Below are 288,358 nucleotides of genomic sequence, written 5' to 3'. Positions count from 1 at the left end.
AACAACAACTTAAAAAAATCTTACACATCTTATTGCTGAAACAAGAGGACATAACAGGAACATTGTTTGAGGTCCTTTTAGAGGCTGGTTAACAGCATCAATAAGTTATTTTAGCTTTATGGTGCATTCAGGCCATATATGATCTGAGCATCGAGGGGGCAGCTAGTTTTCTATGTCTATGGTGAAAGCTTGTTGTTAGAGTAATTGTACAGAAATGCATCTGTATAATGTTATAATGCATAAAGCTGTGTGCTGTGTGTATGCAAATATAACCACCCTTTATCTGTAAGCTTGCTTTTAAGGGAGTTGTGGTTGACTTACTGGCAGCATTGAACCTTCTGACTTTCTGATGTCCAACACAGCAGCTGCTACAGCTTAACCTTGACTGAAGTTTGATGTCTAGCAGAAATGAATTGTTACTTTTATGTTATCTGAGAGCAGTAGCCTTCTCCCCCCTCCCTCAGTGCTCGGTCCAGAGCAAGTGTAAATCTGATTAATGCTAACAATTCTGTGTATTATCACGTTTCAGTCATTTTAAAGTGTGAACTAATACAAAATCTTTCCAAACTCTCTCTGACCCAAATATGGAGTGGAAGCAAAAATGACCAGAGGACTAATTTGCTCTGGATATTTCTTCTATGGCAAATTCAATGTGTATCAATTAATTGGAACAAAATCATAAAATAGAATGTTAACAAAAACAAAAAAACGTTTCATCTTAAATCCATTGGGAATATGTGATAAACTCTCAAAATAATCAATTGGATAACCTGAAGTCAACAAATTGCATTTGGATTCAAACAGCAATGAGAGGGTTGCCATCTATCAGGATTTAACCCAGACATTAATATCCAATGTCAGGGATGACCCATAAACACAAACATCCATCTACACAAGCATATCTCATTCTGGTATCTCTAATTAACCTGTTAGTCTGTAGCAGGAAACACTGCTCTGCCACTAATACCATCTAAACCCATATTTTTTATTCAATTCAGGGCATTCTCATTCAGTTTAAATTAATAATAATTGTGTAATATTTGTTGACATCACACCCATCAAGAACCCCCGTTGGTTGGTATAATGGTTATGATACAGTCCACTTACACTCATACAAAGGAGTTCAGTTCAAGCCAAAAAGAAAAATAACTAAATAACAATGCCAAATATAAATCCATTCCATGTTTTTATTACCGTAAAACAAATTAGTGTTTACTTAAGAAGCCTCTACTCCTTTGCAGGTTACTATCAAACATAGGTACGTGGGATAATGTAGTATGATGCTGACCCCTGCAGGACTACATTGTTGCTGCATTTTTTTATACCTTGAGTATTTATTGTTTTAAATTTCAGTGCCCCTTAAGAAAATAAAATAGTTGTCTTGCAGTTGTTGATTTTTTTTTGGTGTTTAGAAAAAAAATGTAATAATAACAATAATACTACAACTAATAGTAGTACTAATAATAATAACAATGATAATAAAAACTGTAATAATGATAATAGACAAATGCTGCATTCTTAAAAACTAATAGTAATTTTGTTATGTTATAAAAATATAATATAAATTATAGTCCATGTTTACTCAACTATGTCCTTATTTAGTTAATTCCTGTTTAGTTTAGTTGTCATTTAAGATAACTAATGCTATAAACAAAAGAAGTTAACCTTTAATTTTCACTCGTTTTCTAATCAGTATTACTGATGATTTCAGAAAGAATTTTTTTTTTAAGATGTCATCCAATGTGGCAACTGACGCCCTTTTTTTATGTAAAATTTGAGGAATGCTGACTCACACTTCCTGTTTCCTGTCCAGTCAGGAAATGACAGGGTTTAACCCCTGGCTGCCATGGCCATTCCATTCTCTTATCTTGAAGATACTGCAGGGGCCTCATGGGAGGCTTTTCATTACAAGGATCCAAACTGCTGCAATTTAGTGTAATTTGTTGCTTTTGAAGGCTTCCTGAGGTTTGCAACTTTACTGGCTCATAACACTGAGAATGTAGAAAAAGTTACTCAACAATTTTGTTGTTGCATTTTTCTCACAAGCAAAATTCATCAAATGGTACACGTGATGATAAAAAATGTTAAGATTTTATCTTGGCACGAGAACCCAGAAAACACTGTAGTGTCTTTAAAGACTAAATACACCCATTGAATCTTTTCCTTTGAAATGGCTTAAATGCAGTTTGAGTAGAAAGAATTTTCAATTACTATTCAGGACATCAGGAAGAAACCTGTGAATTCAGAGTCTGCAAAGGTTCTTCTGTATGTCGGCTATAACCAATATACAGTATACTGTATGTGCATAAAGAAAATATTGATGCAGAAGTTAACTTTCTTTTGCAAGCTCTTTTACTTTCAAATACACATAAATGGAGAAGAAAAGTGCAAAGTATTGTGCATGTAATCTCAGAATATTGCTTTTCGGTATCATGCAAATGTTTCAACTCTAGCTTTACGAGTCCCCCAGGGTCCAACAGCTGTTGCACAACCTGCATGATGTGGTTCCAGTCACTTAATAATGTTATATATACATACAGACAATTCATCAGTGCTGGTGATGCTTACTCACATTCCATTGCGTAAATCAATGCCACTGATGCCTACTCATATTCCATTGCTTTGGTTAATAACAGGAGTATCATTTGCTGAGACAAAGACACTGTAATAATAATAATAAAAAAAAAAAAAAAAACATATCAAAGGCTTTAACTTTCATATGTGACAGGCACTCATTTCCGTTGGAGATAGTAGAAGCCAAAATTAGCTTTGACATTCATTGAGAGGAATTATTTCATATAAACTCTCCGTGTGAGTCACAGAAGAGAAGTTCGATGAGTACACATGTAATTAACACAAAGCATTTCTTTTATTGCCACTTATGGTTGCATCTCATATTGTCCCTCTGTGGCAATAAAGAAATCATTGAGAGTGTTCTGCAGATAATCAAAAGTGGGTCGCTCCTCAGGCTTTTGTTTCCAGCACATCATCATTATATCATAGAGTTCCTCTGGGCAACCATCCGGCCGCGGCATTCTGTAAAGCTTGTCCAGGTTCCTGATCACCTCTGGGTTGGTCATTCCTGGATGGAGCCAATAAGAGAAAATGTAAATGTGCATGTTGCTACATTTTGTCTTCAACTAAAGTAAACTAAAGGACTGCCACATATTACTCCTGCTTAATGCCACTTAAAGCATCCATATGGGAAGGAATGCATTTCTAGTTAAAGTTATTTCAATAAAAGAAAATTTGCTGCACATTTGTTATTTTGATCATTAAGCTATAGAGAAACTGGACCACACTTATCATACCATGGGAATCATAAGTGTATATAGACCTGTGTTTCTAGGTAGTTTTTTCTAAAGGCTTTTACCTGGGTAAGGGATTCTTCCATAGGTAACAATTTCTGTCAGCAGGATCCCAAAGGACCAGACATCTGATTTGATGCTGAACGTGCCATAGTTGATAGCCTCGGGAGCTGTCCATTTAATGGGGAACTTAGCACCTGAATATTGAAAAAGGTCGAAAAAATGAAAGCTATTTCTTAGACATAACAAAGAAATATTTTTTGCTCTATTTTTTTTAATTTTTTTTATCTACAACTCGTCAGATCTCTAAGGTGAGTTGGATTACATTTTTAATATTTAAAAAAAGTTGCACCATTAAAAAACTAGGTATACACAACAATGTCTTTTTAGCACCATAAGATTCATGTGCTTTCACAGAGTGAAGCTTTATTTTTTTTGCATTTCATTTTCATACATATAGTATTTTTTTAAATTTGCCCAAAGCAGTAATACCAGAATTGATGAGAGTGAGATAATAGCTATTTTTACATGAGGGATGTTTCTGAAGATTTTTAGAAAACAAGCAATCTTGCACAGCAAATAATATCCCACATAAAAAAAAATCTACATACTGATTATAAACATAATCATTGAGGTACATTGAAACTGTCTGTGGTGAATTTAAATTTAATTCTAGGTATTTTACTTCTGCTTTTTCTGCACAGTGTTTTTTATTGTGAAACAAGAAAATAATTCTATGGACAAGTATTGAAAATTAGCATGTTGGCCATAAAGATTAAACACGTTGCGTTTGTATTGTCTATAACAAATAAAGATGTCAAGGAACAAAAGTCTGTTGTTGTCCTACTCAGCTGCACATTTCTTGATTTTTCTATTCTATTCTGTTTTTTTTTCTATTCTGTTCTTAATAAAGATGCAATTAAAATGAGTTTCTGCTTATACTTTACCTTCCTGTGCTGTATATTCTGACTCAATGACTCTAGCCAGGCCAAAGTCAGCTATCTTGCAGTGCAAAGTGTCATTGACAAGTATGTTAGCGGCACGAAGGTCACGGTGGATATAGTTTTTCTTTTCAATGTACGCCATTCCCTCAGCTATCTGTCAAAAGAGAGAGAAAAGCGGACATGTCATTGAGACCATCCTCAAATCCCAATTTTCATGAATAATGTAAAACAAAGTGGATAGAAGCTTGAACACTACTGTATGTGTCTGTTTGTCCTTGCTGACATCTGCAGCATGTGTGCTCAGTCTAACAGGTGGGTTTGAAGCAGTTAGAGGGTTTAACAGGATGTGCCCATTATAAGAAAGTCTGTCAAAGGGGGCAAAAGAGTTCTTGCTGGGGGGAGAGGATGGGGAGTCAGTGTTGATGGAAAAATAGCACAGTTTCCTGTCCGGATGTTAATAATTGACGTAACACGATGCTTTCAAGCCAGTCGAGCAAAAGCTCCCCCACAGAAACCACAGAGCTACTGCTGACAGTTTCCATGTGTGTTCACACATCATAACCCGTGTCAGAGATTGTGATATGGTTTTGAAGATGTTCAAAGCATTACTGTAGAAAATATACAGTATAAATAGGCTTTGGGCTTAGAATAACTGCTAAACTATGCTATTTGAAGGAATGATGGCGAAGAACTAAAGCTTTAGGTTATAAGTAACTGCTCCGGTTATAATAATAACGAAAGAATCACTAATAAAGGAAAAAAAAACACTCAAAGGTTATCATTCGGAAGAAAACATTGTGTTTGATAAATCAAAGATTATGTATTTAAAACTCTCCCACCTGCGCTGACATATCGATCAACTTGTTAATTTTCAAATGTTTCCCTTCATCAGATTTTAGAAAGTCCAGGAGGCAGCCTGTAGGAGAGGAAAAAAGACAAACCCTGCAGTCAGTTAAAAGGAAGACTATTAAAAAGTCAAGTTGGTCACATTTTGTAGGAAGATTAATATAAGTTTATTATAAATGTATGTGTTGTATGTATTATTTATTGCTTTTGTATTTTACAGGAAATAATTTTTATTTTCCTTGTGTCAAGATTTTAAAGATATGGTCTCACGTACTTTAAAACCACCAAGTGTACTAAAAAATCTCCCAAGTTTTAGGTTATGCAACTTTTCAATGAAATCGTACACAATAAACAGGAACCATGTTGTGACTTTGTTTGTATAATACCTATAAATACATCAGTAACCAGTCAGTGATTGATGTACCTCCTTCTTTTCTGCACAATAAATGATCTGCACCTATGACTTCCATCATCTATAAAAATTCATTACGAATTGTTACAGAGGTGTATTGTGAGACTGCAGCCATACTGCGATCAACATACTTGTGATTTTAATGTGATAGGATATGCAGCCATTTAGATTAAGGCAAATATCTCAATAAGTCTGCAAAGTTTTAGAGCTATTTTAGTAGTGCAACAAGATATTCTTTTACAAGCCTCTTGATTTTTCTTACCATTGACCATGAACTCCGTCACAATGAGAATGGGCTCCTTGGTGACCACAGCATGGAGTCGCACAAGCCGATCATGCTGCAGCTGCTTCATGAGGTTAGCTTCCTGGAGAAAGGCCTCAGGCTCCATCGTTCCCTCTTTCATCGTCTTAATAGCAACTTTTTGGGTGTTCTTGTAGAAGCCTGCCAAAGAGATTCATGGAGATAAGTTAATCCTCTACACTTTTTAAAGCCTAATAAACCCCTTGCAGTATGAGATTGTTTTGTCTTACCCATCCAAACTTCTCCAAACTGCCCAGCACCCAGTTTCTTCACCATTTTCAGTGTCTCTCTGGGAATCTCCCATTCATCCTGAGCCCATGCCGTCGGAGGAGCCTTTGGTTTACAAGGAGCATACAGCCGTAGACACAACCCATCTGCTGTCCCTGCAATAAGTCACATTCTGATTGAAATATATTTTTCCCTCTCTTAAAACTTAAGATCAAATTAACAACTGAAAACAGTTTTGGTTTCCAGCTGTGACAGCTAAAAGCAAAGCTATGTTTGCTTGCATAAACGACTTTTATCACAAGCAGCTGTGCTTTGGCAACCATCAACTAGGCTTAGCCTTTTATCTTGTGGTTTAGTCACATGGGAGGAAAGACTATCAATATACACTGACAGGAAATGCAAGATGCATCTTGAGGGTCTTGCTTCCTGATTTAATTCAAACTCAAATTGAGATGTTACATTTTGTTGTAGAGAGAACTAAACACAGTTTGTAAGAATATTTTGTAAAGCTTTAAAATGCATTTAAAAGCAACACATTTAGAATATTTCATTGTAAACTTACGGGTATAGTACTTGACAAGCTCTTGTAATGATGGGAAGGTGTTGGATGGGGAGATATAGTAACCACCTTTGTCCAGACAGCGAATCTTGTAGTGCTTTACCACATCTCCCTGTTCCCGGTCATTGTCTCTTACGGATAGCGAGTACGACCCTAAGGAGGGGATGATACAAGAACCCAGAGGGCTTAGAGTTCTTTGAGTTTTAGAGGGCTTAGAGTTATTTTTCTTAACTGCTTAAAACCCAAGATTATTTAAACATATGTAAATATCTGGGTTATATTTAAACTTCCAAAGTCTCACCTTTACAGGTTTCACTCTCTCGAACAAGAAAGGAGCCCGGTTTATTACCAGGAGCGAGAAGCAGTCGCTCAGTCTCCCTTCGACTCAAGTCTTTGAAAAACCACCTTTAACGACAAAAATAACATATTTGTTTGTTTTTCCTTTAAATACAAAATACAAAATGAAAGCAGTAAAGTAAGGATATGATATTTTAGAACACTCCCCTATTATTGGCACCTCTGATGTAAAACAATAAAAATAATATCTAAACACAGTGGCCTGAGATGCCAATTTGGGCTTTAAATACTTTGCTTTCAGTTATTTTAAACATTTAAAGGTGTTGCTTTGACTACATGTAAAAGTAAGTTAAATTCCTTGCAGAAGCTCTATATTTACGGTTAGGTTTACATTTAGGTTTTAATTTACCAGTATGTTTCCTCTAACTGGAAGATACGTTATCGCTTTGGATCTGCACACCAGAATGATTAAGATGTGACAGAAAATCTTCAGAGGGAACAAAAGATTGAGCTGCTGGTGGGAGAGGTGTGCAGACATCAAGCTTATAGCTGACAATTAATTGTCAAAATATCAGGAAGCAAATGAAAATCTAGGTAGCACTCATAGGATAGATTCAAGTAATGTTATGTAGAAGTAAAAGATTTTCATATATATATCTCTATATAATATATAGAGATATATATTTTATAATTTTCCACATGCACTTATTTTTGTCAACATGTCAACTAAAAGGTTGCATATATTTGATATATAATTGTTTCAAATCTATACTTCAGTTGCACTAACACATGGAAACATATTTTATTTCCAATGAGAAATAAACATCTTGGCTTAATGAATTTCACTACATCTAAATCTGTCTGAAGTATGGATCATTTTGAGACAAACCACCTATTAAAAGAGGCATTTCCTATGTCTTTACCATGCTTATCAGCGACTTTGAAAATACGTCTGCACCACATTATTTTATAACCCAAAGAAACAGGAAGTCGTTGACTACTAATAAGAGGTTTCTAGAAACTTCGATAAGCTTAAAAAGAAATTGAACATTTACAAATTGCTTCAGTTATATTTCCTTTAACTGTATTTAGAAATTACAATAATTGTCTCATAAATCAGTCAATATATAAATATATATATATATATATATATATATATATATATATATATATATATATATATATATATATATATATATATATATATATAGTATATATTTCACAATGTTGCTCCAAATTCCACTATAAAAATAGGATCTTCCAAATTTTCTAGATAAAAATGTATTCTAAGGCTTTACACGTGTTTACCAGGGTTGCCAATAATCTTTGAGAGTGTTATATGTGATCTTGATTAATGAAAAAATATATATATATATCTTTTCCCATACTTCTCCACTTCCAGTGTATCTGCTCTGGCTACATAATTAGAAGGAATGAAGCCCTCTTGTTCAGTCAGAAGTGATTTAGCCAGCCACCATTCTCCACTTCTACGAAGAAAACATACGACACACATCATTTATGTTTTTTTCTTGAGGGTAAATGATTCCGGCACATTTCTTGAATTCTGAAACTGGGACGTTGCTTACTCTTGCAAGACCTTTAGCTTGTCTCCTTTTTTGAAAGCAAGATCACTCTCATTGGTGGCTTTGAAGTCATGCAGCGCGATAAACACATTTTCTTCTGAAAATCAAAGAACACCAAGCTATATATCATTTTTGAATACCAAATTCCTCACCAAACTTTTATTTTAAAGCAATAACTGCCCTTTTTAAAATCTGCTTGAAATGTCTTTCTTGTCCGTGTAGCCTTGTCTATCTTATTTCTAGCAGAGAACGAGTGAATTGTAGTTGCCATTTTGATCACACAGAACAAATCTGTCTTACTGACCCTAATGTCTTGTTGACTGCAAGTAAAGATCAAATACTTTTGGGAATAAATTCAATTTTCAGTGAAAATGTTTAGTGATTACCATTAGATGAATAGGTGTTTGTACTCCGTCCCTAAAAGAGAGAAGTGTTCTATTAATATAAGTATTATAACATATGGTCTATTAGACAGATAAGCTTATTTTACTTACTGTATGGTTTGATGATTGGGATTTCTCAGAGGTTTTTACTTTGTAAAAAGTATTTTTATTCTCCTTTTCTTTCTGGCCACTGCAAGTGCAGCCCATCCTGGGATTACAAAATAAAAGCATATAAACTGTGGCGTAGGACAACTGCAACATGAGCTGATAGGATACATCATAGAGGGGTTAATATTATAACAGCATCACCCATATAAGCTCATGAGACATGATGAACTATTGTTTTTCCTTTACCTGATTTAGCCGATGAGCTTTTGAATTTTTCAGTCTCCACTCATCCCTCTGCAGGCCCAAGTCTTTGACCTCATACCAAATCTGAAAAACAAACAGAAAAAGAAAATCATGAAAATCTGCTAATTTACAAGAATTAGTAATTATTTTCATTTTTATTTCTTAGTAACCAGTCTTCAGATGAAACCCAACAATTCAGAAAAAAGGAAGTTGAAAACTCTCTCGCACCTATGCTTAGTATCACTTTATCATCGTGTATCTCTCATGTCTGAGATAAAAATAGAGAAAAGATAAAATGCTAAAAGCTGATGGAAAATTTAACGTTTAACTCTTCTTATCTAGATTAGTGGAGGAGCGTAACATTTTGTTCCAGGCCTAATCATGTTTCTAGGTTCTTTGTTAAGATGTTTAAAGTGATAATTAATGCAATGATGGGATTCAAACTTTTGGACTGTGAAAATTGAAAAAACTCAAAGAGACTATCGATTTTCTTTCCATTAACTTACAGTTACAGCTCTCTAAGTGTAAAAACCACGTCTAGCTTTCGTCAACCAGAAAATTAAACATAAAACATTTAACTAGCTGTACAAATAAATCTCTTGTGAAAGTCACCTTTAAAAAAATCTATTAATGCTTTGACAATATTTATTTTATAGGTGAAGTTTTTTTTCATGAAATACAGGTTCAACGGAAGAACTACAAAACGTGTGATAATGTTGATACATACACTGATGCGTGTATTTTACCTTAAAGTGTTTTCCCTCCAAATTTTTGCTACTTGTTACTTGCCACCTTATATCAAGTTATCGCCTCTGTCACTTTGTGATGCATAAGTTTAACATTTAGTTGCATTATTTTCTGTAATTCTCTTAGAAAATGCATGAAGGATGCTGCTTTATAATTGCAATGCACAACAATTCTTACAGACGTATTTCTTATGCTTCTGATTTTAAGAAAAATAACAAAGGAGGTAAATACCTTCAGTTTGTCATCAGAAGTAACCCAGATGCAAAATGTCCTCAGTTTCTTTGGTGAAAACAGACAGCTTGTCAGTTTGTCACTCTCACTCACTCTGGTTTGGAAAGTTTCTCTCTATCTATCTCTCTGTCTCTCTCTCTCTGTCTCTCTCTCTCTCTCTCTCTCTCTCTCTCTCTCTCTCTTCCTGCTTCTCTCTCCCTCTCTTACACAGTCACCTCCCCATGGGACAGTAGTACCAAGGTTACTGGAAAACATGCAAAAGTATAGGTTGTACAGTAATTATCTTCTGGCATGCTAAATTTATTTAAGCCCTTTATCCTCTAAGTGAATACTACAAACGACTTCATCCTCAACTGCAGCATTCACCGAGCTGTATTGATCGTAGATTTTTTGAGCTTTGCTCGAAATCAGATAAACACCGTCTGTACCTAAAATTATGTCTAAAGCTGAACCATAACTTTGTTGTACCCGCTTTGCTTTTATACCTACTTGGTCTTGACTTTAGGTGTGGTGAGTAAAACAAGCTGCATGGTTTCCATGACACATTTCTCAGTTCCTCTAGTGGTCGGTGCTTTTTATCTCTACAGTACATCTTACAAACTAAGCAAACCGTGTCTGCTTGCGCTCTACTGTAGGGCTATCTGGGCATTTGAAGACAAAATAAGGAAGTAGACCTGTCCTATTTTTGATTTGTTTATTTGAGGTGACTATTATTAGTAATGGAATAATTGCAAAAAAAAAAGGTTTTTGACTCAGTGACATAAGAAATCATAAATATTTGCAGTCATAGCAAAAAAGTTATGCATCCTCTTTCATTTTTATGTATTTTAGGAACTTGATCTTATTCAGTAAACATTTCGGAAGTGATAAAATGACCTTAGCTGTTTTCAGTTAAAATAACTGTTATCATCAACCTCTAACATAGATCTAAAATAGACCTTTCGACAAAAGCCTGTAGATTCTGCTTTAGCTTTTCAATAAGGCTTAACTGCCTGAGAGCTATTGCCGTCCTAGTGTATTATGTCTGTATATCCAACCTTTTACTGTCCCCAAAAAAATTGTCTAACATTTTATTTGAGGATACTTTGGTATGGACGAGGAATCTTAAAAAACTACAAGGTAGCCAGATCTCTAGAGGCAAATCATCACACCTCCATTTCTGTGCAAGGCAGATGGTTCAGTATTTTGTGTTTTGATTTATAGATTCTACGGTAGTATTCATATCAACTAAGTGGTTAACCCTTTTGCCTTTTAATGACTTGAAATATTATTTATATAATTTGGACTTTGAGTAATCGACTGAGAAGTGTATTTGGAGTCATTTTCATGTGTTGCCTATTTTGTTTTTACAAATAAAAATCTTACAAGTGTGGCAGACTTCTCTATTCAGTCTTTTTGCAGCTCAAAGTCTTTAAATGTTTATTATATATGAATTTAGATAGTTTAATATTGCGTATCCTTCCATGCCAAGCAGTTGAAGTCTAGTCAAAATGCATGGAGATGCTATGAAGAGACATTAACAGATTAGAAAATGGCTTAAGGTCAGTTTTTCTAAGTAGACTCTTATTTTTTGTGTTCCTATGGGTTCTGTATCTGGCTATATAATAATACTAACAATAATCATCTTTATTTATCATTAACTTTGCACATTACAACAAAATCTCTAGTTTGCATTTGACCAAATGCACATAACCGTTACCACTGTACAACTTCTGTGGAGCATCCTTTGCTTTTTGCTCAGGAAACAGAAGTACCTGTCTGTGGGATTTCAATCAGGGAACCTGCAGCCTTCTCAGGATGCAAGTGTTCAGCTTTAAATCACTCCCTAACAATAGTTAGGTAACTTATAAAAAAGCTGCACTCATCAATTTATGTTTTATTTTATTTAGAAGACATCCATCCATCCATTTTCTTTACACACTTGTCCCGAGTGGGGTCACGAGGGGTGCTGGTGCCTATCTCCAGCAGTCAATGGGCAAGAGGCAGGGTACATCCTGGACAGGTCACCAGTCCATCACAGGGCAACACAGAGACACACAACCATTCATGCACACACTCACACCTAAGGACAATTTAGAGAAGCCAATTAACCTCATGTTTTTGGACTGTGGGAGGAAGCCGGAGTACCCAGAGAGAACCCACGCATGCTCAGGGAGAACATGCAAACTCCATGCAGAAAGACCCCAGGAATCGAACACAGAATCTTCTTGCTGCAAGGCAGCAGAGCTACCCACTGTGCCACTGGGCAGCCCTATTTAGAAGAAGAAAATAACAAAGTCTTTCTCCGATTAGGTCAACCATTTGCTTAATTCTAAGCCTTAAACCAGACTCTATCATGCCTATACTGTAAATGTGCACCTTGTAAAAATCTGAAAAATTATTTTTGTTTTTGATCTGACTCTGTTTGATGAGTTTATTTACATGTATATTTAAAAACTGGATATTTATATTTTAAAGCTGGATAGAGGTGAAAAGCACATTTCATTATGCATTGTATTGTATGTGACAAATAATGCTGATCTAATCCATTATTTATCTTAGATTAGCCTTAGCAGCCACTTCTCTTTCACTTTCAGATGGTCTTATTTGATTTTAAACTTAAAATATTGACTTTTTGTAATAGGTTCATAAATTAAAATCTTTAAATTTTAAATCAAACTACAAGCTGCTTCAGTTCTTGTACCAGAGCTCACCCTTGCTGTGGGAATCTGAATTGCTAATGATCCAATATATCAGACTTAAATTAGTTTTGGCTTAGACTTTGGTTGATAAAGTTTATTAGATCATTTGTGCTGTTTATCTAAGGCTGAATTTATCTTATTTCTGACCTAATCAGAGCATAATATTTTCCTCATGTTATGGAAAACAAATTTGTAAATAAAAACGGTTGTGTCTACTTTTCACCTCAAGGGTATTTTATTATACAACAAATTAACTGGTAACAGTTACCTATTAGTCTTTTTTTTAGTAGCTGTTGTTGTTAGTTTTGACACTAGGGGGTGTAAAGGCCCATGCATCAAACCCTTCTGGAGGATATTGCCTTTACAATTCCGGAAATCTTTCATTTTCTCTTCATAACCAACTCTTACTGTGACCTCATTCAGAAACATGATTCTAATAGAGGTGGGCCTTGGGGATTTGTATTGTGTTTTGCATCTACATCTGCATTTAAAGAGGTGGAAAAGTGGAGATGTGAATGTAGTTGCATAGTCAGACAAATTCTAGGGAAAAAAGCAAACCAGCGTGTGGTCAATCTATCAAAGCATAACAATGCTTTGGATTTTTTTTTTACTCTATACAACAGAGCTAAGCAGCTCTTTCCTTTTCTCACTACACAATACACAGAAGAGGGAATTCTCACCTCTTCTTCAGTGAGACAATGAACACAACAGAGCACGTCCTGGAGGTACATGTCAGTAATAATGAGGCTATAATATGTCCATATCATTGGTAACTTACTGTGGAAAGCTGTTAAGAATGACTCAGAGCACATTGTGAGGAAGGTACCATTCACATTACACTGTAACCTGTAAGTGCATGGGTGAATAAATCTTGCAGCACTGGAAGTGTGTGTTTCCTATGGGGGGGCTTAATACAACACACAACGTGGAGATATTACTCTCTGGGCAACACTTCACAGGTTTTTGTTTGGACCACCTGTGCCGTGCATGGGGACTGTGTGGCACTTTAGTTCTTTGACGAAACAACCTCACTCGGACACACACACATACACTTACACACAGGCGCACAGAGGCTGCAGGTGCACGGTTAGTGTTATTGAGTGCGTCCTGGTTCCTAACTGTTGTTCCTCTTTAAACTCCTTTCTTCTAGTTTTTCCATCAGCCCTTGTTTTCTTCCCAGGGCTTGGCGGATGCTTGTGTACTGCTCTGTTGGGGTCCCCAGACATTGCATCCTGCTTGCAGAAGGGTCATAAGTGGCCCCACAGGATAACCTGAACAACAGTGGGAAAGAAAGGGAGCGTGGGTCTCTTCTGGTAATGTAGTTCTGACCAGCTCTGTGCCAAAGGCATACAAATGCTGCCAACTGCTTCTTGCAATTCCCATTATCATTGCAAGCGTGCACTATATGAACTGAAAACGTCTGTGCATGTTAATAACTGTGTGTGTGTGTGTGGGGGGGGGGGTGATAGTGTTATGCAAAAACATGCAAAGATAAACATTTGAAGGAAGCAATGCAGTCAGTTACTTTATTAAAGGTTTGATTTATTCACAGTCACTCTGTAAACAAGGACACACATTTTTCTTAAGTTTGATCCCCCTTAGCATCGCAAGAGGCCTCCTTTTGACTTCCTGTCTGTGTGGGAACCATTTCTATCTTCTGTCACACATGAAGTGTGAGGTTTTGTTTCTCTGTTTGCCATAAAAAGCCTCAGTGATAGACAATAAAAGCAACAATCGAGCTCCACATTTCAATGGACTTGCACTACTGTTGTCCCCAGGGAGAGAAGCTACATTTAGAAGAAACATCATTTTCTTTTAGTATAATATAAGCAGCTGTTTTGAAGCATGTTTTGTATATTTTACCAAATAAAGTTTATTGCTTCAAAAAATATTGATAAAATCAACCATACAAAATGGTCCTACTAACGTAAATTTATTACTAACGTATATTTATTTTGCCAGCCACTGTAAGGTTCAACCTAGGCCACCTAGAAGCAACACAAATGTGTCAGTTAAGTGAGTTAAATGTATTCAAGTACAATGTTATGATTCATAAGAGCAAATATTAAACTTTAGGTGATTATGCAATATTAGGCTTAAAATCTTGCTTTTCTAACTGCAGCTTTAAAACTTCCCTTCACAGTGAATCTGGTTGCAATTATTGTTAAAGTGGGGTTTTGACCCATCTTAAATGCACTCTGATCCTTCGTTCTTTTCATAGATTTTTAATTGGAATCAATTCTGATGAATGGCAAGGCCACTCTCTAAAAGCTATCAGAGAATATCCTGAGCTGATTTTTGAGTTCATTCTCTTTCTAGGAAACCCTCCCCCGTTTTATCCTAAAGTTGTTATAATGAATGTCTTGATGCACTTCTCCATTCATCTTTCTTCTTATTACATGACATTTGTACAAAACATATTTAGAAAATATGCATTTTTCTTTTTTAGGCAAAGTATTGAATGTGTTTTAGTCTGTATCTTCTTGGAGATCAGTTCACTTGAATCTTTGTTGAAATATAATTCTTTCTACTTCCAGATTTTGGTTGCATAAGTGGTTTCAGGAATTTTCAGAAGAATAGAAATACGCCTGTAACCAGAACCATCAGTTTGTTCTGATGCAAGAGAGAGTGCCTTACTCTTGACTTGCAGGATTACATTCTTTACCATCAATTCATTACATATCAAAGGAAAGCATTACATTTTTTTCCTAAATTTTAAAGACTTATTAATGTTTATGGATTTCTGTATTTAGTTTTCTTTGTTTTTCAAAATATTTGTGATATGCCATTCCACCTTATTACATTGTATAGAACTGCACTAATTGCTGCCTATATTATCGGATGATGTTTCTTCTTTTTTTTTGCAGGTGAACTTGGGTTATTGCAGACATCTATGTTAAATGTTTAATCAATAAACCCTTTCAAAATATATTTTGGAAAATGTTGGAATATTTCCATATTATTATGACATATTCTGATTATTAGGTTGTATGTGTTTTGTATATTAGTGTTTTTATTACATTCATTACATAAATCTAGGAAATTTCTACAATAAAGTTGGAGAGATTCATGCAATCTTGGTTTGAAACATCCCTGCCATTTCTCCCTGCAGCTCTAGTTGGAAGCAAGTTTCTGCAGCTGCTCCACAGGCAAGTGGCTGTGAGGTAAACATGGCTGCGGGAAAGCCCCATATTATTGTGCTCCGGATGACGTTCCTCACTCTTCCAGTGTTTACTGTGGAAATTACTGCCAACTGCCAGCAAGCAGGTGCTTCCTCCTTTATTTGCTTATCCAAAAGCTTTAAAGATTGAATTAAAATCAAAGTATCGAACTTTCCGGCAGCTTTTTTTTTTTCTTTTTTTTTCACACCTAAAACTCAGGTTGTTTAATAGTTTTCCTCATGGTTTTTATACCTTTTCATTAACAAAGTAGGACATTCAATAAGGTGTATGCTCTGACATCAGACTTAATTTTTCTGTGAATTTAAGTCAATATTTGCATGTTTGGGTGTCTAGTTTGCTGTGTACATTTAAAGCTCTTGTTCTGCACAGAAATAAGCACTTCAATGCATCTAGCACTTAATTTATAATATTTCTGTGTGAAGATATATACAAATATCTTCACACAGAGGGAAAAAAGGTAATTGGAATAAATAATAAGAACTACCATATAGTTATAAAAACTATATGGTTGAGTGTATTTGTCTCCGTGAAGCCATGTGATAGATGGACAGTTGGATTATTTCTTGGCCACTTGGGGGCAGAACAAATCTGACACAAAGGTCTGACCTGAGCTGCTAACTGTTTTGATTATAACTTTTTTGTAGCTAAGGAAACCTTTTTTTTTCTTCTGGAAATGCTAAAAAGAAATATGATGATAAGATTTTTAGGTGCAATTATAGCTGATAGTTGTGAAAAATCTGGATAAAATGGAAAATTCTGGATTGTTTGTTTTCTACTTGACATTTGACATCTACTTGTCTTGTCATACTGCTTCCTATCTTGTCATGTGTGTTGGTGTTAAGTAAAAAAGAAAGATCTTACGCAGATCTCAGCATCAGGAAATAAGAAGATTTTGATATCTTCATAGTATGTGTTTAACATCCTGTGATAGCTCCATCTATACGATTGTTGTAGTGCTGCTTGGGTCAATGGGCGGGAAAGTTGCAAAACCTTTCATTTCAGAACAATATTATTTATTTATTTACCCTTAATATATAGGTTTTGTTTTTCTTGTTTTTACATATAAGAGTCTGGCATAATCACTTTACATGTGCTACAATATGTGCTATGATTTATTATCTTTAAAATCAAACACCTAGCAGATGTAGTTTAAATACTATTAAAGGTGCTAAACTTAACTCCAAGCAGGAGCAGACTTCCCACTGTTGTGTTAAGCAGTCAGTCAGAGAGAGACACCAATTAACTGTGTCACATGACCACATGAGACTTTAACGAGAAAGCGTGGGAAGGGCACATACATCAACTCTGTCTGGGGTTCACTACACAAAGACAATAAAGGAATCCTCCATGGAGAGTCTGATACCATTCTAGTCGCCATACTACAAGTTAAATATTGATGAATGTAATATCTTTCAGAAATTTGTTTGATAGATTGTTACATAAAGTAAACTATGTGGTTGGCAGTAGACCAGATTCATAACAATAATATCAGTTTAATATTATGATCCAAGAAGCAAACATTTAGAAAATCTCATCCAAAAAAGCCTGTTTTATGGAATCGCATTTACATTTTTACTTAGCATTTAACCAGAGATTGTCTAAAACAGCGCAGTTTATGTATAATATAAACAATAGCAAGTTACTGGTGCATATTGAGGGACTGTTTCAAAAACGAGACAAGTGCAAAGCAGCATTGTGTGTCTTTTGTTGGGATTAATGTATGGATTGGGAAGCTGAAAGAGCTAAAAGACTGTAAAACTTTGCATAACACAAAACAAGCTTTTCCTTCCGCCTATTCTATTTTAGACTATGTGTATATGTGTATTGTCTGAATAAAATATGTCAAATGTAAAAAAAAAAAAAAAAAAAGTTTAAAATACATTTTGTATTTTAGTATAAATCTAGCCTACACTGTATTGTGTTATGTTGCATTTCATTTCTGTGTGTTTGCCCATTTTAAAAAAAGGAAAACATCAGATGTAATCTTCATACCTTGAATGTCTAAAATGACAAAAAAATGAACAAAAACATCATTGTTTGAATTTATTTTATTTTTCAAGATAATACAGTTTCCGATAGTTCTGCTGCACACTCAGCCAATGCTTACAAATAATAATGTTCTTCCTTGTTGAGAAACACGGCTGCAAAATCTAAGACAGAAGGAAATCCTAGCGTGTGTCTTGGTATAATAAAACAAGCATTGTTCCCTGACAATTTTGAACTAAACATGTCTGATGAAATTCTATGGGTTTCAAGATTCTTCCTCGGAATATAACCTGTCAATGTTGTTAATGACTAGAAAATATATAGCTTTTTTAGTAGAGATATTTTAGGCAAAATACAACCAAATATAATTTAATCCTACAACACATTGTAATCATTCACATAATAGATTCACTACAGTTATGCAAACCTACTGCATACAGAGTATATTCAAGTATTTCAGATTCTTTTTAATGCAAATTGTTAAGAAGTTATTCGGAAGTAACGTTTCAGCATTTTATATTCTACAAAGTGCATTAAATGTTTGTTCTTTGAATATGTTGAGCTACTGATACAAATATAAGGAGATATGAATCAATAAATGTTGCTATTATCCTGTTCACTTTATAGTTCTTAGCAACTGTCCTAAATATCCAGATGATTTATAATTTGAAGCAATTCAGCAAAATCTCTTAATCAATCAAAACTTTGATTCAATGCTAGGGACATCACCCTGGTCGTGTATTTCAGTCTCAGAATCCTCAATATCAGCATATGCACCATCCTCCGATTCAGCTCTCTCTTTCATTAAAGCCTCTAGCGGATTAAGTAAAGTTTTCTTGGCATCTTTCTTAGTTGTGTCTAGGTTCTCCAGCTTGTCCGCAACAAAAGGCTTCTTTCTATCGATAAGGTCTTCTTCAGGTTCTGAGTCTTCCTCGGCCTCGTCTTCGCCATCAGCTGAGTCTCCCAAGCTTCCATTCCAGGCTTCATGAGGTGTGTCAGTATCCTCATCTTCCTTTTCATAATCCTTAATGCTTTTTTGGTCAGTCTTTCTATTAAGGGTGCTGCTCTTCTTCTCTTCAGACTCAATACATTTTGGTTCCTTCTCTTCTACAGATCCATCTTCTTCATCATCTGTAGCTTCTTCACTATAAGCTTTATCTAAAGCATCTTCTTCTTCATATGCGTCCTTAGATCTGGATTTTTCTCCATTATTAGTTTCTATGCCCTTGCTGTCAAATTTTTCAATTTTGCTTGAATCTTCAACTGTGGTTTTATTATCTTCATGTGCTTTAGAGATAGCCTCTGAGAAATGTTCCTGCTTGGACTCAGATTCACTTTCATTTTCAAATGATTCAGATTTTTCGGGACATGTTCCAACATTTGATGTGTCCTCCTTTATGCTTTGGTTTTCCGCAGTGCTGTCTTCCATTTTTTTTGATGACATAAGTCCTTTGGCCAAGAACAATTGTTCAACAGGTTCAACATGACCTAAAGACTCTTTTTCATCAGTGTATTCTTGTGAAGTCTCATCTAAAATCTCATCGTTACACTGGGCCTCTAAATTCTTGTCTCCCAAATCATCATAACCTTTAACTGTGGATGTGTCTTCTTGGCCTGCTGTTTCATCCGTATCTTCTCCTAAATTGTTGTCAGAATTTTCATCATCTGTGGCTGATATGCTACCTTCCTCCTCTGATTCATTTTCAGTCACAGCCTTGGAGCTGCTTTCAGTTGTAGATCCTTGGTCAGTATCTCCAGAAACATCATGATTATCACCATCTCTTCTTTTTTCTGGCTCTTTTTCATTCAAAGCGTTATAGGCTTTGTTGATTTTGTGTTTTGTCTCTGTAGCTGAAGTTTCATCATTTGAAAGGGCATCTGCAGAATCACTCTTGCTTTGACCTGTATCTTCCTCCTCAGTATCAGTACCATCCATGGTATTCTCTTCTTTTAACCTATCTTCTTTCTCCTTATTAGGTTCATCTTCTGTTTCAGATTCCTGTTTACCTGTGGCTCCTCCCACTGCATCCTTATCAGATTCATGTGTCGCATCTGTATCAATCTTGTTTTCTTCACTGTCATTTGCTGTTTCACTTGTAAGAGCCAAAGCAAGTCTATTTTTTACTTTGAAAGACTCTTCTTCACAACTGAAAGCCTCTTCCTCTTCTGCATTGTCAATTTTTTCAGATTGTTGTTCACTTGTTGCAGTCACTGTTGCTTCATCCCCAGCCTGCTTGTATTTTTTGTTTTCATTTTCAGGCTGTTTAATTGAGAGTTCACCACAAATGCCATCATTCTCCTCTGCACTTTCATCATCATCGTCATCATCATCATCATCTGTGGTAATGTCATTTACGTCTTCGGCAGAATCACTTTCACCAGCAGTGCCAGTTTGTTCTCCATCATCAATTGTCCTTTCCTCTTCACTAACTTCATTTTCTGTCCCCTCTGCTGCAGTTTCATCTTTTGCAATCTGATACTTTGATTTTCCATTTTGTCTAAGAGCTGTCTCTTCCTCTGAGATATTCTCATCCCCAGTGGTTGTTCCTTTATTCTGTTCTTCTGATGTTTCATCCTCTGTTGATGAATCCCTGTTTCCATCTGATTCATTTGCACTAACGGCAGGAAGATTCTCTTCATCTGTGCCCGTTCCTTCTTCCCCTTCTGCACCTTCTTCAGATTTATGTTTGCTTGCAGCTCTCTTAGTTTCCTTTGTTTTATCTCCACTTTTAGTTAAAGAACCCCTGTAAACCTGTGCAGCATGCACTTCATTTTCTGTTGTGTCTTCTTCATCAGACTCCGACTTAGCTGCTTCATTCTCATCTGGGGAATCGCCTGAATTGACAGGGGAAATTGTATGTTCCCCACTGACAATGCTCTTTTCCTTAACCTCTTCACTTTCAGATGTTTGAACCTCTGATTTTGCCTCACCTTTCTCTTTTCTGTTCTCATACAGTGCTGCAGGGATTTGGCTTTTTTTCAATTCTGCTTCTCTTTTAACGGAAAGCTCATCCTCAGTTTCTTCTTCCTCCTGTATACTTGACAGATCATCAAATGTTGCCTCTTCTTCATCCTCAGTTTCATTTCCATCACTGGTACCACCTGACTCCCCCACAGAGTCATGGTCACTGGTGGTACCAGTACCCTCGCTTGCTTCTTCCGTGTCAGATTTCTGCTCTGTTAAGGTTACCACAGTCTTATCTTTCTCACATTCATGTCCACTTGTGGTTATTGAGGATGTTTCTATGGCTGCTTTTTCATCTTCTGATAACGCCGCATTAGATGTAATCTCTAAAAGACTCTCCTTGTCTATTTCAACCTCCTTTTCTTTGTTGGACTTGACATCAGTCATTTGTGCTACACTAACCTCAAATGCTGGGTGTTTATCCACAGCCTCACCGTGGTCAGCCTCTTCTGATGACCTATTCTTAATTAATACTTTAGTTTCTTGTTCAGCAGTCATTTTGGCTTCACTGTCTTCTTCTTCTGACTGGTCACTTTCATTAATAGTAACTTTTTCGTTATTTGCTGCATCTGTTGTTGACTGTTGCTTCATTTTGCCCTGAAGAACTATTCGCACTGATGGAAGCAATTTCCTCTTCAACTTTGACCAGTCCTTCTTTGCTCCTTCACGGTCTGCTTCCAATTTCTCTGATGATGCTTCTTTCACTAAAACATATCTTTCTTCTTGTTCTGACTCTTCTTCATTTAGGACTTCAGTGTTTGAAAAAGCAACAGATTTTTCAGATTCTACTTCTCGTATTGCTCCAACAATAACTTGCTCTACAAGTATTTTTACTTTTGTGTCCTTATCATTTACATGTGGATCTGCCCCATCCGCTGTGGTTTTCATCAGCAGAATCCTCTTCAGGTCGTAGTCAATAGCAACAGGTGCAGTTCTCTTGACTTCCACTGAAAGAGGTTGTCTGGAATTTACATTTTTCTCCATACAAGTTTCACAGGGACAATATTCATCAATATTGTCCGCTCGCTGGTCACTGTAGGATGTTCCTGTTGTGGAATCACTTTTTTCAGCCTGTGAATCCGTAGACTGTAGCTTGATCTTAAGCCTCTGTCTCCTTTCTTCAGTTTGTTTAGTTGAAACTCTGGATATCGCCTCAGTAGGAGGTCTTGGTAACCCTACTCTGCCTTGAATTTTCCTTATTTCCTTGTCAATGCTTGTTTGAATTTTATTTTGAACCTCTATTTTAAGTTCATCTATCATCTTGTCAAGCTGATCAGTATCTTCTAGGCTCCATCGCAATTTCAATTCTTTCATTGCACTTAAATAATGTGTCATAAACTGCTTTTCTATTTTATTTAGCAAGGTTAGCACCCAAACAGGGTCCGGATCTTGAGACAGTTTCCTGGAGAGGTTTTTATCATTACCGCTTGACTCTCCAGAACTTTTGCTTGAGGATGCTGGTGTTTCAGGAGGTTCTCCTGGACTATCATTGCTTGTTATTGTTTCATCTGTGGCTGAATCCTCCTCTTCCTGCTCTGCTTTTTCTGCATCCTGTTTCCACTTGGTACTTGTTTCATTGTGTGCTTTCTCCATTGTGATCAAACTGTTCTGAGTTTGAGATCCATCGACATTCGGTTCGCTACAGCTTTTTACTCCATCACTACTCTTCCCCGAACCGGTGGATCCACTGTTTACATCCACACCAGAGGAAGAGGTGTGATTATGCTCCCCCTCAAGAGAATTATGATTGTTCATATTTGGGGCATGTTTCTTTTCATCAGGGTTGGAAAGCCATAGAGACTGAAGAATACTCATAAGCTCCTGGTATCTTTCATCCTTTTCATTTGCATTCTCAGGGTCATGTTGTATTAAACGCAGCTTTACAAGGCAATCTAAGAGACCTTTAGCTGATGTACTTAACTTACGCCCATGCACAGGTGAGATTTCTGGTAAACTGTTGCATCTGTCAAGCTTAGGGTTTAAAAGTACTTTCATAACTTGTATGGAGTTAAACATTTTTGAGCCGTCTCCTCTATGAGTAGAACTGCTCTCTTCTTTTGGTGTCTCTGTGCTTGTTTTGCAGTCCTCTTTTTGGAATTCAATGGGACAATTGGCTTCTTTTAAAATTTGAGCATCAGACTTATTTTTCTCAGCATCATCTTCTCCATTGACTCTCTCAGCTGCACCAATATCTTTTACACTATCGTCATTTTCATGAAGTTCCTCCATCTCATAATGGTCTCTATCTGTTGGTAGGGTTTTCAGCCATTCATTTACCACCTCGGTGGGGGATGCATTTGGTAAGATGGATGGAACCAGCTCAAAGTCACCATTATCCATGTCATTTTTCCTGTCTTTGCTGCCTTTATTACTTTTATTAGAGACAGCTTCTGTGGCGTCCATTGCACTATTTGCTTTCCTTTTTGAACCATGAGATCTGGATTCTCCAGGGGACGAATTTTCACAAATTTCTTTCATAATTTCTGAACCAGACAGGGTTTGGGACAGGTCACTTTCAGCTGAATCTGTATGGCATACTACTGGATGTCTATTTGGACAAATGCCTTCATCTCCAGCAACCTGCCCTCTTGAGGCATTGGTTCTAGAACTCTTCCCTGTATTCTCCGAAACAGTGATGGCAGTGGACACATTTGTTACATTGGTCTTTTTAGACTTAACAGACAAATGTGAGTGCACACTCAAAGAGCTTTGTGACTTTCTTGCCCGTTTTACTCCTTGTTTCTTAGAAGTTCTCGACTTTTTTGAACTCCCAGATGCTTTGGAATTTGACGACAAAACAGTAGGAGATCTCTCCTCTGTTTCTTCAATTGTTACAGAGGGGACTTCAGATCTACTTAATGCTTCAGAGAAATCTGATTTTGTTGACACAGGACTTTGTGTGGCATTGGATCTCCTTAAAGCATCTTCGTTATTGTGAGCTTCAGATTGCTGAGTATAAGGATCCATTAATATGTTTGATTTTGCGTCTGACGTTAAATCATCAGTGTCTTCATCACCAGTCCCCTTCCCAGGAGTGATGCAAGATCTGTTGGACTGTATGGTTCTTAAAGAAGCATCAGACATTACTGAAGACACAATGTGAGTCCTCTCTGATGGATCTGCTTCTTTGGCCATCTGTGAATGTGAGGCTTTGGATTTTGTGGAGACCGATGATACTGTTGTTTTTACTGATTTAGCAGAAATAGGACTCGAAGGTTTCATCTCAGTGTTCTGCTCTGTGCTTTCATCAGTTACATTGACTTTTTTAGGTGAAACATTGAAAGTTTCAGAAGAGTTTGATCTACCACCTGAATGCCTTGATGTTGTTGATTTGATGGAGGAATTACTACTTGTGCAGTTCATGTTTTCTACATGATTTCTTTTGGCTGATTTATCAGATGTTTGTAATTTGCAAGACTTTGTACTTATGCTGGACCTTGTTGACTTGGCAGATTTTTCTGATAAAGTGCTGGGTGGTCTTTGAGCTATTTCTTGTCCCTTTAACATGTTGTCCACCATTGTAACTTTGCATGGTGTGTTTGTTGGTTCTCTGCCCAAACTTTCTTCTCTGGAGTTTCCTTTACCTAACCTCCCCCTCAGTGATCTCTTGGATTGTGTTGAAGCGACTGATTTAAGAGATCTGTCAGAACCAGTACTGTCTGCCCTCTCTGCCACACTGTTAGTTTCTGCAACATGGTGTTCAGCTGGTTCTCCATCAACATTTAAGCCATGATGACTAGAGGCCTTAGATCCAATGGCTCTTTCAGATACATTAGAGCAACTTGTTTTAATTGATGTGCAACTTTCAGCTCTATCTTGTACTGTTTCTTCACGGTAGTCCACGCCGGGAGTATCCGTTCCCTGAGTAGTTGCATCATCAGAACACCTGGAGTTTTTTGAATGACGAGAAACAGCTGACTCGGTCATCCTGAATGGTGATAAGTGTCCTTCCCCTTCAATGTCTAAGGCACCAATGTTTGTTCCATGTTCAGATAGGGTGTTAGAAGCTTTTGATTTTGTAGATTTTACAGAAACATTTGATGGAATTGACTTTGCTGATATTACTGACAAATCACTCATTGATCCTTCTGTTTGAGCAGCTGACATCTTTGACTTTTTTGACTTTGTGGATGCTGCACTCTCTGATCTGTCATGAGAGGCTTTCTTATGTACTTTATCCAATATTAGATTATTATCAGAAAACACTCCAGAGCTATTTGACTTTATAGAAATGGTTGAAGCTGGTGAGCTTGGTATGCTGACAATTTCTTGAACAGGGATATCAGTTGAGCATTTTGACATACCAGATCTTGACGAAATATCTGACTTGGCAGAATTGATGGTCATTGAACTTGCTGATCTACTTTCAGTAAACTCCTCTGTACCATTATCTTCGTTAAAACTTTTAGTACTTGTATCGCAACTAAAAGCAGTGGCTTTTGATTTCTGGGATACTTCAGTGACATTTGATTTTGCTGAAGTCGTTGATCGAGCAGAGGTACCGCTTGGGTGTCTGACTTTATTTTCTCTTCCATCTTCGGCTGAACATTCATGTTCTTTTACTTTAGCAGATTTTGTAGAAGTAGTTGACTTTGCAGTTTTAGAGGATTGGACACTGTTTGGTCTTTGCTGACTTTCACTCCTTTTGTCATACATTTCAATAGTTTTTCCAGGTGTTGCATCTGAAATATTTGATTGAACTGACTTTGCTGAAATGTGTGATTTAATGGATGATGCACTTAGTACTCTGTCAAAAGACTTGGCAGATTTCTCAGAAACAAGTGAGATGACTGATTTAGCTGAAGTGCTGCTTGGAGGTCTTTTATAACTTTCAATATTGTCACTGTCAATCCTTTCGCTTTGTGACTTAACTGACCTAGTAGATGCTACACTTATAATGCTTCCTTCACTGTCCTCTTCAACAACTGTTATATCACAATTGTCAGCATGGTTTTCTAACTGAACATCAGAAACTTGTGATCTTTTAGATACATTTGATTTTACTGATCTGCCTGATTTCACTGACAGATTACTGGACGGTCTCGCTGTGTGTTTCTCATAATCCAGTGGGGTCGATTCATTTGCTGAATTAGTAGATTTGACTGAGATGACACTAGGAGTTCTCTCCTCATCTTCACTGTTTAACTCATCAAGAGGACCAGCCTTTGTGGACATTACTTCAGAAGTATTTGTTATGGTTGATATCACTGAAGCAAGTGACCTTTCTGACAAAGCACTTGCTGTTCTTTTTTCAGACTTGAAAGAAGTTTTGGAAGCACTTGACCGGACAGAACAGGTTGACATGCTGCTTGATGCTCTTTTTATATTTGTCTCTTCATTATTGTCGCTGTCTGAAATATCAACACTTTCTCTGGCTGGGACATCAGAGCATTTTAAAGTATTTGATTTTACTGATAGGTTTGATTTAACTGACTGAGGTGATAGAGGTTTACTTTTCTTGCCATTTCCAGCTGCTCTTTCTTCTTGAGTGACTGCTGCATTTTCCAAGCAAACTTTGGAAGGTTTCAGTCTTTGGCATCCCTTAGACGCATTTGATTTTGTTGATTTTTCTGATTTGGCTGACAGATTGCTTAGGGTTTCCACATCTTCATAATCACCAACCATATTTTCATCTGCTTGATGATCCGATCTATTTGATTTTGATGATTTAGCACAGCTTGCTGACCGTTCAGAACTCAATTTTACAGATTTTCCTGATAAAGACCTTGGTGTCCTTTCCAAAGACTTTATTGATATTTCTGACATGCAGGACTGGACTGACTTGCCTGACATGCTGCTTGGAGATCTTTCCTCACCATTATTCTCGTGTTTCTCCTCCTCACTATCCAGCGAGCTATCGTCCACTTCAGCAATAGCTGAGCGCATTGATTTATTTGATTTTATGGAACATATTGAGTCAATCGATTGTTGTGATATCGGTCGAAATTCACTCCTCTGTTCAACATCTGTTTCCTCATGGTGGACACCCTCCAACCCATCAATCTTTGAACTTGTAGAAACATTTGAAATTTTGGATTGCGTTGATTTTTCAGATCTAGTAGAAATATTACTTAAAGCTCTTTCTGCCTTTTCGCCGTTATTAGATATGTTTTCATACAGGTCAACATGTTCTGCTGATTTAGTAGATTTTGCTGATGTAGTTGATATTGCAGTTTTATTTGACAGTGCACTGTGAGCTCTCTGTTCTGCCTCATCTTCACAATGCCCTTCATCAGAAATTATATCACTTGTGTCTGACTCAACATCGGAAACCTTTGACTTAGCTAAATGATTACTATGGGGTCTCTCTGCAGACACTGCAGATCTTTCAGAAATGACAGATCCTCTGCTTTGTGGTCTTTCCTCTTGGTCATTCTCTTGATCATAGGTATTTGAACTTTTCTCTTGTAGGGCTTTATTAGAACATTTTGATTTTGTTGATTTGGTAGAAGTAGCTGAGTTTGTAGATTTGACTGAAAGTACACTGGGAACTCTCTCTTGATTTGCCTGCTCATTTGTATGTTGACCAGGTCTTGAAGACACGTCCAAAGTATTTGATTTGGTAGATTGAGTAGAAATATTTGATTTTGTTGATGTTTTAGACATGACACTTGCTGATCTCACATTTTGTGATTCAACAGATTTGGTTGATGCACTGCATGCAGCTCTTTTTTCTGGTTTCATTTCCTCACTGTACTGAAAAAGCAACTCAGTACCTTCAGAGGCCATAGCGTGAGCAGAACAGTTTGACCTACTTGATCTGGAGGAGATATTTGTCTTTACTGACTGCACAGATGTTGAGCTGACTGATCTCCCCTCAATTTCTTCTTCACTAAATATTTCTTCAGTGGGACTGCAGCAGATTTCAGAGACATTCTTTTTTGCACATGCCACAGAAGCATGTGATTTAGAAGATTTAGCAGATGCAGCTGACATATTGCTCAAAGCTCTTTCTCCGCATTGATCTTGATCTGAAGAACTTCCTTCGGTACTACCATCACTTGTCTTTGACATGTTAGATTTTGTGGGAGGTTTTGAAAGGATTGATTCCGTTTTGATGTGTGATTGCACTGATTTTAATAATGTAGCACCAGGTCCCTGTTCCCCATTCGCTGCATCACATTCATCCAACTTTTCACAACCTTTTGTCTTACTTGATTTTGCTGAAATATTTGACTTGATGGATTTATCTGACATGCTGCTTGATCTTCCCTCAGATGCATGCAGGTGATTTCTTTCGTTATCAATATTACCAGGGTGGGATGTAAAAACTTGAGAAGGTTCTGATTTTAAAGATATCACAGACGTGTGTGATTTGCCAGATTTTACAGACATGGCACTCCCGGCTCTTTCTATAGTTGTCCTATCTTCTTTACAGGCATTTTGTTTAGTGGGTGTAACAGATGTCGAGCTGACAGATTTTTCTGAAATAACACTTGATGCTTTTGTTTTAGCAGTATCTGGTATTTCTGTAATGTTGCAATTATCCTCCTTCATATTGTCACTATTGTTATTATGAACAACTTCGGATTTTTGGGATTTGCTTGATTTAGCAGATACATTTGATTTGACAGACTTTTCTGAATTTACAGACAGTTTGCTTTGTGGTCTCAGTTTGCTCTCACTTTCAGGGTTATCATTTTCTGGGATGTTAGACTTTTTTGTAACATATAGCTCAGTGGTTTTTGTTTTTTTAGATTTTGTTGATAAGTTGGATTTTGTTGACAAAGCACTGGTCGCTCTCTCAGAAGTTTCCTCCAAACTTGGTGACATTCTGGATGTTTGAGATACAGTTGACCTCTCTGAAGTAGCAGACATACAACTTGGTCTTATTCCCCCTGCAGCTTGATTGTCCACTGGTATTCCTTCTGAAGTGCTTGACCCTTTAGAAACAGTAGAAATTTCTGATATTGCACTTTTCACACTGAGTACAGAGTTGCTCTCGATTTCTTCTCCTGTGTTCTGGTTGTCCTCCTCCTCAGATGTCTCTTGTGTTATTCCTTTTAAGTCAGCTGACTCGCTGGATAAAGCTGACAGCAAACTCTGTGTCCTCGGCTCTAAATCATCCTCAGCCTGCTGTTCCACGTCCTCCTCTGACTCATGTCGTACAGGTGGTGCCTTTACAGATTTAGAAGATTTAAAGGATTTCATAGAGATTTTGCTAGATGCTCTGTCTTCTTCTTCTTTCTCATCACATGCTTGCAATCCCTCAGTTGTATCATCTGAAACAGCAGAACTACAATTTCTTGGACTAATCAAATTAGCTGACATGGCACTTTTGAATCCCCCCCTCTCTTCTATACTTTCTACTGTCTGATTTGTTTCTGATCTATTTGATCTACAAGATGCATCTGATTTCATAGACATGACACTACATTTATCTCTTTGTATCTCATCGTTTTCTCCAGCTTTATTCTTGATGCTTTCTTGCAGTTTGACCTGAGGCCCAGTAGATTCTCCACAGTGACAAATGTAAGACGGTTTAGAAGTTTTTGGCTTGGTATGCTTCCTTGAACTCTTAAGTGAGTCTGTGCCCAGTGTTTTACTCCCCATGGTTTCTTTCTTGTCAGAGTTGCAAATTTGAGAGCTTGATTCATCATTTCCTTCACCCTTTTCTTCAGTTTGTTCTTCTTGGTCGAATTCTTTATCAGTTTTTAGATCAAAGTTATTTGAACAATTGCCTAAACCAGTCGACTTGCCATTTTCTACAATGGAGGGTTTCACATTGCACTTTGGTAAACAAGTCTCCCTCTGGACGGTACAAAACACCATTTCAGCAGCCTCAATACTTTGCATGCGTGTCTCTACCAATTGATCTGCATGCTCTTCACTTGATCTGGACATAGTTTGCCTCTCAATCACTGTCTTCCTTGAAACCACAGTATGGGAGGATGCACTTGAACTAGAACTATGACTACACCGACTTGCACCATGTTTCCCTATTACATTTTTCCATGTCTCATAACCTTGACATTGACTGCAGCAGTAGGGACAGTGTGGTTTCTCTCTGTGCCCAGGAACATGCTGAGTGAAAAAAGCTTCATCGGTGGACGTGATTTCAGATACTGAACAGCTTACATCACCAATATGTGCAAGATTAGGATTATTGTGGCCTTTGATCTGATCATTGTTCTGGCCTGCTGTCTTTTTTACTTTTGTAGACCAATGTAATATTTTATCATTTGGTAGTCTGAAGCGCACTTTCATCTCCATGGACAAACTCCCGTCTTTATTAACTCGAACCCATTTCTCTATGTCATCTTCTCTTATGCTGTCGCCACTTGCTGGGCAGGAATTAACAATTTCTGGGGAGTCCCTTCCATCGGGTGCAGATTTGTCAGATGATACAGAGTACTTTGTGCCTCTGTTGACATCTTCCAGGTTTGGGAGGGTGATGTTTGTCTTTGCAGTGATTGCTTAGTTAATTTTAATTGCAATGAGAAAGAGACAAATAAAAAAAAAAATTAGTCCTCTTTGGCATCTCAAATTATTCATATGGATGTAATTTACTACAGTCTATTAATTTATCAGGGAATATTTTGATTTTAGTTCCATGGAGTGTAATAGGTAATGAAAAGAAAATTATTTGTCCTTAATTATAGATATTATAGATATTTTCATGCTTCGGCAATTAAATATTGCATTAAAAGATTTTAAAAGTGGCTTCTCTTACTTTCATCCCCATCAGTGGGTTCAGTGGTGCGTGACTTCCCACTCAGCCTTGGAAGTTTGTTGCTGGATGTTTTCTCAAAATTCTCCATGATCATAGGATGAGAGGGTTCCCGTCCGACACAAACCAGAACACCAGGGCACTGCAGAAGGCTTTGAATGCTGTCAATCTGCAAAAAGGTAGAGTATTATCTAATTATAAACTAAGTCAGTTAATATTTGACAGAAAGAACCATCCACCATTTACATTTGAAGCTCCTCAAGCTTGCATATTTGAGCAAGTCTATTTTTATTATATATATGCTTCCAATGAGGTGTGCTTTTAAAAAACATAAGATATCATAATATGTGTTTGTTGATGATATCCTAATCTATTTGACCATGACAATAAAAAACAATATTCATTCAATATTTGTCCACTGGAGCGGTTAGCAGCCAAGTGTGAAGCAGCCGGTATATGGATCTGTGCCTCCAAATCCGAAAACATGGTCTTGAGCAAGAAAAGGGTAGAGTGCCTTCTGGATGGATGGATGGATGGATGGATGGATGGATGGATGGATGGATGGATGGATGGATGGATGGATGGATGGATGGATGGATGGATGGATGGATGGATGGATGGATGGACTGTGAAAAAGACATTGCTTTGTTTTTAATTTACACATAAAATACACATAAAATTTGCTGTAAAAAGGATTTTGGACATCTGTTTCATATCTTATCAACAAACAGACGGTATTTTTTTTAGAAATGTATGTTTTATAACTTTTTTAAAGGAATAAAAAACATTCCTTGCAAAATAAAAAGTAACTTGGGATCACTTCATCTGAAATTCAAAGATTATTCTAATGCGTCGTAGGGAGTCATATTTCTAATATATTATAGTTCACACTGCTACCACACACGTTTTACCAAAAAACAGAAAAATAAGTGTATAAAAACCTGTATTGGTGTAACTCTTCTTTGTATTTATTTTCAAAAGAAGATTGATTTTAAAATCTTGTTTTGACTTAAGGTCCAGCAAAAATGTATTTATTTTTTTCGGTTACAGGACAAAGCAGGTAAAGTAAATTAAACTTAAATTAAAGTACCTTAATTTAAGTAATTGAAATTTTTTTGCTTATTTTTTCAGTTCTAAGTTGCTTTTAAAATGAGATTTTCTTACAATATAAAATGTCATTAGTTACAAATTTTGTTTACAGGTATAGTTTTTGCTTTTTTGAATACTTCTGCAATAGCTTTACATTAGCAACATGGAAACATTGAAAACAAAAAGGTTTATAAATTGATTTTCTTTTTCATTTTGCTTATGTATAGATGGTTTTGATGACTTTGCACTGTTAGGTTTAAAATCCACTGTCAGAAAAGGCAGATGAATGACTCCATCTGTGGTCACACAAAGCCCATGTGAAGATAATTAATTGCCACCATGGAAGTCACATTTCTGAAACACCTCTGGTATCAAAGCACCGAAGTTTTAACATTGACCTGTTTCTCCTCTCTCAAAAATAGCTCTGATTTGACCAAGATTAATGGGCTTTTGGGGAGATATCCACAGTCTGAATTGGTGTATGATATATAGAGGAATATCCCCATTTCCTTCCCTCAAATGCATGCACTGATAATCCTTATCATAGTTGGATAAAAACAAGCTACTTAGTTTATACTTAATGATAAAAAAAAACATTTTATTGTTGTGCTTGTTTTATAAATGCCATTTAATGTCATGAATTGTTGTTCTCTCTCCTTATATACATGATGTATTAGATCATTGCCATATGTCTATAAAGGACAGCATCTGCTAACTATTTGGTACTAGATTAAAAGCTGCCAAACATTAATTATTCCTCCCTATCAGTTACTAGACTTTTTAAAATCCCTATTAATACAACTGTAAATATTAAACATCTTCATGTTGTATTAAATGTGCAACATCACCTATATGCTTATTGAGGAAAATATTACTTTGGTCAAAAAAATATAATTTTAATGTACTTTCATGATGCATTTCTGTAATTACTAGATTTGAGCTCTAATAAAATAAAATGTTATTAAAAAAAACAATAATAGGTAAAGTAAACTAACAGCAGATCAATCTGGTTCACCTCACCTTAAAGCCCTCCTGAGTGTACAGTTTCCTGACGTGATACTCCATGAGTTCAGAAACCTCCTTTAAGAACAGACCAAAGCTATGCAGACCCTTAGAGTGCAGAGATATAGTCTTTCTAAATGAAGGGTCGCTGTTTTTCACCAACACAATCTTTTTATCATGTATTCTATGATGAATATTGGATTCTTTGGCAGAGTGTGTCCGTTCATGCATACTTGGCCCCCGTAGAACATACTGGTGCGGCGGGTGATTATGATAAGGGTGATAGAAAGGCAACAGCTGGTTCTCTACAGCCTCTAGAGTTTGGGCCTGTTGATATGCAGAGCAAAGACAGCATCCATGCTCTAATTCCTGATAGGCTACCATGCCATGCTGAGGAATCCGTGGTAGCCAGGGGGTGTGATGCTCAAAGGGCACAGAGGACTTGTGGGAATCTTCTCCTCCAACTGCAGTGAAGCAGTGGAAGTTGTGCTTGTGACAGGACATCTCGGCTTATCGGGATTTGATGATTGCGTCCATGACGTCAGAAGAGTAGAAAACGTGGGCCAGACACACTGTTGGAGTTTTGAAAGGGATTTCATGAATGTCGTGGAGAAAGGTGGTCTGCATGACCTCCACTTATCCAGGGCTTAAAGAAAGATGAGAAAGTAATGAATAAAGGAAAGACTATCATTTATCAAGACAGGAAATAGTAGAATATATCATCTCGAAAACCTTTTACAATAAAGACTAATGAAGAAGAAAGGAATATGTAAATTAGTAAAAAAAAAATTTTTCTCCTGGTTAAATTCAAAACTATAAGAGTTTGTCTTAAAAATATAACCTTATACCTTGAATAACATTTAAAGTTATAGTGGAGGATGTTCTTTTTCCAGGTGGATCGTCAGAATAGGTGGTCCTTGTAATTGTCAATCATTCTGGAGATATGTTTTTGTGAGACTCGTCCCCATTTTCACTTACTGGTGATGAGTCTGACATAGTGGAAAAATTGCAAATATTCTTTCACAGAGTGTGCACAAGTAGAAATGGGCTCGTGCATGCTCTTGCACTAAAGGGCGCTCCCTCTCAGAAGCAGGTACAGGTTTGTGCAGGTGTATTTTTTATTTTTTTTTTAAGTGGAGAGGGTGAGTCTTTTTAAAAAATCCTCCACTATACCTTTAAGCTAGGTTTTGACTTTCATTTCTGCAGTGTATTAAGATTTAGTGCACAAGCTACTATTATTTTGGACATTTCTCCAGTTCATAAATGTCTGCTTTTGCATGCTAACTAGCTGAAAAACAACCCTGTCGATCCACAGTTCTTCTTTTAGAAAAAGAACATCTATGTGTATCAGGACAATGCTATTTTAGTCTGAAATAGTGTGCATATAGAGAATTAAACATTACTGTTTTTGTGGGGCTCTTCTTAAAATTCTTTAACTGCTCTCTTAACATTATTTTTACATTTAAGACTAAATTGTGCTCTCACAATTAGATCACTAGACTTATTAACAGGTATAATCTATAAAGATCTATGCCACAGACTATCCTGGAGAATTTTCATGCACAACAGACCCCTTAATGCTTTGGCTTAAAGTACTAAGTGATAAAAATAGATGTAATCTTCAGTTATCTTTGCCATTTTAAGCAGGCTGCAAAGGACTTGGTTGCTACTTAGGGATTGTTCTGACTGGTGTGGAGATCAAATGGTAAATGAAGGCACGGATAATGGACGTACAGCCCCAAATAAATCCCTCATGTGACTTTAAATAACAAGCTTATGCCTGTGCAAGCAGTGAAAGTGGACTTTACCTCAGTGATTGTCTCCATCTCCAGCAAAAATACATTGTTTGCCAGTTTCTCCTGTAATAAAAATCCACGGATTACTAACCATAGCCCAAATATCACATTGGAGTACAATGTATTCTTGTAGTGACAATACTAAGGGGGTTTACGACAATTCTCTCTGACAGGAAGGGATGAAATGCCTTCTCGTCTACAAAGAGATGCAAAGCAAGAAATTTTGGAAGCAGTAAAATAGGCCAAGCTTAACTGACATTCACGCTTTGTCTCTCAACCTCTGTTTTATATTAGCAATGTTTAATTATAATTTTGTTTTGTTTTTTATTTATTTTTGCGAGGGGGGTAGAAAAATATGACAAGCAAAAGTCTGTTAATTCTACAGAAGAATTTACAGATTATGGTTCAACATCAGTTCAGTTTAGAGGCTACAAATCTGTGTTATTGTCTCAAATATATCTTAAATAAAATGCTGATTATCATGTTAAACTTAGGATTTAGGCCCTGTGTGCGTCCTCAACATATTGATTTGATTCAATGTAATTTCATTACTAACACTCAGTGTTAATCTTTTCCTGGTGTTCTTTGACTTCAGCAAGAATCAAATTCTCAAATGTGAGAAAAGATATATTTGGTTTTGGCTAAAACATACAGAAACTAAACTTTGAGAGCATATTGTGTACAAAGCAAACATTAAAATGTGAGCCCCTTTGTATAAATGATGGTGTTCTTTCCAAATAGAAAGTTAAATGAGGGGTCAACAATACAATGTGTTACACCGTCTTTCTTATCAGTTTCACGTACAGTATATGTAAGTGCATATATTATTAGTGTTATTTAAAAAAAATTCTGAACACAGTCCAATCTTACTGAAAATGTACTATTGCTGAACTGATAGAGTATTTGTTTTTATCCACTAAATTAGTAATGCAAATGTTTTCTCCTTCTTTACTCAACATAGAAAAATTGCAAACAAGGCTATGAATGTTTTGATTAATGCGGTATATCTGCTGGGTTTGGGGTTGGCAAAAAGCTGTGGAAATATGTCCAACCAGCAAAATAAAACCAACCCGACCAAGCTGATAGAAATGTTCAAGGAATAGACCAGACAAAATAAGGTGGATATTATTTATGCATATGCATAAATAAAGAAAAATACTTACATAGCATAAATACATAATCCAGATAATTACATTACTGAAAATGAAATATAGTTCCAAAGTAGTAGAGAGTTGAATGGAAGTTCCTAAAGAGACATCCAGGAAAGTTGCCGCTTCAAAGCTTCCCTCCAGAAGTTGGCCTGCCTGCTAATCAGATGCAAGAGACGCTAAGGATAGACTGAAAAGCCTTGCTAATCACTTTGAGATTGAACTGAAATCTGCTGAGGCTTTGGACACATGACTTGGACCTTACCATTGCACTAAGCCAGTTAAACGTTCTTGTGGAGATCAAGGAGGATGCCTACCAACCCATGACTAAGCAAATACTGTATGTGTCCACTTTTACTCAATTCTTTTTAATCAGCAAATAATAATAAAAAATAAATTAATACTTTGACTAATATCTTTAAATGCATGATTGTTGATTATGTCTTTTCATCTAACCTGTCCATATTATTCAATACAAAGCATGTTGTTAACCGTTGTTACCTTTATTTCTGCACTAAAGGATTTATGTAGAAAAAATATTTTCATAGCAGCATTGTTATACTATCAAGCTGTGGCTTTTTAAAATGTATTTATACTGTACATTTCGAATACTGCAAAAGCATTACAGGAATCCTGGTGACTGGCATTTCTTTCAATCTTGAATAAGCACTTAGAGCAGGCACCCTGGAGCCATTTTGTAATAACTATTTATAATCACACAGGTTCATGTTAGGATACGACGAGCCTCCCAAATATTTCATACATCTAGCTTTCCTCTAGTTGGGTAGGAAATTTGTCAATGGTCTAAAGAAAAATAATAGCTCAAAAAAACAAAATATCATAATTACAACATTCATTATGTTTTGTTATTTTGAAAAGAATAGTAGTTGTAACATTTTATTTAAACGGTATGATGGTATGCATTTTTGTTTCACAGGTGTGAGTTGATACAGCTTTACTGTGGGTTATACAGGGATGAAATACATATTTAATTAAAAAAAAAAATGAAATTTTTCATAAGCTTTTTTAAAATTGATCAACTTTTATGTATTTTATTATATATTTTACTTTTGATTGATTTTAGTGTATCCATTACTGTCTTGTGTGTTGATTTTCCTTGCAGGGCTTTGGAACATCTTTCATGTATCATGAAATGTGTATCATCGTCTAAACACATTCAGAATGCAGTATTTTATCATATGTTGAAGAGTTTCAGACCAACAAAAAGGTCCAGCAGCCTATTCAGTTGCTACCAATTCTTACATTGTTTTCTTTTTTTTGTTCTTTTTTTTTTTTTTTTAGTATGAATAATTTCCTGTTATAGATTCTGTTCTCCAAATAATTAATTTCTTTTTAAAACATAAGCTACTACTAATGCTTGGGAAAGTTATTAAAATGGTACTACAGGGGTCCGGTCATTTAAATCATGGACGGATGAAATGCCATGAGGACTATTAGAAATTTACACTCATTGGCTCCTCATGATCTCAGTTGTTATGATGAATGATTTATCACAAGTAATTCTCCACCCAGTGGACTTTTGTGCAAAGTCTATGTTTGTCATGATGGGTTTTAGTGCTAGCCCAGGATGCAGAACACACACGGAGAAACTGGGTAAAATGTCCAAAAGAGTTTATTAAAGTGCAAACATGGATATGACACGGGTATTGGTTCAGACTGGGGAGCGGGTTCACTGGAGATAGTTCAGGGACTGGAGACTGTTGGTAGGAAGAGTTCATGAGGGGCTAAGCTCCTAGCTTCAGGTTAGCGAGGCAGTCCTAGATTTGAGCTTCCAGCTCACTGCAGAGAACACGGGGAGGACTCTAGAAAACAGATTCTTCGTAGGTACCTCTAGGGAAACTCCTCATAGTAGTCTCCGGGTTTCATCCACGTAGGAATCTTCGGATTGGCTCACCAGGGCAGATTAGCTGGTTAGACTCTCCTAGAACTTCTGGCTTGAGACTGGTTTCTTGTGATGCAGCTCTCCCAGAGCTGCAGGCCAGAGATGAGTTGCCAGAGAGACTGCTCTTCCAGAGCTTCACGAGGGGACAGGAGGTTAAGCTCATCCAGAGCTTCACGAGGAGACAGGAGGCTAAGCTCATCCAGAGCTTCACGAGGAGACAGGATTCCTGTGAGGCAGAAACAAGGAAGAGTTAGAATCTGGTCTCAACCTAGAAACAACCAAGACTCAGTCTATAGCAGAAGGTTCAGGAAGCTAACCAACTAAGATCAACACTGCGGCGTAGAATCCAGGTCTGAAGGTAGCTTAAATACTGTGGTCCTCCTGATTACTAGATCAGCCACAGGTGTGTGAGAGGCTCAGCTTCAGGAGGACCCACGGCGCACTCTGCTGGAGGCAGAGGGTAATCTCCAGAACCTGACAGTGACTCCAGCCCTAAGAGAAGAGAGACAAAAAAGAGCAGAAGAGGATCCTCGGCGCCCTCTGGTGGGCAAGCCAGAGGAACCCAACAATGTTCCCTCCTGAAGAGATTGATGGGTCATGGTGAGGGAGATAACTCAAGGTGAACTGACTATCTAAATCCTGATTCATGGGAAAGCCAGACTAAAGGACCCTTCTGCTGAGTCATGAGGTTTAGGTCAGGATGAGTCAGGGGGAAATGCATGACATTGTAATAGCAGTACACATTAGTGTATTAGCAGAGCACAACCCCTCTACCCTCTATGGAATATGAGGACTGGTGAGTTTCTGTTAACTTTGAATTTAATAAAAATTTAACTTTGAAAAAAACCTCTGAGATAAAGAAGAATTCCTACTACTCTGACATTAGACAGATAGAAGTGCCTGGCAGTCCACTAGAGGTTAAATAAAATTGTTTCTCTCAGCTTACAGATGTCTTTCTGCTTAGTAATCCATGGAGCTGGCGGTTTTCTACCCTCCACCATGTGAAGGCACTTCGGATCATACTCACAGCAGGACGCTACAAAGCTTATCAGCCCTGGAGCTCACACGTGGGCAGTGATTTCCCAGCTTAGTGCTCCCTCCTCCTGGTTGTAGTTTATATCATGGCTAATTAGGGAGCACCCTGCTGTGCAGTGGCACTCCTGCTGTATTAAGTCACAGTCCAAACAAAGGAGACACCGAGGAATAAATACACTGCTTTTATATCATCTGTCCAAAATTGTGATATTAGTCATTGATATTAATGTAAATACCACTACATATGTTTAAAAAAGTATTTCTTATGAAATGTGATTTTAGTGATACAGTGCACTAATTACATGTCTAAAAAAAATTTTTTCATGAACTGCAGATTTTATAGAAGTAAATTGGCAAAAATAATTTGAAACTTTAAACAAATTTAATGCATACTGACACATGCTGATTGCTGACATTTAAGCTTTATGTTTCCACAAACCCTCCAAAAAATTCTCCAAAAAATAAATATATATTTTGATCCAAACATTTTGATAGTGTCTGAAACTATTTTAAAAAGTGCTTAGATAGTGTTTACTTCAATAACAAAATAGATCAAATTCATGTTTTTAATGTTAAAATTAAACGTATTTAATTTGATTTTTAAATCCTTCTTTTCATAATCTAATGTGGCATCACACCCATATGAATAAACAGAAACTGTGCAAATGGTGCCTAAATGTATTAATCTACATGTTTATACTTGAATACTGAATCTTCCCTAAAGGTTTAGAAAAATGAAAGTGAACTCAACACAATATCATGTCTCTGGAAAGGCTTAATCTTTACAATGACATAGCTTCACCAATCTAATCTATGACACTGAAACCTTTTCTGTATCAGTGAAGGCAAAGTTGATTTGCAGCCTTATTAGTTCCCTTTCTTGTACACCATATACATACTTTAGCATATTTACTTCAGAATTACTAATATTGTTTATTTGAAAAATATTAGCAACCATTTTCTTTTAAACTCAGTGGTAAACACATTGCATCTAAATTCTCCAAAATTCCCACCAAAAGCATCTATTCAGCCACTCCATCACACATATGGTGCTTAAGCTAAATTTTAAATATTTATATGATCTCAATAAAAAAAAACAATAAGAACTTCAAAAATGTCTTTATCCAAATGTCTTTAGCCACTTTTCCAGTGACTTGGGTCTTTATATTCACAGTATTGGAATGGCTTCAATATTGAACTTTACAACCCCAAAACACAAGAAAAATCGAAGAATAACACCCTCCTATCACAGTGAAGTGGAAAAGTTTTTCATTGATGCTCTTGGGCTTCCTGGTTCCTCCATTGCAGGAAGCCTATAGTATGTGAAGAGCATGATGGACAGGTACTCGTGGGGGGGAAAAAACGCCATAGTGTCTGTTGGGAAGCTAAAAAAGTCAAAAGTTCTACCAAGACTGTCTCAGAATATGTCTTGGAAGATACCAGGGTTTAGATTGCAGTTGTTTAACTTGAAGTCTAATTTTGTGAATTTAAAACCAACACTGATTGGCGGGCAGGTGGTGCAGTGGTTAACGTGCACAACCCATGAATGGAGGCCTTAGTCCTCGACGCGGCCGACCCAGGTTCCAATCCGACCTGTGGTCCTTTGCCACATGTCTCTCCCGCTCTCTCATACCCCCTTTACTGTCATCCTACTGTCAAAAAAAAAAAAGAGCCACTAGTACCGTAAAACCTCCACACAAAAACAATGCTGATAGCAACAAACCCAAGAGGATTAATGAACTAGTCATATTTACCCATGAAGGATGTGCAAAGACATTGGAGTATAGCATCTATTAATCACATTTTCTCTTGTTTTGGTTTCATATTGCATAATGCTTAAAGTAGGCCTACATGTTTCCAACAAACCAAATCTATAATGAGGATTGAATCATTTTAAATGACCCTGTATCTGTCTGCATTTTATTTTTGGCTTCTAATTTAGGGGGAACTTTGTTAATATGTGATTAAGGAGTGTGAGTAATAAAGTTACAATTTACATATTCATATTAATTTAAGTGCATGCCACACCGAGTTGAATATATAATGAAGAGCAGTGGACAGACCAGTATTCATGTGTTTAATAACTTATAATGTCAGAAGTAGGATTTGAACCCTTGCTTACTGTAAAGACTGCAACCAACTGAAGTATTGTTTTCCAGATAAAGGAAAATTATCTTTTATCTTATGCCATAACTGTTCTTTGCTTATGTGGCAGTGGCTTTGTTTTCTCAGGTTGACCACATTAATTTATAGTAATGCCAAAAACCTGTAGTCACAATGTAAGACAAAAACAAAACAAGAATCAACAAATCACAAAGTTTGACAACTGACTGTGTACAATGTTGTCAAACAGAGGCCCACTTAAATAAAGTCAAACTGGAGGGATATTTGTACCACTCAAAAGAATTCAAACATATTTCCCCCCAATAAAACAGAAAAGAAATAGTGAGTTGCAGAACTTCCCATTGTTTGCTTTGAAAAGAGAATGCTTTACCCATACAATGAAATGGCTTCAAACCTTCTTACTAATACTAGTAGTTTTTTTGTCTGAAAAATAGTGCTTATGAGAAGATTTTACTCCATGGCAAAACAAACCCAGAATAAATTATATGCTTATAGTTTACATGCGCTTTGTTTGCAGTAAAAGCAGGAACATTTTGCATGTATCAGTGGAATCTTTTTACCAGTAAAATCTAAACACAACTGCTTTCACTAAATGTTATGTAAGCTTATCGGACAAGAAGTGAATAAATTAATGTGTAGGTGACACATTTAGATTTATTTTCCTTTTAAAAGAGATCTTTTACTATTTAAATTTAGTTTTACTTTACATTCATGTGCTAATTTTGTTGGACTATCACATAAAATCCTGATGAATACATACAATCTTTGTTCTTGTAATATAATAGAAATGGGAAAAATAATTAACTTTAGGCAGGTACTGTAGAATCACAAAGAAAATTATCTTTCCTGCATAGATTTTATGATAGATTTTAGTTGAATTTTGTAAGGCCTTTTTGGTGAGCGCATCATTGAATTTGGTTTTATTCTGAAAAAGCATTGGTTCAAACTTCCAACAATGAGATAATGTAGTGAAGATTTATGGAAGTGTAATTTAAAGCTGAACTTTGACTTGTGGTCCAGGCTCCAAAACCCCCTACATGGGTCATAATGGATACGTGACTTTGGCTTATCTAAGCTTTCAGCCATCGCTGCTCTTTAAGTACCCTGCCATCTGTAATAAACATAGACCTATCTAGCTCATATCCTGTTTTGAACCTGTCAACATGGTACTCTAGCTGATGAATCTGAACTCAGGGGACAACTATGTGAGTCATTTCCATGGGGCTCACTTTTGATGTCGTCTTTAAGGAAACGGGGCTGAGCATCCAGCAGGAAGGGATTCCTCCATGCTCAGATATTCACAACATCCCTAAAAATGAAGCTAAACCATAAGATTGAAGAAATGGGTGTGGGGAAATTGAAATGATGCCAGGGTTGCCAGTTGCCAAGGTCAGACGGGAGGAGTCTTAAAGAGAACCCATGAGTGTAAACTGCTCAAATCAAGGCACGGGAAATGCTGTGTGTCATGACTGATGTATTTATCTCTGATTAACCGGCTGTAAATTAAGGTTGTTTTTCATGTTTAGAGGAACTGGCATCATCGAGCAGTCATCCTACAGACCACCATGAGAAAGGTAGATTTAAAATGTAGCGATTTGGATACAATCCTTTTAGAGATATAGCGGTATTTTTGTACAAATATCTATATTGTTTCTGTCATCAAAACAAACTGTTTTTAGGTACAGACAGAATGATAACACTGGTGCTTTTTAGGGTGACATTTGTGTTCTCACTACTGCTGTTGATTGCCAGGTTTTAGTTACTGTGAATACATGGTAAAATGTGGGAGCAACAACGGCTCTAAGTGAGCTCTAAGTCAAGCTGCCTGTTCTGTCGATGCATCTTTCAATCCCATAGATGACAAATTATATTTATTTTCCTTTTAAATTTTCTTAAATCTTCTGTTTGTTTATAAGAGCCAGTTTCATAAGTGAATTCCTCCATTGTGAGATCAAAAAAGTATTATTCTATTCCATTCTACAGGTTATTTTAGGGGTCCAATACAAACATTAGCTATGTAATTTATCTTAACTCCAAACATTAATCCAAAAGGGTTTTGGTAACAAATAATTAATTTATTCCACTTTCTCCTGTTCAGAACCACTTTGGACAAGAACGATGCCTATGAGCAGGTATTCATAAAAATGGCAAAATACATGATATTAATAGCTAAGACTTCTGCAAATCCAGTTGTCTTTAGTTTTTCAAGTCAGAGGGGGAAATAAAACAATAGAATTTTAAAGATAGATATTTTTTCAGTGCATCATGAAAAAACAAAGTTGGTTTTGAAACGCACAATATATTAAAACACAATAATTTCAATATCAATGTTTCCATTGATGTTTTACTCTGAGTAGAATTACATATGAAGATTAATTGTAATTAAACGTATTAAATTTATGAAAAACGTATTAAAATGTTCAAATGGTGAATAGTGAAGGATGCATTTTAAAGTTTAATGCTTTGCTTACATACAATCATTAAATCAAAGGGCTGTAATGCTTTACCCCAAAAGCAAAAAGTTACAGCTATATTGTACATCAAAGGCAACACAAAGTTCACAAGTAGAAGTTATTAAAATCATATAAAATATTTTTTATTATAGAGGTAATTATTTAATTTGAAATTCCAAAAGTTTCATGCATAAAATGCTTTTTTCTTTTTTTTTAGCAATCTGGCCCCTACTGCCATAAATACAACGTGTAGATTGGAGTGGGGTTTTTTTGCACGACTACCAGAACACTTGTACTTTATGATAAACTTTTAGCCAAAGCTTAAATCGAACAGAATTTAGAAGTTTTTGATTAAATTCTTTCAAAGACATATTTAATCTAACATTAGTTTACTGCTTAAAAATTAAAATAAAAACCTACCTTTTTATATTATTATATTATATTATATATAATATTTTATATTATTATATTATATTGAGTACCGTTTTTTTTTTTAAGTATCACTAGAAGTTTAAAAAAAAATTAAAAGAGATAAATGAAAATAAAAAATGGAAAAAATAATTTCATATATGTCTTATTATCTGAGGCGATTAGTATATCTTTCACAAGAAAATGCTGTTAACCTTTTGCAATCTTTAATTTGAGACACTTTTCTTTTGATGCTGTGCAACATCACAACACATGAAAATAAATGCATATCCAAACGTTTAGTTTATTAACAATATTTGCTACATTACAGTATTTTATTGTCTTTAATTATAAGAGCTTTATCATAACAGCAAAAAAGATATAAAAGGGGAAAAAAAGGGGGGGGGTAAAAAAATGTCAAAGAGGAAAAACAAATTTGCTGACGAAAAGCTAAAAATGAAAATTATGTAGGGGAAGAATTTTATGTAATATTATCAATCTATATAAAACATATGTATTCATATATGAACTGAGAAGCATACAAGTAATCTATGAATAAATCAATTCAATAAATTCTCTAAAGAACTGAAAATGATTATTCTCTCAGCCGATTCTAGTCATTATGATCTATTCGTACAATAGTGTAAAAGTCACATGGGACATTTTTCTGCATTGTATTTTTCAATGGTTCAAACTTATTTTCTGATACTACTTTCATTCTTTTAAGTCATTAATTTTGAAAAAAAAGGACATCTCCAAAAAATCCTTTTATCTTCCAAAGGAAAAGGGAATATAGTAATCACAAATCTGTCATAATGAGTCAATGTATTTGGCCAATCAAAGCACATTTATCTCAGCTGGGAGTGCACTAGTTTCATTTTATGAATCATAACTGCAGAAAAAACCAGAGGCTTAATAGCTCTCTTTGTGTCTCCAGAGCTGTCATCAGCTGGCCCGGTGGTTTGCTTTGTCTATCCTCAACAGTAGCTGTTAAAAGGGGCTCGCTCACACCGCTCAACTTATACCATCACTCATCTAAATCATTACACCGTCTGCCTTTCAGGATGCATGCTGAGTAAACTCTGCTAGTGCAGGACCAGTGAGGCCTGAGCCAGCCTGGATGTACACGGCCCCAATATAGTGGAAAAGATGGAGGGGGGCTGACTTAGGATTAAAAACATGTTTTCCTAAATTATTTTATTGTTTGAACATGTTAATCATTGGTAGCTTCTAAAAATATAACCAAAATACAATTACCCCAAATTTAACTCCTTCTATACATGTTAAATCATTATAGCTCTACTTTCCTATTAAAATATGTATCAGATTGTCACTAACACATATTCCTACACTTTTGAGAAAACATGTGGAACACAGGATGTTCTATCACTTAAATGGAACCACCAAACTGCAATAAGGAACTATAATAGGAATATGTTCCTTTACATTGAGGTGAGGAGTTGCTCAGAGAGAAGATGCAGCTCTCAAAAACAACCATATAGCGCTGCAGAATGTATACTATAGACCAGTGCAACATGCTGTGGGGAGAGAGACCAATGCAGGCCAGGCTATACAAATAGGGCATGTTCTAATTTTTTCATAGAACAAACAAGTACATATGGTTTGACACTTTAAAGCAATAAAAAAGCCAGAAAATGGTATTTCTTAAAACTTGTTTTTTTCTAAAGTGCATCAGAAGCTTCAATTCCTGAGTGGATTTTGTAATCAGGCTATTTTTTTCACACAAATAGAAACCTAGCCTTCTCCTTCCCCTGAATTGGCATCCTTGTGCTGGCCTTCCTCTGTGCTTTTGCTGCTCGCCTGTATCTGCTCAGAACAGGTGCCGCATCCTGTTCGGCTGCAGCATTCGCAGCACAGGTAGGGGTGGGAGGCCCTTGGCCGTTTGCACCATCCCCCAAGTTTTCCAGGGGTCCCCATCTGCGTCCCCTGCACATCGGCTGCCACATGGCACCCTTCCCTCCACGAGTCTGGTCCATTCTTCGCCCGGCGACTGGTGCGCCTGCCTGCTTGCCACCAAGCACTCTGGCTGGTTTGGAGCCACAATAAGATGAAGAATAGCTGCACCCATAATCCCTTTGCTATGAAATGTGTTTTTCTGTGTGTGATTTCCTTCTTTTCCTCCTTTGGCCACATTTAGAGCCAAGTACAAATTGTGAACAGGTTATTATGCTGCTGTAACACACTCCTACTGGAAAAGCTCTCCAACAGCATTCTGTGTTTACAGATGTAGATGGCTGTTTATCCGGCTCATAGAGTAGTTTAATTTGGTGTAAAGTTCACTGCATTTAGCGTGATTACCCTACCAAACGGGATTGTTGCAATAATTCCTTCCAAAGCGACATGAAATTTAGAAAACTCTATTCAATTATTTTTTTTATCGAAAATGCTATCTACTTATTGTTTTATTTTAAAAGCTTTAATCTACTGTAAGGCAAGTAATAAAGTACAGTCTAGCAAAAGCATTTAAACACCAGGATTTTTTGTGCATAAAATGTTATTCCAACCAGCTGAATCATTACTATATTACCCAAACTATTCTGTCTATTTAAAGCTAAATGTATTTTGGGGTACAGCTTTACAAACTTTACACATCTATTAGATGATCAGTTTGCTTGTTTTCTTTTACACTTTATAAATTAATCAGACTAAATGTGGAGTGTCTGTGAAGAGCAATATTTTGTGTAGAGCATAACAATCTTCTTGGCTCCTGCAAAAGTAAATCATTCAATAGCGTGTTGCTGTCATTAATATGTTTCCCATTGAGAATGTTTTGTTCATGGTGATGCACAAAGCATTTTTTTCACCAGACACAGCATTTACATGCGTGACAAAGGGTCATATTTTGGATCAATTTTTCCTTAAAAAATTGCTTATGATTTTGTCATTCTTGCATGAAAGCCCAATAATATTTGTGGTGTTAATGTGATTTCCCATCTGAGCTTTGGATCCCTGCAGCTCCTTCAGAGTTTCCATCGCTCTCTTCTCTTGCTTCGTTACTTTCTGATTAATGCTTATCTTGTCCAGTTTATTGGGTGGTCATGTCTTGGTATTTTTGCCATTTATATGTAGACATATTTTTAAATATTTTTAAAATAATTTAACCCTTTAAAAAACATTATTTATCCCTGTCAGCTTTTTTTTCTCCCTCAGAGTATCTTATTTTAATTTTAATTTTAAGATAGATTTATAATTTCCTTTTGCCCAAAAAGGACCTTTTGCTCTACAAATTCTAATGAAATAATTATATGGCCCTATAGATTATCAGGCTGAGTTGCATCATACAGACAGCAAGCCAAAAATATTCTAAGGGCCTATCTGCCTCCATCAGTGCTTAACGCCTTAGTCACGTAGTTCAAATCAGCTACTTCCTCCTGACCTACAGTTATTGCATTCAAAACGTCATATAGCTGGAATAGCCTGCTTTCAAATGAGATGTGATCGGACGCTCCGTCCCGGGCTACACAATGGACTCAGGACCAACCAGACAGTGAGCCTCCTCTGTCCCTCTTGAGAACATGATCAGTGGTCAGCACTCACCTCAGTCCCATCAACATGGATAATATGTTACACAGCTGTGATGGCTGCAGGTCCTACACACACAAACACACATATGTAAGGCTGCTACCTTAACCGTTGGCGTTGTGTTAGGCCAGCAGTCTTGTTTGTTTGCCCAGGGAAGTGACATGACGGCAGAGGAGGAAATAGGAAACATAACAGACTACCTGACAGACTCATTCCACAGGCTTGACCTGAGAATGGAGCTCAGCCAAGCAGCAATCAGAGAGAAATAACAAGAGGAGCTTCTTTTGTTTGTTCAGCCTTTATCCTTATATCTACAAATGTTGTTAACCTTACAATCCACAAATGTGTGAAGATCTCAATTTGTCAAATCAATTTGTAATTGGAATGGGGAAAATGGGGACTATAACTCTCACAGTTGAGCCAGTGTGTGTAAAGTGTTAAAGCTCTGCAGTTCACATGAGTGTCATACTACTACTTGTTGTCACATTATTCTCTCCTTGCATTCTTGCTGATTTATAGCTGCTGAAGCAGCAGAAAAGGCTGTTTCTGGTTTTCAGATAGCAGCTCTGACTACAGGTTAAGATGAAAATGAGTCAACTTTAAGGGAAGAAAGGAATTTGCCTGACAAGTTGAGTGTTTTGTCCTCACATTCCGGAAGTGCATATAATTCTCTAAAACAGTCTCATAAAATGTGTGATTTTTTTTTTCATTTAAGCGGCTCATCAGATCTACGGGCTACTCCAATTATGTATGTGCCTTTAAGCATTAGATGACGTAAATCCATAAATGAGCTCATAATTATGAACTGCTATTAATGAATATAAAGTTAAAATTTGTTTATGTAGACTCCTGTTTTCAAAACATATTTTTATAGACTCTATTAAAAAGAAGATTAAAATAAGAAATAATAATACTTTTTTTATATTTCACAACAACTAAAAAGGAATGCTCAACTAAATCGACGTAATTGATATGTGCTAATTCATTTGAAAATAGAACAACTTCTTTTTGCCATTCTTATTTGGTTTAATACGTTGAAAAAATACCTTTCTTTTTAAGTCTGATGATGCTCATTTTGTGCTTGACTCTTTGTCCTTGTGTGTGTTACCATGTCCTTCCCTCCGGTCTCAAATCTAAGACATTCCGCCTATTTATTTATTTTTTTCCAAGGGAGTTTGCCTCAGACCCCTTACCCAACACAGGGACAACTCTTGGGTCCGATGCTCGTCAAAAACTGCTTTTTCTTAACCAATGCCTACGGCTGTCTGTCCCACTCTGACTCTGACATTTAGGCTACACTCAAACTGACCCACTGCAGAGTTAAAACCCCCACAGGTATCAAGGGTAATGGTCTAACCTTACGGAAATAAGAGCGCTGGCTAACCTCAAACACTGCTACATGATGAATGTTGTCACTCGATTCAATGTAATCGCATTCACAGAAAGGTGTGTCAAAGGCATTCAATCAGGGTTGGACATGGACCCTAAAATTCAGTTTTAGTACACTTGGTCGGCATAAGTATCTTTGTGGTAAATATACAGGAGATCATGTTTTACAAAGCGTCTAACAGAAAAACAGTAGAAGACGAGTCGGTAAAGATGTTAATAAGACCGGCAGCCCTTCCTCCCGCCTTCTGAACAGCGGGTTCCCTGCTCTCAATCTAGCTCTTTTAATGCAGGACCCAACCAGGCCCAAACATCCTGACAGAGAGAAGCTTTTCCCTTATCAGTCAGGAAACACTGCTTCTCCGCCACATCCTCTTTACAAGAAGCACGACTCAAACATTCCCAAAAAAATGCAGGAAGAGCAAGCCAGACTTCAGGATTTGTCAAAAGCCCACCAAATTCCTTTAATCGAAAAAGGGAAGAAAAAAAAAATCAAGAGAATGTAGAGAAGTCAGCAAGACGAGGAGCGGGCGAAAAAAACAGAGAAATTAAAAGGGTTTAAATCATGAATTTGCTTTTTATTTACTTTTAAACATTAGAAAAAAGGTCTGCATCGGCAAGATATACCAAGGGGGGAGCGAGTGGGAGTGGGGGACACGGGTTGTGAACGGGGGGGTTGGAGGGCCTAAGAATGGTACCCAGAATAAGACTCCAGAAAAACAAAAGGAACACTGAGATGGAGGCGGGTGGCAATGAATGCGCCTGTTTTACACTAATCCTCTGAAAGAGGAGAGGGCCAATGGGAAACATGACAGAGAGGGCGGAAAAATCTGGTGAGCATTGGAATGGGTAACATAAACCTCATCAGAACCCATAATAAAAGAACAAATGATATGACGAGATCAAAGATGGAAAGATGTCTCACAACAGTTTTTTTTCTCCAAATTATTCTCAAAGAAGTAGTCATTCTATAATGTTTTATTTTCTCATTCTAAGCATCTAGTTAATCAATGTGGCATCTCAGAATATATCAGCTTATCTCCAGTATTTCCAGCAGTATTGTCATGTAATAAAAATCTATTTTTTATAGTCTTCAATTAATCTAAACAATCATATACTTAAAGTCACCAATAAATTTTAATGAAGACATTGACTATATGACTATATTACTAGAGAATTTGTCTTTGTTTCTTTATTATACACAATTTAGTTGAGTTGCATGAGAAATGTTTAGCTGAAACCGTTTTCAATTACAACTACTGAGGTAAGACTCCCAAAATTATGAGAGCGATAAAGGAAAAGCCAACATTCAAATGGGAAAGCGTTGATAGTAGTATTACATTTATGAAACAAAAATATTAACAGAGTTAAATAAGCTTCTAAGGAGCTTCTGTACATGCCTAAGTAGCTACATTAAAGAGTGAATAAACAAGTCTTTTTTACGATTGTTGCACTAAGTTAAGCACATTTCCAAACAACTGGGGGTGGCATTCTATAGTAGTCTGTGTCTGCGTCCCTGAGGTGTCCATCTTCATATCTTCAGGTTTTTTCAGATTGCTTGTTGTCCAAACTTGGCTCCAGATAAACATATTGCTCAGTAATCAGTCCAGCTCTTTAGGATTGGAGGAAGTTGCTCATAGATGCTAAAAAGTGCAACATTATCCTGCATCTTTAATACGAACTACAGTCTTTTAGAGTTTTTAAATCAGTCTCATGTCTGTAGCTGCAACAGGCGTGCTTATGAGATGCCGTAGTTGTTGTAGTAGGCTGCTGTTGCGTCTGCGAGCACGGAAATGAGGCTGGTTTCTGTGGTGCTACTGGGACATGATGCGGCGGAGGTGGTGGCGGTCGATGCTACCTGGATGTGTCCAGTAACGGTCATGCCACTGCCTTGTTCTGGGTGGAAACCACCAGCGGTGGAGTTCAGGTATTGGTCGAACTCATTGCGGTCCACCTCAGCCAGAAGCTCAGCTTGGCTTAGTTGGTCTAAAGTCTCAAGATGGCCCTGAGTCTCTGGTGGGGGGGACAGTTGACCAAGGTGGCCCTGGTGATGCCCATGGTGAATCTGTGGGAAAGACGAGGAGCTGTAGTAGGACAGGGGAGGGCCAGGGATCAGCCCAGTGCTCCCAGTTTGGGACATGTGAGCAATGTGACCTAAGTGTGTGCCCCCACAGTGGATTTGGGTCTGAGTGTAGTCAGTGTGGTAAGGAGGTGGGCTGCCCATGTGTGTCTGATTTTGGTGGTGTTCATCTGGACAAGAGGCTGTGGATGAGCAGGAGACAGAAGAGCTGCCAGAAGTTGAGTAATAGGTCGAGGGCATGTGCTCGTGGTCCATGGCATCTAAGGGGGACATTTCGGGAGGTGTGGGCAAGCCATATGGGTAGGCGTCAAAGCTACTACTAGAGCCAGTGGGCTCTCTGAAGGTTCTCACACTAGGCAGAGCGGGGCTTGAGCCTGACAAGCTGCCGACGATTCCTTTAGAGCTGCCCTCGTCTTTGTCCAGTGGGTGACCGAGGGCCCGCTGCTCAGTCAGAGCGCTGTGATCATGGGCCAACCCACTCAGGAGAAATCCGGGGTCCACTCGCTTGCAGATACGCTTCAGCTGTTTCTTCCTACGGGGCCGATACTTATAGTTCGGATAGTCCTGCATGTGCTGCACTCTAAGCCTCTCCGCTTCCTCGACGTACGGCCTTTTCTGAGGAGGAGTCAGGGCTTTCCATGATTTTCCTGCATTTAAAAGATATGGAAGAAAATTATTTTATTTGAAGTAAAATCTGGATAAAAGATATTAAAATAAAGCTAGATATTTCCTAGTACATTTTCATTGTTTTCATTTCCATGTTTTCCTTTTTCGCTAAAGCATAATGATATAAATAAGTATAATTAATTTTATCCCCAATGGTTATTTCAATTCGAATTAACGAAAGTTAAGCTTTTACCTTCACTTTATAGATTTGATTCTTCTACAGGGATGCGTGGGATTAAAATCTGTGATTGCTGCAAAAACTGTTAACCGTAACAACTAATTATAAAACATTATTATGAAAATATAGAAACATACAAATGAAGATGGTTTTTACTTTGTGAAGATATTTTGCATCTGATAAAACTTTTACACAACTTGATTTGTTGCTTCTTTTTTTTTAGCAAGAAAAACTAAATATATAACATAAACATATATGAAAATGTAAAAAAATATATATATCTTATTTTGAGATAAAAATATGAAATGAATAACTAATGGTAAATACATTTATTTTGAAATACAGCTGGCTAAAAGTAATATGGAGATAAGGTGATGTAAACTCTGTAAAGTTAAGATTTTAATTATTTCATTGCTGTGATGTAATAAGTAATTTAGTACTCAAAAACATAAGTTATGATTATCTGTTTAGATAAGTCTTGTTTAAATAAGACATAAAAAAAAAAACTTTTGTAATGCAACAAAAGGCCTCAAAGGAAAAGTTAGCAGTAAAACAATAATAATAATAATAATAATAATAATAATAATAATAATAATAATAAAATTATTTTGCTTACCCAACATTTTGCTGAGCTCTGCATTGTGAAGGTCTGGGTTTTGAACCGCCAGCCGTTTGCGCTCGTCCTTGGCCCACACCATGAACGCATTCATGGGACGCCTGATTCGTGGCTCCGGCGCCTTGTCCACGGAGGTCCTGTGCGAGACATGCGCTTCAGGGACATCTCCGTCTCCTGGAGGACACTCGAAAGACTCCGGCCACGACGAGTACGCGCTGATGAGAGCAGCCATCTGCAGCGCGCTCTCTCCTCTCCAAACTTAAGAAGCGCGTCTGAGTCTCTTAAACAAGTTGTGCGCTTTCTGCTTTCTGTCTTTAACCTGGCTTAAATCTTTGGAAAACTTAAAAAAAATGTTTTAATTTAAAATAAAAAATGGTTATGCGTTAAAAAAGCCTGGTGATAAATTCCTGAACAAATTTTTAAGAGAACGCACAGATGCGCACAAGCAGCTGCTCCTCCATGTGGGCTGTGATTCGCTCTTTCCTGGTGGATGGGGGAAGCGCTTTATATTTGAGGAGCAGGTTCCAGGAGAAACCCCGCTGGACTGTCGACTCCTCCTTGATTGCAAGTCAAACCCAGGGAAAGGAAAGGGAGAGGGTTCAACATTTCAACACAAGCAACTCCTTAAACTCCTAACAACACAACTCTTGTACCCTGCTTAACTCTAATATTAACTAATTAATAGAGCACTTTAAAACATGACATTACATGGTTATTTGAGGCTCCTTGGAATAAAAAAGTGGATAAATTCACATTGAACAAACTAAAAATCTGCTTTTTGTGTTTTATTTTTGGAGGTTAATGTTAAACTAGATTTTGCAACATTTTTTCTGGTCTACCTGCATGACTAACTTACCAAACCTGTTTTACCGCCATCTCATCTTACAGAAAACTCTGGTTAAGTGAATTGTTGCATTAGACTATAGGCGTGGGCTTTTTCAAGTTTTATTATTTTTCATTTGTGTAAAGAGAAGTTGAATTCATCTAAAGTACACATTATCTGCAAAATTCAAGATACATTTAAACTTTACGGCCTATCAAAATAAAGAACCAAAACTCGCTTTTTTCTGCTTGGACTGATCACTCTGAACAGAGTTTTGTCAGACCAAATAAATAAAACAACAGAGCACACACAGAGACCAATCAGTTTCCTTCTGTGACCAACAGCGGCTGCATATCGAATCCAGGAGTTCCTGTTGACAGGATACTCTCAGGCTGCAGTGGTGGAGGAGCTCACACTCCCACACACACTCTCAGTACTCAAAACACAGCTACCAACCTCAGGTCACAAATTATCTTATCTTTAATATATTTGGTGATAAGAGAAACTTGACCACAGATTTAAAACACACAATGTGTTTTTTTTTATTTTATTTTTTTATTAACACGTAGCTCAAGTCGGAATCTGTATCTTGTGGAGAGTCGTGCTGCCCCACTTGTTAAAGAAAGTTGTCAACTTTAGTTTACCCCCCACAGGAACAGGATATGGCACCTGAAGCCACAGATTGTGCATGATGCGGGCATATCAGTGATATATGGGGCCACAGTTCCTTTCTCTGTTCAGACTTGGGCCATGTTGATGAGTTACCAGTGAAAGTCAGAGATTAATGCTCAGGTACAGTTCAGTCAGACAGCTAATAGACAGAACAGACATACATTGTAGATGTTATATTGCACATAAACTTAAAACATAAACATCTTTATTAAAACACCAAGGATTGTGTTGGGTAAACTACATAACTGATGAAAGATTTTTATTTTTTCAAGGTGTAACATATACATTTGTTTTATGTATTCCTATATGGATCACTGCACAAAACTAATATATTAACATATTTTTATGAAACATGAATGATCTAATGTCTCAGAATGAAAACTACAGATTTTTGATAATCTTATGACACAATAAGCTGGAAATGTTCACTATTACAAGTAAAGTAAATAATTACTTCAATGTTAAAAATGTCTCTACAAACCAAATGCAACAAACGCTGCATAATTTTAAACTTGAGTGTTTTGGCTGTACTGTCAATTTCAGATGACCAGGCGGATCTGAAGAGAAATGAACTTTAGCCTTTAAAGTGTTTTTTCCGATTTTAATAATCAAGGACGCATTATATTACGTATATATGCATGCAATTGACCAATATGAGCAATAAAACTAAATAAGAACATTGGCCACTCCACTGATATAATTAGCCAACAAATAAGGCAGTTTTTTTAGACAAAAGATGAGAATGGATAAATGGAATAAGCTTGAGCCAGAGGCCCTCATGAAACCATGTGATGCTGGAATCTGTCACAGATCATAAAATAAAAGTGAAAGTTTTGTTGCTGTGTTGTAAAAGTTCAAAAATAGACAGCCACACTGCTAGGTCGAATGACTGCATAGGACAGAGGGGAGAAAACTACAGTGTGAGTGGGTCTGGGAAAAAAATATATGTATTAGTTATTGGCCAGCGGAGTTCAAAATATCAGCATGTTGGCCAAAATTGTAATAACGTGTCCTTAATAATGATAAAAGGTTGTTTGTGACCTTTTAGGCTAGTGTTACATTATTCTGTAATGTTGCCATCTGTTGCTCATTTAAACATTCATATGTGGGGGAAAAAAAGGTGCAAGAAAAAATTAATTAAAATATACTTTATGTCCGTAAGGAAATGTGTCAAAAGCAATGTAAATTAGAAAATGAAAGCATAGTTTTATACTATAAACAAGCTAAAATTGAGGTTATGTTATTTAAATTGAAATTGCTAACATCATAGAAATGTTATTAAAGTCAAGTGAGTCACACTTCTGAAAATAAGTATGCTTGTTCAAGACAGTAGTTTACAAATGCACTAAATTTTTTGCTTGCTTTAGATCAAACAGTTATAGGGTATAACTCACCTCTTTGAATCTCGGCAGAAAGGAAGAACTCTTGTGAATTGGTTAACTGTAGACCATATTTCTGCCATTGGCTCTATTGCTTGATGCAGCTCCTAAGTCGCCCAGAGATCCTCTTTTGTTTAGCCCCTCAGTCCTTCAGGATTGATCCTGTCCTGCAAAAATCCCATGGCTTCTGCTGATGTCTTCAAAGACACAATCAGCATTTGGTTGATCAAAAATGTTCGTTTTGAGACATTTCTGTTTTTCATAAGGTTGAATCTGTCTTTTTTGAGCATACGGATTATGTAACTTAAGTGTTGACAGATAGACCAAAACTGCTCCTCCAACTTAAAGTGACCTTAGGCCTGTGACAGAAGCAGTGCTGCCCTCTGTGCCCACATATTTGACCTAGCCAAAGAAGAAAGTGCATATCTGTAAAAACAAACGCAGCTATCAGATCCAAAACAGAGAGACTTCATACACTGAAAAAAGTAATGCAACCGTTTTTGGCATTTACTTAATCATATCTAGTTATTTAACACAATTGTTTCATCTTAGCAGGGTAGGACATTGAACAATTGTGTTAAAGTAACTAAATATGATTAACTAAATGCCAAAATCAGCTGTATTATTTTTTTCAGTGTATATGAACACTGGTAGATTCTTTGTTGGTTCATGACATAGAGACTTTTCTTTTTCTCCCACTTTCGCAGTTTAAAATCCCCTCTTACCGGTACATTATTAATGGATGAGAAAAATCCAGATTAGACCTTCCAAGGGCAGAAATTCTTGATAACTTCCAGAAAACAAAAGGATCTATAGTCTATAAATCTATAATCTGGTTCAAGTAACGTTCATATTTTGATGAACTCCCTTTGCATGCATAGCAAAATTTTTTGTTTTGCAGATTGTTAGTTTGTAGAGATGAAACACTCTATACAGGACACATTCTTTTCTCTACTAATCTTTTGGATTTTTCTATCATTTTTAGAAATAAACCAACATTTTTTGTGAAGTTAAAGCATTACTGAAGAACTTTCTGTTGTGGTTGATTTTGTCTCCCTCCAGGTAGATTGAACTTCACTTCTGTTTCCAGTGGCTGATTCCTGTTGCGTTAGGAAGGTAATCAATCTAACCGTGTCATATGACGATGTTGAAAAGAGGAGACGTTTAACACTGGATTTTTAGCATAGTTGCTTAGTGTCGGTGACAGCGAAAAAGACCCCCCCCCTCGGGCCATGACAGATGTTACATTCAACTAGTAAATAAATAACAAAGGTTATGAAAATATTTTACGAATGTTGAAATTTAATAGAAAGGTAAAAATTTGTGTGTTTGTATTATATGAACAAATTATGAGAACTATCTTTATTACTGAAGGGACCAAAACTTACCTTTTATTTGTACATACCATTTTATTCCCTCTTACTGGGTCCTTAATCTTTTAAAAGACTTTTTATGAAGTTTATTTTTTTTTTTTTTTGCATTAATGATGGTGTGACAAAAAACTGAAATAAAATTATTTTCTTGTGGCCAAAAATGAAGATTGACCTCCAGCATTGATAAGGCTTAAAGATAAGCTATATGAACACATGGTTAGAATTGCCCTAAGTGGTATAGGATATATAGACTGTGCGTAGATTCTTAAAGCTGAGAGAAATTGTATTTTGTGTTGACTTAGGGAGCCTGAAAGCATGTAAGACTAGATTTTTTAATGTAAAAGTAGAAATGTGATAAACTAATCAGGAAAACAGCACAAACCTGGCAACAGCAAGGGACATCTGGCAAGAATGGTAGCAGGAAATGGGAGAGGAATTAGCACACCTGACCTGATGTACCTAAACAGCCAGTGTTGGGTTAGCCAGGTATTCTAACACAACATATTCTTTTGTCCTGAGATTTTGAAATACACTTTCAGATCATTTCAACACAAAAACCCAAAATAGACACAAAGAACACTACATTTCCATATGCAATACTGGAAACCAGTAGTTTCTCCTTTTCCTCCTTTGACTCATCTCACACAAAGCTGTCTTACAGGTGTCATCAAACAGGATAGCAATGTCCTGCGTCAGATCCTTTAAAACCAAAGTAAAGTAAAAGATCTGTGACAAATAAAAAAAACCTATCCCTGAGTAGGTATGGTGATGGGGGAGTGGCGGCCTAGTGGTTAGGGCCAAGAGCTTGGAATCTTGAGGTTCTGAGTTCAAGGAATTTGAGATCAATAAAGTTAAATTATTATTCTTTGCAGCTTCCACACTTGAATACATTTTTTCTACTGGTATCATTTTATTCACAACATAATATCAGCTGATTGTATAGAACAGAGTCAAACCACATGTGCCTTTCTTTATTTAGAAGCATTAAACTGGACATTTGAAAGATTGGCTAATTTCATGTCATCTTTCACAAAGATTGGGCTTCTACTTTTGTACCAAAAATGACAAAATGGAAGATAAAGAAAATGTGAACTTTTGTTTAAATAAATAGTAATGCATGCACATATTAAGAGACCATGGTAGCTGTATACTGATATCATTCAAGTTACAAAGTTCCAGACATAAATCATTTCATTTAAGCCAGCTCATTAGGCACATTTTACATGAAAGTTTCAAAAAAAAAAAAAAAAAATCAATTAAAAGTTTAGGTTTACATGTTCAAATATTTATAAATGTAAAGCTTGAAAATGAGAGCAGATGGCATGTTTTTAGGAAACTTGAAATTAGAATCAACTCCGCCCTATTCATTATTTTGTCTCTTCTTTTTCTTTTTCTTGGATTTTTTACTAACCACTTCCTCCTCACACTCCTTCATACCACTGTGGTCCTCCTTATCCTGGATAACTCTGCACTCCTCATTTTGTTCAAGCTCCATTTCAGCATGTTTCCGTTTTTTCTTCTTGGAGAGCCGTGGTTCTTCACAGTTCATCTCCAGAACACTGGTGGAGCTACAGTTTTCATATTCATCACTGATTTCTTCGGTTTTCCTCTTCTTTTTCTTCCTTGAACATGTATTTTCTTGGTTTTCCTTTTCTTCCTGTACAATGGGAGGACTGGACTTCTCTTCCACAACCTCCAGCTCCTCTTCAAGCTTTTTCTTCTTCTTCTTTTTCTTCTTCTTTTTTTGGGGCTCATCAGCATCATTGTTGCTGTTGGGGGCTGCATCAAGCTCCTCAGCTGATGTTTCTGTATCCCTTTCTTTCACAGATGCAGCTGAACCTTCAACACCACGAGCCTTTTTGAGCTGTGCCATGCGCTGCGCAAAATACTCCTGCATGCTTAGAGAACTTGTTACAGTTTTGGTTATTGACTCAGCATCCAGTTCAGATGAAGCAGGAGTTCCTTTTTCCTCTGATTCAACTGGAGACTCGCTCCTGCTGCTCTCCTATGCCACAAAGACACAAATAAGAACAGTTATTTAAGGAATCATTAAATACAGAGATTGCACACCATCTTAAACAAAGGAGATTAAGTGATTGTCAGTCATCATATAAAGATTACCCCAACGAACCAAAGAGACTGACAAAGCCAGAGAAGGATGTTGAAACAATAGGTGTTAAAACCCTAAAAAAGGCACTATCAACAAAACAGTGACTTTTCTTTATGCATCCAGCTGGTTTTGTTTGCACAGTCAGCACAAGCTGTCATCCTTCTGTAACAGGTCCATCTTTATTGATGAGAAACTGTTACAGAGATTCAAGTTTTAGTTAAAACATGAAATCCAAATAAAACCAGATCCACAGTTTGGCTTGGCTGGCTACCAGAGCAAGAAGAGGAAATCAGTGCTGCCAATCAACCTAACCATGCTCTAACTTTAAAGGTAATATCTCATTCTACACTTTCCAATGTATTCATTTAAAAAATGATTAGCATTAATAGTCATTCTTATTGGTTTTTTGTAAATAACGCTAAAAATAATTTGTCAATTACAACATTTTACAGCATACCAACCCCTTGGATGTCTCTGAAGACATGCTAGATAGCAAATCCCACATTTATGGTTATGTTCTGTGTAAAGACTTGTTTCAACTTTTTTTATTAAGAATCAACAATTTCATCAGTTAGGGCCTTAAAATGACCAAATTCTGACCTGAGAAGTATTGAGTGGTGACTGGGCAACCCAAAACTAAAACCTTTGTCTGATTAAAGAAATTACTACAAGTAGGAGACGCGTGTGTGTGTGTGTGTGTGTGTCCAAGTTCAATTCAATTTTCAATTCAGTTTATTTATATAGCGCCAATTGACAACATGTCATTTCAAGGCACTTTACAGTTCACCAGCTCATACAGTCAAATTGATTTAAAGTTTTTTATCTAAGGAAAACCAGCTTATTGCATCACACTAAGCATGCTTGTAGTGACAGTGGAGAGGAAAAACTCAATTATATCAGCAAGAAAATTGAAGCAGAACCAGGCACAGTATGAGCGGCCATCTGCCGAGGCCGACTGGGGTTCAAGAAGACAGAGTAACAGCAAAAACAGTAGGAGGTTCTCAGCAGTGAAGAAACATACAGTAAGAAGTCCAAAATGGCAGATAGAGGTCAAAGGGTCATAAACCTTTCTATAGAAGTGAGTTCTTGACCTTACATTTATTACCCTTATCTAGAAAATGCAGACAGCCATTTCCATTAGAAATGATATACACGCTGTTTAGTTATAAGTCTAAATAAACAAACAAAAGAAACCACAGTTTAAATCTCTTGTCTATAGCCTGCTGAAATATAAAAATGCCCAGGAAATTTGAATATTTAGGTTTAATAACGAAAATACAAAAAGATCATGTAACCATGATCAGCTGTAGGGGTGTAAATCACCAGCTTTATCACAACACTTATTTCAAAATAAGAGTTTTTTTTTGTTTGTTTGTTTTTAACAAACTGCATTTTTTGGTTTAGGGGGTTTGACTTCAGTTTGACGCAATTACAGTCATACAGTTGTCTAGAAAGGCTGAAAAAAGTTAGACCAAGAAAACATAATGTCAACTTGCTTAAGGCTACGTTACCCACTACTAATGTAGTGTGATTGTTAAGAAGTTAACTTTTACTTATTCAAAGCTATGACCTCAAACAGTGAGGTGATAATTTCTTTCCTGGACACAAATATTACACTTCACTGATGACCTAAAACTTGGCCATTTCCTAATCCTGAAGTTATTTCTACATTCAGGCTTAAGGGTCAAAGAGCGTAACAAAACTTAGTGATCTTCTGTTCTGCAGTCAAGGACAAAACCGAGTCAGATAATAAAATCCTAGATCCAACCTTTAGGTTTGGCATTAAATGAGGCCTATTTTAAAACTGTTAGGCAGAGTGCGGTCCAGATTTTACCGCCACTGCATGTACAATTTGTCACCTCACCCCTATGACCCATTTGTCTTCATTTTCCTAATGGCCTACTCAATGCATAATGATTTGTCGAGAAGAATACAGGAGCTCCTCTGGAGATTTGCACTAAACAATGCTGCCGCTTGCTGCTTTATCCAGGATGGTGAAGTGGATTGCATTTTTCACAATGATACAGATTAGAGATAAACTGAAAACACTGAGCTGTATGGTGCCATTTCATTGTTTGGCCTTTTAGGCTTTTATGTACAGATTACACCGTTTGATATGGACAGACTGGCAGTAAAGTTTTGCACATCTAACTTTAAACACAGAGTCAAGTGGATAGATGTGCAAAAAGCTTTACGGCTTAAGTAGGGCTAAAAAGCGAATATTGCTTTCTGAGATGAGTATTCTCCAATCAAATGAAATATTCCAACAACTTCTGTGATGAACACAGAACAAATATATTTAAATGTAGGTGATCCAAAATGCCAAGGCCAAAGAAAGTTTCCCACCACCTAGGACCTTTTCCAGATATAACCACTACCTCTAACAAGGGGGATATAAATCCCTTCAGGTGAGGTGCCATTAAACAAAACTTTCCAGCTTCCCACTAAAAATCTATACTCCCCGTTACTGCACAATTGCGTCCTCTCTGCTTGGGAGAGTGAAGATGAGGCTTAGAGCTGACAGCGCCAAACAGCATGTAACTGGGATTTAGGGAAGATGGCTGGGGGCCACTTTAGAGCTGCCTGTGAAATTACTCTCTGGAGAGGGACAAGCTGAATGAGCAAAGGGAAGAAAGAGGGACGAGTGACGGAGAGAAACATCATCATCAGGGAAAGGTGGCTTGAGCTCGGTATGTGGTTCTTCCTTCACTGCCTGGGGATTCCATTAGACTCTGACACGACAGCAGCTAGAAGTGCTGTGCTGTGCACAGGCTGGACAGACATAAACACACTGATCCACTCAGCATTACTGGCTGCCCCGGAGATCCTTTTTGGCCTGAACTATTGGGGGCGACAGGCTAATAGGAAAGTACTTGGTAATAACGTTTTTAGGCGCCTCTTTGCCCCTAACTTACTAGTCAATGAATTCTATGCTATGTCATGCAGTCTTGGAATCAGCAAGGAAGATGCATTACAGAAATGTATATTTTGAGTACATATTATCAGAACAGCCCCCTCTCCTTAAGAAATCAGTTTTTCTTTAAACGATTTCAAATGTGTAAAATACATTTGAACTTTGAGCAATAGAATCAAGTATATGATAACTGTTGCTGCCAGTTCAAAGCAGCTTATTCTGCTATTGGCTTGTTTGGCTGACTTGATTGAATGACAGAGGTAAGAAGAATCGGATTTAACAACTTATTCAATTTAAAACAAAAACCTAACAGCTCCCCTCATATTCAGCAGGTCACCATCTTGGTCACACACTGGTTATAGATAGCAAGCTATTCTTCAACAAGCGTTTGCCACAAGTCCACCAATGTGGTTGTGTTGTTTATTCTAGCATTAAAGGCACACCCGAGCTGATCCAAGCATTCGAAGAATTTAAGGCAGGACTACAAGCAGCCCAATTCATCCACCCAATCTCTTCAATCTAGAGGAAAGTGCAGACATCTTGGGGGACAGTGTTTGTTACTTTGCATGCAAGATGAATTGTAAGTTTTTCAAATTCACAAAGTCCTGAAAACACATGTGGCCAGAAGACAAGATATTGCATTAGCATCATGGCAGAAATGTTTTTGGACCAATGAAATGCAAATGTTTTAGAAAAAGTGATTTTTGCCTTGGATGGGAGAGGTGTAAAGATGTGTGTTCCTCCCGACCAGATTTGGTAAGATTTTGATTAATCATTTAACTTTGCTGGTTTAAAACAAATCAAGCTGCTACTGCTGCTTGGATTGGCAAAAAAAAAAACTTGACATGGTAAGGAGCTAACTAATCTGCACCAAGAATTGTACTGAACATCCCTCCCTTTTGCGAACATTTTCTTCATTTTCTTCCAGATTTATACGTGCAGAGTTCAAATAGATCTACACTTATCAATTTGGTTTATGCCAGCTTACAGTGTTTGGGCCCCAAGAGAGAATAATAAGACTGATTGCAAAATTTTATTACTGCAGAATCTTAAAACTCTTGACATTAAAACTTCCTCATGGGAGGATAAAATTTATTTTGTACAAATGGATATGCTTCCCCGTGCATCACGATAGCTAAACATAACATATCAGTGACATGCAGTAACATTAAAGGAGGTTGACAACAAATGCCCGTAGATCAACTGATCAGACAAAATCACCTAAATACCTCCAGAAATTAATTGTTTTACAATTTATTTTAAGAGATGAGCCTAAATAAAAATATTCTTCAGTAGGAAGAATGCTTGCTGAGTGGGGTGAGCCATCAGTCGCACACAAAATATGATGCAAGATGGTAAGATCGATTTTCAGTGATGGTTATTTATATTTATTTGCCCACAGTAAAGCCCGGCGTACACTGTGCTCACACTGTACGACTAAACCCTGCGTTTAGTCGTACAGTGTCAGCTCACAGCTCACGATTTATGTTCGGCCTGACGCTCTGATGCGATCTAACTGCTCACACTGTGCGACTAAAACCATGTCGGACTCAGCTCCGCAGTGAGATGGAGCTGCTCTGTAGCTCTCTATCCTGAAGCCAAACAAATAGAAGAGGAATATGAAGTTAACTATAGCGTAATTTTGTGCTGAGGGTCCTAGAAAAAAAGGGCAACGACGTATTTGGAAAAAGGACGTGGCTGAGCAGGCGTGGCTGCTGCGGTCCGTCAATATGCAGACGGAGCTGCATTTCACTCATTGCATCCCTGCCACACTGCTGTGTTTACATCTGAGAGGAGGAATAAAAAAAACAAATAATCCTTCTTTGCGCCCTGAGCGATTTGCCCACGACTGTCGGGAAAAAAATCAAACATGTTTGATATTCTCCTGACCTCACGATTCCTGATTGGGAGGTGGTGATGAGAGGCTAATCGCCGCTCGTAACCCCCTGTACACTAAACGACTCACGACCCGATCGAAAAATACTTGCACGACTGGAAAATCGCCCTGAAAATCACACAGTGTACGCCGGGCTTAAAAGGGCTGAAGATATGATTTCTGCACATTAAAAATGTCTAAACATTTTGCATTCAAGATGAAAAACCTCTTTTGTTTGTTAATAAGCTCTATCCAGAAGTCCTTAAAGGGCACATTTTTAGCTTCACTTGGTTTAAATGCTGTTTCAAATCTCCTTTAAGAAACTTTTTGATATAAAATCATTAATCAATTACTCAAAAAAAGAACCAACATATTACCGTATTTTCACGACCATAAGACGCACCGGACTAAAAGGCGCACTCTCAGTTATGTGTCCCATTTCTGTATTTAACACACACATAAGGCGCACCGGACTATAGGGCTCGTTTTTTATATACAGGTACATGTCCTCTACTACCTTTAAATACCTCTACTGCGTATTTAAAAATACAGCGGGGGCAAAACTGAGTATGACTGTACTTTATTCATGTATTTATTACAAAGTATTAATCAAACCTGGCAGCTGGCTGTGAGACAGACACATCGCAGATGACAGAGCGCTGTGGTCACTCCTAAATTAACTTAAAATCCTGAACCCTGCCGACGGAATATGTTCGCTTTTATTGCCGGTATCCTGGTGCCTGCAGTTAAAATTATTTAGATGAAAAACACCTGCCAGCAGCCGCGGTGAGGCTGCTGTTGAAGGGATTTACTGTCGGTGCACCGCTGGTATGTGGGGGTCTGAGCGCCTCCGACAGAAATAGATAATCTGGATGAACTGACTGCAATTATTAAGTTTTCAGGTGGACTTTCTCACTTAAAAACATATTAAAACTACTTTATTCCCACTGATCACAGCAAATATAGCTGCAAGATTTAGATTATTTAGATGAAAAAACACCTGCCAGCCACCGCGGTGAAGAGGAGGAGACGCGCCCACAGGCTGCTGTTGAATTAAGCTTTCAGGTAGAAAAATAGAGCGGGAGCAAAACTGAGTATGATTGTGCTTTATTCATGTATTTATTACAAAGTATTAATCAAACCCATCAAAGTCATCATCCTCTGTTTCTGAATTAAACAGCTGCGCTAAATCAGACATGCCAGTTTCCCCTTCTGCGCTGTCAGAGTCACTTTCCGTGCCGGGCGGCTCCTCAGAAATAATGCCTGCTTTTGCAAAAGCTTGAACAACAGAGCCAGTAGACACAGTCCATCTACAATCCATCCGCAAACTGTGGCGTAATCTGCCCGGCGCTGCCTTCCCATTATCCTGAAACTGTGGTCTCTGTCTGTCATCCATCGCTCCCACGCCGCTCGCAGCCTTACTTTGAACGGCCGCTTCAAACCGATGTCGAGCGGTTGAAGTTCCTTTGTCAGACCCCGGGATAACGGCGAGCACAGCGTTCATTGATTCACCTTTTTTTCACATCGGCTGTGAGATGGGCACGCAGCAATGGTGATGCGTGGAAAAAACCACCTAGTCTTCTCACATACACCTGCCTCAGCCACGCATCCACCCAGCCTTTTTCATCTAATATCATATGTCATCAGAGCGCTGTCTGTCTCGCTGTCAGCTCCCAGATCTGCTTCTCTGATTGGTTGATGCGGCGCGTCCAGCAGCAAAACTTCAATTTTTCCATCTTGAGCAGCAGCAGCGCGTTGGCGGCGCTTCAGATGCTTAAACGCTCCCGACGTGCTGCACCAAAACGCGCTGCAGGACCTTTTGCTGCGCCTATACGCGTGTCAACCATTGACTTTGCATGTAAACTCGCTGCTTCTGCTGCACCTGCTGGGTCCGGTTCACACCGATGTTGAGCGGTTGAACAGCAAGCACAGCATTCATTTGTTTCCCCATGTTTTTCACATCAGCTGTGAGATGGGCACGCATGGAGTTACATATTAACAGCGATGGTGAGGGGTGGAAAAAAAAAAACACCTGGTCTCCTTACATTCAGCCACTCTTTCATCATCTCCTCAATGAGGTGGTCTCAAAAGTCGCAGTTACAACACACATAAGGCGCACCGCACCATAGGGTGCACCGCACATTTTGAGGGAAAAAAAAGACGTTTAAGTGCGCCTTATAGTCGTGAAAATACGGTACGCTAAATAGTTGTTTGTTGCAACCCTAATGGAGAGCGAGAGACAACAAATTACTGAAACAACCAGGAAACAGGCCAGATATTTATCTAAGTGAACGCTTATGTTTAAGCCCATTATGAAACCCTGTCAACCCAATTCCTGTCTTTCAATACCGTAGAACATAAAACATACTGCTTATTTTTTCATTACAGTCAATAGACATGAACTGTTGGTTATGAGGATTGAAGAGCACTAAGTCTAATTCCTGACCATCTTGGACATGACAGAAACTGATTACTTCAAATGTAAAGCTTATTTAACTTTAAATTAATGTGAAAAAAATTCTGAACACATTATTAGCATATATTTTTTTTCCTCCCAAGGTAGAATGTTTTGTAAAAATAAATACGATTTTACAGAAAAACCATTCTTCTTGGCCCTTGATTAAGCACATTTTTTTTAGATTCTTGCTAAATTTAAGAATAGCAACAACAAAAAAAAGGCAGAGCTGAGGAGCAGAGGGCTGGAGAACACACCTCTTATCAGGCCGTATGTACTTCTCCTCCCACATCATCTCCTTCTCTCCACCCAGACGCAGAAGCCCAGGAAAAGGATGCGCTCAATGCACTGTGTGCAGCACTGAGATAAGGCTCCTTCAGCAGAGAAGCGGTCTGGCTGGCTATCAGGCCCTTCCTGATCCACTCACTCCCCTGGCGGGGGATAGGGTTAGGCAGAGAACACAGGGAGGGGTCCACGGAGGGTCCCAAAGAAAAGAGGAGGGTGGGAAGACATTCAACAGGACGCCTCCTTTAAGACACTCCAGTTTGATCTCCTCTCCGCTAATGTAACCAATGGAAAGCCAATGGCAGCACATGTGCCAAGACAGCAGGGCCAATTTACTGTATTCAGGGTGGGATTCAATCAAGCCAGAAAAAATGAAGGAAAAGGTTCACCAAGTGGGTCTAAAACTTTTCTTTCCAGTGAGTACCGGTTATAAAAAAATAAATAAAATATTGTCAGATTTGTTATATATTTATATAAATATTTGCAGAGGAAGCATCCTACCTTACATTGATCCTGATCTAAAGAGTAAAAACCAAAAAACCAACAGCTTTTTTTAAATGTTCTCAATAAATTCTAGTACAATGTACCTCACAACTTTTACACGTTATGCATTGATCTAAGCATGTCTGCAGACAAAGGGAGCCATAAGCAAACAATGATTAATACCACCAGATATTTTAGATACAAAGTTGTCCAATAGTACCTTCAAACGAGAACTTTTACTGTATTTTACCAATGGAGCCAAATCTGTAGAAAGATTATCTTCTTAAATTCTTCACTAAGTAAAATATTTTTGGGTATCTTATTACATAATGACAAAATGCTTATTCTTCACTGGTTTTACTAAATCCAACCTGTTTTGCAAAGCCATTGTCATTTAAGTAGGCGGCATCACTTACTCTTAACATGTTTTTAAAGATCTTTCAATATACCAGGGTTTATACTAGGGGTGTAAATCACACCCATCATGGCGATTCGATTCAGTATCAATCTCCTGATCCAACGATTCGATTATTTTTGATACTCATGAATACAACACGATACGATTCAATTAATTGGTTACTTTTTTTTTTTTTTTAACCTTACAGGCTAGACAAGGTTTCAAATTCTAAATAAATCAATGAAAGCTGTAATAATGTTATGCATTTTATTTGAGAAAATACAACAAACAAAAGATGTGGCAAAGGTTGCTTCAAAAAATACTGCAATGCATTAGTGCAAGAGCAGATTAAGTAATTAAGTAGGCCTATACTACATGCAGTACGGGTGTCAGAATTACATCCAGGAGCAAATGGATAAAAATGGACTGGAGGAAAAAAAAACATGAATCGATACTATTGCTGACGTGTCGATGCATCGGATCGTCGGCTGTTGGATCGATGCATCGATACAAAACAATTATTATTTACACCCCTAGTTTATACAGGAATGAATAACTCAGATTTAATGCTTTTTAATGCTATTTTAATGCTCTTAGAAATAATTTTAATGCCACCAACAGGTACCCGTCGACAGGCTGCAGTCATGTCCCGAATTCCTCGTTTTCCAGCCACTTTTGTTGAAATTTGCTTTTTCCCCCCCATTCTCTAGCTTTTTCTCCGACTCAGGTTTCTTTTCTGAACATACAGCTTTGAGATCAACTGCAAGCAGTTCCACGCAAATATATCGTGATATAATATGTCTAACGAAATTGTTTTTAATAAACAATTTTTTAAAATAAAGCATTTTAAATGCCACAATAAACACATTTAATGAATTTTAATGCCAATTAAGGCCTTAATTTAAAAAATAATTTAATGACTTTTGATGATTTTTAATGACGCGCGGAAACCCTGTATACACAAAGCCTCCATAAAAAAAGCATCTTTCTAAGCCAAGAACCACAGTTAGTATTTGTTGCACATAGGAAAACCCTTTAGTTTCAAGATGCTAAAGGTGTTTAAAAAGGTTGGCAGGTTTTTGACAGGCTGACACAAACTGACAAATGAAAGGCAAGAAAAACAAAAAAAAAAACACAGCAGCATAAGATACGGGACCAAAAATCTGTCCTTTGGCAGCAGACACGTTACATCGGTTCCATGGCTATCTTTGTAGATGCTTGAGATTCTTAGGCATTCTTTTGAAGATGTTCTAAATAGAAGCATAAACTTATTTCAATAAAACCACCCATGGCTAATGTTATACAGTGTTGGTTAACATCAACAAGACTAATCCAATGAAATAAACTTAAGATGCGTAACTAACAATATGCACCATGGTGTTCACATCCTTTTGTGCGCATTAATCAGTCCTTAACTTTGATTCTTTTCATCTCAACAGTTCAACCAAACCCTTCTAGAGGGCCCAAACATCAAACTGTTCTCTGTTATACGACTCATCAATAAGAGCTTACTTCATGTAAGCGCATTTAGCTGCAGTTTTATTCAACAGCAAGTTATTACATGTAGATGAAATTTGTAAACAAACGGTATTGCATTTCCTGGGAAGGTAAGGAATTGCATACCATTACATATCTTAACAAGGTGTAAGAAAATGTTTACTACTTCAAATTACTTCAATATGAAACAAGTAATTTTAACTAAGAAGCATTTCAACTTGTTTATTGTAGTTTGATTGTGATAAAGATGAGCCTTTATCTCTTGGAAAAACAGCCTCTTTGCAATGCTTGCTTTTTTTTCCCTCAATAATTTCTCACCAATATTGGCTGGGTGGGTAATTGCATGAGAGTTGCCCTCATTGTCCTGCCACAATAATAAATCTGGTGATACTCGAGGTCTATGGATCAGGGCCTGATTAGCCAGCTGTCTCTCCCTGATGAGCATAAGAGTCCAGCAGCCCATCGTTCATTGGCATGATGTGGGTGGACAGAAAAACAGGTGGAAGACTTAATCCAAATAGTTGGATCATTCAATTAAACAATTAGACACTTTGAAATAAAGGCTACACCTTTAAACTAATCTCAATATGTTCTTTATTTCTTTGTAAATAATTTCCAGATAGTATACCCAATCTAGAAGAAACAAATAAAACATAATCCCCTTATATATATCATACTTAGCTTAAAACAGGTATTGCCTTGAGTTTAAATATAAATATGGGTTTAATTTAAAAAAAACAGCAATTTGTGCGCAGTGCCGGAACGTAAATCATAACAAATTAAAACAATATTATGCATGCAGCTTGTTCAACACAGCAAACGTTTGCAGACAAAAGGCCCTCATGAACACTGGGGTTCCTCACTGACCCCAGGGAGAGAGGAAGGAAGGTGTTATGTCTCTCAGATGTGCTTCATTAGAGTTAAGAGTCAGTCATGAAACAATGGTCCGTGACTGTAAACAGACGTGAGGGTCTAAAATGTCTGGATGGTTTGCTTCACCAGCAGTAATTATCCAGCTCTCAGAGTGGAGCTTCGACCCGTAACTAAGAGACAGATCCCGCTTTTCTTTTTGGTCCAGCACTAATCTCCAAGTGTCAGTGAAGTGGCACTGCCAGCAGGGAGCAGTCCACAGATGCTGCCATGGAGGCAAATGGCAATGGTGTGATGCGTGTTTCTTTCTTTCATTTTTTTTTTTTTTATTTTGTACAGGGGTGGGTTGTTCTTGGTGGGTCTTGGAATTTTCAGCACTAAAAGTAAAAGGGTCTGTCAACAAATATGATCAAGGCTGGGAGCACTTTTGGTTCCGGAAATTAGATGCTATCTTAGAATGAACAGACTGCAATAAGTGCAGCACCCTGCTTGAGCGCATTCAAATAGCAGCCACCACGCTGCAGCGATGCACGTCTACCATCTCAGGCTCTTTCAACAGATCAGTATTGTAGGATCAGAGAAAACTGATGGATAAGGGATAAAATTAGCTTCCTCCCTTTTACTAAAAGTAGACCAAAATATTTTAAATGAAACGGAAAAAGTGATATTGTTCATGAAGAAAGTTGTGTAATTAGTCATGATCAAAAAATTCTTTTTAAAAGTTATAACATTTCCAAAGCTTTAAAGGCAGATTATTTATAGTTATCTTGATCTGAAAATATCCTGTTTATTCTCAGCACCACGTGTGCAATATGGTTTACACTCTTTAAAAACACTTTATGTTACTAATTATGTTGTATTAGTACACAACAGTCTGCTTTTGAATAAGTTATTGGATATTTGTGGTTTAAAGAAATAAGCAGCAAAAATTAAGACTTTGTTGTCCCCAAGGATTTTTTGTTTTATTTTAAGAACATTTCCAACCTCACAAATGTATCCTTAACACCTGAACACCTGTACCACAAAATTTGCCACATTCTTAAATTCTGTTAGCAGGACAAACAAATAGCAAATAATGGGGTGGCTCCAATGGGATAAAATTGTTTTAGACTACAAACTTCATTTTTCAAAGAGAATTACTCTAAATATGTTTTATTAGTCATTAATAGACATTTTCTCAGACTTTATGTCTAATTTTTTATTCATTAAACATAATTTTATCATCATCATTAATATCACTGCAAGATCTAGTCTAGAATAAACAATCAGATTTAACAATAATCAGATTTCATCTGATCATTATCAAATCTAATAATTATGTTTTATCTCCTAAAAAATATAGTTATATGTTATTAACTTGGACCAATTATTTTGATTTAATTTATGCATATTTAAACTTTCTTACAAGGTTATGACAGCTTCTTTGCATTCTCAGCGATATAATTATTAAATAACTGCCACCTATGTCACCTGTTTTATAGTTGCACAAATTTATGAGGCAAAATAAGATTTTTCTTCTGCTCTGTCAGCAAACTTTTACAGCTTTATTCCACCCATCGGCTCCTCTGCGCCTTCAGTGATGCGCCTGCCAAATGCTCAACCCTTGTCGCCCCTGCTCCATATTCCTTAACACAGTGGTATCGGGGGAACCCGTGCCGACGGGCTATCCTTCATGTGGACGACGCGTGGGCAGCCGACGCCTGCAACAGGTGCCACCCGATGAGGCCCGATCCCCCCATTCTTTGTGCCTGAGTAGGAGTGGGAGTGGGAGAGGCCACAGGGTCACACTGACCCGAAAGCAGTGCATAACATACCCACCGTCTGACTGGAGGTTCAAACGTCAAACAAGGCTGGTACCAATTTAAGCTGAACAATATTTCTTTTCTGACACCAAGGGAGTACAGAAATAACAAATGGGTTAATGTTGGAGAACCAAATTTTTTTGCTGATGTCAAACAGAAAACGCAATCAACATAAGACTTAAAATGCTGATGTACTCTTCCTGCAATCAAGTCCAAACTCTAACTGTAATTTTAGAAATGTTTAACAGGAGGAGTAAAATAAACCTAGCAACGAATCTTGAGTATTTTTTGTGGATATTCAAGATTAATTTTTTTACAATTTTATATTTTAATGTTAGATTTTCATCTCATTATTACAAGGCATATAGTACATATTTTTTCTCTTACTCTTTTGCAAAAATGAAAAAAAATGAATTGAATATGAAAAAAAATAAAACTCCAGCTTGTTTCCACCTTTCAACTGAGCTGGCGCCTATAAAAAATGACTAACTTTTGTTGATGTATGAATCGGCGGGGAGTCTATTTATCAGCAGGCCCTCTGCGGTCGCCCGCTTGGGTCCCTCAAGCCACAAGCCGCGTCGCTCCCCTTTGACTGATTAATTAGCCAATCAGAGGACATTTTTCACAGGGCGGCAGAATGGTTTATTTCAGCTAATGCCGGGCTTTCGAGCCGAGGCCCGTTGGAGCCTCGTCGGCTCTTTCGGACTGCCTGAGTGGCTGGGCAGAGGGGCGAGGGAGATAAATCAAGCTGGGCTAGCCCTCCATGTGGCTCCCCTAACTAAACCCCCTGAGGAGGGCACAGAGAGCAGGGGAGGTGGAGAAGGGGGGAAGGAGGAGAGCAGGACGGCCAGGGGCACTGCTCGCCCGCCGATAAGCTCAGGGAGCACGGGGGGTGCCAATGTCCCTGCATTTAAAAGGGGCCGGGCCTTTTTGATATCTCGGCAGTGAGAGCCTGTCGTTTGTCATGTGGTGAGTAATTGTGTTTAGGGAAGAAGAGGAGGCAAGGGATGGAGGAGGTTTTGCATGTGTAGGATGGATGATGGATAACAGAAAGCCCAATAGATGGACAGGTGCTACAGAGCAACACACATCAGACACGGTGTGTAATTAATGGCTGCCCTAAGCATACTTTTTTAGGTGGCTAAACAATAAAAGATGAAGCAGTGGGTGAAGTTATGGCCAACAATTTATCTTGCTTAGTTAGCCACCTGTGTGCGGCAAAAAGCCTTGCACCTGTAAAAGAAAGCTGCATGTCTTCAATGAATAACTATAATAAAGATGCTTAAAATCTCATACTTAGATTAACTAAATGTTCGCATTTGTTGGAGTGTACAGTGTCTTGCAAAAGTGTCGATACCCCTTCAATTTGTTTTTTTAAATACAACATTTTGTTAGATTACAACCACCAATTGTGATGCATATCACTTGAATTTTTCATCACAAATTAAAAGAAGTTAGTAAATAATTGTGAGGTTGAAGATGGGTGATAAAAAGTTGGGGGTTTGTTCAGATTTAAAAACAGCCTTTAGCTGCTTTTTTAGCTGCAAGCTAGGAACATGTAGATACAAAAGTATTTACCCATTCTTTTTTACAATACAGCTTATGCTCGGTGAGGTGTGGGCAACAGTTTTAAGCTCTCCTCTAAACTCTGAACTTTGACTGGACCATTCCTAAGACATGAGTGTGTTTGATTGAATTCATTTAACTGCGATTCCACGTTGGGGCTCTTGTCCTGGCAGAAGATGAACCTCCTCCCGTGTTAATAGTGATCTGCAGCTTCTCACAGGTTTTCTCTAATTGTCCTTTTGATCTAACTCTAGACATCTTTTCATCCCCCTCCAACCAGTTCCCCTGCCACCTCTAAGGAAAAGTTTCCCACCAGCATGATCCTACATGCAGGTCCAATCTAAACATTGGGTCTCATCTGACCAAGGCACCTGCTTTCACACGTTTCCTGCAGTGGGGATTTCTTATTGCTTTGTTTCAACTGTGGTTTTCTCTGTCACTTCTTAAAAGCAACATCTGTGGGAGGCACAACTGATCACCATCCCTTCAAATGATTGAGAGCCCTGTCAGTTAAGGCGTCTCTAAGGGTTTGTAGTTGTGTCATATCCCTTTTTTTAATGAACCAAAAATATGTTCACTGTACCCTGATTTGAAATCTTCTGCAAATGTATCCCTGACCCATTAGGTTTATTTCTAGATCTTTCCGACAACGTTCAATATCAATCAGCACACTTTTTACAAAATGATTAATAAAACTCAGGTAGTCTTAAATTAGACATTTATTGTCACCTGAATCTGAATTAATACATCTGTGAAGCACTTGAAAAAAAAACAATCTCTATTATTCAGTATCTAACTTAATGGCTGGAATTTTACTATCAATTTGATATTGGCTCAAGTGTGATGTTATGTCATGATAGCTAACTGTTAACGGCTACATGTGAAAACCGGATAAAAATCTGTATATGTTCAAATGTTATTTTTGACTTATTCAGTGCTGCCTTTGATGAACAGAGGACAGCTGACTGCATGTGTGTGTGCACTTGTCTTCTTCATGGAGTGTTGTGCAGAGCGATAAGGGGTGAGCAGGAAACATCACTGCGGAGGAAGGAAAACACCCGCTGTGGGGGGGACTGGTGGAAGGGATGCTGGAGAGACAGTCGTGGGTGGTGGTTGAAGAGCTGGAAGATTCATGAAGGGGAAAGAGAGCAAGTCTGGAGTAAACCATGAAGAAAGCTTCCGGTCCTCGCCTCACCAGGGCCGACATATGGGTTAGAGCGTGATCAAACACTGTCGACCCCTAAATCCCAATCTGTATATATCATTTTTGCAGCAAACAAATTGCAGACAAATTCGTAGATCAGGCAAACAGCCTAAATCCTGATTGGTCAATCACAGTTCTTGTTATTTTCCACGAACCTTAGATGTTCCACATGGCCTTGAGGGAAACTATTGTAATTGTTGCTATTGCTTTCAATAGGGTCAATGGTGTCCCTCCTGGCAGAAAAATAAGAGCGCATAACCGAACGATTAGGGGGGAAATCATGGTGTGTATTGCTTGTATTTCCAATGTTAATCAGCTAGGGAGCATCCCCTATTGTCATGTTATGGCAGAGCACCTACAGGGGAATAGAGGGAGGTTTTTGTGTACAATTTATGGATTTCCAAGATGCCAATTTCCTCAAGCCAAGTGTTGAGATAAACAAAGGAATCCCGCCAAACGATTTTTATGAGCTGCTGTCCAGAAGGTAGATATGTCACAGTCCTATTGGTTATCTGTATTTGGGCGATTAAACTTGAGAAGACAACTATTTGGTGACATCAAGATTTATTCATTCATAAGACAACATAAAGGTTTGCAGTTTGTTTCACCATAAAACACAAATATAAACCAGTAAAATCCTGAGTAATGTTAATTTGCCACGATTAATCAAATGTGTTTCCAGACTAAGCAAAGTTCAGCACTAATTATACCAAGTAAACATGTTAAAACGTGTGTTGGGGGGTAGTAAGATATACACTACGTAGTTCTAATTTAACAGTAATTTTTAAAGTGCTACTTTAACACTGCAATATTTACTGTGTGTAACGTCAAGTAACCGTCATCATGAGCGAGCTGTGTTGAACGTTAAGATGTCACAACGATGAGCTAATATAAAATGCTCTTTGGTTGGTTGCCAACACAAACAAGCAAAGATGGCATCAAGCCTTTGGAACAGGTCATGAAATTATTTAAGATACTAAACCACTGAAATTTGAACCTCCCATACCTATTGCTACACAAAGCTGAAGGGAAAAAAAAACAAGTCCAAGCAAAGCGCAAATGTTGCAGCTTGAACATTTTCTTGTCTCACAAATTACTAGGCATTGTACATAAAAAAAAGTTTAACAGATATGGCATCAAATTATTTATTTCAGACTATGCTTTAGCGTATATTGTGCTGCTCCAATTAAAACCAGTTGCAAAGTTCTAACTAAACTGGTGGTTAAGGATCCATCTGGAGGCATACTCCCCAAAAACAAGTCCCAACGAAAAGAGGTATTATCTATCTTTGCCGATGTTTCTGTATAATCCAATACCCTGAACATGTGATAAAAAGGAAAAGATGTGAAATTATTTTTTCAAAAAACAGGAACATTTCAGTTATTTTGTTATTTTTTCATGGTATAGTTCTATTATTTATTTTATTCAGGGTTACCCCAACAAATTAGAATTTTAAATTGTAAATTATTAACCAAAAAAGTTACCATAATAACTAAAACTTAATATGATTTAGTAACCTTACAGTTTACCAAACTAAGCAATATAATCACTCAAAATATAGGTATGGTAATCCATAAAAAATAAAAAAGAATAACCATATTACATAAGAATGATATATAATAAAATGTCCATCTACTGAAAAGCATCTGCTAATATCCTCAACATATGGGGTAAAAATGGAAGCTGGGATGACCTGAGCTTGTCAGTTTATGAAGTATGAGACCCCAACTATAGAGTCAAAAGGCAAAGTGATATCGGAAGTGACCAACTCCTGATGCCAAGAGCAAAGAAAAAAAAAGTTTTTTTGTGGGCAGCATCACTTCAGATTTTTGCAGACCTCGACATAATTTGGATTTTTCCTTGAATAATCCCTTCTGGCAGGCACATCCACCTGATGCGACAGTCTGAGACAGAAGTAGAAAAACGAAGAAGTGTGAAGGAAGAGACGAGTGAAAATCTCTTAACTGGATTTAACTGCTCTTGCCACCATCAGTGGCCCGTTGGCAGCGTTAAAGCTATTCGCAGCAACATGGCTAATCTTTAGCCAGAGGCAGCTCAGGAGCTGGGCCCTGCAGAACCCGAGGGATCTAACTACCAGAGTGACTGTTGAGGACATCAGAACTGATGGTCACCAGCAATTACTGAGGCAGATAATTCTAGCCACCTGGCCAGAGGTAAACCATCTCCTTTCTGAGTCCTAACTTTGATTAGGTTAAGACTGATCAAAGACCAACTCACTTCATTTTCTTAAGAGCAATAAGGAGTAATTAACACTCTGCATCACAAATATTATGATAAATGTTTAATATTTGATATTATATTTTCATCTGAAACAAGAACTCAAACTTTAACCAAAAAAAACAAGCTTGGAATTCTTTGTATTTAAGCATCAAATGTTTTGCATACCTGCTCCTGGTCTTTAATGGACCTGGCCCTCTTCCCAAAGATGCAATTAAGGTCTGTTTCACTACGGGATGACAGGTCTTTACCTAAAAATTTAGAACAGACAAATGGAAGGTAAATAAACAGGTTATTTGACTGAACCAAAACTTTTAAATTTAAATCAGGATTTATAAAAAATAAAAAAAAAAAACACAGCAACAGGTGGGAAAAACATGAGACATATTCTGTGTGTTTGTGTAAGTATGTGGGGGGTTTGCTCGGTTAAAAAAAGAGGAGTTGTGAGTAGACAACTTCGTGCTGTAGGGATAAAACAGCAAAGAAAAATAAACTGACGACAAGGTCCGCCATGTCTCCGGAGTCCCATTCTCAAGACTGGGCCTCAAAGGCTCCTGAAGCATGCAGTCGTCTGTCTCGAGACTGGGTCCTGTTCAAACAGCTGCATCCTTTTCCTTCAGCGGGACTCTGATAACATTTGGTTATTTATTGCTTTTAGGACCCTATCTCCCCTGCTTTTGACTTTGAAAGTAGCAGCACAGGGCATGTCTAAAGGTTTAAAAACAAACAAAAAAAACAAAATCAAGAAAGTATACCTAAAGCTAAAACAAGTGAGATGGAGGGTATATGGCGTTTGTCACCTTCTAGGCTTGGGTCATGTGTTAAAAGTTTATCTCCCTGTACAGAAAAAAGAAGTCCCAACGTCCATGGAATGTGTTATGATTTTAAAAAGGTAAAAATGGTCAGATCACATAACAAGTAAAACAAGATTCAGAACTCACTGAGTTCATGACAGTGACAGACACGCAAACCTCAGATTAAATGACTAAGGGATAAGTCTAAGGTAAACATTGTCGCATTTTTAACACAGCTCTTACGTAGGTTAGTCATGTTGTAACCTGTATAAAGGGAAATTTGTGTAAAATAAATACTTTGTTGTAAGAAGGCTTCTTGGAAAGATTTTTTTGACCTTTGGAAAAGTCTGTTTATTCCTTTTAGGTGGTGTCTCAGCAATAAAAAATAAAAAAAAACAGTTAAGTTATGTGGGTGTGGCCCTTAAAAAACCGAAAATTCTGTCTGCCAACAGCATATTCAGAACCTGATTGTAACTTAATTGTGTTTATTTGTAGACAGCATGATTACAGTTTGAAGAAACACCACATACTGGTAATTTAACAACTTATTTAATTAACAGGGGTCTCAACAGTGCCTGGTCATCAACCTGGTCAGACACTGATTTGAGATTGCATCATACTCTTGAGCCTTTGAAGAACCAACCAAATGCGCTTTCTGAGGTCAGAATAGTAGGTAGACCATCTGGAAGCTGTTTCTAATAAACTACTAACAGTAGACAAGTATTTACATCTTAGTGAATAGAGTTTAGTCCCTGGGAGTTGCTGTGTGGGATTGTCACCACCTGAAGAGTCCTGTTTTTTAAGTTTTCTTTTTTTTTTTTTTTTTATAAATAGTGCTGGACCACACCACTATACTGTCTTCAACAAAAGAACCTGGCAAGTTTGTCAAGGGTCTAACCTGCATACTCTTAATATGGTTATACCCACAAATTCATTTTCCTTACATTGTGGCAGCATTTATATGTGTATAAATAGGCTTTTAAAGTGATGTTAGCAAGTAGAATTGTTAAGATTAAATCTATAAATCAAAAAGAAGAATTTCATTAGCTTTTGTGCATTTTCTGGCTGCTCAAGATCTATTAAAACCTGTAAATGGCTGAATTGCCTATGAAGCCACCACACAGAAAGACGGGGTTGGAGAACTGTAGTTAAATTCTGCATTAACCACCCGGCTGCCCTGACAAGAGATAGATGGAGGCAACAATTAAAACTGGGTTACTGGTTTATGCTACAGAACCCAGCAGTGGAGATTTTGGTGCATTTCGCCTCAAACACAGCCCATCAATCCTCTGTGCTGGCAACAAGAGAACCAGCATAAACAGGATATCAATAGAAGAAAAAAAAAGCAGGACAGTAAACAGAAGGCCTCCACTGGGAGAGAGGTACATATCTTAAAGGCAAGAGCTACCTGAGCCACAATATTTTGACTAAAGTTAACAGTTGAAAGTTAGAAACTAATGCATAACATGATGCAACGTGAATTAAAAGAATCAGCGCCTGAACAGGTTGACCTTTCTTTCTCACATCCACTTTAGAACCCTCAGAGTATCACCTGACCTTTCCAGCCGCTCATATAACAAGCTTAACAACAGTAAATCTATTAGCAAGCCTTTTCTTGGCAACAACCTCACAGAAAGGGGAGTAGGCATTGGACAAGTCAGTGGAAGCATGCAAAGAGGCGCGGCGGATTACACACTGCATGTAGCTCTGCTTTGGTGGTTAAGAATTTCTAATGGCATGATAAAGATTTATAATAACAAAAGCAGTACATCTCCTTTTAAAAAGAAAGTCACAGATTTATTCTTTTTACTGTGGCTCTGAGCTACTTCCTTAAGAGGAGAGCAGATGTGTGCTTTTAATTATATCAAAAACAAACACTGTTCTGTTGACGTGTGATAAAATGTAAAGTTTGCAATATGAAATACACTAAGTAAACGCAGAAATGTTCCATCTAAACTGGGATTGTTTGTTGCTAGGCAACGATTGATGCTACTCTAACCAGAGACAGGATAAAAGAGTATAAGGTTGCAAATAAGGGTTGAATCATAGTAACGGCAGCAAAATAATTTAAATGGATAAATGACATTGTAAAAAAAATATGTCCCGCAATTTCTTTTTATCTGCTAAGTTTTAGTTTTATCACAAGAAAAATTAAAAGGCCAAAAATATTCTTCTAATACAAGATGTCAAGATATCATAAAAATAAATTAATAGCAATGTTCAGTCCAAGCAAAAATGGAAAAAGGACATCCATCCTGTAATTCAAACTTCCTTTATCACTAATACAGCTTCAGTCCTAGATGCATTGTACTTTTCAGACTACATAAAACTCACTGAATAAAAAACTCTAAAGCTGAGAGATAGAAAATGTTTACTAAAATGTAAATCTAATCTAAATGATACTGATTGACCTTCTATTAACAGCAACTAACCTTTCAAACATTTCCCTAATAGGCTAAATAACCGTTTATACTGAAAGAAAATTCTAGCTCATGTAAAGCACTGTGATTTTTTTGCCATCTTTAGCAAAGAGTTTTTAAGAATCACTAAACCTACTGTTAAAATTCATACTTTAAACTACCTTTAATAAAATGACAGAGAAAGGTGGAGGTACTTCCATTGCGCCACTTGTTGCTAGACACTGCTAGCTGAATAAATGCAACTCTTTTTTTCTGAGAAAGCCAATTTTATTTGTTAGGAAATGTTTCCAGTTAAAAAAAAAAAAGACTGGCAGTGATGGTAATAAAACAAAAGGAGAGTCATCTGTCACACAAAAACTAAACACCTATTTAAACGTCCAGAGGACTATGAGCGGTATGTCTGTAAAGCCGTCTAAAGCACGCTGCTGACCTGAGCGGATAGAAACACCAATTAACCAGCTAAGATAAGCGTGACTCTATAAAATGAACAGCTATTTTTAAATAAAATTTGAGTCTGTCTAAGATCTTAAAAAAAGGGAAGTTATAGATAATTCTCTAAAAGTTGCAACATGTTCAGGTTTTAGCAGCATATATCTTCAACTCAAGATCATCATAAGAATCTCACACCCCACAATCCCTGCTTTTCTACTGTACTACTGATTCTCAACAAGTGATTTTTATATCGATAAATGTGGATTTTGGACTATTTTACTGTAAAAGAAGAAGCAATAATATAATGGATGACATAATTTGGCCTTCAATAAATTACATCCAATTAGAAAATCTGAAATAACATGATTTCAGTTTAATTTATAATATAGTCTTGGGTATATATGCATATGCAATATAATTTGTTAAACTAGAATGATAATTTTGATTAAAATAAACCCTCTCTCCTGCTTTCTTTCTCCATCACCACAATGCCCCCTCCATTCTCTGCAAGCTTGAGCATCCTTGTACTGACATCTTTGTTTGGTTTAGCCTTTGATTCTTCTTCTAAAGCTTTCTGAACAAGTTAGGGATATATTAAAGAAAGCTTTGTACATTAAAAGGAGCTTAATAGCGCTGATAGAATTTTTTTCTTTTTTTTTTTTTTTACAGAATTTCAACAATGTGAAATTAAACTTTGGCACTACATGTGTTCTAAATAAGTGTGTTTACATTTTTCACCTTAAATGCAAAATGTTTATACTCATACAAACCACTCTGAGAAGCTTATCCTTTCAGCAACCGACATATGAGCAAGTAACCTCACTTAATTTGATAACCAAATTAGTTTTTTTTGTTTTTGTTTTTTTATTAAACACAATTAATTGTTTTAGCCCTAAAAGGTCTTATTTTAGTTTAGTATTGGGACTCTCCAAGCAGCATACACCTGGCCAACCGTTTTGTGGTCAAGTTGCTGACATTGCCATTTGCTTCCACTTTGTTACAACAGGACTAAAAGTCGATTGTGGAATATCAAGAAACTGCAGCTCAGGACTAAAGGCCAATTTATGCTTCTGTAGCATAGCCTCTGCAACAGTCAAATATGTCTCTGTGCATGACAACGCCCCCCGCGTGATCTGCAACCGTCGTTGCGCACCCAAATCCTGACTACATGTAGGACGGTCGCAAATGCGCACAGGAAGTACGCAGACAAAAAGCAGCTATGATTGGTCCTTGTTATGCCTTTCCGGCCATCTGTGTGGTTGTCCTTCTCGATTTGGTGCCGGGGCGTGGCATTTTCAAAAACCGAGGAACAACTACAATGGACAACTACGACGAAAGGTTAATCGGTCTTTTTGCCAACTCCATTAACAGAAGCTGTTCCTCTTCGATGTCTAGCAACTCTAGATCTATCTCTGTGACCATGATATCTTGCTGACGCTGCATTGTTGTCCTCGAATGGGCTCCCCCTTAAGCGTTGGTGGGAAACTGCTGTGCGAGCCTAAAAAATTCCAGACCAACGGTGCAGAAGCATACCAGCAAAACTGGTTCGCAACCGGACCCAAACAACATTTGATGTGTGCAGATAATTGCACAGGTGGCATCCTAGCACCACACTAGATTTCACTGAACCCCATTTTTCACACGTATTTGTAAAAGTAGTCTTACTATTTAGGCAAGTTTATAATAGGCCATCAAGTGATGCAGTGAGGCAATTTTCTGCAATTGTTAACTCTACACAGCAATACCGGTATTTGTAATTTGATATATTGCACAGATCTGTATTACCTTCACTGAGCCTATTGATGCCTGTTTGGCCTAAAGTTACAATAAATGTCCTACAAAGTCTGTCTTTCCCTCTGTACTTGTCTAAAGACAATCATAAAAAAAGGACCATAAAGTTTATTTTAAATAATGAAAAATCTTAGAAGCCGACCAATATGTAAACCCTCAGTGCCCACTAAACTCGTCTTCTACACAATACAGTCAATAATTAAAATGTAAATATGTTTCAGTTCCCATAATTGAACTTTAATGTAGCTGAAGGTAAACTATTGATGTATTTCAAGTAGTTTAAATAAAATGATTGAGATAATATATAATTTAATAAACTGGCAGGACAAACTTTTCAGGTAGTTGGAAAAACATATAGACACAAACATATGTACTGACCGAGTGTAATATTAGAAAATGATGCATTTCTAAATTGCTTACGTAACTAAAATTTGGTTCAGATTACAGAAAAAAGTAGTGGAATATAAATTTCAGAAATTGAAGCATATTAAGCAACCCACAAAGTCATAACTTGATACCTGAATGCTGCCCTGGAGTAGATCTTGTTTCCTGACTTGTTCCAAATTAGGAACATAAAAACAAGTTGATAGTTTGGACGAGAAACTGAAGCAAAGTGCTATCAGGCAGGCTCATCTAATGGGTCAAAGGTGGTGTTGTTTCTGCTGGGGGTGTTAATGCAGATACCAGATGCCCCAAACAGGAAACAGGAAGTTGCTTTTGAATGACGCAAAGTTTTAAAGGTTCTTCCAGGTGAAGAAAAAGAGGAGATATTTGTTTTGTCAAGTGTAATGAGCCAGATCTGAATCCAGATCTGAAATCAGTGTGATGCAAATCCAGTGCAAACTATATATTGGATACTATTTAATTATTTACCAAGTAAATTCATCTAAAATCCTACTAACCAATCAGTAAACAGCTACTAAGCAGTAAAATGTGGTGAGTTTCGACATCAGCATCCAGTAGCCCAGAAAACGTAATGTTCTATGCGCCTATCAGTGTGCCGGCCTTGACCAGCAAATCTTAACTTCCTGACATGTAAAGGGTAATGAAAGGAGCTGGAAGCCTATAAATAACCTCCCAAAGCGCTCACTGGGTCAACTGACCCAGCAGATACTGACAGGACTCTGATCAGGGTCTGTGGTCTGAGACGACAGAAAAAGTCCTAATAAGAAGTCAAGTGTACAAACTAGGGAGAACTCTGGCAGAACACCATGAAAGCAGCAGTACCAGCTCAACCTCAATACGAAATCATCTACTAGTTATGAATATGAAACTCTCTGCAGTTTGCTGTACTGATTGCAGTGAGAAGTGTTTAAAGTTAGAAAACACTATACTCACCTTTAGTGAATTTCGTGTAATGAACCCTCTTTTTAGAAGTCTTTGATTTCTCTTCCAGGCTAAAACCTTTGATCTCTTCTGGAGGAACTTCTACAGATAAGATATCACAACACAAAATTATGGTCTGTTTACTCAATAATACATTTTACTTTAGTATGTTGCACACATCAAACTACTACAAAATGCATTAGAAACAATCTTGAGTTATTTCATATTTGAGTGATTTATTAAATAGTCGTAATGTCTGCATCATGCATGAAAAGTAATCATTTAAATGATGGTACTTTACTAAATGTTGCACTGTAGCTCCCTCTGCTGTTTTAAAGGCAACAAAAATACAGCTGACACGAGATATTATGCACACTGTATAAACTAATCTAGTGTGTGACATTAAATCGGATCAAATAAGGTAAAAAGGGATTACAAAAAAAATTGCTAGATGCAAGAATATTGAGTAATTATGCTGGAAAAATGTGGATATGAAGTCCAGAACAAAAGAAGAGCTTGTGAGGGTGATGGCTGAAGCTGCAAGAGTTTCATCATCCACAGTGAAGTGTGGATGATTAAACTCTTGATAACTTCCATATTTAACAAATGAGTCATTTCTAACACAAAGATCTCTGTTTCGGTGCCTTGTTCTGTGATCTGATGAAACTGATGCATTTAGCATTGATGGCTGCCATTAGCCTATTTCTGAAGGAAACAAATGAGCAGCTATAAAGCGTAGGAAAACTATCCCAACTTTGAGGGTATGAGCAATAAATGATTGGCTAACCTAAAACATTTTACTCAAGACAGACTGTGAGAAATGTATAAAGACATTTAAAACATAGAATGTTAATACTTTAATATATCTACATCTTTAAATAAGAGGCTAAACATAAGGCATACTCTGAATCAGTAGTATTGTATTTTCACATATGTAGCTGCAAAAGGTTAAAAAGATTTACCTATGCTTCTTGTACCTACCATTACTGTTGTTTTGACCATGGTGGTCATTCAGATTAGCTAGAAGTTCATTGAATTCATCCTGGTGAGCAATCCATTTGTCCTGCAAAAAGATAATAAATCAACTGATACTATGCCTATAATTAATTTCAAACAAAAATTTGATCCCAAATTCAATTTCTTCAATCAAAAAACTGACCTCATGACTTGCATTTGCTCCGAGCCCATAGTTATTATTTTTAACTTTTACTTTGATGTGGTCTGTGGATCCTTGCTCGCTCCTCCCCAGTCCCTGAAAATTACAACAAAAACAGAATACCTAAACGTCTTCCCTGTGAACAAAGTTAGGTCATTTCTTAATAGCTACACATTACTTATAATGCAAGCTTTGTAACAACAATTTAACTTCATTATGAAACTATAAGGTGAAAATTGTCATGCTAAACAGACAAAAGTGCAAACTCAATTGATTTATGTTTATACATAAGAATTTTAGTTGTATGACCACAAAACATACATGTTCTAATATATAAGGGTTCAAAAGGTCTCTATGTATAAAAAAAAACATGAAATATGAGAAGCTGGGTTTCTGTTAAAAGACACAAAATGATTTTGAAGGGAATTCCAAAAACGAAAATTAAAAACAATTCACTGGACTTTGTTTCCAAGTTTGAAGACATTTTGCTTCCCATCCAGCAAGCTTTCTCAATTCAAAATGTCAGGAATAGCATTAAGTTCAAGGTTTTATACAGTAGCCCAGCATTTTGAAGGAAAGGTAACAAACAGAGGAGACTTTTTGAAGAGCAGGAATAAACTTTTTAACAGGAAGCGTGATAACCTCTATCAAAGTAGTAGTTATTGAAATTTGCTGGTACGGCGCAAAATTATGAGTGATCAAAGGCTACCACGCTGCAGCCTGAAGTGACACAAATCCAATTTTTTTTGCCCATATGCGACCTGGACCTGATCTTTTCATGGCAGTCTGAACAACGCAGATCCGATTTTTTCCAATGCAACCCAAACCAGTTGGCTATTTGGTCCTGAATCAGATACGAATCTGATCTTTTCAAATGAGACCTGTATCTTAACAGCCAGGTCGCATCCATCCGACCTGAACGTCATTAATACTCAACAAAGGTCACTATTCTGCATCGTGCTACGCAGAAGCAGGAAGAAAAACAACCACCATGGTGGACAATAATGTGGAAAGCAGTATTTATGTTTAACCATCTTGAAAAGATTGAGTTTTTAACATTGGGAAAGATCGCTAGATGCACTCCAGCACTACCATCCATGTTTACTTCCATAAACAAAGAACACGCTAGCTTGTGACGTCATTGCATCCTCTACTGCCCATGCGGAACACTTAAACTATATGAATGCAGTTCACACAGGAGATCACATACAAGTTGCCTATACTTGGAAATCTTAAAGGCTTCTTAAAAGAAATCAGATTTCACAAAAAATTGGAATTGAGCACTAAGGCCTGCAGTGTGAACGTAGCCGTTGACAATATTAATGAACTAGCAAATAGACTGCATTCCCACAATCAAAAAAACCTATTAGGCCTTTACCATATTAATTTTAGGCAATCACCTTTCTCCAGGTAAGGAAACATTGAAGACAGTTCTATTGTCTAATAAATGAACATTCAAGCAAACTCACTCACAAGATCTGAATCTAAAACTGTTGGGGATAAGCAGAAAACTAAACAGCAAAATTATACTCTATACAGGCCTCTTTTAAACAATCCCATCTAGATAGCCGCAGGAGTTCAGATGTTATAAAGAAGAGAGAGCTACAATTGCTCAACAGAAATCTGAAACTAAAAGATGACAATGAAAAGAAAAAACAAAAAAACATTGATTTAAAGAGCTATAGCTCGTAAATTATGTGATTTGTCAAATATGTTCTAGAACTTTTGCACAACTATCTGTAATGTCTTGAAGACTGTACACTTTTTGCACTCAGCCACAGACAAGCTTGAAGACTAAAGAAACAATTGGAAGCTAATGACACAAACAGGTTGTTAAGCCAACAGTAACAGTTCCTGAATTATCTCTAAAGGGAGAAAATAGAATACTCTCTGATGAAGACCTCAAGGCAATTGAGACAATTGAAGAGGAAAGTGAGACAATTTGCCAATGGAACAAGACAATTTACATTTAAAATAAGAAAAAGCAACTGCCTTGTCTTATTAAAAGTGCATATTATCTAATTATCTTATTTTTAGAGTAAAACTACTCATTACATTGGCAAATCATCCCATTTACCTACTAAAATTTAGGGTAAATACAATTGATTTAAGAACTTTTTACTTATTTCTAGATAATTTTGTAGTGTAAAATATAGTGGATAGTGCTGTATGGTTTGAGCTTGCATGGCTTGTTTTACAATCTCTTCTATTATCTATTAAGAGGAATACAAAATTGTGGTTTAGATGTGAAATTGGAATATTTTTCCTCTTACCGATCCAAAGAAGAAGCAAATTAATCAGTTATAGTACATAAAACACAGAGTCAAACTTATTTTTTGTCTGTGCACACTGTACAGCCTCAAAGTCCATCTGCTTTCAGCATCTTTTTTTTACTTAATCTTTTCAAGATAATCCTGTTTCTAGACTTCATTTGAACTGGTGCTAGCCATGTTATGTACCTGATGATTTTAGGTTTCCAAAGCCTTTTTATTTCTAATTAATTTCCTTAAATACGACTTGCAAATTTTTAATGGACATTTATGACCTTGAACATAAATTTTGGCAAAAGAAAGAAACCATGCTCACTTTGCCCTTTGACCAGCCCATTCGCTCCAGCATTTTCTGGCCAAATTTGTTGTCATCGTTGCTCCAGGTGCTGTTTCTTGGGTCCACAGACCACTTCTGTTTCCTGCGTGCTGAACAGGAAACAGCAGGAATTTGATTACATAACAGTCGGCTAACAAGTGCTCCCATGAAAGAGGAGAATGAGCTGTTTCAGACAAGGCTAAAGTTTAATACTCAACACTGTTATGATGCATCACATGTCACAAGATCATAGCTGTACCGAATAAATGTCCTGCGACAATTGCAGAAATGTTTCTTAAAACATTAAACTCAAAAAGTCCTTAATTTTATTTGTAGGCTTTCAGGTCTACTGAAGGGTGCCAGCTGGGTGTTTAGCAGTGACGAACTGTTTACTGAAACAGTTTGTGATCTTCAAACGGTCTGATTTCATGTTATTTTTGTTTTTACGAGGGATTAGTCTGATATCTTTAATGGCTGCCTTAAATGTTACTAACAAAATAAAATACCAGTTGTGGTAAATTGGCCGAGAAATCTTAATGGAATATTTAAATCATGTTGATCATTTTACTTCCTTATTAACAAGAAAAAAGCCGGAGTTCAGTAAACTATTTAACAAAAGTTACCAAACTGCGAGTACAGCAGCAGCACGTGTTTAAATCACCGACTATAACATGCTAATGCTAACTGGGGGTCCTACCAACAACAAGAAAAAAAAAACATTAAACAGTACATTTCTGCAATAATTTTAATAAAAGTAATTGGGCTTCTGGAAACAATGTGTAGAGATTTGGAGGGAATAAAAGAAAACATTAATAAGTAAAAGAAAATTGTAAACAAAATATACGCACGCTCTGCAAGCATTGACATCCTGGGTCCTTGAACAGATGACGCAAAGGAAGGGTTCCACAAAACGCCTGAACACAATGTAGTCATTTTTCGCTCCGTCTACCGGTATATGCTTTCCCCCACCAATAATAATAACCATAATTATTATAATAATAGTAATGATAATAAAAATGCCTATTTTATTTGGAACAAATTGTCATCATTAGCATATAGGCACAAACATTATGCACCACCCTTTGTCTATAAGTACATTACTGATACTACAAGTGATTGTAAGAACTATGTTATGAGGCGTAATATTATAAAACCACCCAGAACTTTTTTTTTTTTTTTTTTTTTTTTTTTTTTTACCATTTTAAATTAATAAAATCAGATTCTTCTTTAATTTTATTTTTTTATTCTTCTATAATATATTATTATTATTATTATTATTATTATTATTATTATTATTATTATTATTATGGCGTTAGTGTTATTATTTTGATTATATATGTTCTGTCTTCGTATCACAACTCATCAGCAGGGGGCGGTCGAGAATAATGACTAATATTAGGATTGCTTGTGCCTGGTTACACAATTTCAAACACTGTGTCAAATTTGTATTCTATTGGAATTTTTCACTTATTTTCCACAAAAACGGCCTTTAGTAGAAAGCTGAATAGAGACAACATAGAAAAAAAGCCCATATTTATGCTACATAGCAACTTTTCTTTGAATGCATCAATTTGTTGCCACAAAACATAAGAAAATGAATATGATGATGACCAAAGTTAAAAAAAAAAAAAAAAAAAAAAAAAAAAACATAATTTACATAGCCTTTTTAGCTTTGTTCCCATTTTAAAACAAACAGCAACAACTTTTAAAATGTTCCCGACGAGAAAGGAGAAACCTATCATTAAATGGATGGACATTTCTATCTACAGCCGAAGGAATCTCGGGTTCTGAATACACTTATTTATCAATAGAACTGTGGAAAAAGTTAGACACAGTTCCTTTCAATGTTATATGGAAACAGATTTTGTTCATTAAAAATATATATTCTCTGTAATAACAAAAGGCTTGGTTGCCTATGTCGCCCAGCCTTTGAAATATTAAATAGTTTGTGTAAAATCAAATGGTTAAATAACCTAGAAAACTTTTAGAACTATTGGGCGGATGGATTCCACATGTTGTTAATATGTGATGGGGAATTATGTGACATTATGGAAGTATTCTATACAATAAAATTCATTTTACTAATAGAACTGTGTGGAAAAAGGCATTGTGCTTTGCTTTCCTACAAATCTGATATGTCATATCTCATATTCATTGCATTTCATACACAGCATTTCTATCGAAATTTGACATAAATGTAACACTTTAAAAGCAGGCTGTATGATTTTTAAGATGTTACCAAACAAAATGTTATAAAGCCTCATGTTTCAGTTAGAGATCACCTTAAAAATATCATACTGATTGGTGAAGCGGAGGTCAGTAAAAAGGGATATGTTACAATAAATATATTTGAAACATGTCTTAACAGGATCAATTTACCTTCTGTCAATTTCAAAAAGAATAGATCCAGAACCAAATGTGGTTATTTTTAGAGTCATTTTGCATTACAAATGGAGTAAACGATTACCTATGAAGTTAGAGAATTAAGTTTGATATTAACTTTTCCTCTAGATTCTCTGAACTAAACATGGAGAAAAAAATTATTTATTCTGCTGATGTACACATAAGCATAATCTTGGACGGATGTAACACAACTTATAAGACAGAAAAAGAAATCAGCTTACCTTACAGTAAGATACATTATACCATGCTTTGTAAATATAAACATGGATGAACGATTAATCAAATAAACATTGTCTAACTTCTACTCCTTCTGAGAAAGCTTCACATTCACAAAAGTAAATTGTCAAACTTCAAGCCAAACATAATTTACTTCAGAAAGGCACTCCATGAATACAACACCACTATGAAGGGACCTGACTGCCAAAATGACGACAAAAAACATTTGTGTTCTCCACAAGCATAATGTGAATTTTTGTATGCAGTTTTTATAGTCATTTACATTTTAGTATCATCTCACACATCTCCTTTCATACCTGAATACTGATCACTTTGTTAATTATACCCCTGGCCATCAAGTGTTGAGTTTGTTCAACCAGATCATACAGTGATATTGATTCAAAGGTTTCTAAGGAAAACCATCTGATTGCATCAACTCATTGACTCGAAGGCAATCCCTCACACCCAGCATGCTTGTAGCAACAGTGGAGAGGAAAAACTCCCTTTTAACAGGAATAAACTTCCAGCAGAGCCAGACTCAGTGTGAGTGGGGATCAAGTAGATACAATTTGGGTTTTTTTGTTTGTATTTTCATCTTTTTTTTTTTTGGTTAGATGTGTTTGCCCGCTTTTATGGCTATGTGGTTCAATTTATTACCAGTAAATCCAAAATGATATTTTTTCAGCATTGTTAACGGTTGACTTAAAGACATTGTGCTTTAAATTTATTTGCACACTATTGACTTTGAATCCAAGAAAACATCCACATCGAATATAAAAGCCATTCTTGGGTGTGCAGGTGGTGCATTGGTTAGTGTGCACGACCTATTAAGTAGGCCTTAGTCCTCGACACGGCTGACCCGGGTTTGAATCTGACCTGTGGTCCTTTGCCACATCTTCCTTCCTCCTTTCCTGTCAGCCTACTGTTGAAAAAACCAGCCACTAATAATGTAAAACATCAAAAAAAAGAATACAAATGCCATTACTTATATGATGTTGATCTCCCTAAGAGACACATAGCACCTAAAGTAACAGCAGCTAACTTCTACAGTGACAGCCAGTGGTGTGACTTGGAAGTTGCTTTGAATGCATGAATTCTGTCTATTTAGCTGTACTAACATTAAGAATTTGAAAATTTTGAGAGAGTTACTCCGCTAACTCTCTTTTAAGACAGTTACTTTGGTTTTTAGCCTTAAAATAATTTCAAGTCTCCAAACAAGAGCATTTTTCTAAGATGAAACTTTAACCCACCAAATGTTTCTCTCTCTAAGCTTTAACCTCTTATAATCCACATCATTTTGGGTTATCCTTTGCATACCAATTTGGCTATTTTGCATACCCAAATGGAAAAGCAAATAACTTAGGAACTGTAAGCCCAAATTACATAGGCAATATATTATTAAGAGCTAACACCCTCTAGTTTCCTAATATGTAAAATTGGGTGCCTAGAACACAGGCCAACCTGCATCAGTTCAAAGATGACTCAAAGTTGTTTTTTTTTATTCTCTGAAATGATAAGTCTGTTTTGAACAGCAGTAATAAAGACATTCTTGAGGAAAAAACAGGTTTTATTGTATTATATTTGTTCCATATCATGTCAACCATAAATGCAGAAAATTTCAGACCTCTAACTACAGCAGTTCCAGAGCTGTGGGGCTTTGAACTTTTGGTGTCAGCTTGGAGCTGCGTGCAATGGTTTCACCTGCTGGTAAAAATTTTACCGGTGGAATTTTATGCATTTTGAGTTATTACCCCACTTAAAGTACACCTGTTCGCCAGCACCCGGTGGGTTTTAAGAGGTTAATGATACAAAATCATATCACAGTTGCACATATCCCTTTACTAAATAATAGAAACATGATACATTTCACCTGGTGTTCTGATAGCAATTCCAGTTCATGCTGTTCCAAACTAGATCACAGGAAACCTTAATCCGATCCAAAAACTACACCAAATCAGGGATATGCTCAAAATTATTGAGATACCCAAAAATGCATATATTTGCAGGATACAGTGTCGCTTACATCTGGTACTGAAACAATTACGTGTCGGATTCATGACATCTTACTGTAAAGGGCGTGTTACAGTATTCTGCAAATCTTCTTACATAAATGTCTGGGTGTAAGAGATAGGCTTTGTTGAATTGGTGACCAGACCCCAGGAGACACACCAGCTGTTATGGTGCTCCCTTCTTTGACTTTCTGCCGCAGTAACACATAACCTGCTGCGCTCTGTAGGAATTTTATGAAACAACGCATAGATGAAACTCTAGGGAATGAGGAGGAGCCCTGTGGGACATTTGATCTGTAAATATGTGTGCTTACCTCTTAAAGACATCTTACATAACTCACTCAGTTTCAACAAGTTAAGCTTCAAACGTGAAATGTTTGTTTGCTCTGCTGGCTTTTTTTCTTTGTCTGAATTCTCAGAAAGCCTTGAACACAGCACTTAAAGGTTGACTCAAATGTCTATTGAAGGCACATTTGCATTTCCATGTAGGTGTATTTAGTCTCTTTGGCCTCACAGACTGCAGCCAGTGAGAGCAGTATGGAAACAGCCTACACGTGAGCCTTGCAAAAACTATTCTGATGCTTTGATTTTTCCCCCCACTTTTTTCAGGCTAGCACACGAGACCTCATAAGCGTGAATCATCAAGAAAATGCTAACTGTTTTTTGTTTTGTTTTTTTAACCTGAAAAGTCTCAGATGTTCTGTTTTAATTTTACCTGAATCAATATTTTCCAACCATTTTAACACACTGATGTGCTTCTGTCTAAAGCATTCCACTGCAGCTAAAGCTGTATTAGGGTCAAGTGGCTTGACCCTAATACAATGACCATACATTTAGGTCCACCATCCTATTAATTTTGACCAGCTTCTCTGTCCATAGTAACGAACGGTATTCCCAAGAATTTACTCTATAGCCACCATCTTTAACCATGTTATTGTATGTATATATATATATATATATATATATATATATATATATATATATATATATATATATATATATATATATAGAGTGATTTTCAGCATTCACTTTAAGTCAGCATTTTGAAAGTTGGCCATCGGGTTCATTTTGTCCTACTTTCATTCATATACTTATTTTGTCCCTTACCTCTCTGTCACAAAGCACTTATTGCTACTTGAGTGGAAATAAATGTATGCTGTGTGCATTTAATAAACTAATTCAACAAAGTTTGTCACCTGGCATGTTGATCTCTGCACCACCACCTGAGTTGCCATGGCATTTTGGCTTCTTGTATGTTACTCTCTTACCAGGCTTTTAAAATAAATAAATACAAAAATATAACGTTTTCTACACACTTCACAAACATGTGCTGCTTTGTGTTGATAAGAAAAAATCAATTTAATAAAAATCACAGATGAGTTTGTAGTTGTAATAAGATGCAATTTGAAAAGTTCAAAGGTCATGAGAACTAGAGTCTGGTAAAATATGCTTTCTAATTTTCATGTGTACATCATATATAATTTCCTCAACTGGGAATAATACATTTTTTTAAGAAAAAAACAATACCAAAAATGCACATTTTCATTTGTAGCTTGATGATTTGACAGGATAGTATGATATTGATAGTAGATTTAAATATGCTTTATTGGTTAAAACCATAGATTCCAGCCCAAGAACAGAGTGAATCTCTTTGTACAGTTGGTCTCTGCACAGAAACAAGCAAACCAAGGTGACCTGCAGCTGCTGAAGTCTGACACAGTGAAACTGAAGAAAGGATATTGACTGCAGGGAGAGTGATTCCATTATGTGGATGAAAATTGAGATTGCCTTATGTTGTTCTTATTTCACTTCTAATTAAAGCTTTATTCCTGCTAATAAGTGCAACAATTTTCTTTTTAAAGTCTGCGTAACAAAAAAAACAGGTTTGAACTATGAATACCAAATGAGTGATTTACAACCAATGACAGCTCAGCTTTGCGTCTCACCATTTGTTCCCTTTGGCACAACAGTTTTTTTCTGATTAAACAACATTCAAATGCCCTTTACAGGTCATCTATAGTTAATGCTCTTCTTGTTTAGGTTACTAGTTTTAGAGGTTTGATTTTTTTATGTGGATTTTTTAAATGGATATTTCAATCAGTGCAAATAGTAGTAAGCACATCATGAGATGTGGTAACACACCAGAATAGTTCTATTTAAAATTATTTTTGAACTTCAGTGAAGTAATTGTTTAAAGGTAGACTATTGGGTCTTTCATCATCAAAGAATAATTACTGAGGTACATTTAAACCATCAAGATTAAAACTGCCAGATTAAAAGGACCTGTATAGGTCTTTCATATAACCAGTAATAGACATATTTTATTAGTGGTCATCAACATAAACAGGCACATCGTCAGTAGTCTAAATACTACACACAGGCAGTGTTCAGTTCTACAGACTAATCTAACTACTAACTAAAATAAACAAAATAGAAAAATAAGGTTTAAGCACTTTTTTGTCATAGAGAATAACCAAAATCATTGCAAATAAATGTGAATTCATTAATCATAGCAAAGAGACTGCGGGGTAGAGTAGTTTTTGCAAGATGGTAATAATATATATATATATAAGAAAAAAAATCCACAGAAACCATGAGGTCTTTGGAAAATATTTATTGTCAAATACACACTTAGAGGTAATCTCTTTGCCAGACACTATCTAAATAATTTCCAAATATGGCTGTGACATAGAGTCACATTTCTGATTTTCTTTTGTCATAATAACATCAGCGCTGGTGAAAAAATATAAAACAACAAAAACTAAAGAGAAACACTTAAAAAAGAGAATGTCAAATGATTTAGGTGCAATAAAGCTTGCCACCATTTAACAGAAAAAGAATAAATAACAGAACATGAAAAATAAATCAATTACTAAGTAGTATCCATTAATCAGCTCTGCAGACCTTCGAGCCCAGACCCCTCCCACCTCCACCCCCCACAGTGCATCCAAAAAGACATCTGGCATGCCCACAAAAATCTAAGAATTTTGCAAATTTCTGTGCAGTTCCCTCCGGATCCAGCTCATCTTCCTGGTATTCCAAACCTGTTCCATTGACTAAACTATTCACCCAGCCACAGTCTACAATGTTCTACTTTAAAGCCAAATTTCCAAGAAGCAAGAATGAAAAGCAAGCAAGCCCAGACAAGATATTCAACAGGAAGTTTCCTCTTGCCCACATTGCAACTTTACATTGTGTAGAAATTATGGCTATGTAGCAGCTGAGCACAGCCCTTTAGTTTTTCTTTGCTCTCAAAATTTGAGGAACATTCATATAGAGATCAAGTTTTCTATTCTCTTTGGGATTTTTTTACACTATGTACAGATATGTACTCTAGAGGACAGCTCAGCTGGCCTGGGCCATGCGTGTTTCCACACCCAAGTAGTTCAGCATTGTCTGGACCAGCTCTGGGAGATCGTAGTCATGCTTCCAGCCCCAGTCCTTCCGAGCATTAGAGTCATCAAAGTTCATGGGCCAGCTATCAGCTACAAAAAAAAAAATAATAATAATAAAATGTCATGGTAGACAAAATCTAACATTTATTGATAAGTTTTAAAACAAAAATGACAAAATTAACAGTCATGTCGTTTTAAAAGCTGATGCTTACCAATTGCCTGTCGTACGGGATCGATGTTGTATGTGAGCTCCAGCTCTGGCATCTGCTTCATGAGTTCCTGGGCCAGCTCCTCAGGTGTAAAACTCATGGCGTTAATGTTGTATGTCCGCATGCTCAAGGATTCAGCAGGGGCCTCCATCACTTCTAAAGTGGCGCGTAGGCAGTCATCGATGTACATCATGGGAAGCCGTGAGTCGGGTCTCAAGTTGCATTCAAATTTGCCACTCTTGATTGCATCGTGAAAAATTTGAACTGCGTAATCTGAAAAGGTGCAAAAGATAAATATGTCAATCAAAATTCTTTTTATAATTACAACAGTTCTGATGCAAATTATTTTTAAATTGATATGCATAATCTCTGAATGAAATATTTTTGTAAAACTCTTCAAATAAAAGCTGCAATTGGTGAGATAAGATTTGGGTGTGGTGGTTGTTTACAAGTGAAAAGAAATATGCAGACAAGGATGGAAGATGACTCGAAGCTTAAAAATGTAACAAGACTACTCTGGATTTAGTTGCATAACAAATTTGCAACATGATAACTAAGCATACAGGAATAGACCTCCATTAAATGTGAAAGCTACTAAATCAGAAGAGTTCTCTATTCCTCTCACACTTCACCTTTCTGTGATGTTTTATCAAGACAGCCTGTTAAACTAAATGTCATGTCAAATGACACCAACTAGGGTTATATATATGCATTTGCTTAAGTAGCACTACCAAATTTTGCTTAAAACATTAGTTAAGAGCGGTTTGAATAACAAATGATATGATGGAATTTTACCTCAGATCATGATTCAAGAATACCAGTGTGTCATCTGCGTATATAATAATGGCAATTTTGTCCAATTTGTGTCCAATTTGATCAACAGCTTATATGCCTTTTTTTTTTTTCAATATTTGACAACAAAAAACAATAACAGACCGTGACTCCAATGCCTTTTTTAGCATGTTGTTTCTTCTGGTACTTTTCCAGAATCTTGTGACTGTAATACAACAAGGTTGGATCTAATAACACATACAGCCCTTTCATAACAGGAAACCAGGGTTGTTCCCAATGATTCCTTCCCATGTGGAATAGGGAGGTTTAGGGACTAATCCAGCAAGATGTAGATGCTACACCTACCCTGATGTTTCTACTATGTTTAAGTAAATCTAAAAAAATAAAAATAAAAAAAAACTTCTCTGAAGCATCAAAAAGTGCTTCAATTATCATCACAGGTTGAAAAAAGGAACACAGATAATTAGATAAATAATGGCATTAGCAGTTTCCCATAGGTGATTTCCTACCTGTTGTGCCACCACCTGGCGTGGAGTCTGCAGAGATGATTCCAGGGTAGCGGAGACAACGGAAGTCTAGGCCATAACGGTGATGGTAATACTAAAAAGTATAAAAATGTAAATTAGATATTACTTTAATAACTTCAGGTTAATTAAAAATAATGTCACCATATATGATCATTTGGTAACAGATTTTTGGAACGTGTACAAAAAAAAAAAAAGCAGAAAATCTGAGCCCTCACCTCTCCCATCAACTCAGCATGCACTTTAGACACACCATAGATAGTGCGAGGTCGCTGCACACACAGATCAGGTGTTGGATTACGGGGTGAAGAGGGACCAAAAGCTCCAATAGTGCTGGGAACAAACAGCCGTAACCCGTGCTCCGCTGCAATGTCCAGGATATTGTGAAGCCCTTAATAAGAAGTAATGAAAATTCCATTATTTTCATATAATAATATTCTAAACGCACATTTAGAGAAAGTTCTTTATGTGCATTTGCAGCAATTTAGGATGCAAAGGCCCTGCTTCAGCTGTATATGCTAAATATGAATTAGGGCTAATGCTCACTGGGTTTAGAAAAGAAAAGTTTAAATTTTCATATCTAATCAACTTTTGTTGGTATTACTCACCAGTTATGTTGACAGAGCGAGCCAAGGCCACGTTAGCCTCTCCAACTGCACTGAGCAGGGCGCTGTAGTGAAACAGCCAAGTGATGCGGTTGTTCACCACAATTTCCCTCAAGTTCTTGTAGTCAAGAATATCCGAGTAGATAAAAGGACCTGATGGTGAGAGATTCATTTATAGTCAAGTTGAAAACATCGAATGAATAACTGATGACACCATGATTTTAATAATATAGATTTTAGGGTTTTAACATATTTTCATAGGTTTCAGCTAAACACAAAAGAAACCAGAAGCATGTTGCAATATTATAAGGTTTAAAGTTGTGAAATAAGGGATATTCTCAACGTTTCAGCAACAGTCACACGGTGACAAGGGGAACATATGGTTGGTGTCCAAACACTGAGGAAATACTGTTGCTAAAGGCAGTTTAAGCTTACTCACCACTGTGAAAAACATTGTTAGGAGGCTTCCTGATGTCAGAAAGAATTACGTTATTCTTGCCAAACCTCTTCCTGCAAGGAAGTAAGAGTGAAGAAAAATACAATTAGTTAAAAATGAGTGAAGCATCATACAACTGAAGCCAGTTGAGAACAACTTGAGTGATTGTAATTTACAAAAAACGTATGAGATTTCTGACCTCAGCAGTTTGGCAAGTCCCACTCCAAGTTGTCCAAGGCCACCTGAGAAAGATACAGAGTCATGTGAGGACATGGGGCAGAGAGAATGAGGTGCAGCCAACAATCTTCAGCACCCATTTCCATGGAGATTTAATCCACTGGAGAAAAGGGCCATGAGAAAACATTCAGCTGCACTTGACTTTTTGTGTTTTAAATGGAAACTGTGTTCAACTTTCTTTGCCAAATCTCTTAAAAATACTAATGTACTTAAAGTCCCTCCAGAGCACAGTTTATACAAGCTAACAAATCTCCTTTTATTGCCCTCCTTTCAGGCGGCTGTTGGGGGACTATACATTTCAGAGCAACGTGCTGCCTGAAGAAGATGCTTCATACCTGTGATTAGCACCTTTGGGTGGTCTGTTTCTGAGAAAGACACAGAGTGGAAGCTTGCATCAGATGTGATCTGCCGGGGAGAAAAGCTGATAGTTCGCACAGCCATTGTCAGAGGCTGGCAGCCGCACCCTGGTGGGCTGAGCAGGGCCTGCTTGGCCACCTTACTGAGGGATCTGATAACAGGCATGTTGGTACCTACAGTCAAAAACAAAAAAGACAAAAAAATATATGAGATTGTATATGAATTTAACAGTAAGACTGTCTGAAGTAAAATACCACTGTGAAAGAATGGCTTATTATCTGATAGGATTAGTGACCAGGTAAGCTGATTTGTTTTATCTGATAGAGAAACCTACTTGGAGGAGTAATTATACCAAAATTGTGAAAATATATATTCATATTTTGCATTTATGATTTAAAAAAATGTCTGTCAATATGGTTATTACATTATCTAAGCGTCAATCAAAAACAGGCAAGTAATAATTCCTACTGCATTAAAACAAAATAATCATTATTACAGTTTAAATGATAAAAATAGAATACATGTTATGATTTTTATTATGATTCATAAACTTCAGGAATCTAAAAAACAAAAGACTGACTGGCATATCAACAGGTGGAAAAAGGGGAAGCAACTCCTGACCCGTTTAGACAGAAGTTCCAGCAAATTTCCAAAACCTTTACATTTTTTAAGGTATTGTAAAATAATATAATATTAAAGGACTGTAACAATAATCTGATTAATCGTTTTTCAATCGATTATCTAAACTAATTTACTAATCGATTAATCATTACCTGGAGTATAGAGACTCTAAAACATGGTTTTATCTGATAGCGAAACCTAATTAGAGGAGTAATTATACCAAAATTGTTAAAATATATATTCATATTTTGCATTTAAGAAAAAAAGGGTCTCTCAATATGTTCTATCCAGAATTCCAAGTGGAAAAGTTTTAGTTTCATCCGGTTTAATTCTGTAAATAATTTCCAATAGAAACCTTTTGATATCTGATTATTAATCAATATAAAAGAAATATTAAACAGATTAATCTATTAACAAAATAATCATTCGTTGCAGCCCCAATAATTTATATATCAAACGTAGTCAAACAAAAGCACTCACATCTTTTAATATTAAGATGCTGTTTTTCAAATAATTAAAATGTAGGTATACACATTTAAGTAAGACATAAATTTGACATGAAAAACCCCACCCAAAAAATACAATATCATATTAGTTTAGAGTATGACCGGGCCAAAAAATATGTCAAAAAGACGCACTGACGCTCTCTGCGTCAGATCCACAAGAAAGGTTCACGTTCAATTATATTTAAACCCTTAAATAAATCAAATCGTTATATTTTCTCTTAAATAACCTTAAAATATATAAACTAAACTGCCTCACTGGATAAACCCTTGCAGCTCTGCCCTTCCATCGTTTTATTCCGGCAGACTTTTGCGTCATAAATATGGACATGCCAGAAGTGCGCTTACCCGATGGGCGTCAATGAGCTCCCCACAAATTTTGGAAAGCATGTAACCAAAGATTATTTATACTGCCCTGCCTTCACAGAGAGCCAATCAGAGAGAGAGGGCGTACAGTGATACAGCAGAAGAGGAAAGCGGTGCCAAGAACAAGTTTACGACCTTGGTGACCGGATTGGGTAATATTTTTGGAACGCATTAGGAATTACTTAAACACTCTTTGCTTTCAACTACCTAATTAGACTTCAAGGGTAAGCTTAGGTGCATATGCAACAAATAAATAAAAATACAAAACATAAAGAAAAAAATTGGCCTATTTAAAACTTTCCCTAAAGATGAGTCAATAAAAGCAAATGATGTATAGTCCTCGCTTCCTTTGCGCAGTTTACGTAGACATCATGAGAGCCAATGGTATAATATGGCTGAGATCTGCTCTTCACTGCCTCGTGGAGGCATTCTTACGTATATATTTAATAAAGGCCGATAATATCCTTACTAACTTAAATAAACTTCAGTATTTAATGTTTAATTATGGAAGAAATAATAATAATAATAAAAAAAAAAAAATTCGCCTTTTCCTCAATGGATGGCATACAGGCCAGAAGCCGGGTGAAGCGCTCTTTCTCAAACCTTCCGCTAAGTCACAAAGGTACTAAAACGAGTTATTTTTATTATTAATAATATCTAATGCTGATATATCTACAGAGAGGGAGAAAGTGCGTTCAATTCGCAGTGAAAAAGGGCACGTGGTAGAAATAAATTGAGCTAATTAGAGAAAATTGCACACAATTGATAGGATGTTACTCAAGATTTTAATAACGATCGGCATAATTCAAGTTTTACAAAAAGGATTACTCACCGATGATGAGAAACTATGAGAGGAAAAAACAGCAAAAATAAAAATGCGGTATAACTGGCTTTAAATTCAGAGAGACAGAGATGCGGCTTCCTGCTTTGAGCTGCTCCTCCTGCGCGCTGACGTGATGCTCGGATGTTATCTCAGTTCACTGTTGCGTCAGTTGCGCGCTGGATCTTTTTATCAGCGGCCATCTGCTCAAGAGGGGGGCAGGCCGGCTCCGTGTTGGATTGGTGGAGCCGCGGAGGTGCGGTCCGCCTTCCTCCCTTTGGCGTCACCTAACGACACGCTGGCTCTTCTGTCTGCAGAATGCATTCAGCAGCTTCTCTTTTTTTTGTTATTGCAAGTTGGCGCGCTGCAGTAAAACTAAAGGGTCTGCAAACCTTTTTGAACTCCTAAACAAAATTAAAAGCTTATCTTTTGATGCATCTTTAACGCTACAAAATGTTTTTTTTAAATCCTTATGCTAGTGGTTATGAAGTCAAAGTAACTTTGTGTTTATGCTACAACATAACATCTAAAGCCATTTGTCTTTGAGCACCCCCCCCCCCCTTTCTCTTACTACAAAAGATCAGCAAGAAAGCTTTGTGTGTTCCAGTACCTAGTTAATTTTGCAAGTTATCCCAATATATAAGTTTTAAAAGCTCTTCCAGTTTCCAGATTTGTAAGTCACAACCACAAACGTCTTTGTATATTATTGGCATTTATTGTGGAACAATAAATATATGGTACACAGCGGCAGAGCTAGATGGGGGCCAGGGGTGGCCATGGCCAGCCTTAGCCAATCATTGGCCACCCCTGTGCCCACCCCTACCACTTTTTTTTTCTCTCAAGTAGAATATTCAAAACATTTTAATTTTATATATAAAAACAGTTACTTGACAACAAAAACACTGTGGTTAATTATGCACATCAATATACCAACATTTGGGATGATAAGTGCAGAATTCATGTTCTTTCAGAGCTAGATTTTGAGTTATATGCCATAAAGAGAAAATTATGTGTCTCTGCAATTTATCTAAGAGTCTTCAGTGAAATTATAGATACCGTAAATAACTATTTTAATATAACCATATTAAAGTATCAATTTATGTAGATATTAGTCTTGTAAATATCAATTTAATGCAGAATGATTGATAAAAGTAGGTAAGCTATGACACTGGAAAAGATGTTCGCTCCAGAACTCAAACCTCAAAGAATTTTATATAATATACCTTTTATCTAGATGAATGTTTAAATATATGCATCTATTTGTTAGCAAAGGCTGTGGGAAACAATAGTTTGTATTTATTTAGAAATATGGATGCTGTGCTTGTTCCTGTTGGACCACCTATCCGCTTTCAGCCGCCCCTCAGTACACATTGGTTATTGCCTTGCCACCCTTATAAAAATTTTCTGGCTACGCCTCTGATGGAACATCATCTATATTTTGCCTCCTTTAGGATACAACTAAATAAAATGCCGTGTAATCAGGTGCCATAACAAGCAATCATAAATTCGACATGTCAAGAATAAAGTTGTGGAGAGGGTTAGCTTATTAAACTGCACCTCAAGCTATCTGCATCTCACAAGAGCATCTTTTCAACATAATTTTACAATCAGATTTGAATGATAAATCACACAGACAGCCATGTTATTGACAAATATTTCTCTTCAGTTTCATTGTAAAGGACTCATGTCACTTCCAAATGATTTTGTTTTGTTTAATTCCTGCCGAAGGTCACAGAGAGTGAACTTAGAAGAATGTTCAGAATGCTGAAGAAAGCTTTCTTTTTAAATCTTCATCAAAACATCTAAATTATTATTACTGTAACTATCTAAGTAGTTAAGCTACTATTGGCTTAAGGTGCCGGAGGACTTGATGATAACTTTCCCTTACTCTGCTACTTTTTAAATGGTAAGAAGCCTGTACTTATAGAGTGCTCTTTCAAGTCAGAAGACTTGACAAAAGCACTTTACATTACATTCACAAACCAATGGTGTCAAACTACAAAGTAGCACAGCTGCCCTGGGGCTTACAGACAGAAGGAAGGCTGCTGTACACTAGTGCCACCGGGCCCTCCAACCACCATCAGTAGGCAATGTAGGTGAAGTGTCTTGCCCAAGGACACGATAACGCTAAAAGCCAGAGGTGGGGCTCGAACCGACAACCCTCCAATTGCAGGTAAAACTCCTGAACCTCACGCCAATGTCCCCCTTATTTTGCTACTTTACAATTTCAGATTTTGTATTATTTTTACTTTTAACCTCCTGTTCTCCTGTTTTTTTTCCTCTTTCTAGAAGTTATGTTTGTGGCTGACACTACATGCTCATTCAAAAGTGAATACTGCCAGGAAAAAAATGATTAATATGATTCATTTTGATTAATTTGGTGGACTTAATAAAGAACCTTGTGATAATATATGTTGTAATTTGGTACATTATATATAAACTTAATTAAATTGCATTGAAGATCTCTAAAGCTGCGATATTATCAGGTTACTGCGAGATCATCAGCACATGCAAATAAAGGTCAAAAACAAAGAAAAAGCACACATAATCATAGAAGTTGGCATCCGTATTGAATGGAAAATGAGACCAAGGTTTTGAAAATTAGACATGACACACTTAACAAATTGACAGTACACTGTACAATGATTCAAAATGCATCTCTAAAGGTTTTTGTTAATTGTATTTGTAATCAACGGCTCAGACCTAATTATTTTCCAGCAGATAAAGACAAGATATAATGTGAGTGTGCACACATTCAGTTTCTATGAGGTTTGTTTACAGTAAATTGGTGCTTCCTTATGAGATCTTAGGAAATGTAAAGATATAAACCGATACATAGAAATTGTGTTTGTATCTGAAATGATAAAAAAAAAAATGTATTTTAAAATACTAAGTAGAACGCTAATTAATCTGTCAAGCGTCTTTCCATTTGAAGTTTGCCAATTCATACCTGTAAAAAAACAGTTGCTCCGTGGCTATTTATTCCTCAGGCACCTCATCAGGTGATTGCTTCGTCACAGCAGTGGCAACATCAGTGATGACCTTCCTTGGATGCTGTTTACTCTCTTCTGAACCGGCTATAAGGGCATGGGAAGGGTGAGACTGAAACTGACGCCCACTGGAGCTGCATTAGAAAGCTGATCCTCTTTCACATATCGCATGGAAGACTAATGTAAGCTCATTTTGTGATTTAAAAGAAAAAAAAGAAAGAAAAAAAAAATAGAAATCCAAAGGATTAACCTACTCATTATTTGGTGATATCCCCTATTCCACACATTAACAATTATTCGCCTCTGGATAGGTTTGGGAAACAGGCTTAAAATAAATATACAGAACCTCAAAATAGTAAGTACACCAATCGTATTTTTTGCAAATTCTTAATTTTATCTTTTCAAATATGATATACATTTTTTAATACAACTTATTTTGTATTTAATGTACTTTATACAATATAAAAGGGTTGTTTTACAACTTGTGTACATTGTGAATTTTGTGTCCCCTTAAAAGCCAATGTAGCTTTCAATCACTGGCAATAAAACTGATTACAACAGTAACTAAATATCCAAATGGTTCCTAATTACCAATGTTCCCTCCCTGGTGTCATGTGACTTGTTAGAGTTACAGTTTCTTAGGTGTTAATGGGAAGGAAGTGTGTTACACTTGGGGTAACTGCTCTCACACTCTCTCCTACTGACCACAGAATGTTTACCGCAGAGCCTAATAAAGGAAACCAAATAGCAGTTTACCAGGACTGATTTTACTCAGAAAAGGCAACGCCACGGTCAACCAAACAAGATAAGGGCATGTGCTCAACGTCATATCCAGAGCTTATCTTCGGCAAATAGATGTATGAGTGCTACCAGCATTGCTGCCGAGGTGGGGGATCGGCCTGTCTCTGCTTAGGCCATACGCCACCCACTGCATCAGTTTGATTAGCATGGCAGCTGTGGAGGAAAGCCTCTTCTAAAGATGATGCACAAGAAAGACTACAATTTGATGAAGCTAGCAGACTGGGGGCATAGGTTATTGGATATATCTATATCTATATATATATCTCTATCTCTCTCTCTATATATATATAGATAGATATATATATATTCTTTTTTTTTTTTTTTCAAATGAATAAATTTATTTTAAAATCCAAAGTTGGAATTTTGCAAAACTTTTTAATTGTTTTTTTAATCTATCTTTACAAGGGGTCAAATTAGTGTGGAGGGCTTCAAACATAAAGTTAGATTTGAGGATATTTTTAGTGTTAATCTTTGTGTTATTGTGGCTATTTTTGTAATTATTTATTGATTAGACTCAAATTTTTTTCATTTGTATATAGCACAGAACTATCCAAAAGAGGACAGAAAGGGCTGGAAAAGACATCTTTAAAACATGGATTTTTAATGACTACAAATTAAAAGCTCTCAGCACACTAAACTGAAATACCTCTACAGTGACTAACTATATATATATAGCATCTCTGATTTAATCTTGAAGGTTTAGGCACAAAAAAACGCAAGATCTTGTTAAATTAAAAACACAACTTCAGTTTACTACCAATAATTCCTAAAAAAAAAAAACACAACTACTGCATGTGCATTTAAATTAATAATTGATAACAGCTCAAATAAAATGATCACAGAACTGTTGGGGGTTCTCGCACCAATTTTGTCTTCAAGCTACTTTAATATTTAGACTTAGATTCTCGTAGATGGGTTAAACATAGGTCTGTATTTCAGCCCTACAGGCAAGGACAGCTTATTCTCACTTTCTGAGAACAAAGTTGTTCAATATCTCTTTAAAACATGGGTATGCAATAAAATAAAAAAAAATCAAAACTGAATTAACTCTGCAATGACTAACTACTGCGGCGCTCAGGCTACCCCTGCATCACATATCCATTTACTTATTCAATATACCAGTCACTGAAGGTGTCGATCTGTAACTGAGGCCAAGAGTGTTAGATTTATCATTTCCCACATTGTCAGCCATGTAGTTTGTAAATGTAAAATGTCTTCCTAAAATTTGGAGCAGCACAGCTTCAGACCTATCACTGTAACTCTGAACTAAAACTGCCTAAAACCACAGATTTGTCTATTAAAAAAAAAACAACAGAAAGCATATTATTATTTAAATTTTAACCTTTAATATCTCCAAAATTAACAAAAAACAAGCATGTAATCATCAGTGGTACAGGGTACATAAAAGTGAACTGTACTTTTATAGTAAAGCATTGCACAAAGTCAGTTAACAGAACAGGCAAAGACATTTGTCTAAAGCTTAGATCATTTCTTTTAGAGTTCATTGATTATTTTACTGATATAAAAATGACTAAAGACGGATGAATGGGAGGCTTACATTTTTACAATTATAAACCACACCACAGATTTGGCTTAAACTACCATCTCACTGTTTGCAAACATATAGCTGGATTATTGGTCAAAGGTAAATCATGCCATACACTTAAATGAAAACCAAACCTGTTTCTCAACAATGTCATTTAAAGTACTTGAGTTCGATTAATACCCATAATGTGCAGAATAAAAAAAACAAAACAAAAAAATCTAACAAAGTGCTTCCATTGCTTACCCACCAACCCATGTTTTGATGACATATAGATAAAAGCAGCCCTGCTGATCTTTGTTAAAACATAATGAAAAAATGTGCAACCCAATATTGCATGGGGTCAGTTATAAAAACGCTCTGAAACTGAAGGGATCAATTAGTGTTTTGCCGACAAGGAACTTAAAGAAGAACTGAATACATCTTATAGTACTTCAGTACATTGATTTATATTTATTTAGCTAATTCTAACAAAACAAGTATAACAGTTTAAAAAGCTATGAAACTGAAATGAAAACGAAGATTGTGAGGGACAAAAAAAAAAAATAAGAAATCACAAAAGATGAAAGATATCTGTTCATCTGTTGCAATGTGTAAACAAAACATTGGCTTATTTTTGATTTTCTCTCCCCTTTCAAAATTGAATTTGAAAGATTCAAAAGTCATGGTTGTTTGGCAAGCATAGTACAGTAAAAAACAAAAAACAAAACAAGAAAAGAGGATTTTAATGGTAAACTAGCGAAAAGGCTAAAATATCAATGAAGGGGATTTTCATGACTTCTATAAAGTCCTACGTTGGAGATTACCTACAAACATGTCAAAGATCTGTCTGTGAGACTTTTCCCATTATAATCACTGGCAACTAACCATATTGAATGAAAAGAGTATATGTATGGCTTTGTACACACTAAAGAATAAGGCTAATAAAAAGTGCATCAGTACCAAATATTCAGGAGTAGTTTTGCCCACAAATACAGCATAATTAAACTCAACACATGATATGCAATTCTATATATGTAATAAAGATACTTCACTTTTGCTATATATTCAATCTCCGTGTGATCTGACACCTATAAACAGGCTCCTTTAGCCACAAGCATCTAAGTAGCGCCATTAAAATGTTAACTTAATGTTTCGAGTAATTATTTTGTATCATTTTATGCAACAAACCGGAACTTCATAATCTGTACAACAAAGCAGATACATAACAATCTGATTGGAAATGTACTCCTTAAAACTCCATTGTACAGTACAGAAGGTGCTGACCCAGCCTACACATTTCATCTGAACATGTTGAAGAGTCACACACCAACTTACAGCAGCACAAGTGTTGCCATAGAAACCCTGCACTGCCTCAATGCCACATATGTTCAGCATGCTCATTAGAACCCGTGCATTAACAGACATTGCTTCTCAGTGAATAATAGTAAGAAAAAAAAATCAGAAAAACATATACTCATGCAGAATGTAAATACAAATGGCAACAAATGGAGTTAGTTTGATGATTTTTTTTCAAATGTAGATTCAGCTATAAGTCAAGCATAGGATTTTTTTTTCCTGCATGTGAAAAGCTGCATATACTAAAATAAGAGTGAGATGAAATGTTTAACTTCAAGCTTGACAGAAACTCATATTAGAAATGCATGATTTAATGAACTGACAACACAAATAATTACTTAATAATATTTACTTATTTATTACTAAATCTGAAATAAAAAAAATATTTTTTGAGATATCAGAAGAGTAACTTAAGCTGCAGTAACGCTTAAACATTGGATGAATGTGAGCATATTGTAGTTATTTGAACAGTTTCTCCTCCCTCTAACCATCTTGCTACCTTTCTCTGTTTATGGAGCATTTAACAGAGGATCTTCTGTTTCCAGCTCAGCCAGCTGCCGGCGCAGACTGTTCACTTTGTTCTGAAGCTCCTTGTTGTATTCGATTATGTGCACCATTTCATCGTAAGCCTCATCCAAACACCTGGACGAGCGGTTCCAGCGCAGGAAAACACCTGTAGTCCAACAACAGGATAAGGTGAATCATAAAGAAAATTGGTAAATAAAACCAAGGCATGATTTAACACAACAACACTGATAATAACCTCCTGATAAATATTCCCAACAGTATAAATCCATCAGCAAAATGTCCAAAATGAAATTCAAGAGCAAATCATGATGTTAGCAGATGTTTTGTAACAATATAAGAATTCAAAGGTTCAGATATCTAATAAGCTGCATATTTAATCATTTTTGTCAAATACTTTTTTGTTTTTTGTCAAATTTGCTTTATTTTGGACAAAGTCTGAAGACATGATCAGGACCTAGAAGTTGCACCAAAGTAGCATTTCCAGACCTCCTGCATTACATTAACGCACAATCTACTGTGTATATAGTATATAGCTATATAATATATATTGTATGTAGCATATTGTATGTTTTATATTTTATATAGCTATAGATTCTGTATATTTATCTAATCTGTCTGCACCATCAACACCAAGTCAAATTCCTTGTAAGTGCAAACCTACTTGACAATAAACTTGATTCTGATTATGATGATTGAAGAAATAAATTTACCCAGAATTTGTAAAGAGTTAATAAATTTGTAAAGAGTTAATCTGGCTAAACAACAACAGGCAGGTTTGTTGCCCAATGATTTGAAATAATATCTTACATTTTTAATTAAGGACACCCATTTAGCATTTTAATTTGTCCAATGATGTGCAGTAAAGTGAGCTTTACATTTACGTGGATGCTTGACATCCACCATGAGTCCTTGTTAGTGCCCACATCAGCAGTTAAGAGATCCGGAGTTCATGGAGTGTTTCAAATCAACCCAGAAAGGAGGGTCCTTTCAAGTGAAAGGGCTACGTAAGCAGAACGTCACGTGCTTCAGCGAGTTCTCAAATGTCTGCTTTCACTTCATTGAGAGCGAGCGTTAGCATAAAGCTTTAGGCAGTGGGGGAGGCTTTTCACGCAGAAAGCCTGAACCGTGTGACCCCTGTGCAGATTACCATCCCCCAACTTTTCTTTATGAATGGACAAGCACATACGGTGTCAAACTTCTTTACATTCTTTCAATGAAGAGCTATTAAATCAAGATAGATCTGATACAAAACAAATCTAGTTGACCAATTTGCTCTTAAATTTTTTAATTTTAAATTTGGCTTTACAGTACTTCCAGTCATAGCTTTACCATAATTCTTAACAAATTTGACTAACATTCAATCCAATTTTAAAAGTAACTCTAAAACTTTTTTTTTATCGTTTGTAAACAGTTAAATTAATGAACAATTCAGCTTTTAATAGTTCATCTAGATTGGAGATGTTTCGATTTTAATGAATAACATCTTTTTTAAACTTTTTAAATATTAGAAATACAGTAAGTTGTTGCAAAGTGAGAGCTTGTTAAGCAAAGTTCTAATTGTCATGAGGTGATACTGAACCACAGGTCTGCTGTGCTATTTTAAACATTGGTTTGGAGGAGTGAAGCATTTTAAAGTCTATAATCAAGATTCAGTGGTCATTTAGAAAGCTTTAAGTGCCTTATCCCTTTGAGATGCTGGAATGACACTGAATGAGTTGTATAGATTCATTTAAATATATGGTGACTTTAAATTATATATATATATATAAAAAATAAATAAATAAATAAATCATACTGAATCATCCACCAAGGTCCTGAAATCCATTAGTCCTTCTGATACAAGAACCTCCAGAGAAAAAAAGCCCATTGTTTTAATGTAAACAGTTGATTTAAAGTTAACCAGCTTCCACTCATTAACTGCTGATGACTTTTCAGTGCCACTTCTATGAGTGGCTTACTGGACTAAGATTAGCCCATATGTGATTTATGATGGCTAACCGAGCTGGTAGTAAAACGTTCTAGGCTGAACAGCATCAGCAGGCTCACGTGTCAAGAAGGCTTTTCCTTCAGTTCAGCCCATAATGCTACAAAGCTACAATGTTATGCTATTTTCTCTTAAATATTTCCACAAAAAATTTCTACAATGCACCTTTAATAAACTTGCTCCATTTAAATGATCTAGTCCCACTGAATAAATTTAAGGCCATGTTAAAATGTCATGTCATTCAAAAATGTAACTGCCCTATGTGACCTGTCTTTTCCTCTATGTGAGATTTTGTCTATGTTGTATTTCTGTTTGTATTTTAACTGGTGTGCCGTCTTGGCCAGGTCTCCCTCGAAAAAGAGATTTCAATCTCAAGGGACTTCCTGGTTAAATAAAGGTTAAATAAATAATAATAACAAAAAAAAAAAAAAAAAAGAACTAGAGAGTGTTCATTCCTACTAAAAACACATCTATTCAGTCTGGTTTTCGGTTATTGATATTAGTTGGTTACCATCCATTAATGCAACAATACCGAAATGCATGTACTGTCACTACCATTATTATTAAAAAAAGAAAAAGAAAAAAAAAAAACGTTTTATATAACTATTGGACTGTAATGCACTTCCTTTTAAAGATTTAAGTTCATATTCAGATCTTTGCATTAATTTCTTTTAATCCATGTAAAATTATTTCATTTTTTTTTAAATATCTTCCTGTGTTGCCTCAAATCTGTTTTGTTCTTTAGTCAACATGTTTCCAAGTAAATATTATTCATTTTAACAACTTCAGGTGAGTTTCTTTTAACCTTGTGTCCATTTTCAACCGAGGCAAAGCACTTTGTGTTCCAGCGGTTTATATGAATCGTGCTCTGCAAACAAAGTTTCATTGATTGATTGACCCAATGTTATATTGACTGTTATTTCCTTTACTTATTGATCAGGAAAAGAAAACATTTATCTACAGGAAGTTTGGCATCTTGTGTTTTTAATTTAGCCTATATTATAAGAATTGTATTTAATTCCTAAAGGAAAGAATTGTGGTAAATATAAAAATCTGATTTTTTTGTCCCGCTGTTTGAAAAAGTTTTAATTTGTGAGATCTTTAGTACCCCCTACTGGTAGGACTTATAAACGTTTATAGATAGATGCAACCCGATCATGTTTTCAGCCAAGCAACAGCTGTAACATTAAATGCGTAAACATTTATCTAACAAGACGTGCTCCATTTAGCAGCTTTCAAACTTTGAATAAAATTGAAGCTTGAATCAAAGCCACACTTCTATGGGACCTAGTTTTATTGAATTAAGATTACATATTTTTAGTAATTTAATTAGTATTATTGCCATCCACGATTTCACCTGCTGCTTACCTTCCCACAGCAGCAGACTCTGAGGAGCCACAGAGGGCCAAATCACGAGACTGTTGGCCTCGTAAAGGGGGTTGGTCAGACGCTCCAGCTCCTGTGGCCGATTCACCCAAGACCATAGGGACACTGTTTTCTCAGGAAGAGACAGCCTGGCTCTATGGAAAAGGTAGAGACATAAAATAAGGCTTGACAAAAGTAAATAAAAGGGAAAACAGGACTGAATCCAATCCTCTCTGCCAGAGAAAAATGAGGCAACAAAATAAAAAATGTAAGCAGAAAGTGGCTCCTTGGACTGACCTGTCAGCTGCACAGCTGCCCAGGAAAGTACCAAATTGAGAGGCATAGGCATGTTCAAACAGCAGCACTAAGAAGCTCTCGTTAAACTCAAAGGAGCAAGGAAATTGCCGTAGGATCTGCCACACACAGTCTAAGAAGAGCAGGAAGACGGGAGCCTCTTGCCGCGGCTTGCTGTTGGAGTAGGCAGACTGGGAGCAGCGCTGCTGGAATGGGTGACCCGCCTGAGTAGTTGGTTAAAGAGGAGGACGTGTAATGAAGAGCAAAGCCAAAATTTCATCCAGAATATTCCATGAATATTTAAGACAATTTTTTTCAAAGATAAGGGAGGCTAACCTGGAGCCATTCTCTCTCCACCAGACTCTGGAAGCCTTTAATGGTCCTGCATCCTGGATCTAGGATGATCTGAGCTAAGGAGGTCACCTGCAGCGTGGAGTCTGTCCCTTCTGTTCCATGAACAAGCACTGATGCTCCCTCCCTGAGACAAACACACAGTCAGGAGTTTATCAGAACGTCTCTCTGAAACAGCTAAGACTGTGAAATGTAAGATAGACCCTTGACCTGTCGAGGCACTGGGCAGCCAGACAAGCAGTGGTGAGGATCTCCTTGATGTGAGTCTGCCAGTTGGAGGCCTCCAGCTTGCTTAACCAGCGGTCCATGCTGTGGGACTGATCATTGCAGGCTTCCACCAGCTTTATCAGACTTTCTTGGAGGACGTTGTACCTGGAAATGTTAAGAAATGAGAAGCAAACTCACATACTTTGACAATAAACATTCATTGATTCTGATTGATGGTGAGCTACTGTAGAAAGATCTAAAATTCTTCTTAAACACCCTCAGATTCGTGCAGCTGTAATTGCACCTGTTGGTTCAACAAGTAATTGTTTTACTGGGGTGAATATAAATGCATACACTTTTTATGTGTACAGAAAAAAACAAAACATAGTTACTCTCCCATTAAACTCCAAGTGCGTTTCTATGACACAAAACTTGATACTTTTGCAAGAAACTCATTCCTTTGCAAGTCCTAACCTTTCAATAGCTTTGTGGATCCTTCTCCATTGTGGGTAGTTGCCCTCAGATTCAAACCCGCCACCTCGGGCTTTGGCCTGCTGGGCAACATTGATGGTGCGTGTATCAATTATATAGCCCCGTTTTCCTGGCCTCAGAGTGGCATTGATTAGCTTCTCATCTTCTTTGCAGCGTCTCCCGTTGGTGCCAGTGAGGGGCTGCGCTGAACGCATCATCACCATGCCGTTCTTTTTGTGATAGTAGCTAAGCACTGGGAAACGCCCACCATGGCGGAAGGTGGCTACTTTCTTCAGGGTGTCGTCGTCAATGTTTTTAGGAACTGCCACTAGACGGGGGTATGATGGACACACACTGAAGTCTTTGTTGACGTCACTCAGCCTCCACTCATCTGTCTGAGAGAGAAGATAGCGTTTATTATATGAGGATATAAAATAGTGTGGCAGATTAAAAGTCCAAGTTAGGGGAATTGTCTTCTAACTAATCTGTGTTTTACCATTGATTCCAAATCCTTAAATGCATCCTGAGGAAGAAATGAATTCCACCCGTCCTCTATGACTTCAAACATAGGCCGGTAGAAGAAAGGATACATCAGAGAGACAGAGTCGAGTGTGGACAGAGCCTTTAGGGAAACAAACATATGAAACAATATTTCAATAATGCACAGATTTTTCTCTCACCCTCCATAAAGGTTACGTCTAACACTTCCACATGCTCCCCTGAAGCCTTTACCTCAATAGAGCCAGAAATGTTGAGACACTCCTCCATGCCAGGAATGTCCAACTGAATCACCCTCAAGTCTTTGCATTTGACTATGATGTTTCCAACAGAGCCAACAAATCTAAAAGACAAAGAAACCAGATTAGATCAGGCTAAAATATTAGCTGCTGCCACCATGTTTAGTCCTGGAGACTTTGTTTTTAGGGTAATGTGCAGTGTGGGTTTAAAGGCAAAAAGAATTTGTTTCAACCTCCTATTAATCAAGTACCTCCTGAAGACAACTGCTTGTCTTGTTATACAGTCTAGGAAAAAAATACATGTGTTCCAAACTTTTGATCTGTAAAATATTTTGAAGCTATTTATATTTATTTCAATTTCAAAACCATACGCTCCTTCAGGTTGCATTAAATCCCAATAAAAAATATTTAGCTGAAACTTGACAAAATCTAAAAATGTTTGATAAGTGAGTATTTTTTTGCCATTAAGCACACCTTAGGGCAATGTTTGGTAAGAAAACATTTGGACTCACAACATCTGTGCAAAAATAAAACACAATTCCTTCAATAATAATAGATGTCACCTTTTCTCTATGGAGTCTATGTTTGAATGGAGCAGCCAAAGCTCCTCTGTGTTGTCTTGTCTGGAGGACAGAATCAGGTGGTGGCCGGTTAAACATAGAGTTCCCTCCACGGTGGGCAAAAATGGTCGATGAAGGACCACCCCGTCCACTCTGGGGGTCTTTATCAGCTCGGCAAACTCCATGATCTTCTATAGGAATATCTGGAGAGACAATACGGTTCCATAGGCAGAATTAAGAAAGAGGTTTATTGAATGCAATATCTTAAATTAACTAATGTCATACAATGCTGGTAGAACTGCAGTAAAAATGTTTATGATATTTGGTTATTTGTCAAAATACATTCAATGACAAATACGGTTTTATGTCAGCTGGGTGGTGGTTAAAATTCAGGAAGTCAAATTGCTAACATTAGCTAGCCGGTGTCTTAAAAAAACAAACGTAATTAAAACAAAACGATATACATAAACTTCATATTCACCATAAATTCTATATGTTATCCACAATACCAATTTAAAGAACAATAAGTATACGTTTTCCGTCGATGCTACAAGGATTTTTTTAAGCACAGTTACCTGGTTAGCAGCTGGGCGAGACCAGTACGTTTGCAAAAACACGCCGTCCAGAAACAACAGAGAAGAGAAACTCAGCTCCGTATCGTTACGGGAAAAAAATAAATAAATAAAAAAACTACCTTGATCCTCCAAAGAGGCGTCAACTCTATTCTCTAAAATTTTTTAGGCAATAATGACAAAAAGGAGCTCTCTTATATATAATAATCCGCAATATATTCTGTACATATTGTAATTTCAGGAAAGGACACTAGATGGCTACACAATAATATTTTTCTGCTGTCAGACGCAGAATCCGTTACATGCTTGGATACATAAAATGATAATAAGGAGAGAGTTTTGGCTTCCCTTCAGCTATTTTGGCTTCTTTAAAATGCACAATAGAATTTTAAATACTACTTCTCATGTAAAAAGCCCTAAATAATGAATTTGCATCTTATATTATGGATCTGATGCGTCCTTATGTGTCTAAAAGAGCACTTCACTCTCAATCTGTGAAAGTCCTAGCGTTTCCTAGATAAGCTGCTATAGGCTTAGGCTGCTGGAGGATGTATGTATCACTTTTCATTATTCTGCATCATTCTGTCTGTATTCTCCTCTTCTGTGTATTTGTTAGTTTAACCACTAATTGTATGTTTTTCTCTGCATTTACTTGTCATAGTAGCTTCACCTGGTCAGTTCCAGTTTGATTACGACACCATCCAGCTTGTAATACCTTTGCTTATAGATGATGGAGTTGGGCCTCACTGAAAACTGACATATACAGTATGTCAGTTTCAGTGGACAATAACAGGATCGAATACATGGCGAGAGTTCTGTTGGAAGAACATTATCACATACTTTATTACGCCTATCCAGAAACGTCATCAAGGTGGTGGGGATGCATGTTGGAGACTATGGGGGTCACTGGTGCCAACCACTTCCATATTTCTTGGGAATGTCAAGTTATAATTAATTATTGGACACATATAGGTGAACATGTTAATAATGTATTTGGTACTAAAATTCCCCTTAAATGTGAAACATTATATTTGGGTGATGTTCCTGTGACAAATTGGAATAACAATAATAAAAGATTACTTGGTATGTTACTTATTGCAAGTAAAAATACCATCACAAGAAAGTGGCTGAGAGTGGAATCTCCAACTATTGAGGATTGGATCAATATAATACACAAAATATATGTCATGGAAAAGTTGTCTTTTTCCCTCAGGATGCAAATGGACATGTTTTACAAAATCTGGAATAAATGGACTGAGTACATAAAACCCTTACTGTCAGATTTTGTATGAATGATACGTTTCTGTACTTAAAACCTTGTCTTGTGAATATTGGCATTCTTCCCATATATGTTTATGTTTGTGTCTATATATGTCTTGATACTGTGAAAACGTTTAAAAATAAAAATTATAAAAAAAAAATTGAACAGCAAAAAATGTTAAATTAGAGAGAAGAATGCAGCAGTCTAATTGAAGGTGGTCGGTCTGTGGTCAATATGGTTTCAGATCAAGGTTTGACAGTCACTGAAAGTCACAAAGTCTCTATCAGGCCTGTAAGTGTCATGTTAATGTCCTGTTCAATAAGCAATCCAGCATCCATGTTGCATATGTATTTTTTGGAGTAAATCCAAATGGCGTTGAGGTTTTCATGTCTGTCCTTTTAGTTTTGAGCGTATGATTTTTTTTACCAGCTGTTTGTGGAGGGTCTTCGGGTAATATTGCTCTTTTTCTTTTGGGCCCTGCTCATAAAAAAATAAATAAATCATGTTCTAATCTTTGGATCTATGATGCCTGACAAGAATTTATAGTGCCAAGGTAGTTTATTGGTAGGCATTTAAATGGATTAGCCTTATTCTAGGGTTCTTCATGATCACATCAAGCATGCATCAACCTCTCCAGACTCTAATCAATCAGCAGCTCTTGTGCTCGTACAGAGCTGTCAGTTTAAAAAAACAAAATAAGATCATGTCAGAGTTGGTTGGGTACATTTCAAACCCCAGACCCTGTTTTAGATATTTGCCAGTATTATAATGTAATCAGAATAATTGTATAAATAGTATAAACAGGTCTTCCTATGTATGGTTTTGGTGGTCAGTTTTCAGGTATTCCAGCCATGTAGCAGGGATGTTACTAGTCTCGTGTTTCTACTCTGCCCCTGGGAGAATACCTTTGATCGTTTAGTGGAGAACGTCCTCTTTAATAAGCTGGTTTCTGCTTCACTAGTGCACCTCTTGAGGTGGGTAGCCAGAGCTTTAAAGATACAAAGCAAGAATCTCTGTGAAGCTTTGGAGGTCTGACGTTTTAAAAATGCCTGTATGAGATCAGGGTGAATGATGAGTTATTGTCTGCAACCATCTGCAGATTAAAGCGGTTCCTGCTATAGATTAACCATTTTTGGAGCATTACATTTAATGATCATATTTGTGGCTTTTTGACCTACAACATACAGAACACTGAAAAAAGCAGTTTTGCTTTATAACTTAAAAGAATGTTCTTTATCTTAGAAATACTAACCATTGAAATAAATGACTTTTTTTATGAAAATGATGCTTTTGAATCTGAGATAGATGCAATATAATTATGAACACATTTACATTTCACTTAACATAGTTCATAATACACAAGTAGAGTAGGAGATTATTATTTTATAAAGACTGAAAAGAGAAAAGTGTTGCTTGTACATTATTTATGCTTAGCAATGTTGTGATGACAGAAACAATTAACTAAAACAGATATCTCTTATATATTAGAATTAAAATAGATTTTCCCTTGAAATTGCAATTAGAGACCCACGTAAATCACTAGGAACAGACAAGATTAACATGAGTGATGTTTACACTAGTCGCTCAATGTCCCCATTTCAAAGGACAGTTTGACATTTACTGATCAGCTCTGAACATCGTTTGCTGACTTTTCAGTACTCTTAAACAGCATCCAAACCCACATAATTAGTCACTCAGGAGTTTTATTCTAGTTTAGATAAAGACCAACTCAGTGATGATTCACTCCCTTGGTTTGACCAGGAAAAAAAAGAAAAACATCTTTGCATTCCTGAGGATGAATTGCATGCAATTTTGACAAGCCAAATTATGTATTTAACGTGGGAGCTGAGTCATGTGTGCTTCAAATAGTTCTAACCAAAGTTTCCTGCCTGAGAAAAGTTTGACTTTGTTGCCTGACCAAGTTGATGTGGCTGTCATGAAAAGTCATGTAAAAAAACATATGCCAGGGATGAACCACTGAAATCCAGGCATAGCGGACTCTGGTCTTAAACATAAGACCTCCTGTGTTCACAGGCTAAACTAAAACTCCTGCTTCTTCCCAGAGTAGGTTTGACTTGTTTCCGTTGCTCCAAAACTTGTTTATGGTGTTCATTGACTGAGCCTCCAAGAGTAGTCATGAAGAGAAGAGTGATAGGAGGGTCTTAGCATTGCTCTTTACAGATAAAACCCCCACAGATCTGGGGGCTTTTTCAAGCCAATAGCCTACAGGAGGAACTATACAAGTCAGCATTCTAGTGTGAAGCCGCCTGTGCAAGAGTGAGCTCTTCCAACCCTCATCCTAATACTGCAAATTGTGCTCCTAACTCCTCTTCATTCACCTTTTGTGGAGTCAACAGTAAAAACATGATCCTGGTTAGGAAAGGATCTTTGGACTGCTGTGCTAAATCCAGACAGCATTTAGCCTTATGGACATCATTGCGCAACAGACATGCCAATGGGTTATGCTTGTTATCAAGAAGACTACAAGAACTACAAAACATGCAAATTACACAAATGCATCATATGGTTGAAACTCTTCATTATAAACCCAAAACATACAAATGAGGGTACATGAGCCTGTGTCACATACTATTGTCAAAAAGAAATAAGGTATGTTTGTTAAACTTTGTGAGGTGGGCTGTGCCTACATGGCCTGTCATGCAAAGGGTTGTGGGAATCCAGATAGTCTCCTGCATAGGCTATACACAAAACCATAAGTTTGATTTTTCTTTTTTATTGCCATGAGACAAATTTATGTATTAAAGGAATAGTACACCCAAAACATGATTAGCCTTCATTTTCTACTCACCCCCATGCTGAACAACACTCTGGAGTACTTTTTTGATATCTCAAATGCATCTGGAGATCTGGGAGGCTTCTTGCTGTCTGCTGACATTCAAATAATGGAGGTCTATGGTGCCCGAGGCAGAAAGGTCCATAAAAGTCCACAAAAAACGTGTCAATATTCCTCCATACTGCTTGTCCAATGTATTCCAAGTGTCCTGAGTGGGTAGCATCCAGAATTTACTCGAAAAGAAGTCATTTAGAATGTTTTTAGAGCATAAACAGTAGTGTATAGGATTTCCTGAAAGCGCGCACATGCGCGTTCATGACGCTACGGAAGCCGGCAGACCTAACCAGACGAAAGTGCGCATTCAGCTCGGCAAAGAACTCATGCTCTTCCTCAACACTGAAGTCCTCAGACATTTTTCTTTCGTTGTTTCTTTCTTTGCACAGGTAAACAGCACATTTCTTCTTCTACGCCGGCATTATTGGCAGAGCAGACGCTGAATGCGCACTTTCATCTGGTTTGGTCTGCCGGCTTCCGTAGCTTCGTGAACGCGCATGTGCGCGCTTTCAGGAAGTCCTATACACTACTGTTTATGCTCTAAAAACATTCTAAATGACTTTGTTTCGAGAAAATTCTGGATGCTACCCACTCAGGACACTTGGAATACATTGGACGAGCAGTATGGAGGAATATTGACACGTTATTTGTGGACTTTTATGGACCTTTCTGCCTCGGGCGCCATGGACCTCCATTATTTGAATGTCAGCAGACAACAAGAAGCCTCCCAGATCTCCAGATGCATTTGAGATATCAAAAAAGTACTCCAGAGTGTTGTTCAGCATGGGGGTGAGTAGAAAATGAAGGCTAATCATGTTTTGGGTGTACTATTCCTTTAAATATTGTTGGATATTTGAAGTGATTTAGTAATGTTTTTTCCATTTTTTTAATTAGTCAGGAATGACTCCTTCATACCACTGCTTATGTTCACACAGCAGGAAGAAGGAGAGAGAGAACTCCATGCAGAGAGTGCCATATCACAGAGATGAGTGTCTGTCCTGACCCTCAGACCATATTTCCTCTAGTGATATGAAGAAGTCTTTCCGGATATTTTTCTGTTAAATTCCTCTCACTCCTCACATGGATTCTCTTTCAGAACTCCCCCACATCCCATTAAAACCAACCACATGCCTGTTCACTTCTCCACCAACGTCTCCAGCTCCATTTGGAAATAAAGGCTCATTACCAAACTACACCAATCACCACCATCTACAACCCTCAGCCTCTGTCCTTATACCTACGGTCCTCCTGGAACTCCACCATCACCACATACAATAAGATTTAGTTTCTCATCTTCGCCATCATCATCAATCTTTAAACCCTCAAACATCTTGCGAACACCGACTTTTCGTCATGAGTTCCTTCCTGGATCTTATTCAAGAGCCACGAAGAAGCATTTTATCCACCGTCTGTGTTCATAAACCATTTAAATCTTCCTCAGATCGACAAGGATTTCACATAACACCAGGCTCAAATTTAAACCCAGGATGTTTAGCTCTAAGAACGTTGATCTACTCAAAGACTGTTGGTCTAAACTTATAAAGGAGAATGGTGCATTTTAATTTGTTTATTTTTCTTTACAAATGTAAATGTGGGAACCGAAGCATAAAAATTACATTCGGCAACTGAAATGCGATCTGGAAATTGAAATGGCCATTTAAAGACGTGAATATATTTTGATTTAAAAAATCCTATTGTACTTTGAGCCACATTGTTCAGGAAGTTATCCTCCTAAAAAGTGAACATGTGGGGCAGTATCAAGTCTTTTGCCAACTCTAACCCTCAAACTTGTCTTTCTTCAACAAAAGCCATCAGCTTCTCTGTTAGCAGATTTCCTCAACCAAGCAGCAGTTCTTAGACGCTCATCCAGAGATGCCACTTCTGGCCGATTTTGCTATTCATGATCTCTGTGTCCCCAGTATTACATTAGCTGGTATATATTTTGTTTTTTGGATAAACAGTGATTTGTAAGATACTTCAAACCTTGGTATAATGATCTAAAACCTAATGCATATTGAAACTTCTCTACAAATCAATATCTGGTCTGTCTGATGTCTGTCTCCAAGGTTCCCTGAGAACATAAAACAAAAGCTGGATTTATAATATTATTAAACTAGACTAAGTCGGGCTTCATTTGATAAATGTCTTGAAATGAAAGCTGTTTGAACAAAATTTTATGATTGGACCGCAAGGGAAATGTAGGTCAAATAGAAATACACAGATTTTATTTAAAAACAAATGTGCTCTACATTGATTTATTATGTGATACTTTAGTTAATATGTTTCTTTAACAAGAGACCCCAAGTATATCAAATAAAGTTTTTGGTATTTGCAAAATGTGAAGGTGGATAAAAAAGAAGAATCTCAACCAAAAACCTATTAGTGGGTTTTTGAGGTAGAGGTGCTGAAATAAAATCTGTACAAGCCTGTGGCTTTTTCCACTCCTTATGATACTTATGTTTGACGCAATTTAATACGTTTTAGGGCATTTTACACATGAACCTGAAGAACACTTTCTTTTAAAAGTCAACCAAAAAAAAAAAGAACACCCAAGATGTGCAATAAGACGCTGTCATGTTTGTGATGGTGAAGACAGAAACTGTATTTTAAGATAATAACAGGAACTGCACAAAATGAGGGAAAAGAGTTCAAATGTTAAAGCACTCAGACTTTTACCAAATTGTAAGAATTTTGAGGACAAAACGTATTAAAGAGTAGTATTTGTAAGATTCATAAATATACAAACAATGAAAAAATGTGAAGCATTGATGAGACCTCAGAAGAGAAAAAGATTTGAAAGCACACACACACACACACACACACACACACACACACACACACACACACACACACACACACACACACACACACACACACACACACACACACACACACCTTAACAACCCTTAACCTAACTATTACAGGTTCATACCCAACCCTAACCCCAACCTAAACTCAAGTCACATCTTAGTCCTAAACGTGAACCCTGACCCAAAAACCCCTGACCTGGAAATGGGCCCCACAATGAATTAAAGACAAGAACACACACATAGACAAGGGCTGGGTAGAAAATAGGGTTGTTAAAGAAAAGGCGAAATCAAAACTAGTTTTGAATTCTAAGAAATTTGAAAAGCTATAAAGTTGTTTAGACAAACAGATCGGATTAGGATTCTCTGTACCAACAAGTGGACATATGACACTCCTTTAGCCAACTGTTAGGAAAAAGGTTAAAGCTTTTTCCCAAACTGTTAAAGATAGTACTTTAAAAATAATGGTCTGCCAAAACTGATAAGTAGTGCCTAGCTGCAGTGTGTCCTAGTATGTCAAGTATGCCAATGTACTTACATTATGTCCTGTTTAATCCCAACCCCATAATTATTTAACACAAAGCATTATTAAATGTTTATTTCCCCCTTTTGAAAGGTTTTTATTTATCCATTTATTTATTCATCCATTCAGTGTTCAATCTTAAAAGGGGACAACCCTTGTGTTCCTGGGCTTAGTAATGGTAATACTGTTTGGGCCGGATCTATCAAAGGTTTGCGTGTATTAAAACGTGAGCTATTTCACTGCGCACGCTAAAAAATGTACAAACTGATCTATCAACAGCGTGCTAAAAGGATTTGGTCTTTAAAACGTGCTAAATAGCGCCTCTTATCCATTTAGTACTTTTTCTGCAATGAATATGCAATATAGGGCGTTTACACGCAAAAGTGCGTCTTGTGGGAGGAGAACATGTAAATATATTAATTTAGCACTCGCAAAGTGATTTATCAAACCTGAACGCAATTTTGCTAACGGTATCTGACTCTATATTTAACACGTTTCAAAAGAAGGTGCAAATGGTCTGTATGCGTAATTGCGCACACATGGCAGCGGTTATTGTTGCAAGAAGGAGGCATGGAAATGAAGCAAGGAGACGCAGAGAACGCATTTTTTCACTCCGTGTGAATATTTTTGCAATGAACGAGGAAACGATCATCAAAACATATCGTTTATCCAGCATTGCCATTTTGGAGCTGTTGGGGGAACTCCGAATGGATTTGGAGCCAGCCACAAGGAGGATCCACGCAATACCAGATATCACAAAACTCCTTGCAACATTGCACTTTTTTGCATCTGGGTCATTCCAGCGTACGGTTGCAGCGAGAGCTGGGATCTCCCAATCTCGTTTTTTCAGAAGTGCTGTCCGACAGGGTCGGGGTTCTCCCCCTGCGCCTGTGGAGCAACGGGCCAAATGCTGGGGGGATCTCATCCACAGTCACAGGCCAATACAAAACCTTAGGGAATAAAGGTTGCCAATTTATATATATATATTTATTTATTTATTTATTTTTGTTGGGGGTCACTGTAAGATTTAAATTTCTTAATGCACTAGTTTGTACAGACTACAAACTACTTTGCCGCAAACCACAAAACGCGCAAAACCATCATTTAAATAGGGCGTCTCCAACAGTTTTGCACCTGCCACCAGTTACGCAATCACTCTTGTTAAATCACCCGCAAACCATGGTTCAGCCCCTCGTGCAAAATTCCAGTTTGCGAGCGCAAATTACTGCACGCAAAATTGGATCTTGATAAATCCGGCCCAATGTGTGGCTGAATTTAACCTGCAGCGTTAAGCTGATCGGTTTTTGCAGACCACCAAGTTTTGGCACACCACCTTTATCTACCAACCTGCTACTTCTTTCTGCCCAATTCACACGTCAAGCCTGATGATCTCAGTGAAGTGACACAGCTCTAAAAATGAGATTCCACAAAAGCTGGTCAGCCCGTAAAGTATGTAGCATCTGCCAAGGGAAAGACCATTTCATTCATGAACTGCTCTCAAGAATATTTGAAATGTTTAAAAAAAACTTAGTGGATATTGGTAACTTCAGGGTTAGAAATGAATACAAATGAATGCTCTGTCTCATGGGACACAGTGCATTCATTTTTATAGGAACAAACAAAAAATGTTATTGCAGAGGTCCTTTCTCCATAGACTAGCATCTAAGTTTTACTCTGACATGCTTTCCTTGAATGCCCCTCATGGAAGTTAAACTTGTCCAATGTCTCTCTGTTTCTACATGCATGCACTTCCATGTTAACAGTAGAGTTTTTAAGGACTCATTTCACCTGCGTTTAACGTAAACTTGCATGAAGACCTGGGCATGTTGGTAGTTGCTTTGAATGTCTTGCTCTTCAAGATACTTATATAGGTATATACATAGGTGGTCTACAGGTGCAAAACTTTTAAGATATGAATCATTCTAACATTGAAAGAAACTGGAATATCTGCAAAGGGTGGAATGGCATTCAAGCTGCAACAAGGCTAAACAAAAAAAGTAAATGAGATGCCAATAAACAAGTATTCTATTGATACCTTGTCAATGGGGATTATGGATTCAGCAAAAAGAGGAGTGTTGGCTGGTGATTAAACAGAAGTTCATGTTTGTTTCAGATTAAATGGTAAATTGAGCAGAATGGGTTTCATCTTGGATTTTAAGGTGTGGTTTCTTATGTGTGGGGTGGTAAAAAGAGGGTCATTCCAAGGGCCCAAATCATGCAAAAATGGCCAGTGCTAAAGATGGTGTATTTAAGTACATAGACAATTAGACATACCGGTATATTCAACAAAAATTGTCATAGATAACTGCAAAATAATAGTAATAGCATTAAAAGTGTGATTGAACCAATTAATTCATGGATAAATGTAAAAGAGATTTTTTTTTAAATCATGGCCGTGTGCCCCTTATATAAACTGCAAAAGAAAAAGGATGTAGTATGTTTATATTTCCGTTTACAGCACTTCTGAAATGGGTACCACTCAAACTAAACAAACAAACTTCATTGAACATGTGCTTGAAAGAGATGCTGCTGAGTTGAAACAAGCAAAACAAACAGAAAAAAATGATTTTTGAAGCTGTAATTATTGCTACGGAAACAGACTTTACTCTTGCAGGAAATCTTCAAATTCAAGATACTCTTTGAAAAGGATTTAAAGATGAAGCGACTAAAACCTCTATTTATTCTGCTTTTTGAAACACTGCTTTTGGAAGCAAAAATGCTGTGTCATGCTTAAAGTAATCTTAAAGTAATCTTGGAAGTTGACAGAACTGCTTTGTCATTTAAACTGTCCTGTCATTTTTTCCAAGAATAGTTGGACCCTGAGTCTTGTCCTCTAGAATCTGTACCTTGTACATAAATTGCATTCCTACAAAGCTGAGAAAGGAATGTAAAATCCCAAGAGCCTTTTTTTTTTTAGCAGAGTAATGACTAAATGTATTTCTAACTTATAGAACAACCTGGAACAAGGGACGTGACCTTGCTAATTTGCTGACACTTCTTCTGACCACATTTAAAAGTGCACAGGCCACAACTTATTGTGCCTGTAGGTTTGAAATGCTTTTGAAATTTACATTTACTACTTTTATGTTTATGTTCATTCCAGCATTCTAAACTTTTAAGCAGTCAGCCTAAAAACATATAAAAATAACAGCTAACAAAGGGATTTTGTTAGCTGTTTAGTATCCTCTTGTTAAGGATACCAAATTTTCTTGCTAGAAATGACAAAAGCTCAAAATGAAAACAAAGTACACTTACTACAGTATAATGAAGTTTGTAAAATGTTGGTTTTAAAGAGGATGAGTGGAGATATATATTTTGCTAGTATCTTCCATTGACAATATCAGAAATTTATAATTTTTACTGGAGTTATCTTGAAAATAATACATATCAATTTAACCTTTGCAAGTTTCATTAGCACAAATAATCCTCTCTGCAATATTATTCCATTGTTGGCAGTTTTACATAAAAACTAGAAAGGTTTAGGTTTAGGTTTGTGCAATCAGTGCATTTTCAACTTAACAGCAAACATTTGGTTTGGGCCAAGGGATTGTTTACTATAATCATTTGTTATAAAATTTCTATATGCAATACTTTTATCTATCAGAAAAACAAAAAACAAACAAACAAATAAACCCTCAAAAACTGTCAATTAAATTTAGGTGTTTATATATGATCTGGAACATGTTCCTACATTCTTTGATTTTTAATGAGTAAATAAAGAAACAACTCTTTAGTTTATAAGTGTTGATTTCTTAGCTCTTTGTTTTCAATGTGTACTGTCAGTTCAGTTTTATTCAGTAGCATTAAAACAGTCATTATATTACATCATTATGTTAAATAACAAATATTCAAATATCAAGAACAACATAATTAGACAGATTTTGAAAAAAGGATTTAAAAAAACACAGAGATGGTTAAAGTTCAGCACTGGACAGCTCCCATCAAATTTAAACAGGCAGAACAGAGCAGAGCACAGCAGAGCATAGCAGAGCAGCGATGAAGCTGAAACAGGAATGGACCAATCAATCTCATGCTGTATGTGACCCTCCATGGCAGCTCTGTGGGCTCAGTCTAATCACAGACTTATAACGCCTTTGCTAACCCATGCACTCCTCAATCAAAGCTGTAGAAAGAAGAAAAAAACCTAATCACAGTTCAGTCGTTTTTCTGTACTAGTATTAAATAAGATTCAGTAACACAGTAATACACCCAATTTTTTCAAACGTAAATAAAATAACAAACTATTAAAAAACACAATCATCTATCCATTTTTTTGCCCAGCCTCTACTACTCAGATACCCACAATAATCACAATAGTAAATGATAAATGCATGTATTTTAATCCCAGAATAGATCTAAGTGTTCTTTTTTTCCTTTCTCAACATCAGTTTACAAAAAGTATATCTGTTGTTGAGGAAAATTAAGAAAAAATATGTTTTAAAAAATCAAAACCAACATAGCAACAAATGATTGTTGATGAGAACTCTTCTGCCTATCTACAGGGCATTAAACATGGCACAAAACTAACACTGCTCATCACAATAAAGACATCGTTCCGGCTACAAGAAAACAAGTATAATATCCTTTGGAGATTCTGTCTTTGACCAATCTTAAAGGCAAACATGTAAGAACTGAAGAGGCGATGAATGGAGCTAAAGATTTAAAACTGGAGTGAAGTTTTACCCTTGCATTTTTGAGTAGACAACTAGAGCTACACTTCTGGTATTTGGGGAATTTGTTATTGGTTTTTGTTGTTTAGCTCTTTTATTTTTGCGCCCAATCCTTGTGTTTAATTGCCTTTTATATAATTTATGAAAAAGAAAGGATAGAGACTGGTAGGAAAACTCCTACTTCATAATAGGAATAGGTTTACCAAAATCCTCCCTAACTGCAGCACACATGCAGAATGTATTTGGCCGCCTCAAAGGAGACGCTAGATGGCAACCAAGCTGGGTGGTAGGCCTAGATGCTGTGTGTGTCTGATTGTGTGTAAGAGAGTATGGGAGAGGGGAAGGGGGGGTAAATTACGTCGGCGTGGGACAGTGGAGGGACTTGCGGTCTGCTGATGGCACTCAGCTTGCAGCTGGAGGCGAGCAGCAGAAAAGGAAAACAACAGAGCAGAGCAGAATGGATTAAAAACTAAGTGAAGAGTATTGGACCACAGCTGGATGTGAGAGGTTACAAATGATATTATTTAAGCTGAGAGATTAGTGTGACCAGGTGGGGATAGATCTGCAGTGAAAGGCGGGGAGAAAAGGGATGCGCTGCGTCTCTGGTGACGCTGGCGCGCAGTTTGGGGATGGAGTCCGCAACGGCGACGCGCTGACACCCCGCTTTTAGATGGCTTCAACATTTGGGGTGCAACAACACAGGTGTCAGGGAAGTGTCGTCACGAACCCCGGAAGCCGGAGGAGGTGGGAACATCAGAGGGAAAGATGGCAGCGAAATCCGATGGTCGCGGGGTCGTCACCGGTTTCGCCCAGCTGCACAACCTGGACGAAGTGGTGGGGACGGGAGAGGACGACGCACGGGACGGCAGCTCCTTCCACATCTGCCACTGCTGCAACACTTCGTCATGCTATTGGGGCTGCCGGAGCGCCTGCCTGCATTACCTCCGGAGGAAGGGGAGAGGGAAGGGGAGGGATGCGGGGAGACCACCACGGGAGGAGCGCCTCTGGCTGGACTGCCTGTGGATCGTCCTGGCGCTGCTGGTCTTCTTCTTGGACGTGGGCACCGATCTGTGCCTGGCCGCCGACTACTACCACAAACGGAAAATAATGTGGTCAGGCTTGACCCTGCTCTTTGTCCTGGTGCCCTCAGTTCTGGTCCAGATCCTGAGCTTCAGGTGGTTTGTGCAGGATTACACCGGTGGAGGACTGGGCTCCGTAGAGGGACTAAGCAGTCGGAGGGCTACGACTAGTTACCAGAGGGACAGATGCTGTCGCCTTTCTGTCTGGATCTGGCAGACCATCATTCACATCTTTCAGATGGGACAAGTGTGGAGGTAGGGCAAACTTTTAGTCTGCTTTAAAAATATCTCCTCAACTTCTTCAAACGAAGTCCTTCCTCCTCCTCCTTCTCCTGCTGTCACCTGGTATAACCCGGAGCTTGTGTACATGACTTGGGTACAAACAGCACCATAGTGAACCCATTACGCTCGGTTTACACTTCCCACTCTAGTGCACATGCCTGCATTTCGTTTCATGCATGCATTCGCTCGAATTTTTACGCTGTCGGCAACAAATTTCCCATCCTCTCTCCAGCAGACGTCTCCACACATCTGGACAGAAAACTGCACCGAGATTGCTGAGTGCGCCATTGCGCTTATGTGGGAAAGGGGAGAAGGCGGCTATTTGTTCAAAAGAGGGCCAGTTGAAAGCTTGGAGCGAATGAGTGTGTAAGAGAGGGAGAGAGAAAGAAAGAGAGAGAGAGAGAGAGTCGCTGTTCAAATCACAGTGTACAGTCGCCTCGGTTAACCCGCTGCCCCCCTCCTTTCCTCTCTCTCCCGCCTCATACACCAACCAGAGGCCAGACAAGCATCTGGTTTCACGCCTCGCAAAACTACATCTCTCCCCACAGACATGATGTCATCGACTCCTCTGCGGCGCTCCACGGAGCTGATCCCCATAAACTGTTTCAAAGGGTTTTCACAAACCAAATCATGCGTCAGAGTAACCAACCAGCGGAGACTCTATCGGTGTGCGCGTAATATGTGACACGCAGCGTCCACAGTGGGCCAGACTATGATGGCGAGACTCCATGGTGTGTGTGTATATATATATATATATATATATATATATATATATATATATATGTATATATATATATATATATATATATATATATATATATATATATATATATATATATATATATATATATATATATATATATATATATATATATGCTGATCAGTGAGGAGAGACTTGTATTTGGTGCAAACAGACGCAGTGGCTGACATTTAAAGGAAAAATGCTGAAGCATGACGGTTGTCCAGAAAGAGGGGGTGGGGGGCTGCTAGCGTGAAACAATATAAGTAGAACCACAGCAGAATTTGATGGCAGGGGTCATGGGGTTTCATCCTGTCCTTTTGTGGTCATTATTGTTATTTTTTTAACATCCACACAGGGATGGGTGCTGTGCAGCCAGAAGCCAGAATTGATCACCACTGTGTTGCTGTATTTGTGTTTGGCAGCAAGTCGCATGCTCCCATTTCCTATAAATGGATTTTTATAAACCATGATGGTGTTTTGTTTTCAGGCATGATGCAGGATGGTTCAAACACGGGTTCCAGAGTAGAACTCACATTCAGTTATTTAATTTATTTATTTTAAAGGGAAGACACCCTGGAAAGCATATCATCTATAGTTCAGTTTCTGCGTTTTAGTGTTAAAATACATAACACATTTCTTTACCCTTTTTTTAAAATATTCACTCTTTTGCACTATAGATGCTTATGCATTCCCATTCAAATTAATTCTCCCAGACTGGGACATTCCAACTACTCATCTTGCTCATTCTAATGGTTCTTCCATTGATCAGGGGGTCTATTGCATTTGCATGTGTTTATAAATTAAGGACAGTCCCTTCTAAAGACTCTTTGGTTCATACACAAAGAAATGTATTAACTACAGAGAGCAGAATCCCAGACGTATGTAGCTTGTATGGTTTATTATGGTTTTTGTGCCCTCTGTTTCTATTGATGTCAGTGGTTGCAAACAGTTATGCCAATTAGTCTAATCACCCATATAAACCCAGTGAAGACTGGTGAAGCAGGTGATGGAAATAAAAAAAAAACAATCAAAATCAAAGAAGAAAAGCAGGACCTATAGATTGTCATATAAACTGTATATTGAGACTGCATCATTCATTCACAATAACTGAAAAATACTGAACACTTCTTTTATTCTAATTATCAGGTTACTATAGAGATCTAAAAAAAACAACACATTTTTTTTGTCAAAAGTGTATTCATTATAATAAAAAAATAAAACAAAACAAGTTACCAGTCAGCAGGTAATTTCTTATTATAAGCAAATGTTAACGTAATATAAAAAAAGATGATACATTAGAGAAGATGATGGCACCGGGGTAGAAAGAGATATTGGAAAACTCTATTCAAATATACCTTTTTTCGTTCCTCCTTCAGAACTACAACATCTGCATAAAACTTGAAAAAGGGAAAATAAGTGATAATTCACACTCTACTAAATTAGTTCTACATTAAAAGCCAAGGTATATTTTTAAATACACCTCGACTTTTGATGTAATGACCCACCCTGAGCTCTGGATGTTGTCAGGCTGTCTTGGCTGACACTCCTCTTCATCGTTGCATAGAGGTCGGGGACAGTATCCCAGGATGTCTGTTGAGAAAGGTGGTTCCCCTGCATAAGAATGGGGACAGAAGGGTGTCTTCCAGTCTTCCACACTTCTCTGCCTCCCAGTGAAAGCCTTTGTCAGGGTCCTAGAGAGGAGACTCTGCTGATTTTCAAACCTTGGCTTCAGGAGGAGCTCATCCTGGCAGTGGAACAGCGGACCAGCTCTACACTTTCTTCAGGGTTCTTGAGGGTGCACGGGGTTTGCCCTACTGGTCCACATGGGATTTGTGGACTTTGAGAAGGCATTTGACCATGTCCCTCATGGTGCCCTGTGGGGGTACCTCAGGAGAACAGAGTCAAGAGCCTACTAGGGGCTATCCAGTCTCTGTAAATGACCAGGAGTTTGATCTGCATTGTCGGTATTAATCGTAACCCTATGTCACCGGTCCTATTCATAAAATTTGTGAACAGGATTTCTAATGGCAGCCAAGGGCAAGAGGGGGTCTGGCTTGGGGATGTCCCTGCTTTTTGCAGATGACATGGTTCCGCTTGCTCCCTCCTGCCAAGAACTACAACATATACTTGAGCAGTTCGCAGCCAAGTCTGCGGCCGGGAACCTGCTCCTACAAGTCCAAGGACATTGATCTCAACCTCAAAAAGGTGGCTATTTACAATTTTTATTTTATTACTGCCCTAAGTGGGTTGCTCTTTCAGCCAAATGCATGTTTTTCAGTCTCTATACTCCATTTAACGATTAATCTATTACTAAATTAGTTGATGGGCATTTCAATAATCGATTAATCATGATTACGAGTTTTACGATTAATTGTTTCGTTCCTAATAAATACACAATGATACGCATGATCAGGGGCGCATGACTGTCATCCAGGGGTTTGTGGGATTAAATTCAGTTATCCTTGAATGAACCAAAACATTTAGTTGTAGGGATTTCTACTCTTGCCAGTGGTAATCCTGCAAATAAGTGTTGCTTCTGTGCGTAATTTTACGTTGGTTGAATGCTACCACAGACAGAGATTAATCAAAATAAGTGGTCCTCCTGATTGTCAATCATTCTGTTGATATGTTTATGCAAGGCTTTCCCCATTTTCATTGAATGTGACATAGTGGAAAAATTGAAAATCTTCTTTTGGAAAGTAAGCTTGTATGGGCTATACAAACAGCAACTTTTAAACAGAGCGTGCACGAGGACAAATAGGATTGTTCATGCTCTAGCACACATTTAATAGGCATTCCCTTCAGGAGAAAAGTTTTGCATGTGCATCTTTTTAAAGTGGAGAGGGTGAGTATATTCTAAAATTCACAAAATCCTTCACTATACCTTTAACTTTCCTTAAATAGCTCATTTCAGTGGCACCAAGGATTCACACCTTTTTGTTTTGGTGTTGCATCTCAAAGTTGCATTAAGAAACTTAGTTTTGTCAGCTTGCTCTGTACTGAACCATTCTGCATATGTTCTTCTTCAAAGCAGCTGTGGATTTGTTCAATTTGTTACTGCGTGAAAGTTGAGTGCTTGTGCCAAAAATGTCCTCCGCATATTTTTGCTCAGTCACACTGTGTCTCAACCGCTTCATTTAAATCAAAAATAAGTTATTGCAATGACAAAGTATATATTTTTTTTACAAAGCCTTTTTATAAATGATACAAAATGGTTGTAGACCTTAACCAAATTTGGTGCAAGTTTAGATGGATTCAAACAAAACAGTAACATTTCAAACTTTCTGAAAATCCTAAATGATTGTTCATTAAGAATAGGACCAAGTCTGTCTCAAAAGCATTAAAAAGAAATAACCTGAGATGCTCATACAGTTCTGTATGTTCCATTCAATAGGGCTGGTTTTAGCTCCATTCCCAAGGATACATTAACATTTGACAGGAATAAACCGGATTTGAACCAAACACATTTGGCTTGCAAGACATCTGCCTTTCCCGCTGTGCAACAATCACCCTGGATCTGCTAGCAGCTTTAGAGCTTATAGTCAGGAATTCTTGTCAGCCCTCTGTCATTCACCAGACATGATCCGTCTGACCAACGATCTGGAGTGAAAGGTCAAAAGCTGTTCCTCTCAGCTTAGCTAGAGTTCGCAACCTCTAAGACTCTCTAGAATATCAGCTGATATGGGGATTATTTGGCAGGCCATTCTGTCAAAATGAAATAATCTTACAATACATCATGGGATTTCATGCAGTGTTTGATTTTAGCACAGCACTAAGGACACTTAATTTAAAAAGCTTAACTTGATGTTTTCTAATCATCAACTAATTTTAGTAATCAATAAATCGTTTAATGGAGTATAGAGACTGAAAACATGCCTTTAGCTCACAGAGTGATCCAGTTAGAGCAGTAATAATATCAAAATTGTAAAATAAAAGACCAGTGTTTCATAGACCTGCTGCGACATGCTCCATTTGTGAAAAGTTTTCACATAATTATTGTCTTAAAACAGACCAAGGTGCTGAAAGGAGTGAAAAGTGCTTCCTCATCATGTCTCATTAGCTACTTCTACATTTTAGTGCATTCACCCATCCCCTATCATCAAGCATCTGAGGATCAGGTCAAATTCAATGTGCTTGTGTTGCAATTATCTCCATGTTAATTGTTGACAGAATCCCATCTATAATCCCGATATGTCACCAGTTACCAAAGCTCTTTCATGTCCCTCCATGCTGGGAACCTGCAGCTCTGCTGATGGTGTTAAGGATTCCGCTCATGCACACACTGGATCAGACATACACAGAGGTCTCCCGGTGGTACGATGGACAGCTTAATCAGTGTAAGCCCAAATTAGCTCACAGCTGAGAGAGGAAATGCATCCATCTCTTCCCCCTCCTCTGTAGAAATCATGTGGAAAGGTTTGAAATATCCATGTAGGGAATTCCCAGCCAAGGGGAACTATGTGCATTGATTTTTTTTAGATCTGTGGTTTATTAAAAAAGTATTGCATCTACTTTAAAAGCTCTCTGAATTGCAATATCTTTGTCTTAGTGAAAATAAGTGAGTGGCTGAGTTGAAGTAAATGCATTTTGTTAACATTGGGGTAATCTTTATTGTTGCAAAAATATTTCAAAAGATTATTTTTCTTTAAGTGATTTTTAAAAGTTAATCTTAGTATACTGAAAATATATTTTCCTCAATTTACTTCGGGTCTTAAATTCCCGCGCTGTGCAGATGTGATGTCATGTTAAATGGGTCCAGACTAGCAAACAATCAAAGCATTATATTCAATATAGATTTTTTTGGATACTAAGTAGCAACCAGCTCAACTTAGACACCTATGGAAACTTTATGTAGAAAGTAAAGTAAAAAGAAAAAAAGGAAATACCTTATCTAGTATGAGCGCAAGCTATGAGAACAAGCAGAAAAGTGCTGCAGTTCTGTGCTTTAGGCACAGGTGGCAGTATCATTAGAAAATTCTGTAAAGCCTCTTTAAAACCCTAAAATCCACACTCTATGCTGGTATAACTTCAAACTTTAGATTATTTATTTGGATTTTTAAGTGAGATACAATGAAAAAGACTTCTATAACTTTTTAACAAATGAAAAATTGAAAGTGGTGTAGTAAACAGATGTGGTGTGCAAATGTATTTAGGTCCTCTTACGCTGATATTGCTCAGTAAGAGCCAATTGAACAAGCTAGCAAAAGTATAGTACCACTGCAAACCTGCCAAAGATCGTCCATCCTTTTAAACTGACCACTGAGGGAAACAATACAGCATTAGAAAAGAAAAACACAACTGGTTAATGGTAACTCTTGAGAAGATCCAAATCTAAGAGGGAGAAAAAACTATTTACTAGTAAATTATTAGTAAGTTATTCATTAAAGGTTTGACAGAGGCTATGTTTCTGCCCTGGTCAGATGGGGCTAACATGACATTTCATACTTTAAATGCAAAATGCAATGTCTGGGACTACACGGTCACATCAACCTGAACCTCCAGAAACACAACAATACATGGTTGTGCCAACATAATACGGCGGTGTTCTTTTTCTTTATCAGTATCAGTTAGGGAGCTAAATATCAGGGTAAAAAAATAAATAAATTTGAGTCTAGGAAAGTTTGCAAAAAAGTTCAATTGAGGTTGAATTTTAGCAGGACAGCAGCATTAAATATATTGTAAGAGCTACAACAGAATGTAGGGATCAAAGCTTAGTTATGTGGTAGAAAAGTTCAGGTAAAGTTCAAAATGAATACCTGAGGCAAGACTTATAAATTGATCTTAAACACTCTCTACCAGGTTGAACTCTGTTGCAAAGAGTCATGAGGAAATCATTTCACATCTAATTATGTAAAGCCAGTACAGATTGACAGCAAAAGACCTGCGGCTGTAATTGCAGCCAAAGGTTCAGGCCACAAATGCATACCGCAATTAACATTTTTACTTGTAAGACATTATCAAAAGCATGCATCCTTTTCTTACTTCACAAAATTTTGTACTATGTGTTTGTCTATTACATAAAATCTTTTACATCTTTTACATTGCATTTTATTTTGTAGTAACCAAATTTTAACAAGCTTGAGTGGTAGGAATACAATACTAGGCATTCTAAGGTACGGTCACAAATACTACAGGGTTTTTATACACCAATACATAAGTGTGCACAGGGATTTGTTTTCCCTCAGGCAAGTCCAGCACATTTCTAAAAATGATGGCATGACTCATCTCTTATCGGTTTGCATGTATACAGCTGCATCAGAAATAATCAGGATAGTTTGTTTCAATATGAGCTATTTTGAAAGATGCAAGTTAATTTCATTACTTTCTGTTTTGACTAAACAACCAGACTAAAATGTTATTATGTTTTTTTTTTTTTTTTATTTCTATGACAAAAGTCCAGCCTGTACTCATCTCCGAGAAAATAGCACATATAAACAGCTTCCTCCACGTGTATCGGCACTATAGATAGATCAATACCTATATTTTGCCCAATGTTTTCTTGTTGACCAGTACCTTAAGATCATTTGACATGCTTGCATTAGTACTATCTCCATTTGCTATCCATTGGCAATTTTTTTGTCTGTAAATAAATGTCAGATTTTGTTTCAATTTAGGTTTGTTATCAGTGTATCATTTCCATCATGGAAAATGAAGAAGAAAATGCAATATTGGCTTCAACAATTAGGCCCTAAAAATCGGCAGCACACATCATAGATGAGTTAGACTGATGTCAAAATAATGAGCCTTAAAAACCTGCTATGATAGAGCAGAATGCAGTATGTATGCACCTTTGTTTCTCAGACTACAGCTAAATGCTCTGAAAGGACACACAACCATGATGAAAGTGATACAATACCCATTAAGAATGGATGTAGTTGTGTTTTGACTGAGGAATGATATGACGGGGGTTTTAGAATAAGCTTTCCTGCTAGAAACAATATAGCCAGATTTGATTTAAAACAAAATGGTGCAGAAAGTCAGATATTAAGTAATGATCTGTAATGCTAATAGGCTATTTTTTTCCATAGGTCCTGCAGTATTTGAGAATTATGTATGTATTTTCAGAATTTGTAGATTTCTAAAGCCCAGATAATGCAGACAGAAGGTCAGACATGGGGAAAGGGTCATTTTATGCATTTCTTTTAAAATAAGAGGGGCACAGTGGGAAGGGAGGATGTTGAGGCATAGCCAGTGTGAACTCGGGGTATGAGCAGTTATATTGCAAAATGATTTAAAGTGGGATTTAAAATAGGAATTTTACTGGATAAACATGCTCAGATTAAAGCCTTTTTTCTGATTTCGAAAAAAATGTGTCTATTTATTTTTTTAAACATCCCTAATTAAGGTGCATTATTTTAAACATCCCTAATCAAGGTGCCAGTAAGTTTCGAGAACAAAAAAGAAATCTGTTTTGCATCCCTCCATTTATCTATGCCTCAAACTCTCCTCTGTGACATCCAGGAATTTCACAAAAAAACACAGATTAAAGGATTTCCCTTAAACTGTGTAGACTACTGCAATGCTGCAAATCTGGTTAGTTGGATTACTCTTTAGTCTCTTATAAACGCAGCTCACCACAGATATACATGACAAGAACGGCCTCATGGTTGACATCTGCCTCGGTTTTCTTGTCGTACAAGTATTAACACAGCTTGCAAAGGAGTTATAACAAAAGCCTCTTTTGGGTGGTTTGGCAGCTTCTTCTTGCCAAAAAGGAAAAGCTTTGTTGATGCAGTATGGCAAAACATTGAGATAATATAAAGCTAAATCTGACTTTATGGGTGAAAGTGGAAAAAGAGACAAGGTGAAGGGATGATAATCCATATGTAGTGTGTTGTGTAAGTGTTTCAACAGAAAAGAAGAATGTTGTGTTCTTACCACTGGAGTAGTTAAAGTAAGTAGTAAAAAAAATGCTTTTTTACATTACTTTACCTTGTGCTTAAAAAAACATTTTTTTATCTCTGTAAAAGTAATCTATTTGTTTTACAAATGTATCTCCAAAGTACGTTTAGAAGAGTTAAACTCAAAGTATATAATCCAACTCAGCAGATGGTTTTTATTCCTCAAGGAACGAAAAAGATGAACATAAATAAAAAAAATGCCTTAATTTAAAAAAATTTTCGTCCAGCTTTAAATCTTATTTACAGACTCTGTTGTTGCTCCAGAGCCTGATAGCATCAGTCTACTCGTTTTCTCATTAACGATGATAACAGGGAGCAAACCTTTAAAGCAAGCTCTCCAAGAAAACCCCCAATTATGTGACAGGAATGTGAGAAAAGACAGCTTTTCGCAGAGCGTAATGCAGATGGGAGCAAAGAGACAGAAAGCCAAAAATGGCAGATAAATATGGGCTTCAGCTACTAAAGTAGCAGAGCGGGAAACAGATCTTAAAAGGGGAATTTAATCACTGTTTTGGTTTTATGTCATTTGGCTTTGGGTTCAGGTTGGGTTGTTGAATTCAATTCTTTGGGTTTAGCATGTGTTTCTTCGTAGAAATAACAAACCTTGTATCTCATAAGTCAGCTGGTTTGTGTTTAAGTAGCACCTGAGGGAAAAATCAGGTGAAAATCAGAAATAAATGATTCATTAACATGTTTAGATAATTTGAGTCTTTTTGCAAGCGGCAACACGCCTTCTGTCGAGTACTCTTAAGGTTATGAATAGGATGAATGAATAGGAATGAAAGGGCTTGTGATGAGGCCTGATTTAGCTGCATCAAACTTGTGGAAAAAAACTTTACACTACAAACCCTAAAGCCCTGATGCCACACTGCTGCTGCCTCCCCAACAAGGTCAACAGTAGATGGTATTTTTTGCCACACAATCTACATTAATCAAGTGGGAATGCTTATGCATTCCCACTTATTGTTTTTCTGTTTCTCTTTATTATTATTATTATTATCAAGTGGGAATGCTTATGCATTCCCACTTATTGTTTTTCTGTTTCTCTTTATTATTATTATTATTATTATTATACTTTCCGTACGTTTTTCCGTCTCTAACTAGTTCCCCATACTTCAGCCGATTTCAACAAATTTGGTATCAAAACGTTCAGCTTCTTCTGGTCCATCCTGCTGTATCTTGTGATAACTTCAGCTATTATACTTTTTTAAATATTTAGCTTTTTATGACTTTTTCTGTCCCATTGAAATACATGTAAAACTTCAAAAATTCCACTGAATCTTCAGCTACTTTGCCCTTTAACTACTTCAGCATACTTTCAGCTAGAAACACCATTCAACTTTTAAAATGTTTCCGTATCTTTCTGCTATTACTATCTATCTCAGCTTTTTGCTAACTTTTACAGTTTTGCTTCAGTGAAGATTCAAACTTTAAAAGAAATTTTAAAGATTTTCAGATTTATAATGGAAGTCTATGGACGGAATTCTTCAACTGCTAGAGTGCGTGCTCTAGCTTTTGAGCTGTTCTGGTTTTTCCGAACAAATTGTTCTCAGTCCCTCATTTTTCACTCAGTTGAAATAAATTATACATCAAAACGTAGGGATTTTTGTCAGGATTCAGGAAATATAACCCTCATTTGTGTGGCGTTTACGGTTTTCCGACAGTTTGGCCCAGACCACGAAGAAGTCCACACTTCCTCAATAGAAATCCAATGAGAGCTCTCTGAAAATCCGAACTGAAAATTCAAAACAACAGACTTTTTCGTATCGCTCCCATTTGGGAACCGTTCGACGTAGCAACATGAGCCTTGCTAAAGTTGTTCCTCAGACCTTCCTAGCACTCACATTGAAGGAATTGTGTCGATATCTTTTATCGTTTAGCTAGGAAAAAGGTTTGTTCGGGGGTAACAAATCTGTCCGAACACCAAAATCGAGATTTTGACAATTATACACTTTTTTACATCGTCACCACGCCTAGACGAAATATTGTAGAAATATGAACATTACACCAGTTGTAGTCCAAAGATGGCTGACGCTCACGGTGAAAGAATTTTTTGAATACCTAATACGGTTTTGGCTCACCGCTCGTTTGTTCGGAGGGAAAGTTTTGCTTTTGAGAGTTCTGCTCTACCATTGTGCTGCATGTTAATCAATGAGACCAGCAGGATTTCTCAAACATTTATATTTCTCCTTCCCATTAAGGTTGTGAATGAGCTACATCCATGAAAGTCACCCCAAACGGAGACAAAGGATAGCTCTCGCTTAGACTGAAAGAATTTTTTAGATACCATTTACGGTTTGTCTTCAGCACTCGTTTGTTCGGAGCTGATAATCCCATTCAAAAAAGCCTGAGAACTAAGGAACGAAAGTGAAGCGCATGTCTCTCTGTCACTGACAGGCTCGTTAAGCGTTGTCAAGGTAACCGTGCTTCAAAGAGATTTTACCTCCACCACTTTAAACAGCACATTTTAATCTAATGGAGGGAGACAACACTGATTTAACATTAGGAAGTGGATACAATATGACTACTGGCCATGACCCTTCCCTTCACACGCAACCCTGATGGACTTTCAAAATAAGACTCCGGGGACCCTTCAAAATAAAAGCCCCTACATTAAACTCATATTTTTTTCCCAGCATATGGCTCAACATTATGATCTGAACTCAACCACTTTTTTAAAATTAGACTCTAGGGGGGTTTTCAAAACACACCCCACAGCAAATTTCAAAATAAAAGCCTCCCATTGCCACTTCATCTACTGCCCTAATAACAGGGGAAAAGAGTGATTTAATGATTGGAAAGTCATCAAGTATCACTGCTGGGTCTGACCCTTTTCTCAACACACTACTGCTAGACTTTCAAAATAAGACTCCGGTGACCCTACAAAATAAAAGCCTCTATATTATACTCGCGTATTAATTGATGCAAATGGCTCAGCATTATGACCCAAACTCTACCAGTTTGTTTCTATTAGACTCTAGGGACCTTTTCAAAACATACCCCAGAGTGAATTTCACAATAAAAGTCTCCCATTTACGCTCTAATACAGCATCTATTCACCCAATAACATGGAAAACCAGTGATTTCATATTTAGAAATGGATTCTATATCACTGCAGGGCATGACCCTTCCCTTGACACACATCCATGATAGACTTTCAAAATAAGACTAAAGGGACTCTACAAAATAAAAGCCTCTTCCTTACACACACTCATTCATTGTGCCGTATGGCTTGTAGCTATGACCCAAATTCAACCAATTTCTTCAAATTACACTACCAAGGCCTGTTGACCACACACCTCAGTGCATATTTCTTAATCAGGTTCTAAGATTTACACTGTAATAAAGCATCTGCTAACCTTGTAACATGCAGCCTAAGCCTGCCAACGGTGTTTTCATTACCACAGCGGCTCGTAACATGCAGGTTCAATTTTTTTATAAATTCAGCTCCTTAAGTGGTATTAGCTCTCTTTCTATAAGCTTCTCTATCTGTCCTTCCTCTGCTTCTCATGGTCAGTCTTGCACATAGGTTTGTAGATTTTCAATCCTCTAAGGATGACACTGTTTTCTTTATGCTGATCAACCGACACATTTTAAATAATTTTCCAATTGTTTTGCCAAGTCTTGACATTTCCACATATGATTTCAAAATTTTGATACTTATTCAATACCATCTTCCTCAACATTTTACTTCCCATCCTTAAGCTACTAATTTTTTCTTCAACCAGATAAGATTAAAGTTTTTCTTTGTAATTTCTTTTCTACTTCAGCTAATTTCATACTTTTCAGCCTATGTTGTGAACTTTGGCTTCATTCTGCTCTGTTTCAGGACAGGAATTAAGCTTTTCTGTTTGCTGCTAATTCATAACGCGCCTGACATGTTTCTGGAAAGTAGGTAAACCCCCCTTCAAAATTTCTTTATACATTTTTCTAGAAACTTGGGAGACATTATATTAAGACCCTTCTAGTGCCCACATTCAAGACATTTTTTGATATCATGTATGGTTTGGCTGTGCAGCTTTTAAGATGAGTTTGTTTCTGCCATTTTACTGCCAAATGATTCTACCCTACAAAATCTTCAGATGATTCAATTGTTTTCTGCAGTTTGAAGTTTTCTGATGACTTCCTATCACATTTTCATATGTTCTTCAGGTAATTTCAGCTTTTTTCATTCAGCAAAAGCATTCCCACTTTGATGTTTCTCCGAAACAGCTTTTTCTAGTTATTATTATTATACTTTCCGTACGTTTTTCCGTCTCTAACTAGTTCCCCATACTTCAGCCGATTTCAACAAATTTGGTATCAAAACGTTCAGCTTCTTCTGGTCCATCCTGCTGTATCTTGTGATAACTTCAGCTATTATACTTTTTTAAATATTTAGCTTTTTATGACTTTTTCTGTCCCATTGAAATACATGTAAAACTTCAAAAATTCCACTGAATCTTCAGCTACTTTGCCCTTTAACTACTTCAGCATACTTTCAGCTAGAAACACCATTCAACTTTTAAAATGTTTCCGTATCTTTCTGCTATTACTATCTATCTCAGCTTTTTGCTAACTTTTACAGTTTTGCTTCAGTGAAGATTCAAACTTTAAAAGAAATTTTAAAGATTTTCAGATTTATAATGGAAGTCTATGGACGGAATTCTTCAACTGCTAGAGTGCGTGCTCTAGCTTTTGAGCTGTTCTGGTTTTTCCGAACAAATTGTTCTCAGTCCCTCATTTTTCACTCAGTTGAAATAAATTATACATCAAAACGTAGGGATTTTTGTCAGGATTCAGGAAATATAACCCTCATTTGTGTGGCGTTTACGGTTTTCCGACAGTTTGGCCCAGACCACGAAGAAGTCCACACTTCCTCAATAGAAATCCAATGAGAGCTCTCTGAAAATCCGAACTGAAAATTCAAAACAACAGACTTTTTCGTATCGCTCCCATTTGGGAACCGTTCGACGTAGCAACATGAGCCTTGCTAAAGTTGTTCCTCAGACCTTCCTAGCACTCACATTGAAGGAATTGTGTCGATATCTTTTATCGTTTAGCTAGGAAAAAGGTTTGTTCGGGGGTAACAAATCTGTCCGAACCCCAAAATCAAGATTTTGACAATTATACACTTTTTTACATCGTCACCACGCCTAGACGAAATATTGTAGAAATATGAAAGTTACACCAGTTGTAGTCCAAAGATGGCTGACGCTCACGGTGAAAGAATTTTTTGAATACCTAATACGGTTTTGGCTCACCGCTCGTTTGTTCGGAGGGAAAGTTTTGCTTTTGAGAGTTCTGCTCTACCATTGTGCTGCATGTTAATCAATGAGACCAGCAGGATTTCTCAAACATTTATATTTCTCCTTCCCATTAAGGTTGTGAATGAGCTACATCCATGAAAGTCACCCCAAACGGAGACAAAGGATAGCTCTCGCTTAGACTGAAAGAATTTTTTAGATACCATTTACGGTTTGTCTTCAGCACTCGTTTGTTCGGAGCTGATAATCCCATTCAAAAAAGCCTGAGAACTAAGGAACGAAAGTGAAGCGCATGTCTCTCTGTCACTGACAGGCTCGTTAAGCGTTGTCAAGGTAACCGTGCTTCAAAGAGATTTTACCTCCACCACTTTAAACAGCACATTTTAATCTAATGGAGGGAGACAACACTGATTTAACATTAGGAAGTGGATACAATATGACTACTGGCCATGACCCTTCCCTTCACACGCAACCCTGATAGACTTTCAAAATAAGACTCCGGGGACCCTTCAAAATAAAAGCCCCTACATTAAACTCATATTTTTTTCCCAGCATATGGCTCAACATTATGATCCAAACTCAACCACTTTTTTAAAATTAGACTCTAGGGGGGTTTTCAAAACACACCCCACAGCAAATTTCAAAATAAAAGCCTCCCATTGCCACTTCATCTACTGCCCTAATAACAGGGGAAAAGAGTGATTTAATGATTGGAAAGTCATCAAGTATCACTGCTGGGTCTGACCCTTTTCTCAACACACTACTGCTAGACTTTCAAAATAAGACTCCAGTGACCCTACAAAATAAAAGCCTCTATATTATACTCGCGTATTAATTGATGCAAATGGCTCAGCATTATGACCCAAACTCTACCAGTTTGTTTCTATTAGACTCTAGGGACCTTTTCAAAACATACCCCAGAGTGAATTTCACAATAAAAGTCTCCCATTTACGCTCTAATACAGCATCTATTCACCCAATAACATGGAAAACCAGTGATTTCATATTTAGAAATGGATTCTATATCACTGCAGGGCATGACCCTTCCCTTGACACACATCCATGATAGACTTTCAAAATAAGACTAAAGGGACTCTACAAAATAAAAGCCTCTTCCTTACACACACTCATTCATTGTGCCGTATGGCTTGTAGCTATGACCCAAATTCAACCAATTTCTTCAAATTACACTACCAAGGCCTGTTGACCACACACCTCAGTGCATATTTCTTAATCAGGTTCTAAGATTTACACTGTAATAAAGCATCTGCTAACCTTGTAACATGCAGCCTAAGCCTGCCAACGGTGTTTTCATTACCACAGCGGCTCGTAACATGCAGGTTCAATTTTTTTATAAATTCAGCTCCTTAAGTGGTATTAGCTCTCTTTCTATAAGCTTCTCTCTCTGTCCTTCCTCTGCTTCTCATGGTCAGTCTTGCACATAGGTTTGTAGATTTTCAATCCTCTAAGGATGACACTGTTTTCTTTATGCTGATCAACCGACACATTTTAAATAATTTTCCAATTGTTTTGCCAAGTCTTGACATTTCCACATATGATTTCAAAATTTTGATACTTATTCAATACCATCTTCCTCAACATTTTACTTCCCATCCTTAAGCTACTAATTTTTTCTTCAACCAGATAAGATTAAAGTTTTTCTTTGTAATTTCTTTTCTACTTCAGCTAATTTCATACTTTTCAGCCTATGTTGTGAACTTTGGCTTCATTCTGCTCTGTTTCTGGACAGGAATTAAGCTTTTCTGTTTGCTGCTAATTCATAACGCGCCTGACATGTTTCTGGAAAGTAGGTAAACCCCCCTTCAAAATTTCTTTATACATTTTTCTAGAAACTTGGGAGACATTATATTAAGACCCTTCTAGTGCCCACATTCAAGACATTTTTTGATATCATGTATGGTTTGGCTGTGCAGCTTTTAAGATGAGTTTGTTTCTGCCATTTTACTGCCAAATGATTCTACCCTACAAAATCTTCAGATGATTCAATTGTTTTCTGCAGTTTGAAGTTTCTGATGACTTCCTATCACATTTTCATATGTTCTTCAGGTAATTTCAGCTTTTTTCATTCAGCAAAAGCATTCCCACTTTGATGTTTCTCCGAAACAGCTTTTTCTAGTTTTTATTTAAAGCTACTTAAAGTCATCATGCTACCTCCCTGCCCTCCATCTTTCCCTTTATGTCTGTGTGTGTGTCTTCCCATGTTGCCTCCACATAAAGCTGCACTTGACCTCCATTTCTGTCAAGGAAAGTGGAGCATCTGGCTTCTGCCCCATTACAAGTAAACTCCTCCTCCCTCCTGCTCTGTCTTCCTCACCCTGCTATACCACACATCTTCTACTCCCTCCAGAGCCATGCTTCAGATCTCTCACTTTCTGCACTTATTTCTACCTGCTAATGCGCTGACAGAACGTCTCGTTTCTGCTGGGAGGCTGTTCCACTTCAGTTCACGCTTGAACCTGTAGCTTCATGGCTCACCTATAATGCTGCATTCATTCCATTCATCTACATTCAAGTTTTGTCTTTAACCTTCTTTTATGCTCATGTAAACTGAAATGACATTATAGAGTGAATCGATACAGGGCCAGCAATGGATCAAGTAGTTTGATGTTGAATGGTAAAAGCATAAGTATTGCACGTAATTCTTCTGATAAGAGTTTTATATTATTGCAGATCTCAGTGGAAAACACGTCCAACATGAACTGTTTAAGTGCGTGTGACTGAGAGGAGATCAGCAATCACAGAGAAGCTTTTTCATGAATCAAAACTTAAAACAAGCAATAGTGTCACATTAGATAAAATTACATTAAGAGGAAATTAAACTATATGCATAAAAATACTATATGCATATCCATATGCGTAAACTGCAGTTTACGCATATGGAAATTTAGCCCCAGGATTTGCAGGACATCCATGTTAAAGAAATATGAGATGTGCAAATGTCTGAATCTGTAAATGTAAGTCAGTAGCATAAATACATTTTGAATTTGTGTTTGTTACTTGTTGTTCACTTAGATCCATGTGACATTGGATTTTTTAACAGTGAGAATACACGTTACACAGTTAACAGTTTGCAACAGTCATGTAGAAATCAAAAATTTGTGCAAAATATACACACGTACGAATATCAAAATTATAAGTACCAATTTAGATGCTTTACAACCAAATCTAACAACCCCTAAAGAAGATATTTCATTTCTTACCAGTTGGTGGTGGTAATGCACCTGAAGGTTGTTCCCCCAAATGCTTTTAACCCTTAAATGAGAAGTCACAAAAATTTTTATTTGAAATGAAATTCTTTTATTACCTTTTTATGACTTATTTAGGCTAAAAAGACACACTTAAGTATAGTTTATATTTTTATTTTTCAATTCACTCTTTGTATCCCCTTGGAAAAAATGCTCATTAGTTGTTACAATACCAATTATAATCTTTGTAATACTTATATATCAAAAAGCTAAGCATTCTAAATGATGAAGCTTTGCTGTATGTTGCATTTTTTGTAGAAACCTAACAGAATTTCAACAATTTTGAATACCCCCCCCCCCCAAATAAAACAAAAAACAAAACAAAAATGCAATTAAATTTGAACGCTAAGCATGTTTGAAGCCATATCATTGAATTAATCAGTTAGTAACATCTCCATCCTGGAGAGCCCTTACTTAGCTTCTAGTGGCATTGAAAGCTGAAGAAACAGTAGTGAACATTTCAGCCAGTAACAATCCAAAGCCTTACTTTGCAACTCTGGCACGTGATTGAGATCTGTCCATTTTGGCACATCCTGCAGAGGCCCTTTCCTAACAGAATAGGGAAGAGCCCTATTACATCATAATGCATATAATCAGGACTGACAAAAATGCAACAATGGCTTAACCTAACCTCACAATGTGTGTTACTTTTCAAACAGGCTGCCATTTTGTCTTTACTTTAGATTTTAATCAGGTCACATGACCACATTATTCTCCCCCACTTAAATTTATCCATTGAAATAAATTGTGGGTGTTTGATCAGCCTTTTGCCTGTGAAATGTCTGTATCTCCCAGGATACAAAAACTGACAAGAAGAAGAGGAAGAAGATGAAAACAGAACCATTCTTTGAACAATATATCCTTCATGCTTTGGAAACGTAATTTCAGCCAAGATAAGACATACAATCAATATTGTTTTTTTTTTTTTTGTCTTCTTATTGTCTCTCTCATTTAATGTTGGTTGCCAAACAACCTACAGGTACATTACTGCCACCAACAGGAGTATGACTGCCTCATTGAGGGTTGGAGATTACTACTTTGCAAAGATATAATTTTGTTCTCACATATCAAACATCTGATCTCACATGTATATATGAGCTGACTTCAAGAAAAAAATTAAGTCTTAAATTTAATAACATATAATTGGTTTACATGTACAAATTTTCATACACAAGCTTATAACAGTTAACTTACCCCATAAATATCAAGAAAAGTTTTGCTGTGATATCAAGCTTCATGTTACAAACCATCAATCTGCAAACTTTCAGTCTAGAGCTGTGGCTAGATTGGCAGAAAATAATCCCATTTACATTTAGCGGACATTTTCTTAGTGCTTCAAACCTAAAACGCGTATGTAACTAATACTGTAATCATTACACAAAAAAAGAGTATGTGCCACTAATGTTTTCTTTACACAACGAAGTGGCCTTCATGAGTTTTAGTAGCTGCCACAGTAGGCCATCGAGGTGTAAGGTCCTCTGGAGGAGCATGTTGCTCTCACACTGCAAAGGCAGAAATGTAACACAAAAATGTGTCCTTTTTTTGATAAGAATTCCACATGGTGCCCAGGTACAAATAGATGCATTGAAAACAACAACAAAAATTAAATTGAAAAAACGACTTTCAGTTTCAATAATATGTTGTTCAATATTTAGAGTTGCTTAACATTTAACTGTTTACATTTCTGGAAAACACAACATTTATTCACAGAAGAATACAAATGCAAATTAGAATCAATTGCATTAAGAAACGAATATGGTGAGCTGTCTAAATTCAAATGTATAGCACTTGTAATGGTTGTGACTTGAGATTAGGAAGTAAAGGTCACTGTACAACCCACCTCCAAAAATTAGGCTACAGCACTGAATATAGCTCTTAAATGAAAACACAGAGCATAAAACTGTCCTATATTACCCTGAATTGAAGTATTCTCACTTTTATGTTACATGACAAACACAAATTTCTGTATATTGTTTCAAGAAGTAAGAGACCGACACAAAGCTGTTCATTATTGTGAAATTAAAGAATCAGGAACATGCTTTTGATTTCATTTTTTAAATTAATATGCAAAAATTGTGGTGCACATCTCCATGAATGATTCAGACAGAAATCTACCTCCATATAATGCCTCCACCTTCTTTGGCCATCCATTTATGCCATCCATTTCTCCAGCAAAACTGACCGACATTTACCTGCTCAAGAACCATCACCACAGTGTAGATGTGCCATCACCATGTGTCACCTTAGCGACTGTTTCTTATTCAATAAAGGAGCTAATTGCTTGGCAGTTTCTCTGAGTAAAACATTCCCAGCCTGTGGGGTGAAGAGGATGGCCCATGTGGGCATAAGACTTCCTTCTTGTGTGAGTGATGGTTTCATAACTTAGTCCCTACCTATAATATCTAAATTGTAATGAAGTTAGCCCATGTCTATGTAAAATTGATTTCTTACCTTAATTCTCAGCACAACATCAGGATGATGCTGCAAAGAAACATAAACTCTAATTTCAAGGTAAAAAAAAAATACAAAGCCAGGCTTTTACACAGTTTTATCATGTTCCCCACACATGCACACGCACTCCTCTCTTTGAAGCTACTTGTGCTTTCTTCATCTCACGGTGCCCTAAAAAGGTCCATCAGTAGCGTTCAGCAAAGACCACCATTGTTACAGTCTAATCATGGACAACGCTCCAGGCGTCTGTTTGATAAACGGACATTCTTTGCTCATAAATAATTAAAGAGCCCTGTTAGTGCTCTTACTCTCAGCATAATGTTTGCAGGGTTTTTCCAGGCATATCCTCACATTTGCTTGCTGATGCCTTGCTAACAACACTGCTACATTTGCTCAGAAACATGCAAAATGTAGATACACTGAATGCAGGCTGCTTAACAGTTATGAAAGCATTGAGTTCATGGTATAAGAATGAAATCATTTTCAAAACATGCTAAAAAAAAACGATTTTTATAATTGAGATGGCTTAGATGCTAAACCAGAACTTTTACCTTCCCTTTCTTTTTTAGAAAAAGATTTACAGGTGGCATTTTATCTCATCCCCTCAACCACTGTTAACTGGATTCATGGATTAAAAATGTCAAAATTCTCCTTTAAAGTAAGTGATTTGTTTAAAAAAAATGTTTCTGTCATTGTAAGTCTGTATGGTTCCTGCTGCAGTAAATCTTTTTATCATGTTAGTAAATAATCTCTCTTGTAAGAACGATCTGATATGGCCCACATAATGTTCAGTTCATATTTAGAACAGCCTACATTCAGGCCTCCTGCTCAGCAGTCCGTCACTGTCCTTCCCGCGTCCTTCTTATTTTTTTTATTTTTTTTTAATGGGATTGTTACTGAACTGCTTCTTCTCTGTCATGTGACTACAGGATGTTGATTTGGTTTCTGGAGGGAAAATTAGAGGATCATTTTAGAGTTCCAGCAGTAACCAGTTAAGGTTATACAGCACTGTTACCTCAGGCTTGAATAGAGGCTCTAAGGTGCCTTTCATTATGCTCTAACACCTTTACAGCTCCTTTTTACAAATTGCTGTTTGCTATCAAAAGGAAACAGTGGCCTCAACACTTATTTAACAATAAGAATCCACTGATGCCTCAGTACCCGTTTATAGAAAAATCTCACACCACCTGCCTATTACTCATACCATGCATGTGTAAAAATCAGTATGTGAACACGTGAGCCGCATGCATAAGAGGTGTGAATGTTCTCTTGCCTTATGCTACGATGAGTGTTGAGATGCATGTGACTCATGTACTATGGTTTTGTGTAACGCACCATAGTCTGCTTAGAATTTCCCTCAAAAAGTAGAGATTTTGTTATCGTTAATCAGATTACAGCATTTATAAAAAGCATAGGTACATTTGAATTCAGTATCTATTTTAAACACACACACTGTTTAGATTTAGTCAATGCAACTCTTTGGTAAACATTGCTATGGTAATCTAACATTAGATTTCAAGGAAGTTCTGACATTCTGGGCGTTCAGGATGTTTAGGGATCCTGTTGAGTTGAGCATTAAATATAAACCAATGCTTTGTAAAGCACTCATGTTAGAACACAATATATTTTCAGATTTCTGCAGACAGAAGGTTCTGATGTGATCTCTCAAAAAAAAATGAACAGTAGTAGCCATTCAAAATGGCCCTTCCAAGTCAAACGGCAGCTGAATGGCAGCTCACTTCTCTGCGACTCCCAGGAAAATACCCTCCAACTTCCAACAACTGGAGTGACCCTCTCCTTCTCCTGGGCGTGCATATTTTTTTTTACTCTGAATCCACCCTTTCACTGAATTACAGGGTCTGACCAGGAGATGACTCTTCTCTTTAGATCTTAATGTTCACAAATCATGACAGATTTGATTACGACATTTCTGTTTTCAAAACATCCATGTGAGATAATGGTAACAACTGTATTTTAGGCTCTAGTGGACTTTATTATCATTTTTAAGTAGTCAGACAGGAAATGGGATTAGAGAGAGTGGGAAGATATGCAGCAAAGTCTACCAGGCTGGGACTCAAACTTGTGATGGCTATGTCAAGGACCGAAGCCTCTGTACATAGGTTGTGCTCCAAACGTAACCATAGTTAATTTAATTAAACACTGTAACTTTAGCTTTATAAGATCTCTTGAATGTCATTATCTGGAGAGATGAACATTATACTGTCATTAATCTGAAAATTGTAACCAGACTTTTAGAAGTCTGCAGTTTTCCTTTATGCCACACAGTAAAGTGGTCTGTTTGATCTATTCATTATGATTGTTTTTAAAAGCCTAAATGTTACATGTCATGGATTTGTTTAGCACAGCCTGAGTAAGAATAGAATATAAAATCCCTTTATTGTCCCACAATGGGTAAATTGTGGTGTTAAAACAGCAAAAGTTGTCACACAAACGTGGACCTTAAAAAGTGCATAAAATATAACAGAATAAGTGGCAGTTAAGGGCAGTAAGTAGAAAAATAACTGGAAAATGCTTGGAATACAATATTTTTATATGGTACTTTGTACGAGTATTCATATAAGACAATTTAAAAACAGGCTGTCAGATTTTCCCCCATAATATAATTATAATATTGCATTGGTGTATTGTATATTAATACCAATATCAAAGTTAGTGGTTGTATTATTCCGGGAGGGAATAATACACGTCGAGAGGAGCCAGTTGAGGTGGCTTGGGCATCTGTTTAGGATGCCTCCTGGACGCCTCTCTGGTGAGGTGTTCCGGGCACGTCCCACCGGGGGGAGGCCCCGGGGAAGACCCAGGACACGCTGGAGAGACTATGTTTCTCGGCTGGCCTGGGAACGCCTTGGGGTTCCTCCTGAAGAGCTGGAAGAAGTGGCGGGGGAGAGGGAAGTCTGGGCCTCCCTTCTTAAGCTGCTGCCCCCGCGACCCGACCCCGGATAAGCGGAGGAAGATGGATGGATGGATGGATGGATGGATGGATGGATGGATGGATGGATGGATGGATGGATGGATGGATGGATGGATGGATGGATGGATGGATGGATGGATGGATGGACGGATGGTTGTATTATTTATTGATATTTAGCTCAGGGGGCATAATGAATACAAGGCATGCAGGAACTGTCTGAGGTGCTGAAGTCTGTGGCACATGGGAGCGTGTTACAAAACATTATTTCTTAATGTAGTCTTTTCCCTCAATTAAAAAATGGTCTCATATTAAGGAAGAATTTCCAATTGTTTTTTTTTTGTGTGAGTCTATGGCACAAAACAAAAGATGAACTTGTTTCGAAGTTTTCTATGCATCTAAAGGGAGGTGGAATGTGCATTAGGTTTAGGAGATTTTTGAATATGTAGGACATTAGATTACAAATTAAAATAGACTGTGTGAGTATGGAGTACGTCATAGAAATGCATTGTTCCTCTTCTGCAGTGGTTTTAGGATAAAACAGAGTGAGTGAAATGTTTTCAGTCCCCGTGTCTGACTGGATTAGTGTGCAGTTCCGTCAAAGGACATAGCGGCTTAAAAACTGCAAGTATGAATGCAGTACCTTCAAACAGAAGAAAAATGTCTGAAAGCAAGAAGTTAAAATTTCCCCAGATATCTCCTTTATATTTACTACAGCACTTTTTGTATTTAGTGGCTGTTATGTTTTGAACCCTTTGAATACATTAATCTTTAAATGGCTTGGAATAAATTCACATTCAGAAATTTGCAGTTGGTTTTGTAGAATACTTTACCACAGTTATCTGCTCATTGTGAGGTGAAAAAGAAACTTTGCTTCTCATTTAGCCTTTTGTAGTTATTTTATACCTTTAAATGTGGTAAATTTGAGTACATTTAGGGCTTTTTTTTAAATTGAATTTGCGACTTGTTTTAGGTGCACGATTGTACAGTGGGTAGGGCTGTTACCTTGATGTAGCAGGGTTCTGGGTTCAATTCCTAGCCCGGGCCCTTTCTGTTTGGTTTGCATGTTCTCCCCGTGCATGCGTGGGTTCACTCTGGGTACTCTGGCTTCCTCCCACAATCCAAAAACATGACTGTTGTCCTTAGGTGTGAGTGTGTGTGTGCATAGTTGTGTGTCATTGTCTGTATCTGTGTTGTGCTGCAACAGACTGGCGACCTGTCCAGGGTGTACCCCGCCTCTCGGTGGACTTGTTTCAATAGTGATGTTATTAGAAATTGTCTGTTCATTAAGGAAAAGGACTAAGGGCTTAATGTCATATATTTATAGAACAATTGTAGAAGCCTGAATTTATACGTTGTAATTTTCCTGGTATGCATTAAGGTTAATGTTTTGGGTTTTGTTTTTCTTGCTAAATTTACTTTTCTTGAAATTATTACAATGTATTGGTAATTCATATTAATTTGGGGAATTTGTTTATTTAGCTATTGTAGTTATTTTGTTATTTGGTTTACACTTTTTAAAGATGATGCATCATGTGAGTTTCATGGTTTGTATATCTCACATAGTGGAGCCAAATGGTTTTTAAACCTCTGTCGCCTTTATATTTTGTATGTATGTTTGGCATAACTTTATTCTATCTACTCACTAAAATGTTTTTAAATGCAATAACATCTCTGTAGATTTCTGGGACGAATCATCAGGACAACTTGTGTTTGGAAATGTTAAGGGGGTAGCGAGTCAGGGCGGCTTCACTTATTTTTGAACCCTACAACAATAATCAAGGAAGTCATGAATAATTAATCAGAAAAAATAAGTTTAATGAAATGCTTTACTTATATTTTTTTAATATAACTGTTTTGAGGGGCAGTGACTGTCTGATTTCAGTAAAATCTGTTATCTCTTGGAATTATTCTCCCAGCTCAAAAAAATTGCTCAAATTGTTAAATTTTTCAGAACTGTTTTGTGTGATAATGGTATACTGAAATAAACGGTTCCTTTGCTAAGCTTTTTTCAGCCTTTCTTCAGGGATGCCAGTGATTTAGTACATTTAGCTTTTACGTTTTTTTCCCTTAAAAAAATCTGCTCTGATTACAGTGATTATCTGTGGGTTACATACTGTAGTTTAAGAAGAAGACGGAGCTGCGTTTGTGGTTGAGAGACACACGTTTCAAGACGATCAAAAGAAGAAAAGGGAAGTTTTTTTTAACAATGGCTTTTTAATGATTGTTCACCACTGTTGTCTTTATTGATTTGAGCCAAGTTTTATTCGTTTTCTGTATAAGGTTAATTGAAAAATACAAACAACAGTAGTTTTAGCTTATATTTCAGCAGTACCTGTAAATGTCACATCCCTAGCACTGCAGATTGGCGGTCTGTTTTAGTTCTGCATGGTTTCTGCTCATGTGTCCATTCAGAAGAACTAATTTAAAAGCTTCTATGCTTTCCTGTGAGGTAAGACTGTGTCAAGTCTTTATTGATCTTTCTCTCACTTAGCTTTAGTGTTCAGTTCCATATGCTTTTCATTTAGCTGCGTACTTACGAGTATAAACTCATATAAACTAAACATTAAATATGATTTCATGTAATTTATTGTGTTTTTTTTTTAAGCTCAGTTGAAATTTAATACAGTTAGAAGCACGTCCTAATACTATATATTTAGAAACTTTGACAAGACTGATTATTCATTTGGCTATTTAACACATTGGGCCGGATTTATCAAGATCCAATTTTTCGTGCAGTAATTTGCGCTCGCAAACTGGAATTTTGCGCGAGGGGCTGAACCATGGTTTGTGGGTGATTTAACAAGAGTGATTGCGTAACTGGTGGCAGGTGCAAAACTGTTGGAGACGCCCTATTTAAATGATGGTTTTGCGCGTTTTGTGGTTTGCGGCAAAGTAGTTTGTAGTCTGTACAAACTAGTGCATTAAGAAATTTAAATCTTACAGTGACCCCCAAAAAAAAAAAAAAAAAAAAAAAAAAAAAAAAAAAAATATATATATATATATATATATATATATATATATATATATATATATATATATATATATATATATATATATATATATATATATATATATAAAGAAAAAACTTTGGCAACCTTTATTCCCTAAGGTGGTATGTGGCAGAATTTCTACTTCACTGCTGTAAAAAAACAAAACAAAACAAAAAAAACAACAACAAAAAACAGGTGTTTTGTATTGGCCTGTAGAAAAATGCACATACCAAATGGCTCACAAGAAGTGACTGTGGATGAGCAGCATTGGCATGTTGCTCCACAGGCGCAGGGGGAAAACCCCGACCCCGTCGGACAGCACTTCGAACAGCACTTCTGAAAAACGAGATTGGAAGATCCCAGCTCTCGCTGCAACCGTACGCTGGAATGACCCAGATGCAAAAAAGTGCAAAGTTGCAAGGAGTTTTGTGATATCTGGTATTGCGTGCGTCCATTTGGAGTTCCGCCAACAGCTCCAAAATGGCAATGCAGGATAAACGATATGTTTTGATGATCGTTTCCTCCTTCATTGCAAAAATATTCACACGGAGTGAAAAAATGCGTTCTCTGCGTCTCCTTGCTTCATTTCGATGTCTCCTTCTAGCGACAATAACCGCTGCCATGTGTGCGCAATTACGCATACAGACCATTTGCACCTTCTTTTGAAACGTGTTAAATATAGAGTCAGATACCGTTAGCAAAATTGCTTTCAGGTTTAATAAATCACTTTGCGAGTCCTAAATTAATATATTTACATGTTCTCCTCCCACAAGACGCACTTTTGCGATTAAACGCCCCATATTGCATATTCATTGCAGAAAAAGTACTAAATGGATAAGAGGTGCTATTTAGGACGTTTTAAAGACCAAATGCTTTTAGCACGCTGTTGATAGATCAGTTTGTACATTTTTTAGCGTGCGCAGTGAAATAGCTCACGTTTTTATACACGCAAACCTTTGATAGATCCGGCCCATTGTGTAGTATGAGGCATGTGCTTGCCACTGGTAGTATATAACACTACAGGTGTTAAAAACATAAAATTTCCTGTAGTCTATATATCCTTTATGCTTATTTTAACCTATATAAAGCTCTGTGGAGTTTTTATGCAGAAGCGACTAGGATTAGAATGTTGTTTCAAACTTTTTTCAGAAAAGCAGTTTTTTTTCCTGAAAGGCAGAGGTAAAAAAAAAAAAAAAGCTTTTAGACTGTGAACACATATGCCAAACTGGCTGCGTGTTAGGACAACAAATGAAAGTGTGAATTGAGCTCAAATTAGGGCTAAACAGTTAAATATGCCCAGCAGCGAAATGAAATATGTTCAAAACAACTTTAATTTAAAATATAAGAATGATATCTTTATGAGAAAAAAAATCCTTTGATTCCAAATCAAACATATTTCAATTTTGTATTTGAGCATCAAAGTTTTTTTTTAAAGACTCGATGTCACATTAGCTTTTAAACTAATTTAGCAATTGGAATGTTTTCAAATCAATTCATAATGGATTTTCAAGGAGGCAAATAGAACATTATTTGGTGAAATAATATATTACTAAATGACTTTGCTTTTTAATTAGACAAATTAAACAAATTAATAGCCTTTATTATAATTGTTTAATCCTGTGGGAGTGTTCCTGGGAGATTAGTGAAGGTAAAGACCTCTCAGCTTCTTTAGCTTGGTTTGACTTATGATAATGCAAATAGTAGCTAGCAGACAAAGAAAATTTATTGAAAAGTATTTTTTGGTCATATTTTGCCAATCACATATAAAGGGCATATGTGGAAATACATAAACATGATTGTTATATCAGTGTTTAAACCCTTAGTAAAATCAAGTTTGTTTTTCAACTTTATAAACAACAGTATGTGGTACAATACAGTTGCCATTAACTTCTTTTTAGCTTGCTTTACAGATTGGGTGAACACATCAAATGATCAAAAATCATGAAAAACCAAGATTGTTTAGCTTTTAATTCTTTGCCTAACTTTGACAGACCTATAACCTGTATATATATATATATATATATATATATATATATATATATATATATATATATATATATATATATATATATATATATATATATATATATATATATTGTATGTATATATATATATATATATATATATATATATATATATATATATATATATATATATATATATATATATATATATATATATATATATATATATATATATATATATATTTCGGAAAGATTAGGTATTTCAAAGTTTAGGAAAGTTTTAGCATATCAGGCATGCAGCAAAGCAAGTTTACTCTCAAATAAAAGTCTCCAGTCTCTGGCATCTCAAGTTTTCTGTAAACTGAGAGAGAAATATTGTTTTTGCAAGAATCAGTTCCATTCCATACACTTAAGTTTTCATTGGTCTGCAAACTCTGGCCCTAAAAGTGGTTTGGTATTTGTTATTATTATTATTATTAGTCTGAAATTAATGTAATGGCTTATGGCATAACATAACAAATAAATACTATTTGTTAAAATATAAAAGTTATTACTAGTTGAGAAACCCAATGATTTGCTCTAATAAGCAGCAACTTAAAAAAAAAAAAAAAAACAGCATGAGAGTCCTTATCAAAGTTCTGAAATTCAAAGCCAGACAGGAAAAGAACTCTGGTGAATTCCACAATCACGCTAACGCTAACTTGATTAGTAAAAAAAATATGCAAAAAGCAAACAAGAGGAGAAAAGGGGGATATTTGAGGATGAAAAATTATATTTTGTGCATGAATAGCATGTTTTGCCTTTGAATCAACGGGAACCAACATTAACTTCTTCTATCGCAGCTTTCCAGGACCTGCAGCTGAGTAAAACATTGACAATCGAAGTCATCTGTTGTTAGGGTTTCTGAGTTCATACTTACAAACTGAAATTCACACCTAAGTAAGGGAACTTTAAACACTTTTTTGCAGAAAAAATTCTATGCAAGTGAAAATCTTTTACATGCTTATATTGATTCTTATCCATTAATGCCATATAATCAACTCAGCCATTTATTTTATGATATACAATTCTTAATTTACAACTTCCTAGGCCAGTTTACAAATGCAAAATATATATGACTAGAATATGTGCGAATAGACTAGGATCCCAATTCAATGGTGGAGATCGGATAGGGACATCAGCTTGTTCACTATTTTCTTTGAATGACAGTTTGTTTTTTTATATTTTGTTTGCACCCAGAGGGTTTAAGTTTTACTTTGATATCTGATATTTGTCAAAGATTGTTAGGTTGTCAGATTCCCCATCGCCTGAAAAGACAACTTAAACCTTTAAATGACAAAGATAAATGCCAGGTACAGAGGCCTGTTATTTTCAGTTGTTACAGGTAGAGTGTCAGATCATTGTATGGATGGGTGGATAAATGACTAGATGAATAGTTGGAAAGGCAACATTCGTATCAGAATTGCTCCATAACTTCACTACAGTTCCCTTCTCTACCTGCTACATTCCACCAAATCCAAATGCTGCACAGTCATTTTTTGACACCTCAGATCACTGTGTGAGTGTGAGTGTCTGTGTGGGCTTGTGTGCTTCTTTCCCACCTGGATTTGGACTGTTGATGTTGACGTGATGTGTCAGGTCTCATTTACACCTGTCCCTGCCAGAGACTATGCTAAATTAATTGAGCTGAAATATTAATTTGCTTAAGGTGTCGCAGAACGTCAGGGCAGGCAGTAAGAGGCATTGTGTTAAAGCTTGAGACAGAACTAATGTGTTTGACTGAAGAAACTGAGGAAGGGAGAGAAGAGAAAATCTCCTCTGAAATTTCCATTGAAGGAATATAAGTCCTGTACTGTATAATTCATTCATTTTTGAGTTGTCCATCAGTTTTGATTAAGTTGTCGTATAACAATTTAAGTAAAATGATTTATTATTTTACTTAATTGTATTTATTTTTGACCGATTAAAATCAATCAACCATAATAAACATTTAAACAAAAATCATGGTCAAAGTCTGGTACTGCCTTATGTAAAACCTGTAAAGTTTCTGTTTTCTCACTTTTGCTCTCTACTTTAAACATTATCCATGGTCTGAAAACATCAATAAATATGCACATATATAGAACTGTAAATTAGGTCATTTTATTCTCTGTAAACACTGACTTAGTGTCATAACTACCCAGTCAATCAACTAATGTTGTTCTGAGGCAGTGCTCTGCTTTTATTTAAATACTTCTGACCAATAAAGAAAAAAAGCCTTATCCCTGCCTACCTTATGCTACATATTTAAGATAAATATCGGCAATAAATAGAGGCTAAAGATACACCAGTTAAGCTCAAGGGAAAAATCTACATCCAATGTTGGATAAGGAATCCGTTTCAATCCAAAAAAACTCACATGGAAAGAAAAAGACAAATAGAAGAATTTTATGGATACAATTACGGTACTTTAATCTTTGGTGCTCAGACCTCGGCAGGGAATATTTTGCATTGATATGCATAAGCAGGAGTATAAGAACAGGGATGTTTCCCCCAGGCCTGAAACTGGTGATGGAGTGGAGATAGATGAAGTTGGTCAGTCCATGACTCCTGACTGGCGAGACGGTGTGCTTGAGCTGTATTGGTGAGATTCAGTAGACTGCGTGAGCTGATACTAGTGCTTTACTAAACATAGGTTGCATGAACCTGTCCATGATGAGCGAGCATTAGGGAAGAAACCTCTGGCAGAACCAGGATCAATATGGCGGTCCTCTGCGGGACTTGTTGAGATGTGACCGGAATGCAGTAAGATTCCGGGAGGAATGACACTCTGATAGTGATGAAGCAGAAGAAGCACTATAGAAAAGTCATATGAAGCCAACACTGATTAGCTACTGTCATCCGCCAGGGTGTTTATAACAGAGAACTGAGGTAGTGGCAACACAAATTGAACTAGTTTTAGCAGCAGGTGGATCTGGTGTGATAAACCTAGCGCTGACGGTCGATGCATTCTGGTTGTATCAGGAATGATTTAAAGATGTTGGAGGAAACAGCTGCTATCGGGATTTAGCCATTGGTGAAATTAAACTTATCATCCTCCCTATACCAAATGCACCAGTTGAAAGAGCTTTTTCACAAGTCGCTCTGCTTAAACACGACTCCAGAAATCGCATGAGTCTGCTGCTCTGCAGAATGGATGGACATCAGAAACATTCCGTCCTCCCCGATAGTTTTTGGGGAGATTTCATTCAACCATGTACTGAACACAAATCACAATGGATTGTAGTATAGTTCACCAGAATAAAAAGTTCAGTATTCTGTTGGGATCTGGAGCTGTACCACCTGTCTCCAGCAGAGTTCGCTGTGGATCCTCCTGAGCTGAGCCTTCGACACACCTGAAGCCCATCTCGTCATCAGGAGGATCCTCCACTATATAAGCTGCCCTCAGACCTTGCATCAACGCCGCAGTGTTTATCCAGTTTGGTTAGCACCTGAGCCTCACTTCCTCTGTGAAATCTTTGTTGCCTCTAGTCTCCTAGCTGGAAACTAATTACCTTTGTCTCTGCTTACAGGAAACCTGTTTTTGTCCTGTAAGCTCTGGATGAGCTTAACCTGTCGAGCCTGCCCTCTGAGCCAAACCTGAAGACCCATCTCTGGATTCCCATGCAGCTCTGGACTAAGAGCTGGAAAACCAAGGTCTGTCCTAACGTTAGATGCAAGACGCTGAAGCTGAAACTGAACTCTGCCGAATCAAACAGTCTCTGGAACCAACAGTGCCTCTCTCAAAGCCAAACCCGGATTCTTAAAGGTAGATCTCTGAAGATAACATTTCCACATTCACCAGCTACGTGGCTAACTGAACTGTCTCCCTTCCAGTCACCTGTGAACCAGATCCCCGGACGGGAACCAGTATCTGACTCCAATCATTGTATCATTGTTTATTAAACATTGTTAAACTTTTACTCCAGTTTCCGTCTCCGTGGTGTTCTGCATATTGGGCCTCTCTGAACCAATCTTGACAGAACACTGGGGCCAAACACAAGGCCCAGCAGACCACCTTCGCCAACTATTGGAAGAGCGGGAGGCACAAATCCATGGTCATGTTCAAGCTCTCAGTGAGTTAAACACCCACATTGAATTACAAGATCAAGTAATTCAAAACTACGTTAACAGATTGAGTAATGCTACAGTCACGCCGCTAGCACAACCATTTCCGGGTCCAGTTCCTCCTCCGAGGTCACCAGCGGTGACGTCATCTGAGTACCGACCTTGCCTTCCTGAAAAGTTTTCAGGCAACATGAGTGACTGTAAGGGATTTTTATTTCAATGTCGATTAATTTTCAAAAACTCCCCTGGCAGTTTCCCAACTGACTTCAAGAAAATTTCATTTATTTTATCTCGATTGACTGGAAGAGCCCTGGAATGGGCGCAGGCTAGGTTTTCTTCCGACGAAAGCCTTAGCTGCCAATACTCCGACTTTATCTCAGAGTTTTCACAAGTTTTCAACCAGGAAACCGATCAAACTGTTGATTCTCGAGCTCTTTTGAAACTAAGACAAGGAAATTCTTCTGTAGCTGAATTTTCTATTAACTTCCGTGTTAAAGCCGCTGCTTCCGGCTGGAACCAATGTGCTTTAAAGACCGCTTTCTTTGAGGCTCTCAACGAAGACATAAAAGATGTACTTGCAACCCTCGATGAACCCGCCACTCTTGAGGAATTAATTCGCCTGATAATCAGGCTGGATAATAGGATTCGAGCCAGAAATAGCTCTAAACCAAAGAATCATGGTCCTTTAAGTTCTGTTTCTGCCTCTAACAATGCACCTGCCTTCTCCTCTTCCACAGAACCTTTTTCTAAGCCAAGAACTATGATCCAATCTCTCCCGTTGCCAGTTCAGGCCTCTCATGCGGTTGAAGTGGAGATCGAACCCATGCAGGTTGGACATACTAGGCTAACTCCAGAGGAAAGGTTAAGGCGTGTCAGGAGCAAGCTGTGCATCTACTGTGGTGAGAGTGGCCATTTCATTGCCTCATGCCCGGCTAAATCAAAAGCCGGGGCCCGTCAGAGGATCTGAGGAGTCTGACGGGCCATGTTATTTCTGAGAAATCTCCTCGCCTATTACTTCCAGCCACGTTGTTTTTCGCAGACCAAAACCTCACTTTATCTGCTTTCATTGATTCAGGCTGTGAGAGGAACCTGATTGACTCCAATTTAGTTGAACAACTACAGATTGAAACTGTTCCTCTAACCCAGCCTCTTTGTGTCTCTGCGATTGATGGAAAGAAGCTTCACCAAGTGACTCACCAGACACAACCCCTCGAACTGTTGGTCTCAGGTAACCATCGAGAAACCATATCTTTCTTTGTTTTTCCCTCTGCATGTTCTCCGTTGGTTTTGGGATTTGAGTGGCTGGAACGACTGAACCCCCACATAAACTGGACCGATCGTCATATTGAGTCTTGGTCGACCTCATGCCATGAGACGTGCCTTCGTTCAGCAGCCCCCGCTGTAAGATCTCCTAGAGGGGGGGGGGGATGGACTCTCCTGACCTTACTTCTGTTCCTCCAGAGTACCATGATCTAGCCCCTGTCTTCAGTAAGGTCAGTGCTACGTCCCTTCCACCTCACAGACCATACGACTGTGCTATCGAACTATTACCAGGAGCTCCCCTACCCGGCAGTAGACTTTATAATATCTCCAAACCCGAACGAGAGACAATGGAGAAATACATTAATGAGTCACTAGCCGCTGGAATAATTCGCCCCTCTTCATCTCCTCTAGGAGCAGGTTTTTTCTTTGTGGGTAAAAAGGATGGATCACTCAGACCATGTATTGATTACAGAGGTTTGAACCAAATCACTGTTAAGAATAAGTACCCACTTCCCCTACTCGCTTCTGCTTTCGAACCAGTTCAAGGTGCCACTGTCTTTACTAAGCTCGATTTAAGGAACGCCTATCACCTTCTCAGAATCAGAGATGGTGATGAATGGAAGACTGCCTTTAAGATCCCTCTGGGTCAATTCGAGTATTTAGTCATGCCTTTTGGTCTAACAAATGCTCCTGCGTGTTTTCAAGCCCTAGTCAACGACGTTCTCAGAGACTTTTTGAACGTGTTTGTTTTTGTCTACATTGATGACATACTCATTTACTCCAAAGACCTCACTGAACACAAGAAACATGTCCGCCTGGTCTTACAAAGACTCCTTGAGAATAAACTTTTCGTCAAAGCCGAAAAATGCGAGTTTCACCAACCTTCAGTCACCTTTTTGGGGTTTGTGCTCGAGGGCGGACAGGTTAAGCCATCTGAGGATAAGATAAAGGCAGTTTTGGAGTGGCCGGTTCCCGAAAACCGCAAACAGCTGCAGAGATTCCTGGGTTTTGCTAACTTTTATCGACAATTCATCAGGAATTATAGTCAGACAGCTCTACCTCTTACCTCACTTACCTCAGTCAAGAGAACCTTCCAATGGTCCCCCGAGGCTCAAACTGCTTTTGACAAATTAAAGATGTTGTTTTCCCGAGCTCCAGTGTTAATCCAGCCTGATTCATCGAAACAATTTATCCTCGAAGTCGACGCTTCCGACTCAGGAGTTGGTGCTGTCTTATCTCAGAGACTCGATTCAGACCAAAGAGTTCACCCATGTGCTTTCTTCTCCCGTAGACTTTCCTCTGCTGAGCAAAATTACGACGTTGGTGACCGCGAATTACTGGCCATCAAATTGGCATTAGAGGAATGGAGACACTGGCTTGAGGGAGCAGAACACCTGGTTCTTGTTTGGACAGATCATAAGAACCTTGCCTATAACCAATCCGCCAAACAGGCCAATCCTCGACAGTCAAGGTGGTCACTATTTTTCTCACGATTCAATCTCATCATCTCTTACAGACCCGGATCCAAGAACATCAAACCCGATTCTCTCTCTTGTCTTTATTCCACTGATCAATCCGAGACGCCTGAGCCTGTTCTACCCGCTTCCTGCACTGTTGGGGTGGTTACCTGGGAGATCACCGATCTAATAAACTCTGCCCTCGCTTCAGAACCTGATCCAGGTAACGGTCCCCCAAACAAGACTTATGTACCTTCTTCTGTCAGGTCTCGCCTAATCCAGTGGATGCACAATGCCAAATTTGCCGCTCATCCGGGGGTGAGTAGAACCATCAACCTCATTTCAAGACGTTTCTGGTGGCCCACTCTACACAGAGATGTTAAGGAGTATGTGCTGGCCTGTTCTACCTGCGCCAGAAACAAGTCCACTCACCAACCTCCTTCTGGCCTGCTGCATCCACTTCCTATTCCTTCTCGTCCCTGGTCCCACATCGCAATCGACTTCGTTACTGGCCTTCCCATTTCTCGAGGTATGACCACTATTCTCACCATTGTTGACCGATTTTCCAAGTCCTGCCACCTTGTTCCCCTCAGGAAGCTTCCCACGGCTTTTCTGACCGCCCAGCTCCTTGTGAAACACGTTTTCCGTCTACATGGCATCCCCCAGGAGATTCTTTCCGATCGAGGTCCACAATTCATCTCTCAGGTTTGGAAAGCTTTTTGTTCAGCCCTCAACTGCAAAACGTCTCTCACCTCAGGTTATCACCCACAGTCCAACAGCCAAACCGAGAGAATGAATCAACAGCTCGAATCATCCCTTCGTTGTCTCACATCCAGTAATCCCACCGACTGGAGCCAACACCTCCCATGGATCGAATATGCTCACAATTCTCTAAAATCAGCTTCCACCGGCCAGTCTCCTTTCCAGGTCAGTCTTGGTTATCAACCTCCACTTTTTCCCGCAGACGAGAGAGAGATTTCAGTCAAGTCAGTCAACCACCACATCCGCCGCAGTCATCGCATCTGGAGAGACACCATAGCCACCCTCAACCGTTCCATAGAGACCACAAAACGTTTTGCCGACTCAAGAAGACGCCCTGCTCCAGCTTACTCCGTCGGTCAGGAGGTATGGCTCTCCACTCAGGACATTCCCCTCAAGGGGATGTCCCGCAAGCTCTCTCCCAGATTCATTGGACCCTACAGGATTTCCCAGGTCATTAACCCATCAGCCGTCCGACTACAACTTCCTCCGACTCTCCGTATTCATCCAACATTCCACGTCTCTCAGATCAAGCCTGTGATCTCCAGCCCCTTGTGCCCTCCGTCCGACTCCCCTCCACCCGCCCTGGAAGTCGATGGACATCCGGCTTTCACCGTCCGCCGGATCGTGGACTCCCGTCGGCGAGGTCGTGGCTGGCAGTACCTCGTCGACTGGGAGGGCTACGGTCCGGAGGATCGCCAGTGGGTTCCTGGTTCCTACATTCTCGACCCGTCCCTCATCGAGGAGTACGAGCGATCCCTTCAATCGACATCTTCTGGACCGCCAAGAGGCGGTCGTTGAGGGGGGGTACTGTTGGGATCTGGAGCTGTACCACCTGTCTCCAGCAGAGTTCGCTGTGGATCCTCCTGAGCTGAGCCTTCGACACACCTGAAGCCCATCTCGTCATCAGGAGGATCCTCCACTATATAAGCTGCCCTCAGACCTTGCATCAACGCCGCAGTGTTTATCCAGTTTGGTTAGCACCTGAGCCTCACTTCCTCTGTGAAATCTTTGTTGCCTCTAGTCTCCAAGCAGGAAACTAATTACCTTTTGTCTCTGCCTACAGGAAACCTGTTTTTGTCCTGTAAGCTCTGGATGAGCTTAACCTGTCGAGCCTGCCCTCTGAGCCAAACCTGAAGACCCTTCTCTGGATCCCCATGCTGCTCTGGACTAAGAGCTGGAAAGCTAAGGTCTGTCCAAACGTTAGATGCAAGACGCTGAAACTGAACTCTGCTGAATCAAACAGTCTCTGGAACCAACAGTGCCTCTCTCAAAGCCAAACCCGGATTCTCCAAGGTAGATCTCAGAAGATAACATTTCCACATTCACCAGCTACGTGGCTCACTGAACTGTCTCCCTTCCAGTTACCTGTGAACCAGATCCCCAGACGTGAACCAGTACCTGACTCAATCATTGTACCATTGTTCAATAAACCTTGTTAAACTTTTACTCCTGTTTCTGTCTCCGTGGTGTTCTGCATATTGGGCCTCTCTGAACCAATCATGACAAATTCAGATATTAAATGTTCCAGCCAACAATCTAATAAGCATTACATGTAAGAAATCAAAATCAACCATAATAGAAGTAATTATTTCAGTTATGTAAAAATAAACTAAGCATATTGTGTGTGCACACTGATCTTAGTCTGTCTTCAAAATGTAAAAAGAGGAGTAGTCTACGTGGTTATGAATCCATCTGCTAACATGTTAGTACCGTATGTGATGTGTCACATGACACTCACTGGATCTAACATCCCTGTGGTGGCTGGGTCGGAATGGTTTATGGTGAACAACTGGGGAATATTTAGTTGGATTGTTGGGTTTTGACATGTAGTGTTGAATTAAGTTGTACGGAAGTATGTTCATGTTTACACAGTAAATATAACAATATATTAAATGGGCAGGTTGTTGAGTGATGTGGCAGTTTCTAACAAGTGGATGCAAGACTCTAGTTAAATGTAATGTGACTAACATATTATGCCTCTGCGAATTGGAAAATGCATATTGTTAAAGTGGGATATATATTGCAAATGCAACTGATTGCCTGGCTCTTATATGCTATTACTAGTTAAATACAGGGGATCCAGGTTCGAATCGTGGTTGCTTCAGGAAGGGCATCTGGGGTAAAAACTTTGCCATATTTGTAAACAAGTTGAAATGACCTGCTGTGGGGATCCCTGAGTATGAGAACACTCACAAGCCCACAAAGATTTGTATTTAGTATTTTATTAAGGGTGTGAACATTTAGCCATCCAAGTTACTGTTGCTTTTTACTTACAGTATTTCCTCTAATATATTTGTTATTTTTTAATTTATGTGCTTATGCGTAAACTCTTTTCTGTGCAACATCTGCGACAGAAGCAATCTGGGGCATCAGGTTGGGTCAACTGAGGTAAAAAATACATTGTCTGTTCAGGCATAAACCAATCTGACCTGCTGACCATAATACAACAATGTGCAGTGTTGTCACAGGGTGACCTCAGTGACTCAGCTTCATCATGAGCTGTCTGCTGTATCCCACAGAGAAAGGTTCTCACCAAACTACGCCTGTCTACCCCTCTTTTGTGTCCTCCTCCACTTTCCTGTTTCTTATGTTCTCCCTGCTACAAGGATCCTTTACTGCGTTATTGTCACTTGTCTAAGATTTGTTCCTATGCTAGCACTCCTCTGTTTTCTTTGTCTCCTCTCGTTGCTACTGCTGCTGCTGCTCTCCCCAGACCTAGCCTGGTGGGCTTTGGCAGGCAGCAGGCGATGACAGATGTATTAGCAGTCGATTTCGAGGTCACTGAGCTCTACTGAGACTGAGTAACACTGTCAGAGGCAAAAAATAATAATAATAATAATAATAATAAAGCAAAAGAAAGACTTTGCAGTAGTAAATGGAAAATATTTAATATACATAATGTAGATATAAATACACACATTCTTGGGATTTAAAATCTTTGTATTTGACTTAAAAAATTAAAGATAGAAGAAATGGAAATGCTAATTATGTAATAATGCATCTGAGTGTGAAATTAAAGACAAAGAGTGTCTGATGTACAGCAAGATTAGTACATTATTTTAAGATTAGAATGTGCACTAAAATAAATGTATTTATAATTATTGAACTCCACCTACGTCTGTTTATGCTGGTTTGCTGCTGTACATACTGTTTGAAAAAAGCAAGGGCAAGACCTGGTTCCTCCATATGTGGGTGTTAAATTCAGTCAGGACAACTAGATTGACATTTAATCGCCATGGCAACAAGTAGTCATCAAGGGACTGGTCTGTTGAGGTAGAAATGTAAAGATATTTTCCATCACAAAGTCAAGAAAGAGGTATCTGGTTTTTGTACCAGTAAAATAACGCATACGCAGGTGTTTCCTCAGATTATCCACATGAAACCACAGCTGTGGACCCTGCTGCTCAGGTTTAACAGCAAGTCATCTTTGTGTTAGGGGACAATCAGCTCATGCTTGTTTGATTGTAGTGTTTCTGTTTGTTGCAGTGTTTAGGGTGCTAAGAATTGTCGCTAATTGCTTCCTCTCACGATGGGGCCTCGGATTCCAGTGGCTTTGTGTTGATTACAACGATCTGTGTTAGAAATCAGCTTTTAGAGCAGCGGTAGAATGATGCTGACACTGTCCGGCTTCTAGATGGCGTTTGTCTCTACACTTTGCTCTGACCCTGCCTTGTGTTGACTGACTCATTGGATTGTACCTTTCCCTTTACTTAGTTCTTACCTTCTCCATTTCTCGCAATAGATTCAGATGCTTGCCTTGAGGTTTACACAAGATTTGGAAACAGAGGGATGAGGGGGCAGGATAAAAAAAAAAGTGCAACGCAGCATTTTGTCTTCTGATCAGCTGATCACTTTTGCACACACAAATATATATATTACCCCTTCCAGTTCAACAGGTCTCTATAAGCATACTGTGCCATCAGTTTTCGATGGTTACCATAGCATCTCTTATAAGGCCAAAGACTCCTGCTGAGTTGCAAGTGTGGGTGTGTTTTGATTCCTGGCTGCAGATAGTGTCATTCCAAACTGTCAGCCAGCAGGGTGTTCAATAAACTTACTCAAGAGCAGGAGTGGGCAGACACTTGACTTGGTGTTTTGCACAAGAGGTTTTATCTTAATCTGCTTATCATGCAGTTTGAATAGAACCACACACCTCCCACTGAGATGTTATTTCCACTGCTTAAGATGGATATCTGCTAAAGATCATAGAGTGATGTAGTGCAGATCGACTTTACATTTTGCAAAAGTATTTAAACTGCATAGCGTTGTTTCATTTTGTCAGATAATAAAAACTGACATGCATTTAAACTTTGACTCTGGTGCAGTTAATAATTACAGAGGCAGTGTCAAAGTTTAACAGATTTATTGAAAATTATACACAGAGTAATAGATTTTCTTGGTTCCTGGTGAGGTACTGGTATGACTGTAAGGAGGAAAAGGTAAGTGGATTTTTTTCCTAGGTTATAAAATGACAGGTTTTGAATAAGCAGACGTAGAGGAGTTTTAAAGTTGGTAAGTGAGCAATGTTGCAGGCTGATATCAAGAGAACAGTATAAAGAGCAGTAGAGAGATTACAGGAGGTGATCATAAGAGGATTTCTTTAATGATCAAGGAATGAGAATGAGTGTGGCACTGGTTCCTGAACAGGGATGAACTAGAGGAGCATGCAATGAGAAGATGGGTCTGATTATAATCCCTGGTTAGTGAAAAACTATGCATCTGCACCATGAAATCTCCTCCTCGTGATAAGTCCTGAGGATTTTCTGACACATAAACACAGACAAACCTGCACACTGCGGTTTGGATAGGATAAACCACAATGATGAACCAACAAAAAGTGTCAATAAATAATAGAGGTTGTTTCTTCAGCAGGGACAAAGTAGTTGGTCAGGGTTTAAGAAAAATGGATGAAGATTAAGGGAAGGGTGGACATTTTTTTTTTTTCAAAAGCAGATGACTGGAGAATGAGCAAGTTCCTTTTCAGAAGGGTAACCACTCTAAACATACAGCTAAAGCTACTGTACACTTGGGTGAGTGGTTAATCTACAGACCTAAGAAATACCTAAAGCTTTGTGAATGTCACAGCTCAGAACACAGGACCCAGTATTCAAGGCAGAACAAACATTAAGATTACTTAAAAAGCGTTCATTGTGCAGATCAACACAACATGAAGAACAGTGCTCAGAGGGTTTTAGATACTGAAGCCATGAAGACTGCAGAACTGGCAGGGGATCAAATCCAAGCAGAAGAAGGAAGGCAGAATAATCTAGAGGACGAAGCCATAGCCGGTATCGAACATGTTAAAGGAGTCCGGGACAGAGGATCAAAGATCTGAAGAGATACAGAGGGGAAAATCCAGGTCAGTGTCAGGAAGCAGTTCCAGGTTTGGTAAGCAGGCAGAATCCAGCAGGAGTCTGAAGACAGGTCAGGCAAACAGATCAGAAAAGGAACAGGCAGGCTCAGAGAACTGGTCAGGATCAAGCAAACAGAACACAAACAGGTACGCTAGAGAACTGTAACCAAAGGCTAGAGAATAATCTGGCACTGATGACTGGAAGCAGGCAGGTTAAATATAGGCTGGAGCAGGTGACAAAGATAAACGGTTATGAGAAACTGGGCAGAGCTAGACTGGTGAATCGAATAAACAATTAAGCCAATCATCAGCACCAAGATAATGACAGTGAATATGTGCCAACAGTTGAAATGTAAATATAAAAAAAAAATCTCCTTGCAGTATGGCTGACCATGAGCTATTTGTTGAAAAAATGGCTCTTATTTTCATTGTGATGGCAGATGCATATCTCAAAAGAGTTTTAGTTGTAACTGCAGCAAAAGATGATCCACAAAGTATTAACTCAGGGAAAACAATATTCAAACACAAAATTCAAACACATGCAGCACTCTTGTTTTTTATCAAATGTTTCGAAACCCATGTTTCCTTTATCTTCACAGTCATAGACTACTATAAAATATGCTCGGTTTTGCAGTTGTAATTTGAAAAAATTACATAGTTTGACTATGTTTGCAAGACATTGAAACACATCAAATATCTGTTTCCATGGATATTGTGCGGAATAAATTGTATTGTCTTTTCCTCATACATTTCAAGGTAGATCATGGGCTCCTTTGATAATGATGAACAATGATTAATGATAAGATACTGTTTTGCTTAAGTTTTGATTCAGACTTAGGAGTAAAGACTAGAAACATACACTATATTGCCAAAAGTATTTGCTCACCCATCCAAATTATTGGAATCAGGTGTTCCAATCACTTCCATGGCCACAGGTGTATAAATTCAAGCACCTAGGCATGCAGACTGTTTTTACAAACATTTGTGAAAGAATGGGTCGCTCTCAGGAGCTCAGTGAATTCCAGCGTGGAACTGTGATAGGATGCCACCTGTGCAACAAATCCAGTCGTGAAATTTCCTCGCTCCTAAATATTCCACAGTCAACTGTCAGCTGTATTATAAGAAAATGGAAGTGTTTGGGAACGACAGCAACTCAGCCACGAAGTGGTAGGCCACGTAAACTGACGGAGCGGGGTAAGCGGATGCTGAAGCGCATAGTGCGAAGAGGTCGCCAACTTTCTGCAGAGTCAATCACTACAGACCTCCAAACTTCATGTGGCCTTCAGATTAGCTCAAGAACAGTGCGCAGAGAGCTTCATGGAATGGGTTTCCATGGTCGAGCAGCTGCATCCAAGCCATACATCACCAAGTGCAATGCAAAGCGTCGGATGCGGTGGTGTAAAGCACGCCGCCACTGGACTCTAGAGCAGTGGAGACGCGTTCTCTGGAGTGACGAATCGCGCTTCTCCATCTGGCAATCTGATGGACGGGTCTGGGTTTGGCGGTTGCCAGGAGAACGGTACTTGTCTGACTGCATTGTGCCAAGTGTAAAGTTTGGTGGAGGGGGGATTATGGTGTGGGGTTGTTTTTCAGGAGCTGGGCTTGGCCCCTTAGTTCCAGTGAAAGGAACTCTGAATGCTTCAGCATACCAAGACATTTTGGACAATTCCATGCTCCCAACTTTGTGGGAACAGTTTGGAGCTGGCCCCTTCCTCTTCCAACATGACTGTGCACCAGTGCACAAAGCAAGGTCCATAAAGACATGGATGACAGAGTCTGGTGTGGATGAACTTGACTGGCCTGCACAGAGTCCTGACCTCAACCCGATAGAACACCTTTGGGATGAATTAGAGCGGAGACTGAGAGCCAGGCCTTCTCGTCCAACATCAGTGTGCGACCTCACAAATGCGCTTCTGGAAGAATGGTCAAAAATTCCCATAAACACACTCCTAAACCTTGTGGACAGCCTTCCCAGAAGAGTTGAAGCTGTTCTAGCTGCAAAGGGTGGACCGACGTCATATTGAACCCTATGGATTAGGAACGGGATGTCACTTAAGCTCATATGTGAGTCAAGGCAGGTGAGCAAATACTTTTGGCAATATAGTGTACCTTAAAGGGTGGAGTATAATAACCATTTTCATTATCTTTAATTTCTAAGCCTTTTCATTAATTACATGACCCCCCTTTCTAATTTTTAGTTTTCAGGTATCATTCTGTTTAGAGGCTTCTCCTCTGAGAGTTAGGTGAAAGAGCTTAGCTTAATGCCTGAAGCTGTGCTTTTTGTGTACTACGGTATCTCTCTGCTTCTCCTGGGAAATTCTAGTTTTTCTAACAGCCTTTCATTCCCTAGCACAAGGCTTGGCAAGGAGGAATTCGTCTAGGGACTTAATGATCTTGGGTTAAGAGGACTTAAAACAGGCTATGGAATAAAAAAAGAACCATGTCTTAGATGGAAAAACTCCTTTTAAAACAGTGCACTGAGATTTTTGTGAAACGGAAACAGTTCTGTCACAGTGAAATAATAGTAATATGTAACCTACCCTATCCTGTGCTTTATTGTAATTTTAGAAGGAAGACATAAAAAATCAAATTATATAAATAAACAAAAAGCAGGACTTTGACTCTATTAAAACATGTATTAAAGGAACAGGAAACATTATGCATTATTATTGCATCCTACTTAATTAGACTGAGGTATTCTGAAATAACATTTGAGTGACAAAAAAACTAGAGCTGACAATGACCTCTTTCAGTTTAGCCAAGCAGGATTTAAACACGTGTTCTTCCATATTGCCTTGCCCTCCAGCTGCAATGTGGCCTCCTGCTCCTGTTACCACACTTTGATTTATTTCAGCCCCTTTCACTAAGGTTCTGGGTGGTCCTCAGCAATTTTCTGCAACGTTTTGGAAGATATTAATTTAACTTCGGTATAAACACAGTATTTTAAAGCAGAGATATACAGTACTGGGTATTATATATTTTTTTTAAACTATGGAACTTCTCTTTGTATTTTGACACAACATCTTATTGCAGTTGCATATGATGAGACTTTACCTGTGTGGAGAAAATTATACCAAGTTTTAGAAATTTCCTAACGTGTGAATCTATCGATAAATTAAGTGTTTTCAACAAACCAGTGGAGCAAGAGATCGCAACCTCCCCTACGAATTTTGCAAAGCGAAATCCACGGGAGTTAAAAAAAGTAGGGAATGCTTTTACCTTGGGAGGTTTGTAGTTGACTTTTAAAAAAGCCATTTTATTTTAGCCTGGGTGCCATTCCGAACTTAGTCCCGCCCACAAGGTTTGAGGTCGGGAAGTTCGGTCTGGCATTGCTCCATGGTAGCGCGAGTATGATTGCCCACTCTCTGGCGATCCAATCAAATTGTCAGGGTGGGCTTTATACGATGATGGACAGATGATCAAAGTAACGTAATTAACCACGTGACCAAAGCGCGCATGGGTGACAACAACAATGGCTGCCGCTGGAGAGTTTAGGTGAGTAGATTCTGCTATTAGGTCTGTTCTAGAAGATATCGACAGCAAATTAATTTTAAAAGAGGAACAGAGAAACTCGATCAAGGCTCATCTTCTTATTCTAGGCGTGCAACTGCACGCTTTGATTTTTGTTGACAACAACTATGCCTCGCTTAACATACGTCACGCACTCCGTTGCTCTTATTGGTTCTAGGTCTATCCAATTGAGTGCAGAGGCATTTTTTTTCCTGGTTCGTTCGAAACACGCCCCATAATCACAGCTCTATGGAGCAGTATCAGACTCATATTCTGACTAGAATTGAGTCGGACTACGTCAGGCTAATTTTATTTTAGCACCAGAGAGACTTTTCTAGAAGTACTGTGGTGCTCAGTCTGCCTGTCAAACTTCTCCGATGTACTGCTGTCCTCCCTCAATCACATCCTGAGGTAGGCCTGCCAAGCTGCCACTTCCCCCCTGCTCTGGTGATCTTTCTGCCCACCACACTGCTTGGATTTACTGTTGCCCTCCTTTGATCTCATACGGAGCTCACCCAGCTAGCCACAGACTCTACCCCGCTCTGGCTCTCTGTCTGCCTGATGTGCGACAACAAGGGACAGCAGGTCCTCAAACTGGGCCCCAAAACACGGAAGTACAGCGGAAAGCTACTTTGGTTGGCTCTCCCTAAGTAAAAAAAAGCACTACGACTTGCTCTGTAAGATCCATGTCTGCCATGTCGAGGTGAAACCACCAACCAGAAGGTTCAAAGATGTAGTGGAGCCTTTCACCCGCCGTGTGAATTACTTTTGCTGGTCAGGTGAATTTATCACAAAATTTCGGGAGAGCCAAAGCACATTTAACTGGCAAATTTTTGTCAAGTTTGGAATTTGATATAAACACACTATTAAAAAAATCTACTACTAAAGCAACTGACCATATTTGATTTTAATCTCACCGGGGTCAATATTTACTGCAAATTGTGCTGCAAATCTTTTAAGACATGTTTCTAATGGAAATATACATATATAAAGAAAAATGTATGCCCATTCCCCTTTGAAAATTTGCTTTGTCTCATTATAATTAGATGGATGGTGTAAAGAAAAGTAATTTTCATGTTTTGCTACATATTCTCACTTAGATTTAATTTCAGACATTGACTCACAGTACTTCACAGGCTCAAGTTGATTTAACTTATTCTTCTTTAGTTCTCATCAGTTCAAACATGCTTTTCTGTTTAGGAAAAAAACTCCCAACAGCATTGTGGAATTTGTCTTTAGGATGATACTGATGACACTGATTTCCATATATTAAGAAATTGGGATATTTTTTTTACAACCTACCCTACTTTATTGATAACATTATGCCTGTATTTATACTGAGATTATTTTGCACACATGTGAGATGATCTCTTTGATAACTGTTTGGCTCCTGAAAGTGCTGCATTGAAATGATTTTAAGAGGTATCAAAGTAAAATGGTTGCTGAAAGTGCTAATTACCTGTCAGTCTGCTGTTTTCTTTCATACTAGAAAAATAACAAAATGTTTATTGTGCACTATTAATTAAATAAGCTTTAACAAGGAATATGTGTTGTCTGCTCTTACACCTCTTATAATCATAATAAGATGGAACCTCCAGTTGTCATAAAAAGGGAAGTTAGAGAGAAAAGTAGTACACAATGCCAAAATGATGAGTGGAGATGTGGAGAATAACTGTGAGTTGGAAGCAAGGTTCTATAGTTGAAGGTTAGAGCGCAGACGTGCTGAAGTGGGTCACAGCCAAAGCAACCTTGAAAGAGCCTTTCTGAAGCCTCTCTGCAATGTGTGTATGTATGGTTTGATCCTCGCCTCCAGGCCTGGTAAACGTACAGGGAGCACTCTGGGTGCTTTCCTTTTAGATATCGCGCTCACATCTATTACTAATGTCCACACAGTATGATTTAACCAGAATAAATCTTTTCTTGTCCTGACTGTAGTATGACATACTAAACCAAACTCGTTGGCTTAGATTATAGATGCAAATCAAGTCAACAATGCCAGGCGAAATGCATGATATCTTTATTTATGAGAGAAAGTTTAAAAGCATGACCTTGGTCCACTATAATGTGAGTGTAGTAAATAACAATATGTTATCTGTAAATGTTGAGAGGACGAGAATACGGTAAAATTACCAAGACATGGCCTTACACCTGATGATAAGCCAGGTTATTAGAGAAATTATTTTTAAGAGTTATTTAGCCCTTTCCTGATAGAACAAAGAGCATGATGAGCTACAGATTGACTGGCCTTTCAGGCTTTAAAATTAGCAATACAGTAGCAATGTGGGACCATTACCATTTTTAGATTATGGTTGGATGCAAGGTGTCTGAAAACAACTGCTGGTCCATAATACACTTGGGAGGGGAGTTGCCAGTTCCTCATGCGCATTACATTGCGTAGATATTATAACTAATTTATTTAACTGGTAAACCATTGTGCACTTGTCCTTTTGCACATATAACTGCTATAGTAAGATAGTATGATATGGTGTTAGCTTAGCCTCACAGCTCATATACTACAGTTTGACACAAGTTTGAGGCTTCCCTCACGCTCCACAGTTATATATTTATATACATTTATATACAGTTATATAAATATATATATATATGTATATATATATTTCTTCTTGTATAATACACCCTGAACATATTGCCAGAGGTCAATTGTTTTAGATCTAAGTCAGGGGTCTTCAACGTTTTCTAGGCCAAGGACCCCCAAACTGATGGCGAATGGAGCGGGGACCTCCTAATTATATATTGTATGAAATAGTGTTATATCAAACTGGTCCTATAGTCACTCTATTACAGACGGAGTAATGTAATAAAAGTAATTCCTCCCTGGGATTATTAAAGTATTCCTGATTCTTATTCTTGGTTGATGGGACAGGTGTTGTGAATGAAACGGTGCCCAGCTTGAAAGAGCTCCTGTCTGTCGCTGAATGTGTGCATTGATGACTGAAAGACATCTTCTGCCTCCATTTATCTGTTTACTACAAATGTGAATTCATGTTAATGTGGATTTAAAGACATTTCATGTAGTTGAAAAAATGACAGGGGGGAATATATAAAAAAGTCTTATCAACCAAAACTTTCGCGACCCCCATACAGTACCTCTGTGGACCCCCTAGGGGTTGCGGACCCCCTGTTGAAGACCTCCGATCTAAGTAATTTGTGGCAGGCCAGGTTGCAGTCTGTGGGTTTCTATTGGGGTACCTGTTCTGCTCTAAGTCATAGGCAACCACTAACCACTTCAAGATGATACGCTACTTTGTTTTTGGCCAGTCAAATAAAAGTCATCCTGGAAGTTTGTCATAGGATGACAAAAATGTGTCTATTTTTATGCGTTAAACATGTGTTTTACAATGTTTTGTATATAGCTGTGTATCAAATAGCTCAGTTTTCGAGGCACATTAATTCAAGTTGCAATCCGAAGCAGAATGTAGCAACAATTCAGACTTTTAAATTTCAGTTGTAAATACAAACCTTAAAAACGTGTGAACACTGTTCAACAACTCATTTGAGAAAGTTTGTGAAGCAGGGTTGACCAATAATCTTGCACTGAGTGTGGGTCCATGCATAGCCTCACAGGGAGAGTAGCAGCTGTTGAATTCACCACTAATTTGGCCACTACTCTTTAACGTGCCCTTCTAAGCATGGTCTGTCCAGGGTACTTTACAGGTAAAGAAAGAAAGAACATTGACATGTTATGTGGGGCAAGGTCATTTCACTATATTCTTGTTCAGATATAAAGTTTGCAGGATGCAGCAGAGCAGGAAAAACTAGAGGAACGATCTGAATGTTCTGTCGCATTCTCATATTTTGAGCTGTGTTTATGTTCTGCCTTAACTCGCCCTTGTTGCTTTTTTTACAGACCTGAAAAAGCAAGCTTGCTTAAAACTTGTATGAGTTTGTGTGGGTGTTTGCATTAGGCATGTACCCCGAACATATTAAGCCTCCATGAAAAGATTTGACTCTGTGTCTCTTGTACGCTGCCTCCGATAAAACTGTCATAGACCTGAAACAGAGAACCTACTCATAGAGGCTGTACAGCTGAACCTTTAGCCAGGCAGGTATTACAGTCTCAAGCGCTAATGCATTCCAATCACATGTAGAATTTCTTCTACATGTGACTCTAAGAACGTCTTAGCCTTTTGAACCATATAGTGCAACTTATCAATTAGTTTGTCCGGTTTTTATTTTGTGCTTGCTACTCAGCACTACACCATTATTTAACATGATAATTGTCATTGCAAAAATATTCTGAATGGCTGGGTTTAAATTATAAATGTGCACAAAACTTTGTTGGGCTCTGCTTTTTTCAAAATAAAACGTTTTGCTAATGCGGTATTTTTGTTAAATAAAAAAAAAAAACGATTTAAATTACGTGTGTATACCCACAAGGCTGCAAGCTATCAAACTGTACCTGTTTAATAGTTATGTACTGGACCACTTGAATAAAATCCCTGTATTGTCTTCTTCACTGTGAGTTTTAGGATACTTCCTACTAAATCTTAGAATAGGATTAGAGAGTGTAATCTACAAGAAAACTGTACAGAAAATTTGTTTGATTTGTTTAGTTCTCCTCATAGTGTGCTATAAAAACATTTTTATGTCTCAAAACAAATGTATTACAGAACACTCATAAACACTCAAAAATTATTAATAAACCATTGAAAGAAAACATTGGTTGTATATTTTTATGACTGAATATCATCAGCTGCAAAGAGTATTTTCTATTTTAATGTGCGCACAAAATGTCAAAAGGTTGTCTGTTTGCAGCCTTAAAGACTGACAAATCTAATTAAGTGGCAATGGGGTTTTACAGCTTTTTACATACTTTTAAATTTTTAAGACATAGAAACAAGTACATATAAATATTTTTACAGATGATTTGTTGTTTGTAATGTCCTTGACTTTATGAAGATTTTTTTTTTTTTCTGAAATCCTCCCCGGGGATTCTAGAGGAGTCCCCTTTACAGAGCTGGCCGTTTTATTAGCGTGCTGAGCCTTCTACTTCAGATATAGATGAAGGTCCCAATTTATAAGGAAAAGCCTTTTGAATTCCAGCAAGCGCGACAATGCTGTTGAGGCATCCTCTCTCTCTGTTTGTATCTCCCTCTCATTCCTTCCTGTTCCTTAGCCTTGCCTGAGAGTGCCTGTCGCTCTGTCTCCTTTAAGGTTCCCGTTCCCAGATATTGACAGCTTGTTTTCCCCAACAAAGTGCTGAGTTTTCGAGAGACTGTCGCTTTCCATTTGCTGTTTAATATTTCAGTGTAAAGCCTTTCTGGATGTTGATGCCGCAGGGTATGCTGCAGGAATTGAGCTTTGGCTACTTGATTGAAAAATGTGTACTTTAAAAAGATAGATAAGAAAAGATTTCTAATAAACAAAAACTAGTTTTTGATGACAGCTGCAACACACTGTCATGTTCTGAAGAAATGGATTATCGTTAAAACCTTTCTGTGCTTTACAGCATTTATTTAGTCTAACATTGCAAACAGCTCCAGGACTGCATAGATTTAGGAATGAGAGAAGGAACTGTAAATATTAGAAAACTATTCACACTCTTTAAATTTTTTCACAAATTGTCAGCTTAAAGCAGCAAACGTCTGGGAGTTTTTGAGAATTTGTGAGCTCAAACAACACAAGGCGTTGCATAAGCTCAGAGACTTTTTGTTCCACATAGGTTAAAGGAGAATTCCGGTTTTTAACACTTTTAGCCCATTTTCTGTAGTGTCCAGGATGAAATCGAATGATCGACACCAAAATTTTGACAATTGGTCCTGTCTCTGCTTTTTGGCTCATGCAGAATCCCCCCCTGGCTGCTTTAGAATGGCTTCCATTGTGCATGTCCGATAATGTCCTTAAAACAACCTTAAACGTTCTTTTTTTTAAATATGCTACTCACCAGGTCGTCAGCGCTGTTCAATGACGTTCCAAAAAAAGTTTCGTAAAGAAAAAACGTTCCTGTAGTGTTTTATTTAGCATTTTGTAAATCCCATTGAGTTCTGTTGGAATAGTCAATATTCCCCTGCCACCGGAAACGGAAATGGGGCCTGTTTACACAGTTGTAGTCTTTTTGCTTCACTCTGTGTACTCCGACGTCGAGGTGCTAACGTCTCTGTTAAACACTTTAAAAAACTCTGAAAATGGAATACGAAAGGTGGATTCTTGATTCTCGACGTCGGAGTACACAGAGTGAAGCGAAAAGACTACAACTGTGTAAACAGGCCCCATTTCCGTTTCCGGTGGCAGGGGAATATTGACTATTCCAACAGAACTCAATGTGATTTACAAAATGCTAAATAAAACACTACAGGAACGTTTTTTCTTTACGAAACTTTTTTTGGAATGTCGTTGAACAGCGCTGACGACCTGGTGAGTAGCATATTTAAAAAAAAGAACGTTTAAGGTTGTTTTAAGGACATTATCGGACATGCACAATGGAAGCCATTCTAAAGCAGCCAGGGGGGGATTCTGCATGAGCCAAATAGCAGAGACAGGACCAATTGTCAAAATTTTGGTGTCGATCATTCGATTTCATCCTGGACACTACAGAAAATGGGCTAAAAGTGTTAAAAACCGGAATTCTCCTTTAAGGCAAATCCAGAGAACCTCTGCAAACAGAGACGATTACCAAAAAGACATACATACAATTAGGGATGCACCAAAATGAAAATTCTTGGCTGAAAGCAAAAAAAAAGTTGTAAACCAAGGCCGAAAACAGAAACACTGAAAGAAGTTATTATGTAAAATATTAAGATTATAACATTTTTTTAATTCATATTATTTCTTTTTAATCAAGGCATTTCAATAAACTATTACCACAGCTGGTAAGAAACAAACCATTTCTTTGGAGCAGCTGTGGTAGCCTGTGCATAAGTCATCCTGTGCTGTCATCCTGATGGCTGCTGCTGTACTTATAAGAAAGTGTATTTAATGAAAGGCTTCAACAGAGATTAAGTCGAAGAGCTAAGTTTTGGAAATGAACGTTTGTTATGGAGTTAGGGGTATGGTTGATGAATTAGTACCTGCCAGCATGAATTACCTGTCTCTGCTCTGCCTGCTTTGTGTGTTTTTGCACCCTGTCATTGCGGCTGATTGTTGCCACTGACCCGCTGTCAAAGTATGTTTGCCGATCAGCAGAGTTCAGCTTATAGGTGGTGAAATAGTAAACACTTGGAGCAGTTCTAGCCTTTAGCCGGCTCAGCTTGCCAGACTCTGAAGTCTTGTGCTCTACATAATCTTCACCAGGTTCCATAGCTGCCTTGTTTTTCCTTCTCAATACTTGAGTCACATAGTGAATGGGCTCAAAAGCATAAGGAACGTGATTTAGAAGCTTGAGTGTCCTTTAAGCTTCGTCTTCCATCATACCAAGTTACTTAAATTATTACATTAATATTGTATTACAGTTGTGAAGTATTGCTGTACCAATGTATTTTACTGGAAGCTACAGAGCGAAGAAACCCAGTGAAGTCACTGCATAGAGAAATGCAAAATGCAGGGTTCTACAATAATAACACAAGCTCTCATAAGTTAAGTTAGTTTATAGAATAGAAAGTATAGTTTGGTTGACTGTTTCATTTCCTCTTTAAAAAGGAAACCAGGTAGATAGCTCACAAGGTAAGGAGATATCCTCAGTGACCCACAGGTTGTGTTGAAGTAAAACAATTTAGTTTGAGATTTTTTTTTTATGATCCTCAAAGCAATTCCTACTGCACTCCTTACAAAAAGGATTTGCTTATTACAGTGCTTTCAAAAAACATTATTTGATCCTGTTTGCAATAGCAAAATATATAACCAAATATTTGCGTATTTTATGCATTTCGTGTATTATTTATATCTTTATGCTTGGTTTGTTCCTTGTAATTTGGGAGTCCGAGTCTATTAATGTTGTTTTCCTAATAGGGCTCCAGAATTACTGGTATGAAAATATGCCTTAATCATTGATTTCCAGTCTTCCATAAAATGTGTTTTTTTAATTAAAAGACTGAGAAGAAATACAGTTTTTTACATTTGGCAATATTTTTTAAACAAAAGTCAGCTTCATCATCATTGATTAGTCAGAGTTGACCCACATAGACCACTCTGCATTGTTTGTATCCTTAATAAAGGACCTTAACGAAGAAGCATTGCCCTCACTGTTGAATGTCGTTGTTGATTTTATTTGTTTGTTTGGTTTTGCTTTTTCTGTTGCATTGTCATGACATTTCTTGACTGCAAAATTGTATCATCTATATTGTACTCTTAGCCACTCTCTGAAGAAAATATTTCATTTGTAGAACAAAAATTCTATTTGGTTATGCTTATAACTAGAACCTTAATTTAATCAACACTACATCTAGATTGGGATTAATGCCCCTCATTCAATAGTCGTCTTTGTAACAACAGAATAAATAGTGAGTTAAATGGGCCTTGTCGCCTATAGAATTTCTATGCCAGAAGTTCCTTTTGGTTGCATTCAAAGAACTGATTAAATCATGTCCTGTTGAGCTGTTATATGTAAATTGTGTGTTTAACACTTAGGGCCGGATTATCAAGATCCAATTTTGGGTGCAGTAATTTGCGCTCGCAAACTGGAATTTTGCGCGAGGGGCTGAACCATGGTTTGCGGGTGATTTAACAAGAGTGATTGCGTAACTGGTGGCAGGTGCAAAACTCTTGGAGACACCCTAATGGTTTTGCGCGTTTTGTGGTTTGCGGCAAAGTAGTTTGTATCAAGAAATTTAAATCTTACAGTGACACCCCCACCCCCTCCAAAAAAAAAAAAAAAGATATATATATATATATATATATATATATATATATATATATATATATATATATATATATATATATATTATTTTTTTTTAATATATATATATATAAATTAGTGCTGTCAAAATTATCGCGTTATTATCGCGTTAACGCGAGGCCATTTTAACGGCGATAATTTTTTTAACGTGAGATTAACGCTATGTGGTTTTATGGTACAATTTTCCAAGTACATCCCGCTGCAGCCTGCGAGAAGGCGGGGCTATTTTCCCCCAGTGTATGCATTTCTCATAGGCTTCGAGAGCGGAGAGCTCCTCAAGGGAAAAAGACGCTCATACACTGGGTGACGCTAGTGCCTTTTCTTTAAGCCCCACCACCAACAAACAAGTTGAGTGTCTGGTAACTAGTAGCAACCTGAAATACGCTGAGAAAACAGATTACTGAGGTGAAATGGAATCTGCTACGGCACTATTGCTGTCTGTGTTCGCCACAGGTCGGTATCGTGTGTGTGTGGGTGGGTGGGTGTGTCTGTGTGTGGGTGTGTGTGTTCTCATTTTTGTTAAGAGGCTGAAAAGTAACTTTCTAGAGCATAGACTACCTCCATCTAGTGATGTCGGTCTATTGATTTTGATGTATTGATTGAAAATTGTTCATTATTATCTTGGTTAATTAACATCTAATGTTAACTCTACTACATTTTATAGCAGTAGGGTAAAATGCTTGTCTTTGTTCAAAAGACTGTATTAACTGTAAAGACTGTCTTTTACATCAGCCTGTTTTCAGGGCCTTTTATTTTGGCTACATATTTGTTATTTTTTGCTACATGCCTCCCCATCTTCTTGCCATATGTTTCTATGGCATAAATCAGTGTCTGTGACCTGTTTTCATTTTGGCACAAACCTAGCCTGTATGTATTTTTTGTATGTCATCGAGAGTATTTAAATGATTTTCAATAAAAAAAAAAATTGCGATTAAAATGCGATTAATCGCGAGTTAACTCAGGCATTGATGCGATTAATCGCGATTAAAAAAATTTAATCGATTGACAGCACTAATATAAATATAAAACTTTGGCAACCTTTATTCCCTGAGGTGGTATGTGGCTGAATTTCTACTTCACTGCAATAAAAAACAAACAAAAAAAAACAGGTTTTTTGTATTGGCCTGTAGAAAAATGCACATACCAAATGGCTCACAAGAAGTGACTGTGGATGAGATTACGCATCCCCGCAGCATTGGCATGTTGCTCCACAGGTGGAAGTGGGGAGGTCGGGGTTCTCTGGTAGGGCGTCAGGGTGACATGGCATTTAGAACGTCGTACAGCACTTCTGAAAATGAAGCTCTCGCTGCAACCGTACGCTGGAATGACCCAGAAGCAAAAAAGTGCAATGTTGCAAGGAGTTTTGTGATATCTGGTATTGCGTGGGTCCTCCTTGTGGCTGGCTCCAAATTCATTCGGAGTTTCCCCACCAGCTCCAAAATGGCAATGCTGGATAAACAATATGTTTTGACGATCGTTTCCTCGTTCATTCCAAAAATATTCACACGGAGTGAAAAAATGCGTTCTCTGCGTCTCCTTGCTTCATTTCGATGTCTCCTTCTTGCAACAATAACCGCTGCCATGTGTGCGCAATTACGCATACAGACCATTTGCACCTTCTTTTGAAACGTGTTAAATATAGAGTCAGATACCGTTAGCAAAATTGCTTTCAGACTTGATAAATCACTTTGCGAGTGCTAAATTAATATATTTACATGTTCTCCTCCCACAAGACGCACTTTTGCGTGTAAACGCCCCATATTGCATATTCATTGCAGAAAAAGTACTAAATGGATAAGAGGCGCTATTTAGCATGTTTTAAAGACCAAATCCTTTTAGCACGCTGTTGATAGATCAGTTTGTAAATTTTTTTGCGTGCGCAGTGAAATAGCTCACGTTTTATACACGCAAACCTTTGATAGATCCGGCCCTTAGCTTTTACTGTATTTCTCAGTTAACAGAGCACTTTGTGTATAATTTTTGAAACAAGGCCCCTTGACCGAAGTTACATTAAAGAGCATGCACATTATAGACAGGGAAGATCCATAGACATACAGTTGTGCTTGAAAGTTTACATACCCTTCCTTTAGAGACAGAAGAAAAACTAATAAAATGTAATAAATAAATAAAAATTATAAATATATATATATATATATATATATATATATATATATATATATATATATATATATATATATATATATATATATATATATATATATATATATATGTAAACAAGCCTGATGGAGTCAGACTTCTGCACCTGTTGACAGATATGTTGATTCACTGTTCATGAGTAGGGTAGTAGAATTTGCGTATTTGTTTTAGAATATCTTTTCAATAATAAAAATTCAAAATCAATATTCTATTTTACAAAATAATTTTTTTGCACATTTTTATTGAATTACTACTGTGTTTCAAGCAAAACTGTAATCTATGTCTGTTGAATAAGTAGTGGAGCTGAGTGGAGGTGCAAATTAAAAAGGAAAAGCCAAGTAAAAGAAGGCATACACTAGCGTGTACTACTTTTTATAGTCTCCGATGTGTTAAATGTTAGTTATTTCTTGGTTCTTAAAATCTGGTATGTTTAAAGGAGCCAATGTACCTGTTTGATAAAGATCTGACCCATTTGATAGAGAAAAACAAACAACTATCTTTTGTGACTTCAAATTAAGAGCCAAAGGGTAGATGTTGGCCCAGTTTTAAAGGGGCAACCTGAAATGGGTTTCAGTCCGACGTCCTGTTCTCTGCCTTCCACTGGGATCCTGAGAACAATTATTACTCCAAGCTTTCCCTAAAGCTGGTCGTTTTCAGTAAACTAACGCACTGTTCCCGTTCAGTGATTTCTGGTAGCTGATGGTTTCTGGATGGACTATGTTTTAAATCTACAACTTAAAAGAAAATCTAGCTTCATGGGGTTTTGTTTGTCTATGAGAGGGAGAAAAGGAGAAAGAAATCAAACAGCCTTGTCAGGCCTACAGTACCTATGTCTCATGTATTTGTTTTTCTCACATAGATTCTATATACCCCAAGTCAATAGCAGTACCTAATTTAAGGATATCAAAGAGTTGATATAGCTAAATGGGAGAAAATCCTGTTTACCATTCCTGATTTGAGCTATATGCTGCTTCTAACTGTTTGGTTTAGACTATCTCTCTTGATGTTTCAGAGTGAGTGTGGTTTTGCTGTCGCTCTCTGAAAGTGCTGGAGTAATAACAGCTGCTCAGGCCTGATTAGAGGCATCACTCTTTCTGAGCCAAGCCCACACATCTCCGTCCTACTTTCTCTTCCTCTCATCCTCCTCATCTTCTCTTTTCCTCAGTCCCCATCGTCTTCTGAAGGCATGCTCCGACCAGTCTTTATGCATAAAAATCAAAATCCGCTTTTCATTTTACTAGTCTTGTCCCACGGCATTTCAATTCCTGTTTGATGCTGATGTTTGAATTTCTTGTAACTGACAGAACAAAATTCAGTATATGTGTTTTGATAGTTGTAAGTGTACTTAAGTCCAGTCATTCTAGAATAACAATCATGCTGAGGCCGGATTTATTTTTTGATTTTATTTGTGATTTAGTGAGATTTAATTAAGTCTTATAGCTTACCTATGGAGCCATTTTCTCTCGTATTTTATTAGTTCTATTGGTTTTAGCAGATTTTTGTTGTTTGCAGTTCCTGATTAATAAAGATGATATAAATATACAGTTTCAGGTCATGATGCAATATTTTATAAAGATTTAGTAAAGACAAAAAACAGTCAAATTAGAATTTCATTTAGTTGATCATTATTCAAACTAAAATGGTATTGTGTATAAATGTAATTGGTCTTTTAACCTGTGTCGCCCTCCCTGGGGGCAACTGCTTTCTAGTATCTGCATAATTTTGCAAAGTAGCATTACATCAGTGTGACAGAATTTCTTTACAGAATTGTTTTAACTCATCCATTTAAGCCAGAATGGGTCAATCAGATTTTTATTCAGACTTTGACGAAGTAACTCCAAAACCACTATTTATTTTTTCTTCAGTCATTCAACTAGTGTCTTTCTGTTTTTTTGCCTTTACATCATTGCCTAAGTTTAGCTTAAGGCCAAAAATTGAAGGATGGTCATTCTTTAACAGGAATTTCTGCTAGAAAGCGCATTTCACATCAAGTCATCCAGGTCCTAAAGTAGTAAAAAGAGGCCACAACCTTCATATTTTAAACACTGTATACAGTATAACTTTCAGCATACTGTTTGTTTATCTAGTTTAATGAACATGCCTTGATGAAGTGGAGCATTAATCTTACAGGAAAATATGCTTTACACCAGATATTGTACATAGACATTCTATAACAATATGGAGTACATATAAAGATAGTACATTAGATAGTACTTTATTAGAGTTTTAAAGAAAAAAAGTGTTAAACATAATAACATTCTTTCATCACCATCTAAACCCTTAACACCTTACTATGCTCTGAATATAACCCAGCATGGGACAATTTTATTCTGATAAGAGGAAAAAAAAGAAAAAAGATTGTTCCAAACTTTTTTCCCTGCTCTCTTAATTTGAAAACATTGGTGTCTCAATCTTTGTAAGGTAGCACCCCTGTCCACCTTAATTTTCACTATTGAACACGGCTGACTGATAAATGCTTAATCCTGACACTGATACGGTATTCATAAATAAAAGGGTCAGTAAACCACATAACCCGTGAAAAGGTGGTGAGAGAGAGTAGAAACACTTGACACAAATCTGTCAGCTCTTTCTTCTCTTATCAAATATATGCAGTTTTTGAAAATCTTAAGACTCAGGTTAAATCCATGCAGTTGACACCATCTTTTGGTCTCCTTATGAAGGGTATAAACATTTCTAACTTCAGACTCAAATTTTGTATACAGTCTATAATTAGAAGTCGCATTTATTTTACATTTCTCTGTTGTTTTTTGTGCGACTCTCTTCCTTCTGTTCTTAAAATAATGAGTTAATTGTGTTTGAAAAGTTAGCATCTCATTTTTTCGGAAAGGAAAATTGCTCATGATCATTCAGCACCAAGTTACAGAAAATTCTGAGGTGCACGACGGTGTTAGCATGGTAGGACATAAAACAATTGTGTTAAAGTAACTAAATTGGATTAAGTATATATCACAAACGGTTGCTGTTTTATTTCAGGGTATGCTAATTCAGTCCATCTTTTGCTTTGCTTTTTTCAAATTTATTTATATAATTGAAAGGGGACAGCGTACAATTTACATACCTCAGAAAGGAGACATGCATTGTACCAGCTTATAGAAAAAAACAGGCACAACAATAATAATTAACAACAGAAGCATAAACTCATTGCACACTACACAGTTATTCATTTACAATCATACTATTTCAGACATTAATTTAAAAGAAGACATTGTCTAACATCAACAAAAAAAAAAAGAGTCAAATTTGTACACGTGGTCAATTCTGTTTGTAACATATTTTCATCTCCAACAGCCACACATAAATAATGCTTAACTTTTAAAGCTGTTTTACATTTAGGTGTGCTGCACTTGCCCTGATCGGCCTTCCAAGTGACTCCTGATATTATTAATAAGCTCAGAGAGAATATTTTCTTAAAGGGTAGCAGCAACACCATTAATTATTTTAAAGAGGTAACGATTTAAGTGTATATCTAAATGTTCAGAGTGTAATAGACTATGTTTTGCAAGAATATAGCAATGATGAAATAAGCATTATACGGTAATTCCGTGGAATTATTTATGCATTAAAATATATAATGGACATCCCTAAAGGTATGGAGTTTTTGATATCCCTAAGTCTGTTAAATTAAACTTAAATGTATTCATTAAGTTTCTCAATGAGTGGTTCAAAGCTCAAATTTGGGTCAAGCATGACACCTTAATAATATTTAATTTGGTGAACATTTAAAAGTTTCTGACCATCTACTATAAGTTAGTGTTCAATGTCATTTCAGCATTACAGACAGATCATCATGATCATCATTAATATAAGGGTTATACAGCAAGGGTCTTAATATAGAGCCCTGTGGTATCCCTGTGCTGCTTGCTTGTAAGGAAGAGTTCTAATTATTTATTTACCAATATCAACTGCTGTCTGTCACTGTGGTAAGATTTTATCCATTCGGTCGTGCTCATATCGGAAGAAAAAAACATTAAATTTATGAGTAAAATATGGTTTATGCTTGGAAGTCCTTATGCAAGTCAAGGTAAAGCCTCCTCCTACTGTTCCACTATCCAGGCTGGATTCAGCACCTTCTATAAAGGAGAATCATGCTGTCAAATATTGTTTTCTGCCACTGAGGATGTAAAGCCACTATATGACTCATGATGTTCCATAATTTGTTCTGCCACTATCTTTTTCACTACTTAATAGTTGGTCGGTAGGAGGCTAAACGGTCATTAGTTTGAAACCCCGGGCTTGTCTCCTGACTTGTGTATAAGCTTTACTGTGGCTGTTTTTAAAGCTAATGGGAAGATAATTTCATTTACAGACTAATTTATTTCCTTAGTTAATACTGGAATGAGTATTTCTATGGGCTCTTTAAAAAAAGACAGCATCCATGTTAAAAATATTTTTAGTTTTAGTTTTATTTAACTCTGTGCCTGTAATCTAATCATTATATTAATATATTTTTTATCATTATTTTAATTATTTAACATTATTGTAGAGAATAGATAGACGTTTTTCAATGTTAAGTGTTATGTATTTTGAAAGATATTGTGTGCTATAGTTATACTCCAAAGAACTACTTGGATTACGATAAGCATAAATGAATTGCTACTCACTCTCCATGTTCTGTTGTATCAATAAACCCAAAGCAGATCAGCAGGAGAGTGAGACCTATTCCCCATGAATGGGTCCACGCTATCTTTTAATATATAAATAGTGGTGTGGACAAGTGTACACAGCACCAATAAAGATGCTGTATTACGTATGCCGGGCCCTTTGGTGGCGCTGTGACACTGTCACAGAATCACACCCTCTGACAAAAAAATTTGCCAAGCACAGACAGCTCATGCCAGGTAAACATAGCAAGGTGAAGGTGCATGCAGCTTACAGAGGGAGGTGGAGCTACAATGCCATGATCAAAACAAAAATTTACTGGCTTGTACACAATGAAACATTATTTTTTCAATTCAAACTTGTGGCATTTCTTTCTCTTAGGAAAGAGGATTTTTCTTGGCAGTGGCCATATTTGTTTAGTCCTTTGTATTGTTTATAGAATAATATCCAGAAACAATTTCTCCTCGAATGTATTTTCTAAAAATGTTTTCTTTTTGACAGAGGCGTAGCCAGAAAATTTTTATTAGGGTGCTCAGGCAATAACCAATGTACACTGAGGGGTGGCTGAAAGCGGATAGGCGCCAGAACCTCAGGGTCCATCTACAACAGGAAAATTAATGGGCACAACATCTATATTTTCTAAATAAAGCTAAACTATACTTTCCTTCAACCTTTGCTGACAAATAGACGCATAAATATTGAAACATCTGTGCTTTCTAGATAAAAGGTATAGTGTATTGGGCGAACATCTTTTCCATTTTTATTACTTACCTACTTTTATTAATAATAAATTTGCATAAAATTAATATTTACAAGTAGTAATATCTACATAAATTGATTATTCAATTGTTTTATTAAAATTGTTATTTATCAATAATCTTATTGAAGACTCTTAGATGACATGCAGAGACCTATAATTTTCTCTTTACCCCATATAACACAAAATCTAGTTCTAAAAAGACATACATTCTGTACTTATCATCATTAATGTTAGTATATTGAGGTGCATAATTAACCACTGTGTTTTTGTGGTAGCTGTTAATATATGAAAAACTAAAAGGTTTTAAATATTCCACTTGAGAGTATTACTGCTGCCACCATCTGTATTAGAGGGAAAAATATGGTAGGGGTGGCCACAGGGGTTGCCAATGTTTGGCTTAGGGTGGCCATGGCCAACCCTGGCCCCCCATCTAGCTCCGCCCATGCTGTTTGACACTGGCTAAATACACACCTGTATGCTCCAGATCGGAAACTGCAAAAAGGAAAAGCTGTTACTTCTGAAACCATACACATTTGCATGTCCTTCTCGACTCAAGCAGTCAAATCAAATACTTAAAAACCAGCTTAGATGAATGGTATCTTGAATCATTTTATACCACCCACTGCCTTTTAAAAAATTCAGGTGTAAGTGGGTGGGCGAAGAGGGTAGATAAGAGCTTAGGTAGGTGGCTGAGAACAGCCCTGAATGACAAGGAATAACCAATTCAGAAGTGTGATCCTCGGGCAGCAGTAAAGACAGAGTCTGGCAGGATGTGGGATATCCTCAGTTGTTGCAGAACGAAAGATATCAGACATGTTCCTCTTCCGGATGATTAAAAATAAATTCTTACCTTGTCACAATGATCTGTTCTGGCAAACAAGGAGCCCAGCCAGTTGTAATCATGGTTTGCTTCTGACAGCAGACTGACAGAGGCAAACTGCTATTTTGATTCAAAGGTTTTGCAGATTTGGATGCATCTAGACATCAACATATTTTAACCTCAAAAGGGAAACTTGAGGCATATATTTCTATTGCCTGAAAAAAGTACATTATCCAAGGAAGACAGTGATCCTTTTTGATTTTGGTGGGTTTGATTAATCATTTTTTTTTTTTTTTAAATAAAGATATGCTACCCTAAAATTTTGTAGGCAACTTCTCAAGAGTGATTTTGGAAAGCTGTTGCCTGCCAATATTTATTTTTGTTGATCATGAGCTTTTTTTAACTTATCTTCTTTTTTCAACTTTCTACTTATTTAGAATCTATTGTGTTGTGTAAAATAATGATTACTTAGTCAGTTAAACATTGGATAGATGTCCTCCCCTGCTTCACCAAAGCTCAAATACAATAACTCTCTCCTTTTGCACTACAGAGGAATCATTTGTTTTGATATTTGTTGTTTTCTTTAAACCCTGAACTAAGACACTTTATTCACTGACAGTCTATCTCAGGGCAACACAAACAACTATGCACACACACCCTCACACCTAAGGAGAATTTAGAGAAGCCAATTAACCTAACAGTCATGTTTTTGGACTGTGGGAGGGAGCCGGAGTACCCAGAGAGAACCCACGCATGCTCAGGGAGAACATGCAAACTCCATGCAGAAAGACCCTGGGCCAGGAATCAAACCTGAAACCTTCTTGCTGCAAGGCAGGAGTGCTACCCACTGTGCCACTGAGCACCCCACTGTTAAGCAACGCTGAACAAAGTCTGACATGTTTAGCAGCCGAAAAACACATTTTCACAAATAAGAGTTTTGTAAAAAAAAAAAAAAAAGGAAAAGTGAAAAAGGCCTTATATAGACCGGGCATTTTCCAGGACAGGAAAGGGAAGGGAATTCATGAATTACTCCGACATGCATGTTTCAAGCAAAATACCACTTAAGGCATAGTTTTAAGGAAGGGGTGGCATTATAACAGAGTTATATAGGTTAATTTTGCAAGACATAGGCATTTTCAGAACAAATACCTTAAATAAAACATTATTTACTCTCTATTAGTTGTCCTCTAAACCATTGTTTTATGTGCATCTCTTAATTAGGGAGAAATATCTCTACAAGGACTTTGGTTATATATGTCTAATCAGTGAAAACAGACAGTTTCTTTTTTTTTATGAATGGAAACGCTTTCTCAAGTGTCTTTGTTAGTTGAACAACTTCACAACAAGATAACAAAAACAAAATCACTGGTTTCTCATTTGAAAAGTCCACTACGAAGAATGCAGTGTTGGCACACAGCTGAGCCCAAGCCTTCCTTATTGCTTTGATAAAACTTTAATTGTTTGACCTAATGGTCACTGTTTTGATAAGGTTAGTTTTCTTTCTCATCCAATAGATCTACAATGCAGCAAATTGAGTGCCAGATGACTCATTTCAAAGTTGGAAAACACTTAAACAGAAACAGCCAGGGAATCCCCAAGCATCGTGAAAATTGGCTGGTTGGTTTGGTTCAAAGAGACTGCATGATGAGATAATGTAACCCCCCCCCCCCCCCCCCCCCCCCCCCCCAAAAAAAAAGGAAATCTATTAAAAGAATAGAGACAGAAACAAAAACAAGGCAGGAGGAAGTCAGATGAAAGAAAATAAGCACTAGTAGGAGTGAGAACTTCCCTTTCTCTTTACTCCCTCAGGCTATAGCAGCAGATTGTTCAGCCTAAGGCTGGCTGTGCTTGGGGTTTTGTGAATGAAATGGATCCTTTGGCACAGAGCCTATACAATACACTGTAAGCTTTTCTACTGTCTTCCTTCCCGTCTCTCCTCTATTGCTCCTCCTATTAATCAGCAGACTTCCCAGACTGCAAAATGTTGGGATCCAGTTACCATCACTTAGCATCTCCCAGGGCTCTTCAGCTCTTTCAGTTGCTCCTTCTCTTTTTTTCAAATTTGCTCTGAGTTTGTCTTAAAATAGCAATGCTTTATGTGAACCAATGCAGGAAAGGAACATTGAAAATCTATAGGCATAAAAGTATGACCACTGAAGCAAATGACACTGATTGCCTCAAAATTATGACACCTGCTAGTCGGTGGAACTATATACCAAAGATACAGCTATTCTGGGATGTTAGTCTGCAGTGGTCTGTCTCTATTAAGAGTATTTAAAGTGTAGAGGTGATCCACAAGGTTGCAATCTAACATGGGAAAACTGTACCTTTCCGTATATTGCAATTAGCCGAAGAAGATAAGGTTGTTTTTGATAGAATGGTGTCTGAAATTTGCTGTGCATCACAATTTTACCTATATCTGAATAAGCTAAATAGCATAACACATCATTGAAATAACGTTATACTCAGTGCAATATGTTGGTGGCAGCATCACAGTCCAGCAGAGATGGCAAAAGCACTCACTTTCCGTACTTGAGTAAAAGTACAGATACTTGTGTTAAAAAATACTCTGGTAAAAGTGGAAGTACTGATTAAACTTCTTTACTCAAGTAAAAGTACCAAAGTACAGGCTTGTAAATTTACTTAAAGTATAAAAGTAAAAGTAGAAACCATTTTTTTCATGCCGTTGCCTACATTTTAAATGGATGTCTGCCAATAGGACTAGATCTCCATTGTGTTCATTTTCAATCATCTCGTCGTCCATACTACTATGCTAACGCCACCGCCACCAAGCTGCAATGATTTACCGCCAATGAATACCGCCGAATCTGTTGATTCATCTTGTAGTGGTGCGTCAAATGCAACGTAGATTCCCATCCAATTAGATTGAATCTGGTATTGATGACGTGAAAAATAATAACGGTAACTCCATTGAAATGATTCAAAACTAAAGTAAAGAGCCAATTTTTTAAAATGTAAGGAGTAGAAAGTACAGATATTTGTGTAAAAATGTAAGGAGTAGAAGTAAAAAGTCGCCATAAAAATAAGTAGTAAAGTAAAGTAAAAATATCGGAAAAATTTACTTGAGTACAGTAACGAAGTATTTGTACTTCGTTACTTCCCATCTCTGCAGTCCAGTCAGTTCTCCTGAAAACACTCTGACTGAGAGGTATCCTCATAATCTGATAGATTGGGTCAAGCAATGCCTATTAATACCATAGAAGATTGAATGTTGATATACAAGCAGAAAATGAATGATGTAACCAGTCTACTGCTGCTTTAAGTTTTCCAACTAATCATATTTTTATTTAAAAAAAAATATTAATAATTAGATGGATCACCTGATCTTTTTTATACCCCTTGAGTCATACATACAACTGTGATTGGTTCCATTTGCATGCCATATTATGAAATCTTTTCTATTTTTATTTTTTGATGATATAATGGCTTTGAACTTTATGCCTTTCTACTGCACTGTATCATGTCAATTTTATCTCTTTTTCAGACTACTTAAGGTGTATTTTGATCTAAAGTCCCCAGAACATGAAGACCTCATAGCTTCAACCACTAATGTAAAATATTTGATTATTCTAAGCCTTCATATCTAGCCCTCTCAGGTAAATTGGAGATTAAATAAATTACTATCTTATGGAATAGAAAGTACACCCACTTTCATTTCTAGTGCTTTGTCAGGTCTAGGGCTGCTTGATATGAGAAAGACATGCAATATGCAAAGATATTGGCGACATTTGGGGTGAGAAAATGACTTGTGATAAATTAAGAAATAATTCAAACCTCAGATAATCAGCATTCTATCCAGCTACTGGAGAAACTTAATTAAACGAAAAGGCATCACTGAATATATTAAAGGGATAGAGCTTGAATGCATGGTTTTTGAATAATTAGCTCACACTTGTTTTCGCAATATTCATTGCACACAGTCATACTGGGATGGTGATAGATTTGCAATATATCGTGCAGCTCCAATGAGAACATGTTTGAAATGATCTGCTCTACACCAAGTGTACTGATTAAACCATTGTTTGCGTAGGATTTCGCAGTCATGGGCTAATAAAATGGTTTTGATTTGTGCATTCCCCAAGGCCACATCCAACTGACAACTTTTCAAATGTAGGACAACTGGTGCCCAGGATTTTAGAGCCCCTGAAATCGCAGTGAGCTCTTTAGTTACATTGGTAGAAAGTGTTGAAGGAGACATATTTCTTTTGTTTGTTTGTTGCTTTATTATTAACTCATGTATTTTGTACATCCTTGTTTATTGCATGTCTTTCTTTTAGGGGTGTAAATAATAATCGTTTTGTATCGATGCATCGATCCAAAAGCCGACGATCCGATGCATCGACACGTCCGCAAGAGAATCGATTCATGTTTTTTTTTTCCTCCGGTCTATTTTTATCCATTTGCCCTCCTACCGCTCTTCCTGGTTATACTCTTACAGCAGTTTGTTGCAGCAAGCTTGACACAGACATTTTTAAATTATGCTCTGTATTGAAGCGTGGTCTGGGCTACACGCTGTGGGTCTAGATACGGCCGAGGCGATGAGGAAGTGGGGGCGAGTTTAGTCCGACAACGGAGGGACAATGGGGCAAAAAGAGCGGAGATTCAGCTGGAAAAAGGGTCCCAGCGGTCTCGCGCACCTCGCTCTTCTAGCGGGTCGAACTTCACGAGTTGTTTTCCGCAATTTCGGTCATAAAAACAAAACAAGCCGGCCTGCTGTCTGCGGCACTGTTTGCAATCAGCTACAATCTGGGAGAGGTGCAGCATCTCTCAAGGGGGCGGTGACGTCGACACTGGAGCCTTCTTCTTCTTCTTTTATTTAATGGCGGTTGGCAAACAACTTATAGGTGCATTACCGCCACCTTCCAGAATGGAGTATGGACCAGACAAATTATTATATTCTCCCTAAAATACCCGTTCTTCTTAGAAAATTAAAAATACTACCAAAAACTACATCCCCAGATGACCTTTGAAACAATTTCCTTATATCTAGTTTATTTTTATTCCTGTCTAACTCTCTACGCAACATCTCTCTTTCCTGAGCATATTTATTACATTCTAAAAAAATATGTTGGACAGTTTCTCTGGAGCCGAGGTATTGCATTGAACTGATTACACTGATATTGTGCAGTATTTTTGCAGTATTTTTTGATGCAACTTTTCTACTTCTGTTATTTGCTGTTGTTTCTAAAGAAAATGCATAATGATATTACAGCTTTCATTGATTTATTTCAAACTTGAAACTTTGTTTAGCCTGTAAGGTGTAAAAAAAAAAAAATAATAATAATAAAAAAAATAACCGATTAATCGAATCGAATCGAATCGTGATGTATTCTTGAGTATCGAAAATAATCGAATCGTTGGTTCAGGAAATCGATACTGAATCGAATCGCCATGATGGATGTGATTTACACCCCTACTTTCTTTCATTACTTTTGTCAGTCTTTTATACAGATTCCACATCATTTTGCTTTATTTTTAATGTTTAAACACAATGTGTCCATGACTAAAGGATACAGCTGCAATCATACAAACATTGCTATGGACCTCAAAGACTTTTGCTAGTCAGCTCCTCTACTCAATGAAAGCATCATCAAACAGGGAAGAGACTGACAGAGAGGATCTGCCCCGTCAGCATCTAGTAGATGCTTGGAAGAAAGAGAACCTTTGAGGAATACCTTTATTGATCTGGCCCCCAACCCAACCTATTTTTATTTCTATTCTCAGTCTAACCAATGAATCATAATAGACCCCTGGAGTTCTTGCTGCTACATCTTTTTTATTATTTAATAAACTTTTATTGTCCAACAGCTGTAGATTTTGTCCTCTGCATTTTACCTTTCCCTTAGGGAGCAGTGAAGTGCACACACTGGGGGGCGTCAAAGTAGCATTAAAGGGTTAAGGGTCTTGCTCAGGGACCCAGATGGATTGTCAGAGTTTTGAAAATTGACCTTTATAGAGTCCCCTGTTAGTGTTCAGGTCAGGGGACACAACTGAAGAAGTGTAAGTGCTAAACTGTCCTAGATATGGGTGTGTTTTTAAAATCACGGGTCTGCCTGTGTATAATAAAACTTTTATTTCTTTATTTAGGTATAAAGCAATATGCTGAATCTTTGATCTAATCATGGAGGACTGTTCAATACACTATAAAATGCAAAGAGTATGGCAGAAATAAAACATGGCTGAGTAAGGAGATTATTAATCTGATAAGCAGTCAAGAAGCTTGTAACTCTGGTAAAGTGGCAAGGATCCTGTAGGAAGAAAATCTATTTAAAGAAAAGTATGAACTTTGCGCTTCACAAATTGGAGGTTCCATTGAAGAGAGGCAAAATGAAAGTTATTGCTGAATAAAAGCTCTAAGTAATCCTGCTTACAATTTGCCACAAGTATGTGGTGACCCCACACATATTAAAAAATACGATGAGTAATCAAATTCGGCTTGTATTTTCACCTGAGGAAACCACCCTCACTATGAAGAGTTTTGGAGGAGCCATCATGAAGGAGGAAGGCTTTATGCCAGCAGGTTTAGAGAACCTGGTTAGGGTTTGTGTGATGATAGAAGAAGAAAAAATTGCAGAGGGTGGAGATTTTGCTTTTCCACCAGGACAAAAGTCAAAATAAACATTTATGGCTGTATTGGAATAGTTAAGTTGAAAGCATGTGTGCTTTATGCACTAGAACTGCTCCCATCTATATCTAATTGATAATCTGTGGCAAGACTTGAACATTATTTGTCACTGATGCTCTCCATACAACCTGACTGAGGAGTTTTATATAGGGAAAATTGTTCCAAAAGTAGGCTGCTCAGTGGTGCAGTGGGTAGCACCGCTGCCTTGCAGCAGGAAGGTTCCAGGATCGGTTCCTGGCCTTGGCTCTTTATGCATGGAATTTGCATGTTCTCACTTTACATACTGTATGTGGGTTCTCTCTGGGTACTCTGGCCTCCTCCCACTGTCCCCAAAACATAACTGTTAGGTCAATTGGCTTCTATAAATTCTCCTTAGGTGTGTGCGCGTTCTTTTTTTCGTCCTGTTTGTCTCTGTGTTGACCTGTCCAGGGTGTACCCCGCCTCTTGCCCATTGACAGATGGAGATAGGCACCAGCACCCCTCATGACTCCAGCTGGGATAAAGCGTGATGGAAAATGGGTGGATGGATATCCCAAAAATGATTCTCTTTATAGCTGTGACAGAAAAACTCCAACAGATTTTCAGCCCTAATTGCAGCCAAATGTGTTTCTTCAAAATATTTATTCAGGGGTAATGAACACATCAATTTCACGGTTAATCAGGGCTCTGTGATTTATCACATACTTATAAAATAAACTTGATTTTGTTTTAAGAAAATCTAAAAGCTAAAAAAAGATTAAAGGGGTAGTAGTATTTTCAAAGAACATCATAATTAGAATACTTGGATTAGTTGCTCTGGTTTCGCTGTCTGCTCCTCTCCGTCTTCTGCCATGCTGATATTTCAGATCTGTCACAACAAATTTTTCTCAGCAGGCCTGTCAGTGACTAGCAGTTGGGGATTCACACATATGCTTTGTATTACCAGATCCCCTCAGGTTAGCATGCAGCTCGGGGCTTCCGTGTTGTAACAGTGTGTGATGGTGTGATGCCCGATCTAAATGGTTGTTTTTTTTTCTTTTAATGCTCGAAAGCTGTTTGTGTAAGTGTTTGAAGAGCACGCCTGGCATCTTTTCGCCAGTGATATGATGATCTGCATTATGGCTTAATTTGAATCTATTTGTAAGCTGTTTTTATGAGCACAGCGTGTGCACTGACACTGGTTGGTAAGATGGAAAGCTGAACTAAATGTGTGGTAGACGGTATGCACCCCTCAGAGGTGCGACAGCAGTGTTGCATATGATAGATGAGGTGACATCCTGCATATCAATAATGAGCTCACTTTCCTCTCCTTCAGTCACACCTCACTCTCTCTCTTATAAAAGGGTTCAATTTTTTCATAATGGCCTGCTGTGTGACTAATTTTACTCTTTAGTTGCTGCGCCTGTGAAAATAGGGCAGGCTGTTGAGTGTGATTTTTTTTTTTCCCAGGGGTATATTACATAAAAAGAAAAATTAATATATCACTGTATGGCTTGATCATAGTTAAACATACACATTTGGCGCATGAAAGAGAAGTATTGTGTGGGTTTTTTAAAGGAGAGCATGTGCATATGCCTCCTTTATTTGCATGTCTGGAGTGAACATCTATCATCATCATTAAGACGCAAAGCGACGAGAAAGGCAGGCATGCTGCGCAGCTGCCACTGATCTCTGAGCATATTTTTTCAAACCTTTACAGAAGCAATAAAGAATGTTTCCTAAATGCTTACACCTAAGAGAGAGACTCGTAAAGAGATGCAAGCAGGCAGACGTTTGTTTAAAATGAGCTGTAGTATTTTCCCATTGTTTGCCTTGTCACACATCTCGTCATCAATCTGTTATATTACATCTAAGAAAAATTATTCAGCACTTTTTATAAACAGGACCTCTCCATTGTAGCCCCACCCTCCACTGTCTGGCTTCATTTGCAGAATTTTTCTTTTTTTAGGGGGGGAAATGCAGATGCTTAAGTGGCTCACACCATGTTTGGGAGGGGATTAGAGAGCAGCACTAAATAGTAGAAGTGGCGAAGGGGGGAATCGTGGAAATGGTACGTCCTGATAGATAACAGAGGGAGAGAAGGTGTGTGTGACCAGAATAGTAAAAAGAGCCCCCCAGACGGAGAGGGGTTGCACTTGAGAGAGAGAGGAATTACGGAGTGGGTTGGGGTGGAGGCACAAAGCCAGAAAATTGCGTTGCTTGGTGGGTGATTAGTTTACCTCCTAGGTCTCAGACAACCCCCCCAGTCCCCCACCACAACCACCACTCACAGACACACTCTCTCCTCTCACTCTGCCCTGTTCCTCTCTTCCTCTCTTGTACATTTCGCTTGTTTCTGTCTCGTGCCACTTTTGCAGCCTCTGCTTCTTCCTCTGTCACTAAATCACTCTGTCCTCCTGCCCACTCAACTCTCTTACTTTCTCAGCAGTTGTGTCTGTGGCTTTTCTCTCTATCTCTGCGTTCCCGCCCCCTTCCCCTCCATCCACATCCCCCTTGTCCTTTTTATTCCATGTATGCTGACTTCGCCTCCCGCGTCCATCCCTATCCCTTTCTTGAAGGCTAGATAATACAAACTGTCACCTAAACTGCAAAAGTATTTTTCGAACAGGGATATTTAGTTAATTTCAGAATGGCTTTTCATTTACTCATTTCAGCCCATCTTTCTAAGGTGAGTCTTATAGGTTGAACCTGATCATTTTAAACTTAGGAGAAATAAGCACAGACATCAAATGTTTCACAACACCACTGCTGACTCTCATTTAAAGCCTGCCTCCACATGTTTTTTTTGGACAGCACTCTTTGAAGAGGAACTGGGTCAAGCCTTTTCTTCCTAATCCATACATAATCTTGCCCTTCCTCTTGTGGAAGAGCACTCTAAACAGCACAGAAGGGGGCAAGAAGATATGAAATGAAAGACTGAGCAGAGAAAAAGAGTATTATACTTTGGGCTGTCAGGGTTTTTTCTCTTCATCCCTTTCTCTCCATTAAATAAAAACGATTTCCAACCCAGGGTAGCAATTTTTTTTTATGGTTTAAGACTTCTTTTCCAATATTTAAACTCAACTCCTCCCAGCAGAGAACAGAGGCATAAAGCTTTCTATTTATTTTGTGTTTCTGAGGCAAATATTCTACTACATTTTCAGTCCTAGAAGATATGAATCCAGCTACAAATAGCTGTGTGTTTGGATGTTTGAAGAATAACACCTTAGGATTCACTTTAATCTTTCAATAGTAAATAACAAAGGATCTAGAAAAAAAACAGAAAAACAAAACAAATACAGAGAGCAGATAATGCTTCATTGTTTTTAAGGCACAAAATCCTTTTTCAGAGAAGCAGACAAGAGATTCATGATAACTCTGAATAAACTACGGAGATTCACTATTCAGATTAACAAATTATTTTAGTACAAGTATTAGACTGATCCTTTTATACAAGGAAGCCAGAAATTTACCATGAGTGTGACTGAACAAAAAAAAGAAGAAGAAGTAGGTGAAGGTGCTCAGGTCAGATAAGATCAAAGATTTATATACTGTATGCCAAATATGTAGTGAAAAACTAACACTGCATAAAACTCACCATCCCCAAAGTGAAACATGGTGATGGCAGCATCATTCTATGAGATGCTGAACAGAACAAAATGCAGGGAAATCATGAAAGAAAGGTTAATGAGATGTAACATCTACAGTGGGATTACCTTAAATAAAGCAGACTAATAGTCCCTCTCAAAGCTGGACTTAATTTCAATTTAGAATCTGTGACAAGACTCAAATTTAGACTTTCACGGATGTTCTCTAATCGGTCTGAGCTTGAGCTATTTTTAGAGATATATGGGGATCGTCTTTAACCTCTAAATACCCAAACCTGGATTATGCACTTCTTTGTATTAGTCTATGACATAACAAGTACCAATTTTGTATGTTTCTGGTTGTCACATGTCAAAATGGGAAAAAATAAATAAAGATGTATGAATACTTGCACAAGGCAACAGAAAACAGAAACAGCACGCATCTTTGTTTTTTCTTTAAAACCACACAAATAACTAACCTTATTAGGTTGTGCTTTAAAGTTATTTTTGAGATTTATTAAGGAAAATGCTGTTACATAAAGAAATTGTAGGACATGCCTGATCTTACACCTGTGAATGGGTAGTGAGGGGACACTGTTTTTCTGTAATCTCTGACTGATACCATTAGTCAGATCTGCATTGTGTTTCCTATTGAATGAGGTTGGCAATTTAATTAAGCCATGCTTTTCATTTGATCACCACTGTGATCACTGTGCTATCATGTGTGAAAGAACATCCCCTGTGCTGTTGACAGGAGATCAATACCTTGTTGTTGTTCTTTTTTTTTTTTTTTTCTTTTTTTTTTTTTAGTAGTGCAACTACCTCCCCCTTTTTAAACTAATACTAAATCCACAGAATCTAATCATAGCACTCCTTTAATCATTCAACAGAAAATGAACTCTGATTTATCTTCAATCAGCAGGAATCCCTGGCATAAATTACATTTGTCTGAAAGCAGAGACCACTGTCAATTGTGTCGGGTTCCTCTTGCCCTGTCTACACCTCTTCCTCCCTATGCTTCTCATCTCAGTGGTCACATAGAGTCACGTGACATTGGCTCGCTGAGTTGGGGTACCTGAGGACTGTTGCTAATGGTGACAAATGACTAGTGTGCTGAGAAGAAAAAGAAAATGTACAGCCAGGGAAGCTAATATGCATAGTACTGAAAGAGTCAGCATTTGCTGGCTGCACAGAATAAAGAGCTGTTGATATGAAACACTCTAAGTAAGGTTTTACATTTTACTGAACATAAGATTTTAGGGGAAAAATGTATGACCCCCCTACATGAGCATCTCTGTGACTTTCCAGAGCACAGGTGCCTAAGCTCACTCCTAGAGAGCTGCCAACCTGCAACCTTCAGATGCATCCCTTCTCCAAACAACCTGAATCAAGTGAGTGGGTCATTACCAGCCCTCTGCTGAGCTGAATGACATAATGAGGAAGTGTAGCTGTTAAATACAGTTGGATTGGAGAAGACACATCTCTATAAGTTTCCGGACGATAGCTTTAGAGGACAGGACTTGGACTTACCACTGCTCTAGGGAGTCCAAACCCATGCTGAGAATTTCTGCTATATGTTGTTTGCAGTTTTTCTTTTCAGATGATTCTTTAGTTTTCTAGCTATTCTATATTTTTTGTGTATTGTTTATTTTCTGTTAGTTCTTTGTAAAATATTTAATTTATTGTTTTTGCTTTCATCCTTCCTACCATTTGAATAAGCCTCCATGTGTGGCTCTATTTACACTCATCAGTTCTCTTTGCTCCTCACTGGTTTATAGTTTCTCTCATTCCTTGTCAAGTCGAGGTGTGAGCTTTTGTTTCTCGTTTTTATTAAATCTTATTTAAATCAGTGTCAGTGTTCATTAACTTAGAATTGTTGCAATTATTATTAATCAATCAAAACTAACAAGCTCAAACCTAGATGTCAAAGATAATTTTATATCGTAAACGTATAGTGGAGGATTTTCGCAAATTTTTGAAAAGACCCTCTCCACTTAAAAACAAACAAATACACATGCTCAACCCTGTACCTGCTCCCGGAAGGGAACGCCTATTAAACGCACCCAAAAGCGTGCACGACCCCGTTTCTTTTTCTGTGCGTTCAGTTTTAAATATGCTGTTTGCATTGCTCATTCTACCTTACTTTCCAAAAGAAGATTTGCAATTTTTCCACTACATTAGACTCACCAGGACCACTTATTTTGATGATCCACCTGTAAAAAAAAATATCCTCCACTATACATTTAAATATAGGAGATATTAGGTATTTGCATACATAGCAGAAAAATCTACACCTTAACTAACCTCTGCATTTTTCATGCAAGCATGCAACGCCCCATAGAACATTTGCCAAATACCTCTCAAATAAGTAAATTTGATTTTACAATGAAATATTATGAAAAAATGACATTTTATTTACTTTGTCAGCTACTTGGGAACACAAAACATTCCAGAGTAAATCTAACAATTCAAAGCTAAACAAAAGTTAGTATAGCTTTGTTACAGTCCTCTGTGCCCTCATTTTCTTTGTTGCAACTATAGTAATATAAAGCTTATATTGACGATTGCTGATTCTGACAGCCAGGTATTTAGTTCACAAACACAAACACCTCTTGGCTAGGTATATAAAAAGCTTCTCTGTGTGGCTTACTGACAGATATTTCGTTCTTTCAAGATTGTATGTGATGCTATATTAAAACACTGAAGCTTTAAGACAAACAAAAGTGTTTATCTTCACCAGTATAACAATTTAGGCTAACATTCAGTGAATAATGACTGGTCCAGTAAAACCTGCTTCTTTGGGGCTAAGATGCATCTTTTGTCTTGATAGAAGAAAACCCACTTAATAAGATGGGTGGATATATTTTGTATGTCTTGGATATTTGGAATGTACTTGATTTTCTGTTTATCTTTATGTTTAATTAACAAACAGGGACATTATAAAATCTGTTGTGTGGTGATTTCTTCAATTAAAATCAAAGACTCTGGATAAATGAGGATCATGTTTATAAAACCTGTCTAATAAAAAAGATGACAATAGATGAGAGTTTCATAAAACAGTGTCTGCTTGAGACACTAAGATGTTTTTCAGACTGAATTTGATCCACGTCAGTAGGAGTTTTTGTCTAAGCCCTCCATTGATAAGCCATTACCATCCGCCTTTAAAACAAACAAAAAAAATCCTGATTTATTATTTTAAGACACCTATAGAGATATCAACTCCTTGCAGTCTTCTATAGCACCCTAAATACTGTAAGTTAACTAACCCTGAACTATTCCCTTAAGTCATAAGATTAAAAAAATTAACTATTGTAAAGATGATTGTGATTTTTTATTCAGATGCCAGGAGGCAATATAAACAGTTTTTCTACATTTGGGACGAATAACCGGTAATGTAGCAATAATTTGTGACTGCATTTACCTTTAAAATCATAACCTGACTCTCTGTTTAGATGAATTTAAAAAGCAAAACATGCCCTGTAAACGTGAATAAATAATCAACTGTCTTTTTTACAATGCTAATCAGGATGTCAAAGCTGGTTAACTACAGCAAACTCCTAAAACTGACAATGTAGAGCCTCGATGACATCGAATCTTCATCCCCTGCTGCCGCTTCCCAGCTCTCTCTGCTTGCAACATGTCAGCTCAGTCTCTGTTCAACGTTTCAGCCACCCTCTGTGTAGTTATCGCCAAAAGGCAGTGGTGACACAGTGTTGCGTGTTTCCATTAGTGTGTATCTAGCTTGCCTGCAGGACTCTGGCTTTAAACTCAGGTTACCTTTATTCCAAGGCTTTTATGGTCATAAGGAGGATAAAGCCATATCTAACACAGTGTCAGTAGATTTTTGTTGAAGTTAAGGCCTACTGTGGCACTCTAAGCTACCAAGTGAATCTGAAAAGAAAAAGAAATATGTACATGTTCAAAACATTTTTTGATATAATGCTTCAATGTACAGTGTTTGGCACTGTAATTATATTGAGAGAAAAAACAAAACAACCATTGATGCTGAATTTAAGTTAGCATTTCCTTGGTCTTTGTATCCATTGTGCTATCTTATTGTAGTCTAAAGAAAATAATATGTTTCTTCTCCATTATGATCCTCCAAAATCATGTGCCACATCCACAGTAAAGGCTGTATGTATCCACTGTTGCCATGCCAGTACTCAGAGATCCAAAAACTTTCAACCTAATAACATTGTGTGATCAATAGTGAGAACTGGAGGTTACAGCTGCACAAACATTCACCGTGCATATGCATATGAGAAAAGTACTAGATATTGTTTTCTATGCTTCCCTAATCAAAGCATCAGCTAAGAGTTAGCAAACATTAAGGCAAAGGTCAGCAATTGCCTTAAGCCATTGAAACCACTGGTGTGATAACCTGGGAAGTATGTACCATAGTTTTAAAATCAAAATTCAGCTCAAAAAGCACAACTGGGACCAAATGTATTCTTTTTACTGGCAGATTTGAACTTGGCATATTTTTAATTCCTGGAAGTTTATTTATTTTAAATATGAATCAGTCTTTAAATAATAAATAAAAATAACTTAATTGAGATATTATTTACTTTTCATAAAATATGGCAGTCCAAAATATATCTTGTCAAATTCCTCATCAGGCTAAAACTGGGGTTATCTTAGTAACTCCTAAATGTATATATTACTGCCAGGAAAAAGAAATATCAAACAACTCTTTTAAACCAGAGTTTACCAGGAGTGTGGATAATTTCAGGCTTAGATGAATCAAAATAGTTTTTCCACTATTTTCCACACAGGGATATGCATGTGTCAGAGCTGGGTACTGTCATGGTTTTGGTTGTGTTTAAGTTTTCTTTTTGAGTTTTTATTGGTATTATCTCCATTTTGTGTTATTCCAGTTGTTTATGTTTGTATTTGAGTTCTTATGTATTTTTTTGTTTACCATCTGTTGCCCTCTTGTCCTTCTCCTAGCTCCCTTCTAGAATCTATTGTCCACACCTTTTCCTCATCTGCTTATTAGTCTTCCCATTGTTTCTGTTTACTATGTTTCTTTTATTGTGACTAACTGTATGTACCCCATTTTGTCGCATTACCTCCGACTGGCATTACCACATCATTATTGCAGCATCAACACAAACATTACTGTGTTTAACCTTATCCTCAGCCAGCATTTTCAGAGAGGGTTTGATGTTGTGCTTTTTGGCTGTGAAAAACATTTAACTACCGCCCTTGGTGTCTCTGATGCAATGATTCTGACTATGGAGCTTCCAAGTACCAGAGTCTGCTCTCAGCAGGTGTGTCATTGAGCGAGGAAAATCGTTTAGAAGCGCAGCTGGGTTGGTGGTGACCAGAGGAAAACAGATCTCGAACTACACTTTCTACCTGTTGTCATCCAGCTGACCTGAAGTCTCGGCTCCTCAGGCTCTGTTGAAGGACCACTGTGTATCAACCGGTGGCTCTGAGTTGTTAGCCTGGTCCATTTCCTAGGTCTTCACTAACCTGAAAAAATGACTCTCGCCTACAAAACCTGAAAAATACTATACTTATTGCATGTACCATTATCTCTAAAAGTAGGCAGAGAAATGACTAAACATTTCTCAGAAATGACTAAACATTTCTCACAGGGAGCAGGATAGAGGAGGAAACTTAGCTGAGTCAGAAAAGCTAACTTAGAAATTTGCATGTTTTCTAAACAAAAAACAAAGGCTTTGTTTATTTCTGACATTTTGAAAAAGCTTCCTGGATGGGAAGTGAAACGTCTTTAAACTTGGAAACAAAGTCCAGTGGATTGCTTTTTTAACATTTTTGGAATGTATTGATGTAATCACTCTACTAGTGTTTATGTATGCAGTGAGCTTTGGCTTCAGCTATTAAATCCAGCAAATTGTCTTTCAAGTTTGTGAGAGGTAAAGGAAGGCCTCAGAAGAAAGAATTAAGAGCAGACTTGAAAATTTCTTACCTACATTTCAGGGAAAATTGTCTGCTGTACCTTTTACGTTTTTAAAAATAAAAAAAATAAAATAAAATAAAAAATGGACAATTTTGAAAAAAAAGGGTAAATAAATAAGTAATGTCATAGATTTCTGTATTGGTGTGCAATACTAGTGAAATGTGGTGAGAGGTTCCCCTAATGGAGACAGTTTTACCTTATTGAGAGTGAATGACCAGCCCTTAGAGTGACTCAGGATGTGATTCACTGCAGCTGGTGCAGCCTCCGACCTTTAACACAGAAGCACACACACACACACAGTGCTTGGGATCTTCCTAAAAACATGAGCCATCTAACCACCTACTTAAGAGATTAATGTAATAGCAGTTGGATGATTCACTGGTCAGTGACTCGGAGGACATCAATGAGCAACTTTGCCAACTTGTCCAAATGTTCCTTGTTTGTCATTCCACCTGTCCCATGCTGCCTCTCACATGCTGATGTCAAGATGTCTACTCATCAACGTTGATATCAGAGCTATGTTTCTGTGTCAGCCCTTCACAGCAGATGCCATATCTTCAGTTAGTCAGACTACGGTGCGGACCTCATGGAGGTACATGGTGGGAGGTTAATGGTTGCCTGCTCACTACAGAAATGGCAGACGGCTGGGCCTGGAAGATGACCCCGGCATTGCATCGAGCTGTTAGGCCATGCGTATGCTGTCTAACGAGCCATGAGTGATTGCTATGATCTTGCCACAAATAATTCATGAGGAGCCCTGTGGAAGAGCTATGGAGCTTAAAGGGAAGAGGAGGGGAGTAGAGAAGCATCAAAACCACAATCCTAAGTGGAGTTTGAATCTGTGTAAGTGTTTGGGTGAGATGAATTGAACAGAGAGAGAGAGGGAGAGAGAGAGAAATAGAGATCGATCTGACAGATGTGTTTTCAGAATAGGAGGGAAATCCCTTATTACCTTCAGCTCTGAAAAATATGCCTGAGCATTCATGTGTGTTGTCTGCACTCCTCCTGTGTGTGTGTGTGTGTGTGTGTGTGTGTGTGTGTGTGTGTGTGTGTGTGTGTGTTTTCTGAACCTATTTGTGTTGCTACAGCTGAAAATTCACAGTGGGAGCGTTAGCAGTGTGCATCACAATTGCAGGATGTGTGGGATATCCTTGTAACGCAAAGCGGCGCAGTGTTGAAACGTGATGGAGTGAGCTCTGATTTTTCTGACAGCCTCAAAACATGAATGTTTAACAGTGCAAATCTTTACTTATTCTCTCTCCTCTTAAATCATAAACCTATGAGCAAAGTGAGGCTTTTTTGAGAGAAAACGGGCACATGTGTATATACTAGGTGTTTCAACACGGCCCTAATTCTTTCAACAACTAATATTTTATTTAATCTGTAAATATAAAGGAATAATTCTTCCGCTATGGAGCAGTTTTCACATCCTTGTACCTAACCCATGCATATGAGTTTGGTTTTCCTGTGTAGTCAGGATTTAAAGGTGATATACACACTTTAAATTGTTTACTTATACTGGTAGTAACTAGATGCAGCGGGAGTTATATTTATTAAAGCATTTCTGTACATCTAAGCCCAAGACGGGATTTTTTTTTGTCCAAATAATGGGGCAGCAAACACAATACTCCAACAGGGAGTGGCGGCCTAGTGGTTAGTTCATAGGGCTTGAAATCCTGAGGTTGTGACTTTGAGCTCCACTCCCACAGACTGCCACTCTGTGTCCCTGAGTAAAGACCCTTAACCCCCACACTGCTCCCCGGGTGCCCGACAATGGCAGCCCACTGCTCCCCAAGGGGAAGGGTTAAACTCAAAGGTAAATTTCTCCAATATCAGATCAATAAAAAGTACAATTATTACCATTACACCGCCATCACCTTGTTTGACTTTCAGTATGATGTTCTTCTATAAAATGTTCAGTTGGCTTTACACCAGATGTAGTGGGATGCACACATTGAAAAAGAACAACAGTGCAACGTTGTACAGTTCACAGATTACCCCCACCTCCACCCTAATCAAGAGGTTTCTCTCTTTGCAAAGGCTAAATGGGTGTTTGAGTAGTTTTAAGTCAGCAGGGATTTGGAGATTGGAATACTACTGAATACTATTTAATGCCATTTTGCTCAGTCTAAGACTATGGAGAACTAAGTCCAGATATTAGTATTTCAGCATGACGGGCCATGATTAGTGTGCAGTAACCCAGGTGTACAGGCTAAGGCAGGAGTTTTTTATTTTAGAAAACACATGTGCACCAAATATTATTGTCCCATCTTGAAACTTGGAGACTGGCAGCAATGAAGGAAAAAAATACAATGTCAAGTTTTACAGCTTCAAAGAGCTAACAGCTTCCTTTCTACGTGTCTATATTCTCCCAAGGTGAATAAATCTTCATCAGTTTTATTATTTAAGAGTTGCACTTACCAGAAGCCATGGCCCATCACATCCTGCAGTGTGCAGTGCACTTTCAAAGTGGTTGGATGTTAGCGTAGCTCTGCGAATGTGTGCGGAGCCCCAAGCGCCCTGAGGGTAAACATTCTGCTGGCAAAGTGAAATAAATTTAATTGACTTGTTTAAGTGGGTCAACATGTATCTGAAAAAAAAAAAACAACTCATGTATTTGCACTAATTCTGATGTAAAAGGAGTATGGATGGAAGAACAGTCGTTAAATGAGAAACTATGTAATCGCTCTTGTTGGATCCTTGTGATTATAATGCTTGGAAAACCTAAAGTCATGTGGATTGTTTTCATGAAGCAGTATTAGTGTGAGATCTGTACCACAACAAAACTTCACACTGGTGCACTTAATATGTTCATTTACAGCATTAGGTTAAGCAACACATCCATTTATTATTTTTGGTAGTGATATTCAGTAACGATGTGGTTAATTAACTACCCAACCACACAGCCATTGATGGTTCCATTCAAACAGCTCAAAAACACCCAATTAAGCTCCCAACAGTTTACTGTCTCACCTTAAATATCATGCAAGTACCTTTTTTATCAGGTCAGTTCAGTTTTCTTATGGTGATTAGAACACTGCATGTCATTTTTAGTTATGGACACTGAACAAAAGTATGTAGGCAGAAGTAAGACTTATATATATCCCATTTCTATTCCTTGGATCAGGTATATCAAGCGAATACAGTAAATGGAGAGAAAAATAAAAAGAAATAAAGACACAAACATTTCTTAATGTTTTGAGAGTACAGATGAGTGTAAAAAAATAAGCAAAGCGATAGCTGTTTTCTGTGTATTTTTTCCCGGTTACGTTAAAATGTCTTTTGTCTTGTTTTTCATAAGGTAGTGGGTGATTGTTGTCCTTCATTTTTGAGATTATTCGTTATTATGGAATAAAGATGAGAAATTACAGTTAATAGAAGGTTTTTTTATTCTTAAAATGTTTCTTATCTTAATTCTGTGATTAGTTCCGTTATTTTAGTATGCATTATTACATCTTAGACAATTTTACTACTATTCCATGTTAGTGACCATCCTTCTACTACAGCTTTATATGTATCTATAGTGTTGAATTTAAACAGATTTTTTTATCCTTTGATTGAGGTACAGGCCTTTAAATTATTATCCAGGTGATACCATAAATTTACCTCTGTTACTGAAATGCACATGCTTTTTTTTATTAGTTTTAATCTTCGTTTTCAGAAACATGCTAGGACCTTTCAAATTATATTGACTCTATCTTAGTTTGAACATGTACTGCCATGTGGAGACATGCATTTGTGTGCCTTACACATAACCGCAGTATTCAGATCAATCAGGTCTATTTTTTAATATCTTTGATTTAATGAAGAATAGATTCGTTGGGGTAAAATATTCAGCTTTATTAATATTCTAATTGCTTTCTTTTTAAGTAAGATTAAAGGATTGATCATTGTTTTATAATTATCCACCCTTATTACTACACAATAGCTGAGGTATGGAAAAACAAGAGAACATTATAGTTTGTAAAGTTATTTTTGGTTTAAAAACGTTTTCATCTTAAACATTATAGCAACTGTTTTTGTCCTTTTGTACAGCAATGAAATGGAACTAAATCATGTTGCCAATAATGCAAACTAATTGGAGATAATAATTCCTTTACTAACTAATCAGAAACAACATTGTTAAATAAGAAAAAATACTATAGGAAAAATAAAAAAAATATTAAAAAGTTGTATGCTTATTTTAAGTGCCTATTTTATTTGAACTTTATAAGAGTGGTCAACTGAGTTCAGTTTTTATCTGCAGCTTTGGTTAAACAGCTGAAAGCCTCACACTACTTTTTTTTTACTGCCCCCTCATTTCAGTCAGTTTCCTCTCCAGAGGTTCAACCTCTTCAGCCAATCTCATTGCACGCCAAGCAAGTTTTTTCCAGTTGCTAAAATGGAGCTTGCCAAGCAAATCCAGGGACAGACTTTATCAACAACTTATATTGTTTATCTGTAAATCTGTCCACTGTAATAATCAAAGAATAATGAGATGAAAGGATGTTGGTAGATTTTGTGTTGCTGAAGTTCACTGAATAGCATCAACCATTTGAGAGTGAACCAGAGCTGAGAAGAAATTGTGAGCGTACTGAACTAATACAACATTTTTCTTGTCACACCAAATGCTCATAGCATTTTTTTACACTAGAGCCATACAGATCCATCCATGCTAACTTTTTTTATATAGCAAAGACATTTTTCTGAAAACCGTGAAGGACTCAGACGAGTTTCTGTCTGATTGATAAGAACAGTGGCTCCAAATGCAAGCCTAGTATTCTCCAGGAAAAAATGGGGTTTTATGATTACAAAATAACACTGTAAAAAGCGAAGCATTTTATTTTGTTTTAAATATTTGATAACAAAATGTTTGGATATGATGGTTGGCAGCGGTTATACTTGACACTGTGTCCAGGATTTTCTTAAAAATTAACAGAGAAGGATCTTAAAGGACAAGGATCTTTATAACGACTGTAGACAGAACCTCTATCTTGAAAGTGGAGAGCAGGTCTTGTTTGTAAGCTTATGGCCTGATAAGTAAATTATTTTACAGGAAAATAGATTCTGCGTGTCATTAGAAGAAACAAATTTCTCACTGTATTTTCCTTTTTTCTTGATGGATGGTGACCTTTAAACATATAGAATCTATTGAACATGTAGAATATACCTGCACACATGAGCCTACATCTTTAGAAGTTGTGAAGATAAACAACTGGAAACCTTACAGAGTAGTGAGTGAGACATCTCTGTGGTAAGTCAAGTGAAACTCCTGAACATAAATGGAGATGTTGCGTATGGCCAGTCATTGGTGAGGGAGTGGAGTTGTCTTGTACTATCTGACATTTACCAGTATCTCTGAAAATGTCATCGAATGTCAAATTTTACCTCTGGACATATAAGTGCATCATAAATTTTCTGGAAGCATTGATCCTGTAGAGAAACCTTAAAGAAAAAAATATATGCTTCTGTTTACATCCCCTTACATACTTTCCTAAAACAAGGAAAATTGTGCATCTAAATTAACTTGCTTTTTTTAGACCTCGATCCGTTTTTGATCACCCTGAAGCATTATTGGAAAGGCTTTGTAAACATAAAATGCCTGAAAAATTAACCATGTACTCCTGGATGGAAAATTGGATTTGTAGTTTTTGTAATGTACATGTTTATTACACCTCTTTTAAGTTCCCCTATTCCTTGGGACACTAATGGAGAACTAACAACCAAAAAATGATAAAAATGATGAACTGTATCCAATGCAGTTGGACATGATCAATTTTTATGCGCTTGATCCCAAGACAAATGCACCCTTCAAACTGAGAACAATAAAAAGTAAAACTTTATGTCAGGTTAGGTAGAAGTTGGTTGAAGACCCAAATGCGGATATAAGGAGGCAGAGATGAGTTTTGCTGATTTAATGAATTAACAAATGGTAACAGAAACACATCCAAAAATGATAACCAGGAAACCAAAGAAACCAAGAGACACTAGGGAGCAGAAGAAAAAAACAGCACTGATGAAATGCAGAGGAGAATTATATATGGGGAACAGAACCAAGAGGGGAGGCATCAGTTAATTGGGAGCAGGAGTGGACAGTAGCAGCTAGAAAGGAGCCAAGCGGAAAGGAAAAGGGCACAAGGGGGCAACAAAGAGCAACCAGGGAAAGCATCGCTAACTGTAATTGGAAAACTATAATATAAAGCCAAGAAAACGCAGAATGACATAAATGAAAACTCAAAAAAAAAACAGAACCAAAAAGTGCCCCAAGGACAGGATCATGACTTCAAAAACATTACAAGACTTGATGTTTTTCAAAATACAAGTCCAATTTTCCCATTTTATGTATTTTGTAACATAGAGTTCAAGAGGGCCAACATACATGTAGGTTTGGGTGTTACTTGCTGTGGTATTTTTCTGTTTGCAGACATTTCAATTCAGTTTAATTCAGTTTATTTATATAGCGGCAATTCACAACACTTGCCATCTTGTGGCACTTTACAGTTCACCAGATAATAAAGCCACATTGATTCAACGTTTTCTATCTAAGGAAAACCAGTTGATTGACTTGGATGCAATCCCTCACACTAAGCATGCTTGTAGTGGAGAGGAAAAAAATCCCTTTTAACATGAAGAAAACTCCAGCAAAACCAGGCTCAGTGTGAGCGGACATCTGCTGAGGCCAACTGGAGTTCAAGGAGACAGAAGCAGAGATACAAAAAGCAACTGTAAAAGGCGGCCCCTGTCAACGAAACACACAGCCAGGCAGACGAGCTCCGAGCCAACTCCCATGTCAGAGGATGAAGAGAGCACATGCAGCTAGTCACAGTCAGAGAAACAGGACTACACTAGAAAAACAGGCCGATCTCCAACATCTATAAACAAAGGTGTTGATGGCAGCAGCACAGCTGATATTTCTCTCCAGGGTGGCGTCAAACTGGAACAGATGAGGCAAAGCTACAATGAGAAAAGGCAGAGAGAACATACCATTAAATTCTAAACTAACAGATTCTGCAGCATGGAAGAATAGAGATAGAATGAAGCAAACTGATAAAAACAGGGGTGCCTATGTCCTCCAGAAGTCTAAGCCTATAGCAGCATAACTATATAGATAGCTCAGGATAACCTGTGCCACTCTAACTATAAGCTTTATCAAAAATGAAAGTTTTAAGCCTTCCCTTAAAAGTAGACAGGGTGTCTGCCTCACGGACTAAAACTGGTAGTTGGTTCCACAGGAGAGGAGCCTGGTAACTAAAAGTTCTGCCTCCCATTGTAGTTATGGAAATTCTGGGAACCACTGGTAAACCTGCAAATTGTAAGCGAAGTGCTCTGTTAGGAACATAAGGAACAATCATATCCCTGATATAAGATGGACCTTGGCCATTTAAGGCTTCATATGTGCGAGGGAGGATTTTAAATTCTATTCTTGATTTAACAGGAAGCCAATGAAGAGAAGCCAGGATAGGAGAGATATTTAGAGATAGGAGACATTTGGACTCCTTCGTTTGATTCACATGTTTAGTAAAATTATAGGAAATTCTTTGCAGACTAGAAATCTCAGACATGAATACGTGCTTAGAACTAAACTACTAATAAGAATGTTGTCTTTTTTTCTACATGGAATCTGTTTCTCACATGCAGGGAATTACTTCAGATCCTTTGCAAATTTAAAGGTGGTCTGCTCCTAGACAATTTCTTCCCTTGCTGCTATAATGTTATCAGCTGACTGCTCTCACATCAAGTGTTTATTAACAGAAGGACATTTGTTTCAAAATCCTACATACACATTATCAAAACATAAATATGGATTAAAACGTTTGCATTTAAACTGTTGTCAGTGTTTCTTTACAATTTCCTAATTCTCCTTCTTAGTTTTCTTCTGTATAATAGATCTTAAAAAGAGCTGCTTGTGTAAATTATAATTTTTTTGTTTTAAATTAACAAATAACTTTGTTTCATATTTTTTTAATTATGATATAGGAGTTTAACTCCCATTAAGATAAGATTAGATTAGGAAAAGGTGCATTAGGAATAAAAAATAAATAAATAAAAGAAATAAAGAAATAAAAGAAAAAATACAAGGGAGTAACACAGAGATTTGAGGAGACATGTACAATCAGGATGGCTTATATACAGGTGGATTGACTTTTACATTAAAGTGTAGTAGGTAAGGAACAATGGTGAGGTAGTGGTATATGACTATTATATTCACATATATTGCACAGTCAGCATATTGCACAGAATATTGCACAGTCAATAAATAAAAACTATAACATAGTTGCACAGTGGTCGTTACAGGAGTTATTGTGGTTATAGTGCTGCATTATAGAGTCTGGTAACAGGAGAGAAGGGGGTTTGATTTTTTTATTTTTAATTTATGGTGAAGAATGTGCCGCTCTCTTATATTGTAATGTGTTTAAAAGGCATAAAAATACTTGAGTGTCTAATTTTAAAACCTCTTTTTCTCTTTAGGTACATTCGCACCATGTATCTTGGGATACAAAGTCACAGACAGAAGGAGAACCAGAGGCAGTTTTATTGGGCTATGATGTACGAGTATGCTGATGTCAACATGCTGCGACTACTGGAGACCTTCTTACATAGCGCCCCTCAGTTGGTGCTTCAGCTCTGCATCATGATCCAGAGCAACAAGGCTGAGTGGCTGCAGTGTAAGGGGTTTTCATGAGTACTTTGAAAGCTGATAAATGTGTGAAAGTCAGAATATGTTGTTCCTTTTTGCACAATATGCCATATACAAGCTTAAGTTGCTATTTAGAGATGTTGCTTTTAAAAGCTAATCAAACAAAACAAAAAAAATTATCTGTGGTATCGGTGTTTGTCCAATATCCATCAGTCCAGTTTCCAAAATCTTTTACTATTGTTCCTGAATTTGGTTTTAGAAGTCTAGTTTCCATGTTCGATATGATTCCTAGAGAAAAGCAACTCAATCAGTGATTTTTTATTGAGCCTATATAAATGTTATCATTTGTTATAATGCTCTGCAGAAAACTCTCCTTCATTTATCAATTTGTGGGTTGTCCCTCTGACTTTTTGGTGTTTCACCTGTTATAGATGTTTTAGGAAAACTGCATTTGTTCACTAAATACACTGAACAGATATTGACGGTGTGAGAAATGGGTAATGATCTTACATTGAACATTATGTCAAAAAAGGAGATGGATTGCTCTGACTAAAATAAAATATGTTTTCTGAGCGTAGGAGCCAGAAAATCCAATTGAAATCCTAAATTCCTTTGGTATTTCAGATGTGGTGTGAAAAAACTTTTTCAACTATACAGTCCATTTAAATTAATGGAGAGTTGGGACTTTTTTTACTTTGCAAAGTAAAGGAGAACAAGACATTCACATTCACGGGTCTGCCTTGTTCTGACTTAGGCAAAGTTGTTCACTTGCTTTAAAGGAAGAGTCAAAACAATCACAGACACTTTGGTTAAACAGTTACCTTGAGAAAGTATGTGGTTTTGTTATGGGAAAAGGTATGTCTTGTCTATAACCACCCCTCACTCAGACATGTTGTGGCCTGAATCTGAAACAAACTGAGTTAAAAAAAAATAATAATAATAATTTTTTAGAGAATAAATAGCATACAACAATATATCAAAGAAATCAAATTTTCCGTCAACACAGAATAACAAAAAAAAGGGCATTTATTCTCTATATTAAAAACATTTCTTCTTCAACTGTTTTCAGGCACATCTTTTTTACTGTCACGGTAGATAAATTTGTTTTCTTATCCCAAATTGAAATCATGTGACATGTAAAAACATGAGAAAGACAACTAGACAAAGGTAGCTGACAGCATAGTGAAAAGTGGTCTACTGTTGCTGGCATTAGCTAGGTGAAAGCATAAGTGAAAGAAAGCAGTTTATTTTCGGCAAAATTTTATGCTAACTAATAATAGCTTCCAAGATGTATGGTTTAATGTTAAAAACAGTACTGACTTATATGTGAGAATAGTTTTTACTTTACCTGTTTTTGATGTTGCATGTTTTTCTTCATTTCCAGGTCTTTCTGCCATGTCCTCCCTGCTGTCCCTGGCCTGGGTGCTAGCTTCCTACCACAAGCTCCTCCGTGACTCCCGTGATGACAAGAAGAGCATGAGCTACCGAGGTGCCCTGGTGCACCTGTTCTGGCGCCTTTTCACCATCTCTTCACGGGTGCTTTCCTTTGCCCTTTTTGCCTCGGTTTTCCACATCTACTTTGGCATTTTTGTGGTGCTCCATTGGTGTGCCATGGCTTTCTGGGTTATCCATGGCGGCACTGACTTTTGCATGTCTAAATGGGAAGAAGTACTGTTCAACATGGTAGTGGGGGTTGTCTACATATTTTGCTGGTTCAATGTACGTGAGGGTCGGACACGTTACAGAATGGTGGCCTATTACACTATTGTGTTGTTGGAGAACGCTATCCTGACCTCACTTTGGTACGCATACCGCGATCCAGCTGCCACTGACGCCTATGCCTCTTTTGCCATCTGTGGCGTCTTCCTGTGCTTTGCCTCAGGTGTGGCCTGTATGATTCTCTACTATGGGGTCCTACACCCCATGGGTCCCCGACTGAGGATGTTGGCTAGCTCCTGTTGTGCTGAGCTGCTATGGGGCCTCCCGTTACCACCTGAAGCTGAGCCAATGGCTCCCACGCCGGGGCCTCGTGGCTCCCAGGCTACCCCTACACGAGGCGTGGCAGGGGAACAAATGGGGTTAGATGAAACAGCTACAGACACATGCCTTCCAGTTTTCCAAGTGAGGTCCACAGAGCCTGTAGATGCATCGGGCAGGCCTATCCCACCTGAGGGCCCGCTTATTAAAATAGATATGCCCAGAAAACGCTACCCAGCCTGGGACGCACACTTCGTCGATCGACGACTGCGCAGGACCATAAATGTACTGCAGTTTGTTAGCCCCAATGCGGTGGGCATCAGGTATAGGGACGGTCCTCTTCTTTATGAACTTCTACAGTACGAATCCTCTCTCTGAAGGTCCTTCCCACAGCTCTATTCCACCTTTTACTCAGAATGATGCACATGCTTTTCATTTCTCCTCAGATGTTACATTAAATTTTTTCTCGGGCTCTCTTCATCACTCCTCAATAATCTGAAGGTTTTCCAGTTTTCCTGGACGTGTTTTTTGCCAACCAAAAACCTAACAGAGCAAACTAGACACAGATTCAAGAATTATTTTTTGGAAGACAAAAAAAAAAAAAAAAACTCATAGTGCAAAGAAAATTATGAAGATACAGTATTCTATTTGATAAGTATATATAAATGTATATGTCTCAGATAAATCTCTCTATACTGATATAGGAGGCTTCTAAATGAGTGTGTAAATAACATATGAATGTTACATTCTGAAATGTGTTTATGTGTTATACTGTGTTGGTGATTCAACCTGTGGATATTTGTGAAGGGCATATTTTGTGTCTTTTGGGACATGGGACTAGTGCAAAGCCTGATGGGAATGATGGAGGAGAGTCTCACAGGGCCCAGGTCTTTGCACACCCCAACATTTACTGCCATTTTCTTTGCGAGTCATTGAGATATATGACAAGTAAAATGTTTACTAAGCCTTTAGGCAATGAATTCAAAATATATTCACAGTGAGGTATTTACTTGAAAAACAATAAGTCACAAAATAATCATATTCAGACATTTATTTTGTTCATGCAAATCATGATTTGTTTCATGAAAAACCCCACAACACAGCTGAAAATTCACTTAATGGTAAATAACAAAAATAATCCTCAATCTATTTTACTCTCTAACTATTTTTCTCTTACGGTGCAGACTGCCCTCTAGTGGAGGCAAACAGCAACAGATTGTTTATGAAATATGGCATCAGAACAAAAAACTTATAGAAACCATTTGATAATAAAAGCCATAAGTCAAAGAAAAGAAGCACATTACTCAAATTATTCATTATGGAAATTGTGACAAGTGTCATAATATGCACAAGTTGAATACTCTTTTAAGACTGCACATTGCATAGACTTATTTTTTTGTAATCCAGGTATTTATTTAAGAGTAAAAGGTTACAAATGCAAAATAAAGTACAGATTTTTGAATACAAAGACAGCCCTCAGGGAATCCTCCACCATTCCCGTTTGAATACTGGAGAGTAAAACCTCCCTATTACTATTATTTTGTTATTAAAATGTTCTTTATGTAGTACTAGTACTCACTTGATAGATGCAAAGGCTAATTTAAAACACTGATTTCAGATATTTCTCTGTGATTATACTTCACTGTAAACATTTATAGTTATCAGCATTATATTTTTACCAAAATCCTCTTTTCTACCATTACCTAAACCTTAAAAGGTGCACTCTCTACCAACTGTGTGCCCTCCAAGAGGTGATAACCTTAAAAACCGTGTGTGACTGCTCTGGCTCTTGCTGGCATGTTGATACAAAGCCAAATGAAATCTTAAAGTACTGTCTTTGTAATTTATTCACCCCGATTAACCAGTTGAATGGGTCTGTGAAGAACTGTGCAATCCTTACTGGAATGCTGTGGAGCAATTATAAAGTTAAGAAATTCTCCTGGTTGATTCTGTTTGAGCTCTCGACCACTTATACCCCACGGAAAACCACAATCCTCTCTCCCTATCTTAAAAAAGGAAACATATATATATATATATTTAAAGTATGTATGTGTGTCTTCGTGGAACCATGCCTTCTAAGTCAAAGAAGCTTGACTAAAAATTCCCACAGAGGGCTACTGAATAATTCAAGAGAACAATGAATGCATTTTAAACTTGATTTCATATATAAAATGTAGTTTCTATGTTGTTGTTTTGGGCATGATTTTAGCATAGTATTAATACATTACAAATGGAAACCAGCAGGTGTTTCCCAAGAGCCCTTTACGACACAGAGATCCCCCTTTCCTGGCTTTACCAGCATTAAGCATAGCTGTGGCATTGTGTGCCTGCTAACATTGTACTGTAAAAAAAAAAGCAGATGCCCTGTAAGTCCCAGGTAAAGAGGTCAAAGAGGGCTTTTGTTTTGTCTTTTTTTGCCAGGGATGGAAAAGAACATGAGGACAGGTCGTTCTGCAGGGATTGATTAGATAACGTGCGGTTGTGGGCGTACGCTCATCCGTCCATAGACCTTTCCCACGGTGCTGTTCTCTTGCTGAATGTTTTGCTCCATCCTTGGTTGCTGCTCCGCCCTCTTCCCCGACTCTACTGTTCAGGGCCTTGGCACACCCCTGCAAAACACTGGTGAATGAATGACAGGGCTGAGGCTTAAATAACAGATATCCTGACATGAGAACTTGCAATGAGATACACTGCCATGACTAAAAGTTTCAATAACCAATCCGTGTCTATCACTTTTCAGCCCTGAGTATTTAAGGACTGTTGGGTTAGCAAGAGGGGAGGAAACAGTCAGCACACCAGATTGATGCTCATCTTTATGCAAACATTTAAGTTCTGTATAATTTTATTATAGTCAATGGAGTTGCTTATCTGCCTAGTGAAGAAACAGCCATGCTGATAGGTAGATATTGAGTTATTAATTAATAAATATTGTAACGCTGAGAAAAAAAAAGAAAAACAATAGCCAAATAGAGGTGTTCCTCAGGACTAACAACCAGAACCACTGACAAAGCTGACTCAGGGGTGTCTCAATGCAGTTCTCATTCCCAGGCGAATACTTTAGGGTCTGAAATGTGTTGTTTGCTTTTTGTATTCCATCCTGGGTAATTCCTTGGCTGGGGTTATACCTCCCAGTTCCAGAGTGGATTTTTTTCCTCTAAGAAGCATTGATGTTTTTCATTTACTTTGGCCCTTTTTTATTCTTTGTTTGTTAGTTAGTTGGCTGCTTGATAAGCAGTGCATCCAGTCCTAACACTGCAGAATTTTTCCATAGGTGGACACATGTCCAAATCAGGTGCAAATACACTGTGACTCATCCTTTTTTCCCTGTCTGTTTGTGTCTAGGTGGAATAACAAATTAAGAGATGGGCTTTGGCTGTACAGCAGTATTAACATACCTCCACTTATGATATGATATTAGACTGGGCTCGATTTCATTTTATGGTAACTGTTGTATAATTCATAATAGTTATGCTTGTGTAACTGTGTCATTAAAATAGAAGTAAAAGAAATTTGATTAATTTTAAGACTAGAATGAGTTTAAATGCACAACTCAAAAATGTATGGAATATAGAGTATATTTTATGTATTTTTACCAAACAACCCCCTTCTGCTACATTCTGTAACCAATGATTAGCCAGATAATAGCTGAGCGTTATGTTGGAGGTTTTTGTGTTTCCTATTATATTTCAATTCTACATGGCTATAAAGATCTAAGCTTTATATAAGCTTTTTTTGTTTACACTAGAATGCAGTATTTAGGAAGATACTCATCATACCACAGATAGATTCATAAAGAAAACCCTCTACAAAGATCTCTTTCAGGATACATTTTCAAACCAGAACTCCTGATAGCAGCAACACACAGCAAGAGCTTCTGAACTGTAAGGTTGTTTATCTCAGTCCTTGTTGTGCCTTGTTACTTTGGGTGCTTCAGTCCAGCCTGGTCAGGCAGGTATAAACATAATGCCAGCATCTTACTTTACTTTCTTTTCATAAGCCATCATGCTCACCATGATGATCAGATCAAGCCGGTCAACTTTCAAAGCGCCTTGCAAAAGTATTCATACCCCTTCAAGCAGTTTCACATTTTTCGCCAGACCAGCGTTTTTGTAAGGTGGATGAAAAAAATGTTTTAGAACGTTTCTACCAGATTTTTCAGACTTTTTTTCCCCAACTATTTAAACTAAGTAGGCTTCAGTTTCACAACTAATTATCAATTGCATTTTAGGTTTGACCTAGCCATTCTAATACACAAATACATCTGATTGAAACTGTTGCAGCACTGGCTACATTTATAGTGTTGTCTAATGTTATTTTGTCTTTTAAAGGCATTACCAGGTTTTTCTCCTAGATGGCCCTATATTTAGCTCATATAAGTGGTAGTATGGTGCCACCATCACCATGTCTGTTTTGGTCTCGAGGCCATTTCTTCCATACGTTTGTTAAGACCTCTACATGGATTATATAACAGAAGTGTAATACAATATATTCTCTCGGTAGATTCTCCCATCTAAACTGTTGATATAGGTGTTTTGTCTGCTCTCTGGTGAATTCCTTCTTTTCCTGATGGTTTAGGTGTGCCTTATGGGAGCTTTTAGTTCACTAATGTTCTCTAACTGACCTCTACGACATCCGGAGATCAGCTGGATTTATATTTACTTCCGAAAGCAATTGGTTTTATTTGAATGTATATGGGGAGAATTTTTCTGTTCTTCCAGTATTTTTCCTTAGATGTCAAAATAATACAATACTTTTAGCTTTTTCCCACATAAAAGCACAATTTCAAAAAAGTTGAACAAATAAAAGGAATGCATATTTTTGCAAGGCATTGTACTGTGGCCCATGTTTATTTAGCACATCACTGCTGTGAATTCAACAATTATTTGCTGATGCATGTACCTCTTATTTCTTGCAGCTGTTTTTTTTTTTTTTTTTTTTTTTTTTTCAAGCATTTTGAATTTGTGAAGGAGTTCTTCAGCCAAAACAACAATTCCCGTGATTTGGAGGAAGTTTATGATAAAATGTGTAAAAAAAAAATGAAAAAATCTGTTGGATTTTCAGTGATAAAAGAGGTAGATCATTATATTATTTTTAAATACTCATATTTTCTTCCACTTCCTTGCATGCCTTCCAGGGCTTGTTGTCAGGTGACCCTCAGCTTTTAGCATGTCAGTACTCAAACGACCTTTCAACTTCTACATTAATGTGTAGCAGCAGATCACTGTAGTGTTTAAACCTGCTTTTAGTCACAACTATCGTTTTTACTACAAGAAGGGTGTCATGATGGTAAATCAGAGCATTTATTTTTCCACTTGTGTTCCTACTGTATTTTTTTGTCAATAACCTGGTGCTGGAAAATTTTACATTTAAAAAGGTGCTACCAAGGTAGACTGCAGGTTCCATTTTTTTGGCTTTCCAAGAGCATTAACCTGCAGCGAAACCGAAAAAATAGCCTGCATCACACAAACTTGCAGTCTTAGAATGCTCTGCAGCCAGCACCTCAAATCCTCACAGTTTACAGCAGAACTCAACTCTCAATGGTGCCATTTTAATTTTCCAACCTTCACTAAAAAAAGACTACAGTTTCTTACTGCTTGAATAATGTTTATTCTACTGGGTTCAACATAGAGTGGGGTTTTATTTTGCAATAAATCTGTCTGCACTAGGATTCTTTTTTTTTTCTCTGAGAGAATGAAATTGGCAGATGACAAAGTGCATCTTTTAAGCAAAAGCAAAGGAGCACAAATGTACATCTGAAACTGGACTTTGGGTTATAAAAAATATATATAGAATGTGATTGCTGTGTCGTAAGTTCCTGTCACCTATATGTCCTTTATGTGTGTTTTTATTCTTTCGCTATTGTAGAATCGGCTGTAATATTTTGTTCAAAACTGAATTTGATATTTCAACAAAGCAACTATGTCTTAATATTGCTGCTAAATTTTTTGGAATTGTTCTGAAAAGTGATGAGAATTTGGCTTTGTTTATATTTAATCAACTTATTGATTGTGTTAGCTTGTTGGTGTGTTCCATGAATACTCCAGGGAGGTACCTGATTTATCCGGGGTATTCAAAAAGTTGGTCATAGAGCTGCTACACGATGCAGCTTCATACGGTTATGGAAAGATGCAGCCTATGTTGTGAGACAAAAACATATACAAAGGGATTTCTTTGTTGTTGGTGAATATAAAATGTAAGTAAACTGTTTTATTGAATCCCCTTTGTTCTTTGGAAAAAAAAACAAACAAAACTGATGTCCAGTGTTGTACTTAAACCCTATTTTTGGGAACAATATGAATATTATTAATAACATATGGTGCTAAAGTTCTTTTTGTATGTTTTGGTTTTTAGATGAAAAGAGAAATATTATGCTGAAAATGTAATGTTAAGCCTTACTGTAGATTCATATATCAGACTGTTCATCCCAGAAGAGAAAAATAAATATAGTATTTGAAAGTGCAATACTCCAGTAATGTTTTATTTTTACTTTTTTAAGGGTCTCTTTTTTTGCATCAGTGAAGGTAATTATGATGAATTTGCTTGAAGACTAACACATAATCAACAATACTACTGTAAATTAAATCAAAATTTGAATAGATGTTGAATTTTACTTGTCAAAACAAGGGCCCTGTCAAAAGAAAAAAAATAATAAAATGCATGATGGAAAAATAGCCCTAGAGAAACAAAAAAAATAGTGATAAATTTAAAAATTATAAAAAAAGAGATCCAATCCAGTTTAAATAAAGACAGAAAAAAAATGTTTTTTTCTAAAAACATGATGACGAAACATACATTACTTTAAAAAAAGGCACATATTTATGGATGTAAAAATAACATTGAAGATTGGTTTGGACCCCCTTGTTTTACAATGAAAAGTCATCGTGATTTAATTTGCTGGTTATATCAGTAGGCCTATTTAAGAACGCACAAAAGCAAACAAGGAACTTGTGTTTGTTTGCTTCTTATTATTTAGAAAAACTATTTCCAGCAAAATAACCGTAGCACACATTTGTTTTGCTGGCTGAGGAATACAATGATTGCCAATAAAACTACAACTTGTTTATCTGTTCTGAAATGCAATTAGTCAATATTTTAGCTTTATGTTTGCATCAAGTAGAATTTACTACCGTAACTGATTATCTTATGGGGATCAGGTTTTGAAATGTTAAATGACCATATTTTTACTTTTAGACACTGAAGGAACACTGTTTCTAACATGGGTTGTACACTAGTGTTCTTAGTTGTGTAATATTTATAATAATATTATTATACAAGAGCCCCATTTTGGATTTTGAGACCAGAATGGATCATAAGTCTCAGACTTTTTGAGTCACTTCCAAAGGTTTTCATTTGTTTTTTTAGTTTTTGTTATTTGAAGTTAGTATTTCTAAGTACAAATAATTGCAGGATTCAAAATATTTGTTTCTAAAAACAGTTATTGCTAACATAGTATACTGTCAGTTTTAATATTACGCTAGATCATTACTTATAGTATGGATAAAGTTGCTTTACTGAGATTTACTTTTTAAATTTTTTATCAATTAAAATCAAATACAATTTCAAAACAGCGAACGTACATTTAAACATATGCCACCCATTATAGTTTTTTATAAGACAATTTAAAAAAAACTATATAAACTTAAACATACAGTCAAATTAAAAGAAAATAAAACAGGCATCACAGGGGTTAAGTTAAAGTATATTCAACTTTAAGGCTTTGTTATTTTCCAGTAAGTTAATCAAGGCATGAAAACTTTTCATATCATTTTGGAATGCTTGGAGATTTGAAGAAACTAAAGAATCTGCTCTTATGAATAAAAAAAAAAATCCAGTAATGGGAATAATATATAAATATTCCACATTGTTGTCTTTTAAAGTAATGCTTCTTTATATTTAAAATTGGGAATCACATCTTTCGTCAATTACTGAGAAAACCTAGAATTAGATTAAGGTAAATATTAAAGTGTATACAAATTAATACTGCTTCAATTTATACCTGTTAGGTTAGTGGGGAGTTTTGGTATAATTATTTGACTGTTTAATATATGTTTTAGGTATAATTCTGGAACAAATTAACATTCATTTTAATTTAATACACTGAAGGGAATGTATCATTTGGCAATACGTGTGAAACAGTTATATTTCGTTTGTGTATCTATAAAAAATATTTGCTTTTAAAATATTTTTGGCCGCTTCGTTCGCGTTTATCTAATCTCAGCAGTTTCCAAGCTGCTGTTTTGGTTTGTGCAAAGCAAAGCATGCTGGACTACAGTTCAACGCCCAAAATGGCGGCACGGTTGAAAAGTTTTTGCCGTTTTTATCGAGTTAGTATTCATCGTAGCTGCTCTGGACACGTGCCGTGTCATTTTTAAATCTTAAACTCCCCGATAAAAGAGTTTAAAACGCAAGAAGAGAGCTGGAATGGCGTCTCGCTATCAGCTCAAAAGTAGGAATATCTTTAGAAGCACAATGCTAAAATAAGTTAGCCTAGTAGGCTAACTGCTGTCAAATAAGTGCTGGCTTTGAGCTCCGTCGGTCCTATCCTGCCTCACTTAGATCTTTGGTCGAAGTGAGAATGAAGAAGAAAACTTAAGAGATGGAAGAAGATGTAAAAAAAGTCAAAAAGGTGGGTCACTTTACACTTTTTTTTGTTCTGCGGCTTACATGCTAACATGCTAGCTCTCCGTGAGTAAGGCTAACTGTAGCTAGTTTAAAAAGTTTAGTGTTAGCTGACAAGTGGTTGCCACCAAACACATCCTTTTACCCCATGAACAGACTAATACCATATTTAACAATTTATAATATAGCAGAGGGAAGACTAGTAAATATGTGTAATGTCTGGTCTACGGAGTTTGGTGTTCTGTTAGGATTTTACTTTCTATGTCAAGCTACCGAACGGCTACTCTGGCTGATTTACATTGTAGAAACCTCGTCGCTCCTTATTTTTTGTAATTTTTATCTGGTGCTCATCTTTCACATTCGGTTTAGGGTATTACTAAAAAAATATATAAAATAAAAGAAAAATACGGTTGAAATTTGTGCATAACTGCTAAAAATTTTGTAATAAGAGTAAAAAAAAGTTAGCTCCCTTCAGTTGTTTCTTCAAACCTTCATATTAGTTTTTTTATCCTTTGTTCTCTAACGAGGAATAGTTTCGTAGCTGAACGAAGGGGTAACGCTTCCTATGATATAACTATTATTTATATTAGAAGAAAGCTGTGTACGGATTTCTTCCCATCTTTGATGTGTTTCGTCAGGTTTATTTTAGGATATGGAGGCGACCCTTGAATGCAGTTCCTGTTTTTACCACAGGGTGCTGATAGCGATTCAATTTTGTGACACGTTGCTATTTTAATTTTACAACTGTTTTGTAATTTGTGTTCAGGCATTAATGATTTCTTGACCATTGAGGTCAGTTTGGCAAACGTTGATTTAAATTCTATTTCTCTGCTCTCCTTTTTTTTCAGTCTTTTTGTTGGCTGTGGTGAAACAATAACTGAATACGCTACCAATCCAATTTTGGACGTTAAAGAACCTATAGTTTTACTCCATTTCACGTAAAATAAGTGGAAATGCAGTAAAATATCGAATTAATCCAAAATATGGAAATGCAGTAAAATATCGAATCAATCAAAACACACAATAAATATGACAATAATAAGGGAATGTGCATAAGCCTCATTGTATTTTGCAGGGCATACTCAAAGAAAGTGGTTGCCTCTCTTTTGTTTTTCTGCAGGTTTAGAAAACTGAAGAAAAAAAAGAGCTTTGCTGGACTGTTGTATCACATTTCACAGGCGTTGTAAAATCTTAATGTGTTTGGTTGGGGCATACTGTTAAATAATGTAACTGGCCTGTCATGGTGCTGTAGTTCAACTTTGCAAGCAGCTGTTACATATTGTTGAAATTTCACTCATGATATGACGTGCAAACGTTTTCTTTTTTTAACATACATGTATTCCTCACTTCTGATTATCCCTTTGGCACTTTATTTTTAAGGTTTGCCTAAAAAAAAAAAAAATTAAAAACAGTAAAGGTGTTCATAGGAGTCAAAAAGATAGGCAATGTAATTTAATAACACAGACAATAAAGATAGCTTTACAAGCTATTTGTATCCCTTAACATTTAGATGTGAGAGTATTGAAAAAAGATTCCAAATAGTAATCTGAATGAGATTTTTATATTTTAAGCTTAATATACTTGCTTATCGTATTTACATAATGCTAGTCTGAAAAAATTTCCTGACTTTTCTTGATGAACCTAGTTTAGTTTTTATAATCTAATCAGTGGGAATCAAAATAGGTACTATTTTAACTACTAGAAGATTAAAGAAATACTATTTTGATTGATTGTTATCTAAACTGCTCAATTCGGGGAGAAAAGAAATTGTGGGATAATTTTTAATAATTTTTTTCTTCATGACGCAAGTGTTCAGTTTATGATTAAACAAAAAGGGCATCATCTCTATTTTAACAGCTCCCAAATCTGTTGGATGTTAAATAATAATAATCTGCAGATCAAGGTTATATGGATTTGTCTCCGGCAGTCAAAAAGGTTTTATTGGATTATTATTAGACTTGATGCTTGAGTTGCACCATCAGTCTGAATATATGTATTTTGGTGGAGTAATATCCTTTGTTTTTGTAAAAAAAAAAAAAAAAAGGAAATATATATATATTTGTTGCTGAATATTTTTCATCTAATCACTTAAAGCTACAGTGTGTAATAATTACAGGGATATAAAGTCAGAAATTGAATATATTATACATAACTATGTTACTTATCATCACCTATGAGCTCAGCCTTTTAACCATAATATTTGCGTTGCCTTAGAATTCGTTATTTATAATTACATAGGAGCGGGTCTCGCAGCCATGGAGGCTGACATCTTTGCGCTACGGCAGCGCAGAGGCAACAAACTAGCGATTGTGAGATCGCCCATTATGCTCGAAAGTAACTACGGCAAGTTGAGAGAGATGAACTGAGACGGTACTGAACAATAGATGGCAGTATTATGCCTGAAAAGCGTTTAGTCTGCCTGAAACCAAAGAAGAAGAAGAAGCAGGTATACGGCGCTTCAGTAACAAGAAAGGTAAACAAGGCGGCAGGCGTGAGTGACTTTGCAAACTGTTTGGCCAAACATCAGACGAATGGAGGATCATGCCTACTCTGTATCACAACGAAAAGCGGCGGACACCGAACCCCCGTCATCTAAGAAGCGGAAACACGACGAGAATAAACGCAAGCGTGACAAAAAACGCGGATCAACATTGGCACGGCATTTACACGATGGAAGTCACTGATGGAGGAAAAAGGTTTTCAAAGTGACGCTCAAGTCGCCAGTTTTCTGTTGGACAGGTAATTAATCCTACACACACAATTGTCTTTTTATACACGTAATACCCCACCCCCACATCCCGTTTCAACCAAACTATTGTCAAGATGTCTGGTAGCATTACCTAGATAAGGCCACAGCTTCATAAAATTACCACAGCTGATAGTGGCGTGTGTGAGTGTGAGAGAGACAGATATATGAAGCTGCATATTAGCGAGCTACGGATATATACCTCGGTTACTTCTCTCCGGCTCCTTTGGAGATCTTCAAGCCTTTCCTCCACTGCTGTAGGCACCTCTCCCTCGGCTGGCCCTAGCTGCACGCCCACCCCGGCCTCTCTGCCCTCTTCCTCTCCCTCTTCCTCGCCTTGTAACCCCCGTGCCACAAACAAGACTTAGACTCTGTAAACGGGGAATATATATTCTTCCAGCGAACACAATCTCGCTGTTAAACTAATGACTACAATTACTTCGTCTGTTTATATCACCATGCAAAGCAGCTCACCAAAACGTCACAACGATGTAGAAAAAATAACGGGTATATTTATTATCTAAAGTCTACATGAAATCTGTACCCTACACAGACTAATGAAATACTATCTGTAAAATTATCTATGTAAACAAACCTCATCACTTGAGAAAGTAGGTGATGCGGACGTCGTGGAAGACATTTTGTCCCGTAACGCTCGCCGTACAGTTGGGGGGGAGAAGCGGTGGGGGGGGGGATGTTCATGTTGCTGCAGTCTGCAGTCTGAGCGCTAGATGTCGCTGAAAATTACACACTGTAGCTTTAAGGGATATGCTAGAATATACTTTTAAATTTCTCAAAAAAGTAATTGTTGAAAACTGTTTTAAGCCAGAATTGCATAGGGAATTCATAAGGAAAAAACAGCTTTAGGCATGACCTTATAAGACCTTAACATTCATCAGATAAAGTGTGATTAAGCAGAGGAAAACTTCTGATTTGTTAAAGGCGTTGTTGAAATGAAGTGATGTTAGGACAATGTGGCCTGTTTTGACATTTCACTTTCTTAAATCTACAACGTTAGCAGCATATGAGACTGAGCTCCTGTGGTTAGCACAGCAAAAAGCACGTCGTGCTTTATGCATGTTACTGTGGTTTTGCATAATTGTGCACAAAACTTTGGCTGCTAAATTCTGACAGAGATTTAAGAAAGCTATTGTGTGATGTCAAAACATAAGTGTACAGGTAGTAGATTAATTGTTAGTTCATTATCTGCTAAGCTAATTTAAAGAAGCATATGTCTGCTGCAGAAATGAATGTCACAACACTTACAGCACGTGTCAACACAGGAAGTTGTGGTCAGTTCCTTTCCTGTTCTTCTGCCTAAGAAGTCAAAGACACATCCCTTCCTTCTTTGGGGTCACACCCCTCACCCTAAGCGCAGAGCTTCGATCCTCTTGCTCCCCATCTGTTGGCAGCTGTCGGTGTTAGTGAGAAGAGCCAACAGGTGGTAGAGTAGTAACAGTAGCCAGGCTGGGGCGTTACTGGTGAACAGGTGTGTGACCGCTTCATTGAGGGATCATGGAGAGTGAGGTAAACATGCTAATGTTTTTACATTTTTGCAACCCTCAATGTGATGATTAGTGCTACCCTTTTTTTTTAGCACAGCAAAGGGAAACACATAAGCAGAACTTTGATGTTTCCTCTTTGACGTATTTTTAGTTAATTAACTTGGTCAGGCTACTAAAACTATGTGGCTTTTAAATGGTGTAGTTGGACTATGACCTGTTTTGCTACGAGGGGACGGGAGCTGTGAAGCATGCTACTGTTACACTCGCACAAAGATGTCAGTCATTAGCCTACTGTTGAAAAAAGAACCCACTAGATGCCAGTCATTTTCTGTTATGTTTTGGGTGTTTTTCTTATCCTCTCTCTTTTTCTGTATTTAATAGCCTGGGATTGTTTCTCCGTTCAAGCGGGTCTTTCTGAAAGGAGAGAAAGGGAGGGACAAGAAGGCCCAAGAGAAATCCACAGAGCGAAGGGCCCTTCATACCTTCTCCCTCTCTCAGCCTGACCACCGCATCGACCCTGACATTCTTCTTAATGACTACATTGAGAAGGAAGTTAAAGTGAGTTTAACCGTCAAAATATACAGTTTGTGGGCATTTATATCAAAACAGTTCAACCAAACGTAGCATTCAAAAACTGTATTTAATAGAAAATGTGTTTTTTCTGTTGAGTTGCCAATCAATATATAATATGATGCTTTTTTTTTTTATAGGGTTATAAGGTTTTTATGACATTTACGAATGTGAAATATTTACCTGTTGTTTCCTGTTTAGTATTTGGGGCAGCTGACATCAGTTCCAGGATACCTAAACCCATCAAGTCGGACAGAGGTTCTGCAGCTCGTTGATAATGCAAGAGTAAGTATATTCAAAGTGTTAGTTTGTGTCTTCAGTAGGACCTCCCTCCATCTGTACTGGGGTGATGCTTAATAGATAGGTTTCATAAGTGTGACATGACTATTGTGACTTTATGGCACAGCAATGTTTATTTACCCTCTGAAAAGCTGTACTAAACAAACTTTCTTTTTGTATACACTCGTATACAAAATGACAATAAAAGTTTTCTAAATCTGCTCTATCTTACCATCATATTGAGTTGCTTAGCTCTTTGGCGCTTCCACTCTGAGCAGAATGGATCATTCTCATTTAAATCCCTATTAGATTAAACAACACACAGACAAAATCTTTGGTATAGGATGTGATTGATGCAAAGTCCCTGCAGACGTTTTTCCAACACCTTTCTTAAACTTGACAGGCTTCTAAACTTCCTTTCATGACTTTAACATCTTTCATACACAATCCGTCCTCATACACCAGAGAAAGTCTGAAAGCTTTTAAAAGCATAGATCCTTATTGGTATGTCATAGTTGGCTGGGATATTGATTTGAAAATATGGCATCCGTAAAACAAGATATTTGTATGAAAAGGGAAGGTATCAAATTAAAAAAAGCAAGGTTCTGCTGATCTTTACGCCTACTTTATGTAAACAGCTAAACTCAACTATAATCTGTAGCAAAATCTTCAGATTTAAATATCAAAGGCATTACTTTAACAAAGTTTCTAATCCGCTAAATCTAATCACCCAACGTCACAATGCACGCACAGCGTCTTTGACACACAGGGGACCAGAGCAGGTACTCAATATGGCCACGGCTACATTCAAACATCTGTGACATTGGCTGCAAGGCATCAATACACAGACAGGAGTTTATTTGTCTTTATTTACACCTAAACAAAAAGTTTTAAGCCAAGGAGGGCAGCAAATTCTGGGATAGAGAGCAGACCAAATATGGCAGGTGTTGATATAATCCTTGCTTGTGTCAGTGACTAATAATTTGCTCATGCTGAGTTTCAGGACAGTCTTCTCTGCTCCAGCAGGTGGTTAGCTTGATTTAAACAGCTTCTGTAATGTTGCAACAGCACGTGCATTTTTCTGATTTGTTTTATAGGTTGTCTAACGCAACATATTCAGCAATTTAAGGTCTTCCGTTAATTTGCTTTGGGTGCTGCTGAAAATCTTTGCACTCTATGTCATTTGTATTGATTTCAAGCTGATAGCATTTAATTTCATATAAACCAGTTGATCATTTGGATGATAGAAGATTGGATGTGGGTCGGCTTATTGTCACACTCAAAGTAGCTGCTTAAATATTTAGCTGCTGTCTTTCAGAAATCCCATCAGTTGGCGGGCCAGCTGACATCAGAGCAGGATGCAGTGGTGAGCTTATCTGCATACAACATCAAACTTGTTTGGCGAGATGGAGAAGACATCATCCTTAGAGTGCCAATCCATGACATCGCTGCAGTTTCATACATCAGGGATGATTCACTACACCTCGTTGTGATAAAAACAGGTAGAACATAGAAGCATGTAGAAGCTGCAGTACTAGTTTCCTCTTGTGATGATATATAATTGTGTCCAATTCTGATACCAACCTGTTGTTTTTTTGTATTTAAAAAGTAGACATTGCAAAATCCATGTGCAAATATAACTCCTGGCTGCTCCTCTGTCCAGCAGATGGCAGTAATGTTGTGTTCATTTTCTTTTTTGTTGTGACACTCATCTCTTTGGTTTTATAGAGAGGGAGTTTGCTTTTTTAGGGTAGTTAAAATTGAAATTTTAGGCTGCTCAGCTAAAATTATTTAAAATGCTTTAAAATACAATGTGAGGAAGTAGATAGACAAGGCAGTTTTTATTTATTTAGCACGCTTCATTGGCAAGACAATTCTAAGGGCTGTATAAACAATCTATTTATGGTCCCTAAACCCAGAAACAGCATTTTTTCCATCAGTATTAAAAATGTTACAATATTCCTCAAAAAAATATAAACTGTAATCACTTAAACACATGCGGCTTTGGCTATTTTAACTATTCTTAAATCCATTGTAGTATCCATTTTTGATGTATTTCTCTCTATCTGCTCCCATTTTCAACCATTTAATATAATTTTAGCTGAGCAGTCTACAGTTTTCACCCTAATTAATATGATTATTCAAGCTATACTGCTCCTCTGAGCAGAATGGTTCGCTCCAGACATGGTTCAGACTTTCACAGCAGAGTACCATAAATCCAAAATGTACATTTGCTGCCTTCATCTTTAAATTAGAGCCACATGGTCGATGCCTGTTTTTTTTTTTTGCAGAATGAGCGACCTCATTGATTTAGTTCCACACTGCGACTATTTAGATGGGGAACAAATGACTTTTATCTGAGATTTTTTGATCTAAAGATATTCTTTAGAGGTATAGATATCTTAACTGATGTTAAGGTAACAGTTGAAGTTTATTGTTTCTTTTTTTTTCAGCTCAGGAGTCGGGAGGTTCCCCCTGTCCCAGCTCATGTCCTGATCTAAATAAGTCCCAGACTCTCAGCTCTCTGTCAGAAAGCGGAGCTGTGCTAGTGGAAGTCTGCTGTCTACTCGTCCTAGCCGTTGATAATAAGGCAAGTTCCTGAAAATGAAAACAAGTTTAACTAATTCTAGGGCTAATGTGTTTGGGGTCATATGGTGAAATGGTGCTGCTGACCAGCCTAAACCTACCTGGATAGTTGAACCACAATTAACAATGATTTCCAAAGAGGTCTGCTTAATAAGTCGTGGACGCTCTGCAGGGCCCGGCCAACAGTTTCTGATCTATGATACAGCAGAAAATATAAACACTATAAATCTAAAGCACATTCTAGATTCTTTTTTTCTGTCCTTACTGGTTTAAAAAATGTCAAACCAAAAAACAAAACAAAACAATGAACAGATGTTTGCCTCTCATGAGGACTAATTTCAATGTTTTTTTTCTCGCAGGCAGCTGCTGAGGAACTTTGTCTTTTGCTCAGCCAGGTCTTTCAGATTGTTTACACAGAATCAACTATAGACTTTCTAGACAGGGCCATATTTGATGGAGCAACAACACCTACAAGACACCCTTCTTTGTACAGTGGTGAGAAAAATTAGTCCTGTTTATTGGCTGCCTTCCAATCTTTGTTACAAAACAGTGAAAGTTTGTGCTTTTACTAAGCTGCTAACCTTAAATTGTGAAATGCTTCAATTTACAGATGATTCTTCAAGCAAAGCAGATGTCAAGGAAGCCTTTGAGAGAGAAAGCAGTCCGTTGTATGTACATATGATAAATCCAGCCATTTTGAGTTAATGTATCAGTCGTGCTAATTAAGACTGATTCGGATGGTGTGTTTCCTCAGTCCGTTTCAGGCAACAGAAGGAAGTTCTCCATCTACATCCACCCCTGCCTCCCCTCAGACAAAGGCTCCAAGTGAAGGAGAGCTCAGCACCACTGCTGCAGAGCTTCTGCAGGACTACATGACCACAGTACGGCATTTCATCTTTTTCTTTTGTGCTAAAAGCAAATGGGCTAAAGAATATCCTCATTAATTATTTTTAGGATTTTAATTACTCTTGTTTTTTTTTCTTCTTCCGTTACGCAGTTGCGAACGAAACTATCATCGCAGGAGATCCAGCAGTTTGCAGCTCTGCTCCACGAATACAGGAATGGTTCCTCCATTCATGAGTTCTGCATTAATCTGCGCCAGCTCTACGGGGACAGCAGGAAATTCCTATTACTTGGTAAAAACACCCTATTTCATTCATCGCAGATTTTTGTAAAAAAAAAAAAAAATGAAACTACTAGTATTCTTTTGATATGCAGCATGGAAAAAAATAATATAGTTATTTAACAGATCAACACAACACTGAATGGGAATGAAGGACATTTGGTTTGAATTCTTTCTAAGAAATTGGAAAATGAGAGGTGTTGCCACCATACATCAGCATATTGTATGAACCACTAAATAATTTTAAAGGGGAAATTAAATTGTCACCAAATCTAGCTTTATTCCTGAGACAGTCAATAATTAATATTCAAACATCAAAATATATATAAGTAGCATTGTTTTATTAATTTTTGCAAACTGCACCACCATGTTGTTTTACTCTAAAGGCCAATTATTGCTTCTGACGCAAAGTCTCTGCAACCGTCAAATCTGTCTCTGTGCGCGACCACGCCCCCGCGCAGAGGCTCTGCAACCGTCGTCGTGCACCTCAAAAAAATTCTGACCACGCATTGGACGGTCGCAAACCCGCGCGGTCGCAAACCGCGCAGACCTCAAGTGGAAGGGCGCAGACAAAAAGCAGCTTTTGGTATGCTTTTCCGGCTGTCTGTGTGGTTGTCCTTCTAGATTCGGTACCGGGGCGTGCCCTTTCTAAAAACCGATGAAAAATGTACAACTACGATGAGAGGTCAATCAAGGAGGTTCGGAAGTACAACCATTTGTACAATGCCTCAAATATATCCTCTTTAATGTCTAGCAACTCTAGATCCATCTCCGTGAATAGGCTCCTCCTTGCGCTTTGGCAGGAAACTGCTGGTGTCCCTAGAAATTCCAGACTGACGGTGGAGAAGCATACCAGTAAAACTGGTTCGCGACCAGATCCAAGCGACATTTGATGTGTGTGTTTGCAGAAGTAAAATCTGCCCTGGTGATAGAGGTGATAACACTGGGTTGGTTCGCTCTGTACTTTCCAGTTGAATACAACCATAAAAAACTCAAGAAAATTAGTGTGATGGAGGACGAAGCTGAAAGGAAACTCAAGCTGCTGTTCACCAATGCCCACGGTGATGGAATCTATCTTCTGTCATGAGGCTGACCTGGACCACGTACTGCGCAGCAAGTTTTGCCTTATGAATGTGTGGACATTTAGATTGCTGTGCTAAGAGGTGGACGTTTTGGAGGTGGTCAAGCTGTCCCTGAAGGACGTGCAAGCAGAAACTTTGGAGCAACCGGTAAACAGGTTTCAAGAATAAAGCCCCAGATTAGTGAGGGAGAGGATGGACCTTAGGATAACCTGACAGCCAGCTGTGGAAACGGGGAATAACGATAAGAAACAGATCATTTCTCTGGAGGTTTGGACCAGCTGTGGTAGTCTGTAGGTAAGTGATCCTGTGGTGCAGGGATGTCTTCATCCTGATGGCTGCTGTTGGAGTTATACAAAAGAGTGTTTGAGGAGCTTGATTAGGAATAAAGTTGAAGAACTTTGTTTTGGACTTGGGGGCATAGTTAATGACTTAGTACCTGCTAGCATAACTTACCTGTCATCGCTCTGCCTGCTTAGCACGTTTTTGAACCCTGGCATCATGACTGATTGTTGCCACTGACCTGCTGTCAGAATACCTTGGCCAGTGAAATTAAAGACACTTGGAGCAGCTTCAGCCTTTAGCCAGCTATCTGATGGGCCGCTAGCTGCTACATGCTTTCTACAGCTTCCTCTTCTGTCTTTAATACGGTTCCAGTAACACGGTGAATGAGCTTATAGATGGTGAAATAGTAAACACTCGCAGCAGTTCCAGCCTTTAGTCGGATGCCCGACAGATCTCTAGCTTGCCAGACTCAGAAGTCTTGTGCTCTACATAATCTTCACCAGGTTCCATAGCGTTTTTCCTTCTCAAGACTTGAGTCACATGGTGAATGGGCTTAAAGGCACAAGGAATGTGATTTAGAAGCTCGAGTGTCCTTCCAGCTTCGTCTTCCATCACACCTAATGTCTTAAGTGTTTTATGGTGGTTCTGTATAGCTGGTATTACCTATGTGTTGAACTAGTAGTCACAGAATCAAACGACCCTGTGGCATAACTGCTTAGAAAACTGCACATAGCAGCTCCTTGCCAAAAATGTTGAAAACAATGCTACATTTTTTCTCTTTTTTTTCATGTTTTTCATTTAATTATTTATAATTGTAAAACACATTCTCATAAATTTATTTAGTTTTGTTCATTGTTTCATTTCCACTTCCAAGTTCCAAGCTTTCCCACAGATTCTAATACAGAACTATACTTTCATCCAAGCTGCTCTAGTATAATTCTGACCTAATAACCACAGCCCAATCTCAAGATTTCTTTCTTTTTTCTCTAGTATTGATTTTCTAATTTAAGCCCCATTAGTTCTTTGGCCAACGTTCTTGCCTTTGTGAAACAAACTGTCCCCACAGCATGATGCTGCCATTACCACATTCCATTGTGCGGATGGGGTACAGGGTGAGGTATTTATGACAACAAAACTTTCATTTTTCCTCCCTCCTGATCTTTTTCCACATGTTTGCAGTTTATTATAGAGGAAATCTAGTAAACTTCTGGTTGAAGCAGTGAAAAGATCTATTAACATCGAAGTAATTCTTTGTAAAACTATTTCGATCCTCTTTTTCAGGCCTGCGTCCCTTCATTCCTGAGAAGGACAGCCAGCACTTTGAAAACTTCCTGGAGACCATTGGAGTGAAGGACGGCCGCGGCATCATCACAGACAGCTTCGGCCGCTGCAAACGCACGACTAGCTCCGCCTCCGATTCCACCACCAACGGCAACGGAGCAGTCGCTGGAAGCGGGGATTCCACAGCTTCTGACGAGGGCCAAGATGTCTCTGAGGGAGACGAATGGGACCGAATGATTACCGACATCAGCAACGACATCGAAGCACTTGGCTGTAGCATGGACCAGGAGGCTGTGACCCCATGACACTTCGATGTCCACTCGTCTAATGAGCGGTTAGCTTTAGCGGATCAGATGAAGGTGGTCCTGAGCACTGACCTAAGCTTTGGTTATTTCTTTATTCCTCTAATTATCAAGAGGACTTTCTATAGGACCTGTATATTCAAAGAAAACCTTGCCTTGTTTCTGTCCAGTCGACTAGTGCACTTATGCAGACCTCTTGGTCGACTTGCAGTTAATTGTCTTGTTTTACATTTCACTTGGTTTTAAAGCCTCTTATTTTTTACTTTGGTGTTTCACTCATTTATTGGCAGCATCTGCCACTGATATCTGTTATAAGCATCTCTAGACGGAACCTGTGGGGAATCCGCCTGTAAACTGTGCACACATTTTAGAAGGTTGACACACAGCTTTGTATCTTAATTTAACCATAATTTAATCAGCTTCATCCACCTTTGGTCTTTTTCATTTATTCTGATATTGGAGTGTATCATTTTGCTGTTCATAATACTGCAAGTTCTTTACTTCACACTGTTTATTAATCGGCACGTTTGTATCTGCCTTCAGACTGACCTAGAAAATGCTGTAAAAACGAAGCCAGACGATGAGGACTGTGCTTTATTTGAAAAAGCCAGCTTGTGGATGGCTGATGTAAAATATTTTCAAGATTCGGGTCATTTATGTTTTGTTACATTAAACATGTCATTGTCCCTAAACACTGCAGTACTGCTACCAGCAGGTTCTTGGTGACTCTATTAGCAGGTTTTCCAGCAAGTTGTGGTTATTAAATAACAAATAAGTTACATTGATTATATTTTGATATTGTAAAATGGCAATCATGATGTTGTATAAAAATACACGACTGTCATCTGACTGTTCTGGTGTGTAAATGTGAGGTTTGAAATGAAAAATAATAGTGTTTGATTTGAATTTCCTTTATCAAGGAAGGATTTTACGATCTAATTAGGATCCTCTGATCATTTGCTTGGATGCACCTAAGCTGCCGTGGAAGTTCTTTCAGATTCATCAAAGCAGGTCTTGCTGCTGAATGCCGTCACAGTCAAGGGATTAGATTAGAGGGTCTTGGGGGTGGGGGTGGTTGTACAGACGGCTCAGTTTAGTCACATTCCGTTCTCTGAAGTCTCAACACAGTTCCATACTGTTCCTCATCCGTTTCCATAGGATTACAGCCATGCAAGAATTTAACTTTACCCAAGCCGTTTATCTTGCTCACATCATGTGTGTTGGACAAAATTGGAGCTACTTTTACATCCACCCCTGGGTGAATGTTTTTGAACAAAGGAATGAAACAAACGGGTGACATTGTCCAGCTGCTTCAGCAGGAGACTAAATGATCCTGACGCGCTGTCAGGGCAACCAAAGCTTTTACTCGCATTATGGAGAGAAACACTCATTGGTCTGTTAATTTCTCATCTTTAATCCAATTTTAGAACAAGCTCAGCCCTTCATGGAAGCAAGTAATTACGATACAGTTGAACTGGTTGGATAGCCATTGAATGAATGATTGAGTTTGACCCTAATAATGTTAACATCGTCTTGCATCGAGTGTTCTTCCTGCAGAAACCAAATGCATTCAGTTTAATAAAACATTAAAAGTTGTCATTTTGGGGAAAGATTAGGATTTATTAGCAAAATCTTGTTTGGTTTTGATTATTGATAAGTAATGTATTTCAACTTTCACAGCTGATGCAGCACTGACATATAAAGCCCCCCACCTTGAACCTATACTTAATTATTTTTTATAGTAAGGTTTTATCTCTCCTTTTGGCTTCTTTCGTTTGAGCCGGTGTGATAAATGAATTTCTCCACCGTGAGATCAATAAAGTCTATCTTATCTTTATAAGATTTTAAAAGAAGCTTTACATTAATTGTAAAGATGTGTAACAGATTGCAAGATTGTTTCTTCTCTACTGAATCTGGGATTAGATTGGACTGAGAGCTTGCAAACAATTTCACTAACAGAAATTATATAACACCTTTAAAGATATTTTAATGTGATGCAAACGAGGGCAAAATAAACTTCAGTATCAAAACTGTTCAACTTCCCCGGTATTAGCCTTTTGTAGAGCAGGGCTGTCCAAGTCAGTCCTCAAAAGCTACCATGCTGCAGCTAAGACAGATCTCTTCTCCAGCACACCTGGATTGAATGAGAAGCTTGTTGAAAGGCCTCTGTTGAGCATCACATGCTGAGGAAGGAACCTGCTGTGAGTAAGTCATGGAATTCGGTAGAAAACTATTTTTTGTCCAAACAAAACTAGAGCTATGCTTTCATGTCAGAACACTTTTAGTATCTACAATTGTTTCCAGCAAAGGCTCATAAAAATAAGACGGCTGTTCTTTATTGGAGAAAACACAGGCAGGATTCTGTTTAAAAGGCTGTGCACGTGGTTGTTCATGATCCTCCCATTGAACTAGAGTACAAGTCTACTTCTACTGTTTTTTTTTACTCCCCACTGTCCGTTGTATGTACCTCCACACACCTGACTTGAATAAATAGGTGATTAACAGGCAGCTGTTGGTGGCTGCTAAGGAGGTAATGCAATGATTTGATACAGGTGTGCTACAGCAAAGACGTCAAAACAGGACAGTTGGTGCAGATGACCAATTTGAAAATGGATTAAAATCACTGTTCCTGGCGCTTAAATAATGGAAATCAGCTCTGATATTCTAAGCAAGTGTTTCTTTTAACCTGTGTCCCCAATGCCGTTTTAGATGTTTCTTTGCTTCAACATATCTGATTCAGATGATAGCAGTTTAGCAAAGCCTGTTAATCTGCTATCGATTAATATCAGGTGTATGAAAGTAATTTCCCTCTGGGATTATTAAAGTATTTCTGATTCTGAAAACACAGGTGTCAAACTGATTCCTGAAAGGGCCATGTGGCTGCAGGTTTTCTTTCCAACCAAGCAATAGCACACCAGACTCCATTCATCTCATCAAGTCATAATGTTCAGATTGGGATGAATGGAGTCTGGTGTGGTGTACCCAGTCTGGTCAAAAACAAAAAGTTAGCAGAAAATATGTTTTCCTTGGATTAGTTTTCCTATGCTGATGAAGCAAAAAGGCATGATTCTAGGACTGGATCCACACTTTTCACTAATTATAAAGTCAAACATCCATTTAAGACTAAAATTACCTTTTTGGTAGACAAAGATTTTAAGTAGTTCTCTAAGAAACAACAGCCACAGTTAGATGGCAAATTTCACACTATTCCAGTCAGCAACCAAAATGAACCACTGCTGTTGCTAAATTATGTTATAAAGCTTCTCTTTCCTGTTCTGGCACCAAAGGATTTCATCTTCTCAGTGCATATCAGAGAAATCTGCCAACAAACTCCCACACTGAGGGCTCACTGTGAATCTGAGAGGGACATCTGGGAATCCAGCCAGTCTGGCCCTGCGGTCCACCTTGCTGACATTTCTGTCTACTGTATTCATGCTAGAAGTAGCGGCACGGTCCTGGTGAGAAGTGTCTCTGTGGTGTCACATCTGCTGTGTTACTGGAACATGATGGCACTGTGGGATGCATTTCTTTTTCAAAAGTATATTTAAAAAATTGAGTGAGGGGAAAGCTAAATACCAGCATTGTGGGAAGATCATCAGCATCTTACTTAACCTACTTCTGGATCAAAAGTATAATAATTTCTTATTATGTCGGGGTATTTTTCTCAGATTTCATGCTTGTCATGCCGATAGGGCTAAGCTTTGAGTCTGCATTTTATCATGCAAATAAATCTATTTAGGCATGACATCAATAACACAGTAGGGACAGCTGCTGAGTAGAGCTGCAGTGGGAATAAAAATATATATTTACCTAAAGTCTTCATTCACTGATGCATTTTGTCAAAAATATTGTGGAGACACCTTTAAAAATGGAGCCTAGGCAGAAGTTCAACTGAAGAAACCGATTGCTCTCTTACATCCACCTGTGACACAGCCAATCGGCTTTGAGCCACACCTCCACGAAAGCCAATCGGCATCCAAAGTTCATCTTAAAAGGCCTCCGATACGCACCTGTCTGCTCCTGTGCGCAGGCGGCGGATGCGCTGTGACTTCATTCAGATGACATGGTTTTAACCCACCTCCAGCCCCTCCTCCACCATTGTAGCTAAAGCTTCATCAGAGTCATTCCTCCCGGACTCTTACTGCGTTCTCTGTCTCATCTTAACCGGTCCGGCAGAAGACCGCCATGTTGAGCCTGGTTCTGCCAGGGGTTTCTTCCCAACAGGGAGTTTTTCCTCTCCACTATCGCTTCATGCTTGAACATCATGGACAGGTTATCTCAACCTGTGTTATCCAACTGGACTTCCATCTTCCAGGTCCCTGAGTGAAGCTCTAGTATCAGCTCACGCAGTCCACTGGATCTCCCCATAAAGCTCAGCAGACCGTCTCGCTAACCAGCAGTCTACAGACTGACCAACTTCATCTATCTCCACTCCACCACCAGTTTCAGGCCTGGAGGGACACAGCCCTATTGCTCCTGTTCATGCATATCTATCAAAAATTAAGTTGTATGTTTCCTGCCGAGGTCTGAGCGACAAAGTAATTCTATCAATACATTTCTCCTAATCATCTTTTCTCGTTGTGCGAGTTTTTCCAGATTGAAATGTTATTCACATGAAAACCTTGAGCGCAACAAAATATTTCACAGTATTTTCTTTCAGAATAGCAAAATATGCAGAGATTAATGAACAGGGCTCACATGTTGCTGCCTTTTCAGATGACTAAATCCACTCTCATTCTGCTGTTGCAAAGGTGTGAAGCTTATCTCAATAAAGAATGAAATGAATGAATGACCGTAGTCGGCCTCGGCAGATGGTTGCTCAAACTGAGCCTGGTTCTGCTGGAGGTTTCTTCCTGTTAAAAAGGAGTTTTTCCTCTCCACTGTTGCTACAAGCATGCTTAGCGTGAGGGATTACCTTTTAGTTAATGAGTCGATGCAATCAACTTGTTTTCCTGTATGATCTGGTGAACTATGCTGTTGAAGATTCTCAGTCTTCCAGGTCATAGTCATTCCAAAGAATTTAAAAGACAATCCACTGGACTTTGTTTCCAAGTTTGAAAATGTCAGAAATAGAGCCAAGTTCAAGGCTTTTAGAGTGGACCAAAACAAAGCCTTGTTTTGGCTAAGAAACATGCAAATTGAATCTGACGAGTGGGTCCGTCCCTTTGGAATGGGGGTGGTTTTGTTTCTTTATTAGCCTGTAATACCTGAAACCTGTCTATGACTCTGAAAGGGGGGGGGGGGGGTCGCACTTTACAGATCTGGTAAAATAAAAAGTGCCTTGAGATTATATGTATTGCTAGTTGGCGCTATATAAATACAGTATACTGAACTGAAAATTGAATTGAAATGTTAATTTATTTTTCCAAAAGGGGAATAAAATGCTTTTTTTTAATTACCTGAGCTCATTATTAGTTTGAGTGAAAGGATTTGCCTCAGCCCTGAGTATCTTCCAGTTATGGCCTGTATTTAGACCAGTCGACCAACTTCTCTGTCCCTTCTAAAGAGAGCAGCCCACACCATGATACTGTGACCACTTTGTTTCACAGTGGGAATGCTTCATTCAGGGTGATGCACTAAGCTCCATCTAGCAGAGCTAAATAAAAATAAAAAATTGAGAGTTTATGTTACCGAAGCCCCGTTATAGCTCCTATTTCTTTTTTCCCAGATTTTTTTTTCTAATATTCCTTTCCTTCTATTAGTAGTTTAGACTGTTTTTAGGTAATCAGTGTCAAGTGGCATTAATTCTAGATTTGTATATATGCAAGACATTTGTTTCACAATCCACTGACACTCATCTTTAAAGTGTTTAACTACTGCACTTGAACTACACAACTCAATCAGATTTTATATGCTTCCATTTTTATGCAAACCCTCATATAAATCTTCTTTCTTAACTATAGTTAACATAAAATATTTGTTTCATAACTTGAAATCCTTGAAAGCATGTTTTTTTTCCTTACAAAAGGGTAAATAGGAGGAAGCTAGTTTAGTTATATTACAGTTTACTCTGAAGTAGAACCATGTCTTTATCTCATATATGCAATATTCATTGGTAAATCAAATGCTGTGTAGATGTTTCTGAGTTCTAACCAAGGCCACATGTGAGGAGCCGTTATAAGTTGATTAGTTGATATAATTGGACATGATCCTTTCAGTGAGCAATCATGTATATTTAAAATGACAAATACTCAATTTAAAATAAGTCTGAGGTCTGGATGTACTTTTCCATTTCTTTGATAAATATTGGTTGCAAGATCCAAAATGGGATGTAAACACAAGCCCTGTAAATCTTTCATGGATTTAAAACAAGAAAGGTTGCTGCTTGTACAGTAGATTTATGTTTAATTACTGTGCCCCGCTGAACTATTCACAGTTCTTGGACGATAAATATATATATATATATTTTTTTTACATTTTAGCCACAAAGTTCTGTTTATTATTATTGGATTTTACATGATACCACAACAGAAGTTGCACATATGGGGCGACAGTGTCATCGTATGAAGGAGTTTGCCCTGCAAACGAAGGGCTGTCGGTTCAAGCCCAAGCTCCGGCTTTCAGTGTCGTTGTGTCCTTGGGCATGACACTTCACCCGCGTTGCCTACTGATGATGGTTGGAGGGTTCTGTAACACCAGTGTACGGCAGCCTTGCTTCTGTCAGTGAGCCCCAGGTGCCAGCGGTTGCTACAATGAAGCTTGCCACCATTAGGGTGTGCGTGAATGACTGAATGTAGTGTAAAGCGACTTGGTCAAGTCTTCTGACTTGAAAAAGCGCTATGTAAGTACAAGCCATTTACCATTTATCAGAATTTTAAAATAATAATAAAAAAATGCTTTACAGTTCATAAAAAGTTGTACCCAGAGAAATCAAAGGGAACACTCAAAGAACACATCCTTGGTCTGAATGAATGAAATATCACCGAATACTTTGTTGTCTAACCGTTTGTGTAGACACATACACTTTTGTGGCCTGCTGGAGGTCATTCTACAGGGCTCTGGCAGTGCTCATGCTGTTCCTCCTTGCATAAAGGATGACATAGTTGCTGGTTTGTTTCTCTTGTACGGCGTCCCCAATGTCTCCTGGTGTACTGGACTGTCTTCTGGTAGCGTCTCCTGCCTCTGGACACTACGCTGAAAGACACAGCAAACCTTCTTGCCACAGCTCGCATTGATGTGTCAACCCCAATGAGCTGCACTACCTGAGCCACTTGTGTGGGTTGTAGAGTCGTCTCATGCCACCATGAGAGTGAAAGCACCACCAACATTCAAAGTGACCAAAACATCGATCAGAAAGCATAGGTAATGAGAGGTGGTCTGTGGTCCCCACCTGCAGAACCAGTGCTTTGAGTGTCTTGCTAAATGACAACAATTTCCACCTGTTGTCAATTCCATTTGCACAACAGCATGCGAAATAGATTATAAAGCAATGTTGCTTCCTAAGTGGACAGTTGGATTTCACTGAAGTTTGATTATTTATATCGAGTTATATCCTGTTGTTTATGTGTTCCTTTTATTTTTTTTAGCAGTGTAGTTTCGAATAATTTGCTGCTGGGAAGTGAACCTTTTGCAATATTTAACCAGGTTTCTTCTTGTTTCATTGTGCAATGAGCTCAACCCACCTTCCCGTTAACTCTAGCAAGCTTACCTGTCCCTATTGAAGAAAGCACAATGTTGCCACCACTTTGATTGACAGCAGATAAAGTTTATTAAGGTTCATATTGCATATTACTTTTTTTTCTATTTGAATACGCAAAAAAATAGGCGCTTCTATACATCTCTGTGCTTTAACACATTTGCAAGGACTTTGACACTATACATTTTTATTTAACTTTTGTCGTATTTTCTTGTTACACAAAACAAGCTTGGTCCCATAGAGATTTTCAATGATTACTTTTAGTTTTTTGTTGCAAAAAGCTCCTGCTAGCACAGCGAGAACCTTCTAGCGTTAATGTTCATCTTAGTGACCCCCATGAGTCTCAGTGGGGCTGAGAGCCCAAGTCCTGGGGTGATGGGGCACTCGCACAGCAGGTCGGACAGCTCGTCCTTTTCTTCAAGGCTGAGGGTGGCGTCGTTGAGCATGCGGCGATGCAGGTGACACGTCTGCTCGATCTTCAGCATGTTAATGTCACTCCGGAGTCGAATCAGTTGTCTAGCCAACTGCTGGTCCTGCGAGCGCATATCTGTCTGCAAAGGAAAAGAAGAAAAGTGAAAATGGAATCAGAAACTTAAAAAGACTGAAAGCTGTTTTTTTTTTTTTGTATGGACAGAACCGTGTATTAAAGGAATAGTACACCCAAAACATGATTAGCCTTCATTTTCTACTCACCCCCATGCTGAACAACACTCTGGAGTACTTTTTTGATATCTCAAATGCATCTGGAGATCTGGGAGGCTTCTTGCTGTCTGCTGACATTCAAATAATGGAGGTCTATGGTGACCGAGACAGAAAGGTCCATAAAAGTCCACAAAAACGTGTCAATATTCCTCCATACTGGTCGTCCAATGTATTCCAAGTGTCCTGAGTGGGTAGCATCCAGAATTTACTCGAAACGAAGTCATTTAGAATGTTTTTAGAGCATAAACAGTAGTGTATAGGATTTCCTGAAAGCGCGCACCTGCGCGCTCACGACGCTACGGAAGCCGGCAGACCAAGCCAGATGAAAGTGCGCATTCAGCGTCTGCTCTGCCAATAATGCAAGCGTAGAAGAAGAAATGTGCTGTTTACCTGTGCAAAGAAAGAAACAACGAAAGAAAAATGTCTGAGGACTCCAGTGTTGAGGAAGAGCATGAGTTCTTTGCCGAGCTGAATGCGCTGGTTTGGTCTGCCTGCTTCCGTAGCGTCGTGAGCGCGCATGTGCGCGCTTTCAGGAAATCCTATACACTACTGTTTATGCTCTAAAAACATTCTAAATGACTTCGTTTCGAGTAAATTCTGGATGCTACCCACTCAGGACACTTGGAATACATTGGAAGAGCAGTATGGAGGAATATTGACACGTTTTTTGTGGACTTTTATGGACCTTTCTGTCTCGGTCACCATAGACCTCCATTATTTGAACGTCAGCAGACAGCAAGAAGCCTCCCAGATCTCCAGATGCATTTGAGATATCAAAAAAGTACTCCAGGGTGTTGTTCAGCATGGGGGTGAGTAGAAAATGAAGGCTAATCATGTTTTGGGTGTACTATTCCTTTAAACCATTTTAAAGAGTTCAAACCTTCCTCTAAAGCACATTTATACTACTGACTAAAGCATCACATGTTTATTGTTTATATTGCCTCTATGACCGCAGGCCTAAGTGTGTGGTCCTTATTGTGTAGCAGAACTTAAAAGGAAAATGCACAGTGGGATATCCACAAACAAACTTCTTTTCTTTGTCCATTCCCTATGTTTGCACAAAGATCGCAATCATCCGAGGTTTATAATGTGCATTATGTTTATGGCCTCATACTGTGCAAGTCCACCTCCATTAGAGACTATTATTTTTGCTGGTTCCAAGCTCATAAGCCATGGCTGAATGTGCAGAGTAATTGAGCAGAGTGAAGATGGTGACACTTGCAGAAAATCTGTGTAACTCTATTGTGGGATTCGCTCACACTGTCTAGCATGAATGGGTATCTTCTAGTCACTAATTGGACAGCGTGAGGTTTGTGAAACACTAATTGGCTGAGCAGCAAAAAGATGTTTAGTTGAAACTAAAATGTTGCAAAATAGCATTTTTGAAACGTAGAACAAAAACAAATATGTCTAAAATGCCTGATGACGGGTCTCACCAGCTCTCTCCTGAGCCAAGCGAGAGCTTCGTCGATGCTTTTAAACCCCTTCAGCCCACCCGAGGCCTGCTTTTGCTGACTTTTTTCTGTGTCAGCTGCAGTCTCAATGTACGTGACTGGTTCCCCTTCGTGCTCCTTCTGAAGCCGGTATTTTCCAGTCGGTGACTCTTTAAAGTTTTCTGCGTCCAGTCGGGCCTTCCACTCCAAATAAGAAGGCCTCCTAGTCTCCAGTCTTAATTTTTCAGTCAAAGCCTTTAACGTCATTAGATGGTCATCCCCAAGAATGTCCACACTGTTCCCACAGTTTGCTTCCTCCAGAACACAGGGTGTATTTACCATGATCTCTGGAGATGATCCTGCATCCATCATCAGACTGCTGAATGCAAAAAGAATAACTGTTAAAAACAAAACCCTACCATTTACAATTATGCAGTTGTTATATTACATGGATAACATTTACTCTAAAAAAACATTGGCAAAGAGCTGGAGATAATCAACCTAACATGTACCACATAGTTAACAACGGCAATAAACTAAGGCAGAGCGCAGTGAAGGAACAGCTGTCACAATTTTTATTTCACAGAAGCAAAACGTCTCCATAGCAACCATCTTAAAATGTATCATCTTTTTCTACGTTCTGTCTTCGTTGTTTATTGCATCAACCAGTCTTATCAGGTTACTGAGAAGTAGGCCTCTATGGCTGGTGGCCTCATGCTGTTGTCATGGATGTCCTATATTACTATGTATAAAAGACAGGAGCACAAAATAAAACCTTTTTGCCTTATTTAAGATGTTTTAATTGCCAAACAACTTCCAAACTACCAAAATTTCGTAACAAAACATGAATTTTTTTTTATTTGCAGCTAAAAACTAGTGTCTAGAAATACAATTTAAGTGTGTTCCATGGCTCGAATAGTGTAGATTTAATTTATTTAAACTAAAAGGGCACCACATGGTTTAATAAAACCCATTATAATTCATTAGTTAAAAAAAGGCTGAGCTAACTAACCAAAAAGAAAACTCTCATCTGAAGTGTCCTGGTCATGATGTTAAAAGCTAAAGTGCAACACTATGAGGACAAGATACAGGGTTATCAAAGATCTGAGATTAAATTATACAAAATCTAACACACTAACACAACAGCACATTACAGCCAAGATCATAAAAAAAATACAAATATGTAGTACAACACAACAGATATAATTTTGTTTAGAGTTGTCAGGTGTTACAGTCAACAATACCTTTTTTTTATGTTTAGTGAAAGTCTTATATGTTGTTAACCAGATATGAATCTGGTTTTCTTAAACTCATTCTTCTGAAGTTGGTGGAATTTTTCAAATTCACCATCATCACCAAATCATAAACCCTAAAGACATATAGAAGTACAGAATAAAGTCTTCTCGTTGGCTCTTTTGGAGAAATAAGTAAATGTCATATTTAGGCAACAAAATGCTGCAGAATAACAGAGTTCAACAAATCACAATGAAATCAAGTTTATCTGTAATGATACATTTAGATATTAGTTCTAGAAGTGTTATACTGAAATGTACCTATTAGCACTTACACAGAATCCTATATAATAGAGATAAGTAAGGTTAGGGGCAAATTTAACAGAAAGGTTCAATGTACATGATGAAATTTAATCTCGATTTTAAAGTTCAAGTGCAGTTAGTTGAATCCTATTGACGCTTAAAACACAATATCATCTTTGTACTAAAAATATTTTAATGTGACACTTGAAGATTAAAAAAGGCAGCCTACCAATGCGAGTTTAGAGCCCTAGACATTAGAAGTCAGATTAATTACCAGTTCTTTTTCATAGAGTAAGCTATACCCTTAAAGCATCAACACAAGAGAGTACTACTGCTAGGTGCTAAAAAGCAACAAAACAGAAATTTTAATTTTTAGTTTTAAAGCAGACATATATCTTGACAGCAAGAACTAAATGACATAAAAACTTTACTCCTAGTGCTCGACCAATGTCTGTTTACTGTAGCATAACATTGTTTTTGCCAGTAAAACATACAGGGGAACAAAACGGACGTTTAAAAACAGTGTAGCTGACATGTCCCCCCTGCCAACCCCCCCAGAAAAAAACGTAATGGCTGTGACTGCTAACCAATGAGTTGATTTGAATTTTGAACAGAAAGGAGTTGAATGCAAAATGGCAAATAAAATAGTTCACTGCTTTCTACATACAAAAACAAAAGCACTTTAAGATAGATTTGGAAATCATGGTTAAGAGATTTTTTAAAGAAATTAAATCCAACTGCCTGAAATACTTGATTGAATTCTGAATATCTATTTGCTATTTTAAGTTTTATTTTAAATACATTCATTTTCTATCACGCTTATCGAAAGGTGGGTCACAAGGGGTGCTGGTGCCTATCTCAAGATGTCTACAGGTGAGAGGCACCCTGGACAGGTCACCAGTCTATCACAGGGCAACACAGAAACAAACAGGACAAACAACCATTCACACACAAACTTATGTTTTTGGACTGTGGGAGGAAGCCGGAGTACCCGGAGAGAACCCACACATACTCAGGGAGAACATGCAAACTCCATGCAGAAAGAGCCAAGCTGGGAATCGAACCCAGATTTTCTAGCTGCGAGGCGGCAGTGCTACCCAATGCGACACTGAACAGCACAGAAAGAAATCAAATCTGTAGATCCGCAGAAAAAAATACCCCTGAACACTGTTGTTCCATATGCCCAATCCAGCCACCAGATTTCCTCCCGTTTTAAACTTCACTCCCCATATCATTAAACATGCTTTGTGGAATCTGGATTAAGCCGCTTGTAAAATCTGTCTCCCTTATTTGGAACATAACAATCATGTCTACATAAACACTGCCAGAACCAAATCAGGCTTTAGTGTTATGCTTTTCAACAACCTGCCTGTCATTATGTCCTAGAGAGGTTTCAGATTTCAGGTTATACAGCATATGCGAACATGAGCAGAGTTTTTAGAAATTTCAAGTCAAGCAAGCTCTAGAAAGGTCAGTGCTGACAGTATTCATTAGAGTATACTGTGTTTATATCATTCTTAAGAAGGACACTTAGACTATCCACCTTTATTCATACATGTTACAGGTATTTTGTTACCGGTACATTTATTGTGCAGAAAGTGGTTCATAGAATATATATATATATTTGTTGAGATAGATATTTTAAATATTGCTTGTACTTTTACAATGTCCATAAAAAGACATTGGATAAAAAAAAACACAGTCTTAATATTTGCTGTAAGTCTACAAATATTACATTTTAATTTGAAAATAAAAAATGAGTTATAACAGCTGATGCAAACAGAAAACACAGATAACACTGCAACACAAACCATTGAACTTAACAGGTATCGTTTAAATGTTGGTTTACTCTTAAGTGCGGCAATAAAATAATTAGAAAATGCAATTGTTTTGTATAGGCTTTTTTTTTTATAGTAAGACACATTTGAATCAGAAATTGCTTTTGACAGAGAAAGGTTGCTCTTAAAACCTATTTTTGACAGCACAATTAGAGATGAAACAATATTACGAAAAGATCAGATGTTACCTTGTTAAAAACTGCGAAAAGCCGCTCTCAACTAGTCATCTTTCAACCTGTTCGCCCTGCAGCTCAGGGTGCAGCTGAAGCTGAAGCTACCGGAGGAGGGGCGGGGCTAGTTGCGTCAGGCCGTGGTTGCCTAGAGACGCTCCAGACACGCAGCGGACATCCCGCTTTGTTGACATTACAAGAGCGCCACAGTGTGATTAACAAAAAAAAAAAAAAGAACTACAATAGCATTTTAAAGTAAAATAAAAAATACCAATCATGCATTTGTTTAGGATTTTTAATATATAATAAAATCTACAAGAATAAATAATTTCACAAAACAATTGCCATATATAAATACTTGAAGATGCATATAAATTAAATAAAAATCCAAAAACAGTTTTAAATGTTTAAATTTGTGCGCAATGTATACATTTCAATTTTATTTTGAAATATGTCAACCGAAAGGATTGCACATTTAACATGAGCAGAGGGTGAAAATGTAACATTTAGCCAACAGGTTAATTAACATCTGACATGCTTTGGGTGCATGAGACAATAGTAGGTGAACTAACAAGCTGATGAATAACTAAAACATGTGAAGTTTAATGCTCACCGTCAGTGCTGGGCTTTAGAATTAGTGCAGGAGAAAAGGCCATAAGCCATCAACTTTCTCAACATATTTTTGCTACAGGTGGGTATATAACACCCATACCAAAATATTTACAGATAATGTGCACTCTGAACAAACTGATTGTCTAATAAATTCATTAACAAAAGTTAAAGCACAAGTTGAGGTTTTCCTTTGATTCTTCAATCAGGTCCACCAGTGGGAGTGGTACACAACAGATTTATCTGGTTGCCAAGATAAATAAATGTCTTGAAAAATAAAGTCAGAGAATGTGCAGAATAGAATGAACTGAATAAGTAATTTGTTATTATACTTCACTATTAATTGCCTACTCTGACACAAAGTCAGAAAATAAACTCAGTTCAAGCTGACAGATCGATTCTGGCCTTGTTCAACCAGAAAAATCCCTTGTCCACCATTTACAGAAAAAACATAACAATCCTCCCACTCATTTACAGAGTTATATCCTGCCTGACAGTTACAGAATGCTTTCACTGACTATTATCACAACATTTATTTATAAAGCCAGTTCCTCTATGTCATCATCATATGATGGGATTGCACGGACAGCGGGTTTGCTGTCAGTTACATGTAGAACATTGTTGTCCATCATGTAGGATGCTGTAGGTGTGGAAGAACCCGAGCTGAGGCGATGCAGTCCTTCCCGTCTTGAACGAACCCCGTTTGTTACCGAAGGGCTATTGAGTACCTCCATTTTATTAGAACCTAAACTGCTACCAGCCGGCGAGGCCTGAGCACCGAACAGCTGCTGCATAAGACTTGCCTTTTTGTCTTTCTCTTCTCTCTTTTCTGTCTCCTTCTCTGTTACCACCCCTCCAAGATTAAAAATCCCTATGGCTTCTAGTGTAGGTTTATTGGTTTCTTTAGGTGGTGCTGTTGAGAAGCCAGATGGAATCCGGGATGTTGAATGTCCAAATGAAGGTGCGTATCTTCCGAATGCCAAGTCATCACTGGAGGTTTGGGACCGCAACACTCTCCTTCCCAGAACCCCGGAAGAGTTATGGTTTCTCTCCTCAGGTGGATGTGGAGTGGGAAGGTTATTTACAACCTTTTTTGAATCGGAAAGAAATGACTCAAAAAACATGGAGTCCTGGGCTCCCTGGTTTTGACGATCTATTTCTCGCATCCTAGCTAGCAGCTGCTCTTTTTTTCGCCGGGCTTCTTCTGCCGCTTCCTGGCTGGGCGTGGATTCCTTGTTCAATCGGGCCACCGTCTCCTGAACGCGGCCATGCTTCCAGTAAATGTCGTCTTCGTTCTGGCTGAACAGGGAATCTGACTTCCTTATTTCTCCCTTCTCCTCATTCTTTCTTTTCTCTTTTTCTGCAGATGTATGGTGTCAGATTAAAATGAAAGTCATGACTGAGTATTTCATATAGAATATGTAAAGACAAGAGCAATGAAGAGTTTCTTCTTACCATTTTTTAATGTGTTTGGCTTCTCTTCAAGCGCCCCCAGCCCAGAGTCAAGTCCTTCTCGCTGCTGTGTCTCTTGCTCTGTCTCATTCACCAAATGATCTTTATGTCTTTCTCTCTTCTTCTGTTGATCCCTTTTATGAGCCTCCTTATCGGCCTCTGCTGTTCCGTCTGCTCTGTCGAGCTCCTGGATGAAATCATTTCAGAAACAGAAAGTGAGGCATGAATTCAACCAAGCAGCCGCGCTCATAGAGTTAACCCGACAGCAAAGGATGAACCAGGCACCTTAAGAGAGAGGTACTCGTCAGCTGCCTGCCCGATGTACTCATTAATGGCGGGGGGTGGTGAGGGGAAATCTGGACTTGACATCGTGTCCTCAGTTTGTACGGCCTTGGTGCTGTTCCTGCTGAGGACTGCAACAAAAAATAAAATGTAATAACGGACGTATTGAAAAGAAAATCCATTATAAAGCATCCCTGTTTGTCTCTCTCTCGTAGAATGACTTACGTTTCCGCTTTGCACTGATGTCAGTGTCTTTCTGAGATGTTGGTTTTACCATACGGTTGGAGTAAATATTCTTAGCATCTAGCTCCCTTTCCTTTTCCTGTTCAAAGGGATGAAAGAAATATCCTACTGTACAAAAAGCAACAAATATTTGCTCACAGTCTTCAGGGCAGCTTAGGGGCTTATTTGAATTTTGTACCTTGAGTTTTTTGGTCAGTTGGTCCAGCTCCTCCAACAGACTCTTAACCTCCTCCTGAGAACTGATAGTCTTCTTCTTCTCAGCAGCAAGCTGTCTCTGAAAACTGTTGTTGCTCAGCTCAATGCTACGCTCCAAGTCCTTCAAATACACATAAACACACACACACCTTTATACAACCACCTCACCAAAGGATTTAAGGCGACATTAACAATGATTCAATAGGAAAATACAGCAGTTGCAGTATTTATGCATTATAACCCTATTTAAGTTCTGTGGCTTTACAGTCAAAATGTTTTGGTTCTCCTGGGAGTGGAAAGGAAAGGACCCATGAGAATTGGGGCATGCATTTGTATTGACCCTCCTAAACTCTGAAAGCCATATAAAACCAAGAGAGAATAAAGCAAAGAAGGACTCTGGATGTTTATGTTAACTTTGGAGGAGCAGTGGAGATTCGTAGCTCAGGTGGAAGAATCTGTTCATAGGACAGCTACTAGTCCTGCATTGCTCTGACATGGGAGTTGGCTCAGAGCTCATCTGCCTGGCTGTTTGTTTCCTGGATGAAGCTGTTTCCTGCCTTTTACAGTTTCTGTTTGTATCTCATCTTCTGTCTCCTTGAACCCCAGCCGGCCTCAGCAGATGGCCTCTCACACTGAGCCTGGTTCTGCTGGAGGTTTCTACCTGTTAAAAGGGAGTCTTTCCTCTCCACTGTCGCTACAAGCATGCTTAGTGTGAGGGATTGCATTTGAGTCAATGAGTCGATGCAATCAACTGGTTTTCCTTGGATAGAAAACTTTGAATCAATATGACTGTATGATCTTATGAACTGTAAAGTGCTTTGAGATGACGTGTTGCGAATTGGCGCTATAGAAATAAACTGAATTGAATTGAAGAGAACCAATTGGGTCTAATAAGAATGGCAAGAGCAAAGTCGTAATAAAGAAGGCCGTAAGAAGAGGCAATGTTTTGGGTTTGCAACAAGCCATGCACTGTTAAACACAATGTTGTACATCCAGGGCTGTTTGATATGAGCAACAGCAACAGTATTGGAAAACATGAGGGGAAAAAAACTAAAAAAAAAAAATCTGTTGTCTTTCATTTTATATATTTTTTTTTTCCACTTTAAATCTGAAAAACAGATTAGGTTTCCTCTCTTGTAAGAACATGTGGAAAAGGTCAAGGGGTTTGTGTAGTGTTTGTGAAACTGTAAAAAAGTTACAATACTTCATTATTAATAAAACTTAAAAAATCTCCCTCCTTGATGAATTTACCTTAACCCTACGTTGTGCCTCTTGAGCCCGAGTTTTCTCTTCTTCAAGACTACGGCTTAGCTCATCTCTGGTCCCTAATTCTTGCTGATCTACTAGCTTCTTCAGCCGAGTCATAGCAGCTTGATTCCTTTGCAACTGCTCCTCAGTCTCCTTTAACCTACGCTCAGCTTTCCGTTCCCGCTCTTGTGTGCGCCGCAGTCTTTCACGCAGCACTTGCATCTCATTGGAGTGGCGCGCCAGGAGCTGGGAAATCTCACTTTCTGTGTCGTCATAGCGTTGCAGGGCTTTCTCCTGACGCACCTGAAGCTTTAGTTAGAGAAAGAATATTAAGAGAGGAACCTTCATATGAAATGATATTATTATTATTAGTGTTGATTGACACTGTGAGGAGCTGCCTTATTTTTGAATGAAAGGATTTAATCAGGACAAAACCCCTTTAATAGGAACCCGGTTTCGATTTACCTGTCTGAGAACTCTATTTTCCTTCTTCAGTTCATCATTTTGCTGCTGTAGTTCAGCAAGGGAGTTGCGCAATTCATTGATCTTCAGTAAACGGGCTGACAGCATTCTCTTGGTCACCAGATCCAAGTCTTTATGCGGTGTTGACTCCTTGCTTATTGACCGATTTCCCTTTCGGTGCTGCTGTGTGACATTAAGGCCACCAGGTCGCTGGAGCCGATTTGCACTCCAGCGTCCAACCCCACCTAAAAAATAAAGATGGTCAACTTTAAAAGCCTGTTAATTATCAGGGTTTCTTTTAAACTTGTAATATGGTATATAAAACCATTATTTTACTACTGAACAACTTATAATAAACTTCATTTCAACTCAATACTGAGGTGTTAAAATTGGGGATTTGCTGCCATCATCTGGACAACATTTTTTCTTTCATTTACTGAGTCTTGCTAATGTACTTAATTCCTTAATGCCAGTTTTTAACCAAAAACAAAATCTATCTTATATTATTATTATGTGATAGAAAAAGTCACCGCCTTTGTTTAATTTATATAACAATAAATGCTCTGGGGGTATGAATACTTTTGCATAATACTCTGATAATATTAAGAGTGACAAGAATTTCTTTCAGATTTCCCATACGTGTTTTGTGGAGGGGACTTCTGGAAATCTGCTTTGCCCGAAAGCCTCTCTGTGGTGTTGGAGATGGAGTGAGAGACCGGGAAAAAGGAGAAAGTGAGCGTTCCGACTGTGTGGCATTCTCGTAGTCCTCAGAATATAATGAGCCTTCGCTTCTCCTTCCCTCTGCATCTGAAATCCGGTCTCGATCTGGATCGGATCTGGTTTCAGCTCTGCCATCCTTCTCTTTGTTACTGGGATTTTTCTCCCGACAGTTTTTTCTGTGCATCTGCATCGATGATGCTCGAGACTCTTTCTTTGTGCTTCGACGGGACTGGCAACTTAGAATCCGGTTGTCCTCAGTGACTTCAGGAGCCTTTTCTGATTCTTCCATGTTGTCTATTTGATAAGGTGTGTTAAAGCTGAAGCGAGAGAACCAAGGTGTGGTTAGAAGCAGTAAAATTACAGCATTAACAAAGTAAGCAGAAGCTTTCGTTCTTAATTAAACACCAGTATAGCGACTTCAATGATTATTTTGCAATAACTAATAAAGAATCTTCCCATTTAGTTTCCTTCCAAGACCCTAACATGCAGACAGAACTGGTTTCCCAGGTGCTTTCAGCATTATGCATCTTGGTCACCGAGCAACTCTGCCCATGTGATTGGAGTTTCCATGAGACCACATTAGGCCTTACCTTAGACAACACTAGTCCCCGATCTGCATCAGTGAGCAATCACAGCTAAATATTAAATCTGTCAATAATTGCATGTAAAAAAATTAGGAGTGTCTTACCATAGATACAAAGAAGGAGATTAGACTACATTATTTTATTGATATCTTAAATCAATATTCCATTGATGCAGAATTGTGCCAACTACATCAAGACTAACAATTAAAATAATACTGTATTGGTCCTTAAGAGGTGAAATAACCTGAGTGACAGCAGAAAAGTAAACAAAAACTGATCTAAATCAGAGTAGAAAAAAAGATATGCAGAAATAATTAAACAGGAAAAAAAATACACATTAATATATATAAAACCTTAATGGAAAAATTTGTACATAATTGTGTGTTTTAAAGTTGTTCAAATTAGGCTATAAACAAGACAATCTGTAGAAAACAACTAAGAGATTTAGATGCTTTAATGTATTTTTTTAGGTTGGGAGCAGTACTGGTTTTTGTTACTTGAAAAGCACACATTATGAGATGCTAAATCATATACGTTTGTGATACAAAAAAACAACAAAGGTTTGACTTAGATAACTTTGTCATTTTGTATAAACAGAGTGTATACAAAACAAAATGTCGTTTAGTACAGCTTTTCAGACAGTAAATGAACTTAAAGTGCAGCAGAGATCAAATGTAAACAGTGTGGGTGAAAAAAAACATGGTGCAAGAAACAATGATATGGAAGTTCAGAGCATTAATTTAAATGGTGCAAATATGCAGTATTTTTGGTTCTGTCTTATCATTGTGATGCAAAGTTTGTGACATGATTTTGAGTTTTTTTCAACAGTTCAGCAGTCTGATGATGGTGGGGAAGAAACTGATGCAGGATCTGCTGGACCTGCGTCGAATGCTGCGAAGCCTCTTTCCAGAGGGCAACATTTTAGTATTTGCTTAGATGCTAGACATGTTAGAGTTTTATATTTCAAGTATTACACATTCCAACTCTAGGAGTCAATATTTTGTGCCAGTGAGAAAGCCTATTAATACTTTTGATGCCTATCCTTTGAAAATGTTTATGAATTAAATAATATTTTAAAGGCCTTATAAAAGTTTGGTTCTCAAAATATAAACTTGCTCAGCATGTAATATTTCGCCACTATATGAATTTTAAAGCTAAATTTTTCGACTATTTCGAAAAATTCTTTGAGATAGGGCCAAGGATACGGGAGGTCCTGCTGGTCTCCGTCTCCATCTCCTGATATGCTCTCGCCTGTGCCCGACCTTTCAGACATTTTGACACCTTTTTATGAGTCCGACATTATTATATGACTCATCCAATTAAACTAGTTTTCACTAGATGTGGATGGCACCAATGATCTGCATTGGATGGCGCACATGACGTGAAATAAATATTTATAACATTAAACCGAAGGCAAGAGTAACAAGTAACATTTGTAATAAAAATGTGAGGAATAAAAAGTACAGGGGCTGCTCAGTGGGTAGCACTGCCACCTTGCAGCAAGAAGGTTGCAGGTTCCCAGCCCAGGGTCTTTCTGCATGGAGTTTGCATGTTCTCCCTTAGCATACGTGGGTTTTCTCCGGGTACTCCGGCTTCCTCCCACAGTCCAAAACATGACTGTTAAGTTCTCTAAATCAGGCATCCCCAACCTCGGTCCTCGAGACTTGCTGTCCTGCAGGTTTTAGAGGTTTCCTTACTCCAGCATAGCTAATTTTAATTGAAAGCTGATTAACAGGCTTTTGGTCTACTGTAATCATTATAATCAGCTGTGCTAAAGCAGGGAAACCTCTAAAACCTGCAGGACAGTTGTCCTTGAGGACCGACTTTGGGGATGCCTGCTCTAAATTTTTCTTAGGTGTGAGTGTGTGTCTCTGTGTTACCCTGCGATGGACCGGCGACCTGTCCAGGGTGGACCCCTGGAGATAGGCACCAGCACCTCTCGTGACCCCCACTTGGGAGTGTCAGAAAATGGATGGATAGACAGTACAAATACTTATGTGAAAATGTAATGAGTAGAAGTCAGAAGTAGAAAGAAAAATAAGAAATGGAGTAAAGAATAGATACCTAAAAACTGTATTTGTACTTTGTTACTTGACATCTCTGGTAAACAGCAATATCAGCATTAATATCAGAGACAATCTAGTTACATCAGAAAGCACGTAATGTTATTCATCAGATCTTTCCTTTTTGAAAAAAAGTGTTAAGTAATGCAATATAACAGATGTAAAACCCTCTACAGTCAACATACAACAGAGATTTTACACTCACCCCATAAGTCATGTCCCAGTGGTCTCTGCTGTTTTCACCTCTTCTCTGCCATCTAGAACAAGCAAACTGGATCTCCAGCTCTGTAAAAAAAAAAAAAAAAAAACATGATCAACATTATCTGCCTCACACAAGCAATTAAATGAATTTCATTGCGTGCTGCGTTATTAGATTATAGTAGTTCGTGTAATTTACAGTTGGATTGTTGTCAGAATCCAAACAGAGTAACAGTAACTAAACAATTTGTTGGCGCCATCTCCATATGGGAAAAGGCCGTCTGTCTGAAGGTACAATAAATCAAATGAATTGCATTTAACAACACATTACTAAGCCTAACGACAGAAGATTAGCATACAGTGCTTGCTGTGGCAGAGCAGCCACAAAACAAACAGCTACATTCAACAGGTAGGCGACAACTGATGTCAGCGTTTACCACTGAAATGCTGATGGTACCCACCTGCGTGTTCGCGTGTTCATATCAAACACCTCTCTACTGTTCTGCTTCGATGAAACTTCATAACTGACCAGATTTTTCGTAATTCTGACGGCTAATGTTAGCTTGGGGTACTAGCAAGCTAGTTTGAGCTTTAGCTGACTTATCCGTCGTTACAAATAAGATATACTAAGTTCTCACCGCTTTCAATGAAAACAAATATTAAGCACCGGGTTTTGCTATATGTTCTCCGCCAACCACCCTCTCTAAAATAGCATCAACAAGCTACCAGAGCGTAACCTTTATCAGTTTCAGCGCAAGCCTCTTTGACGCTGTGCCATGGCAACCGCAGCACTTGTTGCAATATTGTTGATTACCAGAGGAGGCGCTGTTGTTCTTTTAAAAGTTGAAGGCATCTAACATGATTTTCTAGTGTACATACATGGCCTGTTAGGGTTGATTTCTAAGACTTAAGACATTTAATTATATGTTTATCTCTTACAATTTAATAAAAATAATAATAAAAAAATTATAGGTAAAAATAAGACTTTTGAAAAAAACATATAGTTTTATATGCACATGTTGAAGTAATACTTGAGAAAACATCTTTCAGTTCTATTTCAGCATGGAGTCTTCTGTGGTAAGAATCTTTCAGCAATTCGCTGAAACTCGATATTTCCCCATTCTACTTCCCAAAAAAAAAAAAAAAAAAAAAAAAAAAAAAAAAAAATTTAATTCTAACCGATTTTGAGGACACCACATCCTCTTTTGATGTGTTGACCATGGAATCACTGTTATGTTGAAATATTTAGTTTATATTACTTAACTCATTCCATGAAAGTAAAAAAAAAACAAAAAACGATCCACTGGACTTGGTTTCCAAGTTTGAAGACATTTCGCTTCCCATCCAGGAAGCTTTTTCAATTCAAAATGTCAGTATTATACGGAAGAGGATTAGGGCCACTAGAAAAAAAAAAAGTAAACTGATTTTTAAATTTTATTTCAGTTTAACATGGGAAAAAAGTCAGAATTCTGAAATTAAAGTCAGAATTCTGACTTTTTTCTCAGAATTCTGAGATTAAAATCAGAATTCTGACTTTTTTCTCAGAATTCTGACTTTAATCTCAGAATTCTGACTTTTTTCTCAGAATTCTGACTTTTTTTATAGTCAGAATTTAGTCAGAATTCTGAGAAAAAAGTCAGAATTCTGAGATTAAAGTCAGAATTCTGAGAAAAAAGTCAGAATTCTGAGATTAAAGTCAGAATTCTGAGAAAAAAGTCAGAATTCTTAGATTAAAGTCAGAATTCTGAGAAAAAAGTCAGAATTCTGAGATTAAAGTCAGAATTCTGAGAAAAAAGTCAGAATTCTTAGATTAAAGTCAGAATTCTGAGAAAAAAGTCAGAATTCTGAGATTAAAGTCAGAATTCTGAGAAAAAAGTCAGAATTCTGAGATTAAAGTCAGAATTCTGACATTAAAGTCAGAATTCTGACTTTTTTCCCATACTATACTGAAATAAAATTAAAAAAATCAGTTAACTTTTTTTTTTTTCCAGTGGCCCTAATCCTCTTCCGTAGGTATTAGCATTAGGTTAATTGTTTTTTTTTTTTTTTTTACTTTTTTGGAGGACTATGACCTGGATAACCGAGAATCCTCATCAGCATTCCTTAACTCCCCAGGTTTAGTGTTGTTAATTTGGGATCAAAAATGATAAATAGAACAGAATTTAACTTCATTGTGTACATTGTGAAGTACCCCTCTGCATTTAACCCATCCCTTTGGGGAGCAGTGGGCTGCCATTGTGCATTCTGATCTGATCCTATAATAATGGAAACTAGTCAGAGTCAAAACAAATTACAGACACTTTGGTTAAACAGTAGCATGTTATAAATAAACCTTGAGAAAGAATCTGGTTTGTTATGGGAATAAGTATTTTCTTCTATGCAAACAATCCTGACTCAGACATTTTGTGGCCTTGCAGATAAAACAGGCTGAGTAAAAAAAATTTTAGCGAGTAAATAGCATAAATCAATATATGAAATATGAAACCTTCTCAGAGCACAAGTGCGCTGCTCTAACCACAAGGCCAACACCTCCCCTGAAATTATTTGAATCACTCCCACATTTCTCCTCCATAGATAAAAAAAACACTGTTGCATGAAAGTAAACCCAAAACATGATGCTTCCACTGTTATGCCTACACTTCTCGCTGAAGGCATAACATACTTTTAGTACCACGGGCAAAGTGTTGTTTTATTATTTTCATGTGGACTGTGGAAGTTCCAGTTTGGTTTCATCACACCCTAACATGCTGTCAGATAATTTTCCTATTAAGAGCAAGGATACTACTTAAAACCTGTGTGTCTTCCAACACTCCACATTTCTCCCTTTCTTTATGGAATTCTATCAAACAATGTGCCTTTTCTTTCTCCTAACCACTTTTTTGCTATTATTCCCTCATTTGCTCCTCTATAAAACTTTTTACTTCAGACTGACCTTGATGTCAATGTTAAATAAAATGTGTCTAGAAGCTTCTTTTAGCTACCTTATTGGCCATATCACTTTCTCTAATATGATCAGGTATCCTTGTCAATGCAATAATTAATCTAGATAATGTTTGCTGTATTTTCATCAAGATGCTCTGGTTTCTGAACAATTGTTTTTGATACTGGAATCTGATTACACTATTTATCTTAATGGCAGATTATCTTTGATCTACTGAAAAGCAAGTCATGTTGCTGCCATAACCCGATAAAATATAACTTCTTCCCTACTTTCTTTTCAAACTCATGAATAATGTATGCTACCCTTAATCTGATAGTTTTCAGCACCTGTATATATTATTAATGTATTCTAAAACTGTATCTTATTCTGAGAGATCTTTACTTATTTTCTTATTTTCTAATAACCCCTGATCAACTAATGGCTCTGTAAGTAACAATGGACTTTTGATTGACAAAAGTGCAGCTGGGTTGATTTTTTTTTTTAATTATCGAGCTGAATTTCTGCAGTTTTGTGATTTATCTCCCAAACCAAAACTTTTTTTGTTTCTTGCCTTTTTTTGTATTTTTCTCAGTACATTATAAGCATCTCTTGTGCTGGATGGCTTTGTTCGAAAACCGCCTCTTTGCTCTTTACATGCAGTCAGAATAAAGGCAATCCTTACAAAATACATTGAATAAAATCAAATAAAGAATTTATCAAGCAAACAAAATTACAAAAATGATTGAAATATAACTAATGATTTTTTTTAAAGCTCTATTAGAGAATTTTTGTACTACAAGAAGCTATAAGTACAATTTCCAATGAACAATCGCCAGGGGTTTGAACAAAAAAAGTAATAAATAAAAAAATAACTGTATAAACATACATATAGTAAACTGATTGAGTAAAGCTAGACATAGAAGATATAGAAGCATATAAGGGCGTTACATAAAAATTTTTCATCTGAAAAGAGAATAAATTCTATACTTATTATATTTTCATGTTAGTATATTGATGTGTATAATTAACCACAAAAAAAAAAAAAGGTTTTGAATATTCCACTTGAGAGTATTACTGTTGCCACCATCTACGGAAGAGGATTAGGGCCACTAAAAATTTTTTTTAATTTTATTTCAGTATATTATGAGAAAAAAGTAATGATTCTGACTTTAATCTCAGAATTCTGACTTTTTTCCTCTGAATTCTGACTTTAATCTCAGAATTCTGACTTTTTTTCCTCTGAATTCTGACATTAATCTCAGAATTCTGACTTTAATTTCGGAATTCTGACTTTTTTCTCAGAATTCTAAAATTTAAGTCAGAATTCTGAGAATCTCAGAATTTTGGATCTTAACGTAGATGGGCACTATGAAGGAAGAGATGTGGGAGCACTCAGCTTCACTGACAAAGATGTGAGTTTTTTGGGTGTGTGTGTGTGGGGGGGGGGGTGGGGTGGGGGGGGAGGGGGGGGATGTCAATATCTACATTTGATTTATTAAAAATGCTTAACAACAGCAGTAACTCCAATAACAAATGATCATTTTATTCAAAATGTATTTATTAAAAATGCTTAACAATTCCAGTAATGAATGAATAGCACAATGAAAGAAATAATGTCTCATCTAAACATCCCTCACTTAACAATAAAAGTTAACAATAACTCTCAACTCCCAATAACATGCTGCTCAGCCTCAGCAATGAACAAAATAATGTCTGTTCTGTAGGCTATTGGAAAAAATAAATTAACAAATGAGCTAATTAACAAAAAATACCTCTTGTGTAGCAAAAATAACTCAAAATGTACCAAAAACGAACAAACATATCAATAGACTACTATCTTTACTTTCGGAGTCCAGGTGGCTTTTCAGATTCTTTGCACCTCTATTGGACACCAAGACATATGTGCCTGCTTTGCACACTGTGCACAATGTGTCTCGACCTGGTCGGAAAGCGGGGAAACTCTTTTGTAAATCGTCAGTAAACATACATTTGCGCTTTTGCATGTTAATGGCGTACTGACAGCCACGCTATCTATATTCTGAAGAACAGGGTTGCCCACACTGACGCGGCTCAGGGATTATGTCACACGCAGCGCCGTGCGCAGTGCCCTAGTGCCTGTAAATTTAATGGTCCAATGAAGGTAATTTAAAAAAATCAGGACATTTCCTCACTTTCTTAAAAAAAAAACGAGACGCCCGGGACAGGACGTGAAATATGGATATGTCCCGGGAAATACAGACGTTTGGTCACCCTATTGTTAGCTGTCAGAATTCAGCCAGAATTCAGAGATTAGAGTCAGAATTCTGAAAAAATAGTCAGAATTCTGAGATTAAAGTCGGAATTCTAAAAAAAAGTCATAATTCTGAGATTAAAGTCAGAATCCTGACTTTTTTTTTCTCATATTATACTGAGATAAAATTTAAAAATCAGTTAAATAAAAAAAAAAAAAAAAAAAAAAAAATGGGGTGGCTAATGATTGGCAAAGGGTGGCAATGGCCCCCCATCTAGCTCCGCCCCTTCCTATATTACAGAACATGTGGTGAGGAATAAAATTCCAGATTGAGGTAGGATGTTTAAGGCAAAAAGTAGATAAGTTAGCTAAAGAAGCAGTTAAAGTAGGAGAAATTGAATATGATGTCCCGCTAAGTAGAACAGAAATAAAAGTAATTATTAAAGATAAAATAAATAAGGTATGGCAGAAGAGATGGAATTTAGAAAAAAAAGGAAGACATTTATATAAAATACATAAAGATATTAGCATAGGATATAACAGTATAATGAGTAGAAGAGAGGAAATATGGATAAACAGGTTAAGGATTGGGCATACTAGTTTAAATGCAGGTCTAAAAATAATAGGGAAACATCCAACGGGTAATTGTTGTTATTGCGGAGAAATCGAAGGAGTAGAACATGTGTTGATCTATTGTAGCAAATATACAAAAGAGAGGAAAGAACTGGAAAGGGTAATGGGGAGTTCAGTAAAGATGGCAGATTTATTAGGGAAGCATCAATCAGATAAGATAATTAAAGCACTTATTAAATATTTAAAAGATACAGAATTAGCTGGGAGAATTTAGTGTGTGTATGTGCGTGTGTGTAAGTATAGATAGAATTTAGTTTCATGAAGATATAAAGATATACAGACATTATATTTCTGAATTACATCTCCGTCCAGTTGATGGCGGTAATGCACACAGGATGCAAACTGCCAGAAAACTCAATAGAAGAAGAAGAAGAAGAAGGATGTTTAAGGCAACTTTTATTCCTGTTCAGTTTGAGTGTATTGTTAATTGTCCTGAAATAACTAATGATCTAAGAGACTTCAATCGGCCCTTACGTTTCGGTATTTTGTTTTGAAAGTTAAAGCGGAAGTGCAAAGTTCAGCTTGATCTGTGTTGCGTGTTTTCAGGGAGCGTCACTGGCTGCTTTATTATCATGGCTCAGTTTAAATATCGCCTCATTCTGTTCTTTCTCTGCTGAAGTACGCTCCGTTTTGCCCGTTTTCAATTGTTAGTCAATTTATGCGGAAAATAAAACAAAAATAAATTTCAAATAAATCGTTGGTCTCCATTAACAAACCTTTACTCGACTGCCTGACGATATTTGGGGATTATAATGGTCATCAAGGTTTACGTAGCTTCCTCAAGTGGCTCCGTCGCGGTGAGTATTTGCAACTTGCTGACAGAAGATTATTGATGAAATAATTTGTAAATCTGTATAATTGTCGCTAAGGGTATATGATGAGTTATGTAACTGACAGCGCGCGCCTTTTGGCGGCCAGGTAGTGAAAGTAGACGACATGATTCTAACAGGTGAGACCGTTTCTCACATGATGTTTAAAGAACTCCCACAATTTTATTTGCTCAAATTAAATTATGTAAATAACAAACAATATAGAACTAATAAAGAAGAGCACCATTTAAAGGATAACGTCAATAGCTGCAATATATCATGCTCAGCCATAACACTTATTTGCATATGTGTTTACAGCCCTGAAGAATCAATACCTCTTTGACAATATGAAGAATTAAAAAAAAAAAAATCTTTAAAAGCATTATTTGATGGCCTGAAAAAGAGAAATTCAAGATCAGATCTTCAATCAGTCTGGAAAAGTTGAAAAAATGTTTTTAAGATGTATAGACTTCAGATAATACCTGTTGTAGCCATTATATACCCTAGTTAATGTCACTGTTTGTTAGTTTTTTCACTTAATGTGAAGCATTGTGGTGGTTGTATGACGATCTGGTGTGAGGATAGCTTTTTATTATTTATGTGACCATAAATTGTGCTTCTAAGCCAAAAATCCTGGTTGAGAATGCTAAACTTACTTGAGTTTACCTCTTAATGGCTTCACATGATTAAATCTGTTGGGGCGACCTAGTCAAGGTTCAGATTTTAAGTTGATTGAAATCTAACAGACTGAATTTTAAACAGCTCATATTCTTCCAGAGCGTAACAGATCCTGATGTTCTTGATTGCAGTTGTTAAAATTTTGGAAAAAACAGTTAATAGCCTTAAAAGAGTGTCAAATGTTGGTGAATTTAAGGTAAGGCTGAATGTAAGGAATGTAAATTAATGTGAATGTAAGGCTGCAACTAACAGTTATTTAGCAAATCGATTGATCTGTTGATTATTTTTTCAATGAATCAATTAATAATCAGATAGCAAAAGGTTCCTTAAAGAAGACATTTAATGAAATCAAACCAGGTGAAACTAAAACTTTTCCACTTAAAGAGTTCTGGATATACCATATTGACAGACAAAAAGTAATACAAATATTTTTTTTAAATCTTGGTATAATAACTTATCTTAGTGGATTGCTTTGTCAGCTAAATGCATGTTTTACTCTCTATACTCCAGTTAAAGCTTAATCGATTAATCAATTATTTGACAATTATTCCAATAATTGATTAATTACGATTAATATGGTTAATTGTTTCAGCCCTAGTGTTTAGTCTAAATTTTGGTTAATACTTAAAACTCAGAGTATCAATAATGTTTGTTAAATTTAATATAACTGTATGATTGTATTTTGTTTAACTTGTAATAGGAATGATTGATGCTTTTCTGTTTTTCGGCAAGAAAAAAAACTAAACATTAAATCACTTTCATTTCTGTTTTATTTATTTCACCTACAGTGCTGATAAACAGTCATCTTATTTTGCATGATACCATGAGAGGGCATCATCTATGTAATATTTTGTTTCTGATTCTGATAAAAAAACTGCATACAAACCAACGCAATATCCAAAAGTAAAGTGAAATGCGGATCTGTTGCTTTGTTGTTGCTGTTCTGAGAGCTTGATCAATTGCAAGACTGTAAAATCCCTAGGGATGTTATTTCCCTTATTTCCTCTTTCGTCTACAGCAGTACCACTATTTCCTTGTCTGATCTCCACCTGTGATCTATAAAAGCTTTTTAGAGCTTTTTTTAGAGCAGAGACCAGCAGCATCAACCACTGCAAGGAATATTTACACTTAAACTGATTCATATCAGAATCTACTCTAACTGTTGCAAAAACAAATTTTCCTGTACCATCAGCTACCTAACAGTCCACTTTGAAGTTTCCAAAATAGTAAATTTGGGATTTTGTGGAATAAAAAAAAAAAACAATTTGATTGACTAATTTCATTGTTATTTTTGCCTTAATTTTTTTTTTCTTTTACCATAATTGTGCTGCAGTGGATAAAGAAATTAGTGTTTTAGATTTAGCTCTTGTCTTGTAGCTACTTGGCAAACAACCAACACATAATTTAAGGAGTGAGCCAAGTTGATATGAGCGTTGGCAGAAAATTCATCAAACAACACTCTTGCATGAATGCTTTAAGAGTTAGGTAATAGTGCATATGAGTAATTTATTTATTTTATCATGCTCAGGCCCTAAAAATGGGCCTCTCCAATCTGAGAATGTTTAGGAAAGAGTTATTTTTAATCCTGTCAAGCATACATTCAAAGCAGAGCGTTTCTCTTTTTCTTTTCTTGCACATACAAAGCACTTTCATGTACACTCTATAACTCAACCATTTGGGTCAACTAATGCAAGGCGGTGCTCATGTAAGTGCTATTCAGTGTGAGTGCTTCTGATTGAAGTTCTAGGAGATCAGATGAGGATGGGTCTCTCTGCCTGTTAAGAGTGAGGATTGTAAAGCAGGGAATCGTACTTAAGGTCAGGAGATCTGGAAAACCAAATAGGAAAAAAAAGGAGTTCTTTAATACAAGAAAACACCCAAGCACAAGTCACATTGGTATTAGAAAAACAACAACTACAACAAAAAAAAAACGGGCCATAGCTTGACCCCAGAATAGCATAATCAGTTTAACATAAACAGATTAATGGGGCAGAAATGATCAGCATAGAATGGATGAGATACAAATTAGGTTAATCTCCTCTCTCTACTATAAAGATGTGTTGAGTCCAAACACAATTTCCATTTGTTGGTATGAATGAAGGTTTTAAGGTCAGGCAGTAAATTGTTTTATTTGCATAATGTGGTCTAATTCTTAGTGAGGTGTTTATAACAAAATGTATTTACAGTAGTCTGCATGTGTTGTCCAACAGTGAGTCATCATTATAGAACACAATAAGACGGTAAATGTCAAAATTGTGTCCTAGTTTTGCTTTGAACATTTAAGAAAGCATAAACACAGCTGCAAACCTGTGAGAGAAACAACCTGCCACCCAAACAAGCTGGGGCAACAGAGAGCATTATCTGTGTTAAACAGTTTTTTATTGAGGAATCATACATGAAAATTGAAACATCAACGATACACATTTGTCCTCTTTTTTTTTTTTATGTGAACAAAAAACATAAAGACAATACAAAATCAAAACCAAACGAAAGTGACATAAATAAACAGAAAGCATTATCAGAAAGAAAGCTATAGTCTTATAAGGCTCATAGTGAAAGGTGGAAGAGTCTTTGGTTGATAAGACCAGTGTTCAACTTCTAAATATACAGCCAAAATACAATAGATCAAAGTAAATGTGTACGTTTGTTTGGTCCAGGAAGTCATAACCGAAAACTAAATTGAACTTGGAGTCTTTGTCAATAAATCACTTTTTATAGATCCACTCAGTCCACTATTATGGAGGTTGAGTTACACTGCAGAGACAAAAGAGCAAAAACTCTATGTCTTTATGTCTGTAAAGTAGGCTTGGAGGAACTGATTCAACAATCTCTATGTTTGCCTAAGATCCCAATAAGGCACAATGAAGTTCCATGCTGTGGCACCACAAAACATTACAGCGTCAAGGGGTGTGAATACTTTTGCAGGGTTGTGTAATTGATTGGTTGTCTTCTTTTGCTTGTTTTCTGTTTTCCTTCGGTTTCTGTCGGTGAGTAAAACACTAAAATAATCATTATAAAGCAACATATATTTACACTAGAATTGGTCATTTTTGTGTTTGTATATGTTTCACCATAAGTACCAACAGAATGATAAATGTTAATGCATGCACTCCACTATTACTATTACTAATCAGTGGTTTTCATTCAGTCTATATTTACAGCAGTCACCTCACCAGACCTTATCATTTACATACTGAGCTTCTAACACTAGCTCTGTAAGGAACTCTGACCTTTGGCCGTATGGACTCCACTGGTCCAGATAAAGCTTTTTTTTCCTACCAGACAAAGGAGGCCTTTAAGAGATAATGGATTACAGAGTTTGTGTCTATAACTAACTGCTAAGAACAATCCCTCAGTGTCTTTTAGCAAAAACAAAAGCCTCAATGTGATTCCCACCACCTGTGGGATTACGTACTGCAATCCCTACACCACACATACACTCACTACTTATTTCATCTTTTTCAATTCAGTTTATTTCTATAGCAGGACAACACATCTCATCTCAAGGCACTTTACAGTTCACCAGATCATACAGTCAGATTGATTCAAAGTTTTCTATCTAAGGAAAACCAATTGATTGCATTCGAGTCGTTGACTCGAATGCAATCCCTCAACAAATGCAGTTCTCATTATTTGTTTCAAATGGATCATTTTTAAATATGTGACACTTTAGGCTGTATGGAGGAATGTGCCATAAAAGTTAAGTTCTTATCTAAAGTAGATTATATCATGGTGGTAAAGAGAAAGCTCTCCCTATGTCAGCTTTATGTTTTCAAACCAAAATCAAATAAAAATTAGATGATCAAAAATACCAGATTCCTCATTGCCATTAAATGAACAGAGATGAACTATTTTAAGTTTCTGCCAGAGCCTTTTTTAGTTAGATTAAATGTGCTTTCCCACACATTGTTTTGCTGCTGTGTTTGGGCTCTTTTTTGTTTATAACCAAGTTTTGATCAGAATTTAGCTGCTGGATTAAGCAGTCATGAAAATCAAGAGATCTTTGCTATAATGACAAGCTTCCAGTTTCCTTGAGATAGGGAGATAATGCATCTAGCAGTCTGGCCACATTACAAACCCAAATCATGAGCCCTTCACTACAATATTTGACTTTTTGTAACAATTATTTCTTGTTCAAATCTTGTGTTTGTTGTACTTATTGCCAAACATGCTGTGAATTGAGGCTTTTGTTTATATGTCCAAAGGACATTGTTTCAGATGTCTTATGGTTCATTCAGATGCAACTTTGAAAAACAAAGCTGTTCTTTTTTAAATGGAGATTATCATTATTAGTAAGTCTTTTTTTAAAACAGCTACTTATTAAGGCTTTTTGTGATTGTGTTGCCCTTCAAGGTGCCTGTTCATATACTATGCCTAAAAAGAAAAAGAAAAAAACATTTATGTTTAAAAAAAAAAAAAAAGAAGCTAGTCACGCTAAACATTTGTCCTGATAGTTTTTACTTTGTGCTTTTTGAGCCTTAAAATAATTTTTTGCACAATAAGCAGACTTTACTGCATTGTTGTACATTGTCGTGATCTGCTTGCAGTACTTACTCATCCATCAACTCAGCAGCTTTAATTAATGCCAATGGTAATATCTATTCCATCCTACTTGTACCAAGTCCCTCTTTGCATCCAATATATATTTTGTACTTTTCACTTTGACTTTTCACACTTCTGTTTGTGAAATACTTTGCTGTTTGGCTTTAGTGCTTTTTAACCCAATGAGCACATGTGCTGGGTACCTCCTCTCACATGTCTTGTTATGGTGAATAGATAAAACCCTGAACATTGCATAAAAATGTTGCTAAAAACAAAGTTAAAATGACAGAAATCAAATATAATAAGTCAACAGGGTGCCATAATTTAATCAGGAACCCTTTGTATAGAACCAGAGTCACCTGCAGACCTACAAATTTTTTTTAAATAATAGAAAATGACTAGGTCCCTTTAATTCCTGCTATGTTTCTGAATATTTCTGAGCATTGCATAGTTTTAGTTTAGGGTGAATTTGCCCTGCAGGACCATGCCTTGCTTTCTTTACTTTTGTTTAAAATTTTAAACAATCAAAGGATTTACTTGCACACTTACAGATATTAATTGCTGTGTTTATGATCAAAATAGAAAATACTAATCATAAAATGATTTAAGTCAACCTTATGTAGGCTGATAATTGTGTAGAAATGTGAAAATTTGTCATTTGGTTACAAAAGCAAGAGCTTTAAAAACTCTACATAGGTACATTGTCAACAAAATGCAAGTAAAACGGGATAAAATTCAATTGATTAATGATTATGTATGAAAAAAGCTCAACAAAGAACTATAAATGGCTGAATTATGACTTTAAAGCAATGAGGAAAAGAAGATCAAACAGGCAGTAACAGGATTGAAATGCCTGAGTGTTTTTTATGATGGAGGTTTTAAGTGTTGGATGTTTCCTTTCTTCTAAATTTATCTTTGAGTGTTTATTTCCCACAATCTTAACAAATGCTGTCATACATCCTGAGCTGTTCGCTCTCCCAGAGGTCAGACCTATAGGGGGCAGCTGTATCCACTCCAGATCCCAGCTGTTTCTTTCATTTATCAGCATTACTTGGTTAAGCTCCTTAGTGGGCTTTTAAAACAGTGCTTCACTGAGGCTTATGGATCTGGTTGATCATTCTGTACAATATATTTTCAAGCGGCTAAACTAGACAATTTCACCTTTAACCAGACTTCTTTTGCTTGTTCTAGTAACAGTACCAATGCACATTCAGAGGAGATTTAATGATTGGTAAAATTGATTTTCAGCTTTCAATTATTAATCATTCTTATTTTCTTAGTGCAAATTGAGTCAATGTGATGTTAATGGATTTTAAGTGTACATGTCAATATATATTATATGTGTGTGTGAGGAGCCTAAACACACAGTTTTTTTTATTATTTCATTTAGTTTATAAGAATTTATGCAATGGGTTTCTTTTAATAGATATATAATTTTATTTTATACTATGTCTAATTCATTCTTTTTAAATTAAGTCACTTTGCTTCCTTCTTATTTGCTTTTTCCCTATATAGGTAAAGAAGCAGCAGCAGGCAGTTGTGGGTTTCCTGGAGGCGAATCGAATTAACTTCCAGGAAGTTGACATTACCATGCTAGAGGAGCAGAGGCTGTGGATGTACCGCAATATCCCCAAGGAAAAGAAACCAGAGAAAGGCAACCCAATGCCTCCACAGATCTTCAATGAGGATCAGTACTGTGGTGTATGATCAATGTTATTTATTTATTTATTTATTATAATCATCAATGTTGTAGGAATTTATGAAAACCTCCACCTTTTTGAGAACTTAGATTTAATATCTGATGGATGGGTCACTTTTGAGCCAACTAATCTATATGCTGTTTAACTTGTTGAACAGAGCACATTTAGGTATGAACTATTATTCAGTGAAGTTTGATACAAAATACACAGATACACTTAAACCAGTACAAGATATCCATCCATCCATCCATCCATCCATCCATCCATCCATCCATCCATCCATCCATCCATCCATCCATCCATCCATCCATCCATCCATCCATTTTCTTAACACGCTTGTCCCTAGTGGGGTCACAAGGGGTGCTGGTGCCTACCTCCAGCAGTCAATGGGCGAGAGGCGGGGTACACCCTGGACAGGTCGCCAGTCCAGTACAAGATATAATAAATGTTTTTTTTTCTAATGGTAAATATTTCTATATACCAAGAGCTATTGAACAGTCATTCATGTGATTAATTCAATAAAAGTTTAAAGTGATTAAAGGTATGTTAACATTTAGAATATTTTTTTGTGTTCAGGCCTGTTACTTATGATAGTAATATTTAATTCTGTATTTAAAAATGGGATATAATTATCCCTGTGGAAAAGTGTTTACCCCTTTATATTTTTCCTTATGTTTGCTTTGTTTTTGTCACATTTAAATCTTTCAAGCACATTTTATATTAGATAAGCAGGTGCAGCCTTCAAACCTGCATAGAGTTTTGTGCTTGAGGTGTTTCTTTTGAATTAGCTCTGACATGGCAAACTTTTACTTCACATGACTGACCAGCTGTTTCACTGTTGGTGTCAACATTACCATAACGCCAACAGCATCGTTGGATTTAGGAGTTGGCTCTGCACCTGAAGGATTGGTGGTTCAAGATCCGGTTCTGGCTATCAATGTTGTGTTTCCTTGTGCAAAACACTTCACCCTAATTGCCTACTGATGGTGGTCAGAGGGCCCGGTTGTGCCTGTGCAGCAGCTCCTTTCAGTGAGCACTAAGGCAGCTGTGGCTATAATGTAGCTTGCCACCATCAGCAAGTGAGTGAATAACTGAAGGTAGTGGAAAGAACTTTATTAGGTCTCCTCACTTGAAAAAGCACTATATAAGTACAGGACATTTACTAGCCGACGTGTTTATGTAAAGAACAACTTGCCAGATAGCAACTCATTCATTAAAACTCCTCCATTATTGATCTGTGGTCGGTGCTAGAAAGCAGCCTCTACTTCCTGTTTACTACAGTGATACATGATGGCATTACCCTTTTCATAGCTTGGTTGATTTGCTTCCAATGCAATTTCATTGCATTTAATATTTTCTTTTTATTTAGTTTTTTTTATGTGCATCTACTGAGGGATTTTTGCCCTTTCTTCTTTGCCGAAATGTCTTATTTCAGCCACATGGGGGGTTTTCAACATTGAACACAAGTTTAGAACACAAGTCGTACCTCAGCATCTAAATACATCTTAATCTAGACTCTATCCATCATTAATTGTTTTGCTGCAAAAGCCACATGTGATTGAATTTTAGGTTGTGTACTGCTGACTGGACACTCTCTGGTAGAATCTTCTGATAGGCAGCAAAATCTTATGGCAAGGTCTTGATGCTGTTAAGCAGCCCAAAACTCTCATGATGCTAATGGTCTATTTCTAAAATGTTCTTTTGCTTTAGGGTCAAATGTAAAATGAAATGGACCATCTAAAAACAGTTACCTAGTTTTCCCAAATTGTTCAGAAGCACCAAAATGCATTTTGGCAAATTTGGGACATGTTTACTTTCTTTTAGTGAGCAGTTGTTTTGGACGCAATACTCTTTCATGGCTGCCATTTTTTACTAGTCCTTCCTCCTTATTGAGTGTGAACTCTGCCCTTCATTGAGAAAAGCAAGTTCTGTAGAGATTTAGATGGGTCTCTGTGGGTTTTTTGTTTTTTTTTGTACCCCCCACTTGAATGATCAATTTACCCTTGGATAAATTTTTGTCGCCTGACTTCTTCTGGAGAAGATTCTAACGGCTGCTTGTTTTTTTTCTGCCTGGTGTTAATGGTGTTAACTCAGTGGGTGTTCCCTAAAGTTTTATAAAATGGCTTTGCAACCCTGTCCAGGTAATGTTGATATCGTGATAATGTCAATAATGTTTTATCTCTTTACTTTTTATGATTTTTTTTAAACTCAGCTTTTAGATGAATTACATTTCAATCAAGAATTTTTATTATCAGCAATTCAGATGCAGTCTTATAATCTGAGAATCTGGTTTTAGTTTGGAAAACCATGCTCAGTTATCCGAAAGCTTATTTTAATCTTGGTTAATTCTTGATTTTACCAAGGGAAGACGTTTGCTTTTTACATAGAGCGAGGTTGCATTAAAACTGCTCTTTGTATTTGGTCATATTTTTTAGATGTTTTAAAACATGCATGAACAATGCATGAAGATAGGAAATCTGTAAGAAGGGGAAACACTTTTTCCACTGCATTGTATAAAAAAAAAAAAAAAAAAAAGCAAGTAGGCACAGAACAGAGTGGCTGAGAAAGCAGCCAAACATAGCAAAATACCTCAGATGTTATGTAAGGAACATTAAACCCAGGCAGCAATATACAACAATGGCGCTCAAAGAACAAGTTATTCAACTGAGTTTCTCCACTTTCAGGAGTTTACTCCCATCTTCCTTTCCAAGGAAAATGGGAGAAATGTCTTCTGAGAGGCTTAGAAGATCTATCAAATCAGACCCTTACCCAGAAATTTAAACCTCCCCATGACAAGCCCAGTATGGCTGTGACTCACAACAGGGTAAGCAGTATGAATGAAACATTCAAAAGGAACAGGTTTTAATCATAGTCAAACATATTTATATGCTATTTTATGATACTTTATTCTTAATTATGTTTCATAAAAGTAAATATTTTTGATAAAACAGAGAATTTTCTGTAATACTTAATGCTCACACACATCTCTCCAGTAATCCCACCTTTTCCATGGGTCTTTATATCCAATTCTCCTGATATGGTTACCTTCATCTAGTCATTAACTCTGAAGAATTGTTCTAGATACTCTGAAGACATCTTAGTAACTTTTAAAGGTATTTCAAGTAGACTAAAGTGTCTGGAAGCAGAAACTTCTCTAAAAAGTTTAGGGCTCCAGACCGCAAGGACTAGACATAAGATCCCTGCCCTGGGAGCTTTCCATCAAAGCCATGGCTTGAACTGTTCTTTATTTTTTTCAATCAACCTTGTTTATTTAATTTCATAATTTATCTAATATTTTATTGTTTAATGTTTTAAGTTAAATGTTGTTTAACTCAGAGTTCTTTTTAAAAAAGTTAACAAGATGTAAATATTTGCTTCTTTCATAGTTTGAAGGGAAGGCATTTTCTCAGAACAAGGAATTTTGGTGTCTTCATATTCTACCTGGGGCAAAGGGTTTCAAAAACTTGATTTTTTTTTTCATTATTATTATGTAGAGGAGAAATTAATCTTATTTACAATTTAGTTTTATAAATTTTCTGTGTACAGCAATGTACACATAGTAGCGTTGTAAGGCCCAGATCAAACATAAGGGTTTTTCAAATTGCAGGCTTAGAAAAAAATCAATGGAAAATGATTAAGTTTCCTCTTAAAAGTCTGTGTTCCAAAATATAATGCCCATAAAGTTACCTGTGTTTGGTCATTGAGTTGGATAAGTTAGCTCGTGCCACTTTATGTCCTCATCTCAGATTGCAAGCAACTCTATAATCCCCTTGTAATCCTGCCTTGTGGATGGGGAGGATTATCTGCTCTGCCTGCCATCATTCTCACTGGCTAAGGTATTATGATGTTACTGCCCTGGGTACATATCAGGAAAAACATAAGGGTCTCCGTGCTAAGACAGACACACTTTCAGCCTTTTAGAACAAGGAATATGTCACAAAATACTCACATTTTGTCCTTCACCCTTCTCAGGACTACGAAGATTTCTTCCAGTCAAAGGAGAACAACACTGTGTTTGCATTCCTTGGTCTCAATTCTCCAGCCAGTGTGACAGTAAGTTTACGTTCATGCACAACCAAAAAATACATTGCACTCTTTTGTGTACTGTAAATCAGTCAGTGTATCAAACTACTTCTTCAAATAGTAAACACACTCTTTCCCAACATCCTTCTTAATCTTTATTTCAAACTGTAAAAAAAAAAAAAAAGATATAAATACATTTAGTATAAATTAATATACAAACACACTTTATAGTTTGTAAAAGAGGTTTGGAAGAAGTTAAGAAAAACGTGTTTAATCTGCAGCTCTTATCTCCATAGAAAACTCTGACAGTTATAGTGATAGATATCCTGCTGATATTTCATAGGCATCAGCTTTTCCTTTAACATGGTCGGGGTGAAAAAGGAAAATATTTTACGATAATGCTGATGAAAGTTCTCAGTCATCCAGGTCATAGTCATTCCGTAAAAATTCGAAAAATATCCACTGGACTTGGTTTTCAAGATTTGAAGACGTTTCGCCACCTCTCCAGGAAGCTTTCTCAATTCAAATGTCTGGATCCGCAGTGAGTTTGAGTCTTATATAGACAACGCCTTGTATCGCTTGGAAACATGCAATGGTAACCGATGAATGGGTCGTTAGTTCCATCGTTAGCCTGTAATATCTGAACCTGTCTATGATTCTAGGGGTCGGTCGTTAAAGGGGGGATAGCCATTAAGGGGGGGATTGTCTCCTGTAATACCTGAAACCTGTCTATGATTGTTAAGGGTTGGTCGTTAAGGAGGTATTGTTCACCGGCTGGGGCGGGTAGGTCCAGCCGGTATCCCCCCTTTAACGACCGACCCCTAGAATCATAGACAGGTTCAGATATTACAGGCTAACGATGGAACTAACGACCCATTCATCGGTTACCATTGCATGTTTCCAAGCGATACAAGGCGTTGTCTATATAAGACTCAAGCTCACTGCGGATCCAGACATTTGAATTGAGAAAGCTTCCTGGAGAGGTGGCGAAACGTCTTCAAATCTTGAAAACCAAGTCCAGTGGATATTTTTCGAATTTTTACGGAATTTTACGATAATCCACACGTCATCAACATTCAGTCCTGTTCTCTTCTTTCCTCCAACTTTTTTTTTTTTTTCCTAGACTCATATTCAGGATTTATAAAATTATTAATGAAGTTCCGCATCACTCAAATGAAGGTAACTTTATTACTAAACAATTAATAAGTTACATGATTAACTAATCTGCTTATCCACTCATCACATTTTACATCCACGATTACGCAAATGCTTTTTTTATTTTAATAGCTTCATGGGTTCAGTTATATTCTTTTCCTAACCTGGTTGGTCAGTACGAGGGGCGTTCAATAAGTAATATCCCTGACCTACTTCTTGTTGTGTGATCTAGCTGAAATTTTACATGTGCAATTATTTATTATATCTCTACATATTAAGTAACAAATTACAGCTCTAAACAAATTGTGGTTTCTGATTTACAGGTGTCTGAAATGAGTGAAGTCTTAATGGAGCCTGTTGAGTGTCAAGTAGTGATCCAGTTTTTGTAGATTCACACCACGGGAGACTTTTGATTTCATGCCATCATCACCATAAGTTACTTTAATTTAATCAAAAGTCTCCAATTGTGTGCATCCTTTCATATACAAAAGACTGATCACTCCTTGACATCCATTTGAGACGTCACTCAGTACAGACACTCGTAAATTGGAAACCACAATTAGTTTAGAGCTGTAATTTGTTAACTAATCTATAGAGGTATAAATAATTGTACATGCAAAATTTCAGATGGATCAAACAACCAGAAGTGGGTCAGTGGCATTACTTATTGAAGGCCCCTCATATGTTCTGTATGTATGAAAATAATATTGATATCCCTAATTTTGTAATTTTATATTTATATATATTTTTTCCAGGATTCAGAGTCATAGATCAAGCTGCTCTCACGTCACCAGGATATATCCATATTTGCATAACTTCCTGCATTGCATCACCTCCTGTCTTGTGACAACTCCAGTTTTGCCAAAAACCTGCCGTAGTGGAGGCTGCCTCTCTGAAACCATCACCGGACCTCCGAGGAGAGTTCAACCTATCCGCTACAGCAATAAATCACACTGGACTATCTTTGTTTGGATTACATTTGTGTGTCGTAGCATTGCTTTTCATGCTGTGCCAGCAAACAGTACTTGTAGCACATATTGATGCAAACTTGGGAACTATGTAGCAGTTTTCGCCTCAGCCTTTTATATAATCTTAGTGAGACCAACAGGGTAAATGATCAGGTGCGATAGTGCTGCTGAATATCTGTTTACACCCTTCTCCAAATGAGTGAGCATATGTTCTGCTGTTAGCATCAGTCAGCAGCTGCTAATGAAGGGAAAACTAAATGAAGCATAAGACAAGCTTGGAGTTTATCAGGGTGCCTTACCTTGCCTGTGTTTGGACCAAATGCTAAGAATAGCACAAATTTGAGTAATCTAATCAAATTATGTTGTTTTGATATTTCTTTGCTTAGTTTATGTGCAGTCTGTTCAGCTGTAGGATTTAAAGTTGGAAGATGTTTGGTAACCTTTGACCTTCCTTGGCTGTCTCTGTTGCTTTGCCTTGGTCTGTTTGGTTTTATTGAGGTTGCATTTTGTTACAAAGACAAACAAAGGTTGTATGGATCATTTTATTTCTCTATTCTATGTTTTTTTTTTTAGATGTTCTCTCCATACTGCCAAATGTCAAATTAGACAAAGACTTCACTGTGGACAGCCCGTCATCTTTGTGCTATACATGTCATTAAATATAAGTCCAAGCTGTCTCATCTCTCAGCGTTTCATTCATCACTATTCTCAGGAACAGTATTCCAAATGTGGATTATAAATTGTTAATGTTTGAAATAGTAGCACTGTTAAAACGAGATAAACATTTTCATCATGCGAGAAAAAAAGTTATTTTCACATATCAGACAGCATCACCGGAAGAATTCACTAAAAAGATATTTTCAGTATATCTGATTTGTTTTCTTTGTTGTTACAGCATGGGTCGACTTTGTAAATGTCTGTTTTCTGGGATCGACAGATCTGTTGGGTTGCTTCCTGTTTCTCTGTTATTTAATTTTGGCTTTCCTTTGCTTGTACAAAGTTATGAATTGACGCTAATGCACCACTATAAAGTTTTTTTTTTTTGCATGAAAGATGGTTACTCTGTTTCTAGATGCATTGCAGCACTCCTCTTTTTAGGTTTTCCTAAAAGTTTTTATCTTACTATTCTGAAATGTTTAATCAATATGGGATTTAAAGGACAAGTCCTGATAAAAAAAATACCACTTTTTTTTTTTTACTTTAGTATCTGAGATCAAATTAACCCCATCCAAATTAAGTGACTGACTAATCATCTTCTTTTTTCAAAGACTCTGATCAAAAGACAATAACTTCTGTTTTGTTTGCATTCAAGACCAGAAAGTTAAGAGTTGTCCAGGTTTTTATGTCTTTAAGATATGGAGCCTAGGTGGAAGTTTAATGGAAGAAATTGATTGCTCTCCTACATCCACCTGCGACACAGCCAATCAGCTTTGTAACACACCTCCACGAAAGCCAATCGGCATCCAAAGTTCATCTTAAAAGGCCTCCGATACGCACCTGTCTGCTCCTGTGCGCAGGCTGTGGATGCGCTGTGACTTCATTCAGATGACTGGGTTTCAATCCACCTCCAGCCCCTCCTCCACCATCGTAGCTAAAGCTTCATCAGAGTCATTCCTCTCGGACTCTTACTGCCTTCCAGGGGCGTCTCTAGGTTTAAGAGACAAGGGTGGCTCAGTGCCTAGAAGATAATGCGCGCGCGAATTTTTTCAGTGCACCTGCTAAGGCGTTGTCTAAGACAAGGGTGTAACTTTGTGTTGAAAGTTGGTGGGGACGGCTCATAAGGAAAGGGAGCTACCTGCGCGATGCCTTTTTTTTTTTGTTGGAAAGGATAAAGCCAAAAAAATGTGAATAACATTTATCAATTTAAAGCTTACAGTTGAAAACATAACTGTTACAATATTCACTTATATATTTTGTGCAAAAAATATCACATAAATCTAAACAGACAGTACAAATCAAAGAAATCAAATAAATATATCAATTTTGTAGAACATTTATTGACAGTCAATTTTGGGTCACTTTTTAAAATTAATTTACTTTTAAACCAGGACTCGGACAAGATCTTATGGGGCCTTAAGCAGAATATGATTAAGCAACTCCGTCTTTCTGTCAAGAACATCCACCAGCAGGGTATCCAGGGGGGGATTTACCATTAGGCAATACTAGGCAGTTGCCCAGGGCCCCAAGTTCTGGGGGCCCCATAAAACTCTGTTTCCATGTATGGTTAATACAACTAATCCTTATTTGTGCACATTAATTATGTTTTTGATAAAAATCCTTTGGCTAAAATGCCATCAGAACGCTGATAAATAGAGAGGAAAAAGGGACGAGAAGAGAGGGACAAAACCTAGAACAAATAATGGATGTCTATTCTATTAACATTTCTCTATCTGTAGAATGGGTCTGTTTTATGGGTTTACTTCTCAGGGGGCCCCCTGCCTGTCTTTGCCTAGGGCCCCAAATTTCCTAAATCCGCCCCTGAGGGTATCAATACTGATTTGATAGAATCTGGGAGAGCGGACTATGTTCAACCATCCATTTTCTTTAACCTTATCCCTCAGTGGGATCAGGAGGTGCTGGTGCATATCTCTAGCCACGTTCTGGGTGAGAGGTGGGATCACCCTGGACAGGTCACCAGTCTGTCGCAGTATGTTCAACCAGCTTAAAAGTAATCGGTAATCAGATTTATTATTTGCACTTTTACTAAGTGAACTTTCTAACTCCCTTAAATCTGAAATTCCAATGCCAAAATTGTTTAAATCTTTTATCTTTGGACCCCCTGCAGAGTGACGTCACACCTGCAAGATCCTATCCTTACCTTCCTGCTAGATTGCAAAAAGCAGCTTGCTCATGAGTTGTCAACTTAACACGCTAAATCTTAAATGTACGTGTACAAATAAAAGAAAAAGGGGCGCAGTGCTTGCAACTGAATGGCAACACTATCAAAGTCAGGAAAAAATTTTAAGTAAAGCCGGGATTAAAACAGTAGCTACAAGAAGCTTCAAATAAAAGGTGTTCTTTATGTTCAACCTAAACACCAACTCCGATAGAGCATCAGTAGAGCAGGTGTTTAAATTAATCAATCACTGCTGCGAAAGCTTATAGCAGTGAAAGCTAATATACCACAGCCATCACTTAATAAACGCAAAATAAACAACCCTCTAAAAATGGAAAACTGTAATGGACTGAAAGTCCTGTTTTTTATGTGGGAAATTATTTGCGTGTGTTTTAGTATAATTCTGATATATTGGCGCTGTTGTCTGTTTCTATGGCAACGATACTGAATGTAGTGTAGCTTAGAGACCTGCATGGGTCGAGTTTTACCAACCAAAAGAGTGATATTTTTGAATCCCAAAAACATTGTAGTGGAAAAAGTCACACGTCGTTATCAATTGGTCCTATTTTCTCTCTGTTCGTATCAGTGCGCGCCGTCATTCAGACAGCGAGCTCAACAACAGCCATGTCTCCCTCCGCCCAGCTAGGTGGAGGGAGACATGGCTGTTGTTGAGCTCGCTGTCTGAATGACGGCGCGCACTGATACGAACAGAGAGAAAATAGGACCAATTGATAACGACGTGTGACTTTTTCCACTACAATGTTTTTGGGATGCAAAAATATCACTCTTTTGAACACATAATGTTTTGGGAAGAGAAAAGTTTTATTTCGCTGGTCCTAAAAACCTGCCGGACTACTTTCGGCTTGACCAAAACTGGACGATAACTCTGCTCACAGGACGCTGCCAGGGGTAAGTCAGTGTGATTGCATGCCACTGGTGATGGGGATGCCATACAGATTCATGTCAAAAATACCGAACTATCCCTTTAAGTGTTTATGCATGGTTGTATGACTACCCTCTACACCGTGATAGACAAGGCAGAAAATTGATGCATTTAACATTTATATTTAGAATTTTTTACACTTGAGGTGAAGAAAATGCTCTAAATAACAGAAATGATACATTAAAAGTTGTTTAGCTATATATTTACGTTTAGCTATAACTCTTATTGTAAGGTGGAAAGGGCAGTGCTTCCTTACATCTGCACTTGTTTGCATTAACCTAACCATGTTAGCTTTGCCGACATGTCTGGCATTTTCTCTGGTGCCCATGATGCCGCTTATTTTTTGATATCATTCTGTAAACTCTTTTTATTGATTTGTCAAAAGCGTTTGACACGGTTGATCATGATGTTCTAAAGATTAGGCTTCTTAAATCAGGGTTTTCAAAGAAAACTGTCTCTTGGTTTTCAAACTATCTTAGTGACAGAACTCAGTGCATTAAGCATGATGGTGTTCAATCTGGTATTTTACCAATCTTTAAAGGAGTTCCACAAGGCTCTGTATTAGGCCCTCTTTTATTTACTATTTATATAAATGATCTTAATCGGCATGTGTCTGATGCAAATTTTCATTTTTATGCAGATGATACAGTTATTTACTGCTGTGCACCTTCTCTTAAACAAGCCATTGCACACTTACAGAATGCTTTTAATGTGGTCCAAAATACTTTGCTACAGTTGAAACTTGTGCTCAATGCAGAAAAAACTAAATGTATGCTTTTCACAGACCTTCGGAACAGGTCACTGAATTTTCCTTCAGTGGTTACTCTTGATGGTCGTGAAATACAGATAGTTTCAACTTATAAGTATCTTGGTATTGTCATTGATGACAACCTATCATTTAAGCCTCATGTTCACTGTCTAGTGAGAAAGTTGGGACTAAAATTGGGTTTTTACTTTCGAAATAAGCTGTGCTTTTCTTTTAATGTAAAAAAACGGTTGGTGGCATCCACTTTTTTAACTGTGCTGGACTATGGTTATATATTATATATGCATTCATCTGCTCAATGCCTGCAGATGATTGACGCAGCCTATCACGCATCATTGAGATTTGTTACTAATTGTAAAGCTCGCACCCATCACTGTGAGCTGTATTCTCGTGGAGGGTGGTCTGCCTTGGCTACACGGAGGCTTTGTCATTGGTATATATTGATATATAAGGCTATTCTTGGTGCGCTTCCATCTTATTTATGTTCACTTCTTATGAAAAAAAGTACTGGTCATTACTCTCTCCGTTCTCAGGCTGTTGTCTTGTTTTCTGTCCCACGTGTCAGTACTGAGCTGGGTAAAAAGGCCTTTGCTTACTCTGCTCCCTTTACATGGAATTTGCTGCAAAATAACATGAAACTTAGTAAATTGGTTCCTTTGAATACTTTTAAGCTGAGAATTAGATGTTTTGAGTTAGACTCCCTCACATGTCAATGTTTTAATTGAAATTTTATTGTAAGTGCATATTTGGCTTTTATGTGTGTGTGTTGTACGTATGTAATGATGTGATGTAATTTTGATGCCTATCTTGGCCAGGTCTCCCTTGCAAAAGAGATTTTTAATCTCAATGGGTATTACCTGGTTAAATAAAGAATAAATAAAAATAAAACCCACTGGGGCCTTCACAGAACACCTTTGCTTACAGCAAGGATTTCCAAAGCCCCCTCAAACTACTTATTTTTATGGCGACTTTTTACCTCTACTCCTTACATTTTTACACAAATATCTGTACTTTCTACTCCTTACATTTTAAAAAATTGTCTCGTTACTTTAGTTTTGAATCATTTCAATGGAGTTACCGTTATTATTTTTCACGTCATCAATACCAAATTCAATCTAATTGGATGGGAATCTACGTTGCATTTGACGCACCGCTACAAGATGAATCGACAGATTCGGCGGTATTCATTGGCGGCAAATCCTTGCAGCTTGGTGGCGGTGGCGTTAGCATAGTAGCATGGACGACGAGATGATTGAAAATGAACACAACGGAGATCTAGTCCTATTGGCAGACATCCATTTAAAATGTAGGCAACGGCATGAAAAAAGTGGTTTCTACTTTTACTTTTATACTTTAAGTAAATTTACAAGCCTGTACTTTGTTACTTTTACTTGAGTAAAGAAGTTTAATCAGTACTTCCACTTTTACCAGAGTATTTTTTAACACAAGTATCTGTACTTTTACTCAAGTACAGAAAGTGAGTACTTTTGCCATCTCTGCTGTACACTATGACAGCTACCTGGTTGTGGCGTTCCATGTATGCACTTCCTGCCTGCATTTTACACCCTGCTGTTATGTGCTGCATTGTTTCAGAGGCAGCTTTGCACAGTCTGCATCGGGGGTCCTGCCTGGTGTGGTAGACCCCAACCTCTATTGATCTTTAACTGAGTGCCTGTTCTTGTGCTGCCATGATTAGTGCCTCTGTGCTGTCCTTCAGTCCAGCCTTTTCCAGCCACTGGTAGGATTTTTTGATATCAGCCACTTCTTCTATTTGTCTGTGGTACACGCCATGCAGCGGTTTGTCCCTCCATGATGGTTCTCCTTCCTCTTTCTTGTCCTCACTTTCGGTTTTCTCCTGCCTGAGGTACTCACCAAGCCATTTGTCTTTGGGGGCCATCTTCCTGATGTATTCTTGGATCTTAGTTGTTTCATCTTGGACAGTGGTCTTGACACTCACTAGCCCTCGGCCTCCCTCGCTACGCTTGGTATACAGTCTCAGACTGCATGGTATATATATATATATATATATATATGTATATATATATATATATATATATATATATATATATATATATATATATATATATATATATATATATATATATATATATATATATATATATATATATATATATATATATATATATGTATATACACATATATATACACACACACATTTTGTTCCCCAAGTCTTTTCAGCCTTGAAGTTTTCTGGGCTTCTGAAGACTGTGAAGGTTACAAAGGGTTTTACTTATTGGGGATGAATATGACTGTGCACCAGATCTTTACGATTTGCTTTTGTAGAAGAATATTTCCCAGTAGTTCAAAATTATATATCATTTTGATACGGTGTTTCACACAAAAACACAACTCTATTGAAATATATAGAATTTTATGGGGCTTACTGTAAAGAAAGTCAGTTTAAGTAGTAAAATCGACTTGCAGTGGAATCAAGCATCCTTGGGTCCAGGCTATTGCAAAAGTTTGCTGAACTTGCAGCTTAGGAAATTTCTGCTGAAACATAGTTTCTCACACTGTGGTTAACCAGTTATTGTAAGTCCTGATGATAAACAGCTCCATGCAGCTTCTTTGCCTCTGAAAATTAAAGGCAAAAGACATATTCCTATTAGCGTAATCTTTATTTAATATCAGCATAACAGATCTGTTTGGCATTTTTTGTAAACTTCGTGGTAGAATTTAATCAGTTTATAACATGCAGCACAGCAAAACATTTTCAACATATTATGGTGTAAAAACACTATAGAATTTAAATAATGTATACTTTTTGTTGTATATTTTAAAAATAAATTACATTTTAAATGGTTTGACTTTTTTAAACATGAAAAAACCTTTATTGATCTAATACTCTCTTGAAAGTGTTTTTTTTTTTCATTTCCCATAATTATTCCCTCTTACCTTGCGTAACCTTTAGTCATCCTGTTTGCAACATGATCCCTCTGTTTGTAAGGCAGAGAGTGCCTCTTTGCATGGGATATGATGCAACATCATTTCCCACCAGAAGCCGATTTGTATCTCAGTCTTTAATGATTCACTAGAACATTAGTCTGTACTGACCTTGTTTTTCTTTCCAAACGCCACTTCGTATTTTTTGTCAACATCAGAGACAGTCTACACAATATTGACAAAGTTAAATAGGTTAATGTTGTTGCATCACCTTTCAAGCAGATTATAGCCTGGGCATATTTCTATATGTTCTATGTAAAACAATTGTTATCAATCTAACAGTCATCAGGTTGAATGTTTAATTTGATTTAGTTCCAAACGGTTCAATGAAGATTGAGCTTCACTGGTTTGTAGTGTTTAAGAAGTAAGAACTTTCCCTGGTTTATTATTGTAGCAGCATATATATATATATATATATATTTTGGAACCATACATAGCCTATTTGATTTAGTCCATTTACCTGAAGCAATATGCATGGTATGGTTTTTATATGTCAGGTACGCCAGTCATTGACCTTGACCAAGGCACCTTAGAGTAGAACTGCAGTCAGTAGTAGTCATAGTTAGGGAAAAATGCAGGGGACAATTTCCAACTGGAATCAGCTTCATAGTCATTGTAGACCATGTCTTTGATTTTATTTATTTTGCTCTGTCTACCACCAAATTTTTACAATGTTATGTATGTCCATTGCTGTTAATATATAGAAGAAATTTGACCAATTCAGTAATAAAATGTAACGGGATGGTATGGGGGGGTGGTCATTTAAGAAGGGGGAGGATTTTTAAAGATTTATTTTAGGAAGGGGGATGCCCCCCCCCCCCCCCCTCACCCCCCCCCCCCCCCCCCAACTCGAGTGCTGACTATAGCTGAGTACTTCATCAAAATCTGCCTGCATCTAAACCATTCAGTTTATTTCCTTTTTCGTGTATGTTGTCCTTACTTTAAAAATTATGATGCCTTACTCTTACATATGTGTTATTAAATTGTGTATCTACTTACAGACTTTTAATTTTTTGTACTTTTGAGCAATACTTCAAAGTAAACATAATTGATAAAAAAGACCAATGTGTTTTAAAGACTTTAATGAAAAAAAAGTATATTAATTGGTTTTTCTTGTCGTCTGCAATTTAAACAGTGAATCAGACTCTTTTCCCTCCCCTCTACGTTTAGTCTCCTTGAACCCCAGACTCACACAGAGCCTGGTTATGCTGGAGTTGTTCCTCTCCACTGTCCCTATAAGCATGCTTAGTGTGAGAGATTGCATTCGAGTTAATGAGTTGATGCAATCAACTGGTTTTCCTTACATAGAACACTTTGAACCAATTTGACTGGATGATCTGGTGACCTGTAAAGTGCCTTGAGATGACATGTGTTGTGAATTGGCTCTATATAAATAAACTGAATTGAATTGAATAGAACATGTTCGAGTTGTCAAAGGAAAGAATCATTGTAATGGCAGCTCTTCAATGATGGTCAGTGTGTGAATGGGTGAATGACTGAATGTAGTGTAAAGCACTCTGGTCACACCTCCTGACTTGAAAAAGCCCTTTATAAGTACAGGCCTTTTACCATTTACCATAGTGGAGTGTGCAGTAGCGAGTGGGGGAAGGAAGTACCTGATGCGTTGTGCCAGGAGATCAGCTGTGGGTCACACGTTGTTCAGTCTGCAATACAATACTTTGGAGAAGGGCAGGGGCAGAACGGTATCAAAATCAATTGTGTTGGAAACGAGACCTCCATCTCTGTGTGCACTCTACAAGAATTCAGAGAAACCTGCATTGATGCTACCATTTCCTACATGAGTAAGTCAGTTGACATTATACCACTAATTTTAGGTAATGTGAATAACTACTTACAATTTCTATTTTGAAACTTAAAGATAGCAAGCCGAACTGGCTTATAAATGGCACTAATAGGTGTTGTGGTCAAGTAGAAGTCTACTATGATGGACAGCGGGGAACTGTTTGTGATGACACGTCAGGTGGGATCAGAATCAGAATATATATATATATATATATATATATATATATATATATATATATATATATATATATATATATATATATATATATATATATATATATATATATATATATATATATATATATATATATATATATATATATACAAGCTCCTTATGCATTGTGAGAAAGCTCCTTACAATGCATGGAGGGTTCCACCCCAAATCCAGCACTCTGAGACTGTACACCAAGCGTAGCGAGGGAGGCCGAGGGCTAGTGAGTGTCAAGACCACTGTCCAGGATGAAACAACTAAGATCCAGGAGTACATCAGAAAGATGGCCCCCAAAGACAAATGGCTTGGTGAGTACCTCAGGCAGGAGAAAACCGAAAGTGAGGACAAGAAAGAGGAAGGAGAACCATCATGGAGGGACAAGCCGCTGCACGGCGTATACCACAGACAAATAGAAGAAGTGGCTGATATCAAAAAATCCTACCAGTGGCTGGAAAAGGCTGGACTGAAGGACAGCACAGAGGCACTAATCATGGCAGCACAAGAACAGGCACTCAGTACAAGATCAATAGAGGCCAGTGTCTACCACACCAGGCAGGACCCCCGATGCAGACTGTGCAAAGATGCCTCTGAAACAATACAGCACATAACAGCAGGGTGTAAAATGCAGGCAGGAAGTGCATACATGGAATGCCACAACCAGGTAGCTGTCATAGTGTACAGGAACATCTGCCATGAGTATGGGCTGGAAGTCCCAAGGTCAAAATGGAAGACACCTCCTAAGGTAGTTGAGAATGACCGAGCTAAGATCCTATGGGACTTCAAGATCCAGACTGACAAACAGGTGATGGCTAACCAACCAGACATCGTGTTGATCGACAAACAGCAGAAGAAGGCAGTAATGATAGATGTGGCAATCCCAAGCGACAGCAACATCAAGAAGAAAGAACACAAGAAGCTTGAGAAATACCAAGGACTGAAGGAGGAGCTAGAAAAGATGTGGAAAGTAAGAGCAGCAGTGATGCCAGTGGTAATTGGAGCACTGGGGGGTGTGACCCCCAAACTCGGAGAGTGGCTGCAGCAGATTCCAGGTAAAACATCAGAGGTCTCTGTCCAGAAGAGCACAGTCCTAGGAACAGCTAAGATACTGCGCAGAACCCTCAAACTCCCAGGCCTCTTGTAGAGGACCCGAGCTTGAGGATGACACATACCACCCCACGAGGGGTGAGAAAACATTTTTTTTTTAATATACATATATATATATATATATATATATATATATATATATATATATATATATATATATATATATATATATATATATATATATATATATATATATATATATATATGTATATATGTACATATATATACATACATATATATGTATGTATATATATGCATATGTATAACTATGAATCCAAGTAAAGTGATAGCGATGTTGGGTGTCTGAATCACTTGAGGGAGGCGTTGTAGAGATTGATGACCACAGGCAGGAATGATTTCCTGTGGTGCATCTGGGTAAAATGAGTCTTCTGCTGAAGGAGCACGTCTGTTGGGCCAGTGTGTTATGGAGAGGAAGGATGTGAGTCATTGTCCAAGATGGACTGAAGCCTGGACAGCAGCCTCTGCCACGGTCGTCAGAGTGTCCAGCTCCTCCCCCACAACATCACTGGCCCTCCTGATCAGTTTGTTCAGTCTGTGTTGTCAGCAACCCTCAGCCCACTGCCCCAGCAAAGAAGAGCGTGCTAGCAACAACAGACTCATAAAACATCATCAGCATCGCCCCACAGATGTTAAAGGACCTCAGCCTCCTCAGGAAAAATAGTCGGCTTTGGCCCTTTTTGTAGACCGCCTCGGTGTTTCTAGTCCAGTCCAACTTATTGTTAAAGTACGCTCCCAGGTACTTATGCTCCTCCACAGTGTCAACAGGAACCCCCTGGATGGAAACAGGGGTCACAGGTGTTTTTGTCCTCCTCAGATCCACTATTAGCTCCTTAGTCTTTGTCATGTTGAGCTGCAGATGGTTCAGCTCACTCCAAGTGACAAATTTGCCCACCACGGTCCTGTATTCACTCTCCTCACCCTTTTCAATGCAGCCAACAATTGCTGAGTCATCAGAAAACTTCTGAAGGTGGCAGGACTCAGAGCAATAGTTGAAGTCCGAGGTGAAAAGGCTGAAGAGAAAGGGGGAGAGGACAGTCCCCTGTAGCATACATACTGTGGTCTGCCCGTCAGGTAATCAACAATCCAGGACACGATGAGGGCCTCCACCTGCAATGCAGTCACCTCCTTACCCAGTAGAGCCGGGCGGATGGTGTTGAAGGCACTGGAGAAATCAAAGAGCATGATTCTCACAGTGCTCACTGACTTTTCCAGATGATTGTAGACTCTGTTCAGCAGGAAGATGATGCTGTCCTCAACTCCCAGGCGGG

The 288,358-nt window shown here is 37.5% G+C and overlaps 11 protein-coding genes across 20 annotated transcripts; 3 read left to right on the top strand and 8 right to left on the bottom strand.

The window, feature by feature from the left end:
- Window positions 1–2,334: 2,334 nt before the first annotated feature.
- blk (BLK proto-oncogene, Src family tyrosine kinase) lies at window positions 2,335–10,336 on the bottom strand. The gene is made up of 14 exons (XM_038292639.1): window positions 10,191–10,336; window positions 9,216–9,296; window positions 8,973–9,069; window positions 8,865–8,895; window positions 8,482–8,575; window positions 8,284–8,382; window positions 6,900–7,003; window positions 6,602–6,751; window positions 6,042–6,194; window positions 5,773–5,952; window positions 5,092–5,168; window positions 4,256–4,406; window positions 3,374–3,505; window positions 2,335–3,082 (listed from the first exon to the last, which is right to left on the bottom strand). Exons 3-14 carry the CDS (start codon window positions 9,066–9,068, stop codon window positions 2,880–2,882), a joined length of 1,470 nt encoding a protein of 489 aa, XP_038148567.1. The 5' UTR covers window position 9,069; window positions 9,216–9,296; window positions 10,191–10,336; the 3' UTR covers window positions 2,335–2,879.
- Window positions 10,337–18,736: 8,400 nt separating this feature from the next.
- On the bottom strand, window positions 18,737–35,883 carry LOC119788381. The gene is made up of 5 exons (XM_038292694.1): window positions 35,725–35,883; window positions 34,574–34,624; window positions 32,784–33,411; window positions 30,678–30,843; window positions 18,737–30,420 (listed from the first exon to the last, which is right to left on the bottom strand). The coding sequence occupies exons 3-5, from the start codon at window positions 33,267–33,269 to the stop codon at window positions 18,737–18,739; spliced, it is 12,336 nt and encodes a 4,111-aa protein (XP_038148622.1). The 5' UTR covers window positions 33,270–33,411; window positions 34,574–34,624; window positions 35,725–35,883.
- A 13,235-nt stretch (window positions 35,884–49,118) lies between these two features.
- On the bottom strand, window positions 49,119–52,600 carry sox7 (SRY-box transcription factor 7). Its single transcript, XM_038292695.1, has 2 exons — window positions 52,102–52,600; window positions 49,119–51,288 (listed from the first exon to the last, which is right to left on the bottom strand). Exons 1-2 carry the CDS (start codon window positions 52,331–52,333, stop codon window positions 50,300–50,302), a joined length of 1,221 nt encoding a protein of 406 aa, XP_038148623.1. The 5' UTR covers window positions 52,334–52,600; the 3' UTR covers window positions 49,119–50,299.
- Window positions 52,601–57,297: 4,697 nt separating this feature from the next.
- Window positions 57,298–87,526, bottom strand: pinx1 (PIN2 (TERF1) interacting telomerase inhibitor 1). The gene is made up of 7 exons (XM_038292677.1): window positions 87,399–87,526; window positions 86,551–86,660; window positions 83,968–84,060; window positions 83,790–83,871; window positions 82,821–82,910; window positions 76,214–76,296; window positions 57,298–58,353 (listed from the first exon to the last, which is right to left on the bottom strand). The coding sequence occupies exons 1-7, from the start codon at window positions 87,481–87,483 to the stop codon at window positions 57,709–57,711; spliced, it is 1,188 nt and encodes a 395-aa protein (XP_038148605.1). The 5' UTR covers window positions 87,484–87,526; the 3' UTR covers window positions 57,298–57,708.
- Window positions 87,527–94,386: 6,860 nt separating this feature from the next.
- Window positions 94,387–100,218, bottom strand: tdh (L-threonine dehydrogenase). Of its 2 annotated transcripts, none has more exons than XM_038292666.1 (9): window positions 100,056–100,218; window positions 97,712–97,906; window positions 97,339–97,381; window positions 97,143–97,213; window positions 96,707–96,856; window positions 96,317–96,489; window positions 96,084–96,174; window positions 94,786–95,055; window positions 94,387–94,663 (listed from the first exon to the last, which is right to left on the bottom strand). In XM_038292666.1, the coding sequence occupies exons 2-9, from the start codon at window positions 97,896–97,898 to the stop codon at window positions 94,524–94,526; spliced, it is 1,125 nt and encodes a 374-aa protein (XP_038148594.1). In that variant the 5' UTR covers window positions 97,899–97,906; window positions 100,056–100,218; the 3' UTR covers window positions 94,387–94,523. The 2 variants fall into 2 exon arrangements, with proteins under 2 accessions (XP_038148594.1, XP_038148595.1); XM_038292667.1 differs by lacking the exon at window positions 100,056–100,218 and adding an exon at window positions 99,206–99,305.
- A 4,939-nt stretch (window positions 100,219–105,157) lies between these two features.
- On the bottom strand, window positions 105,158–113,931 carry mtmr9 (myotubularin related protein 9). 2 transcript variants are annotated; one of them, XM_038292675.1, is made up of 10 exons: window positions 113,788–113,931; window positions 113,216–113,415; window positions 112,648–112,756; window positions 112,412–112,537; window positions 111,919–112,310; window positions 111,448–111,609; window positions 111,223–111,364; window positions 110,890–111,110; window positions 110,596–110,747; window positions 105,158–107,388 (listed from the first exon to the last, which is right to left on the bottom strand). In XM_038292675.1, exons 2-10 carry the CDS (start codon window positions 113,395–113,397, stop codon window positions 107,225–107,227), a joined length of 1,650 nt encoding a protein of 549 aa, XP_038148603.1. In that variant the 5' UTR covers window positions 113,398–113,415; window positions 113,788–113,931; the 3' UTR covers window positions 105,158–107,224. The 2 variants fall into 2 exon arrangements, with proteins under 2 accessions (XP_038148603.1, XP_038148604.1); XM_038292676.1 differs by lacking the exon at window positions 113,788–113,931 and adding an exon at window positions 113,694–113,715.
- Window positions 113,932–126,658: 12,727 nt separating this feature from the next.
- xkr6b (XK, Kell blood group complex subunit-related family, member 6b) lies at window positions 126,659–221,501 on the top strand. Its single transcript, XM_038292645.1, has 3 exons — window positions 126,659–127,227; window positions 212,894–213,090; window positions 214,447–221,501. The coding sequence occupies exons 1-3, from the start codon at window positions 126,659–126,661 to the stop codon at window positions 215,415–215,417; spliced, it is 1,737 nt and encodes a 578-aa protein (XP_038148573.1). The 3' UTR covers window positions 215,418–221,501.
- Window positions 221,502–223,308: 1,807 nt separating this feature from the next.
- Window positions 223,309–236,264, top strand: ccm2 (CCM2 scaffold protein). 2 transcript variants are annotated; one of them, XM_038292646.1, is made up of 10 exons: window positions 223,309–223,665; window positions 228,291–228,467; window positions 228,681–228,764; window positions 230,077–230,260; window positions 231,212–231,348; window positions 231,704–231,839; window positions 231,955–232,012; window positions 232,099–232,225; window positions 232,342–232,480; window positions 235,113–236,264. In XM_038292646.1, the coding sequence occupies exons 1-10, from the start codon at window positions 223,636–223,638 to the stop codon at window positions 235,415–235,417; spliced, it is 1,377 nt and encodes a 458-aa protein (XP_038148574.1). In that variant the 5' UTR covers window positions 223,309–223,635; the 3' UTR covers window positions 235,418–236,264. The 2 variants fall into 2 exon arrangements, with proteins under 2 accessions (XP_038148574.1, XP_038148575.1); XM_038292647.1 differs by lacking the exon at window positions 223,309–223,665 and adding an exon at window positions 227,636–227,931.
- Window positions 236,265–243,108: 6,844 nt separating this feature from the next.
- On the bottom strand, window positions 243,109–248,853 carry fam167ab (family with sequence similarity 167 member Ab). 2 transcript variants are annotated; one of them, XM_038292672.1, is made up of 3 exons: window positions 248,747–248,853; window positions 245,189–245,564; window positions 243,109–243,601 (listed from the first exon to the last, which is right to left on the bottom strand). In XM_038292672.1, exons 2-3 carry the CDS (start codon window positions 245,555–245,557, stop codon window positions 243,338–243,340), a joined length of 633 nt encoding a protein of 210 aa, XP_038148600.1. In that variant the 5' UTR covers window positions 245,558–245,564; window positions 248,747–248,853; the 3' UTR covers window positions 243,109–243,337. The 2 variants fall into 2 exon arrangements, with proteins under 2 accessions (XP_038148600.1, XP_038148601.1); XM_038292673.1 differs by having other exon boundaries at window positions 245,189–245,561.
- Window positions 248,854–249,007: 154 nt separating this feature from the next.
- Window positions 249,008–257,580, bottom strand: lca5 (lebercilin LCA5). 4 transcript variants are annotated; one of them, XM_038292671.1, is made up of 10 exons: window positions 257,522–257,580; window positions 256,792–256,871; window positions 253,859–254,256; window positions 253,223–253,464; window positions 252,761–253,066; window positions 251,493–251,630; window positions 251,297–251,393; window positions 251,075–251,202; window positions 250,793–250,976; window positions 249,008–250,697 (listed from the first exon to the last, which is right to left on the bottom strand). In XM_038292671.1, the coding sequence occupies exons 2-10, from the start codon at window positions 256,794–256,796 to the stop codon at window positions 249,874–249,876; spliced, it is 2,322 nt and encodes a 773-aa protein (XP_038148599.1). In that variant the 5' UTR covers window positions 256,797–256,871; window positions 257,522–257,580; the 3' UTR covers window positions 249,008–249,873. The 4 variants fall into 4 exon arrangements, with proteins under 4 accessions (XP_038148599.1, XP_038148596.1, XP_038148597.1 ...); XM_038292668.1 differs by having other exon boundaries at window positions 257,246–257,575; XM_038292669.1 differs by having other exon boundaries at window positions 256,792–256,874; window positions 257,257–257,575.
- Window positions 257,581–262,962: 5,382 nt separating this feature from the next.
- sh3bgrl2 (SH3 domain binding glutamate-rich protein like 2) lies at window positions 262,963–277,777 on the top strand. 3 transcript variants are annotated; one of them, XM_038292622.1, is made up of 5 exons: window positions 262,979–263,364; window positions 270,112–270,297; window positions 274,269–274,349; window positions 275,443–275,498; window positions 276,230–277,774. In XM_038292622.1, exons 1-4 carry the CDS (start codon window positions 263,320–263,322, stop codon window positions 275,461–275,463), a joined length of 333 nt encoding a protein of 110 aa, XP_038148550.1. In that variant the 5' UTR covers window positions 262,979–263,319; the 3' UTR covers window positions 275,464–275,498; window positions 276,230–277,774. The 3 variants fall into 3 exon arrangements, with proteins under 3 accessions (XP_038148552.1, XP_038148550.1, XP_038148551.1); XM_038292624.1 differs by lacking the exon at window positions 275,443–275,498 and having other exon boundaries at window positions 262,963–263,364; window positions 274,269–274,341; window positions 276,230–277,777; XM_038292623.1 differs by lacking the exon at window positions 275,443–275,498 and having other exon boundaries at window positions 262,995–263,364; window positions 276,230–277,769.
- Window positions 277,778–288,358: the final 10,581 nt, after the last annotated feature.

Source organism: Cyprinodon tularosa, unplaced genomic scaffold (assembly GCF_016077235.1).
Source record: "Cyprinodon tularosa strain WSP-4 unplaced genomic scaffold, ASM1607723v1 ctg315, whole genome shotgun sequence".
Lineage (NCBI taxonomy): Eukaryota > Metazoa > Chordata > Actinopteri > Cyprinodontiformes > Cyprinodontidae > Cyprinodon > Cyprinodon tularosa.
Note: the sequence above shows the minus strand (reverse complement) of the source record. Positions and strands in the feature narration are given on the sequence as shown.

What these genes read in the sequence shown, in the direction of transcription:
- sox7 (XM_038292695.1), bottom strand. Translation starts at nt 52,333, where the DNA reads ATGGCTGCTCTCATCAGCGCGTACTCGTCGTGGCCGGAGTCTTTCGAG. An exon ending in AGAGCTCAGCAAAATGTTGG is followed by an intron (nt 51,289 to 52,101) that starts GTAAGCAAAATA and finishes TTTTAAATGCAG; the next exon opens with GAAAATCATGGAAAGCCCTG.
- sh3bgrl2 (XM_038292624.1), top strand. Translation starts at nt 263,320, where the DNA reads ATGGTCATCAAGGTTTACGTAGCTTCCTCAAGTGGCTCCGTCGCG. An exon ending in CCTCAAGTGGCTCCGTCGCG is followed by an intron (nt 263,365 to 270,111) that starts GTGAGTATTTGC and finishes TTCCCTATATAG; the next exon opens with GTAAAGAAGCAGCAGCAGGC. An exon ending in TGGTCTCAATTCTCCAGCCA is followed by an intron (nt 274,342 to 276,229) that starts GTGTGACAGTAA and finishes TATTTTTTCCAG; the next exon opens with GATTCAGAGTCATAGATCAA.
- mtmr9 (XM_038292675.1), bottom strand. Translation starts at nt 113,397, where the DNA reads ATGGAGTTTGCCGAGCTGATAAAGACCCCCAGAGTGGACGGGGTGGTC. An exon ending in TTAAGGATTTGGAATCAATG is followed by an intron (nt 112,311 to 112,411) that starts GTAAAACACAGA and finishes CTTCTCTCTCAG; the next exon opens with ACAGATGAGTGGAGGCTGAG. An exon ending in GCTGCCCAGTGCCTCGACAG is followed by an intron (nt 111,365 to 111,447) that starts GTCAAGGGTCTA and finishes TGTTTGTCTCAG; the next exon opens with GGAGGGAGCATCAGTGCTTG.
- pinx1 (XM_038292677.1), bottom strand. Translation starts at nt 87,483, where the DNA reads ATGACTACATTGTGTTCAGGCGTTTTGTGGAACCCTTCCTTTGCGTCA. An exon ending in GAGCAAATGCAAGTCATGAG is followed by an intron (nt 83,872 to 83,967) that starts GTCAGTTTTTTG and finishes ATCTTTTTGCAG; the next exon opens with GACAAATGGATTGCTCACCA. An exon ending in TGGTCAAAACAACAGTAATG is followed by an intron (nt 82,911 to 83,789) that starts GTAGGTACAAGA and finishes TCTTATCTGTAG; the next exon opens with AAGTTCCTCCAGAAGAGATC.
- tdh (XM_038292666.1), bottom strand. Translation starts at nt 97,898, where the DNA reads ATGCCTGTTATCAGATCCCTCAGTAAGGTGGCCAAGCAGGCCCTGCTC. An exon ending in CCCAAAGGTGCTAATCACAG is followed by an intron (nt 97,382 to 97,711) that starts GTATGAAGCATC and finishes TATCTTTCTCAG; the next exon opens with GTGGCCTTGGACAACTTGGA. An exon ending in GGACTTGCCAAACTGCTGAG is followed by an intron (nt 97,214 to 97,338) that starts GTCAGAAATCTC and finishes ACTTCCTTGCAG; the next exon opens with GAAGAGGTTTGGCAAGAATA.
- blk (XM_038292639.1), bottom strand. Translation starts at nt 9,068, where the DNA reads ATGGGCTGCACTTGCAGTGGCCAGAAAGAAAAGGAGAATAAAAATACT. An exon ending in AGAGAGTGAAACCTGTAAAG is followed by an intron (nt 6,752 to 6,899) that starts GTGAGACTTTGG and finishes TCCCCTCCTTAG; the next exon opens with GGTCGTACTCGCTATCCGTA. An exon ending in GTTTGGAGAAGTTTGGATGG is followed by an intron (nt 5,953 to 6,041) that starts GTAAGACAAAAC and finishes TCTCTTTGGCAG; the next exon opens with GCTTCTACAAGAACACCCAA.
- ccm2 (XM_038292646.1), top strand. Translation starts at nt 223,636, where the DNA reads ATGGAAGAAGATGTAAAAAAAGTCAAAAAG. An exon ending in AGCTCGTTGATAATGCAAGA is followed by an intron (nt 228,765 to 230,076) that starts GTAAGTATATTC and finishes GCTGTCTTTCAG; the next exon opens with AAATCCCATCAGTTGGCGGG. An exon ending in TCCTAGCCGTTGATAATAAG is followed by an intron (nt 231,349 to 231,703) that starts GCAAGTTCCTGA and finishes TTTTTCTCGCAG; the next exon opens with GCAGCTGCTGAGGAACTTTG.
- lca5 (XM_038292671.1), bottom strand. An exon ending in AACTGACCAAAAAACTCAAG is followed by an intron (nt 251,394 to 251,492) that starts GTACAAAATTCA and finishes CCCTTTGAACAG; the next exon opens with GAAAAGGAAAGGGAGCTAGA. An exon ending in GCCAAACACATTAAAAAATG is followed by an intron (nt 250,698 to 250,792) that starts GTAAGAAGAAAC and finishes ATACATCTGCAG; the next exon opens with AAAAAGAGAAAAGAAAGAAT.
- LOC119788381 (XM_038292694.1), bottom strand. Translation starts at nt 33,269, where the DNA reads ATGTCCTGTCACAAGCACAACTTCCACTGCTTCACTGCAGTTGGAGGA. An exon ending in ACACTCAGGAGGGCTTTAAG is followed by an intron (nt 30,844 to 32,783) that starts GTGAGGTGAACC and finishes ACCTTTTTGCAG; the next exon opens with ATTGACAGCATTCAAAGCCT. An exon ending in ACCCACTGATGGGGATGAAA is followed by an intron (nt 30,421 to 30,677) that starts GTAAGAGAAGCC and finishes AAATTAACTAAG; the next exon opens with CAATCACTGCAAAGACAAAC.
- fam167ab (XM_038292672.1), bottom strand. Translation starts at nt 245,557, where the DNA reads ATGATGGATGCAGGATCATCTCCAGAGATCATGGTAAATACACCCTGT. An exon ending in CTTGGCTCAGGAGAGAGCTG is followed by an intron (nt 243,602 to 245,188) that starts GTGAGACCCGTC and finishes TTTCCTTTGCAG; the next exon opens with ACAGATATGCGCTCGCAGGA.
- xkr6b (XM_038292645.1), top strand. Translation starts at nt 126,659, where the DNA reads ATGGCAGCGAAATCCGATGGTCGCGGGGTCGTCACCGGTTTCGCCCAG. An exon ending in CAGATGGGACAAGTGTGGAG is followed by an intron (nt 127,228 to 212,893) that starts GTAGGGCAAACT and finishes TTTTCTCTTTAG; the next exon opens with GTACATTCGCACCATGTATC. An exon ending in CAAGGCTGAGTGGCTGCAGT is followed by an intron (nt 213,091 to 214,446) that starts GTAAGGGGTTTT and finishes CTTCATTTCCAG; the next exon opens with GTCTTTCTGCCATGTCCTCC.